The sequence below is a fragment of the Elephas maximus genome, chromosome 26, assembly GCF_024166365.1.
Source record: "Elephas maximus indicus isolate mEleMax1 chromosome 26, mEleMax1 primary haplotype, whole genome shotgun sequence".
NCBI lineage: Eukaryota > Metazoa > Chordata > Mammalia > Proboscidea > Elephantidae > Elephas > Elephas maximus.
The window spans coordinates 45,261,604-45,549,961 of NC_064844.1; the positions used below are offsets into that span (position 1 = coordinate 45,261,604).

Here is a 288,358-nt window from a genome sequence, read left to right on the forward strand (position 1 = left end):
TGCTGTGAACACCCTGTTCACATTCCAGTACTGGTCGGAATGCGGGCAGGGGACGAGCCAAAGGCCGCATTCCTGGCGACGCGGCCGGGTGCAGCCAGGCCCCGCCCCAGGCCCCTCCCGGATGCGCCCGGACCCTCCCCGCGTGGGTGCGGCCTTCCCTCGCGGCGCGAGCGGCCGGGGTGCAGCCAGGCCCCGCCCCAGGCCCCTCCCGGATGCGCCCGCACCCTCCCCGCGTGGGTGCGGGCTCCCCCTCGCGGCGCGGCCGGGTGCAGCCAGGCCCCGCCCCAGCCCCCTCCCGGATGCGCCCGGACCCTCCCCGCGTGGGTGCGGGCTCCCCTCGCGGCGCGAGCGGCCTTCCTCTACCCGGGGAGGCTTCCAGCCTCCTGTCACTGTGTTAGCGTTCCGGGGAGCCTTTGGTGACTTCGCTCTCGGCAGCACCTCTCCACTGTTGTTTTTTGCTAACAGTCAAATCAGATAAAAACCTTCAGTGACCCCCCCAGAGCCCTAATGACAAAATTCCAAACCCACGGGCCCTACCACTCCAGGCTTCTCATCCTGCACCCAGGGACCCGGAGCGGGCCCTGGGTGTCTCTAACGCTCCGGCACTCTGGGCCTCTTCACAGGCAGGTCCTTCCCTCTTCAGGAATCTCCCACCTTGCGTGTCACCTGCTCCCCACAGGCATCTTCAGGGCCAGAGACCTGGATATGAATGAGCTGTCGGCCTCGCACTGGCAGGCACCCAGTGCCCGTGGTGACTTCTGCTGCTGCTCTATTGAGGGCTTAGGGGAAGGAAATACAGTCGGTCCCTCAGCCCTGTGACCCTAGGTTGAGAACAGAGAAAATGGGCCAAGTACGTCTGTATGTAAATCTCCACCAGAAAAAGCACAGCTACCCTGTAGTAAGTATCCTTATTGCTGATGGGAGTTAAGGCTCGTTATTTCCAAGAAAGTGGAAAACCACTGGGCTGGGGTCTCCACATGGTATAGACACCACTCAGCTCACATGCACCCACACACATACACACACCCAGTCACAGTCAGAGCACCAAGTAAGCAAAATTACTCTTAACCTACACCGAGGACCGGGCTGCACCTGTTGAAGCCACTTCCACCTCTAGGGAACTGAGGGAGACGAGTGTGGGGTATGCACTTAACTCCCTGCATGAGGGAATGGCAGCTTGTCTGCCCAGACAGCTAGTCACTCGGAGTTTTGGACAGTACTGCGAAAGCCCATTTCCCCAGCCCGTTGATATGTATCTTAGTGGGAAAGGAGCTACAGCCTAAGTTTGCGTATAGAAACTTGCATATTTATCAGCCCACAGACCTAGTAAGGACTCACCTGTGGAGAGTGACACCTGGGGATGCAGCAATGAACCAAGGCATGTGTGGAATTTGCATTGCTACCACCATTGCTTACCAATTGCACATTGCCAGAAAGGGTGGGAAAGCAGAGCCAAACTCTCATTGGCCGATGCCTCAGCTGCGGGAAAGGGTAGCGGAATCAGGAGAGCTGGGTTCAAGGTAGGGTTCCATGGCTGGTTTACCTGGCTTGATTGGTTTCTTAACCTCTGAGGAGGAAAACAAAGCGGCTCCTTCCTACCTGGCAGAGCTTCCCTTCGTTCTTGGCAAAGTCTGGAAGTAGGCAAGCCCAGAGTGACAATGTGGCACTGGTTTAAGGTTGCAGCCCTGTCTTGAGGGCTGCTTCTTCTTCATGACACAGAAAATGGACATTCTAGATGTTTCATGCTACCCTGGCAATTCATTCGATGGTAGCACCAGGACTTCATCTCCATGGGGTGCTTGAGACGGTGATGACTACGTCAGATACAAGAAAATTCCCAATAATAGGCTTATTCATTTTAGAAACATTTTTTGAACCCAGGCCTGCTTCCAAGAGTCTCATTGTCCACAGAGGGAGACAGATACCCAACCTGGTCATTGCAATGCAGTGTGGTAAGTGATAAAATAGAGGTAGACAGAGGACTGAGGAGAGGTGCTGAGGTGGAGTGTGGGCAGGATGGGCATTCTAGAAAGGGCCATTCACCGTCAGAGCCCTGAAGGAGTTGGAACTGGCCAGGAGGAGTGGGGCAGGAGGGAGCTGCGCCAGGAGGAGGGGCCTCTAACTCCCATCTCTACTCTAGAGTCATCTTAAGTATGCTGTTGCCAATGTGCCATTGTGTTGATTTTTTGCTAAAGAGCCTTCGTGGATTTTGTCTGTCGTGTAGTTAGGTTGGCCAACTTTTAAGCCTTGAGTTTTGAGGTCACTTTCTGAAGTAGAGTGGAATTGTGACTTCTCACAGGGTCCAAGCAGAGGTCTGGTTTCAGGGATGAATTTGCTCCAGAAACTCAGCTCCTTCCCCATGGAGTTCCTCCAAGCCAGGGCCCTCCTCACTGATGTGTTGAGCACCGTCTCACTCCCCACAGTCCCTGTGTGTCCGTTTGTGCAGCAGAGCTGGGCAGGGAGGGCTCCATATCCGAAGCCTGGGAGGTCTAGACCCCATCTGCTGAGCACTTAGGTGAGTTGCCGAACTTTTCTGAGTCCTACTCCATCCTTCTGCTTAAAATGAGTAGAAGGCTACCAGGACCTACCTATCCCTTATTAAGAAAAATGAATTGAGATAACAAACTCTTTGAAAAACTAGAGTTTTCAAAATTATTATATAGGGCCATGTTAGAAATCACCTTGTGTTGGGGGAGATGGGAGCTTGTTTAAAATACGTTTTCCTGGGTCTTCTCATAGACTCTGAGTCAGGAAGTCTCAAGGGGAGGCCAGGAATCTGTATGTTCAAAAATCATCTGAAGAAATTCTGATGCCGTTGGTCTTTGGATCACACTTTGATAAGAACTAATACCAAAAAAAAAAAAACAAAAAACCCAAACCCACTGCCGTTGAGTCGATTTGGACTCATAGTGACCCTATAGGACAGAGTTGAGCTGCCCCAGAGTCCCACAAAGTAGACACACTCTAGCAAGTACCACAGAGTGCCATGCAACGAGAGCCTGCCACTCCTCCTCCTCGTCTTCTCCTCCTTTCTCTTACAGGAATTGGACAGTCATGAAGCCAACCAAAAACAAGCAATCAAAAGCCACCTGATTTAAAATACCTCAGCTGAAATCTGAACCAAAGTCCCAAAGGGTCACAGTCCTAGTGTCTGACAATTGAGCCATGTCAGCAACAATCTTCATACAACCCAAAAGCATAGGCCCTTGGCCCAAAGTAAACTCAAAGAATTATAAGGACAGTGGTATACACCAGTGATGTCCAAGCTCTTTTGATCTGTGCCTCAACAGCCAAGCATATTTGACCTTGCACCTCTCATATACCATAAACCGGTACTGCTATCACTAACTATTATTGATATCAAACCACAGCTATTTTTGCTACTATAGCAAGGCTCCTTGAAAACGTTAATAGATATAATTTCAAATCCTTTTGACAGGTTTGAATTTGGGAGTCTGGCATCTCGTCAGACCTGTTTAAACTAGCTTGGTTTAATGTCATAACACAGCTAAGAGCTCATAGCAGGTATGGAAGTGACAGCTCTGCCACCTTTCTGTTGTTCGCTTGTGGAGGAATCATTAGTATTACTTTCCAACCTAGGTTTCTTTGCAGGCTGCTTTCTGTTCTGTGAGGATTTCTTTAATTAAATTATGTAATGTGCTACATAAGCCCAGCTCACCATGGACGCGTAAGCTGTAACAGGCCCCATTCCTGTTGTGGCGCCTCACTCTTCCCTCAGGCGCCACACGGACATTGCTCACTCAACACTGATTGACACACATCCTACCAAGGAAGCCAACACCAATCTGGATATCAAATATTAGTGAAGCTACGTTTTGTTCTTACTGTTAGATTAAAAAATATAAACACATAAATAAAAGTTCTATTATTTTCTTTCTGTATCCCCAACAGATCATCTTACATACCCCAATTTGGAGACCACTGACCTAACCAGGGGAAACCCTGGTAGCATAGTGGTTAAGAGCTACGGCTGCTAACCAAAAGGCCAGTGGTTTAAATCCACCAGGCACTCCCTGGAAACCGTATGGGGCAGTTCTACTCTGTCCTGTAGGGTCGCTATGAGTCGGAATCGACTCAACGGCAACGGGTTTTTTGGTGGACCTAACCAGGATCCTCCACCCAGGTGCCCACATCTCTGAAAGCCAACCAAAGCCTTCTTTCTCAGGAGGGGGACCCTTTCTCAGGAGGGGGACCCTTTCTCAGGAAGGGGACCCTTTCTCAGGAAGGGGACCCTTTCTCAGGAAGGGGACCCAGCAGTTAGTCACACCCCTGAAAACCAGGCGGGTGCAGAAATCAAGAAATTCTGACCGAGCAGAATTGAATTACAAATACGTGTTCGGTTCAGCTTCTACTCTGCCATCTGCCACTAACCTCCCCCATGCTCCCTTGTGCCGCCTTGGGAGGAGAGGGGCTGAAGGCTGTGCTGTGGGCTTTGTAAGGCGAGGTAGGTCAAGAGAGTTTGGGGGGCTCCTTTGGGCTCATAAGGCTACGCTGTACTCCTGGTATCTGTGGAGAACAGCGGCCACGTTCCTGGCCCGAGCGTGGGGAAACAGCGGCCTCTGGTGGCTCAGACGCTCCGTGCGCTGGAACCTCAGCTTCCCTCCTACTTTAACATTTACTGAGCCTCACTGTAAGGTTCAAGCGTGGTGGCACGGCAGTTTGCACAGGCAGGCGTAGGAAACATCTGGGTTAAAATGTAGGCTTGGCTGTGCGATCCCAGGAAAATTAACTTCTTTGAGTCTTAGCGTCCTCACCATTAAAATGGGAATAATCAGGTCTGCTTTTAGAGCAGTTGCTAGGTGTAAATGAGGTAGTGAACGAAACGCAGTAAACAATGAGAATCATTGCATTACTCAAAGAACGTAATCAGTGTCACTAAACGGTACATGTAGAAAATAGAGTTGGTGTGTGTTTTGCTACATATATTCTCAACAACAACAAATTTTTTAAAAAAAAGGCAGTAAAGCCTAGCACATAGGAAGAACTTATGCTTAGGTGGTGTCATGGATTGAATGATGTCCCCCCAAAATGTGTGTATCATTTGGCTGGGCCATGACTCCTGGTACTGTGTGATTTTCCTGTATGTTGTAAATCCTGCCTCAATGATGTTAATGGGGAGGATGGGCAGCAGTTGTGTTAGTGAGGCAGGACTCAACCTGCAGGACCGAAATGTGTCTTGAGGCAATCTCTTGAGACATAAAAGATAGAAGCAAGCAGAGAGACAGGGGGACCTCATCTCACCAAGAAAGGAGTGCTGGGAGCAGAGCATGTCCTTTGGACCCACAGACCCTGCGCCTGAGAAGCTCCTCGACCAGGGGAAGACTAAGGACAAAGACTTTCCTCCAGAGCCGCCAGAGAGAGAAAGCCTTCCCCTGGAGCTGACTCCCTGAGTTTCGACTTTTAGCCTACTTTACTGTAGGGAAATAAATTTCTCTTTGTTAAAGCCATCCACTTGTGGTATTTCTGTTATAGCAGCACCAGATGACTAAGATAGGTGGTAACTATGATGATCATCATGATGTTTGAATTAGACATCAAAAAGCACCTGGCAAATATCTCTGGCCACAGTGCTGGAGGGAGAGTGGGAGATTCAGAACAGGAACTCTTCTGTTCCTGCACTGACAGATGCTGCTGAGCAGTGACCGTGTTTGGACAAGTATGGTGAGCATGAGTCTGTGTGTGTGTGTATGTGCGTGTGCACTGGTGTGTATGTGTGTGCACGAGAAAGACAGAGTGCTCTGGGGGAAACCTCAGTGCACCACCTCCCAGGGGAGGAACAGAAAGAAAGGGGAAGCCATGGTCACTCATTCCTTCAATCTTGCTGCAGACCTAAACTTTGAGAAAGGACAGGAGTTTATTAATGCATGAAACCATTACTTATTGAATACATACGATGTGCTAGGCAGGGTTAACAAAATTGAACAAACACCTATCATGAGACACTTTCAAACAGAGTTAAGTGATAAACAACATGTAGTGTTCTGACCATGGGGGGGCGAGAGCTAGTCTAGACTAATAGTTGCCTTCCCTGCAGCCACCATGACAGAACAACTGAATGTGCACAAAGCCAGGCCCAGGCAGAGTTAGGAGTCTCCTGCCCAGGTGGCCTGCCAGAGCCACATCCCCACTCAGCTCTCTGGAATGTGCTTGGGCCGACATAGTCCAGATGAAGCCGGAGCGAGGTGTGAGGGGAGCTCTCTGCCATCACGTCTGCCCCATCACTGAGACGTCCTCCAACTAGGTTCAAAATTAGTAGTCTGTGAGTGTTCCCGCAGCTTTCCCATCGTCACCCACAGCAGGGGCTGCAGGCCTTGCCTGGGTCTGGTGAGGGAGAAAGAGGGAGGGTGATGGCCCACAAGAGGTATACAGGATCTGTCACCCTGAGTAGCACCCTGATATAACCCTTGGTCCTTCAATAATTCAGGAAATTTACACATTTGCCCAGATGAACTGAAAGATCAAATGCATATACCATTTGTTATGCACCCCACCTAAAATTGCCATGGAGACAATTCAGACTCATAGTAACCCTATAGGGCAGAGTAGGACTGCTCCATTGGGTTTCCATTGGGTTTCCAGAAGCAGACTGCCACATCTCTCTCCTGTGGAGTGGCCAACCTTTCAGTTAACAGCTGCATGCTTAACCACTGCACCACCAGGGCTCTTTTCCTTCCCCTACACACCACCCCTAAATTAGAAACCTCTGACTTACAGATATTCATCTTAATAGCTCTGAAAGATACCCTGAGCTCATAGTGCATAGGGAAGGATAGGTGCTGAGGAGGGAGAGGCTTCTGCCCAGGTTGAAACTTCCCCCTGCTCATGGCTTTCTTCTCTCAGGACCCTTCTTCTCTCTCACCCACTTCACTCCACCTTCGCTATCAATCAAGAATGAGAGTAGAATAAACATATCTTTTAATACCTAAAATCTAAAAAATTGCTATTTCCCATGAACCCTTCTCAATAACACATTAGAGGTGTGCTCCACAATAATGCGGGGATAATCCAAGAAAGAGGAAGACTTCAGGTCCAGGACAAGGGGGATCCAACACCAGAGAGGGATGGTCCCAGGACAGCACAGCAAGCCTAGAGGATGACCACTCCAGAACAAAGAAAGAAGGGCTTCAGAGGATTTGCCTCCAGGGAAAACTGAAAACCAATCCAATATTTTCCTCGTGGAAAATAGGATTCAAAGGTGTTTTATAATTTGTTTTGGAGGGTCAAGAGGTTCTTGGGTGGCACACACGATTTGCCCTAGACTACTAACTTAAAGGCTGACAGTTTGAATTCACCCGGCAGCACTGCAGAAGGAAGGCCTGGCAATCTGCTTCCATAAAGATTACAGCCAAGAAAACCCTATGGAGTCAGGAGCTGGAATCAACTCAATGGCAACAGGGTAGAAGGCTTTAGTTAAAGGTACACATAAAAGCAAGCAAAAAAAAAAAATTTTTTTTTAAATTATCAACTCCAGAAAAATAAACAAAGTCACAATGAATTCATTGACTCAGCCATGAACTTCATTAACTTATGTATCCAAAAGAAGTAAATAATAATTTAACAAAAAGTTGGAACATAACTATCTCAAGAGAATGGAAAGAACAGCAGTGGAGACACGGAGGTGGTATTAGCGCTAAATCTTCATCTTCTATAATTGCAAGGCAAAAGCTAGTACCTAGCGTTGGGGAACATGGAAGCAAAGATCAGAAAAGTTTGCTGAACAGTTTGGAGAAGGGTAGCATGAATAAGAAATTGTGAGGCAGTGATATTTTCACTATAGACCATATTTTATCGTTGTTGTTGTTGTTGGGTGCCGTCAAGTCGGTTCCGACTTACAGCAACCTTACAGGACAGAGTAGAACTGCCCCATAGGATTTCCAAGGAGCGGCTGGTGGATTTGAACTGCTGACATTTGGTTAGCAGCTGAGCTCTTAACTACTACACTACAAGGGCTCCATATTTATCATATAAACCATATAAAGCCATATTTTACTTATAAAACAACCCTAGTGTACTAATTTGATTCTTTAGAATAATATTTTACAGTTTTAAAAAAGCAAGATAGGTGTCTTGGAGATAGTTTTGAAAAAAATCTCCTTTAAAGCAGAGTGAAACCACCAACAGATGGAAAATACGGGATAAAAATAAAATGAGGTGGAAGACAGATCCAGATGTCTGGACCCAGGGACAGAGGCAGAGATAATTGAGGAAGTAGCCAAAGGACATTTTCCTTGGGCAAAAAGAAACACAGATCATCAGACAAGAATTCACTGAGGTCAAGCACATGTGATGGAAAGAATGCAGATGACTAACAAACATAGGAAACAACCCTGAACACACATACTGTTAAAGAAATACACATTAAACCACGCGTGTTTTCACCCGTCAGATTGGCAATGTGAAAGCTTGATAATACACAAGGTTAATGGCGAGGGAACCAGGGGCTGACAACCTGTTAATGAGAACGCAATTTTCTAACAGGGCAAATTGGCAAAAATGATCAAAAATGTAAATGTCATTACTTTTTTACTCCAGCCATGTCACTTCTGGAATTTATTCCTTGCATGTATTCATTAAAGTTTGTCAGGGTTTCTGTCATTATTCACGGATGTGTGTGGCAGCATTGTTTGTAGTGGCATAAAACTGGTACTACTTAAATCAGGTACAGAATGTCCATGCGGTGGAATAAGGGGTGGTGGTCCCCAGGATACAAGTGGAATGTGATTCCTTCTATACTCTTTAAAAAAAAAAAAAAAGACTACTATATGCAACATAAACATTTTTTTCCTGGATGGATACCCAACGACCCAGTGCATTTGAAGATCTTCGGGGAGAAGGACTGTAGTCAGGACTGAGTACAGCTGTACTTTTCATTTTATATTGCACAGAATTGTTTCACCAGTATTATGGTCGTAGTCTTATGGACTATTTTTGTTTTCTTCGTAATACCTTTTGGTAGTAAGCCTAATAAATGTTTTGTTTTGGTTTCGTGTTGTTTAAAGGTATCATGAAGGCCAATGAGGATGAATAAAGAAATATCACAATTACATATTTTGGGTAAAATTTTATAACTTGTAAGGATAAAGCTTTCAGAAAGAAAAAACCATGCTACATATGAAGAAATGGTATTCACCCTTTTACCAGGTTTCACAACAGTTAGATGCTACAAGACAAGGAGCAATGTCTTCCAATTCTGAAGTAAAATTATTTGAACCTGAGATTCTGTAATCACATGTGAAAAAAATTAATAAAGCGATTATACTTTGATTTTAAGGGGGTTCTCTTACCCATAAGCCCAAAAATTAACTGTGAAAGCCTGACCCAAACCGCAAAAGCCTTGACTTGTTTTTTTGACCTGCTCAACAGTGTTGTAAATTTGTCTTTTCTGGCTAGAAAAGGATCACCAATAACAAATCCATTACCTCGTGATTTAATAAAAAAGACTGTGTTCTTCCTTAATTTTAATTTCAGGAGGTCTCGTAGCTACAGACGGGTAAAAGCCCACATTTTCAGGAGTTACTTTTGCACTAACTCAATAACAACTGAGTGCCTTGTCTTCATGGAAACTTGTATCTATTAAGCACAAATGTATTTAAGCTTTTGTAAAATCTCCAATCCTTGAGAGCGTTTTCTCTTTTTGCAGGGATACAAACACTTCCCCAACTTGCAAATTGTTTATTAAATCATAAAACAATCAACAATTATATTATTGTTTTCAGCTACTTCAAAGATTTTTTTTTAGCAATTGTAACTAAACTACTTTGAGCCCCTTGTTTTTAAAAAAAACCAAGATGATCTCTCTTCAGAATAAACCTTACATTTTAATTTCTTTGTGTTTTGATTATTTTTAACACAGCCAAAATCACATCCAACGTGAGGACAACATAATGATATTTGTTAAAATGCAGGGAGTCAGAAAATTGACCACTCATGCACCTCACATGAAGAAATTACTCAAGAAGATGTTTAAATAAGACCATCAAACAATAATTCAGGAAAGAATAAGTCATTTTTTTTTAATGGAAGCTGAGTGTGAGAAGAAATATAAACACGGAAAAAATTAACAAATACTACTTTGGACTTTGATGCCTGGGACAAGGTCCTTTGACCTATAGGTGTGTCATCATCTAAGGCTGTATTCTTCTTAAGAGCTCCAGTCATACCACTTGATGATGCAGCAAATAATATTCATACAATTATAATAGCATAGATGTTATTCATATGGGTTTCATATTTTAGAATCAACCTATAAGCAAAACATGGAATGAATAGAATAGACTGTAAATATTACAAACCTCAACCAAGCAAAGGGGAAAATAATGCTGAAAGCTGGGAGCTAAATTCCTTTAGCTCCAATTAGTATATTGAAAGCCAGGCCAGTTTGATTAGATTTTAGGCTTCTATTAAATGTAAAATTGGGGAAGAGCTCAGGCCCAAAGTAAAGGCACTCCGCATCTCTAAATGCTCCTTAGAGCCCATTATCTGCATCTCCTCCCAAGTCTGCATTCGGTGACGTCACAGTCCACTTGAAGTCAGCCACAGTGGGAGCGTTTGCATCACCCATGCCGTTGAGTTGATTCCGACTCATAGCGACCCTATAGGACAGAGTAGAACTGCCCCATAAGGCAGCAGACTGGCACATCTTTCTCCTGCGAAGCTGCTGGTGGGTTCAAATTGCCAATGTTTTTTGGTTGGCGGCAGAGCGCTTTAACCACTGCCACACCAGGGCTCCTATTTGCATCACAGATACGGGCAAATGCTATAAATTAGGACTTTTTTCCCCTCCCAGAGAGCCAGTTGTTAAATATCTACCAGCATACCCTTGGGAAAGCCTGACCCTTCTGGCTTGAGGGATTGTTAGAGAAAAAAAGAGGTTGGAAGTTAGATCCGTGGGGTTAGATGGGGACAGCAAACTTGTTCTGAAACGGACAGATAATGAAAACGTATTTGAAGCTTGCAGGCTCCATTACTCAGATCTGCTGTCGTAGCTCAAAAGCAGCTATAGACAGTGTGCAAATGAACGAGCATGGCTGTGTTCCAATACAACTTATTACGAGAACAGGCGGTTGGCCTTAGGCCATAGTTTGCAGATCCCTGCTCTAAAAGAAATTCCACATCAGCACGCTTCAGACACAGTGCAGAAAATGACTTAGTGGCCACTGTCAGAGGCACTGAACATTTGAGCCAGAGGTCCCATTCCTGGCTCCCCATGGCCCCCAAGTGGCCTGCAGGGGATTAAAAATTTCTCATGTCCCAGGTAAGGGAATACCACAAAGGTACTATATCCAATAGGATTAGGTTTGGCTTTATAATAGCTTAAAACACATACTTTACTGGCTTAGAACACAGACAGATCTATTCTTTCACGTAAAAGCCCAGAGCTTGCCATCAGGGTTGATAAAGGGTGAGAGACAATCTTTCCTTTCTGCCATTTCTAGGTGTGGCCCTCATACACATGGTCCAGGTTATCTATGTCCATGACGTCCAGCCAATAGGAGGAGGAAAGCAGAGGTGGGCAGCCACCCTTCCACCCCCATCTCCCTCCCCCCTCTCCTTTTAAGAACCCTTCCCAGAAACTGCACTCACTATTCCATTTAAATCCGTTGGTCAAAACCTAGTCAGTTGGCTATGTTGATGTTAGCTGCCAACATGTTGGCCCCAAACTCATGGTGACCCCATGTGCAAAGGAATGAAATATTGCCTGCTCCTGTGCCTTCCCCGTGATTGGTTGTCTCTACCTAGCTACAAAAGAGGTGGGGATGTGTAATCCTTGGCTGTAAATTGAGTGTTAATTGGAAGAAGGGGAAGATTCATATGGAGGGATACCAGCAGTCTCTGTCTCAGTTGCTGAGAGGGCCTGTAGACAGGCAGAGGCCCAGGGTTGGTCAGAAAGGGTCCTGATACAGGTACTTGACCACTCCGGTAGAAGACACCAGCATGCAGGGCCAGCTTCAGAGACGTCGGACCTGTGCTACTGCAGAGAACCCCATGCTCAGAAGGGCCCACACTTGGTGTACTGTCATGGCCTGGAAACTCTTAACAATTTCATGTTTGAACTTATATTTTGTAAATGATGTCCAATGGGGCAATGGAACACATGCATGAGCAGAAGCGATACAGGCGGTATCCATGTCCTCCGTTGATCCTTGCAGCCCCTTTCTCATTTCGCATCAGCAATGCCTGCTATGTAGCTTTCCATAACATGCTGACCTTGTACTCAAGTCTGCACTCAAAAGGGTCTGCCCCATGCTTGATTTAATGCTCCGCTATTGCCATTTTGAATTTTTAATTAATCTTATCTTTGAATTTGTGTTTTATAAGTGAAGCCCAGTAGGACAATGGAGGATGAGCAATGTGTGTGTTCCCAGTTCCTTGACGCCTCATTTGCAACACCCCAGGAGCATAGAATTCCAGTGGCCCCACGATGAGTGGGCGAGTTCACCAAGATTCAAAGCAAGCACAAGGTACATGTGTTATGTCTATGACTGAATAAGCAGGGGCGCTGACATCCCTGAGAGACCATGATTTCCATTTGAACCAGAACTTGTTTCAAACACAGAAAGAAGGTAATGTTGATTTAAGAAACACAAGGACCAGGAAACCCTATCATATCCTTTCTTACTTGTGTTACTTTCTGAGTTAGCAAACCTCTTACTTTGAGAATAATGACCTAGAAAGAAAAGGAAAGATACGGCAACCCATAGTTCCTTTAAGTTTCAGTCCTTTAATAATAAGTAAGTTGAAGGTAGAGAACATTGGTACGATATACACATATCAAAAAGTTAATTTTATGCAACATTTCCACTGTTCCAGTAAAAGTGAAATACATATTCGTGTACAATCTACAAAATATGAAATGTGAATGGGGTGTGCTCATTTGAAAGCCTGCTACCCTCTGATCCAAAGCGTACTCTGTCTGAAATACCCTCCTTTCTGCTTCCGCTTCCCAACACTCCATCCCTTAGTTCCCTAACCCTTGGTTTCTTGGCTGACTTGTCACATTTCTACACTCAGCTTAGGCATCTCCTCCCCAGGAAACCTTTCCTGACTCTTCTACCCTCAGTCTCCCGTCCTCTGGTCACTCATTTCAACCACAACCAGTTTCAGAGAAGCAGTTTGAGTGATAGCAGGGACAGCAGTGACAGTATGTATAAATAAACTGATGCATCTGTCAATTTGTCATACTGTGGGGGCTTGCATGTTGCTGTGATGCTGGAAGCTATGTCACCAGTATTCAAATACCAACAGGGTCACCCATGGAGGACAGGCTTCAGCTGAGCTCTCAGACTAAGACAGACTAGGAAGAAGGACCCGGCAGTCTACTTCTGAAAAGCATTAGCCAGTGAAAATCTTATGAATAGCAGCAGAACATTGTCTGATATAGTGCTGGGAGATGAGCCCCCCAGGTTGGAAGGCACTCAAAAGATGACTGGGGAAGAGCTGCCTCCTCAAAATAGAGTCAACCTTAATGACGTGGATGGAATAAAGTTTTCGGGACCTTCATTTGCTGATGTGGCATGACTCAAAATGAGAAGAAACAGCTGCAAACATCCATTAATAATCAGAACCTGGGATGTACAAAGTATGAATCTAGGAAAATTGGAAATCAACAAAAATGAAATGGAATGCATAAAAATAGATATCCTAGGCATCAGTGAGCTGAAATGGACTGGTACTGGCCATTTTCAATCAGACAATCCTATGGCCTGCTGTGCCAGGAATGACAAACTGGAGATGAATGGCATTGCATTCATCATCAGAAATCATATTTCAAGATCTATCCTGAAGTGCAATGCTGTCAGTGATAGGATAATATCTATATGCCTACAAGGAAGACCACTTAATAGGACTATTATTCAAATTTACACATCAACTGCTAAGGCCAAAGATGAAAAAATTGAAGATCTTTACCAACTTCTGCAGTCTGAAATAAATCCAACATACAATCAGGATGCACTAAAAATTATTCATGACTGGAATGTGAAAGTTGGAAACAAAGAAGAAGGAACGGTAGTTGGAAAATATGGCCTTGGTGATAGAAATGATACCAGCGATAGTGTGACTTCTTCGTTGCAAATAGCTTTTTTCAACAACATAAACAGCAATTATACACACAGACCTCGCCAAATGGAATGCACAGGAATCCAATCGACTACATCTGTGGAAAGAGATAATGGAGAAGCTCAACGTCATCAGTCAGAACAAGGCTAGGGGCCAACTGTGGAATGGACCATCAATTGCTCATATGCAGGTTCAAGTTGAAACTGAAGAAAATTAGAACAGCTCCTCAAGAGCTAAAGTACAACCTTGAGTATATCCACCTGAATTTAAAGACTATCTCAAGAATAGATTTGAAGCACTGAACATTAATGACTGAAGACCAGATGAGTTGTTGAATGACATCAAGGACATCACACATGAAGAAAGCAAGAGGTCATTAAAAAAAACCAAAATGGATGTCAGAAGAGACTCTGAAACTAGCTCTTGAATGTCAAGTAGCTAAAGCAAATGGAAGAAATGATGAAGTAAAAGAGCTGAACAGAAGGTTTCAAAGGGTGGTTCAAGAAGATAAAGTATTATAATGACATGTGAAAACACCTGGAGTTAGAACACCAAAAGTGAAGAACTCAGTAGGCGTTTTTCAAGCTGAAAAAACTGAAGGAAAAATTAAAGCCTCGAGTTGCAGTAGTGAAAGATTCTATGGCCAAAATACTGAACAATTCAGGAAGCATCAAAAGAAGATGGAAGGAATACACAGAGTCACTTTAGCAGAGAGAATTGGTCTAAGTTCAACCGTATCAGGAGGTGATGTATGGTCAAGAACCGATGGTACTGAAGGAATAAGTCCAAGACGTACTGAAGGCATCGGTGAAAAACAAAGCTCCAGGAATTGACGGAATACCAACTGACATGTTTAAACAAACAGATGCAGCACGGGAGGTGCTCACTTCTTTTTATCAAGAAATTTGGAAGACTGACTGGAAGAGATCCTTATCTGTGCCCATTCCAAAGAAAGATGATCCAACAGAATGCATAAATTATCAAACAATGGACCATTAATATCACATGCAAGCAAAATTCTGCTGAACATCATTCAAAAGCTATTGCAGCAGTGCATGGACAGGAAACTACCAGAAATTCAAGCCAGATTCAGAAGATCACATGGAATAAGGGATATGATTGCTGAGTCAGATAGATCTCGGCTAAAAGAAAAGAATACCAGAAAGATGTTTACCTGTGTTTTATTGACTATGCAAAAGCATTTGACTATGTGGATCTTAACAAATTATGGATAACATTGCAAGGAATGGGAATTCTGGAACACTTAATTGTGCTCATGAGGAAACTGTACATAGATCAAGAGGCAGTAGTTTGAATAGAACAAGGGGATACTGCATGGTTTAAAGTCAGGAAAGGTGTGCATCAGGGTAGTACCCTTTCACCATACTTATTAAATCTGTATGCTAAGAAAATAATCTGAGAAGCTGGACTATATGAAGAAGAATTTGGCATCTGGATTGGAGGAAGACTCATTAACAACCTTCAATGTGCATATGACATAACCTTGCTTACTGAAAGCGAAGAGGACTTGAAGTACTTGCTGATGGAGATCAAAGACTTACAACCTTCAGTATGGATTACACTTCAACATAAAGAAAACAAAAATCCTCACATCTGGACCAATTGGCAATATCATGATAAACAGGGAAAAGATTGGAGTTGTCAAGGGCTTCATTTTACTTGGATCCACAATCAACACCCATAGAAGCAGCAGTCAAGAATTCAAAAGATGCATTGCATTGGGCAAATCTGATGCAAAAAGACCTCTTTAAAGTGTTAAAAAGCAAAGATGTCACCTTGAAGACCAAGGTACACCTAATCCAAGCCATGGTGTTTTCAGTCATCTCATATGCATATGAAAGCTGGACGATGAATAAGGAAGAATGAAGAAGAATTGAAGCTTTTGAATTATGGTGTTGGTGAAGAATATTGAGTATACCACGGACTGCCAAAAGAATGGATAAATCTCTTAGAAGTACAGCCAGAATGCTCCTTAGATGCGAGTATGGTGAGACTTCATCTCACGTACTTTGGACTTGTTATCAGGAGGAATCAGTCCCTGGAGAAAGACACCATGCTTGTAAAGTAGAGGTTCAGCGAAAAAGAGGAAGACTCTCAATGAGATGGATTGACATGATGGCCACCACAATGGGCTCAAGTATAACGATTGTGATGATGGCACAGGACCAGGTAGTGTTTCATTCTGTGGTGCATGGGGCCAATATGAGTTGGAACCAACTTAACAGTACCTAACAACAACACAACACACAAAAACCAAACCCACTGGTTGTTTTTTTTTTTTAATTTTTATGCTTTAAGTTTACAAATCAAGTCAGTCTCTCATACAAAAATTTATATACACCTCGTCATATACTCCTAATTGCTTTCCCCCTAATGAGACGGCACTCTCCTTCCCTCCACTCCATTTTCACATCCATTCAGCCAGCTTCTGACCCCCTCTACTCTCTCTCATCTCCCCTCCAGACAGGAGATGCCAACATAGTCTCATGTGTCTACTTGATCCAAGAACCTCATTCTTCACCAGTACCATTTTCTATTCCATAAAACAAGTCCAAACCCTGTCTGAAGAGTTGGCTTTGGGAACAGCTCCTGTCTTGGGTTATCAGAAGGTTTGGGGACCATGGCCTCCGGGGTCCTTCTAGTCTCAGTCAGACCGTTAAGTCTGGCCTTTTTATGAGAATTTGGGGTCTACATCCCACTGCTCTCCTGCTCCCTCAGGGCTCTCTGTTGTGTTCCCTGTCAGGGCAGTCATCGGTTGTGGCCGGGCATCATCTAGCTCTTCTGGTCTCTGGTTTATATGATCCTTTCTGTCTCTTGGGCTTGTAATTACCTTGTGTCTTTGGTGCTCTTCATTCTCCTTTGCTCTAGATGGGTTGAGGCCCTTTTATGCATCTTAGATGGCCACTTGCTAGCCACTCTCCAAAGTGGGATGCAGAATGTTTTCTTAATGGATTTTATTATACCAATTGACTTAGATGTCCCTTGAAACCATGGTCCCCAATTCCCACCCCTGCTACCCAGGTCTTCGAAGCATTCAGTTTATTCAGGAAACTGCTTTTGGTTTAGTCCAGTTATGCTGACCTTGCCTGTGTTGTGTGTTGTCTTTCACTTCACCTAAAATAATTCTTATATGGCATTGGGTTTTTGGGTATCTAATTAGTGAAAACCTCTATCCCTCCCTCCCTCCCCACTCTTGTAACCATCAAAGAATATTTTCTTCTCTGTTTAAACTATTTGTCCAGTTATTATAATAGCGGTCTTCTACAATATTTGTCCTTTTGCAACTGACTCAGCATCATGCCTTCCAGGTTCCTCCACATTATAAAATGTTTCATGGATTCATCATTGTTCTTTATCGATGCATAATATTCCATTGTGTGAATATACCATAATTTATTTATCCATTCATCCATTGATGGGCACCTTGGTTGCTTCCATTGTTTTGCTATTGTAAACAGTGCTGCAATGAACATGGGTGTGCATATATCTGTTCGTGTAAAGGCTCTTATTTCTCTAGAATATATTCCAAGGAATGGGATTGCTGGATAGTACGGTAATTCTATTTCTAGTTTTTTTAAGCGTCAAATCGATTTCCAAAGTGGTTGTACCATTTGACATTCCCACCAGCAGTGTATAACTGTGCCAGTCTCTCCACAACATCTCCAACATTTATTGTTTTGTGTTTTTTGGATTAATGCCAGCCTTGTTGGTGTGAGATGGAATCTCATTGTAGTTTTGATATGCATTTCTCTAATAACTAATGATTGTGAACATTTCCTCATGTATCTGTTAGCAGTCTGAATGTCCTCTTTCGTAAAGTGCCTCTTCATATCCTTTGCCCATTTTTTAATTGGGTTATTTGTCTTTTTGCAGTTGAGTTTTTGCAGTATCATGTAGATTTTAGGATCAGAGGCTGATCAGAAATGTCGTAGCTAAAAACTTCTTCCCAGTCTGTAAGTAATCTTATTCTTTTGTCGAAGTCTTTGGATGAGCATAGGTGTTCAATTTTTAGGAGCTCCCAGTTATCTGGTTTCTCTTCTGCATTGTTAGTAATGTTTTGTATACTGTTTATGCCATGTATTAGGGCTCCGGGTGTTGTCCCTATTTTTTCTTCCATGATCTTTATCATTTTAGATTTTATATTTAGGTCTTTGATCCATTTTGAGTTAGTTTTTGTGCATGGTGTGAGGTACGGGTATTGTTTCACTTTTTTGCAGTTATGCCAGCACCATTTGTTAAAGAGACTGCCTTTTCCCCATTTAACTGACTTTGGGCCTTTGTCAAATATCAGTTGCTCATATGTGGATGGATTTATGTCTGTATTCTCAATTCTGTTCCATTGGTTTATGTATCTGTTGTCGTAGCAGTACCAGGCTGTTTTCACTACCGTGGTGGTACGATAGGTTCTAAAATCAGGTAGAGTGAGGCCTCCCACTTTGTTATTCTTTTTCAGTAACGCTTTACTTATCCGGGGACTCTTTCCCTTTCAAATAAATTTGGTGATTTGTTTCTACAACTCATTAAAAAATGTCATCGGAATTTGGAATGGAATTGCATTGTATCTGTATATTGCTTTTGGTAGAACAGACGTTTTTACAATGTTAAGCCTTCCTATCCACGACCAAGGTATGTTTTTCCAGTTATGTAGATCTCTTTTGCTTTCTTGCGGTAGTGTCTTGTAGTTTTCTTTACATCTCTGGTAAGATTTATTCCTAAGTATTTTGCCTTCTTGGGGCTACCATAAATGATATCGATTTGGTGATTTCCTCCTCTACGTTCTTTTTGTTGGTATAGAGGAATCCAACTGATTTTTGTATGTTTATCTTGTATCCTGAAATTCTCCTGAACTCTTGTATTAGCTTCAGTAGTTTTCTGGAGCATTCTTTAGGGTTTTCTGTGTATCAGATCATGTCATCTGCAAATACAGATACTTTTACTTCTTCCTTACCAATCTGGATGCCCGTTATTTCTTTATCTAGCCTAATTGCTCTGGCTAGGACCTCTAGCACAATGTTGAATAAGAGCAGTAATAAAGGGCATCTTTTCTGGTTCCTGATCTGAAGTGGAATGCTTTTAGACTCTCTCCATTTAGGATGATGTTGGCTGTTGGCGTTGTGTAAATGCCCTTTATTACGTTGAGGAATTTTCTTTCTATTCCTATTTTGCTGAGAGTTTTTATCATGAATGTGTGTTGAACTTTGTCAAATGCCTTTTCTGCATCAGTTGATAAAATCATGTGATTCTTGTCTTTTGTTTTATTTATATGATGGATTACAATAATTGTTTTTCTAATGTTGAACCATCCCTGCATTCATGGTATGAAACCCTCTTGGTCATGGTGAATTATTTTTTGGATACGTTGTTGAATTCTTTTGGCTAGAATTTTGTTGAGGATTTTTGCATCTAAATTCATGAGGGATATAGGTCTGTAATTTTCTTTTTTTGTGGAGTCTTTACCTGCTTTTGGTATCAGGGAGATGGTGGCTTCATAGAATGAGTTTGAGAGTATTCTGTCTTTTTCGATGCTCTGAAATACCTTTAGCAGTAGTGGTGTTAACTCTTCTCTGAAAGTTTGGTACAACTCTGCAGTGAAGCCATCTGGACCAGGGCTTTTTTGGAGGGTGGGGGGAGCTTTTTGATTACCTTTACAATCTCTTCTTTTGTGATGGGTCTGTTTAGTTGTTCTACCTCTGTGTTAGTTTAGGTAGGCAGTGTGTTTCTAGGGATCCATCCATTTCTTCTAGGTTTTCAAATTTGTTAGAGTACAGTTTTTCGTAGTACTATAATATGATTCTTTTGATTTCAGTTGCATCTGTTGTAGTATCGCCCATCTCATTTCTTATTCTCGTTATTTGCTTCCTCTCCTGTTTTTCTTTTGTCAGTTTGGTCAATGGTTTATCAATTTTGTTGATTTTTTTGAAGAACCAGCTTTTGGTCTTGTCAATTCTTTCAATTGTTTTTCTGTTTTCTCTTTCATTTAGTTCTGCTCTAATTTTTATTATTTCCTTTCTTCTGGTGCCTGAGGGTTTCTTTTGTTGCTCTCTTTCTATTTGTTCAAGCTGTAGGGATAATTCTTTGATTTTGGCCCTTTTTTATTTTTGGATATGTGCATTTATTGATATAAATTAACCTCTGAGCAGTGCTTTTGCTGTGTCCCAAAGGTTCTGGTAGGAAGTGTTTTCATTCTCACTGGATTCTATGAATGTCTTTATTCCATCCTTAATGTCCTCTATAACCCAGTCACTTTTGAGTAGGGTATTGCTCAGTTTCCAAGTGTTCGATTTCTTTTCCCTGCTTTTTCTGTTATTGATTTCTACTTATACAGCCTTATGGTCGAGAAGGTGCTTTGTAATATTTCGATGTTTTGGATTCTGTTAAGGCTTGTGTTATGACCTAATATGTGGTCCATTCTACAGAACATTCCATGTGCATTGGAAAAGAAACTATACTTGGTTGCTGTTGGGTGGAGTGTTCTGTATATGTCTATGAGGTCAAGTTGGTTGATCGTGGCATTTGGCTCTTCCGTGTCTTTATTGAGCTTCTTTCTGGATGTCCTGTCCTTCACCGAAAGTGGTGTGTTGAAGTCTCCTACTATTATTGTGGAGCTGTCCATCTCACTTTTCAATGGTGTTACAGTGTGTTTTCTGTATCTTTCAGCCCTGTCATTGGGTACATAAATATTTAATATGGTTATATCCTCCTGGTATATTGTCCCGTTAATCATTATATAGTATCCTTCCTTATCCTTTGTGGTGGATTTAACTTTAAAGTCTATTTTGTCGGAAATTAATACTGCCACTCCTGCTCTTTTTTGATTTTTATTTGCTTGATATGTTTTTTCCCATCCTTTATGTTTCTGTTTGTTTGTGTCTCCAAGTCTGAAGTGTGTCGCTTGTAGGCAGCATATAGACAGATCATGTTTTTTTATCCATTCTGGCACTCTCTGTCTCTTTATTGGTGTATTTAGTCCATTTACATTCATCAGAATTATGGATGAGTTTAGTGCTGCGATTTTGATGTCTTTTTTTTTTTTGTATGTTTTGACAGTTTCTTTTTCTCACTTAATTTTTTGTGCTAAGTAGTTTATCTTTTATTCGTTGTTGGTGTTGTTTCTGCTGAGTCTCTATTTTTTCTCTTACATTTTATTTTGATGAGTAGGATAGTCTCCTTTGTGGTTACCTTAATATTTACCCTATTTTTCTAAGTTTAAAACTAACTTTTATTTCTTTATATCACCTTGTCTTCCTCTCGATATGAAAGATCTATGACTACATTTCTTAGTCCCTCTCTATTGTTTTAATATTTTCTTCTTTTACATAATAACATCACTGTTCCCCTGTTTTGTGCATTTTTTAATCTTGATTTATTTTTGTGATTTCCCTGTCTGGACTGAGCTCTGATTGCTCTGCCCAGTGTTCTAGTCTTGGGTTGATACCTGATATTATTGATCTTCTAACCAGAGAACTCCTTTAAGTATTTCTTGTAGTTTTGGTTAGGTTTTTACAAATTCCCTAAACTTGTGTTTATCTGGAAATGTCCTAATTTCACCTTCATATCTAAGAGACAGTTCTGCTGGATATATGATTCTTGGCTGGAAATTTTTTCCTTCAATGGTTTATTTAAGTCACCCCATTGCCTTCTTGCCTACATAGTTTCTGCCAAGTAGTCCGAGCTATTCTTATTGACTCTCCTTTGTAGGTGACTTTTCATTTATCCCTAGCTGCTCTTAAAATTCTCTCTTTATCTTTGGTTTTGGCAAGTTTGATTATAATATGTCTTGGTGACTTTCTTTTAAAATCTACCGTATGTGAAGTTTGATGAGCATCTTGGAAAGATATCTTCTCATCTATCACAATATCAGGGAAGTTTTCTGCCAACAAATTGTCAACAATTCTCTCTGTATTTTCTGTTGTCCCTCCCTGTTCTGGTATTCCAGTCACTTGTAGGTTATTTCTCTTGATAGAGTCCCACATGATTCTTAAGGTTTCTTCACTGTTTAAAATTCTTTCATCTGATTTTTCTTCAAATATATTGGTGCCAAGTGCCTTATCTTCGAGTTTACCAATTCTGCCTTCTACTTGCTCAATTCTGCTCCTCTGACTTTCTATTATCTAATTGTGTAATTTTATTATTAATCTTCTGAATTTCTGATTGCTGTCTCTTTATGGATTCTTGCAGCTTATCAAATTTTTCATTATGTTCTTGAATAACCTTTTTAATTTCTTCAACTACTTTATCTGTGTGTTCCTTGGCTTGCTCTGCATATTGCCTGGTCTCCTTCCTAATTTTGTTCCTGATGTCTTGAAGAGTTCTGTATATTAATCTCTTGAATTCTGCATCCAGTAATTCCAGGAAGACACCTTCATCAGAAGATCCATTGAATCTTTGTTTTGAGAGCTTATTAAGGTGATCATAGTCTGTTTCATTATGTGACTTGATATTGACTGTTGTCTCCAAGCCATCTATAAGTTATTGTATTAGTTTATTTAAAGTTTGCTTATTGTAGCCTAGCTTCTTGCTTTGTTTTGTTTTGATATGCCCAAATGGGTTGCTCGAGTGAGCTAACTTATTTACACCTTTGAAGCGCTGACGTCCTGTCACCAGATGGCTAGAGCTGTTATCAGGTATATCAGTCCAGAAGTCCATTCACTTTTCTTGTATGAATTCAGCTCAGGTGTCCAGGTAGCTGATCATCATGTGTGTGGTACAGGCTCTGTCCTACAGTATTAGAGGGGCAGTGGTGACTGGTGTAGGTACTGGCATCTGGCTGCAGCAAGGGGTCACGCTCTGAATAAGGCAGAGGGCTGAAAACCATCCCCCAAGTGTCTATGTAGAAAGTGTGTCCCTGTTCCCTAGACTGTACAGGTGGGTGGGTTCTGCAGATGGACCATGGGCACCCAATCCTTTTGGTAGTAAGGACTGGGAGGTACCAGTTATCCTTGGACCCCTGTTGCGGGTGGCTGGGTTACCCGAGTGGAGCCACCAGTCCTTATGCCCCTGATGTGGGTAGGTGAGGACCCTGTTTAGTAGGCAAAGGGATGTCAAATATCAAACACCCACCTCTCCGCCGCACAGCTGAAACGGTTGCAGTCTGCCAACAAGGGCCTATTCTCCTGAAATAGGCCCACACAGGTCCATGCAGGGGGGAAAAGGTATTCAAAGTCCATGGACCATTTATATTTGGACAGGAGCTGCTTCTGTCCTAAGCTCCCCCGGTTAGTGGAGCTGGCAAATTATCTTTTCCCCCAGTTGTGAGTTTATCCCTACTAGGCTCCGGCTGCTCAGTAGGGCCTATCTCAGGCCCAGGGAAATCAATAGCCACTGCAACACGCTTGGGTGCTGGCGGCGTGTTAAAATATACACAAGTACTTAGCTTTTGCCAAGAGTACCGTTCTTCTCTGATTCTGGAGGTGTGTGTAGGCTGTGCAGCTGGCTGCTTCTCCTTGAGGAAACTGTGGCCGAATGCTACTATCAGCCCACTGCAGCCACTCCCAGGAATAATGCCCGAGGGATCCCAGCAATTCAGGTCTGGTAACTTCTCTCCACTTCTGAACCATCTCTCCCTCACCCTTCCTCTCAGTCCATTTTCTAACTTTGCCTTTGATGTTCAAGGCTCCTAGCTTGTCATAAATATAATAGTTTCACTTGTTTTTTCGGGTCTTTGTTGTAAAAGGGATGGCAGGAAGCATCTGGCTATTCCACTGTCTTGGCTCTGCCTCTAGGATACAGTTCTTTGGTTCGGACAGCTTCCAACCAAGACAGCTCTCAGCTTCTTTTTGGTCGTGACTGTAGGTAGATCTCGTTCTTGGTCTCTGCCACTGGCCCTGCTCAGGCCTGGCTTTTGCCTTGCTCAGGAAGGTGTTACAGCTCTTTAGCTTCGTTGACAAGTATCTGGAGACTCTCCACTCTGCCAGCAAGCCTCCTGCCTGAAGGCATTCAACTCTCTTACTCCATGTGTTTGCAAGCCCACTGCAGCCTTCTTGCTTCATGGTCTGGAAAGCCCACCACAGTCGTCTCATGCTGGTCTCCTGGTTCTTGTCACTCATATTGCTATGGCCACTTTGTGCCATCTTGCTCCATCTTACATCATCTCCAATGCTGCACTCTCTCTGTCCCCTGGGTCTAGGAGTTTCTCAGCACAGTGAGCCTGGGTCCAAAGGATGCCCTCCACTCCAGGTTCTTGATGGTAGTGAGACTCAGCCCTCAACCTCTGTGGGATTAGCCATTTTATAAACCTAATTCTTCCACCAAGACCCAAAACTGACCAATCCCCTCAGTAGGCCCCAGCCACCTAATTTGCAGAGTAATAGATGAATTTCCACAAGGGTTTTATGCATTCTCTTTGCATAGTAAACTGTCCAGTCCTTACAAGGGTTTTACATACCTTATTTGTGTAGTAAACTGCCCAATCCCTTTGTAAGACTGTGGCTTGGCAAATCGTCTTGGCCAACTACAAACCCAGGGCCAGTGGAAGAAAAACTGTACATCTGTCTTGTCCTCTCCTTTCAGGTTCTCAGGTCATTAGCACTGAAGTGATTTTTGTTGCATCAAACAAGTGATAATGATGGGAAATCATATAAGTTCTGCAAAATGACCCTGAGGAGGTCACGATTCTTTTCTGTGCCAGTTCCTCATCCACGAAAAGGTGATGGTAATGTCTGGTGCTTAGCACACTGTTGCAGAAGCTCACTTCCTTCCCTCTAACAATTTATGGGATTTTGTCCATGTCCTCTCAGAATTTTCAGCATATTGGCTCAGAACAAAAAATCTGAATACAGTCAAAGACACAATTAAAAGTCAACGTTCTGGCTATTTTCCCTTCAACAGGTCTCTCCTACTCTTCCTTCAGCCAAGAGATGTCAGCTGGCACCAAGTTAAACGGGAAGGTAGCACGAAAGAAGTGTCACAGACAAAGCTCTTCCTGCCACTTCCTGGGGACTGATTGCCATGTCCCTAAGCAGGGAAGAGAGGCTGTCACCTGATCATTGTCTGATTTCTAACTTTTTAAGGATTTATCCTATTTTCGTGGACTCTCTAAAATGATATGAAACTTGTGGTAAAACCCACATCCTTCCCCCAGGAAGCCAGGAAGCCCTACCCACATCCTCTCCAATTATTTCCCCCCTCACCACCACCCCCTCTCCTCTGCTTCTGGTCAGGGAGTTTTTCGTTGCAAAATGAATCAAACTAGTTCATATAAAAGAACTATGAGATGAGAGAGAGAGAGAGAGACATGACAGACTATACAGATGTCTCCTATAGCCAGAATCCAACCACTGCCCACCACCTACCATTCCTCTCCCTGGCCTGAGCCATCTTCATCTTTTGCTTTCCTATGCCCTACAATCTTTCTCCATTTGTAGGGGTTGCCAGATAAAGTACAGGACATTCAGTTAAATTTGAAGCTCAAATAAAGAACAAACACTTTGTTAGTATAAATATGTCACAAATATTGCATGGGACATGTTGTTATTGTCATTAGGCAGCATGGAGTTGGTTCTGATTCATAGCAATCCTGTGTACAACAGAACGAAAAAAAGGCCGGTCCTGCACCAGCACCATCTTCACAATCGTTGGTATGTTTCAGCCCATAGTTGCAGCCACTATGTCAATCCATCTTGTTGAGGGTCTTCCTCTCTTTCACTGACCCTCTACTTTACCAAGCATGATGTCCTTCTTCAGGGACCGATCCCTCCTGATAACATGCCCAAAGTATGTGAAACAAAGTCTCGCCATCATTGCTCCTAAGGAGTATTCTGGTTGTATTCCTTCCAAGACAGACAGACTTTTCATTCTTCTGGCAATCCATGGTATATTCAATAGTTTTCACCAGCATCATAATTCAATTGTATAAATTCTTTGATCTTCCTTATTCATTGCCCTGTTTTCATACGGATATGAGGCGATTGAAAATACCAGGGTTTGGGTCAGGTGCACCTTAGTCCTCAAAGTGACTTTTAAAGGTGTCCAGGAAGAACAGGAGACCTGAGAATACTGGTGAGCAATATTTTCAACTTGATGTTTGTATGACTTTTCATTAATTGCACGTTCCATAACTTATGATTAGATACTTGGACTATTTCTAATTTTTCATTACTGTAAATATAATTTGAACTCCCCAGTTTCACCAGTCTGTGATTATAGCTGGGATCACAGATACCAGTCAATATTGTCAGATCTGGGCCATTATCCACTCATGTGGCCTCAGCTCCCATCTCAGGTCAACCGTACCCAGATCAGCCCCAATTATTTCCTTCATTAGTTTTGCTCCTTCAGCTTTTCCTGTAAAGGCTCACAAGTAGTTGAGGCAGTCAGTCCTGGGGTAGCAGAGACTCAACTTTCTCATCCACCATGGTCCTCCCTAGGGACCTCTTACTCATTCTTTAACCAAAATCCCAAAGCTGCCATGCTCATGAACTGATGCAAACACATACTTCTGGAGAAGAGTGTCCTTAATGTCACTCACTAGGAGCCTTGTAGACCCAGGGTTAGGCCATTCAGAACCCCCTGAGACATCAGTAGCACTCAATAGACGTCATCTAGAAGAGTTTCTTCCTTCTTTTAGATTATTTCTTTAGAATAACTTCCCAGAAGTAAGATAACTGGGTCAAAGTATAAAAATGTTTTAATGGCTCTTAATTCAAGTTGACAAATTGTGTTCCAAAATTTGAGCAGTAGATAAGCATCATCTATGACAATACTGAAGTCTCCAGGTGGTTTGCAAACTTGGCTGTTAACTGACAGATTGGAAGTTCTAGTCCACCCAGAGGCACCTAGGAAAAAAGGTCTGATGATCTACTTTCGAAAAATCAGCCATTGAATACCCTACAGAGCATAGTTCTGCTCTGACAGAATGAGGTCACCACGAGTTGGAACTGACTTCACGGAGGCTTTTTTTTTTTTTGTAATGACAATACCATTTCCGTGCATTATCACCAGGAATTAGGAATTACAACTGTTTAAAATTTTGCTGTTACGATGAATGAAAATCATACCCACTCCTTGTTTTAATTCATATTTATTTCTGGGATTACCACAGGCTTTAATCCTTTGCCACATTTGTTTATAGCAATGTTTCCACTTGAGTGATTTGCCAGCACAGATGTTCGTTTATTTGTTTATCGAAGCCTTAATTTTTTTAACCAATTTTTATAAGTTCTTTCTTTAAAAAAGATGTTAGTCTTCTGTCTGTGGTAACAGCATCTTAGAACCTCTGCTTACCACCCCCATTCTGCTCTCTTAGCCTTTTTATTTTGGTTATTTTATTTTCATTGTTTTTGTTGTAGTGCAGAAGTTTTAAATTTTTATTTACTCAAATCCATCAGTCTTTTCCTTTGTAGTTTCTTTTTTCTTTTCTTTCTTTCTTTTCTGTTTTCACTTCAAAGCGTAGAAATACATTTCCTGTCCAGAAGCTTGATCAATATTTGATTCTACTGTCTTCTCATTTGTCTTCTATAATTTTATTCCTGAATACTTAGACATATAACCCAAATGAAATCTATTTAAAAGCTATGTGTTTTTTTTTTCAGTTTGTTTGTTTTGTTCTGAGTTCAAACCAAGTATACGGCTGTCTATAATTCCTTAAGCCAAATATATAAAAATAAAGTTTATCCAAAGGTATCTCAGGTCATGTGAGGATGGGCATGGGAACTGGAATTTTCTCTATCAATCCCTGCCTCCCCCATTTCTGATGAAAGGACAGGGCTGGGAACAACTCATCTGGTCAACCCCTGTCCCAGTCATCTAGCCATCAAAGAAAATAGAATGGATACCAGCTATTAAAATCCTTCTTTGTTTTTGGGTGTAACATCCACAGGGTTCAGGGTTGGTCGAGAGGGTAGGGGATTAGGGTACGTGCCTTTGTTTCACAATTCATAAGGTTTTCTTTTTCTCAAGTTGTCTATGAATGGTTTGGAGTTTTATATTACAGACTAATAATGTGCTTTGTATTACCAAATACATTAAGAAGGCTGTGTAGCTATAGTTCCCAACAAAATATTTTAAAGTAAGTACGGGGTAGGGGATGAACCCAAGAAGTGCATGGTGACCAGGTAGTTCATTACAAAGAACAAAAAATCACTTTGATTTTTTGTTGGTGGAGTACAGAAGGGTAGCTTACTGCTAATATTATAGAGAATTCTAATATACTTTTCTAGTCACTAACATGAATTTTATTGCAAAAGTAGTTATGAGATATAGGGGTAAAGAAAACTCAGAGTATTTCAGGGAACGCAATCTCTTTTACCTCAATTTCCCTACCTAAAAAATAAGATCAGCTAGGGACTCTGTCTCCCTTCCATTTCAAGAATAAATGGAATAGGATACATCACATAAAACCCCAGAGTAATGTACATTGGTTTGAATAACTGACCTTCATTAAGTTGATTACCCTCAGATCATATTTGTCACATAATTCTTCGTTTTAAAATGCCATTGTTGAAACAACTCAAATGTCCATTATTAGGGACTGTGTACATCCACACAAAGGAATACTCTGCATCTGTAAAGAGTGAAGATAAAAAACACTATACTGCTATGAAATAGTCTCTGGGCTATATTGATAGATGAAAAAAAGCAACATGTAGAAGAGTATATAGTATGTTACCTTTAATTTAAGAAGGAAGCATAGAAAACATGAATATGCATACATACGCATACTTGCTTGTATTATATTTTCTAAGAAAAAATGGAAGGATAAACCAAAAATTAAAATGAATCAGGGCTCTTTAGAGAAATGGCTAGGACAGGAAATATACAATATAAGCCTGGAATGTCTTGTGGTACCAGAAATAACGAAGCTATCAAGGACTACCAAGCTTGGGCCAAAAGGACATAGCAACTAAACTGAAGGACTTCCCACTGGCCAAAGATGAAACAAGTGTAGCATCAAGAACAAACAAGCAAACAGCAACAATAAAATGTCTATGAAAATCATGATGTATACATGTACTTGATGGAAACACAATGCACATATTAAATCTATGACTGCATAAGGATATGAAAAATACTTCATTTGTCATCTAGGAGGATGTAGGGGATCCACTCTTTATTTTGAATAGTGGAAAATAAAAAAATAACAGGAAAGAATCAACACTTCTTTTGCCTCTCCCGTATACTGGATTTCAGGATAACTTAGTAGTTGCTGAAGAAATGTTTTATAGAAGAAATCATTATATATTTCCAGCTAACAAATGCAAAAGAATTATAGTAGCCAGTCTCCAAGATGGCCCCAATGACCCCACCTACTGGTATTCACATCCTGTGTAATACTCTCCTACGTGGAACTGGGGTTGGTCTATGTGACCAACAGCACATAGCGGAAACGATGGCTTGTCACCTCTGAGACTAGGCTACACAAGACTTTGGCTTCCATTTTGTTCCCTCTCTCTCTCTATCTGCCAAGTTGTGAGACACTCAGGTCCTTATGGAGAGGTTCATGTGGAGAGGTGCTAAGATATCCAGACAAGAACCAGTGAGAAACTGAGGCCCTCCAACAACCATGTAAGTAAGCTTGGAGGCAGATTCTCCAGCCTCAAATGATTATAGCACCAATCAACAGACTGATTGCAATGTCATGACCAACCCCGAACCAGAACCACCCTGCTAAGCCACTCTCAGATTCCTGACCCACAGAAACTGTGATGTAATAAATGTTTGTTGTTTTAAGCTGTTAAGTTTTGGGGTAATTTATTATGAAGCAACAGGGAGCTAATATAAGGAATGAAAGGTGGGTTAAAATAGTACCCATTTATACTAACTAAAAGGAGTGAGTCCTGGTGGCACAGTGATTAAGTGCTCAGCTGCCATCCGAAAGGTAAGCAGTTTGAACCCTCTCCATGGGAGAAAGGTGTGGCAATCTGTTTCCCTAAAAATTACAACCTTGGAAACCATATGGGGCAGTTCTACTCTGTCATATAGGGTCACCATGAGCTGAAATCAACTCAACGACACACAATAATGAATATTAATCAATGAAATAATGAATGTAAGTAATAATTATCAATGACTATGAAAACTGTTAGGTGAAAAGGTAATGGGAAACTTTATAATGAATGGATGTACAAGCTGACAACACCTGAACTTAGTAATCAATCTTCATTTTCAAACAACTTAATTTTTAATTAACATTTTTTGAAGTTTTCATTATGGACAATTTCAAACATATAAAAACTACAGAGAATAACATATTGAACATAGTCCCATCACTGGGCACTAACAGCTAACAGTCCGTCCTGCTTCACTGGTATCAGCGCCCATCTCTTCTCAGCCCGTATCAGGTCATTTCATCCACTGCTCAATCTTCATAACACAAAAAGGAAGAGACTTTATATGCCTTCTGATGTGATGCATTCAGAAGCGCCAACACTATCGATGAAGTGTTATTGCTAAAATGTATATATAAATATACAGAACTTGAATTTAATCAAATCTCTAACTATGAGTTTACAAGAAATACAGAAAATATGTAGGAAATCCTACATATAAATGATTTGATTTCAACACACGAATGACTGGAAAAAGTAAAAAAAAAAAAGGAACTAAGAAATCGACCTAAGAAAAATGAAGAGAGCTCAAGCCTGAGTTCTGGGGACTGCTGACATTTCAAGGTCAGATGAGAAGGAGAAATTAGCAAATGAAGCTAAGAAGGAGCCACCAGTGAAGCAGGAGGAAAACGGGGGTGTTCCCAGAAGAATAGGGTGAAATGCTACTGAGAAGTAAAGTAAGCCAAAAATAGAGAACTAACCATTGGGTATGGTAACAGTTTCTTGGAGACCAATTTCCATTAAGTGGGGAGATGGAAACCAGATTGGGAGAGTAAATGGAAACAGTGAGCTTGATAACTTGTTTGAACAATTTTCCAAGGATAAGGAAGACGGAGATGGCTCAGAAGAAGCACGTTCGGCCATAATACACACTCCCCCTTCCCGTCTGTGTACTACTTTTTGTATTGAGTCCAGCTCCGATTTAAGAAGGTTATGGAGATTAAGTTCATGAGTTTGGATTGCTGTGTGTGAATATTATAACAGAGGAAGTGATTTTTTTAAATATTTTACACGCTTTTTTCTTATTTTTAAATCAGCTAAGACAATGGCAGAGGAGGGCATTAGCTAAAAACATTGGATCCGAAACAAGAACTCCAAATGAGGGTTGGGTTTTTGTGAAGTAAGACTCATCCTCTACAACAACCAAACACATGACCATCGAGTTGATTCCAACTCATAGTGACCCTATAGGACAGAGAAGAACTGCCCCATAGGGTTTCCAAGGAGCAGCTGGTAGATACAAACTGCCGACCTTTCAGTTAGCAGCCAAGTTCTTAACCACTCTACCACCAAGGCTCCGCCTTCAACAACAACAACAAAAAACCAAACCCATCGCCATTGAGTTGATTCCAATTCATAGTGACCCTATACAAGGAACCCTAATTTAAACAAAGTGAGGGGGGAGGAAAATTGAACCCATAGTGAGCAAAGTGTCTGACAGGTGACACTGAGGATTCAGGCTTCTGGCTACCACCACTCACATAGGAGTGCCCTAACTGAGCAGACAAACCTTGGAGCAGGCCGCTCTGAGATGGAGCAGCCCCGGGAACAGCTTCCACCTCAGAATTTTGTGAACAGTGCCCTGTAATCCCCTCATCCCGCAAGAGCTGAACCAGAACTGGCCCAGGTGGCTTCCAGCCCTTTGATCACCTTGGGGGTTCTTTCCCTCACCAATGGTGAAAAAACTGAGAAATGGCAGGGATGTCAGCCCTTCTCCCTTCCCTTCCCCATCCTAGCCTGTGCTCTCTGGTAAAGACAGGTGGAGAGAGGCGGGAAAAATAAACATTGTTAAAAGCTACCAGCTTCACTTTTCTTGTCTGTTCATTTCCAACTAGCGTTACAGCACAACTGCCTGCTCTGAAAAGTAGTTGGCTGCTTTCAAGTCGGTCTCCCCCACGCACCACTGAACAAAAATTGCCCTGTCCTGTACCATCCCCATGATTGGGTAGGGACTGTATCCATAGGGTTGTCACTGGCTGATTTTTAGAAGTGGATCACCAAATCTTTTTTCCTAGTTTGTCTTAGTCTGGAACCTATTCGGCATCATAGCAACACCCACACCTCCACTGACAGAGGGGTAGTGGCTGTGCACACGGTGCATTGACTGGGAATCAAATCCTGGTCTCCAACATGGAAGGTGAGAATTCTGCCACTGAGCCAACAATGTCCCGTGTGCTGAGAGGTAAGGAAACTTATTACCGGTTTTGAATTATAAACCCACAGCACCAGGTGTCAAGTTCTCTTTGATATTTGTTGGTTCAAAAGATTAGGAATAACCCCTTTGATTACATTAGAAGTCCCTCGATAGTACAAATGATTAAGCACTCAACTACTAGCTGAAAGTTTGGTGGTTCAACCCCCCCAGAGGCATCTTGGAAGAAAGTCCTGGCGATCTGCTTCCAGAAGGTCACAGCCTTGACAACCCCGTGGAGCAGTTTCGCTCAGACATGCACGGGGTTGCCAAGAGTCAGAGCTGGCTCGACAGCAGCTAGTCTGGTTTGTTTCTGCAGGCTTTTTATCACATTGGGCACACTTGCCATGTAATGTAACGTATTCATAAGTCCCAGGGATTGGGACATGGACACCTTTGGGCAGGGCATTATTCCACTTACCATAGAGTTTAAAGGCCAGTGTCGCTAGTGGTAGTTTGGGGAATGGTCTCTTCCTGTAGCCAAAGGCTGTACAGGAGACAGGCCGTGCTGGGTTCCAAGCCTGACTCAGAAAGGTGGCTAAGCTGTTAAGTAAAGCCTTCCTCCAAGTTTAGTGTCGTGCAGTCCTTTCCCAGTTTTCATTCTGCTCCAACCCTGGACCTTAACCCCTTTATTAGTTGAGCAAGGGTAGGTGCTAAGTGATTTTCAGATGAAACAGAGATGAGCAGAAAACTTTATGCCCAGTTCAGAGACATTTACTCATCATTATCTCTCCCATCTTTTCATGGGATGATCTTGCCTCACAAGCCCTGAGCCATCCAGGTTTTAGTGAATAACCGTGCATTTGAATATACCTCCCATTCCCAGGTTAATGCCAGAACAACATAGAGTTCTACTCACTGACTCAGGGAGAAGAGGGAAGCACTACCTCCCTGGGGCTCTGACTTAGAGATGAGAAAATACAGGATGGTCACTTGTTTTGATTTGGGGGCTACTATATAACTCCAGATCCCCATGCTTACACAGTATGGTAGCTAGTCTCCAGAGATGACCATCATCAATTCCTTGTCTCCCTGTATGTGTCTGTTACTTCTCACATCAAACGTGGCATCTAATTCCCTTCCCTTTGAAACTGGGCTGAACTTGGTGACTTACTTGACCAATGAATGTGGTGAAAATAATGTTCTAGGGCTTTCGAAGCTAGATCATAAGGCCTTGCCACTTTGGCACAGCCCTCTCAGACATTCATTCTTGAAATTCAGCCATAATTCTGTGAGAAGCCCAAGCCACATGGAGAGGTCAAATGTAGACACTCTAGTTGATAGGACCAGCTGAGCTCCCAGGCCACTCCAGTATCCACTGGCACCCATGTGAGACAGTCATCTTGGATATTTAGCCCAGTCAAGTCTTCAGCTGACTCCAGCCCCAGCTGCTATCTGACAGTATGCTAGTCCCTAAAGGAGAACTATCCAGCTGAGCCCAGGCAACCCCCAGAACTGTGAACAATAAAAATTGTTTTAAGCCATTAACTTTAAGGGTGGATTTGTTGCAAAGCAATAGATAACCCATACTCTTGGGGAGCCCTAGAACCAAATTCAGATGCTGGTGGGGCTACCAAAAATGCCAAATGTTGATAGAGAACCTGTGCACTCAATAAATAATACAGACTAAGTATTCTAGGAATTTGGAGAAGGAAAACATCAATTCTGGGAACTGGTCAGGGTAGGATTCCCCAGAGAAAGTGAGATTTAATCTGAGTCTCAAAGGATGAGTAGGCTTTAAGAGGAGGAGAGAAGGGATGAGGAAGAATATATGTGAAAGAAGGGACATGGACAAAAATGGCAAACCAAAAGAATGATGGTTAGTTAAGAAATGCGAGTAGAGTTTGTTGAAAACACTCATCTTTCAAGAATCAGCTCCAGGGTGCTCTCCACCACACAGCCTCTTCCTCTTTCTTCCATTTTCCTACCTTCTTCTCTCCCTGAACTGATTTTTCTCAGTTTTATCATAGTACCAGGAATATTTTGGATTACTCTTTTTTTTTTTTTTTTAACATTCCTGTTACATTTGGGGTCAAGGTAAGTATCTATAACAAAGAGTCTCCCAAATACAGTGGTTTAAATTATGTAAATGTTTACTTTTCTCTCCCTTGTGGTCATTCAGACTCAGGTCCTTCTAAGTCATTTTTTTGCTATCCCCTTGGGCAATGTCATCAACTGCATGGTAGAAAATTGGTCACCACCAGATCAGTCAGCCTAGAAGAGGAAAGAGAGTGTGGAGGAAGCAGGCCTGATGTTCCAGACCTGGAGTGGCACACATCACTTCTCATATCCCTTTGGCAAGAACTTGGTCACATAGCCTCAGCTAAGTCCGAGGGTGGCTGGGGAAATGCAGCCCAGGTGGACAGCCACAGAGAACAGTAATTTTATTACTTTAGAAGAAGGAATGTTAGGTGGGCTGTGGCAGTTTGTGACACAAGTGCTCATCTTCTCTGCAGCCTAGGAGCTGAGTTTGGGAGCTCCTCGAGAACAGGAACCAAACTTTACTCATCTGTAGTCCCCAGCACTGAGTCTGGTTTCTAAGTCAGAGTAGTGCTCAATCCGTGGTTACAGAATGGATGAAGCTGTTGCAGGGGTCTGGGCTGGATGTGATAAAGGCTTGAGCCAATATAAGGACTCAAGAAAGGAGACAGAGGACAGATGTGAAAGAATAGGAAAATGCACAGGGCTTGATGAATCTTGCCAAACAGAGAGCTTTTAATGTTATGATATTTTGTAATCTGAATCGACAGCACTTTGGCACAAGTTTAAAGACCTTGAGCTGAACACCTCACTTAACAGAAATGAATTGAACACATTCCAAAGTTAAGAAATTCAGTAAATCAACTGTTTCAAAATCACTTTAGGAAAAAAGCGTGTCTCATGCTTGAAGACTTTCAGGGTTCTTGCTCCATACTTGCCTCTGCTCCTGTGAACAGGTTAGAGCACCTACCTGCTCATCAGGGATTTCAGCTGGCTGCCGGCCCACACCTTTGGCCTGCTTTCCATACCACCTTTCTGGAGCACTAGCAGACCCCCCAGAAAGTGAGCATGTGTGTTCATTCACTGATGTCCAGACACTAGCTGATTTCTAGAAAACCACGCTCTGGCTAAACACAATTTGGACATGTCATGCTTCAGTGTCAGCACAGGTTTTAGACTCAAGGCAGATTGGCTCTGTTATTAATGATACTACCCATTTTAGTCAAGTTACTTCACCTGTTTAAATCATAGCTCCTTCACCTGTGTCACGATGGGGCTGTATCACTGGGCGCATGAGTATTGGGTGCTGTTCTGAGTAGAAAGCACTTGGCCCTTTGTAAGAACACAATACACTGTAGCTCTTAAATGATTATGACTACTAGGTTTTTGACCCTCTGTGTCCTCTCAGGTCACGATATTAACAAGTTCAACAGAAATAACACCTAGCTATGGCCAGTCATAAAACTCGGGTGTGCAAAAACAGAACCTTATTTATTTCTAGAACTGGCCTTAATTTCTGAACTTGTGTCTCTGGACCGGCCCCTGAAGGACAATCTGATCCTTTTGTATGCAGTTTCACCCCTTAACTTCTCAGCCAAATTTGGAGTAATTGTCAAATTGGAGCTCAGAGCTCCATCTCCACTTCCTCCACAGTCCTCCCTGGCCGACATAATCTGAGCATAATCTCCATGGGGAGGGAGAAGTGAGTCCCCTTCTGGGTCTCCTGTGCTTCCCGGACACATGTTGCTGTCAGCTACTGATGCCCTGTGGTCTGCACTGTCTCAGAGATGACAGCTGAGGCAGCTCTGGCTAGTAGCACGGTCTGTTTCATCCCACAGAGCCCAGTCTTGCCTCTCCCTGACTTCTGGAGTAGGGCCAGACTCCTCCTACCAGCGGGTGGCTGTCTCTCAGCCCACCAGGCCAGTTTGGCTCTCACTCCCAGTTAACTTGTGGCTCACTGTGAGCTCACAGAAGCCCTCCATGCTACTGTGAAAAACTGGGGGCCCCTCATGTCTAAATCCGTGCAGCCATCCTGCTTGCTTATCCTTACTAGAAGGTGAAACAAGACTCAAGTGGGCAATTGCCCCTGGGAAACTGAGCCCCTAAGTCTCCTTTCCCTTAGATACCCCCTGCCCCTCCCAGGGCAACACTCCCTTTTTTCTTCTCCTTTCTCCTCACATAGGGCTCATGTTGTAGCATGATGTTATCACTCTATTCTTTCCCTACAACTTTGTCTTCTCTGCCTCTCTTCCCCTCCAGCACAAAGCAGAAAGCTATTTTTACGTAAGTGGAAGGGGTGGATACACAGACACAGACATATACACAGACACACACACACACACACACAGACACACACACACACCCCACAGTGGAAACCAGCCCTCCAAGTCTGTGCATACTTTTCAGGCTGTTTTGCCTCTCATCTACCAGAGAACAGAGCTTCTTTGAAAGGATAAGCTAAGAAATTTGCTATCCTCGTTGTTAGCAGGCCATTTGGGGTGGCCGAGGGGAGTAAACATACCATTTGATGTTTCAGCTATTAGTCTGCTGCAAATTAATACTACATGTTTTATCCTGTCTCATAATTTACATGGGTTTTTGCCAAGTTAATGTAGCTGGAAAAAGTCCACCAGACTTCTCAAGTCATGGAGGGGCAGGACCCCCTTCATCATATTCAAATTGATCACTGCTTCTCCCATCCTAATCTTTCACTTGAATTTTTATTTTTATCGAAGTTATATATACACATAGCTTAAACAGCCAAATAATTCTCTAAGACATAAAGAAAGCAGCAGTCTTCTGGCCACCTCTGCTGCCCTCTCTTCCTATTTGCAATTTACTCCTTTAGCTGAGTTGATATTTTCCTCTACATTGCTAAAGAATGGGATCCAGTTGCTACCCCTTGGTTTTTTAGGTTTAGGTATTATCTACTGATTTTACAGTAAAGACAGTTACCAGCCCAGAGGGCTAGATAGAGGGTTCTGGGAGCAAAGTCTCCAAAGGCATTGACTTAGAGATCAAAAAATCGCTCAAGAAAAAAAAGTAATTATAGTATACTACATGGCTTACCTGTGACTAGTATTTTAATGTAAATCTAAATATTGGTAGAGGAAGAGGGAGTTAGTGTGTGGGGGAGCCTTGAAAAAGAGTTCATCTTCACCTTCCATACTGCTTCATTGTCTTATAGTTCTCAGTATTACTGTTGAGAATGAAACCTATTTTTTAGGATATTTGCCCCACTGTTTTGAAATGTCACAATGACCTGATTTGATAAGGTCTGTTTTCACCCATTTGGCTAGACATTTAGTAGCCCGTTTCAGTCTAAAGAACCATGTTCTTCAGTCCTGGGAAATTTTATGCTATCTTTCTGGATCTCCTGTTATTTGAATAACACACATCCTTGATTGATCCCCTTATCTAGCCTCTAGTCTTTCCTCTCCTCTATCTCTAAATTTTTCTTCTACCTTCTGGGAGATTTCTTCAACTTTATATTTCAACTTTTCTATTCAGTTTTTCATTTTTATTGTCATAATTTGTTTTTTAAGAGCACCTTTTGTTTCCTGTCTTTTTTTTTTTAAACAGTGATCTGTTCATGTTGCATGGATCCCATATTATCTCTAATATCTCTAGGAATGTTACCAACCATATTTTAAGTATTCTATCTGCATTATCTCTGTTTATATCGATATAGTTTTTCTATTTGCTTTGGTCTTTGCCTTTACTATCTGGTGATTTTTGGCTTTCCTTTCATATATAAGTACGCAGTGCTAAAATTCTGAGTGGGTGGGGCTTGTTGACTGGTCACCTTTAAAGCAAAAAACCGTCGCCTTTGAGTCAATTTTAACTCATAGAGACCCTGTAGCACAGAGTAGAACTGCCCCATAGGGTTTCCAAGGCTGTAAAGCTTTACAAAAGCAGGCTGCCACATCTTTGTCCTGCAGTGCAGCTGGTGGGGTTGGACCCCAACCTTTTGGTTAGTAACCAAGCGCTTAACCACTGCATCACCAGGGCTCAATAAAGGAAGGGGAACACCAAATGTAATTATTAGGTATTTTCTCCTGGATTTTTCAGATTCCCTGAAGAAAAACCTTTCAATCTCATGCCTGGCTGTCAGCACCCTGAGAACTAACTGTAGCAGTGGGGGGAAGGGAGGATGTCTCTCTAATACCTAGACTTTCACTTAAGACTCCTACTTTTAGCATGGTATTTCAGCTTAGCTCTCATTGGTGCCTGATGCCCACCAATCCAAAGATGTGTATTTTACCTCTTCCAGATAAGAAATGGTTAGTAGTGTGCTCACGTTTGGGAGAGGACACGGGAACCTATACGCTTCTTAGAGATTTTCACCTCAGCCTCTATCCATAGCCCTTCCTACACTCCTACATTCAGAGATACCTCGTGCCTCTAATTCCTGGCATAGCCTTTAGTTAAGTCAATTACCATTGTTCGTCTGCCTTCAGCTTTCAAAATGCAGTTACTATTATCTCTACTGCCATTTCCTTTGTCATTGCCATTTGGATTTACACACTTAAAAATATCTCTTTCCTGTCATCTTGGTAGTGTTTGGGGATACAGCAGAGATAAAAGCTTGTGCTCAATCTGCCATCTTTAAGCAGAAGAGTCTCGTTCTGTTTTAGCCTCTCCTGGGTTCACTTGGAGCCCTGGTGGTGCCAGTGGTTAACTGTTCAGCTGCTAATCAAGAGGTCAGCAGTTCAAATCCACCAGCCACTCCTTGGAAACCCTATGAGGCAGTTCTACTCTGTCCTATAGAATCGCTATGAGTCAGAATCACTCGAAGGCAACAGGTTTGGTTTGGTTTTTTGGGGGTTCACTTGGGAACAACCTAAGCTAGATGATGTGATGTATCACTTTACAAATCTTCTACAACCTTGCTCCTTTTTCCTTCTACTGCCTTGGACCTGTATCCAGATGTGAGTTATTCCACAGCCATCTTCTCCCCTTTTTCAACACACAAACTGGTATTACCTCAGAGACTTCCCTTAACAATGTCAGCCACACCCTCAACAATGGCCAGGAATTCAAAAGTCCCTGTTCAACATCATCTCCTGTGCCCCTCACCAGCAACTGCATACATTCAACCTTCTTATCAAGTTCCCAACTCTACCCTACTCCTTAACACTTTATCACAGAAATGACCTTTCTTCATATTTCAGAGAAAATAGGAACAACCAAATGTGCATTGCCTTAACTTCCTCCCCTGTTTTCCCTCCTCCAGGAAGATGTCTATATTTAAACTCATCCTGACCACCGTCTTCAGCAAACTCTGAGCCTGGCACTATAATAAGTTCTGTTTCTGGACCTGCCAGAAGTGTTCCTCCCACCACACAGGCCACATCAGCCACTGTGACCTTCGGTCCTGTCCCTTCCCGCTTCTTTGTGCATCACCCCATCAGTTACCTTCCCTTGTTCTTTGTATCTTTGACCTCTCACTGTTTTGGTATGTTCCTTTCAGCTTAGAAACGTATTAGATTTTTCCACTTTAAAAGAAAAAATCCTCTCTTGCTTCTTAACCTCTCTTTAGATATTATTCTATCTTTCCAAGTCTCTTCAAGGCTTCTTGAAAACATCTTCTGTACTCATTGTCTCTACATCCTTGCCTTCCCTTTCTACTTCGAAATTTGAGTCAGTTGTCTGCCTCCACTGAGCCACTGAGTCTCCCTCACCAATGCCCTGTTGGCCACCAGATCAAGTGGGCACATCTCAGTTCTTGGCTGGCCTTCTGGTGGCATTCAGCATAATTGGCCATAGCCTCCCTGACATACTCCTTTTTTTCTACTGCACCCCTACTCTTCTGGTTCTCTACATCTTTTCTCATTTCTTCTTTTCTGTGGTTTCTTTTCTTCTGCTATCCCTTAAATGTTGATGTCCCTAAATTTTCATCTCAGTCCTCTTTTCTTCTTGCTCTACATAAGCTTCACTGATATATCTCATACTAATTCCACTGCCACCTGTAGCCCAGTTTTCTCTGCTGAGCTCAGATCTGGATTTCCGTCTGTTGGCAGGACATTTCTATCAGAACGTTCCACAGGGACCTCAAACCCGGCAAGTCCCAAACTGACATTACTATTTCAGAATTTCAACTTATAAAAAGTGCTATTTGCTATTTGTGAAAACTTGGGAAAGTTACTGAGCGTCTCTGTTTTTTTATTTGGAATCTGGAAGATTGGGTGATAATACATTCCTTATAGGATTAAATAATCTCGTTCAATATCATGATACATGTCAAGCTCTCATCAGAGTGGCTGGTGTTCTATATATTCTCAGTGAATGACCTTTCTTGTTAGCAGCAACAGGAAGAGGAGTAGGAAAGGTGGGAGGGGTAGCATCAATATTGCTCTTATCACCTGTTCCCAGACCAAACACTTGGGAGTCATCCTCGGTTCCCTGCCTCTTACTGCCCGCCATCCCACCTTATTCAATCAATCATCAAGCCTATTGATACTGATACTGGCCTATAAATGCATCTTACATAGACCCCTTCTTCCCATCCCCACTACCCCGTCCTGTCTGTTCAGCTCCAATCCTCTCTCACGTGGTCTGTTGTAAAAGTCGTGCCTGGTGTCCCAGCCTGTTTTTATCATTTTCCCTCCAATCCATCCTCTAAATGTTCACCAAAGTGATCCATCTAAACTGATTGTCTGACTGTGTCACGTCTCTCCTCAGCGTGTTTCACTAATAATTATAATCATAACAGTGAGGAGGGAAAAGCTAATATTTCAAATCATAACATACTGCAGCTGCATCTTCCCCTAAGGCATGCATTCCTCATGAGCATAAGGCTCTTCGTTTGGCAAAACACCTGAATGGATGCAGAAGGTGAACAGTTTGGAATATAAAACAAAGAGGTAAACTCCTCAGCAGAAGAAATAAATGTGGATTTGGGGGGATTGTTAGGTCTAGAAAGAGAACTGAGGAAAAGCCTTAGGAATGGGAGGGATACCATCTCACCATCTCGGAATTATGCAATGGTAGAAATGGGGCTTTCATGTCAAGGTTGTTGTTGTTGGGTGCCGTCGAGTCAATTTTCAACTCATAGTGCCCACATGTGACAGAGTAGAACTGTCCCATAGGGTTTTCTAGGCAGTCTTTACAGAAGCAGATCCTCAGGTCATTCTTCCGTGGAGCTGCTAGGTTGGTCAACCATTGTGCCATGAGCGTTCCTTCATATCAACATTACAGGTATCTAATATGTCCTCTGGGCAAATTAGATTTGGGCTGTTGTGTGCTGCTCTATAACTCCTCCCATTCTGCCCTGACTCCCTTGCTCCTAAATCCTACTCCCTTGTACTCTGCATTTTAATAAAAATTTACTTCATAATTGCTGCCTCCTGTGATCCCGCAAATGGAGGAAAGGGGCTCTGTTCCACCTGGAAATGTAAGGAACAGGACACTGAGAGCAGATACGAGAGGGTGCTCTGGTGACACTGGGAGTTCCGAACAGATGAAATTGGAGCCTGCAGACTCTAGGGGCACACAGGCATTTTGGAGATGGGGTATACTGGACTGAGGACAAAGGAGGGTTTCAAACCAATTACATTTAAATGATAATTAAATTTCAAAGAGTGCTACAGCTTTCCTTTAAGTGTTATGATCACCATGGCAATAATACTGCAGCTATTGCTTACAGTGTTTCCGATGAGCTGAGTGCTTATGTTATTTTAGGTGCCATCGAGGACTCATAGCAACCCTATGCATAACAGAAGGAAATACTGCCTGGTCCTGCACCATCCTCACAACCATTACCATGTTTGAGTTCATTGTTGTAACCACTGTGTCAATTCATCTCATTGAGGGTATTCTTTTTCACTGACCCTGTACTTTACCAAGCACGATGTCCTTCTCCAGGGATTGGTCCTTCCTGATAACATGTCCAAAGATGTGAGAAGTAGTGTCTCCATTCTTGCTTCTAAGGAGCATTCTGGCTGTACTTCTTCCAAGACAGATTTGTTCATTCTTCTGGCAGTCGACGGTATATTCAATATTCAGTATTCTCTGCCAACACCGTAATTCAAAGGCATCAGTTCTTTCTTGGTCTTCCTTATTCATTGTTCAGCTTTTATATGCATGTGAGGTGATTGAAAATGCCATGGCTTGGGTCAGGTGTGCCTTAGTTTTCAAGGTAACATCTTGCTTTTTAACACTTTAAAGAGGTCTTTTGCAGCAGATTTGCCCAGTGCAATACGCCATTTGATTTCTTGATTGCTGCTTCCATGGGCGTTGATTGTGGATCCAAGAAAAATGAAATCCTGACAACTTCAATCTTTTCTCCATTTGTCTTGTTGTTATTTATTGGTCCAGTTGTGAGGATTTTTGTTTTCTTTACATTGGTCTTTGATCTTCATCGGTAAGTGCTTCAAGTCCTCTTCATTTTCAGCAAGCCAGGTTGTGTCACCTGCACATCACAGGTTGTTAATGAGTCTTCCTCCAATCATGATGCCAAGTTCTTCTTCATATAGGCCAGTTTCTCAGATGGTTTGCTCAGCATACAGATTGAATAAATATGGTGAAAGGATACTATCCTGACACACACCTTTCCTGATTTTAAACCACAAAGTATCCTCTTGTTTTTTTTCAAATGACTACCTCTTGGTCTATATATGGGTTCTTCATGAGCACAAATTCCCATTCTTCACAATGTTATCTATAACTTGTTAGGATGCACACAGTCAAATGCCTTAGCATAGTCAATAAAAACACTTGTAAACATCTTTCTGGTATTCTCCTCTTTCAGGCAAGATCCATCTGACATCACCAAGGTCTTGTTTCATAACATCTTCTGAATCCAGCTTGAACCTCTGGCAGGTCCCTGTCGATGTGCTGACATAGCTTTTGAGTGATCTTTAGCAAAATTTTATTTGTGTGTGATATTAATGATATTCTTCAATAATTTCCTCATTCTGTTGAATCACCTTTCTTCGGAATGGGCACAAATATGTTTCTCTTCCAATCAATTGGCCAGGTAGCTGTCTTCCAAACTTTTTTGCATAGGCACGTGAGCACCTCTAGTGCTGCATCATTTTGTTGAAACATCTCAGTTGGTATTCTGTCAATTCCTGGAGCCTTGTTTTTGCCATCCCTTCAGTGCAGCTTGGACTTCTTCCTTCAGTACCATCTGTTCTTGATCATATGCTACCTCCTGAAATGGTTGAACATCAACCAATTCTTTTTGGTACAGTGATTCTGTGTATTCTTTCCATCTTCTTTTGATGCTCCCCAAATCATTCAATTTTTTGCATATGTCTTAGTTATCTTCTGCTGCTATGATAGAAGTACCACAAGGAGATGGATTTTACAAACAGAAATTTATTCTCTCACAGTCTAGGAGGCTAGAATTCCGAATTCAGTTCTCCAGCTCCAGGGGAAGGCTTTTTCTCTCTGTGGGTTCTGTCATCAATCTTCCCCCAGTCTAGGAGCTTCTCAGCACAGGATTCCCAGGTCCAAAGGACACATTCCACTCCTCGCACTTCTTTCTTGGTGGTATGAGGTCCCTATCTCTCTGCTGATCCTCTCTCCTTTTATCTCTTGTAAGATAAAAGGTGATGCAGGCCACACCCCAGGAAAACTCTCCTTATATGAATCAGGGCTATGACCTGAGTAAGGGTATTACATCCCACCCTAATCCTCTTTAACATAACCTAATCTTGCCTCATTAACCACAGGCTGAGATTAAGATTTACAACACAGAGAAAAATCACATCAGATCACAAAATGATGGACAACAACACAATACTTGGAGTCATGGCCTAGCCAAGTTGACACATAGAAACCTTCAATATTGCAACACAAGACTTGAATTTTTTCTTCAGTTCTTTCAGCTTGAGCAATGTCAAGCGTGTTCTTCCATTTTTAAAATACAAGCACATAATTTATATTCCCTTGCTCCCTTTTTTTTTTTTTTTGTACAAATGGTAGCATGCTCCACACGTTGCTCTGCACTTGGTCTTACATATATAGAATTTAGATGGTTCCATATCAGTATATAAGGATAGCTTTCTCAATTTTCTTTACAGCTACATAGCTACGTGGACTTACCATAACTATAGAACCATTGAAGGAGCCCTGGTGGTACATTGGTTAAGCACTTGGCTACTAACTGAAATGTCAGCAGTTTGAACCCACCAGCCACTCTTAGGAAAAATATGTGGCAGTCTGCTTCTGTGAAGATTACAGCCTTGGAATCCCTATGGGGCAATTCTACTCTGTCCTGTAGGGTCACTAAGTGTCACTATGAGTTGCGATTGACTTGACAATTTTTTTTTTTTAAATGAGTTTCTTTAAGCATTATCTTATTGACGAGCAGGTAGGTTATTTTCTAATTATTTGCTACTACAAAGTGATGCAATGAATAACTTTGTACACATTTAATTTCCTAGTTGTGCAAATATCTTTTCCTAAAGTCTTAGAAGTAGAACTGCTGGGTCAAAGAGTATGCGCATTTGTAAACTTGATAAATAATCTCCACAGTGTCTGCTTTTGAGACTCCAGTAATTTTCAGGCCCATCAACTATGTATGAGAGCGCTTGTTTCTTCACAACATGGACAATGCCTTGTGTTATCACACTTTCAGAGGCTTGCCAATCTAATAGGCTAAAGTGTAGGATCTCAGTGTAGTGTAAGTTTGCATTTATCTTATCATGACAGAGGTTAAGTATTTCAATATTGTCTTGGTTACCTAGCGCTGCTATAACAGAAATACCACAAGTGGATGGCTTTAACAAAGAGAAGTTTATTCTCTCACAGTGCAGTAAGCTAGAAGTCCGAATTCAGGGTGCCAACTCCAGGGGAAGATTTTCTCTCCTGTGGGCTCTGGAGGAAGGTCCTTGTCATCAGTCTTCCCTTGGTCTGGGAGCATCTCAGCACAAGAACTTCAGGGCCAAAGGACACGCTCTGCTCCTGGCACTGCTTTCTTGGTGGTATGAGGTCCCCAGTCTCTCTGCTCGCTTCACTCTTTTATATCTCAAAAGAGATTGGCGTAAAACACTGTCTAATCTTGTAGATTTCATCAATATAACTGCCACTAATCCGTCTCATTACATCGTAGTGTTAGGATTTATAACGCTTAAGGAAATCACATCAGCTAACAAAATGGTAGACAATCATATAATGCTGGGAATCATGACCTAGCCAAGTTGACAGATATTTTGGGGGGACACAATTCAATCCATGATAAATATATTTTCAAACTATCTGTATTTTTCTGTGAACTGCCCATTTTTTTAACCTATTTGTGTTGTTGTTGAATTGTAAACGTGTGTGTGTGTTTTATATCAGCTGGCAAGTATTCTTCCTATACCACAGTTCTCTGACTGTAGTAAGAATTGTAAAGCGTTTTCCCCAGTTTGTCTTTTACTTTTTTACTTTGTGTATGGTGGTTTTGTCATACAGAAATGTTTTATTTCTTATGAATTGACCAGAAAAATTAAGAAATCCCTGAAACACAGAGAGCAGATGGTATCAATTAACAAAGAAAGAAGATCAGAGAAAACCACAGCCTAAAATACCCCCAAGAAAGTTGTGCTTTGGAGGTGAGAGGGAGCCTGGAACAGCTTCAAGCTCAGAGTCAATAGACCCAAGGAGCAAGAAAGTATCCTGGGGTGACCATCAGGATATTTAATTTGGAGCAACCTGGCTGCAGGGATGCTCTCTCTGCTCCTCTTGTACTGAGTGGGGTTAGCAATGGTGTTTTCCCCCGGGATAAAGCAGTGACTGGACACTGGGACCAGAGAAGCAGAGTGATGTCCAGTAGCAAGTAATCACCAGGACAGGCAGGGAGACCTAAAACCGAAAGATAAGCTAGGAGAGGCTCTCCATACTCACCAGCGGTACACTCCTGTCACCAGAACCTGCATCCTCAAAGATCAAAATGAGTTCACACACCCAGGGGAGCAGGCAGTCAAGAATCAGGAAATACCTGAGGAAAATCAATATCCTAAAAGAGAACAGCAAACTCAACTAGCAGAAGGGCTGATCTCTGAGAAAAAAAAGTTAAGAGAGCATTGAGAAGAAGAGTTTAAATATGTATGTCTTAGTCATCTAGTGCTGCTGTAACAGAAATACCACAAGTGGATGGCTTTAACAAAGAGTTTATTCTCTCACAGCCTAGTAGGCTACAAGTCCAAGTTCAGGCTGTCAGCTCCAGGGGAAGGCTTTTTTCTCTCTGTTGGCTCTGGAGGAAGGTCCTTGTCCTTAATCTTCCCTTGGTCTGGGAGTATCTAAGCGCAGAAACCTCAGGTCCAAAGGGCTCCCAGCACTGCTTTCTTGGAGGAATTGTAACCTGATCCTACTAATGCCAGCAAATTTCCGTAAGTCTTTAAACTAGCCCAAATCAGATTTGGCCTGCCCTGCATGTGCAGAAGGGCCAGCTGTGACTGCTAATTGACCTCAAGAGAGGACACAGCAACAGGAGAAAGGAATCAGAAGGGAAATCATCACCCAGGCCCTATTTCAAAGCAAGAGGTCCAGCAAGAACCAGTCACCTCTTGTTTCCTGGCTGGTTTCTAGAGTTTTCCCTCCTCAGAACACCTGTGTGGCCAGCATCTTGCTGCCCAAATCACATATAGCCTCTGCTTCCCTGTGGCTTGGTGAGCTGGATCTGAGAAACCTCCCCCGACCTCCTTGCTCTGTGCATTGCAATAATGTTACTTTCTCTTAAAGACCAGTGTCCTGATAATTGGAAAGTCTGAGCACACTGGACAAAGATCCACCTTTCCCGGTTTGGTAACAGTATGAGGTTCCCCCATGTCTCTCTGCTCACTTCTTTCTTTTATATCTCAAAAGAGATTGGCTTAAGACACTATCTAATCTCGTAGATCTCATCAATATGAAGGCCACTAATCCATCTCATTAACGTCATAGTAATGGGATTTACAACACATCAGATGACTAAGTAGTAGACAATTATATAGCAGTAGGAACCATGAGCTAACCAAGTTGACAGATATTTTGGGGAGAAACAATTCAATCCATGACAATGTATAATCAATTTTTTCAGAATGGCTAAAAACGGAATCAGAAATCAAACTGACTGGAATCAATTCCTCATTCTACCACTTTCTAGATGTATAAAACTGGGCAAGTTACCTAATCTGTGCCTCAGCTTCTTAATCTGTAAAATGAGGATTTAAATACCAATCTCATAGGGGAGCCCTGGTGGCACAGTGGTTAAGAGTTCCACAGCTAACCAAAATGTTGGCAGTTTCAATCTACCAGCAGCTCCTTGGAAACAGTGTGGGGCAGTTCTACTCTGTCCTGTAGGATCCCTATGAGTCAGAATTGACTCTGGCAATGGGTTTTGTAAGCTCATAGGATCACTTTGAAAAATAAATGAGATCATCTGTGTAAAAGCATTTACCTTGGTACCTAGCCAATAAAACGCGAACAATAAATGTTAGATATTATTACTATTTTGTTATTATTACTAAAAACAAGAACAAACTGCCTTAGAAAAGCAATATGGAAATTAAAATCATTTGTGGAAAATTTTCAAATGAAAGAGATGTGCTGAACAATATACTAGACGTAGGTTAAAAGTGAGTGACTGACTGACTTTTTGGCTAGTGTGCCCAAGAAGTGGGGAATGACATATCAGGGGCCCAGCTTTCTAATTGGCCTTTCCTTCATCCCCTTCTCCATCATGGAGGCAGAGCTTTTGGCTGGTATGCCCTTAAGATGAAGGTAGAGATTTGTTTATCTTGGGGCTAGGCTTTCAGCAGCAGGACAGAGTCTGGAAGGATTGAGCAAATACACAAAGTATAATGGGTAATGGGTATCAAGATTTTTACTATCGGAGAAGGGAGTTATCAATAAGAAATGGGAAAAGATAGGATAAACTCTGTGGTATGGAATTGGAACCAAGGGTATGGTATGAACTCATGGATTTTAAAGATGCATATGTATATATATACGCATACATACATACATCTATTCCATTGTTCTGCCTCCTGAAAAAGCCTAGAAACAATTATACCCCAGTAGGCATAAACTGGATGCGTCTGTCAGTTTGTCGTGCTTTGGTGGCTTGCTTATTGTGGTGGTGCTGTGATGCTGGAAGCTATGCCACTAAAATTTCAAATACCAGCAGGATCACCTATGGTGGACAGGTTTCACTGGAGCTTCTAGGCTAGGACAGACTAGGAAGTAGGACCTGATGGTCTACTACTGAAAAATATTGGCCAGTGAAAACCTTATGAACAGCAGCAGAACACTGTCTGGTGTAGTGCCAGAAGACAAGCCCCTCAAAAAAAGGCACCCAAAATATGACTGGGGAAGAGCTGCCTCCTCAAAGCAGACTTGAGCTTAATGATGTGGATGGAGTAAAACTTTTGGGACCTTCATTTGCTGATGTGGCACGACTCAAAATGAGAAGAAACAGCTGCAAACGTCCGTTAATAACTGGAACACAATGTATGAAGTATGAATCTAGGAAAACTGGAAGTTGTCAAAAATGAAATGGAAAGCATAAACATCGATATCCTAGGCATTAGTGAGCTGAAATGGACTGGTATTGGCCATTTTCAATAGGATAATCATAAGGCCTACTATGCTGGGAATGACAAATTAAAGAGGAATGGTGTCTCATTCATCATGAAAAAGAACATTTCGAGATCTATTCTGAAGTACAAAGCTGTCAGTAATAGGATAATATCCATATGCCAACAAGGAAGACAACTTAATACCTTGTACAAATTTATGCACAAACTACTAATGCCAAAGATGAGGAAATTGAAGATTTTTACCAACATCTGCAGTCTGAAATGGATCAAACATGCAGTCAAGATGCATTGGTAATTACTGGTGATTGGACTGTGAAAGTTGTGAACAAAGAAGAAGGATCAGCAGCTGGAAAATACAGCCTTGGTGATAGAAACAATGCCAGAGATCACATAATAGAATTTGCTAGACCAATGACTTCTTTATTGCAAATATCCTTTTTCAACCACATAAATGGCAACTATACACATGGACCTTGCCAGATGGAATTCACAGGAATCAAATCAACTACATCTGTGGAAAGAGACAATGGAGAATCTCAGTATCATCTGTCACAACAAGGCCAGGGGCCAACCGCAGAATAGACTATCAAATGTTCATATCCAAGTTCAAGTTGAAGCTAAAGAAAATTAGAGCAAGTATATGAGAGCCAAAATAAGACCTTGAGTATTTTGGTTATACCACCTGAATTTAGAGACCCTCTCAAGAATATATTTGATGCATTGAATGCTAATGACTGAAGACCAGGTGAGCTGTGGAATTGCATCAAGGACATCATACATGAAGAAAGCAAGAGGTCATTAAAAATACAGGGAAGAAAGAAAAGACCAAAGTGGATGTCAGGAGAGACTCTGAAACTTGCTTTTCAATGTCTAGTTGCTAAAGCAAAAACAAAAAATGATGAATTAAAAGAGCTGAACAGAAGATTTCAAAGGGTGGCTCCAGAAGAAAAAGTAAAGTATTATAATGAAAAGTGAAAAGACCTGAAGTTAGAAACCCAAAAGGGAAGAACACACTCAGCATTTCTCAAGCTGAAAAAACAGAAGAAAAATTCAAGCCTCGAGTTGCAATAGTGAAAAAAATCTACGGGGAAAATATTGAACTACTCAGAAGCATCAAAAGAAGATGGAAAGAATACACAGAATCACTGCACAAAAAAGAATTGGTTGACGTTCAACCTTTTTAGGAGGTAGCGTATGATCAAGAACCGATGGTGCTGAAGGAAGAAGTCCAAGCTGCACTGAAAACCCCAGACACCGCACTGAAAAAAAACAAGGCTCCAGGAATTGACAGAATACCAACTGAGATGTTTCAACAAAAGAATGCAGCACTGGAGGTGCTCACTTGCCTGTACAAAGAAATTTGGAAGACAGTCACCTGGTCAACTGATTGGAAGAGATCCGTATTTGTGCCCATTCCAAAGAAAGGTGATTCAACAGAATGAGGAAATTATTGAAGAATACCATTAATATCACACATAAATAAAATTTTGCTAAAGATCACTCAAAAGCTATTTCAGCACATCGACAGGGACCTGCCAGAGGTTCAAGCTGGATTCAGAAGATGTCATGAAACAAGACCTTGGTGATGTCAGATGGATCTTGCCTGAAAGAGGAGAATACCAGAAAGATGTTTACAAGTGTTTTTATTGACTATGCATTTGACTGTGTGCATCCTAACAAGTTATGGATAACATTGTGAAGAATGGGAATTTCCAAACATTTAATTGTGCTCATGAAGAACCCGTATATAGACCAAGAGGTAGCCATTCGAAAAAAACAAGAGGATACTTTGTGGTTTAAAATCAGGAAAGGTGTGTGTCAGGGTTGTATCCTTTCACCATATTTATTCAATCTGCATGCTGAGCAAATAATCTGAGAAACTGGCCTATATGAAGAAGAACTTGGCATCATGATTGGAGGGAGACTCATTAACAACCTGCGATGTGCAGGTGACACAACCTGGCTTGCTCAAAGTGAAGAGGACTTGAAGCACTTACCGATGAAGATCAAAGACCACAGCCTTCAGTATGGATTGCACCTCAACATAAAGAAAACAAAAAATCCTCACAACTGGACCAATAAATAACATCAAGACAAATGAAGAAAAGATTGAAGTTGTCGGGATTTCGTTTTACTTGGATCCACAATTAACACCATGGGCTTTCAAGGCTGTGACTGTTCTCCAGCAGATCACCAGGCCTGTCTCCTGAGATGCCTCTGGTTGCGTTCAAACTGCCAACTTTTTGGCTGGTAGTCAAGTGCTTAACCCTTTGTACCACTCAGGGACTCCATCAAGAGACGTATTGAAAGGACACAGGACCAGCTGAAGGAGCAGCCTACTGGCTAAATATGAGACAATTTGACAAAAATATAAATGATGGTAATGAACTATAATCCACTGAATAAGAATCTATGATCTAAATAAATGAAAAAACAAATAAATGGGAGAAAAAGGAATGGCTTCCCTTATGGTTCAATGCCAATTAAATATAGAAGGAATGGTCAAGTTAGAAAGTTGTCAACAGAGGATAAAACTAGTAGATAAAATTTTGATGAGGAAAAGACTGACATAATCTCAAAATATTTCCCCACAAATTCCTTATTAGTTACAAAGGGAAAAAGAGTAATTTTTTAAAATTGTGCTTTATGTAACAGTTTGCAAATCAGTCAGACTCTCACACAAAAATGCACAGTTTGCTATGTAACCCTAGCTGCTCTCCCCCTAATGTGACAGCACACTCCTCCTCTCCCCCCTGTATTCACCATGTCCATTCAACCAGCTCCTGTCCCCCTCTGCCTTCTCATCTCGCCTCCAGACAGGAGCTGCCCACGTAGTCTCATGTGTCTACTTGAGCCAAGAAGCTCACGCCTCACCAGTATCATTTTCTTTCTTATATTCCAGTCCAATCCCTGTCTGAAGAGTTGGCTTCAGGAATGGTTCCAATCTTGGGCTAAGAGAGGGTCCGGGGCCGTGACCTCTGAGGTCCCTCCAGTCTCAGTCACACCATTAAGTCTGGTCTTTTTGTGAGAATTTGAGGTCTGCATCCCACTGTTCTCCTGCTCCATCAGGGATTCTCTGTTGTGTTCCCTGTCAGGGCAGTCATCAGTTGTAGCTGGGCACCATCTAGTTCTTCCGGTCTCAGGCTGATGTAGTTGGGAAAAATAGCAATTTTATGCTGAGGAAATGTCAGACAACATCTTAACCAAGTGATGAAAGTTAACCTAAATGAATAATTTATTTTATAGGCACAAAGCTGGTTCCTACGAGGCAGAATTAAAGACGTCCCAAATGTCGAACTTTTCCAAACTGCTAGTACCACTCCATCATCTCTAACATCAGCTACTCACCCTCCCCTTAGTACTTTCCCTCTGGTCTTTGGGTTCCATGATTCACTGCAATGTCTCAGAGAACTTATGAACTGTACTTACAGTTAAGTAGCTTATTAGGAAAGTAACAGGCTGCAACTTGGGAACAGAAATGACTCAGGATACAGTTTTTCAACCAGGACAGATTCTCAGCCGTGCCTGCAGACAGGCCTCTTTTTGGCCCTCGACCACTCGGGCTTTTGGCCTTCCCTCTGCCCTGTCTGGGGAAGTATTACAAAGCCACTGGCTCCATGGGTCAGCAAGCCCCACACCACAGCCATTTCCCGCTGGTCTCCTGATTCCTGCCGTGTCTGCCCTGCTATTGCTCTTGCTACTGCTGTGCCACCATCTCCTACTGTTTTCCATGTCACAGGTCCTCTCTCCACCTCTCCGAGTCTCCTTTTAAGCTTAGCAGGATGCCAAAACTGACCAATCCCCTCCTCAGGGTTCCACACACCCTATCTGCGTGGTCATAATTCCACAAGGGCTGCATGGTCCCACCTCCACAAGGGCCATGAACCCTACTTGCGCCAGCAGCAAGCTGTCCAATCCCCTTGGTGAACCATAAGCACCTTCTTTTCTTTTTTTTAATTGTACTTTAGATGAAGGTTTACAGAAGAAACTAGTTTCTCATCAAACAGTTAGTACACCCATTGCTCTATGACTTTGGTCAACAATCCCACGACGTGTCACCATTCTCCTTTCTCAACCTCGTGTTCCCTATTACCAGCTTGCCTGTTCCCTCCTGCCTTCCAGTACCTGCCCCAGGGCTGGTGCTCCCCTTTAGTCCCCTTTTGTTCCATGGAGGTGTTCAATCTTTGGCTGAAGGGTGAACCTCAGGATTGGCCTCATTACTGAGCTGAAAGTGTGTCTGGGGGGTTTCTCCAGTCTCTGTCAAGCCAGCAAGACTGGTCTCTCTTTTTGAGTGAGGATTTTGTTCTACATTTTTTTCCAGCTCTGTCCTGGACCCTCTATTGTGATCCCTGTCAGAGCTGTCAATGGTAGTAGCTGGGCACTATCTATTTTTACCGGACTCAGTCTGGTGGAGGCCAATGGTAGATTTGGTCCATTAGTCCTTTGGACTAAACTTTCCCTTGCATCTTTAGTTTTCTTCATTCTTCCTCGCTCCCGAAGGGGTGAGACCAGTGGAGTATCCCAGATGGCTGCTCACAGGCTTTTAAGATCCCAGACACTACTCACCAAAGATGAACGTAGAACATATTCTTTTTAAACTATTTTATGCCAATTGAGCTAGATGTTCCCCAAGACCATGATCCCCACAGCCCTCAGCCCAGAAATTCAGCCCTTCAGGGAGTTTGGATGTACCTGTGGAGCTACCATGACCTCGCCTTGTACAGGTTGTGCTGGCTTCCTCAGTATTGTGCACTGTCTTACCCTTCACCAATGTTTTCAAGTAACTATTGTATATTAAGTGTTTTTCCATCCCCACCCCTCCCTTCCCTCATAACCATCAAAGATTGTTTCTTTTTGTATGTAAACCTTTTCATGAGTTTTTACAGTGGTGGTCTCATACAATATTTGTCCTTTTGTGATTGACTTATTTCACTCAGCATAACGCCATCCAGATTCATCCGTATTATGAGATGTTTCAGATTCATCGTCGTTCTTTATCGTTGTGTAATACCCCATCGTGTGTATGTACCACGGTTTGCTTATCCATTCTTCCACTGATGGACATCTAGGCTGTTTCCATCTTTTTGCTATTGTAAACAATGCCACAACGAACTATTCTATTCATTCTATTCATAGGACGACGCTAATTCCTCTAGGATACATTCCTAGGGGTGGGATTGCTGGATCATATGATATTTCTATTTCTAGCTTTCTAAGGAAGCTCTAATGTTGTTTTCCAAAATGGTTGTATCATTTTGAATTCCCACCAGCAGTTGCATAAGAGTTTCAATCTCCCCACAGCCTCTCCAACATTTGTTATTTCCTGTTTTATTGATTTGTGCCAGTAATGCTGGGTTGAGATGGTATTGTGGTTTTGATTTTGCAATTCTTTAATGGCTAGAGATCGTGAGCATTTCCTCATGTGCCTTTTGGCTGCTTGAATGTCTTCTTTGGTGAAGTGTCTGTCCATTTCCTTTGCCCATTTTTTAATTGGATTGTCTTTTTATTGTAGAAGTATTGGATTTTCTTGTAGATTTTAGGAATTAGACCTTTGTCTGATTTGTAATAGCCAAATTTTTTCCCCCAGTCTGTAGGTTCTCTTTCTACTCTTTAGGTGAAGTCTTTTTATGAGCGTGTTTAATTTTAAGAAGATCCCAGTTATCTAGCTTATCCTCTGGAGCTTGTGTGTTGTTGGTTGTGGTTTGTACCCTGTTAATGCCTCTAGCTTTGAACCTATTTTTCCTTCTATGAACTTCATGGGTTTTGGCTTTATTTTTAGGTCTTTGATCCATTTTGAATTAGTTTTTGTATATGGTGTGAGGTATGGGTTCTGTTTCAGTTTTTTGCAGATGGACATCACGTTCTGCAGCACCATTTGTTACAAAGACTGTCTTCTCCCCCTTTGATGGGCTTTGGGCCCTTGTCAAAGATCAGGCAACCATAGGTGGATGGATTTACATCCGGGTTCTCAATTCTGTTCCATTGGTCAATGTATCTGTCATTGTACCAGTACCAGGTTGTTTTCACTACCGTAGCTGTATATAGGTTCTGAGGTCAGATAGTGTGAGTCCTCCTACTTTATTCTTCATCTTCAATAGTGGTTTACTTATCCGGGGTTTCTTCCCTTTCCATATAAAGTTAACAATAAGTTTTTCCATGTCTTTAAAAGATGTTTTTGGTATTTGGATCAGTATTGCATTGTATTTGTAAATTGCTTTGAGTAGAACTGTCATTTTCACAGTGTTGAGTCTACCTACCCATGAGCATGGTATGTTTTTCCATTTATGTAGATGTCTTTTGGTTTCCTGCAGCAGAGTTTTGTAGTTTGTATAGGTCTTTTACATCCCTGGTTAGGTTTACTCCCAATTATTTTTTTAGTGGCTATTGTAAATGGTATTGTTTTCCTTTTTGTCATTCTCCTTATTGGTATATAGGAATCCAACTGATGGGATCTGCTGTGAGTAGTTAAGGGGAGTTTCCTTGAGAATGTGGCCTGCATCAAGTGTGGGCAGATGTTCTGGCAGGGCGTGGGGGCATTTTCTCTTTCTGGATCCTGCAGCTGGCTCCTGTTCATCTGACCTTTGGTTCTTGGGACTTAGCTAGCAGCTTACCTGCGGTCTTGTCTTTCAAGCTTGGGATTTATCAATCTTCACAGTCTCTGAGCAAGAGCCCTGCTCTCCAACCTACCAATCTTGGGTTCTCCAGCCCCTGGTGCTATGTGAATAGGAGAAGCCTCTATCCTGACCCGTAGACTTGGGGTATCTATATGCTTTACTGGTTTTGCTTCCCCAGAGAACCCAGCTTATGACAGTTGCTAATCAACTGACCTTGAATGTGGGAGATTATCCTGGATTGCCTGGGTGGGCCCAATATAATCACAAAGGTCCTTATAAGTGAAAAAGGTAGAGAAGACCATCAGATCAGTGTCAGAAAGAGACTTGAAGATGCTATGCTGCTGGCTTTGAAGAAGAAGAAAGGTGCCATGAGGCAAGGAATGCGGCTAACTTCTAGAAGCTGGAAAAGGCAAGAAAAGGAATTCTCCCCTAGAGCCTCCCAGAGGAGTACAGCCCCGCCAACACCTTGATTTTAGCCCAGTGAGATCCATTTTGGACTTCTGAACTGCAGAACTGTAAAATAATAAATTTTTGTTGTTTTAGGCTGCTAAATTTGTGATAACGTGTTACAGCAGCAATAGGAAACTAATACAATGATGTCACCCCCTGATTAGTTATACCACATCTTCAATTGTGGAAATTTCCTCAAAATTTTAAAAATATCACCTAGGTTTTCCAGTGTACCTGACTTCTGACTAGCGAGAGTAAATACATTGAATTAGGTTAAAACTAAGCCATATTATAACAAAGAGGCCCCCAAATGGCTTTAGTGAGATAGAAGTTTACTTCTCTTCTGCAGTGTAGCCTGTCAAGGCTGATGAGTAGGTTCTGCTCCACATGGTCATGCAGGCTTCTTGGTTAATCTACTATGTTGCTCCACCTTCCTTAAAGCACAGCTCTCATCTTCACAGTCGAGTCACTGCTACACCTACAGAAAGGGAGAAAAGAGATCAGATCCAAGGAAGACAATTTATTCTTAAGCAACTGAGGCAGAAGTTGCTCATATCACTTTTGCTAATATTCTACTGGCAAGATCTTAGCGAACTACAAGGCAGGCTGGGAAATTTGCACAGCATAAACTCTATGATTAGGGACAAAGGGAAGAATAGATTTCAAGGGACCACTTGTGTCTGCCACATGCATGAGCATCCACTTTTGAGATTCTTAGAACCCCTCAGACCAAAAAAGTCCCTTCCCTTTGGCCCTAGATTGCTAACTCCTTGTGCATCTCCATCCCATGGTCCAGGTGACAACTCAACTCCATCTTTTGCGATATGCTCACTTCTTTCAGACTTAAAGACTCCCACCTCCCTCGCAGGATAGTGAACAGCCCAAGACAATAAATGGGCTATAGGAATGTTTCATATGCTTGAAAAGCCAACATAAACTTTACTTTGATGGTATGTTGACCATTTTTTGTAAAATTTCTTTTTCATCTTGGGCTGACTGAAATTTTGAATTTCTAATCCAAACAATTCAACTTTAAGACTTGTGGTTAAAAAAACAAAACGTCTGCAGCAAAGATCCCCTCCTATGTTATATCTTCTCAAAGGATTACCTGCCTATGTTAGTTGTAGTTACTGTAGCTCATGCAATTAGTCAATTATTTAAAGTGCTATGAAAAATACAATTCTTGTGAAATGAAAGGCTGAACAATCTGTAGCTAATATCTAGACCACCACTGCCCACTAGAAAAAGGATGTGAGTCATATATGTAATTTTCTAGTAGCCATGTTAAAAAAGGTAAAAAGAAACAGGTGAAATAAACTTTAATAATATATTTCATTTAACCTAATCGTTGTTGTTGTTGTTAGGTGCCGTGGAGTTGGCACTATGCACAATAGGACGAAACACTGCCTGGTCCTGTGCCATCCTTACAATTGTTGTTACGTTTGAGTCCATTGTTGCGACCACCGTGCCAATCCATGTCGTTGGGGGTCTTCCTCTTTTTTGCTGACCCTCTACTTTACCAAGCATGATGTCCTTCTCCAGGGACTGATCCCTCCTGACAACATGTCCAAAGTATGTGAGACGTAGTCTCGCCACCCTTGCTTTTAAGGAGCATTCTGACTTCTTTCAAGACAGATTTGTTCGATCTTTTGGTATATTCAATATTCTTCATCAACAGCACAATTCAAAGTCATCAATTTTTCTTCAGCCTTCCTTATTCACTGTCCAGCTTTTGCATGCTTATGAGGCAATCGAAAACACCACGGCTTAGGTCAGGTGCACCTGAGTCCTCAAGGTGACATCTTTGCTTTTTAACACTTTAAAGAGGTCTTTGCCCAACGCAATGTGTCTTTTGATTTCTTGACTGCTTCTTCCATGGGTGTTGACTGTGGATCCAAATAAAATGAAATCCTTGACAACTTCAATCTTTTCTCCGTTTATCATGATGTTGCTTATTGGTCCAGTTGTGAGGATTTTTGTTTTCTTTATGTTGGGGTGCAATCCATACTGAAGGCTGTGGTCTTTGATCTTCATCGGTAAGTGCTTCAAGTCCTCTTCACCTTCAGCAAGGAAGGTTGTGTCATCTGCATATCACACATTGTTAATGAGTCTTGCTCCAATCCTGATGCCCTGTTCTTCTTCATATAGTCCAGCTTCTCAGATTATTTGCTCAGCATACAGGTTAAATAGGTATGGTGAAAAGACACAACCCTGGCTCACACCTTTCCTGACCTTAAAACCATGCAGTATCCCCTTGTTCTGTTCGAATGACTGCCTCTTGGTCCATTTACAGATTCCTCATGAGCACAATTCAGTGTTCAGGAATTCCCATTCTCTGCAATGTTGTCCATAATTTTTTATGATCCACACAGTAGAATGCCTGGTATAGTTATTTCTGGTATTCTCTGCTTTCACCAAGGATCCATCTGACATCAGCAATGATATCCCTGGTTCCGTGTCCTCTTCAAAATCTGGCTTGAATTTCTGCTGCAGCCTCTTTTGAATGATTTTCAGCAAAATTTTGCTTGCATGTGATATTAATGATATTGTTCGATAATTTTCACTTTCAGTTGGATCACCTTTCTTGGGAATAGGCATAAATACAGATCTCTTCCAGTCGGCTGGCCAGGCAGTCGTCTTCCAATTTCTTGGCACAGAAGAATGAGCACTTCCAGAGCTGCATCCGTTTGTTGAAACATCTCAGTTGGTATTCTGTCAATTCCCAGAGCCTTGTTTTTTGCCAATGTCTTCAGTGCAGCTTGGACTTCTTCCTTCAGCACCATCAGTTCCTGATCATATGTTACCTCCTGAAATGGGTGAATGTCCACCAATTCTTTCTGGTATAGTGACTCTGTGTATTCCTTCCAACTCCTTTTGATGCTTCCTGCGTCATTTAATATTTTCCCTGTAGAATCCTTCAGTATTGCTACTCGAGGCTTGAACTTTTTCATCAGGTCTTTCAGCTTGAGAAATGCTGAGCATGTTCTTCCCTTTTGGTTTTCTATCTCCAGGTCTTTGCACATGTCGTCATAATACTTTACTTTGTCTTCTTGAGCAGCCCTTTGAAATACTCTCTTCAGCTCTTTTAATTCAGTGTTTTTTCCTTTTGCTCTAGCCACTCAACATTCAAAAGCAAGTTTCAGAGTCTCTTCTGACATCCAGTTAGGTCTTTTCTTTCTCCCCCGTATTATTATTATTTTTTTTTTTACTATTTCTCAAGATCTTATAATAGTGGTCTTATACAAAATTTGTCCTTTTGCCTCCGACTAATTTCGCTCAGCATAATGCCTTCCAGGTTCCTCCATGTTATGAAATGTTTCACAGATTCGTCACTGTTCTTTATTGATGCGTAGTATTCCATTGTGTGAATATACCACAATTTATTTACCCATTCATCCGTCGATGGACACCTTGGTTGCTTCCAGCTTTTTGCTATCGTAAACAGAGCTGCAATCAACATGGGTGTGCATATATCTGTTTGTGTGAAGGCTCTTGTATCTCTAGGGTATATTCCGAGGAGTGGGATTTCTGGGTGGATGGTAGTTCTATTTCTAACTGTTTAAGATAACGCCAGATAGATTTCCAAAGTGGTTGTACCATTTTACATTCCCACCAGCAGTGTATGAGAGTTCCAATCTCTCCGCAGCCTCTCCAACATTTATTATTTTGTGTTTTTTGGATTAATGCCAGCCTTGCTGGTGTGAGATGGAATCTCATCGTAGTTTTAATTTGCATTTCTCTAATGGCTAATGATCGAGAGCATTTTCTCATGTATCTGTTGGCTGCCTGAATATCTTCTTTAGTGAAATGTGTGTTCATATCCTTTGCCCACTTCTTGATTGGGTTGTTTGTCTTTTTGTGGTTGAGTTTTGACAGAATCATGTAGATTTTGGAGATCAGGCGCTGGTCTCAGATGTCATAGCTGAAAATTCTTTCCCAGTCTGTAGGTGGTCTTTTAACTCTTTTGGTGAAGTCTTTAGATGAGCATAGGTGTTTGATTTTTAGGAGCTCCCAGTTATCGGGTTTCTCTTTATCATTTTTGGTAATGTTTTGTATTCTGTTTATGCCTTGTATTAGGGCTCCTAGGGTTGTCCCTATTTTTTCTTCCATGATCTTTATCGTTTTAGTCTTTATGTTTAGGTCTTTGATCCACTTGGAGTTAGTTTTTGTGCATGGTGTGAGGTATGGGTCCTGTTTCATTCTTTTGCAAATGGATATCCAGTTATGCCAGCACCATTTGTTAAAAAGACTATCTTTTCCCCAATTAACTGACACTGGGCCTTTGTCAAAGATCAGCTGCTGATACGTGGAAGGATTTATATCTGGGTTCTCAATTCTGTTCCATTGGTCTATGTGCCTGTTGTTGTACCAGTACCAGGCTGTTTTGACTACTGTGGCTGTATAATAGGTTCTGAAATCAGGTAGAGTGAGGCCTCCCACTTACTTCTTCTTTTTCAGTAATGCTTTGCTTATCCGGGGTTTCTTTCCCTTCCATATGAAATTGGTGATTTGTTTCTCTATCCCCTTAAAATATGACATTGGAATTTGGATCGGAAGTGCGTTATATGTATAGATGGCTTTTGGTAGAATAGACATTTTTACTATGTTAAGTCTTCCTCTCCATGAGCAAGGTATGTTTTTCCACTTAAGTATGTCCTTTTGAATTTCTTGTAGTAGAGCTTTGTAATTTTCTTCGTATAGGTCTTCTACATCCTTGGTAAGATTTATTCCTAAGTATTTTATCTTCTTGGGGGCTACTGTGAATGGTATTGATTTGGTTATTTCCTCTTCGGTGTTCTTTTTGTTGATGTAGAGGAATCCAAGTGATTTTTGTATGTTTATCTTATAACCTGAGACTCTGCCAAACTCTTCTATTAGTTTCAGTAGTTTTCTGGAGGATTCCTTAGGGTTTTCTGTGTATAAGATCATGTCATCTGCAAATACAGATAACTTTACTTCCTCCTTGCCAATCCGGATACCCTTTATTTCTTTGTCTAGCCTAATTGCCCTGGCTAGGACTTCAAGTACGATGTTGAATAAGAGCAGTGATAAAGGGCATCCTTGTCTGGTTCCCGTTCTCAAGGGAAATGCTTTCAGGTTCTCTCCATTTAGAGTGATATTGGCTGTTGGCTTTGTATAGATGCCCTTTATTATGTTGAGGAATTTTCCTTCAATTCCTATTTTGGTAACAGTTTTTATCATGAATGGGTGTTGGACTTTGTCAAATGCCTTTTCTGCATCAATTGATAAGATCATGTGGTTTTTGTCTTTTGTTTTATTTATGTGATGGATTACATTAATGGTTTTTCTGATATTAAACCAGCCTTGCATACCTGGTATAAATCCCACTTGATCAGGGTGAATTATTTCTTTGATGTGTTGTTGGATTCTATTGGCTAGAATTTTGTTGAGGATTTTTGCATCTATGTTCATGAGGGATATAGGTCTATAATTTTCTTTTTTTGTAATGTCTTTACCTGGTTTTGGTATCAGGGAGATGGTGGCTTCATAGAATGAGTTGGGTAGTATTCCGTCATTTTCTATGCTTGAAATACCTTCGGTAGTAGTGGTGTTAACTCTTCTCTGAAAGTTTGGTAGAACTCTGCAGTGAAGCCGTCCGGGCCAGGGCTTTTTTTTGTTGGAAGTTTTTTGATTACCGTTTTAATCTCTTTTTTTGTTATGGGTCTATTTAGTTGTTCTATTTCTGAATGTGTTAGTTTAGGTAGGTAGTGTTTTTCCAGGAATTCATCCATTTCTTCTAGGTTTGCAAATTTGTTAGAGTACAATTTTTCATAATAATCTGAAATGATTCTTTTAATTTCATTTGGTTCTGTTGTGATGTGGTCCTTCTCGTTTCTTATTCGGCTTATTTGTTTCCTTTCCTGTATTTCTTTAGTCAGTCTAGCCAATGGTTTATCGATTTTGTTAATTTTTTCAAAGAACCAGCTTTTGGCTTTGTTAATTCTTTGAATTGTTTTTCTGTCCTCTATTTTTTTTTTTTTTTAATTCATTTAGTTCAGCTCTAATTTTTATTATTTGTTTTCTTCTGGTGCCTGATGGATTCTTTTGTTGCTCACTTTCTATTTGTTCAAGTTGTAGGGGCAGTTCTCTGCTTTTGGCTCTTTCTTCTTTTTGTATGTGTGCATTTATTGATATAAATTGGCCTCTGAGCACTGCTTTTGCTGTGTCCCAGAGGTTTTGATAGGAAGTATTTTCATTCTCATTGCATTCTATGAATTTCCTTATTCCCTCCTTGATGTCTTCTATAACCCAGTCTTTTTTCAGGAGGGTATTGTTCATTTTCCAAGTATTTGATTTCTTTTCCCTAGTTTTTCTGTTATTGATTTCTAGTTTTATTGCCTTGTGGTCTGAGAAGATGCTTTGTAATATTTCGATGTTTTGGACTCTGCAAAGGTTTGTTTTATGACCTAATATGTGGTCTATTCTAGAGAATGTTCCATGTGCGCTAGAAAAAAAAGTATACTTTGCAGCAGTTGGGTGGAGAGTTCTGTATAAGTCAATGAGGTCAAGTTGGTTGATTGTTGTAAGTAGGTCTTCCGTGTCTCTATTGAGCTTCTTACTGGATGTCCTGTCCTTCTCCGAAAGTGGTGTGTTGAAGTCTCCTACTATAATTGTGGAGGTGTCTATCTCACTTTTCAATTCTGTTAAAATTTGATTTATGTATCTTGCAGCCCTGTCATTGGGTGCATAAATATTTAATATGGTTATGTCTTCCTGATCAATTGTCCCTTTTATCATTATGTAGTGTCCTACTTTATCCTTTGTGGTGGATTTAAGTCTAAAGTCTATTTTGTCAGAAATTAATATTGCTACTCTTCTTCTTTTTTGCTTATTGTTTGCTTGATATATTTTTTTCCATCCTTTGAGTTTTAGTTTGTTTGTGTCTCTAAGTCGAAGGTGTGTCTCTTGTAGGCAGCATATAGATGGATTGTGTTTCTTTATCCAGTCCGTGACTCTCTGTCTCTTTATTGGTGCATTTAGTCCATTTACCTTCAGCGTAATTATAGATAAATAAGTTTTTAGTGTTGTCATTTTGATGCCTTTTCATGTGTGTTGTTGGCAATTTCATTCTTCCACATACTTTTTTGTGCTGAGACGTTTTTCTTAGTAAATTGTGAGATCCTCATTTTCATAGTGTTTGACTTTATGTTAGTTGAGTCGTTACGTTTTTCTTGGCTTTTATCTTGAGTTATGGAGTTGTTATACCTTTTTGTGGTTACCTTTTTATTTACCTCTATTTTTCTAAGTAAAAACCTAACTTGTATTGTTCTATATCGCCTTGTATCACTCTCCATCTGGCAGTTCAATGCCTCCTGTATTTAGTCCCTCTTTTTGATTATTGTGATCTTTTACCTATTGACTTCAATGATTCCCTGTTATGTGTATTATTTATTTTTTTTTTTAATTAATCTTAATTTGTTTGTTTTTGTGATTTCCCTATTTGAGTTGATATCAGGACATTCAGTTTTGTGACCTTGTATTGTGCTGGTATCTGATATTATTGGTTTCTGACCAAACAATATCCTTTAGTATTTCTTGTAGCTTTGGTTTGGTTTTTGCAAATTCTCTAAACTTGTGTTTATCTGTAAATATCTTAATTTCGCCTTCATATTTCAGAGAGAGTTTTGCTGGATATATGATCCTTGGCTGGCAGTTTTTCTCCTTCAGTGCTCTGTATATGTCGTCCCATTCCCTTCTTGCCTGCATGGTTTCTGCTGAGTAGTCTGAACTTATTCTTATTGATTCTCCCTTGAAGGAGACCTTTCTTTTCTCCCTGGCTGCTTTTAAAATTTTCTCTTTATCTTTGGTTTTGGCGAGTTTGATGATAATATGTCTTGGTGTTTTTCTTTTTGGATCAGTCTTAAATGGGGTTCGATGAGCATCTTGGATAGATATCCTTTCGTCTTTCATGATGTCGGGGAAGTTTTGTGTCAGGAGTTCTTCAACTATTTTCTCTGTGTTTTCTGTCCCCTCTCCCTGTTCTGGGACTCCAATCACTTGCAAGTTATCCTTCTTGATAGAGTCCCACATGATTCTTAGGGTTTCTTCATTTTTTTTTAATTCTTTTATCTGGTTTTTTTCCAGCTATGTTGGTGTTAATTCCCTGGTCCTCCAGATGTCCCAGTCTGCATTCTAATTGCTCCAGTCTGCTCCTCTGACTTCCTATTGCATTGTCTAGTTCTGTAATTTTATTGTTAATCTTTTGGATTTCTACATGCTGTCTGTCTAAGGATTCTTGCAACTTATTAATTTTTCCACTATGTTCTTGAATAATCTTTTTGAGTTCTTCAACAGTTTTATCAGTGTGTTCCTTGGCTTTTTCTGCAGTTTGGCTTATTTCGTTTGTGATGTCTTGAAGCATTCTGTAAATTAGTTTTTTATATTCTGTATCTGATAATTCCAGGATTGTATCTTCATTTGGTAAAGATTTTGATTCTTTTGTTTGGGGGGTTGGAGAAGCTGTCATGGTCTGCTTCTTTATGTGGTTTGATATGGACTGCTGTCTCCGAGCCATCACTGGGAAACTAGTTTTTCCAGAAAATCCACTGACTGGTACGCTGGCTCCAGGCTCTGAAAACAATCGCTGCCTCCCCGTATTTGTTCGTTCTCCGTCTCTAAATCTGTGTTTGTTGTTCAGGGTTCGTAGATTGTTATGTATGTGATCGATTCACTTGTTTTTCCGAGTCTTTGTTGCAAGAGGGATCCGCGGTAGCGTCCACCTAGTCCGCCATCTTGGCCCCGCCTCTCCTCCCCTGTATTTTTAATGATGTCTTGCTTTCTTCTTGTATATGTCCTTGATGTCGTGGCACAACTCGTCTGGTCTTTGGTCATTAGTGTTCAATGTGTCAAATCTATTCTTGAGATGGTCTCTAAATTCAGGTGGGATATACTAAAGGTGGTATTTTAGCTCTCGTGGACTTGTTCTAATTTCTTCAGTTTCAACTTGAACTTGCATGAGAGTAATTGATGGTCTGATCTGCAGTCAACCCCTAGCCTTGTTCTGGTGATGATATTGCACATTTCCATCATCTCTTTCCACAGATACAGTTGATTTGATTCCTGTGTATTCCGTCTGGCAAGGTTCACGTGTATAGTTGCCGTTTATGTTGGTGAAAACAGGTATTTGCAATGAAGAAGTCGTTGGTCTTGCAAAATTCTATCATGTGATCTCTGGCATCCTTTCTATCACCAAGGCCATATTTTCCAACTACCGATCCTTCGTTTTCAACTTTCGCATTCCAATCACCAAGAATTATCAGTGCATCCTGATTGAATGTACAATTTCAGATTGCAGAAGTTGGTAAAAATCTTCAGTTTCTTCATTTTTGGACTTCGTGGTTGGTGCATAAATTTGAATAATAATATTAACTGGTCTTTCTTGTATGTGTACGGAAATTATCCGATCACTGTCAGCATTGTACCTCAGGATAGATCTGGAAATGTTCTTTTTGACGATGAATGCAGTGCCATCCCTCTTCAAGTTGTCATTCCCGGCATAGTAGACCAAATGATTGTCTGATTCAAAATGACCAATACCGGTCCATTTCAGCTCACAAACATCTAGGATATCAATCTTTATGCATTTCATTTTATTTTTGATGATTTTCAATTTTCCTAGATTCATACTTTGTACATCCCAGGTTCTGATTATTAATGGATGTTTGCAGCTGTTTCCTCTCATTTTGAGTTGTGCCACATCAGCAAAGGAAGGTCCCGAAAGCTTGACTCCATCCACATCATTAAGGTCAATGCTACTTTGAGGAGGCGCTCTTCCCCAGTCGTATTTTGAGTGCCTTCCGAGGGCTCAGCTTCTGGCACTATATCCACCACACATTTATCAGTTTGTCGTAGCGTGGGGGTTGTACATTGCTGTGATGCTGGAAGCTATGCCACTGGTATTTGAATACCAGGAGGGTCACCCACGCAGATGAGTTTCAGCTGAGTTTCTAGAGTAACACAGACTAGGAAGAAGGACCTGTGGTCTACGTTTGAAAAGAATTAGCCAGTGAAAACCTTATGATTAGCAGCAGAATATTTAACCTAATATGTGTAAACTATCATCATTTCAACATGTAATCAGTATAAAGCTTTATTAATGCAATATTTTACGTACTTTTTTTATACTAAGTCTTCAAATTCTGGGGTATGTATTATACACAGCACATCTCAGTTCCGACTAGCCAATTTCAAGTGCTCGGTAGCCATATGTGGCTAGTGGATGCTGTACTAGACAGTGTAGACTAGAAGATCTCAACACGGAAGAGTATTTAAGGGAAGAGGAAAGTGAAAGCATGCTAAAGTTTTTGTTTTGTTGGAAGCTGGATACATCTACTAAAGTTCAATACTCAATAAATATAATAAACAGTGTTTGGGACAAATGGCTACATATGGAAAAAATAAAATTGTGACATATGCCATCCATAAACCTAAATTCCAGATGGAGTAAACAGCTAATAATTTTAAAATGAAATTTTATAAACACCTATGAAAAATACAGAAATTGTTAATTATTGGGTCCTCTGAGCAAGACAATAAAAGCAGGAGACATAAAGGTAAAGATTGTCAGATTTATCTAAAATAAAAATCCAAAAGTTCAATTCAGCAAAGGGCATCCTAAGCAAAGGTAAATGACAAAGGATACAGCAAAAGAAAATATCTACAAACCAACATGAAGACAAATGACCCTACGGAAAAACAGGCAAAAGGTGCGCGGTCTCATTAGAAATAAGTGTAATGTAGATTAAACAACGGGAAAATATTTTCTTTCAGCAGACTGTCAAAAATAAAATGAATAACCTGGTATTAAGCCAGTTGTCATCAAATCAATTCCAATTCATGGTGACCCCACGCGTGTCAGAGCAGAACTGTGCTCCACAGGGTCTCCAGTGGTTGATTTTTTTCCAAGTAGATCATGTCCTTTCTGCTGAAGTGCCTCTGGGTGAACTCAAACCTCCAACCTTCCCATTATCAGCCTATCCCATTAACTGTTTGCACCACCCATGGACCCCACCACTCATAGTATCTTGCCACTCATAGAAAGGCTTGGTCATCTGTTTCCATAAAGATTACGGCCAAGAAAACCCTGTGATACACGGCAATGCATTTAGGGTGAGCCAATAGTTTTTGTATGATCCCATTTCTGTAATAATAATTTAAAAAGACACAAAACAAAAACCCCACACATAACTGTGTTCCTAAATACATGTACATGTAGGTAGGTGTCTAGAGAAAGGGTTATGAGAACATACAAAAGTTGGGGTGTGGGGCTAGAGACGAGGGTGTGCGATGGGGATGTTTACACTTTACTAGGTATACTTCCGGGCTGCTTCACTCTTCTACGGTACAAGTGATTTACTGTATTACCTATGGAGGGAGAAGTTTTACAAAACTAAACTGCTCTATTGTAGTGTACACAGGATCACTGTTCCCAACTCCTTTTTGAAAATTTTTCAGAACTTAGAGCCACCCCCTTCCCAGCCCCTCTTCCCCAGATGAGTGGGTGTGGTTGGTGTTGGGAAGCTGTTCTCAGGGCTGGGGAGCTCTGGGGTGGACTGTGTCTACCCTTGTGGGCATGAGCTGGTACTCTGATGAGCTGGTGCCAGACTCCACACTTGGGTCACCCTGTCATCTCCGTTATCCCGGCATCCTCGACCCCACTCCACCCCTGCCCGGGATGATGCACTTGGTTCCTCTGCGGCCCCAGTTCTTCCTCCCAGCCACCCAGCCACCCACCCCGTGGCAGCTCAAGCCTAAGGCTGGGATTTTTTGGGAGTAGTGAAGCGACAAGTTCTAATGATGGTATTTTCTGAATCTTCAGAAATTTAAGATCAACCACGGTGACAAACAAAACCGGGGGGGGGGGGGGCGGTGCGGAATGTGGAGAGTGGTGGTGACTGTGGCCGTCGTTTCCCCTAGGCAAGGAAACCTCAGGAGACCCAGGGCAGTCTCCCGGCATTTTCACACTGAGGCTTTTTGGGAAATTTCAAATGCTGCCACCCACACCTTGGTGATCAGAGGGGGAGGAGGGTCCCTCTCCAGAGATGGGCTTGGGGCTCTGGGGAGGCCTTTGTCTGAGACCAAGCACCCTGCAGAGACAGGAAAGAAGAGACTGGGAACAAGTACCTTCTCTGTGGGTTTTTAGAGTATTGGGAAGCTTACGACTTCGATCCTACTTAAAAGTTAACATTTGGATATAGATTTGAATGAGGTGAGAAATAAAGCCATGTAAATGTCAGAGGGAAGAGGATTCCAGGCAGAGAAAATAGCTAGTGTGCAGGCCCTGAAGCAGGGTTGTGTCTGGTGTGTTAGAAGAACAGCAAGGAAACCATTGTGGCTGGAGCTGAGTGAGCAGAGGGAGAGTCGAACTGCCTTGACACCTTGTAAGGATTTAGGCTTTTATTCTAGATGAATTGGGGAGCCGCTGGACATCTCAGAGCCAGAGTGTGATATGATCGACTGAAGTTTAACAAGATGACCCTAGCTACTGTGTTGAGAAAGACTGAAGAAGTAAGGGCTAAAGCAGAGAAGCCGATGAGCCGGCTGCTCCCATAACCCAAAGAAGAGACGGTAGTGAGAGAGATGACCCTGCCGTATTAGCCAGCAACTGCCAAACCAAAACCCATTGTTGTCGATTCCAGCTCATGGTGACCCTGTGTGTTACTGAGTGGAATTGCTCCGCAGAGTTTTCTTGGCTATACTCTTAATGGAAGCAGGCCTCTCTTCTGTGGTACTGCTGGGGGGGTGTGAACTGCTAACCTTTAGGTCAGCAGTGGAGTGTTAACAATTTTCACCACCTCTACCTGCAGGGCCTGTGGCAACACAGATTGTTAATCCTATAATTCTGGGGTGGGGTCCAGGAGTTTGCATTTCTTTACGTGAAAACTGATGCTGCTGGCCCTGGAGCCACACTTTGAACGCCACTGACTTTTTCTACATACCACTGATGAAAACATGCAATAAACATTTTAAATAAAAATCTTCAAGGGTCACCTTGGTCACTGCTGTCCCCAGGGCTTAGCATACCTGGTATGCAGTAGGCATACTGTAAACATTTGTTCATTGAAAGGCACGAATGTTTATTGAGATCTGGCCCTGGGCCAGGCAAGGTACTCTTGATTGATGTCCTTGAGGGCACCCGGTTTGAACTGTTTTGAGGTAATGGGTGCTGGAAATGGGTGATGAAACTTTCACAGGAAGTGGTCATTAAAGGGATGGGATTCATCATAACAATAATAACAATGGGTGTGACACCTACCCATTGTCTTGCTAGGTCTTTTGCTTACATCTCTCTGATTAAATCCTGTAAAAAGCCCTGTGAGACACCCCCTTTTTATGAATGAGGAAACCCAGGCTCAGGGATTTTAGATGATTTTTCCCGAGGCCACACAATAAGTGCCAGGACCCAAGACTAATTGGCAGCTCTGTGCTGTGTTTACATCACAGACTGCCTCAAGAAGTCACTCACAAAAGGAGATTAGAAAGTAGTAAAAAAAAAAAAAAAAAGAACCCCTAAAAAACAGGCGCTTCCTTACGTAAGGCAAACATTTTAGAAAGTGTAGGCAGTTCTGTACCCATTACCGAGAAGTCGATTCCAACTCATACTGACCCTATAAAAAAAAAAATAAATAAAACTGCCCCATAGGGTTTCCAAGAAGCGCACGGTGGATTCAAACTGCCGGTCTTTGGTTAGCAGTCATAGCACTTAACCACTACACCAGCAGGGTTTCCAGGGAATACTATGCCATCCTTTAAAAAATGCCTCCTGTCAGAATTGAGAACTCTGTTCACAAAACATGTTCCCAGCCCAAAGCCTTTCCTAACAGAGCCCTGGCTTCATAGGTGGCAGTGGTTGCCTAAATGGAAGTTATTTTTGCTGGCTTTTGTGGTTTTTAATGCTCTCTAATGGAGTGCTTCTCAGTCCTCAGCCTTTTCCGGTAGGATGATGGGAACAGTGTCCCCGGGCTGAAGCTGGACAAATGGAGGCCACTTATCTCTAAATCGAATCCATCCCTGTCACTAAAACAGAAAAATCAAGTTCCAGGACTTCCGGCTTATGGGCTTCTCTCCCCCTACTATTCCCTAGCGCCTTCTAGGGCCTCACCGCCCGCCCATATGAGGGGAGCAACTGCGGCTGGAGTCGGGCCTGGCCCCGCAGCAACTAAGCCACCTAAGCGCGGGCCGAGCAAGCGGCCTGGGAACAGGCTGGGGCCTGCCCACAGTGGCAAGGTGACCCTGGCTGGGCAGGAACAGTTGGAAGTGTCACGGAAAGAGGGCCCCCGGAGCAAGTTTGACCACGATGGTGAGCATCTCACATAAATCCAACATGAGGCGTGAAGTCAGTGCACTGGCTCTCTCTGCGCCTTTTAAAAAAAGACTAGGTGTATCTGTGATTCTTAACCTCTTTTGGGGACAGGGACTCCCTAGGATAAATGATAAAATTTACAACCACTTCTACGTATGTGCTCTAGTATACACACCCAGACACAAAATGGCAAGCACACACTGACACGGACACACACAAATACACAGATAGAGAAAGCGTGCACAAGTTCAGATGATTGGGAGGCCGTCGAAGGCAGGCACGGAGCACAGGTTAACACCACCAGATGCAGGTTTATTATAGTGACGCAGAAGGGTTCTGAAAAATAAAAATGAGTAACGCGTAAAAATAAGGTTACTAAAGTTTGCTGAGTAAGATCTTTTTGGAAATGTATAGCATATATTCATCAGAAAAGACACGGACATGTTAAACGTTGATACCCGAGTAGTGGGATAAAAGGAGATTTCTATTTGTCTTCATTTTCTGACAAAACAGAAAAGCACGCCTTTTTCCAACCAGAGCGTAGCATCCAGGCACTTCCGTGCATGTTGGGAGTCCACCCCGCAGCCTTTCTGGACTCTTTGTCAGGAAAGCAGAGACAATAGACAAGCAAACACAAGCCACAGTGACAACGTGGGGCGGGGACGGGCACTTTTAGAGAGGGCGGCCAGAGACCCCCTTCCCCCAGAAGGCACTTTAACATCACAGCACTGCAACCGGCGAGGCCCCACTGCCTCGGCCCCACCGCCTCCGCCCTCCCGGAGGAGCCGTGCGTGCGTGCGTGCGCGCTCTCGAGGGCGGCGGCGGCGCGCGCGCGCTCCCGCGACGAGAGCCCCGCCGTGGACGATGCCGCCCTGGAGGCGGCGGCGGCGGCGGCGCGCTCCGGCGGTCTGAAGCGGCGGCCAGCTGCCACGGGCCGGCGGCGCGATGAGCTGGGCGGCCGCCCCCGGCTCGGGGCTGTGAGGGGTGAGGGGCTCGGGGCCGGGGGTGGGCGGCGGCGGCGCAGCCGGTGGCCGACACTTCTCCTCCGCGGCGGCGGCGGTGGCGGCCATGCGCGGGACAGCGCGGCTGGGGCCGCCGGGCCGGGGCCGCCTCCCGGGGACCCGCGGCCTGAGGGCCCCGCCGCCGCCGCTGCTGCTCCTGCTTGCGCTGCTGCCGCTGCTGCCCGCGCCCGCCGCCGCCCCGGCCCCGCGGCCGCCTGCGCTCACGCCCTCGGCCGCGGGGCCCAGCGTGAGCCTCTACCTGAGCGAGGACGAGGTGCGCCGGCTGATCGGTGAGTGAGGCGGCCGGGCCGGGGCGGCGGGCCGGGTCGGGCCGGGGCGGCGGAGCGGGGCGGGCCGCGTCAGGCCGGGGCGGGCCCGCGCTGCTTCCGGCCTGCGCGCCCTGGAGCCGAGCGATGCCCCCGCCGCCTGCGCCCCGGTCGCGCGCGCTCCGGCCTGGCCTGCTGTGCTGGCGGGGAGGTGTGGCCCTGCCCGGCTCCCGCCCTGGCTCCGCCGCGGTCCTCCCGCCTTCGGCTGGCTGCCTGGCGCCGCGGGGAACCCCCGGCTGCCGCGAGGAGCTGCCGATCCAGGAGCCCCCGGCTGCCGCGAGGAGCTGCCGATCCAGGCCTTTGGCGCCCCGGGCAGCCTCTCCAGCCCGTCTTCACTCCCCGCACTCACGCGCCCAGCCAGCTTTTCCCCCGTGCGCGCGGGTTTCCGTGGACCCGTCCTTGTGCGTGTCACTCTAGGGCCCTGAGCTTTGGGTAGATGAAAACATTTTAGGCTGAACTTGCAACTCTTGACTGTAATTTTGATGCCCAGCAGAGGCCGCGCTACTGTGCTCATACTTTTCCGGTTATCACACTTAAAAAAAAAAGGGAGAGAGGTTATAAAGACACCTAATATTCGTGGCAGCCTCTAAATCTTGGGACGGATAAGCCTGTTTGTAAACAGTGAATTCATAGGTAGCCAACCTTTTAGCTTCTTCGGTACCTTTCTGACTTTTGTCTTGAATGTGTTGGGGTATTTCGGGGCCATTCGCCTAATTTGAATACCTTGAAAGGACAGGAGACGTGCCTTTGGGTCGGTTGGTGGTTCTTCGTAATTAGCGTTGTCATTTGGGGAAAGATTTAAAAAATAATGGTGTCTTCATGTTGGGACTTTGGGGATTCCGGAAATGACCCCTGAGAGGAAGGTCTGACTGAAATGGCCCCCAAAGGGAAGTTTTTGGTAATTGCAGATACCTCGAAATTCTCTTTCTTTTGTATATTATCGTGATTCCTTTATTTCAGTTCAGGTAATGGTACATCTGCGTGTTTGAGGGGAAAGGAATCATTCTTAAGTATCCATTATGTCAGTCTTTTTTTTTTTTTTTTTTTAACTTAAAGGACTTTCTCGAGGCCTGTTGAGATTGACCCGATGTTGAAATGGAATTGCTTTTAGCAGACTGTTTAGACATTTTTACATATATGGCTTTGTGTTCTTTTACCAAAGAAGAATGCTGTGTTTTGTAGTGTCGTGCAGTTCTTCTCTTTTTAGTCTATTAGCTGAATTTTAAAACTGCAAATTGGCTTAGTACTTGAAACATAATGAATGCTTATAAATCGCCTCACATCACACATAATTTTAAAAAATGTAGTATGTATGGTTTTGTAAAGCTCTTTTGGTTAAAAGCCCTTATATAATTTGTGACTTTGTTTACATGTATTTCTCTTCCCTCTCCAGCCAGGAGTGGGGGTGGGGCACAGGGGACCCATAGGGACTGACACTAATTACCTGCAGTGTTGTTGGTGTTGTGTGCCTGGATTCCATTCTGACTCCTAGCGACCCTGTATGGCGAAGTAGAACCTGGCCCTGAGTGCTTTCCATGTGTTATTTCCTCTAATTTTTCTGTGACCCAATGGGGCAGGCTTCATCGTTCCATTTTAGAGATGAGGAAAGCAAGGCTTTAAAGTAACTTGCTCAAGGTAGTAGTTTTACTCTGTCCTATAGGGTTGCTATGAGTTGAAATTGACTCGATGGCACTGGGTTTGGTTTTTGGTTTTTGCTCAAGGTAGCCTATTTCATAATCTTTTTTAGAAGTCAAACTTAGTGTTGACATAGATGACAATCAACTTTTTATTGAATGAATTGAAAATATTGTGTATGTGGAAGTTTGATTATGACATGGTGGGAAAGAAATTGCTAATTATTGCTCGAAATGATACATCTGTTACCTTATTCAAAGGCAGACTGAGAACTGACTTTCTTAGCGGTATTCCTAGCAGAAGAAGCCTTTGATTTATGACCATCTAGTTTATACCCAGGAAGGGCTTCACTAAGCAGTGGCTTCGCTTTGGTTAGCGTCACCCAGTGTGGTAGTAACTCATGGTGTCCACCCCCCATTGACCTTCTGCACCAGACCATACAGAATCCTTAGTAATGTTTTTTGTATTGTTACTCCTAAATCATAATTCCTGTATGTTACTCCTTCTTTTCCTTTAATTGCTACTTCATTCTCAAAAAAGTTATTGGTATAGGTTTACAAAAAAAGTTTACCACAATATTGTAGCTGAAACACCAGAAAATTTGACAAAATCAGCAACTATGGAAACACTGGCAGCAATGAAGAGCAGGAGCGCAGGCGAAACCGGATGGTTTGAAGCATCGTTGTAATTGGGTAACAATGTCAGCTCTGAGCTGAGCACATCAGAAAGTTCAAAAAGTAAATTAGCATAGAGTTTTACCCTTGTGGGTATATTGATACATGTAAGCTGGGCTTTCAAAAAATGGTTTCGTTGTGTTGTTCTAACTAACTACCCAACAGGGATGTCTTCATAGAAAATAAATTTCTGCTGAAACACTGCACAAAAATTTTATAGACAGTCATTTTGGTGTCACCCCTCTGACAGTGTCACCTGGTATGGTCTGCACCCCCACCCCCCCCTCTAGGGTTGCCACTGGTTGGAGGGAGGGGAGAGAGGATCATCTCCCACCCCTAAGGCATGAGGGACCTCTAGCATTATTTTCCCTAATGCAGATAGACTTGACTTGTTAAGGATGCGTCTCTTGACTGTCTGTCCCTCCTCCTAGATCCGGGTTCTCTCCTTCCATCGTTTCCCATCTCCCCTGTACGTTCTACCTTTAAAGTATTCCTTGGCTGGCCCTGGTTGGGCAGGAGCAAGTGAACAGGGCTGAGATGTGTATCAGACATCCTGAATTCTCAAAATTCCGTTCCCCACAGAAATTGTTACAGTGTTGAAAAAGAGCACTTGAAATAGCACTTTTGTACCATATTTCTGTACCATCATAGGTTAAATGCCTTCTGAAAGCTGGTTTGGGAAACTAACCATTTTAAAGTGTTTGTACAAGAAAACACATTTGAAATTCCAAGCCAGAAACTTATACGTGAAATTGACAGCAACAGCCTCATAAAGTGAGCTGATTGCCCGTGATAGTAAGTTGTTGTTTTAATCAAATTAATACTTAAGCATAAAAAAAAAAAAAGCATAGTATTAAAAAAACACCGAATAGTGCTGTGAGGCTTGAAACGAAAAGGAGCAGTTTCCTGCCTTTGGCCTTTTTATCTGCCAAGCTCTTTCCAGAGACAGATACTGTTTCAACTATTTTTTTTTTTTTTTTACTTTCATATTTCTAAATCAATGTAATCATTTGACTTCCTAGTAAAATAATTGAACTTGTACCCGTTTCTCCCGTGTATAGTTACATGTCAATTTTTGGTAACACAGGCGATGTTTATATTGTTATGTACATATTTATTGTTCACTTCTGAATTAGACAGTAACCTATGGTTAGGTTACCTTTCCTGTATATTTTCTCTTTTTCCCAGAGTAAATAATTACCTTTAAGTTTTTTTTTTTTTTAGTTTTCCATGCATTTACGGCTATATTCTCTCAGTAGTCCAACAGATAGATGTGTTATAACTCTCTTTCCATATTTTTTTCCAGGTGCTCAAACAGATCAAATTATCTGTCAGTTCCACTTGGTTTCCTCATGGAGACTCCCCACTGGAGCCTCCCTCCCATCCTTTTGCCCTAACCTGGACAGTAGCGTTATTTTTTCCGAAATTTATGTCATTTTTCTCCTGTCTCGGAGATTGTTTCCTGATCTCCTATCTTCCGTTTTCTTGGTTTGCTTCTTCATTTTGCTGAACTATGTCCTCGGTAGCTTCCTAAGAAGGAGTGGAATGGTAGATAAATTATTAAGGTCTTGCATGTCTGAAGGTATCTATCCTATTCTCAGACTCTACAGATGGTTTGGCTGGATTTAGAATATTAAGTTGAAAATAATTTTTTCTCACAATTTTGATGACGTTTTCACACTGTTTTCTGGCTTTAAGGGTTTCTGATGAAAAATCCAAAGCTGTTCTGATTCGTTTTTGTTAGTTCATTTGAAGCTTAGGACCCTTTCGGTGGGCAGTGGTAGTTTAGCGATCGAATTCTCCCTTATCACATGGGTAACCTGGATTCAGTTCTCAACTGATGCACCTCAGACACAACCACCAGTCGTCTGCCAGTGGACGCTTGTGTGTTGCAGTGATCCTGAACAGCCTTCAGAGGAGCTTCCAGACTAAGATAGACTAGGAAGAAAGGCCTGGTGATCTACTGCCAAAAAATCAGCCAGTGAAAACCCTGTAGAGTACAATGGGATGATCCTGTTGTGCATGGGGTTGGCATGAGTCTGGGTTGACTCAGTGTTGTTGTTGTTAGATGCTGTTGAGTCAGTTCGGACTGAGAGTGACCCTGTGCACAACAGAATGAAACACTGCCCAGTCCTGCACCACCCTTATGCCTGAGCCCATTGTTGCAGCCACTGTGTCAATCCACCACATTGAGGGTCTTCCTTTTTTCCGCTGACCCTGTACTTTACCAAGCATGATGTCCTTCTCCGGGGACTGATCCCTCCTGACAACATGTCCAAAGTATGTAAGATGTAGTCTTGCCGTCCTTGCTTTTAAGGAGCATCCTGGTTGTACTTCTTCCAAGACAGATTTGTTCATTTTTTTGGCAGTCCATGGTATATTCAATATTCTTTGCCAATGCCACAATTCAAAGGCGTCAGTTCTTCTTTAGTCTTCCTTATTCATTGTCCAGCTTTCGTATGCATATGATTCGATTGAAAATACCATGGCTTGGGTCAGGCCCACCTTAGTCTTCAAGGTAACATGTTTGCTTTTCGACACTTTAAAGAGGTCCTTTGCAGCAGATTTTTTTTGTTTAAATAATTTTTATTGTGCTTTAAGTGAAAGTTTACAAATCAAGTCAGTCTCTCACACAAAAACCCATATACACCTTGCTACACACCCCCAATTACTCGTCCCCTAGTGACACAGCCTGCTCTCTCCCTCTACTCTCTCTTTTTGTGTCCATATCACCAGCTTCTAACCCCCTCTACCCTCTCATCTCCCCTCCAGGCAGGAGATGCAGACATAGTCTGAAGTGTCCACCTGATCCAAGAAGCTCACTCCTTACCAGCATCCCTCTCCAACCCATTGTCCAGTCCAGTCCATGTCTGAAGAGTTGGCTTCGGGAATGGTTCCTGTCCTGGGCCAACAGAAGGTCTGGGCCCATGACCATCGGGGTCCTTCCAGTCTTAGTCAGACCATTAAGTCTGGCCTTTTTTGAGAATTTGGGGTCTGCATCCCACTGCTTTCCTGCTCCCTCAGGGCTTCTCTGTTGTGTTCCCTGTCAGGGCAGTCATCGGTTGTAGCCGGGCGCTATCTAGTTCTTCCGGTCTCAGGATGATGTAGTCTCTGGTTCATATGGTCCTTTCTGTCTCTTGGGCTTGTAATTGCCTTGTGTCCTTGGTGTTCTTCATTCTCCTTTGCTCCAGGTAAGTTGAGACCAATTGATGCATCTTAGATGGCTGCTTGCTAGCGTTTAAGACCCTAGACGCCACTCTTCAAAGCGGGGTGCAGAATGTTTTCTTAATAGATTTTATTATGCCAGTTGACTTAGATGTCCCCTGAAAGCATGGTCCCCAGACCCCTTTCCCTGCTACACCGGTCTTTGAAGCATTCAGTTTATTCAGGAAACTTCTTTGCTTTTGGTTTAGTCCAATTGTGCTGACTTCGCCTGTATTGTGTGCTGTCTTTCCCTTCACCTAAAGTAGTTCGTATCTACTATCTAATTAGCGAATGCCCCCTTCCACCCTCACTCCCACCCTCCCCCCTCTTGTAACCACAAAAGAATGTTTTTTTCTGAGTTTAAATTGTTTCTCAAGTTCTTACAATAGTGGTCTTATACAATATTTGTCCCTTTGCAACCGACTAATTTCACTTAGCATAATGCCTTCCAGGTTCCTCCATTTATGAAATGTTTCACAGATTCCTCATTGTTCTTTATTGATGCGTAGTATTCCATTGTGTGACTATACCATAATTTATTTATCTATTCATCTGTTGATGGGCACCTTGGTTGCTTCCATCTTTTTGCTATTGTAAACAGTGCTGCAGTAACCATTGGTGTGCATCTATCTGTTTGTGTAAAGGCTCTTATTTCTCTAGGATATTTTCCAAGGAGTGGGATTGCTCAATCGTATGGTAGTTCTGGGAAACCCTGGTGGTGTAGTGGTTAAGTGCAACGGCTGCTAACCAAAGGGTCGGCAGTTTGAATCTACCAGGTGTTCCTTGGAAGCTCTGTGGGGCAGTTCTACTCTGTCCTGTAGGGTCGCTAAGAGTCGGAATCAACTTGACGGCACTGGATTTGGTTTTTGGTTTTGGATGGTAGTTCTATTTCTAGCTTTTTAAGGAAGCGCCAAATCGATTTCCAAAGCGGTCGTATCATTTGACATTCCCACCAGCAGTGTATAAGTGTTCCAGTCTCTCCACAGCCTCTCCAACATTTATTATTTTGTGTTTTTTGGATTAATGCCAGTGTTGTTGGAGTGAGATGAAATCTCATTGTAGTTTTGATCTGCATTTCTCTAATGGCTAATGATCGTGAACATTTCTTATATATCTGTTAGCTGGAAACCCTCGTGGTGTAGCGGTTAAGTGCTATGGCTGCTAACCAAGAGGTTGGCAGTTTGAATCTGCCAGGCGCTCCTTGGAAGCTCTATGGGGCAGTTCTACCCTGTCCTATAGGGTCGCTATGAGTCGGAATCGACTCGACGGCAGTGGGTGGGTTATCTGTTAGCTACCCAAATGTCTTCTTTAGTGAGGTGTCTCTTCATATCTTTTGCCCATTTTTTAATCGGGTTATTTGTCTTTTTGTAGTTGAGTTTTTGCAGTATCACATAGATTTTAGAGATCAGGCACTGACCTTTGCAGCAGATTTGCCCAGTGCAGTGCATCTTTTGATTTCTTGACTGCTGCTTCCAGGGGTGTTGTTTGTGGATCAACAAGTAAAATGAAATTGTTGACAATGCCAATCTCTTTTCCATATCATGATGTTGCTTATTCATCCAGTTGTGAGGATGTTTGTTTTCTTTATGTTGTGGTGTAATCCATACTAAAGGCTGTGGTCTTTGATCTTCATCAGTAAGCACTTCAAGCCCTCTTCACTTTCAGCAAGCAAGGTTGTGTCGTCTGCATAACGCAAGTTGTTAATGAGTCTTCCACCAATCCTGATGCCCTGTTCTTCTTCATGTAGTCCAGCTTCTCCGATTATTTGCTCAGCTTACGGATTGAATAGGTATGGTAAAAGGATACAACCCTGATGCACACCTTCCCTGACTTTAAACCGATCAGTATCCTTTGTTCTGCCCAAGCAACTGCCTCTTGATCTATGTACAGGTTTCTCATGAGCACAATTAAGTGTTCTGGAATTTCCATTCTTCACAATGGTATCCATAATTTGTTACGATCCACACAGGTAAACATCCTTCTGGTATTCTCTGCTTTCGGCCAGGATCCATCTGACATCAGCAGTGATATCCCTGGTTCCACGTCCTCTTCTGAAACTGGCCTGAATTTCTGGCAGTTCTCTTTTGATATACTGCTGCAGCTGCTTTTGAATGATCTTCAGCAAAATTTTGCTTGCATGATATTAATGATATTGTTTGATAATTTCCGCATTCTTTGGATCACCTTTCTTGGGAATAGGCATAAATATGGATCTCTTCCAGTCAGTTGGCCAGGAAGCTGCCTTCCATATTTCTTGGCATAGACGAGTGAGCACCTCCAGCGCTGCATCCGTTTGTTGAAACTTCTCAGTTGATATTTTGTCAGTTCCTGGAGCCTTGTTTTTCCCCAGTGTCTTCAGTGCAGCTTGGACTTCTTCCTTCAGTACTGTGGGTTCCAGATCATATGCTACCTCTTGAAATGGTTGAACATTGACAAATTCTTTTTGGTATAATGACTCTGTATCCCTTCCATCTTCTTTCGATGCTTCCTGCGTCGTTTAATATTTTCCCCGTAGAATCCTTCACTATTGCAATTTGAGGCTTGAACTTTTTCCTCAGTTCTTTCAGCTTGAGTATCGCTGCGCGTGTTCTTCCCTCTTGGACCTCTATCTCCAGCTCTTTACACATGTCATTATGATACTTGTCTTCTTGAGCCCCCGCTCGAAATCTACTGTTCAGTTCTTTTACTTCATCGTTTTTTCTTTTTGCTTTAGCTCTCGATGTTAGAGAGCAAGTTTCAGAGTCTTCCCTGACATCCATCTTGGTCTTTTATTTCTTTCCTGTCTTTTCAGTGACCTCTTGGCTTTCTTCATGTATGATGTCCTTGAACAACTCATCCGATCTTCAGTCCTTAGTGTTCAACGCATCAAATCTATTCTTGAGATGGTCTCTAAATTCGGGTGGGATGTACTCAGGATCGTATTTTGGCTGTCATGGACTTGCTCTGATTTTCTTCAGTTTCAGCTTGAACTTGTATATGAGCAATTGGTGGTCTGCTCCGTTGTTGGCCCCGGCACTGTTCTGAGTGATGATATTGAGCTTTTCCATTGTTTCTTTCCACAGATGTAGTGGATTTGATTCCTGTGTGTTCCATCTGGTGAGGTCCATGTGTATAGATAGTTGCTGTTTATTTTGGTGAAAAAAGGTATTTGCATTGGAGAGGTCGTTGGTCTTGCCAAATTCTATCATTCGATCTCCGGCATTGTTTCTGTCACCAAGGCCATTTTTCCAACTACCCATCCTTCTTCCTTGTTTACAACTTTCACATTCCAATCACCAGTAATTTTCAGTGCATCCTGATTGCATGTTTGATCAATTTCAGACTGCAGAAGCTGTTAAAAATCTTCAGTTTCTTCATCTTTGGCCTCAGTGGTTGTTCTGTAAACTTGAATAATAGTCTTATTAGCTGGTCTTCGTTGTAGGCGTATGGATATTATCCTATCACTGACAGTGTTGTACTTCAGGATAGATCTTGAAATGTTCTTTTTGACAGTGAATGCAATACCATTCCTCTTCAGGTTGTCATACCTGGCATAGTAGACTGCATGATTGTCCAATCCAAATGGTCAATACCAGTCCTTTTCAGCTCACTAATGCCTAGGATATTGATGTTTATGCGTTCCATTTCATTTTTGACGATTTTCAATTTTCCTAGGTTCATACTTCGTACATTCCATGTTTCGATTATTGATGGATGTTTGTAGCTGTTTTTTCATGTTTTGAGTTGTGCCACATGAGGAAATGAAGGTCCCGAAAGCTTGACTCCATCCACATCATTAAGGCTGACTATAGTTTGAGGAGGCAGCTCTTCCCCAGTCATCTTTTGAGCGCCTTCCAATCTGGGGGGCTCATCTCCCAGCGCTATATCAGACAGCGTTCTGCTGCTATTCGTGAGGTTTTCACTGGCTAATGCTTTTCAGAAGTAGACTGTCGGGTCCTTCTTTCTAGAAGGGTTGACTCAATAGCAGCTAACAACAACAGCAGTACTTTCGTTTTCTCTGGTTTTTGAAGTTTTATATGTCTTTTTTTTTTTTCTTTTTCCTGATTTAGTCGGCCCATTCAGTCAAGAAACTCATATCATTCAGTTTCCAGAAATTCCAGTTATTTCTTTAATAATTTCCTACCTCTGTTCTTTCTGAAACTTCTATTGGTTTGGTTATTGAATCTCCTGGGATTGATGTTTGGATTATCTCACCTGTCATTTATTTCTTTGTATTTTGGGGGGAGGGGGATGTTTTTCAGCTTCTTCCAGTCTTTCATTTAAAAAATTTTAGTTGTCATGTTTTTATATTTTAGAACCTATTTTTGTTCTCTGTTTCCATTTCATAGCATCTTATTTTATGTATGTAATAATTTTGCTTATCTCTAGAATAAATGTGTGTGTATTTTTCCAATATTTTGAAATTTCTCCTGCATTGTCCAGTGTGCCTGTTCATTTGAGGATCCTTTTTTGTGCTTGTTTTGATCAAAAAGATCCAGTGATTCTTGACTTTCTATACTTAAGAATAAGGTGATGAAAGTTGATTGTGGATGGAAGCTAGTGACTTCCCTTAGAGTGACTTTGTGGACTTTTCATTGGGAGGTCTACCCCAAATATCAGGCCCTTTACATCTTCTTTGGGGGTAGTCAGTGTCTGCAGAGAAGAAACCTCCAATCGCCTGCCTCTGGTGTGCTGGTTAACACACTGGCTGCTAGAGTTTTTATTACCTCATTGGATGGGGATGGAACGTGCCACTATTCAAGCAGTTGACTTTGATTTCCCCTGTTGCCAGTTCTCCTGCCTCCTTGGTTCAGTTTTTTTTTTTTAAGTTTTTATTGTGCTTTAAGTGAAAGTTTTGATTTGCATTTCTCCGATGGCTAGAGACTGTGAGCATTTCCTTATGTGTCTGTTGGTCGCTCAAATGTTTTTTTTTTGCTGAATTGTCTGTTCTTTTCCTTTGTCCATTTTTTAATTGCTTTATTTGTCTTTTTGTTGTAGAGGTCTTGGATTTTCTTGTACAGTTTAGAGAGTAGACCTTTGTCCAATTTGTAATAGCCAAAATTTTTTTCCCAGTCTGTAGGTTCTCTTTTGGTGAAGTCTTTTTTTTTTTTTTAATTGTGCTTTAAGTGAAAGTTTACAAATCAAGTCAGTCTCTCACACAAAAACCCATATACACCTTGCTAGGTATTCCCAACTGCTCTCCCCCAGTGAGACAGCCCGCACCCTCCCTCTGCTCTCTCTTTTCTTGTCCATCCCGCCAGCCTCTAACCCCCGCTACCCTCTCATCTCCTGTCTAGACAGGAGATGCCAGCATAGTCTCAAGTGTCCACCTGATCCTTGGTTCAGTTTTTTCTCAGGAAAAACTTTAGGTCTCCTGTTGGACCTGGAGTCCAGTTGCTTTGAGTACACCCTTTCAGTGGCTCCTTCTTGTTAGATTTGAGCGTCAGGCCAGCCTTTGGTGGCCCTTGGTTTTTCCAAGGCTGACCCTCTCTAGTTCTGCGGGGTGGGCAGTGACCTGTGTTCTGCTCTGACTGCTTCTTGCCTTGTAAAAGTTTGTTGAAATATGTGATCTGTTGTTGTCTTCTTTCCTTTTCTGCTTGATAAATGGTTTAATGTCTTTGTGATGTCATTTTAGAGGAGTTTTGGGATGGAATGGGAATAAAGGCTTGTTTTTCCACAATGTGTAAATGACAGTCAAGATTGGGTTGTAACTATTGGAGAACTGCTGACATGTGGCAGTTTTCTGTAATAACAGTATTAAGAACACTCCTAGTTGTGGTCATAGTAATAGTAGACAGTTTTAGAGTGCTGCTGCTGTGTGGCAGTCTTTTTCCTGTGTCAGGCACAAAGGTAATCCTTGTGTTAGGTAGGTTCTGTTATTTCTGTTTTACAGATAAGAAAATGCGGATTGGGAACAGGTATGTCACTAGCCCAACTTCTAGGTGGAGATGGCAACCTGATGGGACTCCGGATGGGAAGTCCACCTATCAGGAAGACTCCAAAAGCTTCCCCCTCCCGGTAAAAAACAAAAAACCAAACCCGCTGCTGAGGAGCTGATTCTGTGTGTCAGTAGGACTGCTCCGTAGGGTTTTCAGGGCTGTGACCTTTTGGAAGCAGATTACCAGGACTTTCTTCTGAGGTACCTCTGAATAGCTTCGAATTGCCAGCCTTTTGGTTAGTAGCCAACCTCTTAACCATTAGAGCTACCCAGGGACTCCTTCAAAAGCTCCAGAAGCTTTTAATTTCTGTGGCTGCCCTGCCTCCCCAGGTCCTGTTTCATTGCTTCTGTTTACTCTTCTTAACAGGCTACAATGTTGACATCCATCCCCGTTTTACTAATTTGGACCCTGATTTGGGGCCCTTTGGACAGTGAGTAGAAGGCCAGGTCTTGACGCAGCCCTGCCTGAGTCTGGAGTCCATAATGCCTCTGTGTCAGCCTTGGAGGAGCCGTGATTAACCGAAGTACTCCAGGAGTGCAGTCTGCAAGCCTGCCACCACATGTGCTTATTTGTGGTCTTGGTTATTATCTGCATCCACTCGTGTTCTCTATCTAATTGATAATTTCAATAGCATTGAACTCTGTGGAAGTCCAGAGCTTGTGAAAGTGGTTTGTGGCTGGGCAGTGCCCAAGCTTTGGGAATAAGATGCTGGTGGGTGGGGGATATGGTATAAACTGATCATGGTGGTGGTGGTTATGGAATCTCTAGGGGCCAGGGGAATTTATGAGAATAGATTCTCCCTCTTATTAGAAATTGAGTTTGGATAACTTGCTTCTGCTTTAAAATAAATACCCTCAGGAAGAGTTAAGCCTTATTGTCATTTCATTATTTCAGATCAGGCATGCTAGTTGAGATCATTGCTTCCCAAATTAATCCAGTAAAAAATTTTGAAGCCAAGTCAGGTGCCATATAGTATGGTCAAAAAACCCAGTGCCGTCTAGTCGATTCCCACTCATAGCGACCCTATAGGACAGAGTAGAACTGCCCCATAGAGTTTCCAAGGAGAAAGTGGCAATTCCAAATTGATAGGTTCCCTTCTTGTGGAACTCAGAACTTTGTAGGGGAAATCAACTCATGTCTATGACTATAACACTAAGGTAAGAGTTACGTTACTAATTTTATGTAACTAGAGGTGATTACTTTTGACTTGGGTGGGAAGGAAAGAGAAGCTTGGAGAGTTTAGGGAAAGCATCCCAGAAAAAGAGACATTTGAGCCTTTTTTTTTTTTATTATACTTTAAGTGAAAGTTTACATATCAAGTCAGTCTCTCATACAAAAATATATATACGCCTTGCTATATACCCCTGGAAGCCCTGGTGGCGTAGTGGTTAAGTGCTATGGCTGCTAACCAAAGGGTCAGCAGTTTGAATCCGCCAGACACTCCTTGGAAACTCTGTGGGGCAGTTCTGCTCTATCCTACAGGGTCACTATGAGTCGGAATCGACTCAATGGCACTGGGTTTGGTTTGGTTTTAGTTATATACTCCTAGTTTCTCTCCCTCTAATGAGACAGCACATTCCTTCTCTCCACCCTGTATTCCTGTGTCCATTCACCCAGCTTCTGTCCCCTTCTGCCTTCTCATCTCCCCTCTAGACAGGAGCTGCCCACATGGTCTCATGTGTCTACTTGAGCTAAGAAGCTTACTCCTCATCAGGCTGAAGAGTTTTGGAAATGGTACCAGTCTTGGGCTAACAGAAGGTCTGGGGACCATAACATCCAGGGTCCTTCTAGTCTCAATTAGACCATGAAGTTTGGTCTTTTGATGAGAATTTGAGGTCTGCATCCCAGTACACTCCTGCTTCATTGGGAATTCTCTGTTATGTTCCCTGTCAGGGCAGTCATGTGTTGTAGCCAGGCTCCATCTAGTTCTTCTGGTCTCAGGATGATGTAGTCTCTGATTTATGTGGCTTTTTCTGTCGCTTGGGCTCATAATTACTTTGTGTCTTTGGTGTTCTTCATTGTCCTTTGCACCAGGTGGTTTGAGACCAATTGATGCATCTTAGATGGCCAGTTGCTAGCGTTGAAGACCTCAGATGCCACTCACCAAAGTGGTATGCAGAATGTTTTCTTAATAGATTTTATTATGCCAGTCGACCTAGATGTCCCTTGAAACCATGGTCCCCAGACCCCAGTCCCTGCTACTCTGGCTTTCAGAGTGTTCAGTTTATTCAGGAAACTTCTTTGCCTTTGTTTTAGTCCAGTTGTGCTGACCTCGCCTATATTGTTGTCTTTCCCCTCACCTAAAATAGTTCGTGTCTACTGTCTAATTAGTGAATACCCCTCTCCCTACTCCCCACCCTTGTAACCATCAAAGAATTTTTTTTTCTCAGTTTAAACTATTTCTTGAGTTCTTATGATACTGGTATCATACAATATTTGTCCTTTTGCAACTGACTAATTTCACTCAGCATAATGCCTTCTAGATTCCTCCATGTTATGAGGTGTTTCACGCATTCGTCATTGTTCTTTTTCGATGTGTAGTATTCCATTGTGTGAATATACCGTAATTTATTTATCTATTCATCCATTGATGGGCACCTTGGTTGCTTCCATCTTTTCGCTATTGTAAACAGTGCTGCAGTGAACATGGGTGTGCATATATCTGTTCGTGTAAAGGCTCTTATTTCACTAGGATACATTCCAAGGAGTGGGATTGCTGGCTTGTATGGTAGTTTTATTCTGGCTTTTTAAGGAAGTGCCAAATTGATTTCCAAAGCGGTTGTACCATTTGACATTCCCACCAGCAGTGTCTTAAGTGTCCCAGTCTCTCCACAACCTCTCCAACATTTATTATTTTGTGTTTTTTGGATTAATGCCAGCCTTGTTGGAGGGAGATGGTATCTCATTGTAGTTTTGATTTGCATTTCTGTACTGGCTAAGTCGGAATCGATTCAAGGGCAATAGGGTTTTTTTTAAGGGCTAATGATCGTGAGCCTTTCCTCATGCATCTATTAGTTGCCTCACTGTCTTCTTTGGTGAGGTGTCTGTTCATATCCTTTGCCTGTTTTTTTTAATTGGGTTATTTTAGAGATCAGACGCTGATCAGAAATGTCAAAGCTAAAACTTTTTCCCAGCTGTAGGTGGTCTTTTTTATCTTTTGGTGAAGGCTTTGGATGAGCATAGGTGTTTGATTTTAGGAGCTCCCAGTTACCTGGTTTCTCTTCTGCATTTTCAGTAATGTTTTGTATACTTTTTATGCCATGTGTTAGGACTCCTAGCGTTGTCCTATTTTTTCGTCCATGATCTTTATCGTTTTAGATTTCATATTTAGGTCTTTGATCCATTTTGAGTTCGTTTTTGTGCATGGTGTGAGGTATGGGTCTTGTTTCTTTTTTTTTGCAAATGGATATCCAGTTATGCCAGCACCATTTGTTAAAAAGACTGTCTTTTCCCCAATTAACTGACTTTGGGCCTTTGTGAAATATCAGCTGCTCATATGTGGATGGATTTATGTCTGTATTCTCAATTCTGTTCCATTGGTCTGTGTTTGTATTGTTGTACCAGTACCAGGCTGTTTTGACTACTGTGGCAGTATAATACGTTCTAAAATAAGGTAGTTTGAGGCCTCCTACTTTGTTCTTCTTTTTCAGTAATGCTTTGCTTACCCAGGGTCTCTTCCCCTTCCATATGAAGTTGGTGATTTGTTTCTCCATCTCATTAAAAAAGTGTCGGAATTTGGATCGGAATTGCATCGTTATCTGTAGATTGCTTTTGGTAGAATAGACATTTTTACAATGTTGAGTCATCCTATCCATGAACAAGGTATGTTTTTCCACTTAGGTAGGTCTCTTTTGGTTTCTTGTAGTAGTGTCTTGTAGTTTTCTTTGTATAGGTCTTTTACGTCTCTGGTTAGATTTATTTCTCAGTATTTTATCTTCTTTGGGACTACTGTAAATGTTATTGATTTGGTGATTTCCTCTTCGATGTTCTTTTTGTTGGTTTAGAGCAATCGAACTGATTTTTGTGTGTTTATCTTGTATCCTGAAATTCTGCTGAACTCTTGTATTAGTTTCAGTAGTTTTCTTTAGGATTCTTTAGGGTTTTCTGTGTATAAGATCATGTCATCTGCAAATAGAGATACTTCTACTTCTTCATTGCCAATCTAGATGCCCTTTATTTCCTTATCTAGCCTAATTGCTCTGGCTAGGACCTCCAGAACAATGTTGAATAAGAGTGGTGATAAAGGGCAGCCTTGACTGATTAGGGTTCTCAAGGGGAATGCTTTCAGACTCTCTCCATTTAGGATGATGTTGGCTGTTGGCTTTGTATAAATGCCCTTTATTATGTTGAGGAATTTCCCCTCTATTCGTATTTTGCTGAGAGTTTTTATCATGAATGGGTCTGGACATTGTCAGATGCCTTTTCTGCATCAATTGATAAAATCATGTGGGTGTTGTCTTTTGTTTTATTTTTATAATGGATTACATTGTTTTTCTAATGTTGAACCATCCCTGTATACCTGGTATGAATCTCACTTGGTTATGGTGGATTTTTTTTTGTTACATTGTTGAATTCTTTTGGCTAGAGTTTTGTTCAGGATTTTTGCATCTAAGTTCATGAGGGATATAGGTCTGTAATTTTCTTGTTTTGTGATGTCAGGGATATGCTGGCTTCATAGAATGAGTTTGGGAGTATTCTGTCCTTTCCTGTGCTCTGAAATACCTTTAGTAGTAATGTGTTAACTCTTCTCTGAAAGTTTGATAGAACTCTCCAGTGAAGCCATCTGGGCCAGGGCGTTTTTTGTTGTTGTTGTTGGGAGGTTTTTAATTACCTTTTCAATCTCTTTTTTTGTTATGGGTTTATTTAGTTCTACCTCGGTTTGTGTTAGTTTAGGTAGGTAGTATGTTTCTAGAAGTTCATCCATTTCCTCTAGGTTTTCAAATTTGTCAGAGTACAATTTTTCATAATATTGTGATATGATTCTTTTAATTTCAGTTGGGTGTGTTGTGTTATCACCTATCTCATTTCTTATTCTGGCTGTTTGCTTCCGCTCCTGTTTTTCTTTTGTCAGTTTGGCCAGTGGTTTATCAATTTTGTTAATTTTTTCAAAGAACCAGCTTTTGGTCTTGTTAATTCTTTCAATTGTTTTTCTGTTTTCTATTTCATTTAATTCTACTGTAATTTTTATTATTTGCTTTCTTCTGGTGCCTGAGGATTTCTTTTGTTGTTCTCTTTCTATTTATTGAAGTTGTAGGGATAATTCTTTGATTTTGGCCCTTTCTTCTTTTTGTATGTGTGCATTTATTGCTATAAATTGATCTCTGAGCACTGCTTTAGCTATGTTCAAAGGTTCTGATAGGAAGTGTTTTCATTCTCATTGGATTCCATGAAATTTCTTTGTTCCATCCTTAATTTCTTCTATAACCCAGTCATTTTTTTGAGCAGGGTATTGTTCGGTTTCCAGATATTTGATTTCTTGTTCTTGCTTTTTCTATTATTGATTTCTACTTTTATGGCTTTATGGTTAAGGCTCGCTTTATGACCTATATAGGTGGTTTGTTGTAGAGAATGTTCCATGTGCATTGGAAAAGAAAGTATACTTGGGCTGATGTTGAGTGGAGTGTTCTGTGTATATCTCTGAGGTCACGTTGGTTGATTGTGGAGTTTAGATCTTCAGTGTCTTTTTAAAGCTTCTTTCTGGATGTTCTGTCCTTCACTGAAAGTGGTGTATGGAAGTTTCCTACTTTATGGTGGAGGTGTCTATCTCACTTTTCAGTGCTGTTAGAATTTTTTTTATGTATCTTGAAGCCCTGTCTTTGGGTGTGTTAATATTTAATATGTTTATATTCTCCTGGTATATTGTCACTTTAATCATTATATAGTGTCCTTCCTTGTCCTTTGTGGTAGATTTAACTTTAAAGTTTATTTTGTCAGAAATTAATCTTGCCACTTCTGCTTTTTTTTGATTGTTGTTTGCTTGATATATTTTTTTCCATGCTTTGAGTTTCAGCTTATTTGTGTGTTTAAATCTAAGGTGTGTCTCCTTTAGGCAGCATATAGACGGATCTTGTTTTTTTATCCATTGCACCACTCTCTGTCTCTTTATTGGTGCATTTAGTCCATTTACATTCAGCGTAATTATGGATTGGTAGAAGTTTAGTGCTGTCATTTCGATGTCTTTTTTGTGTGTTGTTGACAGTTTCTTTTTCTCACTTAATTTTTTGCGCTGAGTAGTTGATGTATCGTCTTTTCCACTTATTCGTTGTTGTTGACTTTGTTTTTGCTGAGTCTTTATGTTTCCCTTGTATTTTATTTTGATGCATAGGATTGTTAGTCTCCTTTGTGGTTACCTTAATATTTACCTCTATTTTTCTAAGTTTAAACATAACTTTGATTTCTTTATATTGCCTTAACTTCCTCTCTATATGAAAGATGTATGGCTACGTTTTTTTAGTTCCTCTTTGTTGTTTTAGTGTTGTCATCTTTTACATAATGACATCACTTTCCCTATTTGAGCGTTTTTTAAATCTTGATTTATTTTTGTGATTTCCCTATCTGGGTAAAAAAAAAATTTTTTTTTTTTTTTGGGTTAATATCTGATTGCTCTGTCCTGTGTTCCAGCCTTCGGTTGTTGTCTGATATTATTGATTTTCTAACCAGAGATCACCTTTTAGTAGTTCTTGTAGTTTTGGTTTGGTTTTTACAAATTCCCTAAACTTCAGTTTATCTGGAAATGTCCTAATTTCACCTTCATATTTGAGAGACAGTTTTGCTGGATATATGATTATTGGCTAGGAATTTTTTTCCTTCCAGGCTTTATATAAGTCATCCCATCGCCTTCTTGCCTGCATGGTTTCTGCCGAGTAATCTGAGCTTATTCTTACTGACTCTCCTTTGTAGGTGACTTTTTGTTTATCCCTAGTCATTCTTAAAATCCTGTCTTTATCTTTGGTTTTGGCAAGTTTGATTATAATATGTCTTGGTGACTCTCTTTTGAGATCTACCTTATGTGGGTTTCAGTGAGCATCTTGGATAGACATCTTCTCATCTTTCATGATATCAGGGAAGTTTCCTCCCGAGAAATCTTCAACACTTTTTTGTATTTTCGGTTATCCCTCCCTGTTCTGGTACTCTAATCACTTGTGGGTTATTTCTCTTGATAGAGTCCCATGTGATTCATAAGGTTTCTTCATTTTTTAAAATTCTTTTATCTGATATTTCTTTGAATATATTGTTGCCAAGTGTTTTGTCTTCATTCTCACTATTCTGACTTCTACTTTCTCAATTCTGCTCCTCTTTCTTTTCTGTTGTCTAATTCTGCAATTTTATTGTTAATCTGAATTTCAGATTGCTGTCTTTGTATGGATTCTTGCAGCCTATTACATTTTTCATTATGTTCTTGAATAACCTTTTTAATTTCTTCAACTGCCTTTTGTTACTTGGCTTGTTTGCATTTTGCCTGATCTCCTTCCTGATCTCTTGAAGAGTTCTGTATATCATTGTTGTCGTCGCTAGGTGCCGTCGAGTCAGTTTTGACTCATAGCGACCCTATGCACAACAGAACAAAACACTGCCCGGTCCTGTGCCATTCTTACAATCGTTATTATGCTTGAGCTTGTTGTTGCAGCCACTGTGTCAATCCACCTTGTTGAGGGTCTTCCTCTTTTCCGCTGACCCTGTACTCTGCCAACCACGATGTCCTTCTCTGGGTACTGATCCCTCCTGACAACAAGTGCAAAGTACGTAAGATGCAGTCTCGCCATCCTTGCCTCTAAGGAGTATTCTGGCTGTACTTCTTCTAAGTCAGATTTGTTCATTCTTTTGGCAGTCTATGGTATATTCAATATTCTTCGCCAACACCACAATTCAAAGGCGTCAGTTCTTCTTTGGTCTTCCTTATTCATTGTCCAGCTTTCACATGCATATGATGTGATTGAAAATACCATGGCTTAGGTCAGGCGCATCTTAGTCTTCAAGGTAACATGTTTGCTTTTCAACACTTTAAAGAGGTCCTTTGCAGCAGATTTGCCCAATGCAGTGCGTCCTTTGATTTCTTGTTTGCTGCTTCCATGGCTGTTGATTGTGGATCCAAGTAAAATGAAATCCTTGACAACTTCAATCTTTTCACTGTTTATCATGATGTTGCTTTTTTTGCTCATTCGTCCAGTTGTGAGGATTTTTGTTTTCTTTATGTTGAGGTGCAATCCATACTGAAGGCTGTGGTCTTTGATCTTCATTAGTAGGTGCTTCAAATCTTCTTCACTTTCAGCAAGCCAGGTTGTGTCATCTGCATAACGCAGGCTGTTAATGAGTCTTCCTCCAATCCTGATGCCCCGTTCTTCTTCATATAGTCCAGCTTCTCGTATTGTTTGCTCAGCATACAGATTGAATAGGTATGGTGAAAGAATACAACCCTGACGCACTCCTTTCCTGACTTTAAACCAATCAGTATCCCCTTGGTCTGTCCGAACAACTGTCCCCCCCACGTGTCTGTGAGTTTTTCGTACTGTGGGGGCTTGTGTGTTGCTGTGGTGCCGGAAGCTATGCCACCGGTATTCAGATACCAGCAAGGTCACCCATGGAGGACAAGTTTCAGCTGCGCTTCCAGACTAAGACAGACTAGGAAGCAGGGCCTGGCAGTCTACTTCTGAAAAGCATTAGCCAGTGAAAATCTTATGAATAGCAACAGAGTTCTGTATATTAATCTTTTGTATTCTACATCTGGTAGTTCCAGGAAGACATCTTCATATGGAAGATTCCTTGAATCTTTGTTTTGAGAGCTTGTCAAAGTGATTGTGGTCTGCTTCTTTATGTATTTGATATTGACTGTTGTCTCCATGCCATCTATAAGTTATTGTATCTATTTATTTTATGTTTGCCTACGGTATTCTGGCTTCTTGCTTTGTTTTGTTTTGATATGCCCAAATAGGCTGCTTGAGTGAGCTAGCTTGATTATTTTTGTCTTTGAAGCTCTAATGTTTTGTCACCAGATGGCTAGAGCTATTACCAGACATACGAGCCTAGGAGTCCATTCACTTTTCTAGTATGGATTCAGCTCAGGTGTCCAGGTAGTTGGTCATCAAGTATGTGGTATAGGCTCTGTCCTACAGTCTTAGAGTGGTAGGGGTGATTGGTATCGGCACAGGTATCTGGTTGCAGTAGGGGTCAAGCTCTGATCAAGGCAGGGGGCTGACAGGTGTCCCCCAAGTGTGTGAGGAAAGCACTTCCCTGTTTCCTAGAGTGCACAGGTGGGTGGGTTCTGCAGCTGGACCATGGGCACTGAATGCTTTTGATTTTAAGCACTGGGAGGTACCACTTATCTTTGGACCCCTGTCACAGGTGGCTAAGTGACGTGGGTGGAGCCACCAGTCCTCAGGTCCCTGATGTGGGTAGGTGAGGACCATGTTTTATAGGCAAAGCAGTGTCAAATATCAAAAACCCACCTTTCCACCGCACAGGTGAAACAGTAGGATTCAGATCTCAACCACATACACCATTGCAGTCTGCCAGCAAGGGCCTATTTTCCTGAAAAGGGCCCTTACAGGTCTTTGTAGGGGTGAAAGGTATTCAAAGTCTGTTGGCCATTTGTGCCTTGAGAGGAGCTACTTCTGTCCTGAGCCCCCCAGCTTAGTGGAGCCGGCAGATTATCTTTTCCCTGAATTGTTAATTTATTCCTTCGCCAAGGCTAGGAGAATGGCTCAGGGCACACAGCAGGACCTATCTCAGGCCCTGGGAAATCAACAGCCACTGATGGCAGCTTGGGGACTGGGGGTACAGTAAAATAAACGCAAGTAGTTAGCTTTTGCCAAAAGGGCTGTTCTTCTCTGTTTCTGGAGGTGTGAGTAGACTGTGCAGCTTGCCGTCTTCCTGAGAGGAAACGGCGTCCTGAATGCTATCACCAGCCCTGCTGTGGTTGTTCCAGGGAATTGTGCCTGAGGGTTCCCTCGCAGTCAGGTCTGGAGGCTCATGGCCACTAATCTGATTTCCTAACTTTGCTTTTGATGTTCAAGGCTCCTGGCTTGTCATATATATAATCGTTTTACTTGTTTTTTGGGGTCTTTGTTGTATGAGGGATCACCGGAAGGATTTGATTACTCTGCCATCTTGGCTCTGCCTCCCTTGAGCCTCTTCTTGGAGGATGAGTTTGAAAGACAGAAAAAAAGAGAAGTTTATCAAGGCAGAGAAAATAGGGTGCACAAAGGCATAAAAGTATAGATGCAGATGTGTGTGAAATCAGGGAGTAGGAAAAGTCTAATGTGGCTGAAAAGAAAAAAAAAATGTGGCTGAGATGAGAAAATTTGGCAAATCCAGAGAGTGACAGAATGTAAAGTGGGGGAGGTAGATTGAGGTTGGATTAGGAATTCAAATTTTATTTTATAGATAATGAAGAGCTGTTGAAAATTTTAGGACAGGAGAGTGCACATCAAGACTGGGTTATAGAAAAGATAACTTGCTCCACTGGAAGGGGTGGCTTGGAGACTAAAAAGATGGGTTTGAAAAATGGGATAGAGAGTCAGGCTACAGAGGGATCAACTAGGGTAGTTAGGGGTGAGATGGTTTTGTGAGGAATTTGTATGTAGTTTGGAGAAGACGTAGGCTTGAGGGTTAAAGAAAAGGGAGGAATCACAGAAGAATTCAGGGTCTCATATTTGGGCAGCTGAACCGAAGGAGCCTTTCTTTTTGGGAGAAGATGTTGAAAAAAAGGAAAATGAGATGAGCTGTATTTTCCTCCCCTCCCAGCAGCAGTTCTCTTTCTTCTTAAATCTCAGAGCAAGTGCTTGGTGGTGAGGGTGGAGAGGGTGCCCTCTCTAACTAGCACAACCTGCCACAGTGGCCAGTTCCTGAGGGGGTAAGGTACTGGTGGAGGCAGTGTTAGCACTCAGCATCAAACCCTTACTCTAGGAGTTTCCGGTGGGGTTGGTGGTATTGCCGCAGCTTGAATTTACATCCATGTGTTCCTCATTGGGAGAGCAAGGCTGAGGCATTGCACAATTGTGGGTTTGAGTTTTTACCTTCATGCTGCACATGTGGGAGAACTCTATCCAATTATGGCTAAACCTGTCCCCTGTGAGTCACATCCTGCGTTGACTAATCAGTTCCGAAGGTGCTGCCTAAAATGATGTTTGGGTTTTAGGAGTAGCTTTAGAAACAGTTATAACATGGATATTTATTTGAGCACCCTAGGTTAAGCAGTCCCACACCATTATTTTGGGATTTTGATGCAGTTATCCTAGTGTTCTGAAAAAAAAACTGCCAGCTATACTAAAATGAACAAAAAACTTGGACATGAAACAGAGCTATTGGCTGCTCTGATTTAAATGTATGCTTTTTTGGATGTTACTTTTGTTGATGTAACTCAGGTATGTTATCATCTGATCAGAATGTTATATTTTATTAAAAGTTTTCATTTGTGTAGGATCCTTTAAAATGTTATGTGTCAAAACACATGTGTAGTGGACCACAACTGTCACAGCCTCCACCAGGCTGAGTCCAGCACAACTAGATGATGCCTGGCTACCGTCACCAACTGCTCTGACAGGAATCACGATAGAAGGTCCCAGATAGAACTGGAGAAAAATGTAGAACAAAATTCAGAGTCACAAAAAAAGACCAGACTTACTGATCTGACAGACTGAAGAAACCCGAGAGTATGGCCCCTGGCCACTGTTTTAGCTCAGTACTGAAGTCACTCCTAAAGTTCGCCCTTCAGCCAAAGATTAGACAGGCCCATAAAGCAAAACAAGACTAAATGTGCACACCAGCTCAAGCACAGGGACGAGAAGGCAGGAGGGGACAGGAAAGCTGGTAATGTGTGTATATTGCTGAATTAAATAATAAATGTTTATTGAATGATTGTTTTTACTGTGCTAGCAAATGACAGTGCTGGACTATTTCTGAAGAATAATTTCACAGGTTCTATTCTTGTTCTTACATAAAATTTAAGTTAGAATAGACAGCACACAGATCTCTAGTTATAGGTCACCTGTAGTTTAGGGAAAAGAAGGAGGACTAACACCTCTTGTTATAAGCCATGTAGTTCACATGTGCTGTCTTTTATTTTATCAACCATAGGAAGTAGGAGGCATTGACTATTTTTACAGAAAAAAACAGGCTCTGGGAAATGACAGAATTTGCTGGGGGTCACAGTGTGTGGAGCTCTGTGGCTCCAAAGCCCATGCTTTCTCTTAGCAGTTTACTTAATCTTTATTTAACCAGAATCATCTGAAGAATTTAAACAAAAACACAGGTTCCTACACCTATCTTGAGCAATTTGTGTAGTAGTTCTGAGATGCAGCCCAGCTAAATGAACTTACGAGTGTCATGTTTCATTGTTTATAAGGCGTACGGTTTTTCTGCATTTGAACATCTCTGAAATTGAACCATCTTAAAATCAATGGTGAGCCATCAGTTAATTGACAGCTTTTTTTTTTCTTTCTTAGTGGCGCATAAAACAATGGTTCACTTTAGATTAATGGAAATCTAGTATTGTAAAAAGGCGATACTGTAAAAGGGACCTAGACATAATTTGCCACCTTTCCTTTTTTTTTTTTTTTTTTTGGTGCCTGTCATAGTTTTCGGAGTTGTAAAATTCTCTAGTGGTGTTTATTATTTGCTTGTGATAATGTCCTTTTCAGGAAAGCCATATAATGGCAGTGAAATATTGCCATTAGGCTAAGAACAGTAGCAATTCAGTTTTCAGCGAGGAAGTTTCTGGCAAGAAGAAATGTCAGTGGTTCTCAGCCTTTTTTTTATGAAAGCCTTAGGCCATTTCCTTAGACTGAGGCATGGATACTCATACATCCTAGGTTTTGCATACTGTGTCAGGGCTCTTAGACTTTTGTGGCCTTGCAGGGACCCCTGATGAAATCTTAGGAGTGCATCAGAATTCTAGATAAGATGATTCTGGAAGGGGGTTATTTATCACATTCTGTGTTGTATCTTGGGATTCCCTGAATTATTTGGGAAAAAAATTGCGTACATTAAAGTTCACCTTGTGCTGTGAAGTTATATTGGTTTTAAAAAATGCATGTTGTCATGTATTTACCACAGTATCATACAGAAGAGTTGAAAAATCCCATGAAGGGGGCATTTATATTTCTAAATACCCTTCCCTCAATATCTTAAACAAGTATGCTTTTAAAAACATATTTATTGTATAAAATTTCAAACATTAGACAGAATCATCTAATGGACCACCATATTTACCCACCATCCAACTTCAGCAATTGTCAATTCACGGCCAATCCTTGTTTCATTTAAACACCTGCATACGCTTACCCCTTCCACTCTGATTATTTTGAAGCAAACCCAGACATCATAGTATTTCAGTGTCTAACCCAAGCCATGGTATTTTCAGTCCCCTCATATGCATGCAAAAGCTGGACAATGAATAAGGAAGACTGAAGAATTGATGTCTTTGAATTATGATGTTGGTGAAGAATATTAAATATATCATGGACTGCCAGAGGAATGAACAGGTCTGTCTTGGAAGAAGTACAGCCAGAATGCTCTTCAGAAGTGAGGATGGTGAGATTTCGTTTCACATACTTTGGACTTGTTATCAGGAGTGACCAGTCCCTGGAGAAGGACATCACGTTTGGTAAACTAGAGGGTCAGTGAAAGAGAGGAAGACCCTCAACAAGGTGGAGTGACACAGTGCCTGCAACAGTGGGCTCAAAAGTAGCAACAATTGTAACGATGGCAAAGGACTGGGCAGTGTTTCATCCTGTTATTCCTAGGGTTGCTATGAGTCAGAACTCCATGGTACTTAACAACAGATGTGTCTAAAAGATAGGGGCTCTTAAAAAACTTAAGATAATCATTATCAAACCTAAGAAATGAACAATAATTCATAAATAACAAATGCCTAGGCTGTTCAGATTTTCCAGGTTTTTAAATAAATGTGTATGTAGAGACTTTTACCTGCCATCTGGATCCTCTCTTATCCCTGTCACCTGCCATACCACCTATTTCATTCCTCTGGTGCCAAGCTCTTTCTCACCTTGTTGCTGTTTAGGTGCCCTGGAGTCGGTTCTGACTTAGACAGCAACCCTATGTACAATAGAATGAAACAGTGCCCAGTCCTGCGCCATCCTCACAATCGTTGTAATGCTTGAGCCCATTGTTACAGCCATTGTAATTCTTTCTCACCCTAGGATTTGCTTTTTAGATGATTGCTTCACCTAGCGTGCTTTTCTGAGACTTTCACGTGGCTGGAGCAGTCATGTCTTCTAGATCTCAACTTAAATGTCACTTCCTCAGAGAGCCTTCCCTCCGTGTTTCTGACTCCCAATGCCTCTCTAGTCCATCACCTTGTTTTATTTTCGTTATAGCATCTGATACCTCTGGGTTATTTGTCTTGTCTTTCCATATAGGAAGGTTAGTTCTTTTTAGAGACTTCATTTTTTCCATTTTAATGTCTTCAGTACCTAAAACAGTGCCTGTCATGTAGTAGGTGTTCAATAAAAGTTGAATAAATGAATACTGAATGAAACATACCTCTCTATTCTTTTTTGGATTCACTGTCTTGTGCCTTACTGGGGTCATCGTTCTCATTGCCTACTAGGTTATTATGAAAAAGAGAAATAAGATTGAACTTCTATTTATGAATAGAAGTTTAAATAAATTTCTGATAGCTTATTTTCTTTCAAGTTGCCTAATTTTCCCAAGTCAGTATCTCTGTCCCACTGTGCTCACCTCTCTGCCATGAAAAAGATGCCTCCCATCTTGGCTTCCATAGCTCCATACTTTGTGTAAGCAAATCTGTGTCACCGTACATATCACATTCTGTCTTTCCCTTACTGCACTGAGACCAGTTCAGGGCTTGGCACATAGCATTCTCTCAGTGGATTGTTGGTCCACTGCAGTGGAAAGATGGGAAGTATTCAAGAAAGATTCTGGCAAAAGCCATTTTCCATTAATTTAAAGTTGGAAAATACAACTTCTAATCTTCCTAAATGCGGTCTGCTGTTAATTCCATCCAGTGTATTTTTTATTTCACACATTGTAGTTTTCACTCTCTGGAAATTTGATTTGGGTCATTCTCATTTCCATTTTCAACATACAGAAAACAATTCTAATAATTGTTTTAATGTCCTTGTCTGCTAATTCTAACATCTGTGTTCTGGGTTAGTTACAATAGATTTATCTCCTCGTACGTATGTATATGTGTTGTATTTTCTTATTTCTTTGCATGCTTGGTAATTTTTGACTGGATGCCAGGCATTGGGAATTTTACCTTGTTGGGTGCTGGATATTTTGGCATTCCTATAAATACTCTTGGGTTTTGTTCTGGGATGCAGTTAAATTACTTGGAAATAGTTTGATACTTTCAAGTTTTGCTTTTAAGATTTGTTGGGACAAGAGCAGTGCTTAAGGTAGGGATAATTATTTCCTACTACTTTCATCCATGAATCATGAGGTTTTCCAGTCTGGCTGATGGGAACAGGTGATATTCTGGACCCTATAGGAGTGCTGGGCACTGTTACCTCTTACCCTTTTAGATAGGTGGTTCTTTCTCTGGCCTTGTGGAGTTTCCTTATACGCATACTCTGATCAGTAAAAAAAAATCAGTAGTCAGCTGAATATTCAAGGGAAACCCTCTGCAGATCTCAGAAACTTGTGCAGCTCTCCCCTCTCTAATACTTTCTCCTGTGTACTCTAGCTGCCTTTATATTCCTGGACTCTCCACTTTGTCTCTTCTACTCCCCTCCCTGTGCCACAATCATTAAGCTCACCTGGTTAGTTTTCCACCTCTTGGGGTTCACTGTTGTTATTTGCCTGATGTTTAGTGTCATAATAACAGTTGTTTCATATATTTTTGTCTGTTCTTTGGTTCTTTCAGATGAGAGGGTTCATTTGGTCCCTGTTGTTCCATCTTGTCCAGAAGTGGAAATGACTGAGCAATGTATTTTTGATAGTTTACATCTTCTCTCTCTACGTTATTTGTTAAAGGAGAAACCTTAGTCTAATTTAAAGAAGAAAATACTTTAAGGTTTGTGTGTGTGTGCATGCACATATGTACCCGTGTGGGTATGCAGTGGAGGTGTGGCAGAGGTTTAGGGTTGGATCCTGTGTATTTGAATTTTAATTGCATACCCCTTAGCTGTATGTGGATAGGCAAGTAATTAATGTATCTTGGTGTTGGTTCCTCATATGTAAGATGAAACATTTTTTAATGCACAACAGAATTGCTGTTACCGTCTGTTAAAAAACAAAACAAAACACATTGCCATCGAGTCGATTTCGACTCATAGCAACCCTATGGGACAGAGTAGAACTGCTCCATAGCGTTTCCAAGGAGTGGCTGGTGGATTTGAACTGCCAACCTTTTGGTTAGCAGCCAAGCTCTTAACCATTATGCCACCAGGGATGCTGTAATTTACATGAACATGGATGGTACATAATCCTCAAAACAAGTTACTTTAGTCAAGGTGATGATTTGCATATAAGCGAATGTGAGTTTTTGATAAAAACTGTAATCACAGGATATTAGGGAGATCATTTAGATACTATCTGGTTGATTCATTGCCTTCAGTAGCAATAATTACTCATACACTCGCTCATTGAGCAATTACTTACTGCGTGTACAGGCAGTCCCCAGGTTACAAATGTTTGACTTACGTACAACCTGTAGTTATGAACCATCCCCCCTGTAAAGCCTATTATATTAAAAATTCAAGGTACATACAATGGTTCGTAATAACAAACAGGCGCTACTTTGCTAAAGATGTTTTAGTGTATCTGGAAGTGTTTCTTTAATGTTTTTTATGCACAGAAAAGTACACTATATGCTGTAGAGTAAGCCCTGGTGATGTAGTGGTTGGGAACGCCACCACTGACCAAAGGTTCAGCAGTTCAGATCCACCAGCCGCTCCTTGGAAACCCTATGGGGCAGTCCTATGAGTTGAAGTCAACCTGACAGCACCTAACAACAACAAGACAAACATTTGACTAACTGATGTTAAATATGAACTATACTTAGCTGTTCTGACTTATATACAAATTTGACTTAAAGACAGATTTAGGGACAGAACTCATCTGTAGAATGGGGACTGCCTGAATACCAGGCCTTATTTTAGGGCTTAGGATATATTTTGGTGAATAAAATAAAGTGGTGCGAACAGTCACGCTCTTGATTGCTAGCTAAAAGGTTGGTGATTTGAACCCACCCGGTGGCGTAAGAGAATGACCTGGCAATCTGCTTCCGTAAAGATTGCAACCAAGAAAACCCTGTGGGGCAGTTCTGCCTGTCACATGGGGCCACCATGAGTTGGATTCGACTCCATGGCACCTAACAAAAACAACAGCCGTCAGGGAACGAACTTCTAACAGAGAGCTAAGTGAATTGCCTGCGCAAAGAATTCAGATAGTTTTGAAACTGGACTTAAAGTAGGTGCTTTGCAATGATCCTGTTGCTGGCAAGGAGAGATGATGTTTGTGAGTTCTCGTGCTTTGAGTCCCAGGACATAACAGCTAATTCTAAGTTAGTACTGGCCTCTAAGGCTGACTGAGGAAGAAAGTGTACTTCTGCTAGGAGCAGTCATTGTTGCAGTTTTGAGAACTTGACTTATGCAAACCAGACTTACAAGAAGCTAACGTGTTTATCAGACGCTCGAGCATACTGGAAGAATTAGGTTGAGCGACTGGCTTCTGCTTAGGAAACCTACCAGGAAGGCCAGCAAAATATATTATACTTATTAGTAAATGAATACTGTGTTGATATAAAGAAGTCGAATAATATTAAGGGATGACGATGTCAAACTGTGAGTAAATTATGCCATCTCTACCATAGGGCTGTACCTACAAAATACTTGACCTGGTCAGGTAATTTGCTTCTTTAGACAGGACAGGAACCAATGACAAGTTATTTTCCAGAGTGTCTTTTTACCAAATGCTGGAACATTCTGGCACTGCGGCAGAGCACGCTTCGTATTTTATGTTGTAGCACTAGAGATGATGGATTTTGTTTCTGTTAGTTTTTATCCTTGGATAGGATTTGGGAAGCACCTTTAACACCTTTGCAGTTGTGGTTACAAATCACGTCTTTGGGGGAATTCTTCTTTGAATTTATTTTATGTGATATATATTCATTGGACATGAATTCTTGTTCGTGGATTCTATATTTTAGTGTCTAGTTCACTTTGTAATTCCTTATCCATGTACTATAGTATAGATCAGATGGGGAATGTGACAGTGAAGCAGATATCCATTTGAAATCAGAATTGACCGTACCTCCCCTTTATTCCACACAGATTTTCCCGAAGATGATATCCCAGGTGCTAGCAAGGCAGACCTGAGCATGGCTTTGTGATGGATAGCTTTGGGTTTCCGTGTTCAGGGATCAAAGAATTACAACAAAAATTAGGTGGTCAAACAGAAATCTTTGGAGGATGAAGGAGGGAAGACTTAGTAAGTGGACCTCTGCAACCTGTAGCCTAGCCCACGAAGACAGTGGTAATTAATAGCCACTCCACTGGATTGTTTTTCACTGGCTGCTTTGATATTGGACATATACCATGTTTTCTTCCTAAAGCAGGAAATTAGGAAAGGTGCTCAGTGACTGCTGTTGTTGCCTGGCTTTTTCTTGGGAGGTTCAGGACATTCCCTTCCACCTCTTCTTGACGTTGACCCCTAAGCACCTCAGGGACCAAAAAGGTGGACCCACCTGCCTTTGCTTAGAGAAGGCTAGTCTTATGCAGTAGATGAGGAGATAGCCGAGGAGGTGGAGAGTGAGGATATATTTATATTGTTTTCTGTTGTTGATCGTGTGTATCTTCTTTTCCCTTAAAAGCTCTCTCTGAGCCTTATACTTTGTGTGTATGTGTGTAAACATGATCAACCCAGTTGTAACAAGACACTTAAGGTTGCAGGAGAAATATAAGAGGAAAATGCTGAATGTGGCAGAGAATTACATGAAAAATCTTATTTAATCAACAAGGTTATTGTTTGAACAGGTATGAGAATTAAAGATTTATATGCTTTTTCTTTTTTAATTATGAAGAAAGAATGCCTCTTTTAGCCATCTAACATTTGTTTCCTTGCCTTATGAAGTAGTTAAATATTAGGTTGGCAGGTAATTTTTTTGGTATAATCTCACTGTAGCTACATTAGGTTCTGATGAATAAACCATTATTTCATTGTGACTATATCAGTTTGTTAGCTTCCATAAACTAAGAAAATTTGAAATAAGAGCTCCATTTTTACAAAAAATTCTATTTCAAGATTTTCAGCAATTATTAGAAAACCAAACCTGTTGCTGTCATGTCAATTCCAACTCATAGTGACTCTACAGGACAGAGTAGAACCTCCCTATAGGATTTCTAAGGAGTGGCTGGTGGATTTAACCGCCAACCTTTTGGTTAGCAGCCTGGGCTCTTAAAGTATATTTAAAGGAAACAAATAGGAAAAGAAACAATTATTTAGATTCTAAAGATTTTGAAAATTGTCATCTTTATTTCTTTTAGCATCAATTAAAATACAGCGTATCCAGTGATTTAATAATTATTAAGTGATTTTGGCTTTTTTATTTAATTAATGATTCATATACCAGACCGTCCTCAGAACCTTAGATTATTTTGAATTTTATACTTGTCTTTTTTTTTTAGTTTCTCATTCAGAAATTTATATGCAGATTGTTTTGTGATATTGATTGTGATCCCTACAATGTGTCAGCACTCTCCCCCTTTCCCTTTATACCCTGCGTTACCTGTGACATTTTGTCCAGGTTTCCTATTCCTTACTGTTGTCTTTGCTTTTGGGCAGGTGTTCCCCATTTGGTCTCTTATACTGGAACTAAGAAGCACTTTCCTCACATGTGTTATTATTTTATCAAAAATGCATTGCTGTTAAGTTGATTCCGACACATAGCAACCCTGTAGGACAGAGTAGAACTGTTCCATAGGGCTTCCAAGGAGTGGCTGGTGGATTCTAACTGCAGACCTTTTGATTGGCAGCCAGGCTCTTAACCACTGCACCACTAGGGCTCCGTTTATTTTATAATCCTGTCTAATCTTTGGCTGGACGGTGGACTTCGGGAGTGGCCTTAGTTCTGAGTTAGGATGGCCAAGCGCCATAGTCTTGGGGGTTCCCCCAGTCTGTCAGCCAGTAAGTCTGGTCTTTTTTTGTGTGTGTGAATTTGAATTTTGTTCTACATTTTTCTCCTGCTCTGTCTGGAACCTGCTATTATGATCCTTGTCAGAGCAGTTGGTGGCGGTAGCTGGGCACCATCTAGTTGTTCTGGGCTCAGGCTGCTGGAGGCTGTGGTTCATGTGGTCCGTTAGTCCTTTAGACTGCTATTTTATTGTGCTTGGTTTTCTTCATTCTCCTTTGCTCCAAATGTGATAGGACCATAAATGTATTTTAAGTGGCTGCTTGCAAGCGTTTAAGACCCCAGACATTGATGTAGAACATTCTCTCTGTGAACTATGTTATGCCAATTGACCTAGATGACCCCTGACACCATGGTCCCCAGCCCTCAGCCCCTCAGGGTGTTTGGATGTGTCTACGAAGCCTCTATAACTTTGCTTTGGTCAAATTGTGATGACTTCCTCTATAGTGTGTGTTGTCTTTCCTTTCATCGAAGTTAACACTTGTCTATTATTTAGTTAGTGATTAATATTGCTTCCCTGATTTCCCTGTTGTAGTTCTATTTATTGGTGTCTAGGAATCTAGTTGATTTGTCTGTGTTGATGTTGTATCCTGCTAGTCTGCTGAATCTTTCTATTAGTTCTAGTAGTTCTCTTGTGGAATCTTTGAGGTTCTCTATCTATAGGATCATGCCATCTGTGAACAGGGATAGTTTGACTTCTTCCTTTCCGATTTGGATGCCCTTTATTTCTTTTTCTTGCCTTATTGCTCTAGCTAGGACTTCCAGCACAGTGTTAAATAGGAGTCATGATAAAGAGAGTCCTTGTCTTGTTCCTGTTCTCAGGGGTAGTGTTTTCAGCTTCTCTCCATTGAGAATGATGTTGGCTGTTGGTTTAGTATAGAACCTGTTGCTGTTAAGTCAATTCAATTTCCCATCTATTCCCAAAAAAAAATTTTTTTTTTTCAGAGTTTTAGTCGGGAATGGGTGTTGGACTTTATAAATGCCTTTTCTGCATTGATTGAGATGATCATGTGATTCTTTTGTTCTATTTATGTGATGGATTACATTGATTGGTTTTCTAATGTTGGATATCCTTACATACCTGGTAGGAATCCCACTTGGTCATGGTGTATTAGTTTTTATATATGATGCTGAATTCTATTGGCTAGAATTTTGTTGAGGAGTTTTGCATCTATAGTCATAAGAGATACTGATCTGCAGTTTTCTTTTTTCGTGATGTCTTTTCCTGTCTTTGGTATCAGGGTTATGCTGGCTTCATAGAATGAATTTGGGAGTATTTCTTTTCTATGCTCTGAAAAGTTTGAGTAGCACTGGTGTGAGCCTGTCTCTGAATGTTTGGTAAAATTCACCATTTAAGCCATCCAGGCCAGGGTTTTTTTGTTGTTGTTGGGAGGTTTTTTTTTCAAGTTACGCCTTCAATCTCTTCCCTTGTTATGGATCTGTTCAGATTTTCTGTCTCAGCTTGTGTTAGTTGAGGTAGGTAGTGTGTTTCTAGAAATTCGTCCATTTCTTCTAGTTCTCAAATTTGTTGGAGTACTTTTTTATAGTATTTGGTCATGATCCTATTTATTTTCATTTGGGATTTTTGTAATGTCCCCTGTCTCATTTCTTATTTGGATTATTTGCTTCCTCTCCTGTTCTTATTTTGTCAATTTAGCCAATGGTTTGTCGATTTTATTGGTCTTTTCGAAGAACTAACTTTTGGTCTTGTTCATTCTTTCTGTTGTTTTTCTATTCTCTATTTCATTTATTTCCACTCTGATCTTTATTATTTACTTTCTTCTGGTGGTTGTGGTGGGCTGTTTTGCTGTTCTCTTTCTTTTTGTTTGAGTTGTAGGGTTAATGTTTTGATTTGGGCCCATCCTTTTTTTTTTTTTTTGAAATTTTACTATTTTTTATTGTACTGTAGATGAAGGTTTACAGAGCAAACTAGCTTCTCAGTAAACAATATACATCTGTTCTTTTTGGATGTGTGTAGTTATTGCTATACACTGACCTTTGAGCAGGGCCTTTGCTGTGTCCCAGAGGTTTTGGTATGATGTGTTTGCATTCTCATTTAATTCTCTCTTTGATTTCTTCTGTTAACCAGTTGTTTTTAAGCAGTGTATCATTTAATTTCCATGTATCTGATTTTTTTTTCTTGCTCATCCTGTTAATTGACTTCTGTTTTTATGGCATTGTGATCAGAGGAGAATGCTTTGTATTATTTTTGATATTTTGGGTTTTATTGAGGGTTGTTTTGTGGCCTAAAATGTGGTCTATTCTGGAAACATTCAGTGTACTTTGGAAAAGACTGTGTAGTTTGCTGGTGTTGGGTGGAGTGTTCTGTATATGTCTGTGAGGCCCAGTTTGTTGATTTTGGCCTTAAGAGCTGTAACTTCGTTAAGTTCTTTCTAGATATTCTGGTCCTTTACCAAGAGTGGCATGTTGAAGTTTCCTCCTGTTATTGTGAAACTGTGCGTTTGTCTTTTCAGTGCTATTAGAGCTTGTTTTATGTATTTTGGAGGCTTGTCATTGGGTGCATAGATATTTATTAAGTTTATGTCTTCTTGATGGATTGTCCCTTTAATCATTATATAATGTTTTTCATTGTCTTTTATGGTTGATTTTGTCTTAAAATTCTATTTTGTCTGGGATTAGTGTTATCATTCCTGCCCTTTTTTGGTTACTGTCCTTGATATATTTTTTTCCATCCTTTGATTTTAGTATATTTATATCTCTGTGTCTAAGTTATATCTCTCGTAGACAGCATGTTTGTGGGTCATGTTTTCTTATTTATTTCACCACTGTCTCTCTCTTTACAGGTGCGTTTAAGCCATTTACATTCAGAGTGATTATTGATAGGTATGTGTTTATTGCTGACATCTTGTTGTGGTGTTTTTTTTGGTGCTGATGGTTTCTTTGTTCCTGTTATTTTCCTGTGCTGAGTTCCTTTTGTTTACATTTTCTTTGCTTGTTATAGATTTTGTGTATGCTGAGACTTTATGCTTTTGTTTTTTTTTTTAATTCTGATGAATAGGTTTGTTAATTTTCTTTGTGGTTACCTTGAAATTTACCCTTATCTTCCTAAATTTGAACCAGTCTTTCATTACTGGGTAACCTTGACTTCCTCCCCATTTGAAAGTTCTGTATGTATACCGTTTAGGCCCGTTTTTATTGTTTTGATGTTGTCATTTACAGGTTGACATTTCTGGTCTCCCACTTTAAGTCTTTTAGCTTTGTTTTATTATTGAGAGCTCTTTATCTAGGTTGGTATCTGTCTAATGCTGTCCTGTGTCCTAGACTGGCTGGTTGTTGTCTGATGTCGTTTCTCTAACCAAAAAGGACTCCTTTTAATATTTTGGCTGGTTGTTGTCTGATGTCGTTTCTCTAACCAAAGGACTCCTTTTAATATTTTTGATAAGTTTGGTTTTTATGAATTCCCTTAACTCCTGTTTATCTAGAAATGTATTTGAGAGAGAGGATGTATTATTCTCGATTGGCAGTTTTTTTTCTTTCAAGGTTTTATATACGTTATCTCATTACTTTCTTACCTGATTAGTTTCTGCTGAGAAATTAGAATTTAGTATTATTGTTTCCCCTTTGTAAGTGACTTTTTATTTTACTTGAGCTACTCTCAGGATTCTTTCTTTGTGTTTTTGGCAAATGTGGTTATGATATATCTTGGTGACTTTCTTTTGGGGTCTGTCTTATATTGGGTTTGTTGAGCTTCTTGGATAGTAGTTGTTCATCTTCCATCATATTCGGGAAGTTTTCTGCCCACAAATCTTCAACAATCTTCTCTGTGTTTTCCATTTTTCCCCCATTTCTGAAACTCCTATCACATGTATTTTCGCTCTTGATTGTGTCCTACGTATTTCTTAGGTTTTCTTCATTGTTTTCTCTGATTTTTCCTCAAATCAGCATCCATGGATTTGTCTTCAATCTTATTAATTCTGTCTTACTTTGTTTCAAATTTGCTCCTAAGACCTATTGAGCTGTCCATTTCTGAAATTTTGTTGTTTATTTTGGATTTCTAGTTGCTGTTTTTGCATGATTTCTAATTGTTTTATTTATTTCGACTTTTTGTCCCTGTATTCTTTTCCTGAATTCTCCTATTGCTTTGTCTGTGTTTTCCTTGATTTTGGCTATGTTTTTGTTGTTGCTTTCCATGATTTTCTCTATTTGTTCCTTGGTTTTGTCTGTGTTATCCTTGATCTCTTTCCTAATATCTTGGAGAGCCCTAAATGTTAGTCATTTGAATTCCCTATCAGGTAGTTCCACTGCCTTTTTTTCTACCAAAAGGTCATCTGATTCTTTATTTTTGGCCTTACTCTGGTGCCATCTTGTCTTGCTTTTTTATATATTTGATATTGTCTGCAGTCTCCAAGAAATTAAGATATTATTTTCTTTCTTTATTGAGTGTTCATTTATTTCATCCTACTTCTTTGTTTTGATGTGTCGAGCAGGTGGGCCAGGCATGCTTTGCCGCTTGCTTGTTTGTGAGCATGATAGCTCTCACTACCTTGTCCAGGTCGGCAGGGCAGCAGTAGACAGGGCAGGCCTGCTTTGTGGTACATTGGTTTGGTGTGATAGCTGAGGGCAGACTGGATGGGTTCTGTCAGCTTTCTGATGTTGGTCCCGTGGTGTGGGAGCATTCACAGCCCCTCGCCAGATATGTGAGGGTTTCAGAGGAGGAATGGTATGGACTCATTTTCCACTATTCAGCAGGTGGTCAAGAGGTGGGCTAGAAGGGGCAGTGCAGGCCTGGTGTGGTGGTGAGCCTGAGCTGGGGACACTGTAGCAGTGGTGGCTTGGTTAGGGCGGGTGGGAGGGGGGAGGTGGTGTATGAGACTCTGTGGGAGGGAGAACAGAAAGAAAGGCAAAAAAAAAATGGCATGGCAGGAGTTTGTGGGTTGGGGAGAGGTGGACCTGGGGTGGCTGTAGGCCGGTGACTCTCTAGCCACAGTGGTGTACTATGGCCTGGTGAGAAGGGGTAGAGGTGGTATATGGGTCTAGGTGGGAGGGAGAGAGAAAAGGAGGAAAGGGGAAACATAATAAAAAATTATGTGGTGGGAGCCAGCGGATGGGGGTGGGTGAGACCTGGGGTAGTGGTGGACTGGTAACTTTCTACCCATGGTGGCATGGCAAGTCCTGATGGGAAGGGGTAGAGGTGGCATACCGAGCTAGGTGGGATGGAGAAAGAAAAGGAAAAGAAAAAAAAAAATCATGTGTCAGGAGCTGATGGGTGGAGGTGGGGTGGACCTGGCTGGTGGTGGGCTGGTAGTTGTGTAGCTGGGTGGTACAGCATGGCCCGTTGAGAAAAGGTCTGGGTGGCATATGGGATAGAAGGGCTGGGGTGGAAAGGCACATTTCTCTTGTTACTGGGTGCTGTGTCTCCTGTTTGGAGCACTGTGAAATTGCCTTCCCGTACTCCCTGTCCATATTGTTGGTGGCTGTGCCCCGAGACTGCCATGCTGTGTCATGGTTGGCAGGGGACCTCCACTCCATATTCTCCTCATTCTCTGTTTTCCTTCAGTTTCTTCTGTGATTTGGTGTTTGATTGGCTCTTTATCCCTTCATATTCCAGGAGTGACATTTGTATCTGTTTTACTTAGTCAGGTCTTTGCTGCAAAGGGACAGCATGATGTCTCTTTCCAGGGTGCTGTGATGGTTGTGTGTCAACATGGCGGGGCCATGATACTCAGTGTTTCGGCAGTCGTATAATGTTATGCTTACTTCCCTGTTGAGATTTGATATGTGATCACCCCCATGATGGGATCTGCTGTGAATAGCCTATCAGTTGAAGGGGAGTTTCCTTGTTCGTGTGATATGTATCAAGTGTGGGCAGACGTTCAGGCAGGACTTTTGCTCATTCTGGATCCTGCAGCTGGCTCCTGTTCCTCTGACCTCTGGTTCCTGGGATGTGAGCTAGCAGTTTACCTGTGGTCTTGCCTGCCAATCTTGGGATTCATTGATCTTCACAGCCTGTGAGTAATAGCCCTGCCCTCCAGCCTGCCAGTCTTGGGTTTGCGTCTGTGGCTGTGTGAATCAGGAGAAGCCTCTTTCCTCACCTACAGACTTGGGACATTACAGCCTCTACAACCACGTGAGCCGTTGCCTTGATATAAACCTCTCTCTCTCTCGATATATATATATTTATACACTTTACTGGTTTTGCTTCTCTAGAGAGCCAGCCTAAGACAGGCACCATGTTGTATAGTTCAGTTTTGACAGGCATTTGGAAACCATGAAATTACATCATAGAGTAGTAGAGTTTTGGCTGACATTTGGAAACCATGGATGATATCATAGAATAGCCCTTTCATGAGTAATGGAATATATGGTCGCCCACATATAGTTTCTGCCTCTCAGTTTTCTCGGGAGGTAGCTTTCCCATTTTTAATGTGTGCTGCTGCTAGATGAGGACCTGTTTAATTGTTTGGAACTGAAGAAACGGCATGTGCTGCAAATTACTGTTTTTGCAGAGTGGTGGTACATCTTGGAGGTGTGATTGTGCAAAAACTTTTGTCTCTTTTGGCTTTTTACAGTGAGATAAGCTTTGTAAGTATATTTCCACATCCTGTGTGTTATTTGGAAGTTGTGTTTCTCATTCCACCATCTGGAGTCAAGAGGGATGTACGTGTCCCACTTAATTGCACATAATCCTACTCCCATAGTGCAGAGGGGCATATGTGTTCCTACATATTATTATTCAAAATTCATATTACCTTCCAGCAATTCAGACACATTCAATGATTCAGCATGCATTCCATTAATGAAAAAAAAAAATTACAAATGGAAAGTAATTCATACTTGAAAAGGATAATAAATTTTGCTGCTGAGGAGAGACACTAATGTCATATGGTCTTTTGTTGAGAAAATTGATGACTTGGAGAATTTGGCGAAGGAATTGGCTAGTTAGTAGCAAAGCCAAGAGAAGTCAGAACTGTGAACTCTGTATTCCGTCTTCATGACACTGTTTTTTGTTGTTGTCGCCTTAAAGAATTCCTGACTTTTTCTTTAAAATAGCATCTCCCTTAAAAACCTATCTTTGATGTAGTTGATTTTTGTCAACAACCATCCATTCATGCATCTAAAATTCGAGTAGCTTCAAATACGCTAAAACGCCAGATCTGCACATGAGATGTGCAAGGTAGTGGGGAAGACAAATGTGAAAATTCCCTGAAATGTATTTTGTTAAGTGCTACGAAAGTATCTGTTTTTAAAGGGATATGAATTACTGATTTGACACTAATCAACCAGTGTTGTGACATTGGAAAACCAATAGTTAACTTTTAAAATCACTTGGAAAAAAATACTTGAACTATTAAATTTGAACTTGAGCTAGACAGGCCAGGTCATGTAGAATACAGATCTTGAATTCAGTTTGAACTTAAGATTGTTAGGGAAAAATGAATTTTTCTTGATGAATGTTGATAGTTTTGCACTAATAACTTTGGTTTTTAAGCTTGGCATTTGAGTTGTTTAAAAATAAAATTATGAACATGTCATTTTTTCTAAGAGAGTAATATTCTTACTTTGCTAGAATTGGCAGTGAGAAGTTTAGACATGGGTAATGTAATGGAACAACTGAAGTGTTTTTCATCCTAAGTTAGAATAGAAAAAAACATATATTTTAATGATAAAATGTTACTTCTTCAGTGTTTGGCTGTCCATCGTTGTTCGCGTCTGCCCTCCGGCAGAGCCTGTCTCCACTCTCCACTCACTCTACTTGGCCTGCTTCATCTTCTTTTCTGCTGGCCCCTGTGGAGACCCAGTTTTGTTTTGAGGGCTCCTTTGACAGTTTTCATAGTGCTTCTGTATCTCTTACGCTTCACTGAAACCCAGTTTTCTCTTGTCAGTGGTTTGTTGTTAGGTGCCATTGAGTCGATTCTGACTCAAAGGGACCCCTATGGATAAGAGAACAAAAAGCTGACTGGCCATGTGCCATCCTCACAGTCATTGTTAACCTTGAGCCCATTGTTGCAGCTCTGTGTCACTCCATCTCATTGAGGGTCTTCCCCTTTTTCGCTGACACTCTACATTACCAAGCATGATGTCCTTCTCCAGGAACTGGTCCCTCCTGATAACATATCCAAAGTACATGACATGAAGTCTCACCATCTTTGCTTCTAAGGAGCATTGTGGCTGTGCTTCTTCCAACACAGATTTAGTCATTCTTTTGGCAGTCCATAGTTTATTCAGTATTCTTCGCCAACACCATGATTGAAAGGCATCAATTCTTCTTCGGTCCTCCTTGTTCATTGCCTAGCTTTCCACATGCATATGAGACTGTTGAAAATATGGTGGCTTGGGTCAGGTGCACCTTAGTACTTGAAGTGACATCTTTGTTTTTTAGCACTTTAAAGAGGTCTTTTGAGCAGATTTGCCCAATGAATATGTCCTTTGATTTCTTTTTTCTTTTTATTGTACTTTAGATGAAGGTTTACAGAACAAGCTAGTTTCTCATCGAACAGTTAGTACACACATTGTTCTATGATTTGGTTAACAACCCCACGATATGTCAGTACTCTCCCTTCTCAACCCTGGGTTCTTATTACTAGCTTTCCTGTTCCCTCCTGCCTTTGAGCCCCTGCCCCAGGGCTGGTGCCCCCCTTTAGTCTCATTTTGTTCCATGGGTCTGTTCAATCTTTGGCTGAACGGTGAACCTCAGGAGTGACCTCATTACTGATCTGAAAGGGTGTCTGGGGGCCATACTCTCAGGGTTTCTCCAGTCTCTGTCAGGTCAGGAAGCCTGGTCTTTCCTTTTGAGTTAGAATTTTGTTCTGCATTTTTCCCAGCTCTGTCCAGGACCCTATATTGTGATCGCTGTCAGAGCAGTCAGTGGTGTTAGCTGGGCACCATCTAGTTTTACTGGACTCAGTCTGGTGGAGGCTGTGGAACATGTGGTTCATGAGTCCTTTGGACCAATTTTTCCCTTGTACCTTTAGTTTTCTTCATTCTTCCTTGCTCCTGAAGGAGTGAGACCAGTGGAGTACCCTAGACGGCTGCTCACAGGCTGTTAAGACCCCAGGTGCTACTCACCAAAGTAGAATGTAGAACATATTCTTTACGAACTATGCTATGCCAAATGAGCTAGATGTTCCCGGAGAACATGGTCCCCACAGCCCTCAGCCCAGAAATTCAGCCCTTCAGGGAGTTTGGATGTATCTATGGAGCTACCATGACCTTGCCTTGTACAGGTTGCGCTGGCTTTCCCAGTATTGTGTGCTGTTTTCACCAAAGTTTCCACTTACCTATTGTCTATTAAGTGTTTTTCCATCCCCATCCCTTCCCTCCCTCATAACCATCAAAGATTGTTTCTTTTTGTATGTAAACCTTTTCATGTGTTTTTACACTAGTGGTCTCATACAATATTTGTCCTTTTGAGATTGACTTATTTCACTCAGGATAATGCCCTCTAGATTCCTCCATGTTATGAGATGCTTCACTGATTCATTGTTGTTTTTTATTGTTGTGTAACACTCCATGGGGTACCACAGTTTATCCGTCCATCTGCTGATGGGCATCTGGGTTGTTTCCATCTTTTTGCTGTTGTGAACAATGCTGCAGTGAACATGGGTGTGTGTATGTCTATTCATGTGACGACTCTTATTTCTCTAGTATATATTCCTAGGAGTGGGATTGCTGGATCATATGGTACTTCTATTTCTAGCTTTCTAAGGAAGTGCAATATCCTTTTCCAAAATGGTTGTATCATTTTACATTTGCACCAGCAGTGCATAAGAGTTCCAGTCTCCCCACAGCCTTCTAGCATTTGTTATTTCCTGTTTTATTGATTCGTGCCAGTAGTGCCAGGGTGAGATGGTATCTCATTGTGGTTTTGATTTGCATTTCTCTAATAGCTAGAGATCGTGAGCATTCCCTCATGTGTTTGTTGGCCACTTGAATGTCTTCTTTGGTGAAGTGCCTGTTCATTTATTTTGCCCATTTTTTAATTGAATTCTTTGTCTTTTTGTTGTAGAGGTGTTGGATTTTCTTGTAGATTTTAGAGATTAGATTTTTGTCTGATTTGTAATAGCCGAAATTTTTTTCCCAGTCTGTAGGTTCTCTTTTTACTCTTTTGGTGAAGTCTTTTGATGAGCGTGTTTAATTTTTAGAAGATCCCAGTTATCGAGCTTATCCTCTGGAGCTTGTGTGTCGTTGGTTATAGTTTGTATCCTGTTAATGCTGTGTATTAGGGCCTCTAGCATTGATCCTGTTTTTTCTTCTATGAACTTCATAGTTTTTGGCTTTATATTTAGGTCTTCGATCTATTTCAAGTTAGTTTTTGCATATGGTGTGAGGTATGGGTCCTGTTTCATTTTTTTTTTTTTTTTTGCAGATGGACATCCAGTTTTGCCAGCACCATTTGTTCAAAAGACTGTCTTTTCCCCATTTGATGGACTTTGGGCCCTTGTCAAAGATCAGGTGACCATAGGTGGCTGGATTTACATCTGGGCTCTCAATTCTGTTCCATTGGTCAGTGTATCTGTCGTTGTACTAGTACCAGGCTGTTTTGACTACTGTAGCTGTATAGTGGGTTCTGAGGTCAGGCAGTGTGAGTCCTCATACTTCATTCTTCTTTTTCAGTAGTGCTTTACTTTTTTTTTTTTTACTTATCCAGGGCTTCTTCCCTTTCCATATAAAGTTAATGATAAGTTTTTCCATTTCTTTAAAGAATGTTGTTGGTATTTGGATCGTTATTTTGTTGTATTTATAAATCGCTTTGGGCAGAATTGTCATTTTCATGATGTTGAGTCTACCTATCCATGAGCATGGTATGTTTTCCGTTTATGTAGATCTCTTGGGTTCTTGTAGTAGTGTTTTGTGGTTTTGTTTGTATGGGTCTTTTACATACCTGGTTAGATATATTCCCAGGATTGTATTTTTTACAGGCTACTATAAATGGTATAGTTTTCCAGATTCCTTTTTCATTGTTCTTTATTTTGGTGTATAGGAATCAAACTGATTTTTGTATGTTTACCTTGTCTTCTGCTACTCTGCTGAATCTTTCTATTAGTTCCAGTAGTTCTCTTGTGGAGTCTTTTGGGTTTTCTATGTATAGTATCATATCATCCACAAAGAGGGACAGTTTAACTTCATTACCAATTTGGATGTGCCTTATGTCTGTTTCTTGCCTTATTGCTCTAGCTAGGACTTCAAAGACAGTGTTAAATAGGAGTGGTGATAGAGGGTATCCTTGTCTTGTTCCTGTTCTCAAGGGGAATGTTTTCATCCTCTCTTCATTAAGAATGATGTTGGCCATTGGTTTGCGTAGAGACCCGTTATTATGTTGAGAGATTTCCTGTCTATACATATTTTATTGAGAGTTTTTATTAGGAATGGGTGTTGGACTCTGTCGATTCTTTTTTCTGTGTTGATTGAGATGATGATGATTGTTTTCTTTCCTTTATTCATGTGGTGGATTACATTGATTGATTTTCAAATGTTCAGTTGTCCTTGCATACCTGGTGTGAATCCTACTTGGTTGTGGTGTATTATTTTTTCGGTATGATGCCGAATTCTGTTGGCTAGGATTTTGTTGAGAATTTTTGCATCTGTACTCATGAGAGGTATTTGTCTGTATTTTCTTTTTTTGTGGCGTATTTGCCTGGTTTTGGTATCAGGGTTATGCTGGCTTCATAAATGAATTAGGAGGTATCGCTTCATTCCCTATGTTCTGAAATAGTTTGAGTAGTACTGGTGTAAGCTCTTCTCTGAATGTTTGGTAGAATTCTGCAGTGAAGCCATCTGGGCCAGGGCTTGTTTTTGTTGTTTTTGGGTCTCTTCAGATTTTTCAACATCATGTCGTGTTAGTTTGGGTAGGTAGTTTGTCTCTAGAAATTTGTCCATTTCCTCTATGTTTTCAAATTTGTTATATTTTTTCATAATACTCTGTTATGATCCTTTTTATTTCAGGTGGGTCTGTTGCAATGTCCCCCATTTCATTTCTTATTTGGGTTATTTGCATCCTCTCCTATTTTTTCTCTGTCATTTTGGCAAGTGGTGTGTCGATTTTGTTGATCCTTTCAAAGAACTGACTTTTGGTTTTGGTGATTCTTCTCTATTGTTTTTCTATTCTCTGTTTCGTTTATTTGTGCTCTGATCTTTATTATTTCCTTTCTTCTGATGGCTGTGGGCTTCTTTTGTGGTTCTCTGATTGTTCAAGTTGTGTAGCCAATGTTTTGATTTTGTCCCTTTCTTCATTTTTGATGTGCACATCTATTGCTATAAATTGACTTCTGAGGACTGCCTTTGCTGTGTCCCAAAGATTTTGTTATGATGTGTTTTCATTCTCATTTGATTCCAGGGATTTTTTGATTCCATCTTTGATTTCTTTATTTCCCGGTAGTTTTTAAGCAGGGTGTTACTCAGTTTCCATGTAATTGATTTTTTTTCCTTATTTTTCCTGTTGTTAATTTCTACTTTGATGGCGTTGTGGTCAGAGAAGATACTTTGTATTACCTCACTGTTTTGGATTTTGTTGAGGGTTGTTCTGCGGCCTAAGATGTTGTGTATTCTGGAGAATGTTCCATATGCGTTGGAAAAGAATGTGTACTTTGCAGCTGTTAGGTGGAGTGTTGTATACATGTCTGTGAGGCTAAGTTGGCTGATGGTGCTCTTTAGCTCTTCTGTATGTTTGTTGAGTTTCTTTCTAGATGTTCCGTTCTTTACTGAGAGTGGTGTGTTGACGTGTCCTATTATTATTGTGGATCTGTCAATTTCTCTTTTTAGTGGTGTTAGAGTTTTTTTTTTTTTTAATGTATTTTGGAGCCCTGCCATTGGGCGTGTAGATGCTTATTATGGTTAAGCCTTCACGATGGATTGTCCCTTTAATCATTATATAGTGCTAGGCTGTAATCTTTACGGGAACAGATCGCCTGGTCTTTTCTCCCACGAATCAGCTGGTGGGTTCAAATCACCGACCTTTTGTTAGCAGCCAAGTGCTTAACCATTGTACCACCAGGACTCCTTTGGAAAAATATATACACTTATGTAATTACCACTCCTTTGGAGTTATAGCATGTTTTCATCATCCCTGGAAGTTCCCTTGTGCTTCTTTGTAGTCAGTTCACCAGTATCCTCTGGCCTCTCCTTTCAGGCAACCAGTGATTTGATTTTTATCACCATAGATTATTTTTGTGTGTTCTAGAACATCATATAATTGGGATTATATAGTATGTACTCTTTTGGTATGGTCTACGGCCATATGACCCTGAACGTGCCCAATCTCGTCTGACCTCGGGAGCTAAGCAGGGTTGGGCTTGGTTAGTACTTGGATGGGAGACCGCCTGGGGATACTGGGTGCTGTAGGCTTTGGAAACCCTGGTGGCATAGTGGCTAAGTGCTACTACCACCTCTAACCAAAAGGTTGGCAGTTCGAATCCACCGGGTGCTCCTTGGAAACTCTACGGGGCAGTTCTATTCTGACCTATAGGGTCTCCATGAGTCGGGATCGACTCAACGGCAATGGGTTTGGTTTTTTTTGGTACTGTTTTGTGTCTGGCTTATTTCAGTCAATATTTGTCTGAGATTAGTCGTTGTTACAAAGTCTCACCAGTTAATTTTCATTGCTCAGTAGTATTCCATTGTATGAATGTATCACAGTTAGTTATCCATTCTTCTGTTGATGGACCTTTGTGTTGTTTCCAGTTTTGGCTATTATGAATAAGGCTGTTGTGACATTCATGTACAAGTCCTTTTTTGTGACGTGTGTTTTCATTTCTTTTGGATAATTACCTAGAAGTGGAATTGCTAGGTCATAGAGTAGGTGTGCATTTAGCTTATAAGAAATTGCCAATTTTCCAAAGAGTTGAACTTGTTTATACTCCCAGCAATGTGTGAGAGTTGCAGTTGTTCCTTATCCTTGCCAACATTTAATATTAGTCATTCTCTCGGATGGCATGGTATTACATTGTGGTTTTAATTTGTATCTCCCTGATGACTATGTTTATCACCTTTCCACATGCTTATCGGCTATTTATATATCTTGTAAAATGTATTCTCACATCTTTTGCCTATCTTATTTAACTGGGTTTTCTTTTTACTTTTGGATTGTAAGAGTTCTTTTTATATTCTAGAAACAGGTCCTTTATTAGATGTATGTTGTGAATATTTGCTTCCAATTTATGACTTGAATTTCATTTTCCTAACAATTTCTTTTGAGGATCAGAGGTTTTTTTTTTTTTTTTAATAAGACCAATTGTTTTCTTTTTGGGCTTTTTTTTTTTTTTTTTGGTAAGCAAAGATGTGTTTACTTATCCCAGGTCACAAGGATATTCACCTACATTTTCTTCTAGAAGCCTTGTAGTTACAGCTTTTACATTTCAGTCTATAATTTATCTCAAATCATTTTTTGTTTGCTGTATAAGATAGAGGCCAAGGTTTTTTCTTTTCTATACATTTACCAGTTGTCTTAGCACCACTTATTGAAAATACTTTTCTTGTTGAACTGCCTAGTGCCTTTGTTAAAATTCCATTGGCTTTATATTTTTGGTCATATTTTTTCAAATCTATTCTGTTCCATTGATATGTCCATTCTTATATCAGTACGTTTTTTCCATACGTTGTAAAATCAGGTAATATGAGTTTTCCAACATTATTTTCATGATTGTTTAGGCATTTTAATTACATTTTAAAATCAATTTGTTTATTTCTTTAAGAAATTGGTGGAGATTTTGTTAGAAATACATTGAATCTATAGATCAATTTGGGAAGACTTGACATCTTAGCAGTATTAAGGCTTATCTAAGCATGGTATATCTATCTCCTCACTCCTTTAAGTCTTCTCTAATTTTTTTCTCAGCTATGTTTTGTAGTTTTCAGTGTAGCGGCCTCACATATCCTTAGTTTTAACATTATAGTATTTGTTTTAAAATCGTACTTATTGCATTTATTGCTAATATATAAACATACAATTAATTTTTGTATATTGACCTTGTAATCTAAGATTTTGCTGAATTTACTTACCGGTTTTAGTAGTATTTCCATAGATTTCTTAGTGTTTCTACACACACAATCATGTCATCTGTGAATAATGATAGTTTTACTTCATCCTTTCCAATCTTTATGCTTTTTATGTCTTGTTCTTGTCTGAATGCATTGGCCAGGACCTGCCAAGGTTGGATAGAAATGGTGAGAGTGGGCATACTTGCCTTGTTTCTGATCTTAGGAAAATTCACCCTTGGTATGATGCTAGTAGGGTTTTTGTAGATACCCTTTAGCAGACTGAGGAATTTTTCTGTCTATTCCTAGTTTGCCGACAGTTTTCTAAATCATTAAGGGGCTTTGAATTTTACCCCGTGCTTTTTCTGCATCCACTGAAATGATCATATGGCTTTTATTCTTTATTCTGTTATTGTGGTGAATTATATTGATTTTTAAAGGCTAATCTTTCATATAGGAAACCCTGGTGGCATAGTGTTTAAGTGCTACAGCTGTTAACCAAAGGGTCAGCAGTTCGAATCCGCTAGGGGCTCCTTGGAAACTCTGTGGGGCAGTTCGACTCTGTCCTATGGGGTCACTATGAGTCGGAATCGACTCGATGGCACTGGGTTTTTTTTTTTTTTTTAATCTTTCATATACAGTTGGTCATGATATATTATCCTTTTTATATATTGCTGGATTCAATTTGCTAATCTTTTGTGGACAATGCCTGTGTCTATGTTCATGAGGGTTATTGGTCTGTAATCTTTTCTTATAATGTTTTCATCAGGCTTTGGTATCCATATGCTGCTGATGTCATAAGTTGGGAAGTGTTCTCTTTGACATTTTCTGAGTTTATATAAAATTAGTATCACATTCTCCTAAATGTTTGAAAGAGTTCACTAATGAAGCCTTCTGGAGCTGGAGTTTTTTTGGGGGGAAGGTTTTTTATTAGTCAGAATTTCTGTTTTTTTCTTGTGTTAATTTGGTAAATTGTGTTTTTCAAGGATTTTTTTCAATTTTGTCTAAGTTGTTGAATTTATCATCATAAAGTTGTTCTTAATAGTCTTTTTGTCTTTTTAATATCTGTAGGATCTGTGATAATGTTCTCTTTTTCATTCCTGACACTGACAATTTGTATTTTTTCCTTTTTCTTGATCAGATTTAACTATTATATTAATCTTTTCGAAAGTCATCTTCTGGCTTTATCATTATAGTTAATTTCTTTATTATGGTATTTTGATCACAGAAGGTGGCTTGTATGATTTCTGGTTAGAATCTTATTTTTTAATGTGTGCTGTTATTCATGTTCATTCCACTTGTCCCCATACTCTTTCGTGTACCATAATTATGTTACTCAAATCATCTATGTATATACTAAATTTTTATCTGTTTGATTGCTTTTCACCCTGAGAGGATATTAGTTTCAACGGTGATTATGGATTGGTCTGTTTCTTCTTGATTTTTTCTGTCTATACTTTGAAGCTCGTTTGTTTATTGCACAGTTATGTTTTCTTGTGGTTTTTGTTTATATGCAATCCTTCTTAGTCCTGTGTCACACTTTTACCTTGAGTTCTGCTTTGTCTGATGTCAGTATATCATCTGCTTTTAATTTTTCCGCTTACTTTGCATATATTTTAAAATTTTGTTCTAGGTGTGTCTCTTGTAAACAGCATCTGAGCTAAGACTCAGATTTTTTTTTTAAACAAGCGAACTTAAACTATTTACAGTTATTGTGATTGCTGATACGTTTCCTTTGTGCCCATCTTCTTGTTGCATTTCCCCCCTACCTTTCCCCTACCGCCTTGCCCCATTTCTCTTTCTTTCTTCCCCTTTTTTCTTCTTCTTCTTTCTCGCTTTTGTCCTCTTATCCCATTTCACAGTTTCCTGCTTGTAGGGGGAGCCATTTACAGGAGGCTACTAACTTTCTCCTATTGCATTTGGTATCCTCTACAGGATAAATGAAGGGGCTCTGGTGGCACAGTGGTTAAAGTGCTTGGCTGATAGTCAGAGGTTGGTGGTTTGAACTCAACAGCCACTCTGCAGAAGAAAGATGTGGCAGTCTGCGTTTGTGAAGACTTACAGCCTTGGAAACCCTATGGGGCAATTCTACTCTGTCCTTTAGGGTTGTAGGAGTTGGAATTGACTCAGTGACAATAGGTTTTTGGCTGTAGGATAAATGGAGTTCCTGGGTGGTGCAGACAGTGTTGTACTTGGCTGCTAACCCAAAAGCTGGAGGTTTGAATTTGAATCTACCCAGAGATTCCTTGTAAGAAAGACCTGATGATTTACCTCCAAAAAATCAGTCATTGAAAACCCTGTGGAGCACAATTCTAATCTGACACACATGGAATCATCATGAGTTGGAATTGACTCCATGTCAACTGGTTATGATAAAAAAAAAAAAAAAAAAACCTGTTGGTGTTGGGGCAATTCTGACTCATAGTGACCCTATAGGACAGAGTAGAACTGCCCCATAGAGCTTCCAAGGAGCATCTGGCAGATTTGAACTGCCAACCTTGTGATTAGCAGCTGTAATTCTTAACACTACACCACCAGGTTTTCCCATCTAGTTACAGGATAAATAAAATAGTGCTACCTAGCCAGTGCAGCAGCTTTCCCCTATGTAAGCCTTAGATCTCATTCTGAATTAATGATTATATCAGATCCAGCCCAGAAATGAGAAAACTTATTTTATTGGAAAAATTTCTTAGTAAAGTTGTTTCTGTGCCTTGTTTCCTTAGGAAGTATGAGATCCCATCTTGACCTCTTTGTATATCATGTTTCAGACCTGTAATGCAGGATCAGTAAATGTTCTGAAATCAATAAATGGTTGTGAGATTTTACAGTTGGTCTCCCTTGTACCTTTTTTCCCCCCTTTCAACATTTAGAATACATAGATTCGGCACTACTATTACACAACGTTAAATAACAGTAAATCAGTTAGAAAGTTGTTTCCTGTTTTCTTTCAATTCTTTCTGGTTATCATGAGAGAAAATCTGTTTGATCTTTTCTTTATCTCTCTCAAATACTAGCTAATACTCCTTCCTTTTTGAAAACATGAACTGGGGCGGGGGCTCAAGCTCATTGTCTTGGAGGGCAGCAATATTTAGATAGAATTTAGTAATGTTTTTGTTTTCCTTTTAATTGATTTTATGATTACCTTCTAGTTTGTCACAATAGCTACAGATTTTCCACTTAAGCTAGTGATTAAGTTTATCCTTAAAATTTTTGCTTTACCAAAAGACAGAAAGGGCCACATAAACTAGAGACTACATCAGCCTGAGACCAGAAGACCTAGATGGTACCCGGCTACAACAGATGACTGCCCTGACAGGGAACACAGCGGAGAACCCCAGAGGGAGCAGGAGAGCAGTGGGATGCAGACCCCAAATTCTCTTAAAAAGATCAGACTTAATGGTCTGACTGAGACTAGAAGTACCCCGGAGGCCATGTTCCCCAGACCTTCTTTTAGCCCAAGACAGGAACCATTCCCAAAGCCAACTGTTCAGACAGGGATTGGACTGGACTATGGGATAGAAAATGATACTGGTGAAGAGTGAAATTCTTGGATCAAGTAGGCACATGAGACTATGGGGGCAGCTCCTGTCTGGAGAGAATATAAGAGGGCAGAGGGGGTCAGAAGTTGGCCGAATGGATGTGAAAGTAGAGAGTGGAGGGAAGGAGTGTGCTGTCTCATTAGCGGGAGAGCAGCTAGGAGTATATAGCAAGGTGTGTATAAGCTTTTGTATGAGAGACTGACTTGGTTTGTAAACTTTCACTTAAAACACAATAAAAATTAAAAAAAAATCTTTTTTGTTTTGAAAAGATATATTGATTTTAAAGAAAAACATTAAATACAGGTAGAATAGAAGAGTATGACAAAATTGGAGAATGTGGTATGTGTTGGAGGTTGGATGTGGCCCTGGTGGAGAAAATGGTATGGAAATGAGTGAAATTTAAGATTCACTTTTTCAGCATTTCTCAGGCTTTTCGATATTTTGTTTCATCTGCAGCACCAGCTTTGGTTTAACAAGTGTCTGAAAGGTCGGCAATTCGAACCCACCAGCAGCTCTGTGGGAGAAAGATGTGGCAGCCTGCTTCAGTAAAGATTATAGCCTAGGAAACCCTATGGAGCAGTTCTCTGCCCTGGAGGGTCATTCTGAGTTGGAATCGACTCAACGGGTCTGGGTTTTATTGAGTATCTCCTTTGTGCAGGGAACTAGGTCCAAGGGACGTGATGAGAAGTACAGTGTTCCTCACCTTGTGGTCTAGGCAGGGAAGAGGGCAAGTGCACGCATGGCAGCTGCTGCAGACTGTAGCGTGGTAGATGTTGTCTCAGTGCCAAGGACATCGTGCTGACGGAGGAAGCAGAGGTCCTATTTGGCTGTGGGCCTGAGGCCTGGGCTCAAACTTAGGTTTCAGCCAAGGTGCCCTTCTCCCTTCTATGTTGAGCCTCTCTCCCTAAATCCACATCAATTTTGGGGGGGGGGGGAGAAAGGGCCTTTTTTTTTTTTGGTAAAAGTTACCATGAGAAGTGCTATCCAGGAGGAAGGGTATCAAATGGGCACTCAGAAGACAGAGTGGCCGTCAGATTTTAGCAGGGTAATAACTTAATTGTTTTGAGTCCCAGTTTCTTCATCTTTGTTGATGCTGAGACCTACTGTTGATCCGGCTTCCTAAGCCAGCACATGGGAGAGCTGTTCGTGATGTCGGTTTTGTGTATCACTGTCATCTTCACTGTAGTATCAGTTTCAGAATACTGATGGATAATGAGTTTACTAAAATACTGAGAGTATTTTAGTTGTTTATTTCTTTTCCTTCTCACCTTTTCTCCTATTTTTTTTTTCTAGGTCTTGATGCCGAACTTTATTATGTGAGAAACGACCTCATTAGTCATTATGCTCTCTCCTTTAACCTGTTAGTACCCAGTGAGACAAATTTTCTGCACTTCACTTGGCATGCAAAGTCCAAGGTAAGAGAGTGGTTAAGCACAGACACCAGGACAGGGTCACACGGGCCCCAGAGACGAAGGCAAGCAAGGGCTGATGTGAGGAGTGGGCTGCCACCTGTACAAAAGGGTCAGGGAGTGGGGGACTGTAATAGCACAGTCTTTTCAGGTTTATATTTTAAATCTTTAGCCTATTCCTTTCAAGTTCCTCAAACCCTTTAAAATGAGGGTGGCCATGATTTAGGCACTTATATCCTTCCAGGCTTTTCAAACAGAGATGCAGATTGAGTTTGAGAAGGGAACAGCCCCACAGAGATAATGACTGTGCTGTTATGGTGAAGAAGTGATATGAGGTGGGAGAGGGGTTAGTGAGAGAGTTGTTTTAAACACATTTGATACAATGTATATAGTTCTCCCATTTACGGAGAAATACTGAAAAGTGGGTACAGCAGACACAGGCAACCTGAGCATACTGTGGCGAAGCTTCTTTAACTGTAAGGGGCTAAAAACCAAACGCTTAAGAACCCTATGTTTCTGAATTCTTCACATTTCGTCTGACTGCCTAAATTCCTTGAATGTGATGGATTTTGTCCTAAGTCAGAGTGGGAGGCCAAGCTAGGACCCCCCTGTCCCCGGCAACCAACTTCTGTTTAACTTTATACATACTTTATACATAGGCTTCTGAGTAGGATTTTATTGGGAATTAAAAATAGTCTTGCTGCTAAAAACAAGTAAAAAAAAATTTTTTTTTTTTTTTTGCTTTAAATGTTCTAAAGCGGTGTCTGGCTAGGTGTTCGTTGCAAGTTGTTTAGATCTGACAACTTTAATACAAATTTCCATGTCTTTATTTTTTTCTGCTTAGAAAATGACAGGTTGGGAAAATCTAGACATTACAGAAACAATATGTTGGGAAAATTCAGACATTACAGAAATTCTTTTTAATGGCTTTATAATATAATATTGTATGGATATATGAAGTAGTGTTACTTATCCAGTCCCCCATTGATGGACATGTAGATTTTTAATAGCATTTTATTATTTCAGACAGTGCTTCCTTTCACTGTTACACACAGGTGCCTTCACTTCATTTCGCAGACAAAAGCTATGGTAAGAGGGTGATGAAAACTGATGGTAGTTCATCTTTTGTTGCGGTTTCTACCTTGTTATTGTTGAATATAAAAGCAAAAAGTATATAGACATATATGTATTTGTCTATATGTATGTATAGATACATGCGTATGTATATATATATACACAGATGTTAAGAATACCTTTGTTTAGAAATTTTTGTGCATTTGTAGGATTATTTCTGAATAGTGAAATATCACTAAGGAGTCTATATGGCTGGATCAAAGAGTGTGCATGTTTAAAATTTTGATAGTTATTGCCAAATTGTTCTCGCTTCCTTCTTCCAAAATAGTACCAACCAATCAACACATGCCTTACAAAGTGAATAAGAGTGCTTATTTTTTCTCTTTGCCCCTTAACCCTAAATATTTTGGGTGTATTTCTTTGTATTTGTCAGATAAGTAAAAATTATTATATAAATATGTTGTTGTGTACCGTTGAGGCGATTCTGACTCATAGAAACCCCATGTGACGAGTAGAACTGCCCACAGGGTTTTCTTGGCTGTAATCTTTACGGAAGCAGATTGTCAGATCTTTATCCCACAGAGACCCTGGGTGGATTCAAACTGCCAGCCTTTTGGTAAGCAGCTGAGGATTTAACCATTGTGCCACCAGGGCTCCCTTTTTGAAGCTTACAGGCCAGTTATTTTGTAGACTGTCCCTCACTTTGAGTTGTTGAAGGTTTCCTAATGATTAGACTCAAGAATGTCTCCTCGGCAGTAATACCACAGAAGTGCTGTCCTTCTAAGTGTACCTGGTGACAGTTTATCCCCTTACTGGTGATGTTAACTAGCTCACTAAGTTCACCACTGTAAAGTTTTCATTTTGTAACAATAAGCAATTTGTGGGAAGATAATTTGAGACTATATTAAAAAAATTGTGTTCCTCGTCACGCTTCCAACTGCACCCATTTCTCACTTATCTGCTATCTCATTAGCCGACATTTTGCATTTACGACAATAGTAAAAAACCTACTGTTCGATTATTTTGCACGTTAACAAGGCGCTGGGCAAGGCAGCAAAGGCTGCAGAGCATCCCCTCCTTGAGGAGGGTCTCTGGGTGGCCTCCAGGAAGCTGGGCTGCACTGCCTCATGCCCTCTGCTCCCTCCTGTTGGCAGGGATGTAGCATCCACCCGCTGCTCAGGGCCAGCCTGCTCCGTGCCACAGCCTCCAAGGGGTGCGCAGGCAGCACTGAGCCAGTGGGCTCCTGTTCTGGGTCCCAGCTCCTATGTGGCTTGGGGCCCTGCAGCTAAAAATTGCTGTGGGGTGGAAAGGGAGGAAAGAAAGAGGCATCGGAGAGGGTGTTTGGAAGAAATGTAGGATGTTTGGAAGAAATACATGAGAGCTTAATGACATTCAAAAGTGAACTGAACCTGGGCCTAAAGCCTCTGCCTTGTTGGGGCTGGGTGTGTGGCCAGGCTCCCAGCGCCCTCTACAGGAGGCCCAGAGCCTCAGTGACTCACCAGGCCCTGAGGGCAGAACAGGCTCTGGGATGAACTCAGGGTCTACAAGAGTGGAGTCCTGGAGGTGGGTCTGCAAGGGAAGCTCTCTGACCCAGCACAGGAGGAAGGTGAAGTGGTTAAACCGTGGGCCTTCCAGTCACGCAGTCTGGCTTTGTCCAGCTTTGTCTTCTTCAAGCTTCCTCTGAAGAAGAATAATCCATAACTGGACTCGTCACAGTTATGTGCACATCAGTAGATCTTAGTGGATATGTTTTCCGTGATCATATTTTCTTAAAAAAAAAAAAAAATCAGACAAATGGATAGTCTGAAAACAAAAAAAAAAGAAGTCCTCCATTTTTGTGTAACACCAATTTTCACATAATGACCTGGTCTTTGGAGCCTATGTCAATAAGTGAGGAGAGGGTGTACTAGTGTTAGCATCTGAATTTGGAATTAGGTTTCCCTTTTCAGCAAGTGCTGTCGTGGAGGGTAGCAGGTTCCCTTTCAATGTAAGAGGTTAGACCTGTGCTGGATAACCAGTCTCTCTGGAGATTTTAGAATAGTTGATTAATTCAAGTTCATTTATTTCAAAAGTTAATCTTTTGAGTAGGAGTATATACACATGGTATAAAATTTAAAAACCATAAAGGGTGTAGGTTCCTTATACCATTCTAGTATCATCTCCCAGCAATCCAGCCACCTAGTTACCCTTCCCTGAGGCAACCACTATTACCTAATTCTTGTCTCTCCTTCTAGAAATAGCCTGTATATATAAGCATGTATATATAGTTTATGCAGTATGTATATATTCCTACACATGTGTGTGTATAAACCAAACCAGACTCGTTGCTGTTGAGTCCATTCTGACTCATAGCAACCCTATAGGACAGAATAGAACTGCCACAGAGGGTTTCCAAGGAGCAGCTGGTGAGTTTGAGCTGCCGACCTTTTGGTTAACAGCCAAGCTCTTAACCATTGCGTCACCAGGGCTGCGTGTGTGTGTGTGTGTGTGTGTCTGCATATCGGAAGGAGCCCGGGTGGTGCGACAGTTAAGGCCCCTTTTCCCCTCACACGGCTGTGTTATATATCATCGTGTGTGTTTGCGCTTTGGTTTATTGACGAGTTTCTAAGAGAGGAAACTAAGAGCCAGTTTGGGAAGAGACTCGCTTAAGGTAATAGTAGGGCCAGAGGTGGCAGGAAGCAGAGGTGACCCAAACTGGGAAGGCCACATAAGGGGCAGGGTAGATGTGGGCAAAGGGTTCTTCATCTGGTCGTGTTGTCTCAGGGATGCAGTCAACCTTTAGAAGAGACCCGTGACTCCCAGCTCTAACTCTTAGTCAGAAAGTCTCGGCTCTTGTTTTTTAAGATTTTGCCAGAAGATAAAATATTTGCTTCCAAAGACCCTCAGGCTCCCTGGTATTTTAGTTCAACATTGTAGATATTTTAGCATTAGTTTTTACACATCAAAACTCCTGTTAATAGTGTTGTTCTCCAGTGTTTACATGATTCTGTTTTGTCTTCTCAAATAGATTGTCGTCTCCTCAAAGGCTGAGGCTGTGTCTTATTCTTGACATGTATGTCACACATGCCTTAGTGAGTGGTCATTAAATACCATCGTGTTAATTGCATTTTGAGATGGAATGAGAACTCTGGTACCGGTTCTCTTTCACAAGGCCGCACACTCAAAAAGGCAGAAACGACTGGGTGGTTTTTACAGATAATTAGTTTCTTCTGTATTCTGGAACATTCTTCCATATCCAGAAAAAACATGCAGTTGCATCTATTAAGTATCAATAGATAGATAGCTGACAGGCAAAAATATAAGAAAATGTAGCAGGATTCCCACCCCCCCCCCCCCCCCCCCCGTCCCAACCCCGTAGCTGTTCTCTGGTTTCAGGAATTCATCATTGTCAGAAGGGGCTACGGGGAATTTGTCTAGGGTTCCTACAGCAGCCTCTGGGGCCGCAGCCTGCTTGTGTCTCCTGCAGAGTGAGGTTTCTCTGAGAAAGTTAGTGCTTCTGGTAATTTCAGAGAAGTTTAAAAGCTATTTGGCTGCAGGCAAGTATTCATTTTAAATCCGTACTGTCCATGTTCCAGAAGGAAATGGCTTAACTCATCAGCTGGCTATTTGCAGTTGCAGTTTGTTTCCAAGTAAGGGCAGATTACCAAAAATGTTTATTTTTTAGCTTATTCAAATATTTATATTTTCTCTAGTTCCTTTTCTGAAGTATTTTGGCTCATTCTATTTTTGGTAAACAACTGCTGTTCAGATTTCCTTGGTTTCTAGTAGATGGTAAGTGTTAGTTTTTGAACAGATTTGTTTCTTGAAGGAGTGATTGGCAAGTGAGATTCTTTATAGATCAATACATGCCAAAGTAGAGAAACTTGGGCTTTAATAATTTGTTATTTTTTCTCTGATCCCAGAAACGGCAGTTCTAAAATTTTTATCTTAAAGACTGCAGAGGGAGAAGGGACTGCCTTGTGAATGCCTCACACATTTATATAGTCCCTCAAAAAGGGTAGGCTTCCATACTTTTGTACTTCTTATTCCTCCTGACTGCTGTTATGGCCACAGGGTTTGCCTTCTCAAGCCTCTTAATCAGCCACTTCATCACTTCTCCCCACGCACCCAGCTCTACCTGGCTCCACTCACAAGCTCATTTTCCTCATTTCACCCGTCTCATCTCCCTCTTGCCACGCAAATACTTGGCTGCCAGTCTTGTCTCTCCTCCCCACAGCACTGCAGTTAGGGCCCTTCAGCCCATTGTATACAGCCTCCCCACCCCCTTCCTTATGTCTCTCTGCCTTCCTAGGGCTTCTGCTCCCTGGTCAGCTCTGCCGCTGCGGGCAGTGTAGGGCTAGGCAGTTTTGGCTCTTCGGTTTGTTGTAGGAGAAATGTGAATATCCCTGGCTCTCCAGGCAGGCACTCTTATTTACCATTGTTCTCAGAGCCAGTTTATGAGTCACCATCAGAAAGTCAGCTTATTAATTTTATGGTTATATCTTGGTTTTGAGCATGCATTCACTCGTAGATTCATACATTCATTCAGAGGTCTTTGCCATGCTAGGTGCTGAGCACGTAAAAGGAAGAGATGTTGCCCATGGTATTTGCCATGGATTTGCTCAGTTTGGTGGGGCGGGGGGAGGCACTGTTAACAGATGAGGTGCGATACCATGGTCTTAGTGCGCTCGCTGAGATGGGAGTGAAAAGGCAAGAACACTGAGGTGGGGACAGCCAGATCTGCCTGGACCACCTGGGATAGCTTCCTTGAAATGGGGATGGTTGATTTGGATCTTGAAGGATGAATAGAAGTTTGCCAGGGGGAAAAAGGAAGGAAGAATCAAGGGATTGTGTAAAGGAATAGTCACAGCAAGTCCTGAGCATAGAAACATGAGTTTAGGATATCAGGACTAGAGGAAGAAATGGGGGAAATAAAGAGAGATGACCTGAAATGATAGGTTGAGGTCAGGTATAATAATATATAATAATAATGATCTATAAAAGTAATTAGTTCTCTTGACAAACGGCAGCCACTTAGAAATTTTTAAGCTGCTTTGGCTTCTAGGAAGAGCCCGGGCGGCGCAGTGGTTGAGAGCTTGACTAGTAACCGAAAGGTCTGTGGTTTGAGTCCACCAGTCGCTTCTTGGAAATCCCACGAAGCAGTTCTACTCTGTTCCTTCTGTTCGTTGTGAGTCGGAATCAACTGGGCAGGGTTTCATTTTCGTTTTGCTTCTAGGAAGATAACTGTGGCTACAAGGAGGGAGCAGAGATGGGCTGAATGGGGTGAGACTGGAGGTAGGGAGAGTATAGGGATGCTATTAATGGCAGCCAGTGGGAGAACTAAAGGGCCTGGACTGGGACAGTGGTATTTAGTGAGCAGAGACCTTCTGAGGTAAAATTTCCAGTATTAATAAGTCATTTAGGAGCCCTGGTGGTGCAGTGGTTAAGAGCTACAGCTGCTAACCAGAGGGTCGGCGGTTTGAATCCACAGCCACTCCTTGGAAACCCTATGGGGCAGTTCTACTCTGTCCTTTCGGGCCACTATAAGTCGAAGTCAACTCGATGACAGTAGGTTTGTCTTTTTGGTTTTATTAGTCATTCGATGTGAGGGGAGGAAGGAGTTTGGGATAATTCCTAGGTGTCTGTTCTGGAAAATTGGGTAGATGACTTCACCAATAACTGAGACCTAAAACAAAGGAGGCAGAGCAAGTTTGGAGAAAGATAATCAGTTTGGCGTTGAATCTGTTAAATTTGAGGGCCATAAGATCACTAGGTGGATGTGTCTAATAGGTAATTGGACATATGGGAGAGAGAGAGCGAGCAGCTGATCCCACGGATACAAAGTCCATGGTGAAATGGGCTAGAATCTAGTATAGTATAGTAGAATTTGTCATTTGGAGAGTGGAATGGGCCTTTCCTTGGAACTGGAGTACAAAGGATGGATGCTGTGACAGATATGCCTGGTCCTTTAAAGGAAAGGTAGTAAAGGAAGTTCACATTTGCTAGCCAAAAGGTACAAGAACATTGTCTGAAAGGGAGGAGGTGGGGAGGGCATCGAATGGTGAAGGATGAGGTCCTGTGAAGACTGGAGTGAGAAGACTAGTGAGAAGGAGGGTCGGTGAGGAAGGAATTGCTGAGCAGGACTAAGGGCCTCGCTTTAGATTGGGGTCATCATTGTACAAGAGCATCCATCTCTTCCAGGATGTGATTTCCTCTAATAGTGCTAGACCACAGGAGCAGAGCAGGTGGCCATCAGGAGGTTGGGCTGACCTCCAAGGATGCACAGGAGGAAGGCAAAGAGTTGAGGGTGCTGATATAACTGTCAATAATGACTTTTGGGGGGCACAGACTGGGTAGTAGGTAAAAGTGAAATCAGGTGGTCATAGCTGGCCTTGGAAAGGAGCCAAGTGGCTTAATTGGCCATCGCATCCCTGCAGTGAACAGTCCTTGGCTCCTAGTAGTGCCTCATAGATGTTGGTTGAATTGAACTGGTGGAAACTGGTGGTTTTGTAAGAATCACAGAGGTGGGAGGTCAGAGGTAGTGGTGGAATTTTTGCATTTGTTTTGGTTATAGAAGCAGTTCTTAACTGTGTGTAGGGATAGAGAATACTGAATATTGAAGCCACCAGGAAGACGGCAGGAGACAAGCCACGGCCTATGCAAAGCGCTGTCTTTGATGTTGATGGAATGAGAAATAGCCAGTATGGGCGAAAGTTGTGAGTTTCAGAGTGTAGGGGATTTTGCATGAAGAGGGGACATTTGGAAAGGATCTTACAGTTCTGAAAGCATGCTGACTGCTTACTCTCCAGGCCCTGAGGGTCAGGTGTTGTAGGAACTGAAGGATAGGCAGGGGAAGGGATGATTAGATGACTTCCGAGGAAAGCCAGGTTGGGGGAGAAGGCGGGGAAGACCTTTGTGAAGAAAGTGAGAGTGTGGAAGTCTGTTTAGAAGAGCGGGGTTCCTGAGGTGGAGGACAAAACAGAAGGGCTGCAACAGTGTTCTTGGGAGGGCCCTGAAAGGGGCTCATGTCAGAATCACAGGGGTTGGCAGTGGGCTGGTGATTATGGGGATGTGTGTCGGGGCAATAGGGTCGTTGCTCTGGAATGACCTTGATGCCATTGGGGTTTGCATTTATCGGAAGGGACCTGTGCTAGGCTGACAGGTGTGTTGTATCATATTTGATCCTCATAACATGTTATGTTATCTTCATTTTACAAAAACTAAAAGCTCAGAAAAGTTAATAATTTACTAAGGGTCACACGCTGTTGTGAATAGCTTGGTTCCAAACTCAGTTCCTGCTGATTGTGCTAATTTCTTTTGTGGACTTTCCCTTCAAGTATTGTCCTGTTGAGAGATAGCATGCATGTGGGTAGTGAGTGCATTCTTTCAATGCTAATCGATTGAGTATTATTAAGAACCCCCTGCTCATTCCCAGACGAAGCTTCTTGGTTGTAGTTCTCTAGTACCCCCTGGTGGTTGTGATGGTATAGTGGCATTCTAAGATGAGAGTACTAAAAAGGTCCCTAAAAAAATAGGTCCCTAGATGGTGCAAATAGCTAGCTAACACGTTTGGCTGCTAACTGAAAGGTCAGCAGTTCAAGTCCACCCAAGTGCCTCAGAAGAAAGTCCTGGCCAACTGCTTCCAAAAATCAGCCATTGAAAACCCTATGGAGCACAGTTCTACTCTGATACATATGGGACTCGCCCTGAGTGGAAATCAACTTCACGGCACTTGGTTTTTTTAAGGTGGGAGTGAATTCATCCCCATTAAGGTACCACTAAGTCACTGAGTTGGAACCGACTTTGATGGCAGCAGGTTTTTTTTGTCACTGATGTCTTAAAACCAAAAAAAAAAAAAAAAAAAAAAAAAGCCCACTGTCGTCAAGTTGATTCTGACTCATAGTGAGCCTATAGGACAGAGTAGAACTGCCCCATAGAGTTTCCAAGGAGCGCCTGGCGAATTCAAAGTGCCGACCTTTTGGTTAACAGCCGTAGCACTTAACCAGTACCCCACCAGGGTTTCCACTGATGTCTTAGAGCAAGCCTTTATCTGTTGTGAATGTGGCACTTAGCAAATACGGTCTTTAACAGTTGTTTGTGTACCTAACTTAGCTGCACACCTGTATAGTGTTTAGCACAAGGACTTGCACATAGAGTATGAAAGGAGAAACCCAGAGGGGGAACTAAACTCACTGAGTTGAACCCTTCTTATTCACGGGTAATACCCCTGCTCAGCTGGTGGTCGAGGCCATCTTTCCCTCTTAGTCTTCGATGATATTCTTTTATCTTTAATCTATCCTGTTTCATTGGCTTTTGCCATTAGTATATAAACACATTTAAATCTCTCCCATTTAAAAAAAAAAGGAAAGGAAAAAAAAAAAAAACCTGTGATTTGGTCTTCTTCCCCTCTTTCCCCATCTCAGCTACTGCCTGTCTTAGTCTTCCTAGTTAAACTTCTTAAAGAATGGTTTCTTGAACCTCTTCCCTCCCACTCCTTTCTCAAACCACTGCCCTGTGCCTCTGCCAATCCTAGCTCTCCGCCAAAGCTGACCTGTGGCTACTAAATGGAAGAGTGGTACTATGCTTATCAAGATCCTGTGGGCAAGACAAAGAGTGACTTTAAATATGAGGCCTCATGCAAGGTCTCGAAGGTGCAGCCATTCTGAATTTCAGCTATTGCTTTGCAATTTGAGTTGCTTCTTCCATGAACATCTCTTTGTAGCAACAGGGCTATATTTATTGATGCAGATTGGTCCTATTAAGCCACATTGGGTTGGGCAGGTATTGATAGATAATATTGGTGTTTTAAAGCTGTCATGTTGGTTACTTCTTTTCCTTTCTGGACTCTGAATCTCTTGAGAAATAGACCCAGGGGTTAGGTAGAGACCCAAATGTAAACAAACTTTGTTAATGGTGAAAACTGGCCTAGAATATGTGGCTTAGATGTTCTGTAAGAAATTTGTGCTTTGGAACCAAGTGGGTCTGCAGAACTGACTTTCACCCACCAGCCCCGTGGAGGCTCTGAGAGCTTGACTTTTACCAACCAGAGAAGACATGGATGACCAGTCATTGTCAGTAAATTACAAGTTTCAAGTCCTTGGTTCTTCATATGTGGCTGTCCAGCCCTCAGCAGGATTTCCACATCCTAACTTGGAGGTTTCACAGCAGAGTGGTGGTACTTTACATAAAATTGAGCTGGCTCGCTGGATTGACTTTTTATCCAATTGAAAATTTCTAGGATTGTTGTGGCAATTTGGATTTTTTTTTTTAATGGCTGGATTATTTGCATATATGAAGGGCTTATTCATTAATTAATGATCTAATAAGTCAAGCTGTTAGTGTTCTTTCTGTTGCCACGGACCCAGTTTATTTCTCTTCATTTTACAGGTTGAGTATAAGCTGGGGTTTCAAGTAGACAATTTTGTGGCTATGGACATGCCCCAGGTCAACATTTCTGTTCAGGGGGAAGTTCCGCGAACTTTATCAGGTGAGTGTGGAGTCTTCAAAGGGAAGGTTAACATACCGCTCCCAACTGTGTTCCCCATACCACAAAAAGAATGTTTTAACTACTGATGTGCAGCGTGTCTTACTTAATAGGTATAGATGTGTCCACCGCTATGCCACCAGGGTTTCCATAGATATATAAGTACTTTGGAAATTAATTTTTGTAAATGATAATTATTAGTACCATGTTCTTAAACCATTCCCTCTTCTCCATCCCCACTAGAACTGCCTGTGCTCAGTTCCTCCATGTCTCCGTTTCTGCACTGCTTGCACTGGCCTTCATATGGGTCCTTGTGTCTGGTTTTGTTCCCCTTTGATTAATCCCCACACTTGGCCTGGATGAGCACTGCACACACATATTTGACCGTGTCAAGCCTGCCAGTGCTCTCTGCCCCTGTCAACTAAATACATTCTAGATTCTCTAGCCTGTGTACTAGCTCCTTTACCGTCTATCCTCCTGCCCTTCTGACCTTCTCATTGCGCTTGCCTGGTCCGTCAGTGTCCCAGCAGTTCCATACTACATGCAGTTCTCATATCCATACTTTTGCACATACTTTTGCACACTGCTCTCTATATTTGGAACCATTTTCCCTTTTTTCTGCTTGTGAACTCCCACTCATCCTGCTTGTTCTGCAAGACTCAAAATCGCTACTGCCCTTTTCCTGTCTCCTTCTTGCCCTCCAGTTGATAACTCTTTCTGTTCTTGCTGCCCCATACCCGAGCCGGTTGCTGTTGAGCCGACTTCAACTCATGGCATTCTGTGTGTGTCAATAGAACTGTGCTCTATAGGGTTTTCAGGGGCTGATTTTTCGGAAATAGATAGCCAGGCCTTTTTCTTTGGAGGTGCCTCTGAGTGGACTCAAACCACCAGCCTTCCTTGAATTTAACTTTTAGAACTGGTGATATTATCTTGTAATTCTTTGTGTTTGTCTTGCCCTATTAGGGTGTGACCACTCGGAGAACAGGAGCTGTCTTTTTTTACTCTGTAACCTTAGTGCCAGGAGTCGCTGGGTGGTGCAAATGGTTAACACGCTTAGATGCTAACTGAAAGGTTGAAAGTTTGAGCCTGCCTTGCAGTCCACTTCGAAAAAAAACCAGTCATTGAAAACCCTTTGGAGCACAGTTCTACTCTGATACACATGGGGTTACCATGAAGTCAGGATCAATTAAACGGCAACTGGAAGATAGACGCTTAGTGCCTAGCATGGTAACTGGGAGGGGTAGGTACTCAGTACATGTCTCAGTAAGTGAATTAAGTGCCATAATTGCACCAGTATGACTACTTTTAAAACTAATCTTTTGAACAAGGTTCTTGAAGAAATAAGATTTTGAGAAAATGGATATTTTTAAAAATTGAAAGTATAAGCCACAATGGTTGTTCTGGAACTTTTTTGGGAGGTCTCATATAGTGTTACTAGTGACACGCATTAATCTAAGCTTTAAGAAAGTATAGGAAGTGTGGTTAATTTTTATGGGTCAGTAAAGAAATTCAGAAATGTCCATATCTCGCACATGCTCATACAGGTGACAGAATGATTTATTCTAAATTTGTAGAAAGAGAATCTGAAACCAAAAGATTGAAAAAATGTGTATAATGTGCCCTGTGGGGCAGCTCTACTCTGTCCTATAAGATCTCTGTGAGTCCAGATCAACTCAACGGCAGTGGGTTTTTTAAGGTCTGTTAAGGAGCCCTGGTGGCACAATGGTTAAGCGCTAGGCTCCTAATCCAGAGTTCAGGGTTCAAACTCACCAGCTGTCCTGTGGAAGAAAAGACCTGGTGATCTGCTCCTGTAATGATTACAGCCTAGGAAACCCTATGGGGCAGCTCTACTCCATCATATTAGAGTCACTGTGAGTCAGAATCAATTCAGCAACCACCACCACAACAAGGTCTGTTACCCCATCCCCACAGAAATTGGCAAACCCAGTTTCTGTTTAGGAAAGCATTGTTTTTGTATTCATAGTTGAGAATTTATTAAATTTGCTTACAGGTTTCTATTTAACCTCCTTGTTATGAGCAATATAAGGTAATTGTATTTTGGTAGTGAACTGTCTTTCCTTTTTGCCAAGTAATTTTTGTTCTTACTGTCACTCAAGTGGCTGGTAAGGTAAGCAGGTTTGCCTTATGATTCTGTAGTTTTAGGGAATTACAATAGCAGGACTTGGGAGGCGAAGTGATATATCAAAAATCATGAGCAAACATTAAAAATTAACTCTTCATATTTGTCTTGATTTGTCCTTTAATTTCTGTACACTGTAATGAATGGAATAATGTCTGAAGTTGTGATAATCTGAAGATAAATTCTGTGAAATTTTCTGTTTATTTTATGTAAATATGTTTTTAGTTTTAATACAGCAGGAGTGAATCAAATGATTCTAAAATATTTAATAGAACTATTTTGTCCATTAATGTTTATTTTTAGAATATTAAACAAATTTTTTTTATTCTTTTTTTAAACAGTGTTTCGGGTCGAGCTGTCCTGCACTGGCAAAGTAGATTCTGAGGTTATGATACTAATGCAGCTCAACTTGACAGTAAATTCTTCAAAAAATTTTACAGTCTTAAATTTTAAACGAAGGAAAATGTGCTACAAAAGTAAGGAATTTATTTATCAAAATATGTGTTTTACACAGAGATGTGAGAAGATCACAATTAGATTTTGTTGTCTTTTTATAGATTTAATTATAATCAGATCTTGATTGCAGTGTCAAATGAGAAAAGAAAAAGCACTATCAGATGAAATTTCTAATCACCAGGTAGCTTGTAGCCGTGAATCTCACACACGCCCCACTCAGTTCCTGCTTTCTTAAAATCTGTTACCAGAATTGCTCGGATGTCTTCCATTAGGAATGTGAAATGTACCAGTAGCTGAAGAGGTGAAAAAATCAGGCAAGTCTGATAGGGGTCCCTGAGTAACTGAGTGTTAACTGCATTTCCTTTATAAAATTAACCTTCATGCAAGAGCATGGCCATGGGGCCAGGTAGGCCTGGGTGGTAATAACCATCTCTGCTCTTTGCAGGATGTTGGGGCAAGTTACTTAATCTCCGTAAATCTCAAATTTTCCATCTGTAAAATGGGCATATTCCTTGCTTCAGAGTTGTTGTTTTTTAAAGATTAATTGAATATAGCATAATGCTTGGAATGCCGTGTGTAGACACTTAATAAATATTGGTAGTTTTTGGTTTTGGATTATTTGTTACTCAAGAAATTACAGTGGATATGAAAGTATTCCAGCATATTGGGTAATGTATCAAAGAAATTCAGAGTTCTCCTTAAACCTTCTCTTTTTACCTCCTGAGAGGTAAAATAACCTGAATTATAAGTTCACAAAGGTAGAGCTGGTTAGTATCTAATGTAGGAAAAAAACCCTAAACCGGTTGGGTGCTTAATATGTTCTAAGGGCCTTGCATGCATTAAACCCATTTAATCCTTACATCAAGCCTAGGCGATAGGTTGTCTCATTATCTCCATTTTCAGATGAGGGAACTGAGGCTTGGAGAATCTGACTAACTTGCAAAGGTCAGAAAGCCAAGTGGTGCATCTGGGATGCAAAGTCATGCTCTTAGCCTCTTTGTTAAACTGTCTTTCACCAGATTTCCTTATTGCAATTATTAATGAATATTGTGAAAATACATGAGTCCAGCAAGTGAGTAATAATGACTAATGTCCAGACACTTGCCAGTAAAGAAGCTATACTGCGTTAGAATAGGCATTTTAAAAATTAAGTTAGCTAAGGAGCCCTGGTGTACAATGGTTAAACAATAGGCAGCTAACTGAAAGTTTGGCAGTTCGAACCCACCCAGTGGCTCCGTGGGAGAAAGACCTGACGATCTCCTTCCATAAAGATTACAGCCAAGAAAACCCTGTGGACAATTCTCTGTCACATGGGATTACCCTGAGTCAGAATCAACTTGATGGGCTGTCTGCAACGACAAGCTTTCGTGTTTTGATATAATTCCCGGTTATAGTGTATCCTGGTGTATACCTGCTTTCATGTAATTTTAAAGCCAGAGGGACCTTAGAGATTCTCTAGTCCAACCAGCTCATCATATAGTTGATGCGAGAAGACTGAGCCCTTGAGTGGCCACCCAAGCCTATATAGCCGGTCAGTGAGAGTGTAGAACACCTAGTTCCTGATCCCCAGAGACATGATGCTTTATCTGTTAATGTTTAATGGCAAAATGGTGGCCAGACATAGTGTGGTCTATGGATTCCTCCGGTGCTAATATCCAGAACGATCCCATACCTTCTTAGTTTTCATAAATATGTAGGCAGAAATTTACACTAAAATTCTATTGGTGTTACCTTCTGTACTGTTTTATACTTAAGTTTAATAGAGTTACCATCATGTTTATTTGGTGGTCATACTTCTGGCCACCTGAGTTATCCATTAAATATTTATGACCCTTTAATATATGATCCTAATGTATTTATTAGTCTGGTTTTCTAGCCCACTACATTTAAAGAATTTTAAGTTAGAAGGAATGTGCTTAGAGATAGGTACACTGTCTGCAACTGAAGATATATCTGCACTGGAATGTAAATTGGTGTTACCAGCAAGAAAAGGTTCCTTTATCATATGAGTGTGGGGATTAATAGATGAGACAAGTTTTGTTACCCTAGAACTCCTGAGAGCGTTTACAGTCTGCTAATTTGTACTGTGAACCTCCAAACAAACAATGTAGTCGGTGCGTTTTCTCAGACTTCTGGGACCACAGAAACCCTTTTTAATGGAGCAGCTGTAAGCTAATACCTTTTGGTTAATGCTGATATAGACTGTTGAGTCGTGATTGTAGTGGTGATTACCAGAATGGTAACGTAGCTGTATTATCTTGCAACAAAAACTTTTTTACATCGTTCAGGCAGTGTTCCAAACTAACACAAACCTATGTTAGAGAAAATGCACAAAACGTAATTACAGTATTTAAGGATTTTCGCTGAAAAGAAACTAGAATTTCTAAAGGATCTTTTGTCTCCTCTTTAATCCAGAATTTGAAGAAGTGAAAACTTCAGCCTTGGACAAAAACACTAGCAGAACTATTTGTAAGTGTCGCTGTGTGATCTTACTCTGTTCTCAGTGGTGAAACGTGACTGGTTGCTCATGAACACAGTTGCACAAAGCCTGGAGGCTCTTGTGGTTTCCAGTTTGCCAAATGATAAATGATGCCATGCTATTTATTTCACTGATATTTTGTAGATTGCTTTATAGGTTATATGAAAGTATTAGAATATTGAGTATTTCAAGAAGTAAAATGCATATTTCGTAACAGCTGATCTGAAAAACTTTCATGAACAAAAATTTATATCACATCTTTTCTACTTGTCTTAAAGTATGAATATGAAATATGCACAGGATTTTTATCTACTAGCAGAGGGTTAGGAAATCTGTCTTGTGGCCTGGAACTAACTCTCAGCTAGTTTTATCCAGGTGAAAGTGCAAACTTAAAGATATGATGTTATTTAAACCTGCAGAGCAGAAACTCAACGTAGATTTTTATTTTTTGGTAATAGCTGTATTTAGATACTATAACATAGCTGCTTTTTTCCTTTTCTGACATGCACACGTCTCTGAGTTTTGTTCTTCCTGAGATTTAATGGCAGTATTTTAAAAAGTTACTAAATTCTCTTCATGGAAGTAGACTTAAAAATATTTTTGTTTGTTTTTGACTTTTCAAGCATACAGAGGTAGAAAGAATGCTCTGCTGTACCCCAATGTGCCCATTATTCAGCTTCAGTAATGATCAACATTTTACCAATCTTGTTTCATTGATTCTCTCTCTTTGGGGTCCCTGGTGATACAGTGGTTGCGAGCTCGGCTGCTAACCAAAAGGTCAACAGTTCAAATCCATCAGCCGCTCCTAGGAAACGCTATGGGGCAGTTCTCTGCTGCCCTCTAGGGTCGCTGTGAGTCAGAATCGACTCGTTGATAATAGGTTTTGGGTTGGAGGTGAGGTGGAGTATTTTAAAGCATGTCCCAGGCATCATATCATTTCATAAATATTTCAGCGTGGATCTCAAAAAAAAAAACCAAAACCCACTGCCGTTAAGTTGATTTCCACTCATAGTGACCCCACAGGGTTTCCAAGGCTATCAGTCTCTACAGAAGCAGACTGCCACATCTTTCTCCCATGGAGCCACTGGTGGTTTTGAACTGCCCACCTTTTGGTTAGCAGTTGATTGCTTTTAAAATTGCCCAACACCTATTCATCTTTTATTATACCTATCACATTTTTTTTTATCACATATAACAGAATTAATAATTCCTTTCTAGTCTAAGTTCATATTTATCTGGTTATCTCAAAATGTCTTATAGTTTTCTTCTCCTAAATAAAGAAAAAAGGATCCAAATAAAGTCTGTGCTACTGTATTGGGTTGATGTATATTTTATCTTAATCTATCCTTTTATTAATGTCACTTATTTATTGAAGAAATTGGGTCATTTGTCCCATAGCATTTCCTACATTCTGCATTAGGCTGGCTGCATCCTTGTGGTGTCATTTAACATATTTTTCTCTCTCCTATAAACTGGCAGTTTGATTTCACACTTGGTTAGATTCAGGACCAAACCTTTTAGCAAAAGTAGTTCATAGGTGCTGCCATGTGTTCCTGTTTCATCACTTCAGGAGGTAGAGTTGTTCCAAGGTAGACCTTTTCTGAAGGTAAAATAATGTGATGAGACATTGCCTCCTTTTTAGAATAGCTCATTTGGATTTATCTCTGAAAAGAAAGGAAAAAAAAAAAACAAAAAAACACTGCTCTCAAAGCTTACTTTAAAAATTCTACCCATTTCTCTTATCCTAGGACATTATTTCCCATTAAGAGCAGTAGTATTGCATACTCTTAGCGTCTGTCTACTTCTTTCTCTTTTCCTAGCTATCCACCCATCCAGAATTTATTGAGAGCCTATGATGTGCCAGGTGGTATGACTTGAGGCAGAGGATTAAAATGTGAGCAAAACAGACCCTGCCCTCAAGGGGTTATAATGTAGTAAGGGAGATGGGCAAGGCAGTCGGTAGTAATCACAACGTAGTGGGAACAGTGTATATACATAAGCCTGGAATTCGGAGGTAATAGAGCAGGGTACATTTGGAGTGTGCCCCACAGGGTGATATCTTCTCCTCTGCCTTGGAGAGTGCTTGAATGGGGACTATCAGCATTTGCCTCTGGGACTTTTCCTTTTCTGCCCTCCCAAGACTAAACAGCTCTCCCATGGTATACCAAAAAACAAAAACAAAAAACCATCGCCACTGAATCAGTTCTGACTCATAGTGACTCTACAGGACACGGTAGAAGTGCCCCATAGGGTTTCCAAGGAGCAGCGGGTGGACTCGAACTGCCGACCTTTTGGTTAGCAACTGAGCTCTTAACCACTGTGCCACCAGGGCTCATTCTTAAAAAAAAGTAATGCCTTTATTCAAGCCACAGTCAAGTCTAGCTGTCCTAGAAGCAGTTCAGTCTCTTTACATTAATCTGTTCTGGTATATTGTTTTGATTCGAAGCTTAATTTTGGAAAGCAGCCTTATTCTCTTACTTCAGGTGTTTGAAAGCTATTTTCTTTTGTCCTAACCACTTCTCAGAACACCAGTCTTGTACATTTAACTGTTTGACATCTCCACATGATGTATACTAAACCTGTTGCTGTCGAGTCGATTCCGACTCATAGTGACCCTATAGGACAGAGTAGAATTGACCCATACAGTTTCCAAGGACCTTTTTGGTTAGCAGCTGTAGCTCTTTACCACAACGCCACCAGGATTTCCTGATGTATACCGGATCCTTCAAATTTAATTTTGATACAATAGAACTTGATTTTTCTCTTTCCGCAATCAGCTTTTTTTCTTTGTAAAGGTGCCATTATCCACCTAATCTCTTAAGCCAAAACTTTGATTCCTCGTTTTCTTTTACCCCAATGTAATTCATTAACAAGGCCTGTTAACTACTTTGCCTTCAAATCCGTTTACTTATCATCTTCACTCCAACACTTTTGTCCAAACCACTGCTAATCTCTTTCTTAGACTACAGCAGTAACTTTCTAGCTTATTCTGTTTCTACTTTTGCTACCCTACACAGCTTCCTTCACACAGCATCTACAGTAACCTTTTTTTTCCCCCTAAGCGTGATTATGTACATCCTTCTTTTGCTTGAAACCTTGCAATGATTTCTCATCCCAATTAGGATAAAACCCAAATTCCTTGGGTCTTATTCTAAGCAAAGGAAACTTGTCTTTTGAAAATGTTCACTTACCCTGTATTTTAAAACTCTGCTTGATCTGACCCTGCCTGATTCTCCAGCCTCATTTCAGACTGCTCTCCTTCTCTTCCGCTGTACTCCAGCCCCAATACAGTAGCTCTTTTCTGATACTTGAGCATGCCAGGCTCATTCCTACCATAGATTCTTTGTACTGTGTGGTCCTTCAGGTAGGAATGCGCTCCCCCCACATCCTTGTCATTCAGATCTCAGCTGAAATAATTCCTTCTTACAGAGGTCTGCCCTGACCTTTCAATTTAAAAAAAAAAAACGAAAAGTACAGTAAAATCTATGAAAGCTGGAACCTGTGTAAGGTGGAAACCTGTCAGAGAAGGAAAACTGAAATATTTTCCACCAAAACAAGCGATAGAAAAGTGACAAGGCTGCACTCTGACAAAGGCAGAAAACTTAAAAGACTCGGAAAAACAAGGCGATCCCTCCGAGTTCCGGCTCTCACAGGTTTCACCGTTGCTGCTTGTTTTTTCTCTAGCTCCTCATTTTCTTTTAAATAGCTGGGTAGCGCTTATCGCTGATTATTTTTCGTTCATTTATTTGCTAATTTGTTTATTCACTTATCATGCCACAAATATTTGAGTGCTTCTTATGGATGCACCAGGCACTACCGTATTCCAGATGCCGAGGATGCTGAGAACAGGTCTCAAGGAGCAGTGGCAGGAGGCAGACAAAAAACAAAGCACGTGTGAATATACAGCGGGTCAGATGGGGAGAAGTGTGGTGGTGAAAAATAAAGTAGGTGAAGGAATGGAAAGTAATGGTATGAGGAGAGGCTGTTTAGACAGGTAATCAGGGAAGGCCTCTCTGAGGAGGTGACCCTGGAGAGAGACCTGCATGAATTGGGGTTGGGGGCAAGTCTGGTGAAGATCTGGGGGTCAGGGGAGAATGACCTGGGTAGAAGCAGCAGCTGGCTGCTGTTATTTTTATTTGTGCATGTATTTGCTGTATGTTTCCTACACTCCCCTACACACATGCATACATGGCAGTGCATAGCGGCAGTGCCTGTGACTTTCACTGCTAAATCCCCAGCATCAAGGCTAGGACCTGGTACAGAGCATGAGCTAACAAACCATTGTCGAATGGTGAATAATCAGTAAATTCATGATGTGAGCACTCGTCACCAAAGCCTTCTTGAATTTCCAGTCATACCAATTCTTTCTCTGATTGTATGTCTTCTGCTCTGCTCAATCAGATCTTGTGTATCTTTGTGTCTCTTTCTCAGTTTGCCTCTGCGTGTGTGTCTCTGTCATTGAGTTATTTTCACTATTGCTGGAGCTTTTTTCTTTGTCTCCCTTTTCTGAATAATGTAAGGCTGCATGTTATTTCATTTAATGAATAGAGTCTTGTTTTTCTGCTCTCATGTTTAAAAACAGGTAAAGTAATTTTGGTTATTCTCAAAAAAGATTAAAAAAAAAATTTTTTTTTTTTTAACTTGTGGATTCCTCTGTTGTGAGCCAGTGATCCTTGGCAGTGAAAAGATGCGGGATCGCTCTAATCCAGGCATTGTTGTTGAGGATTCATGAAGAACCTATAGAGCTCCTCTTTCTCTTTACATGTGGTAACTACTAGCCACATGTGGCTAATTTTAACTTTAAATGAAATAAAATTAAAACTTCAGGTCCTCATTTGTAGTAGCTGCATTTTAAGGCCTAATAGCCACAGTGGCTAGTGGCTACTGTGTTGAATAGCACATGATAGACCACTTCTATCACTGCAGAAAGTTCCGTTGGACACCACTGCTATAGATGGTTTATTTTGTGTATAGTACTTCTGAGTGACTATTAGCGTCATTGACCAAAAGTTTGATTAAAAGCATTTTTTAAAACTACAGTAAAAAACCCAGAAAATTTATGTGAACTTAACACTAACACTACTACCAGTAGCTGCTCAGTCTCTTGTCAAAGACTAGGCACATGCAATTGAAAATTTTTTTTAAGAGAAAATGATACTCATTGTGTGTTTTGAGTCACAAAACAATTGATGATCTTTGCCTAAAAGGCTTAACCTGCTTTTCCTTTTTATTGCAGATGATCCTGTACATGCCACTCCAACCACTTCTACACGTGTGTTTTATATCAGTGTAGGGGTTTGCTGTGCAGTAATATTTCTTGTAGCAATAATATTAGCTGTTTTGCACCTTCATAGTATGAAAAGGATTGAACTGGATGACAGGTATTGTACATATTTGAGGAAAGGAAAAATAAAAGCAGTTATTTGCATATACATGGGGGTCTATACATGCCCATGCACACAGGTGCACACTGGTGAAGGGGAAAGAGGGAGGATGATCAGACCAAAGGAAGAATAAGATTTCCTGATTGCTGGTTTGTGTGTCTCTGTTATCTGTATATATATTTTTTAATTTGTGAAGCCAGAAATTACAGTTTATTACAGTTGGTGAGAAGTAGAGATAAAGTTATGTTTTCCATCCCTTTGACATGACTCCGTTCTAGACTTCGACTCCCAAAACCCACTGCCATTGAGTCGATTCTGACTCGTAGTGACCCTATAGGACAGAGTAGAACTGCCCCACAGAGTTTCCAAGGAGCACCTGGTGGATTTGAACAGCCAACCTTTTGGTTAGCAGCCATAGCTCTTATCCACTATACCGCCGGGGTTTCCAGACTAGTACTGGCTTTTTAAATAGCCCCTTTTTTGTCTCCAGGTTCCTCCCTCTGTCATTCTCCAGCCAGCCAGCCAGCCAGTAAACATTTATTGAATACCTGCTGTAAGTTAAAAGAGTGGTTTTTAGCCTAGCTGCACGTTAGAGTCATGGTGGCAGCTTTTATAACATGTCAGCACTTGGATCCCACTTTCCAGAGATTTTGATATAATTGACCTTTGGTGGTATTTGGGTATCAGTATTTTCCTTAAAGCTTTCTGCATGATTCTGATGTACACCCATTTAAGATAAACTGGGTTGGGTATTATGCTAAGGGCTAGGAATAAAAAAATTAATGGTATACACTCATGGCTTCAAAGATTTAATCTTTGACATTAACGCATAATTACTGAAGTTTGCAGATTTGTTGACTGTGATATGTATAGTACAGTGTGGGAACACACAAGGTACTTGTCCCAGCCTGGGTGAGTCAGAGACCAGGAGAAAGACATGGTAGCCAGGATGGGTTTGAAAGGTAAAGGTGAAATGATTGACAGATTTATTTTCCCAGCACACAGTTCTCATTTTCTTCCTCAGTGATTCCCAGTTGCTGATTAAAAATATTCCCAGCTTCATGATATGACCTTCAAAGCCCTTCTTATGTGGAGACATGTCTCCCATACTCTTTAAACCTTTTTTCTCTTTCTAACTGTATCCTTCGTTAATGCTGCAGTCAAATGGTTACTCATTCCGTACTTTTGCCCCACACTTGGCCCTTCAGGACTTTTGTTCGTGCTTCACCTTTACCCACAGGACTCCTCTTAGTTTTCTCCAGTCCGTTCTTCCAAGTCCAACTCCATTGCCATCTCCCTCATGAAGTCCTTTCTAAGCCTCACAAGCATCCATTACCCCTCCTTTCCGTGTCCCTTTTCTGAGGAGCAATTGTTGTATTTTTCCTTTCTGCAATACTTTTTTGTAAACTTGTCTGATGCTTTTAGCTAGAATGAAGGCTCTTTTAGGTCAGGGACCCTGAAGTCCTAACTTCATCCTAAAAGCAGGGTTAAAAAAAGCTCCATAGCTAATCTTACTTGCTTATGGAAATCGAATGAGATAATTTATTTAGACTGGGTTTAAACTATTAAGTGCCAGCAAATGTACCTTTGATCTCATTTTCTACCTCCTGTGATGTAGTTGCTTAGGTACCTAGTTTAGTACATATGAGGGGCAGGTCACTGGCAGCCTCTCTGCTTCCAAAGAAAGTTTGTTCTGACCACTTAGCATATGCTTTGCTCCTTATAAACCAAAAACTAAACCCAGTGCCGTCGAGTCGATTCCGACTCGTAGCAACCCTACAGGACAGAGTAGAACTGCCCCATAGAGTCTCCAAGGAGCACCTGGCAGATTCAAACTGCCGACCCTTTGGTTAGCAGCCATAGCATTTAACCACTACGCCAAAGGGTTTCCTTTGCTTCTTATAAAGGGACCCCTAAATATCTGTTGAATGAGTGAAAAATTGACACAGATGTACCCATAGTAACTTTGTGTGCCCACAAATTTTCAAGATTTTTGAGGTGGTACAAGAGTGCCACCTGCTGTTCAGTTGCTGGAGAGAAACACAATGACTAGTACAGGCAGTCCCCGGATTATGAATGTCTGACTTAAGTACAATCCGTAATTAAGAACCAGTCCCATAAAACTTTATACAGGCATATCTTGTTTTATTGCGCTTCAATTTATTGCCCTTCACAGATACTGTGTTTTTGAACAAATTGAAGGTTTGCGGCAATACTGCGTCTAGCAAGTCTGTCGGCACCATTTTTCTAACAGCATTCGCTTCTTGTCTTTGTCACATTTTAGTAATTCTTGCAGTTTTTTGAACTTTTTCATTATCATTATTTTCTGTTATGGTGATCTGTGATCAGTGATCTTTGATGTTACTATTGTAATTTTTTTTTTTTTTTTTGGAGAGCCATGATGGCGCAGTGGTTAAGAGCTCGGCTCTAACCAAACGGTTGGTAGTTTGAATTCACCAGCCACCCCTTGGAATCTCTGTGGGGCTGTTCAACTCTGTCCTATAGGGTTGCTATGAGTTGGAATTGACTTGATGGCAGTGGATTTATTGTAATGTTTTGGGGCACCATGAGCCGTATCCATATAAGATGGTGAACTTAACTGATAGATGTTGTGTGTGTTCTTGCTGCTCCACTGACCAGCCGTTCCCCCTTCTCTCTCACTCTCCTTGGGCCTCCCGATTTCCTGAGGCACGACAATATTGAAATTAGGACAGTTAATCACCCTACAGTGGCCTCCAAGTGTTCCTCCAAGTGTTCAAGTGAATGAAAAAGTCATTCGTCTCTCACTTTAAATCAAACGTTAGGAATGATTAAGCTTAGTGAGAAAGGCATATTGAAAGCCGAGATAGGCCAAAAGCTAGGCTGCTTGCACCAGTTAGCCAAGTTGTAACTGAAAAGGAAAAGTTCTAGAAGGAAATTAAAAGTGGTACTCAGTGAGCACACACATGGTAAGAAAATGAAACAGCCTTATTGCTGATATGGAGAAAATTTTAGTGGTCTGGGTAGAAGAGCAAACCAGCCACAGCATTTCCTTAAGCCAGAGCCTAATCCAGAGCAAAGCCCTAATTCTCTTCAATTCAATGAAGGCTGAAAAAGGTGAGGAAGCTTCAGAAGAAAAGTTTGAAGCCAGCAGAGGTTTGTTCATGAGATTTAAGGAAAAAATCTGTTCTATAACATAAAAGTGCAAGGTGAAGTACCAAGTGCGGGTGTAGAAGCTGCAGCAAGTTATCCAGAAGATCTAGCTAAGAGAATTGATGAAGGTGGCTATACTAAACAATTGAACAATGTAGGCGAAACAGCCTTATATTGGGGGAAGATGCCATCTAGGACTTTCATAGCTAGAGAGGAGAAGTCAATGCCTGGCTTCAGAGGACAGGCTCACTCTCTTGTTAGGGGCTAATGTAGCTGGTGACTTTAAGTTGAAGCCAGTGCTCACTTGCCATTTCAAAAATCCTAGAGCCCTTAAGAATTATGCTAAATCTACTCTGCCTTTGTTCTATAAATGGAACAACAAAGCTGGATGGCTGCACATCTGTTTACAACATGGTTACTGAATTGTTTAAGCCCACTGTTGAGACCTACTGCTCAGAAAAAAAGATTCGTTTCAAAACATTACTGCTCATTGACAATGCACCTGGTCACCCAAGGACTGTGATGGAAATATACAAAGAAATTAATTTTGTTTTCATGCCTGCTAACACAACATCCATACTGCAGCCCGTGGATCAAGGTGTAACTTCGGCTTTCAAGTCTTATTAATTATGAAATACATTTTGTAAGGCTATAGCTGCTATAGATAGTGATTCCTTCGATGGATCTGGGCAAAGTAAATTGAAAACCTTCTGGAAAGGATTCACCATTCTAGATGCCATTAAAAACATTTGTGATTCACGGAAGTAAAAATAACAGCATTAACAGGGGTTTGGAAGGGGTTGATTCCAACCCTCGTGGATGACTTCAAGGGGCTCAAGACTTTAGCGGCGGAAGTAACTGCAGATGTGGTGGAAATAGCAAGATAAATAGACTTAGGAGTAAAACCTGAAGATATGATGGATTGCAGCAGCCTCATGATAAAACTGTAATGGATGAGGAATTGCCTCTTACGGATGAGCAAAGAAAGTTGTTTCTTGAGATGGAGTGTGCGCCTGGTGAAGATGCCGTGAACATTGTTGAAATGACAAAGGCTTTAGAATATTACATAAACTTGGTTGATAAAGCAGTGGCAAGGTCTGAAAGGATTGACTTCAATTTTGAAAGAAGTTCTACCATGGGTAAAATGCTGTCAAACAGTGTCACATGCTACAGAGAAATCTTTTGTGGAAGGAAGAGTCAGTGGATGCTAATTTCATTGTTGTGTTATTTTAAGAAATTGCCGTAGTCACCCCACCCTTCAGCAACCAGCACCCTGATTGGTCAGCAGCCATCAACATCAAGGCCAGACCCACCACCAGCAAAAGGATTATGACTCGTTGAAGGTTCAGATGATGGTTAGCATTTTTTTAGGAATAATATATTTTTTAATTAAAGTATGTACATTTTTTTTTTTAGACATTATGCCATTGCACATTTAATAGACTTACCAAATCAAAATCCTGTTGCCATCAAATTGATTGGCTGATAGTGACCCTGTAGGAGAGAATAGAATTGCACCATGGGGCTTCCAAGGAGTGGCTGGTGAATTTGAACTGCAACCTTTTTTGTTAGCAGCCAAGCTCTTAACCATGGCACCACCAGGGCCCTTAATAGACTACAGTATTGTGTAAACATAACTTTTATATGCACTGGGGAACCAAAAAATTCATGCAACTCACTTTATTGCGGTATTTATTGTGGTAGTCTGGAACTGAACCTGCAATCTCTCTGAGGTTGTCTGTATATTAAAAATTCAAGGTACTTATACATTGGTTCCTAATAACAAACAGGCATTATTTTGCAATGTACATCAAAACATTATTATTATTGCTGTATTGTTAAGTTAAAAATGTTTTCGTGTATCTGGAAGTATTTCTTTAATGTTTTTTAAGGTATGAAAAAAAGAAAAACCCAAATCCTTTGCTCTCGAGCTGATTCTGACTCATAGCCACCCTATAGGTCAGAGTAGAACTGCCCCATAGGGTTCCCAAGGAGCAGCTGGTGAATTCGAACAACCGACATTTTGGCTAGCAGCCAAGCTCTTAACCACAGCCCCACTACTACATACTGTATACTGACACAAACAGTTGACTTACTGACGTTAGATGCTGCTGTTGTTTGTTGTTAGGTGCTGTTGAGTCGGTTCCAACTCATAGCGACTCTACGCACAGCAGAATGAAACACTGCCCAGTCCTGTGCCATCCTCACAGTTGTTGCTATGCTTGAGCCCATTGTTGCAGCCACTGTGTCAGTCCATCTTGTTGAGGGTCTTTCTCTTTTTTTGCTGACCCTCACTTTACCAAACGTGATGTCCTTCTTCAGGGACTGATCCCACCTGATAACATGTCCAAAGTATGTGAGACGTAGACTCGCCATCCTTGTTTCTAAGGAGCATTCTGGTTGTACTTCTTCCAAGGCAGATTTGTTCATTCTTTTGGCAGTCTATGGTATATTCAGTATTCTTCGCCAACACCACAATTCAAAGGCATCAATTCTTCGGTTTTCCTTATTCTTTGTTCGGCTTTCACAGGCATATGAGGTGATTGAAAACGCCATGTTTTGGGTCAGGCACACCTTAGTCCTCAAGGTGACATCTTTGCTTTTCAGTACTTTAAAGTGGTCTTTTGGAGCCTATTTACCCTATGCAGTGTGTCTTTTGATTTCTTAAATGAAATCCTTGACAACCTCAGTGTTTTCTCCATTTATCATGATGTTTCTTATTGGACCAGTTGTGAGGATTTTTGTTTTCTATATGTTGAGGTGTAATCCGTACTGAAAGGTGTGGCCCTTGATCTTCATCAGTAAGTGCTTCAAGTCCTCTTCACTTGCAGCAGGCAAGGTTGTGTCATCTGCATAATGCAGGTTGTTAATGAGTCTTCCTCCAATCCTGATGCCCTGTTCTTCTTCTTAGAGTCCAGCTTCTTGAATTATTTGCTTAGCATATGGATTGAATAGGCATAGTGAAAGGATATAACCCTGATGTATACCTTTTGTCACTTTAAACCATGCAGTATCCCCTTGTTCTGTTCAAACGACTGCCTCTTGATCCGCGTACAGATTCCTCATGAGCACAATTAAGTGTTCTGGAATTCCCGTTCTCCACAATGTTACCCATAATTTGTTACGATCCACACAGTCGAATGCCTTAGCACAGTCAGTAAAACACAGGTAAACATCCTTCTGGGATTTTCTGCTTTCAGCCAGAATCCATCTGACATCAGCAATGATATCCCCAGTTCCAAGTCCTCTTTTAAATCTGCCTTGAATTTCTGGCAGTTCCCTGTCGATATAGTGCTGCAACTGCTTTTGAATGATCTTCAGCAAAATTTTGCTTGGATATGATACTAATATTATTGTTCAATAATTTCTGCATTCAGTTGAATTGCCGTTCTTGGGCCTAGACATAAATATGGATTGCTTCCAGTCAGTTGGCCAGATAGCTGTCTCCCAAATTTCTTGACATAGATGAGTGAGCACTTCCAGCGCTGCCTCCGTTTGTTGAAACATCTCAGTTGATACTCCTTCAATTCCCGGAGCCTTGTTTTTCACCAGGGCCTCCATTGTAGCTTGGACTTCTTCCCTCAGTACCATCAGTTCCTGATCGTGTGTTACCTCCTGAAATGGTTGGACAGCAACCAGTTCTTTTTGTTATCTTGACTCTGTGTATTCCTTCCATCTTCTTTTTGATGCTTCCTGCATTGTTCAGTATTTTCCCCATAGAATCCTTCGTTATTGCAACTTGAGGCTTGAATTTTTTCTTCAGTTCTTTCAGCTTGAGAGATGCTGCGTGTGTTCTTACCTTTTGGTTTTCCATCTCCAGGTCTTTGCACATATCATCATAATACTTTGTCTTCTTGAGCGGCCCTTTGAAATCTTCTGTACAGCTCTTTTAATTCATCATTTTTTCCTTTTGCTTTAGCTACTCGACATTCAAGAGCAAGTTTCAGAGTCTCTTCTGACATCCAATTAGGTCTTTTCTTTCTGACCTGTATTTTTAATGACCTCTTGCTTTCTTCATGTATGATGTCCTTGATGTCACTCTACAACCTATCTGGTCTTCAGTCATTAGTGTTCAATGTGTCAAATCTATTCTTGAGATGGTCTCTAAATTCACATAGGATATACTCAAGTTCATACTTTGGCTCTCATCAACTTGTTCTAATTTTCTTCAGTTTCAATTTGAACTTGCATGTGAGTAATTGATGGTCTGATCCACAGTCAGCCCCTGGCCTTGTTCTGACTGATGATCTTGAGCTTTTCCATCGTCTCTTTCCACGGACGTATTCAATTTGATTACTGTGTATTCCGTCTGGCAAGGTCCACATGTATAGTTGCTGTTTATGTTGTTGAAAAAAGGTATCTGCAGTGAAGAAGTTGTTGGTCTTGCAAAATTCAATTATGTGATCTCTGGCATCATTTCTATCCCCAAGGCCATATTTTTCAACTCCCGATCCTTCCTTGTTTCCAACTTTCACATTCCAATCACTAGTAATTATCGGTGCATCCTGATTGCATTTTCAATCAGTTTCAAATTGCAGAAGTGGGTAAAAATCTTTAATTTCTTCATCTTTGGCCTTAGTGGTTGGTGCATAAATTTGAATAATAGTCGTATTAACTGGTCTTCCGTGTAGGTGTATGAGTATTATCCTATCACTGACAGCATTGTATTTCAGAATAGGTCTTGAAATGTTCTTTTTGATAATGAATGCAATGCCATTCCTCTTCAAGTTGTCATTCCCGGCATAGTAGACTATATGATTGTCCAATTCAAAATGATCGATACCAGTCCACTTTAGCTCACTAATACCTAGGATATCAGTCTTTATGTGTTCCATTTCATTTCTGACGACTTCTAATTTTTCTAGATTCATACTTCATACATTCTAGGTTCCAGTTTTTAATGGATGTTTGTAGCAGTTACTTCTCATTTTGTGTCATGCCACATCAGCAAATGAAGGTCCCGCATGCTTGACTCCATCCACATCATTAGGGTCGACTCTACTTTGAGGAGGCAGCGCTTCCCCAGTCGTCTTTTGAGTGCCTTCCAATCTGAGGGGCTCATCTTCTGGCACTATATCAGATAGTGTTCCACTGCTGTTTGTAAGGTTTTTACTGGCTGATTCTTTTCAAAAGTAGACCGCTAGGTCCTTCTTCTTAGTCTGGAAGCTCAGCTGAAACCTGTCCATCATGGGTGACTCTGCTGATATTTGAATACTGGTGACATAGCTTCCAGCATCACAGCAACACACAAGCTCCCGCAGTACGACAAACTGACGGACGCATGGGGGACGTTAGATACGAACTGCAAACTGTACCTAACTGTTCTGACATACGTACAGATTTGACTTAAAGACAAATTTAGGAATGGAACTTGTTTGTAATCAGTAACTGCTTGTAATTAATTTGAGTTGTGATTTTTTTAATTCATCTGTTAGCGTATGTTCCTTTCAAGTAATATTTAAGTAGCACTTTCATATATGTCATATAATTTGAGCCTTAAAAAATCCTGAGAGGTGGGTTTTCATAATCCCATTCTTGGAGTCAGTAAACTAAAGTCCTTTATTTCTACCCTCTTTGAAGATGGTAATGCTCTTCTTCCCCTTCTTTATTGAACCCTGGACTTCTCTAACAATTTTGCTTTCTAGTCTGATCTTTGAGTGGTGGTCAAAACTACAAAAACAGCTGCCCTATGGCTCATCTTTCTGAGGTTAGAGATGTATCATAACAGTCATAATAAAAAAGAATAGGAATAGTAATTTATAAATCTATACTGAGACCAGACAATGTGCTAAATGCTTTACTTATATTTTGTCATGTAATCCTTTTAGCAACTTTCTCAGGAGGCGCTGCAGTAAAACCTACGAAAGGTGGAAACTCTGTAAGGTGGAAACCTGTTAGAGAAGGAAAACTAGAATGTTTTCCTAGTAAAGAGTGATAGAAAAGTGGTAAGATTGCACCCTGTCAAAGGCAGAAAACTTGTGAGAACCAAAAAAACAAGTTAGTTCAGGCTCTCACAAGTTTCTGTGTGTTATGCTCATTCTGTCTGTGAGGAATCTGAGACTCCAGAAAGGTTAAATAGTTTTCCCTAGTCAGTCACACAGCTCGTAAATGGTGCTGGTGGTTTTGATTTTAAGGTTTAAGCTCTTCATTTCTTCACCATATTGTCCCATGCCCACCATTTATGTAGACTTATGTAGATCAATTCCTGAATAACCTCCAGCCTTAAATGATTTTCCAGAACTCTTGCTAGATGACAGACTGATGAGTCCTTGTTATATTCTCTGTGAACTGAAAAGCATCTTCAGGCAAAGTTGTTGGGGAGACAGGGCTCACTGTAGACACAGGAAGAAGTAGGTAACCTAAAATGATAATGAGGTCTTAAGGGAAGACACGCAGGAGGGCATTTTATCAGGCAAACATGAACCTTCAGAGCGGCTTGCATATAAGCAGTATTTTCCAAATGTTTGTTGCAGGAAGTTGCTATTATAATTATTACTATGACCTTTCAGAACTGTTTTAATTACAGTAATAGATTGTATTATTAGGGATAAAGGGCTACATAGGGACTTATAGTGCTCATTGCCTGGGATGCTATATATATTTTTCGAATGTGTGTAGACTCTTGAAATTGGTAACATTCAAATTCATATATAAGTGTTGCTGTCTATATCACAGCCTTTTGTCGTTATATGTTTTCTCAATCATTTACAAAATGCAGTACTATCATGTGGAAAGAAGTCAGTTAAAAAAAACTTTGCATATTTAGAAAAGATGGCAGCCACTGATTAAGCTATACTGATGATGTAGCTAAGGGAGGAATGTAACACCTATCCTGAAGGGGGTTGTATCCTGCCATCTGATTTCACTTTTGATGCTGAATTTCTCTGTTTCACTTCTCCACTGCTGAAAAATTACAACGGCTAGGGCAGTGAGGATGGAATGTTCCCAAGGATGACTTGAGTGAAAAAGGCAAGGTTGTTACCATTGAAGACACAGAAGTACACCTTGAGAGGCATTAATTTGTAGTAATCTTGAACACAGGGTTAGCAGTGATTTGAACCTACTACCATCTTCTGGGTCTCCTGTATTATTTAAAATATATGATGAATTAGAATGCCTCAAGTACTACAGATTTCTGAGAAGTTCCATAAATTCGAAAAAGGGTGGATTTGGAGAAGTAGAAGAAGCAAAGTGTATGTGATTAAACAAACTTGAATATGATGCAATACCCCTTGCCAAGCTTTGTGCGTGTTGGCACATTCAATTTGATTTGATAGTCTTCCGTCTTTTCTAAAAGTAATCTAGTTGAAGTAGCATGGACACTTTTCCTAAGAAATGATGCATTGTTCCGTAACAAATGGTTGTGTGAGGCTCAGGCCTGCTATCTGTGGTTTCTTAGGACTAGTGCCTACATTTCTGAATGCCTTTGATAAAAGGAACCTGCTTGATGCCTCTGGAGATAGAAATGAAAGGAAAGAAAAGATAGAACTCTACAATATGAAACGTTTGTGATGGGGAGGCCATGCATTATTATAACTCTGTCAGGATTTTAGGCTGGTTAAAATGGCTATATATATTTTGTATGTATAAAAAAGAAATTTTTCATTAAAACTAACTTGCCAAATACTTTTCTCTTAAAAATTGTTTGTAGCATCAGTGCCAGCAGTAGTTCCCAAGGGCTGTCTCAGCCATCCACCCAGACGACTCAGTATCTGAGAGCCGACACGCCCAACAATGCAACTCCCATCACCAGTAAGAGTTAATTTAATTCTAAAGCTGATGTACTGAAGCTGTCTGTGTTCAGCAGACCACAGTCTGTTGGTGGTCCTGCACGGCCAGTATATCGTGGGCCACGTGCATCATACTGTGTACCTAGTATCTAATATGTGCAAACATAGGCTTGATCTTCGACTTTTGTTTTCTAGGGTATGGAATGAGACATTATAAAATCGAGAGATTAAAAAATAATATAAATTGCTACAATTAGTCTTGACTTGGGGAGAGTTCCATAGATTAATTTTAAAAGGGCTACTGAACCACTTCTATAGAAATTCGGAAGGGAAGCTTTCAGGTAGTTAAATGAAACAAGCCATTGAGCTGTATACAAACAGAGACTGGAGTTTAATGAATTTTTTTCATGGTCTTGTGGGTCACGGTAAAGACTTTACATTGTTTTCTAACGATGATAAGAAGCTAGGTACCGTTGGAGAGTTCAGAGCATAGGATCTGATTTCCTTTTTTGGACAGGATTTTGAGTAAAGTTTACACAAGCTGTAACATGTAGATATTTAGGAGGAAAATAATCATTCTTAGGGTATAATTTAGACATAATGAGGAATCATTACCATAAAAATAAGAAACAAGATAATCATCAGGATAAACAGTGGGCCAGAGAGCCTAAGTAAGGGCTGGAGTCAGTGGTGCCATTGATTAATTAGGTTTTCTTAGGCAAGTGACTTATCTTCCCTGGGCTAGCTTTTAGTCTTTACTAAAATAAGATTATGACTATCTGCCCCCCATATAATGCCCTATGTGGTCTGTCAGTACTGGTTCCCATTAAAAAGAACCAGGATTCCTTGGAGAAATGCTGATGCCAGGTCTGGAGCAGGAAATGCACAAGGTAAACCTAGCATGTTACTGAGCCAGAAATCTAGGAAGCTGCCAAAGCCTTAAAGAGTTCCCACTGGCCAGCAATGGAATAATTTGAACATCAAAACGAATAAGGGCTACAACGGATTGAAACATAAAGTGTACAAACATTCACAAGTTTATAATGATAACTTTTTAAAAATTTGATCATTATCAGAGGTGACTAAGGCACTGATAATACCTTATTCTGACAATTATCAATATGAACTACCTTTCAGATAACAAGATAGTCCTAGTTGATGCGGGAAAATATTTCTTCTTTCTTTTTTCCTCCTTCCCTCTTTTATTGTGGTAAAAATATATATAACACAACAATTGCCAATTCAACATTGTTTACTTACATAGTTCAGTGACGCTCATTACATTAATCATGTGTAACCATCACCAGTATCTGTTGCCAAATTTTCTATCATCATTAACAGATGTTCAGTGCTTCCTAAACAATGACTACCCTTTCCTCTCCCCTCCCGTTCCTGGTAACCACTAATAAGCTTTAGTCTCTACACATGAGCCTATTCTAGATATTTCATGTAAGTAGTGTCATACGATATTTAGGGAATTTTTCTAAGGTGTGCCTGACCCAAGCCATGGTGTTTTCAGTCACCTTACATGTATGCGAAGCTGGCAGTGAATAAGGAAGACCAAAGAAGAAATGACGCCTTTGAATTATAGTGTTGACGAAGAATATTGACTATACCCTTGGACTGCCAAAAGAATGCACAAATCCGTCTTGGAAGAAGCAAAACCAGAATGCTCCTTAGAAGCAAGAATGATGACATTGTGTCTCACATACTTTGGACATGTCATCAGGAGGGACCAGTCCCTGGAGAAGGACATTGTGCTTGGTAAAGTAGAGGGTCAGCAAAAAAGAGGAAGACCCCCAGTGAGATGGATTGACACACTGGCTGCAATAATGGGCTCAAACATAGCAATGATTATGAGGATGGCCCAGGACCAGACAGTGGTTCTCGTTCTGTTGTACATAGGGTCACTATGAGTTGGAACCGACTCAACGGCACGTACCAACAACAACAATAAAATATTTTGTTCAGGAAAAGACCATCAATGATTAAAGCCCTAAAAAGAAAAGGTAACAGGGAAATCCACAGTGAAAGAATCAAGCTGTCATCACCTGAATCCACTGATGAAACTTAACATCGCTGAAAGTGGTACAATTAGATATTTTGTACCCTTGGATATGATGAACCATCCATGAAGTATTCTTGCGTACCTACCCCCCCCAAATGTTAACTTGAATTAATCAAAGCTGTAGAACAGACTTGCAGTTTACAGGAAATACAGGGGATAGAGGAATATGTTAAATGATACTCAAAGAAGTTGGTACCAGACTTTATGCCGGTTAATTGACCCAGTTTCTTCAGCAAGGTGGTGACAGAAAGAAAAGGGAAGGAGGGAACACTTCAGATTAAAAGAAATTTAAGAGACATCATAACAGCAACTACCATTACCACCAACAAAAGAAAAAACATATTTATCTCTGTCATCAGGGATTTTTATGATAGATATGAAAGGAGTTTAGACTGTTCAGAAAAGGTACGTCGTTGCTTTTAATTTTTGGATGCCAAGCTTTGCCAATTAGAGTCTATTCTTGATTGTGGATATGATCTTAAGAAAGTAGGTAATTCAATTAATATATATGTGAAAAAACCTGTTTTTAAAAAGTTGATGGAAACACATTTATTTCTTAAAAAAATTTTTAGTTGCCATCAATAAGAAATTTACTTGTTTTCAGTGGTAAATATTACCGTAAGGAGATAATTCATTTATTGTACGTGCGAAAAACAAACTGCTTTTTAAAAACTCAATGCAAATGCATTTATTTATAGTTTTTTTGTTATCATTAAGAAGAAATTTGCTTATTTTTAAAAAATTCAAATCTTGGCATTTCCAGAAATCTTAAACAGATTAATTTACAGTTGTTGTAAAGTTGAACTGGTGAACATTGATCACTAAAACATTTTTACTTATATTAATTATGTTTCCACATTGACAATAAAAATTCACTCACAAATGAAACTGGAAGAAAGTTGTCCCCTATTTTTTCCATTTGCAAGCATATTCTTAGGTACCTTTTGTCACTGGGTGAAAAAGATCCATGAATAACAGGAATAAAGAAATTTTTATTGTTTGAGAATGAAACATTTCTCTTCTTAATAGGTCTTAGGTACATTCTCTAAGTACGTAGTGTCTTTAGGTATAATTGTTATATTTTTGACACACAGGTTGGTGTCTTTTGAACACGCAAACAGACTGTGCCTCGCTTACCACCTGCCAGTCTCCAACAGCAGCTCTTTTGAAGCACAGATCTATTTTTAAGTCCCGATTCTGGATGAGAAGTTTACAGATCAAAGGACTTCTAAGAATGTGATTTTGCAGAGTACAGAGCCTGCAGTGGTGACGTTTCTTCATGCCTCCAATATAGCATACACGCTTGTCAGTGGCTTCTGTAACTAGTTGCGTCCAGAGTGATCTGCTACCAATGTGGAAACACTCTCCCACCAAGATTTCCGATAGATACAAGGCAGAGTTTGACAGCTGTGGGCTCAGAGGAGGGGGACATGAATACTGAGAAGGACTCATCCCTGAGATCCAGGTGCATAGGGCTTGCCCAGGATAACTGAGAAACCCCTGTCCTCACCGTGAACTTCACACTGAGGAACAAGCAGCAGCAATCTACCCTGGGGAGAGAGGCAAGAGCCTGGGGGCAGGACCCCTTAAGGGTACTGAAGGCAAGGACTTCTGAAAGCTGAAGGTGCAGTACAAACGTTGAGAAAAAGCCTTCCTCACCAGGCTCCACAGGGTAGCAGCAGTCCACAACTGGAGAAGTTTGAAGTCTGGTGTGCTAAATATAACTAACAGCAGCAAAACCCGAACTCAGCCCAGCTACTGACTAGAATGACTTAACCCCCAACACTGACAACTTGTCAGAAGAGGTGTCCTCATTTCTGGGTGTGAACACTGTTTGCCCTATTTTCTACTGTTCTTCTACCCTAAGTGTTCAGCATTCAATAACAAAAGACACACAAGAGCAAGGGGGAAAAAACAGTGCCATATATTTTGTTAGAAAAGTTTGTGTTTTTCAAATATCTCTTCATTAGAAAAATTGTATTGTTATGAGATTATATTAGACAATCTTTTTGAAGAGCTGCCCATAAGAGGGATTTAATTAAATTTCATAATAGTTGGCTGAAAGCCAGTTGAGCTGTTTGTAATTATAATATTATTTTTTAGGATTTCTCATTTTAACTCCTCATTTTAATGTTTTGAGGTAAGATCGTGGGAGGCTGGAGAGTGTTTCTTTAAAATATTAGTATGAACTTCATAGGTAGCTCTCTTTAGTCATGTAAATGCCTTTTCCCTTTTATGATCCCACATTCATTTATTTGTGTGACTTAAGCCATGAGGTTCTAATTGAATAGTTGACTCTGATGCCATAATAAGGGTATTTATATTGCTTGGTTTGGCTTTGTTGGCTCCTCAGGTTATCCTACCTTGCGGATAGAGAAGAACGACCTGAGAAGTGTCACTCTTTTGGAGGCCAAAGCCAAGGTGAAGGATATAGCAATATCCAGGGAGAGGATAACCCTAAAAGATGTACTCCAAGAAGGTATTATCCCAAAATTAGTTTTTCAAGGAAGATTTAATAATGTTACCACTATATAAAAATTTTTTTGTTTGTAATATTTTTAAGAATTTCATCTCTTATTGTGTCTGTTCTAAGATAAGGATAGAAGATAAGATCCTGCTTGTGGAAAACACTGCACAGTTTATTTCATTTACAAAACTGATTTTTATTTTTCTTTTCTTTAGATCTTTAATTTGCCTTAACACAGCTTTGGCATAGTTCTTAACTTTCAAGTATATAAAAGCATATATATTAGCGTTTGTTAGCTTTAAAGTACATATTATGTTTAGTTTTTAGTTAAGCTTATCACTACCCAGCAAGTCTCTTTGAAATATTCTAAGTCGTTTTCCCTCCGACAGTGTGGGAGTTTTAACAGGAGCATTGCATGGGTTTTGGAGTTGGACCCAAGTTCAAATCCCAATCCCGTGATTTATTGTTTGTGTGACCTTGGAGAAATCGCTAAATGTCTCGTCTTCAAGTTCTGGTTTCCTCTTGTGTGAATTTGGACTATAATGTCTGCTCTTAGATTAGTTATCAAGATCAAATGAAATGCTGTATATTAAGTGCACTCACACATAATAGGTGTTCAGTAAATATTAGTACCCTTCTTTTCCTTTTCCCTTTGGTCCTTGCTTTCTTTTTTGAATTTCAGGGTATTGATTGAGGGGAAGCTGAAAAAAGAGAATGGAAATTAATAAAATATTTCATTGAACTCTCTAAATCGTTAAATAGAGAATTACTTTTTTACTCCTGCCATGATTCAGTTTGGAATGTTTTGGATGGACGTGAGTTATGCTGTATTTTCAGGCCCAGAGTAGTTTATTTTAAAATTCTGTTGATTACAGAAAAGAAAACACGGTGGCCAATTAACATTTTTTTTTTTAAGTGGTCCAGTTCATTTGGAGAGCTCATAGTTATGAGCATTTTTTCACTCAGATTGTCAGGATAAGTAGCTCTGACTGGAGTGTTTAAAGATACTTACTTTTTGCAAGCATGTCTTTTAAATTGTGAAGGAAAGGAAGAAGTTTCCATTGAGAAAAAAATGGTAAAATGAGATTAATTTTCAATGATCATCTGCTCATTAGGGAGCATTCTATTAGCCATTACAAAATAATACCAGTAAGGATTTTCATAGTTCACGTTTAGCTACTCCTTTTCCCCCAAAAATGTCATAGCTTCTCTTCCTACTATATAAGGTTTAGGAACACGTATTGCCAATGTGGAAGCTGACCTGAGAGGCTAAGCAGCTTGCCTGAGACCCTATAAGTAGTGAGTAGTAGAGCCAGGATCGGAACCCAGGATTGTCTGAATCTTGGACTTGTGCCCTTTGCCTTTCTCTTAAAGCTACCCTTTAAAGCTCTGCAACAACAGAGAGAAGAGTTCATTTTTCTTCTTTCACCATTGCTCAGGGATAATCCTAGAAACTCAGATACCCCGTTACTGAGCTCCAGTGCTCCTGGCTCTATCACTAGTTTATTTAGGATAATACAGAAAGAATTCTCATATAATTAGTTTGGATAAACCCAGTGCCGTCTACTCCATTCCGACTCATAGCGACCCTGTAGGACAGAGTAGAACTGCCCCATAGAGTTTCCAAGGAGCGCCTGGTGGATTCGAACTGCCGACCCTTTGGCTAGCAGCTGTAGCCCTTAACCACTACGCCACCAGGGTTTCCTTATATAGTTTAGATAAAGTATTTCTCAGAGCAAGTTAAGACATTTCACAGCAACAAAAAACTTCTAGCCATCATCATTAAAAACCAAGGATTTGGACTTTTTTATACTAGGTCTAGAGTAGTGTTGTTTATCACATATGCCCTTGTTATGTTTAAGTTATGTTGTACCAGAAAGTTTTATAATTTTACGATCTCATTAATTTTTTTCCTAGGTACTTTTGGACGTATTTTCCATGGGATTTTACTAGATGAAAAAGATCCAAATAAAGAAAAACAAACATTTGTGAAAACAGTTAAAGGTAGGCTTTTACCTTTATGTTGTGTCTGTAATGCTTTCCTGCTAAGGTGGCCCAGGCCAGCGAGATTGTGTGTCAAATTCTCAGTGTGTGTGCCAGACCTTTGAACTAATTTAGGCCAATTCTTTAGAAAATTTCAGTTATTCTCATTAGGTATAGAAAATAAAGTCTGATAAATCAAGCATTTATTAGATATCATGGAGACTTCTAGTTAAATTATCCTTATTGTGTGTGTGTATAAATGTATGTGTGTGTGTATATGTATGTATTATATTTATATGTATGTATATTTACATTTATTATATGTTTATATTTCTTGGTATCCTTTTGCAGGTATATCCATAGTTGGAACTGCTGGCCCATTTAAAATATTGATAGATATTGTCATATTGTTCTCTAAAAGGTAGCACTAATTTATATTTTCACATACTCTCCTTTTGGATCATCTTTTGAAATTTGATGCCAAATTTTCATTTATTGATTCATATCCATTAGAGATTCCCTATCAAAATATGTTAGGATTTTTTTTTATATGTGCCTTATTCTCTAGTACTGGACAATTAGACCTTTTAAAATATTAGAATTTTATTATTTCTAATTGATATTTGCAAAAACGAATAATCTTCAGTTAAGTCTTTATTCACTCATCTTGAGAGAAAGAAAAGTATGATGATCTATAGGGTGCTCCATGCCTCACAGGTCTGATGTAGGTTGGAATGACAAGAAGATACTTATTTCTGAAAAGCAAACTTAGCATCTTGAATCTGGAAATTGAAAGAAAAATTAAATTCAGTTTTTTGACTGGAAATGACAACACTTCATGGAGTTTACAAAGTTAATTTACAAGAACTGTGTTTCTGAATTTCCTTAAATGAATTCCTGGAGAATATGAAGAATTTATACTTACTGTTTCTAAAAGGCAGGGGTGTGTGAGTCTAACAAAAAGTTTTTGGGGAACTCATTTAGCAAAATTGCCTGTTTAAGGATGCAACAGACACACACATGCCATTTTCTCTTTTCTAGACAAATGATTTAACTTCTGTATCTCTCAGTATGCATTTTGTTCACTCTCCCCCTTGCCAGCCCCCGAAACACTTTTAAAGGCTAATACTAAGTTAGGTCCTACTCGGTTTTTGGCCACTTTTGGAAGATATTTTACCTATTACTTTTTTTTTTTTTTTAATAATTTTTATTGTGCTTTAAGTGAAAGCTTACAAATCAAGTCAGTCTGTCACACATAAGCTTATATACACCTTACTCCATACTCCCATTTACTCTCCCCCTAATGAGTCAGCCCTTCCAGTCTCTCCTTTCGTGACCGTTTTGCCAGTTTCTAACCCTCTCTACCCTCCCATCTCCCCTCCAGACAGGAGATGCCAACACAGTCTCAAGTGTCCACCTGATACAAGTAGCTCACTCTTCATCAGCATCTCTCTCCAACCCATTGTCCAGTCCCTTCCATGTCTGATGAGTTGTCTTCGGGAATGGTTCCTGTCCTGAGCCAACAGAAGGTTTGGGGACCATGACCGCCGGGATTCCTCTAGTCTCAGTCAGACCATCAAGTCTGGTCTCTTTATGAGAATTTGGGGTCTGCATCCCTCTGTTCTCCTGCTCCCTCAGGGGTTCTCTGTTGTGCTCCCTGTCAGGGCAGGCATCGGTTGTGGCCGGGCACCATCTAGTTCTTCTGGTCTCAGGATGATGTAAGTCTCTAGTTCATGTGGCCCTTTCAGTCTCTTGGGCTCATAGTTATCACGTGACCTTGGTGCTCTTCATTCTCCTTTGATCCAGGTGGGTTGAGATCAATTGATGCATCTTAGATGGCCGCTTGTTAGCATTTAAGACCCCAGACGCCACCCTTCAAAGTGGGATGCAGAATGTTTTCATAATAGAATTATTTTGCCAATTGACTTAGAAGTCCCCTTAAGCCATAGTCCCCAAACCCCCGCCCTTGCTCCGCTGACCTTTGAAGCATTCAGTTTATCCCGGAAACTTCTTTTTGGTCCAGTCCAGTTGAGCTGACCTTCCCTGTATTGAGTATTGTCCTTCCCTTCACCTAAAGTAGTTCTTATCTACTATCTAATCAGTAAATAATCCTCTCCCACCCTCCCTCCCTCCCCCCTCTCGTAACCACAAAAGAATGTGTTCTTCTCAGTTTTTACTGTTTCTCAAGATCTTATAATAGTGGTCTTATACAATATTTGTCATTTTGCATGTGACTAATTTCACTCAGCATAATGCCTTCCAGGTTCCTCCATGTTATGAAATGTTTCACAGATTCCTCACTGTTCTTTATCGATGCGTAGTATTCCATTGTGTGAATATACCATAATTTATTTAACCATTCATCTGTTGATGGACACCTTGGTTGCTTCCAGCTTTTTGCTATTGTAAACAGTGCTGCAGTAAACATGGGTGTGCATATATCTGTTCGTGTAAAGGCTCTTATTTCTCTAGGGTATATTCCGAAGAGCGGGATTTCTGGGTTGTATGGTAGTTCTATTTCTAACTTTTTAAGAAAACGTCAGATAGATTTCCAAAGTGGTTGTACCATTTTACATTCCCACCAGCAGTGTATAAGAGTTCCAATCTCTCCGCAGCCTCTCCAACATTTATTATTTTGTGTTTTTTGGATTACTGCCAGCCTTGTTGGAGTGAGATGGAATCTCATCGTAGTTTTAATTTGCATTTCTCTAATGGCTAATGATCGAGAGCATTTTCTCATGTATCTGTTAGCTGCCTGAATATCTTCTTTAGTGAAGTGTGTGTTCATATCCTTTGCCCACTTCTTGATTGGGTTGTTTGTCTTTTTGTGGTTGAGTTTTGACAGAAGCATGTAGATTTTAGAGATCAGGCACTGGTCAGAGATGTCATAGCTGAAAATTTTTTCCCAGTCTGTAGGTGGTCTTTTTACTCTTTTGGTGAAGTCTTTAGATGAGCATAGGTGTTTGATTTTTAGGAGCTCCCAGTTTCTCTTCATCATTTTTGGTAACGTTTTGTATTCTCTTTATGCCTTGTATTAGGGCTCCTAACGTTGTCGCTATTTTTTCTCCCATGATCTTTATCGTTTTAGTCTTTATGTTTAGGTCTTTGATCCACTTGGAGTTAGTTTTTGTGCATGGTGTGAGGTATGGGTCCTGTTTCATTTTTTTGCAAATGGATATCCAGTTATGCCAGCACCATTTGTTAAAAAGACTATCTTTTCCCCAATTAACTGACACTGGTCCTTTGTCAAATATCAGCTGCTCATATGTGGATGGATTTATATCTGGGTTCTCAATCCTGTTCCACTGGTCTATGTGCCTGTTGTTGTACCAGTACCAGGCTGTTTTGACTACTGTGGCTGTATAATATGTTCTAAAATCAAGTAGAGTGAGGCCTCCCACTTTCTTCTTCTTTTTCAGTAATGCTTTACTTATCTGGGGCTTCTTTCCCTTCCATGTGAAGTTGGTGATTTGTTTCTCCATCACATTAAAAAATGTCATTGGAATTTGGATCAGAAGTGCATTGTATATATAGATGGCTTTTGGTGGAATAGACATTTTTATTATGTTAAGTCTTCCTATCCATGAGCAAAGTATGTTTTTCCACTTATGTAGGTCCCTTTTAGTTTCTTGCACTAGTACTTTGTAGTTTTCTTTGTATAGGTCTTTTACATCTTTGGTAAGATTTATTCCTAAGTATTTTATCTTCTTGGGGGCTACTGTGAATGGTATTGATTTGGTGATTTCCCCTTCGATGTTCTTTTTGTTGATGTAGAGGAATCCAAGTGATTTTTGTATGTTTATCTTGTAACCTGAGACTCTGCCAAACTCTTCTATTAGTTTCAGTAGTTTTCTGGAGGATTCCTTAGGGTTTTCTGTGTATAAGATCATGTCATCTGCAAATAGAGATAATTTTACTTCTTCCTTGCCAATCCAGATGACCTTTATTTCTTTGTCTAGCCTTACCTATTACTTTTTGTAAATGTAAAATTTGAACCATAAATTTAATAAAACCACAAACTAACTTTTGCTCCCCCTTCCATATTTTTTTAAAGGAAATATTTCCCCCTTAATTCTAATATTTCTGGGGTCATAAATCTTGTGTGGTCAATTTAGAACTGGGCTAAAATTTGTTCTGAATGAATCTTGACTTAACAGAAGAGGTTTCTGTACTGCTTTGGGTTGATTTAGGGTTGGAGGGGAGGAAAAAAGGAAATACTGTTGATAAGAAAACACAATGCGGATACCAGGACTGTTTCACAAGATAAGATTCCTCTTTCCGTGTATACTTGAATTGTAGTCATTTAGCTGTTTCCACTCCTTACTGCTGGAATTATAATGTTCTCGCCGAGCTGGACGGAAGCAAGAGAAAGCACAGTGAGTCCTTAGGCAAGGTATGGAGACCAAGAGGAAGTGCGGTGACTACACTATAATGTACTTGCCTCAAAATTGTTAGAGAGATTACTCCATATGATTGTCTCTTAGATTTATCCTTTGGAAAATTTTTTTTTTTTTTTACATTGAAGCTACACAGAGCTGACAGACTTTTTTGATGACTCTATATGCATTGTTACATACTATGTGATTAGAAGGGAGGTTTAAAAACACAGAAAAATAAGTTTTTTGGAAACATTGTCTTTTGCCTTTAGACATAGAGAATTAGAGTTTGGCATTTTAAAAAATTCATAATTTTTTACAGAGACTTAATGGATATTCTGTATAAATTTGCAGACATTGAAATTAAAAATCTAAGTTTCATACTTTAAAATATTGTGAAATTGAATTCCATAAAATAAGTGAATCAGTATGAGGTTATTGGTATTAAATTCTTATTTTCTTTTGTAGGCGCTAAATTTTGTACAGTTTTAGAAATATGGAAGTGTTTGGTTCTTTAAATCATTTTGTGCTTCCTTGCAATTTTCAGAATGTAAGTTATTTTATGATATCCTTCCCAATGTATACATCTTGAAAGTAGACCTTTCACGATTTAAAAGACTAGGACTAGACAAGGAAAGGAACCTAGGAAAGTGAATTTTTCTTATTAACTAGAGAAAATTATTTTTTTCTCCAGTTGAAAGCTTTCATAGATCACCATCTAACTGAGGTGTCCCTTTCTTAATAGAACATGCTTATCAAAGTTAAAACTTGAATATATTATATATAAAATGACATCCTGAAATTACCTTTTGGTATACACTGATTTCCCTACCAGTTGTGGAGAAGACACTCTTACTAATTGGCTGGGGACTTTTAAATATTACTAGTTTCCAATGCAAAAAAAGATTCTAGCAGCCCCCTGCTTATGTTATGAAAATTTAGGTTACAGAAGAGTAATAAAGGCACATTCTGCCATTTATTAAATATTCCCACATTTTAAACAATTTTTTGACAGCTAGAGTTTATTCCAGCAGACATTGGGGTGAAGCACCTTTTCCAAAGAGGCATGAAATGCCTCCAGTCCTTGGTGTTTTGTCTTCCCATTTTAGATTCCTACAAAGGTCTTAAACAGAAAAAGTTGTCTGAAAAGGGGACACTAAGAGCAAGTAATGGGAGAGGGAGTGAGAGGAGTGATTTGGTTAGACTTGGAAGTAAATGAAATTTGAGCTTTCTCAGCTTTGAGAGCACCACTTTTAAGGGGTGAGTGTGGCATGCCATGTCATAGTGCCAGAGTTCAGAGTACTGGGTTTTATTGTTGGTTCAGGGTTTTACTAGGTGGGGCTGAGATGTGGATCTTGGCTTTGCCAATCTTAATATCTCCCCCCCCATGACATTGGTCAGAAGCTTCATAAGTTATTACCGTTTTTACTGTTGATATCAAAATTATTGTCAATTCATTTCTATTAAAAATGCTTTTAAGGATACATTACACTCAATTTTGTTTTACAATCTGAAAATCATTTTTAAAACATTAAAACTCATCTTTGCTTTTATAAAAAAAATTTTTTTTTGCTTTTATAGTGAAAATTAATTGAAGCATACTATTCGCTTAATGGAAATATTCCTTTGAAACAGTGGAGAAATTTCTCTATACTTTTTTATTAAGATAGTGGCCCCTGTGCAATGATGAATCCTTATGGATTTATGCAAATATTTAATAGCTGAAAGATTCTTTTGGAAGCGAAGATTAAAGATATTGGTAAATTGTATTATTATGTTTTTGTTTCAAAACCTTGAACTAAAAGCCAATTTTAGCTGACTTGTTCTTTTATTAATTATTAGTTCTTAACTACAAATAGGTAAAAAGAAGAAAACAGTAAGTGGGCCATAATATCCAGTCAGAACCCTTGTGGTTATTTTTTTCTCGTTGTACTTTTGTAAGGTTCGAAAGTATAAACAGGACAGAAAGGCACAAAACATAAATCCTCTTACCCCTAAAAGTAACCACCGTGAACAACTTCTTAATGATTCCCTCTCTGGGTAAGAAGGAAAACACACCTGCATGTATCTATTTTTTTTTTCTTTTTTGGATAATTTTAGTTTTAAAACATGACTGATCAAACTAAGCATGGAGTTTGCATCCTACTTTATAAATTTGATGTGTATCTTGGAGATCCTCCTCTTGCAGTACATATAGATCTAGCATATATGTATTTTTAAGTAGCTGCATAGTATTCTCATGTGCCAATTTAGCTACTTCTCTATTGATGAACTCTTTGATTAGTTTGAGTTTTGCTTTGATGGTGCAGTGGCTAAAGCGCTCAGTTGCCAAGCAAAAGGTCAGTGGTTGGAACCCACTAGCTGCCCTGAGGGAGAAAGATGTAACAGTAAGCTTCTGTAAAGATGTATAGCCTTGGAAACCCTATGGGGCAATTCTGCTCTGTCCTACAAGGTCACTATGAGTGGGAATCAACGGCAATGGGTTTGGTATTTTTTGGTTCTGTTAATGGACTCTTTGGTTGAGTTTTGCTGTTACAATTAAAGGTCTTTGCTACATTATATGGAGCCCTGGTGGCACAGTGGTTAAGAACTCGGATGCTAACCAAAAGGTCGGCAGTTCAAATCCACCAGCTGCTCTTTGGAAACCCTATGGGGTAATTCTACTGTGTCCCATAGGGTCGCTATGAGTTGGAATTGACTTGCCGGTAATGGGTTTGGTTTTTGGTTTGGTTTGGTTACATTATGAAAATACCCATCGGGTAGAGTCTTAGCAGTGGAATTGATGAGGCAAAGGGTATGTGCATTTTAAAATTTTGTTAGATATTACTCAATTGTCCTGAAAGGCTGTACTAATTTGTACTGCCTTCCGCCCTCCCTCCCCCCTCCCCGCCCCATCCCCGTGCAAGTTGCTCTTGATGGATTTATTCCCTCACACTCTTGCCCAAACTGGCAGGTAGTTGAATTTTTCCAGGCATCTAATCTGACAGGGGAAAATGGTATCTCCTGATTTCATTTGCATTTCTTTACTTTGGAACAAGGCTGAGAATCAGTCATTTTGTAATTTTGTTAAATCCTTGTGGATTTTGTAAATGCTTTGGTCATTTTTGTTTCTTTTCTTAGTAAACTACATATTTACTTACATCCTTTACCTCTTTATTTTAAATTTTATCATGCTTTAAATGAAAGTTTACAGCTCAAGTTAATTTCTCATCCAAAAATTTATACGCATACTGTTTTGTGACGCTGGTTACAATCCCCACAATGTGGTAGCATGTTCCGCCTTTCTACCCTGTTTCCTCGTGTCCATTTGTCCAGTTCCTGTCTTCCTGATTCTTGTCTCGCTTTTGGACAGGAACTGCCCATTTGGTCTTGTATATTTGATTAAACTAAAAAGCATGTTTCCCACGTGTGTTATTTTTTGTTTTATATGACCGTCTAGTCTTTGTCTGAAAAGTGGACTTCGGGAGTGGTTGCAGTTCTGAGTTAGCAGTGACTGGGGTCGATAGACCTGGGGCTTCCTCCAGTTTCTGTCAGACCATTAAGTCTGGTCTTTTTTCATGAATTTGGATTCTGTTCTACATTTTTGTCCTATCCTGTCTGGGACTTTATGTTGTGATCGCAGTCAGAGTGGTGGTTGGTGGTAGCCAGGCACCATCTAGTTCTTCTGGTCTCGGGCTGGTGGAGTCTCTGGTTCATGTGGTCCTTTAGTCCTTTGGGCTAATATTTTGTCTTTGGTTCCAGATGGGATAGGACCAATAGATGTGTCTTGGGGGACCACTCGCAAGCTTTTACGATCCCAGATGCTACTCATCCAGTGGGATATAGACCATTTTATTTTCTTTATTATGCCATTTGACATCTGGTTCCTGTTCTTAAGGGGTTTGCTTTCAGCCTGTCCATTTAGAATTGGTTGGCTGTTGGTTTTGTATAAATGCCCTTTATTACTCTGAGGAATTTCCCTTCTGCTCCTATTTTGCTGAGAGTTTTTTATCAGGAATGGGCATTGGAGACTTTGTCAAATGCCTTTTTTGTGTTGATTAATATGATCGTGTGATTCTTTTATTTACATGGTGGATTACACTGATAAATCTTCTAATGTTGAACCATCCCTGCATACGTGGTATGAATCCCACTTGGTCGTGATGTATTATTTTTTTGATACGATGCTGAATTTCATTGGCTAGACTTTTGAGAATTTTTGTGTCTATGTCCATGAGGGTTATTGGTTTGTAGCTTTTTTTTTTTTTTTTTTTGTGGTGTCTTTGCCTGCCTTTGGTATCAGGGTTATGCTGGCTTCATAGAATGAGTTTGGGAGTATTTCTTCTTTTTCTGTGCTCTGAAATAGCTTGAGTCATATTGGTGTTAGCTCTTCTCTGAAAGTTTGGTAGAATTCTCCAGTGAAGCCCTCCAGGCCAGGGAGTTTTTTTGTTACTGTTGGGTGGTCTTTTTTTTATTATCTCTTCAGTCTCCTCTTTTGTTATGGATCTGTTTAGTTTTTCTACCTCAGTTTATGTTACTTTAGGTAGGTAGTGTGTTTCTAGAAATTTGTCAATTTCCTCTCGGTTTTCAAATTTGTTAGGGTACAATTTTTCATCATGTCCTGTTATGACCCTTTTTATTTCAGTTGCGTCTGTTGTAATATCACCTGTCACATTTCTTATTCGGGTGATTTGCTTCCTCTCCTGTTTTTCTTTTTTCAGCCTGGTCAGTGGTTTGTCGATTTTGTTGACCTTTTCAAAGAACCAACTTTTGATCGTGTTGATTTCCTTCTATTGTTTTTCTGTTCTCTATTTCATTTGCTCTAATTTTTATTATTTCCTTTCTTTTGGTGCCCGAGGGCTTATTTTACTGTTGTCTTTCTGTTACCTGACGAGGGTCTGTGTCCTGGAACAGTCAAACCAATGAAACGTATTCCAAGTCAGAAAGAGAGAGAAAGTTTATTAGGAGGTGACACCATCGGGAAGTCTGGCAGCGGTGCAGGCTGTCTTTATGAAGTCGCAACAAGCAATTTCTACATCAGAGCTTATCTATTATTTTGGCAAGGATTGCCTAGAGTTTTCAAGCACGTAGCCCACAGACGGTTGTATATATCATAAAACAACTACAAAAAAATTCTTTATTAAACTAAAGATACACGTGCTGGACATCTGGACTCTAATCTTTATGTTTGTAATAGGCAAAAAAATCTTGCATAAAAATCTCTAGGCTAGTAGAACTGGCCTGCCAAGTTTATTCTGATCGAGATAAGGAGCAAGAAAGAAAGTTACAGACCAAAAGCGCCAGGCAGCCTTACTAGCTGCTGTCTTGCAGGCTGAAGGCCATCTCCCAAGAGGGAGACCAAGGCCACAAAAGCCGAGGAGGTCCCACAGCCCTTGGGAAAGAGACCAGTGCAGCTGGTACAGTTAAAAGAAAATTTACAGACACAACAGAGAGTCCCTGATGGAGCAGGAGAAAAGTAAGGTGCAGAACTCAAATTCTAGTAAAAAGAGCAGACTTAATGGTTTGGCTGAGATTGGAGGGACCCTGGAAGACATGGCCCCCAGACTCTCTGTTAGCCCAGAACTGAAACCATCCCCGAAGCCAACTCTTCAGACAAAGATTAGACTGGACTATAAGACATAAAATGATAGTTGTGGAGAGAATGCTTCTTAGCTCAAGTAGTTACATGGGACTAAATGGGCAGCTCCTGTCCAGAGGTGAGATGAGAAGGCAAAAAGGGACAGGAGCTGGTTGAATGGACACAGGAGGAGGAGTGTGCTGTCACATTTTAGGGAGAACAACTAAGGCCACATAACTATGTGTGTATAAATTTTTGTATGAGAAACTAACTTGAACTGTAAACTTTCACTTAAAGCACAATAAAAACAAACAAACTTACAGGTTACTTAGAGTATCATCATGGCATTAGTTATGTCAAGCTCTCAATCGCCCCGTTTTGGAAAGGAGAAAACATGTTGCGAGGTATTAGGGTTACATTTCTATTTGTTTAAGTTGCAGGGCTAATGTTTTGATTTTGGCTGTTTCTTTTTGATGTGTTCATTTATTGCTATCAGTTGACCCCTAAACACTGCTTTTGCTGTGTCCCAGAGGTTTTGGTAAGATGAGTTTTCATTTTTATTTGATTCTTTGAATTTTTTATTCCATCTTGATTTCTTTTATTACTCAGTAGTTTTTAAGCAAGGTGCTGTTCAGTTCCCACATATTTGATTGTTTTCCTTGCTGTTTCTGTTACTGATTTCTACTTTGATGGCATTATGATCAGAGAAGGTGCTTTGTATTATTTCGATGTTTTGGATATTGTTAAGTCTTGCTTTGTCACCTAAAATGTGGTCTATTGTGAAGAATGTTTCATGTGCGTTAGAAAAGAATGTATACTTTGTTGCTTTTGGGTGTTTTTTTTTTTTTTTATTCTGTATACATCTGTGAGATCTAGTTGGTTGATTGTGGCATTTAGATCTTCTGTGTCTTCCATGAGTTTCTTTCTAAATGTTCTGTCTTTCACTGAAAGTGGTGCGTTAAAGTCTCCTGCTATTATTGTGGGACTATTTCTCTTTTCAATGCTGTTAAAGTTTGTTTTATGTATTTTGGAGCCCTGTCATTGGATGCATATGTATTCACTATTGTTATGACCTCTTGGTGTATTGATCCTTTAATCATTATTTATTGTGCTTCTTATCCTTCATGATGGATTTTGCTTTAAGCCTGTTTTATTGGAGATTAATATTACCACTCCTGCTCTTTTTTGGTAATTGTTTGCTTGATAAATTTTTTTCCTGCCTTTGAGTTTTGTATCTAAGCTCTGTCTTTTTATAGACAGCATATATATGGATCATGTTTTTTTGTCCATACTGCCACTCCTGTCTCTTTTCTGGTTCATTTAGGCCATTTACATTCAGTGTAATTATTGATAAGTGTGAGTTTACTGCTGTCATTCTATTGTATTTTTGTGTGCATGTGTGTGATGTTGATAGTTTCTTTGTTCTGCTAAATTTTCTGTGCTGAGTTCTTTTTGTTTATGGATTTTCTTTTCATGTCTTTCATTATTGTTGATTGTGTGTTTGCGGAGTCTTTATGGTTTTCTTCTTTTTCTTAACTTTTTTTTTAAATTTATTGTGCTTTAAGTGAAAGTTTACAAGTCAAGCCAGTCTCTCATACAAAAATTAATACCCACCTTGCTATGTACTCCTAGCTGCTCTCCCCCTAATGAGACATCACAGTCTTCCTCTCCACCCTGTATTCCCTGTGTCCATTCACCTAGCACCTGTCCCCCCTCTGCCTTCTCATGTTGCCTCGAGGCAAGAGTTGCCCGCATAGTCTCGTGTCTGCTTGAGCCAAGAAGCTCACTCCTCACCAGTATTATTTCCTGTCTTATAGTTTAGTCCAATCCCTGTCTGAAGAGTTGGCTTCGGGAATGGTTCCAGTCTTGGGCTAACAAAGGGTCCAGGGACCATGATCCCTGGGGTCCCTCTAGCCTCAGTCAGACCACTAGGTCTGGTCTTTTTACGAGAATTTGAGGTATGTATCTCACTGTTCTTCTGCCCCATCAAGGATTCTCTGTTTTGTTCCCTGTCAGGGCAGTCATCGGTGGTAGCTTGGCACCATCTAGTTCTTCTGGTCTCAGGCTGATGTAGTCCTTGGTTTATGTGGCCCTTTCTTTCTCTTGGGCTCATCTTTACCTTATGTTTTTGGTGTTCTTCATTCTCCTTTTGTCCAGGTGGGTTGACACCAATTGATGCACCTTAAATGGCCACTTGCTAACACTGAAGACCCCAGACGCCACTTACCAAAATGGGATGCAGAACGTTTTCTTAATGCATTTTGTTATGCCAGTTGACCTAGATTTCCCCTGAAACCTTGGTCCCCAGACCCCTGTCCCTGCTACTGTGGCCTTCAAAGCATTTGGTTGTACAGGAAACATCTTTGCTTTTAGTTTAGTTGTGCTGACCTCTCCTGTATTGTGTGTTATCTTTCCCTTCACCTAAAAGAGTTCTTGTCTACTATCTAATTAGTGAATACCCCTCTGCCTCCATCCCCACCCTCATAACCCTTAAAGGATATTTTCTTCTCTGTTTAAACTTTTTCTTGAGTTCTTTTAATAGTAGTCTCATACAATATTTGTCCTTTGGCAACTGACTAATTTCACTCAGCGTAATGCCTTCCAGATTCCTCCATGTTATATGAGATGTTTCACAGATTCATTGTTGTTCTTAATTGTTGCGCACTATTCCATTATGTGAATATACCATAATTTATCTATTCATCCATCGATGGGCACCTCTGTTGCTTCCGTATTTTTGCTGTTATAAACAGTGCTACAGTGAACATGGGTGCGCATATATCTGTTTGGGTGAAGGCTCTTATTTCTCTAGGATATATTCCAAGGAATGGGATTGCTGAATTGTATGGTAGTCCTATTTCTAGCTTTTTAAGGAAGTGCCAAATCGATTTCCATTTTACATTCCCACCAGCAGTGTCTAAGTGTTCCAGTCTCTCCACAACCTCTCCAACATTTATTATTTTGTGTTTTTTGGATTAATGTCAGCCTTGTTGGGGTGAGATGGAATCTCATTGTAGTTTTGATTTGCATTTCTCTAATGGCTAATGATCGTGAGCATTTCCTCATGTATCTGTTAGCCACCTGAATGTCTTCTTTGTTGAAGTGCCTGTACATATCTTTTGCCCATTTTTTAATTGGATTATTTGTCTTTTTGTTGTTGAGTTTATGCAGTATCATATAGATTTTGGAGATTAGACACTGATTGGAAATGTCATAGCTAAAAACTTTTTCCCAGTCTGTAGGTAATCTTTGGATAAGCATTAAGTGTTTGGATAAGCATTAAGTCTTCAGGTAAACATTAAGTGTTTGATTTTTTAGGAGCTCCCCGTTATCTAGTTTCTCTTCTAGTGTTTGTGCATTGTTAGTAATGTTGTGTACACTATTTATGCCATGTATTAGGACTCCTAGTATTGTCCCTATTTTTTCTTCCATGATCTTTATCGTTTTAGATTTTACATTTAGGTCTTTGATCCATTTTGAGTTAGTTTTTGTGCATGGTGTGAGGTATGGGTCTTGTTTTCATTTCTTTGCAGGTGGATATCCAGTTATGCCAGCACCATTTGTTAAAGAGACTGTCCTTTCCACATTTAATGGACTTTGGGCCTTTGTCAAATATCAGCTGCTCATATGTGGATGGATTTATGTCTGAATTCTCCATTCTGTTCCATTGGTGTATGTATCTGTTGTTGTATCAGTGCCAGGCTGTTTTGACTACTGTGGCGGTATAATATGTTCTGAAATCAGGTAGTGTGAGGTCTCCCACTTTGTTTTTCTTTTTTAGCAATGCTTTATCTTTTCAGGGCCTTTTTCCTTTCCATATGAAGTTGGTGACTTGTTTCTCTATCTAATTAAAAAATGTCATTGGTATTTGGATGGGGATTGCATTGTATGTATAGATCACTTTGGGTAGGATAGACATTTTTACTATGTTACATTTTACAATGAGCAAGGTTATGTTTTTCCACTTACCTTTTCTTCTTTTTTATTTTAATGGGTAGGTTTGTTAGCTTCCTTTGTGGTTACCTTGAAATTTACCTTTATTTTTCTAAGCATAAACCAGCCTTTTATTTCTTGATATTGCCTTGACTTCCTCTCCATATGGAAGTTCCAAGACTACACTGCTTATTTCCTCTTTTTTTGTTTTGACATTGTTGTTGTTGGCGTATTGACATCTCTCGTTTCCTATTTTCAGCCTTTTAACTTTGTTTTGTTTTTGTGAATTCCATATCTGAGTTGGTATCTTGTTGAACTGTCCTGTGTCCTCATCTTGGATTGTTGTCTGATGTTGTTGGTTCTCTAACTGGAGGACTCCCTTTAATATTTCTTGTAGTTTTGGTCTGTCTATTAATTTCTGTTAATCTGGAAATGACCTAATTTCACCATTGTGTTTGAGAAATAGTTTTGTTGTGTGTCTTTCTTGGCTGGCAATTTTTTTTCCTTCAGGGCTTTATATGTGTCATCCTGCGTGGTTTCTGCTGTGTAATCAGAGCCTAGTCTCACTGGTTCTCTTTTGTAGGTGACTTTTCATTTATTCCTAGCCACTCTCAGGATTCTTTCCTTGTCTTTGGTTTTGGCAAGTTTGATTATATGTCTTGGTGACTTTCTCTTGGGGTCTGTCCTGTATGGGGTTCATTGAGCTTCTTAGATAGATATCTCTCTGTGGTTTCTGTTATTCCCCCCGTTCTGACACTTGGATCACTGGTAGGTTTTTCCTGTTGATAGTTTCCCACATAATTCTTAGGCTTTCTTCATTCTTTTTTCTGATCTTTCCTCGAACAAATTGGTATCAGGTGATTTACCTTCAGTCTCATTAATTCTGACTTCCGTCGTCTCAGTTCTGCTCCTGTGACCTTCTAATGAGTTGTCTAATTCTGACATTTTATTGTTAATCTTTTGGGTTTCTAGTTTTGTTTTTTTGGTATGGTTTCTAGCAACCTATTTGTCATTTTGTTCTTGTATTATCTTCCTGAATTCTTCTATTCCTTTATGCATTCCTTGGTTTAATCTGTGTTTTGCCTGATCTCCTTAATCTCTTGGAAAGCCCTGTATATTAGTCTTTTGAATTCTTTATCAGGTAGTTCCATTGTCATATCTTCCCCCAGAATGTTTTCTGGTTCTTTATTTTGGTCGCTTGCTAGAGCCATCTTGTCCTGCTTATTTAGGTGATATGATATTGACTGTTGTCTCAGAGGCATCAATAAATTAATATATTTATTTATTTATTGTATTTTTGTTTACACGTCCTGAATTTTTGTTATGTTTTGATGTCCAAGTAGCCTGAGCATGTGTGCTACTCTGGTTGTTCATCTGGCCTTGTCGAAGCTCTCTCCTTCTGTCTCCAGATGGTCGTAGTAGCCACTAAGTGTGTGAGCCCGGAGTCTGTTCACTGTTCTTGTGGGGCTGCTGAAGATGTAGGAGACGTTTTTGGTGGGGTGATGAATCGGTCCTGCTGGTCACCTGGCCATGGGTGCAGGGAGTGTTCTCCCTGGTCGTTGGGTTGGGTGTTGTATGTGTGCTTCGCCGCTTACTGGCTGATTGTGGCACAGGTGCCCAGGTTGTCAGTCACCAAGTGTGTGGTATGGAGACTTTCACTAACAGTCCTAAGCAGGCAGGGCTGTGTTGGGTTGTTAGGAGCAGAGACAGGTCTCCGGTTGCAGTAGGGTGGTGACCTGGGAGGTAAGGCAGGGAGCTGTCAGCTGCCCCCAGTTTTTCCAGATGGAGGGTGTGCCTGTCTGCTAGTGTGTATAGTTGGGGGAGGGGTAGTGCAACCAGTCCTTGGGTGTCCGCTGCCGTTGGTTGGGGATTAGGGAGTGCTACTCATTCTCAGGCACCTGTTGTAGGAGGCTAGGTGGAGTGGCTGGTACTGTCAGTCCTCTGGACCCTGCTGTCAGTGGGTGAGGCTCCTTCTGAGAGGTCAGGCTGGTGACAAATGCCACAAATCTGCAGTTCCCACTTGGCTGCTGTAGGTTAAAATGGGCTTATGCTGGAAGCCCTGCCCATTTTGTCAAAAGGGCACGCTATGCGGGGTCAACCAGCAAGACACTGGTGTGAGTGATCGGCAGAGTGAAGGGCGCTGCAAGTCTGTGGACCCCCTACGCCAGTGACTGGGCAAAAGGGCAAGTGCCCCTGGACCAGGCAGTGAGTTTGTGGTTTAGGGGGTGTGGCAGCATTGAATGCTGCTGGACTGGTGTCAGACCAGGGAGGAGGATGGATGAGGAGAAGGGAGAGGTCCTTGGCAATGGAGCTCTGATGGAGAAAGGGTTATGGTGCATGTGTGGTGGGTTTGGAGCTTGCCCATAGCTTTCGCAGGTCTGGAGCCCTGGTGGCGTAGTGGTTAAGAGTTCAGCTGCTAACCAAAAGGTCGGCAGGTCAAATCCACCAGCCATTCCTTAGAAACCCTGTAGGGATAGTTCTGCTCCGTCCTGTAGGGTCACTGTGAGTCAGAATCAACTAGACAACAAGTTTGGTTTGGTTTTTGGTTTGCACGTCTGGCATCGCTCCTGTTTGGTTTTGGAGAGGTGTTTGCAGATTCACTGTTGTTAAGCTGCACCACATGGGGGTGGGTTTCAGCTTGGGATGCTGCTGCTTGCCTCAGTCTGTGTGCGCCGTGCAGATTCAGCTACCAGGGCACCGGCAATCTGTAATTGCTTGTTTCCACTGTTTTTCAATCTACTCTCCTTCCACCTGTTGCTCAGTCCTATTCTTCAGCTTTGTCTTTGATGCTTCAGTTTCCTAGATTGTCATGTATATCCGATTCACTTGTTTTTTGAAGTGTTTGTTGTAAGAGGGACAACACGAAGTGTTTGACTATTCTACCATCTTGATCCTGCCTCTCCTCTTTTTAAAAAATTTTTTCCTTATTGGTTTATTCAAGCCCTTTGAAGAAGGAGAAGTTACATCAAGAAAAGAAATTATGTAGCCCTTCATGTGCTGTATTTGTTGCAGACATTTTTACAATCTGTTATTGCTTTCTCTACTTTGTATATGGAATTTTACTGAAATTCTAATTTTTATATAGTCAAATTTTTTCTCAATGACTTCTGTTAAAGTTGACCTATTCAGTGAGATTCTTTTGAAGTGGAACTTTAGGCTAAACCTTTTTTAGATTTACCACTCTGTAATTTATGAAGGAAATTTGCCATATAGTCCAAGATAATTATTTGCTTATAGCAGAAAATATTAATGTCACATATATAGTATTAAAGGAGCCCTGGTGGTGCAGTGGGTAAAGTGCTCAGCTGCAAACTGAAAGGTTCAAACCCTGCAGCTGCTCCTCAGGAGAAAGATGCGGCAGTCTGCTTCTGTAAGATTACAGTCTTGGAAATCCTATGGGTCAGTTTTGCTGTGTCCTACGAGGTTGTTATGAGTCAGAATCAACTCTATGGCAACAGGTTTATATAGTGTTATCAATCATGACAATATCTTTTCTTTATGTAGATCAAGCTTCTGAAATTCAGGTGACAATGATGCTCACTGAAAGTTGTAAGCTACGAGGTCTTCATCACAGGTAAGAGGGGAGACCATGGTAACATTTTATGCTGCATTCTTATTTTAAGAACATTGTGATGAGTTCTTAATCGAAAGCATCTTGGAATAGTTTAATTTTTTTTCCTTAATATAAAAGTGAAATACATGTTCGTTGCATAAAATTTTAAAACATAGAAAAATACAAAGAAGAAAACAAAGGGCAGTGTGTAAGCCCACATGTGGATTACCATAGCTAAGCTTTCTAGAAATAAGTTTATGGATATTTATGTGCATATTTCCTTTTTTAAAAAAATGGATTCCCGTATATACAAACATTAAAACAATTATTTTAATGAAAATTTTCAACATATAGAACACCAAAGACAAGAGTAATAAAGAACTTTTACTTATTTTTCAAATTTTATTTGTATTTTCATTTATATTCAAAAGAATTTGAGGGCCTAAAAGGCAGGCAACTACAGTAAGATCAATAAAATGAAAATGAAAGGTGTGTTTTAGGAGTGTGGTGGTAGAAAAGAAAACTAGTAAGCCAATGGTAAATCCAAATGTTTTTGCTGTCGTTGAACATAGACCAACTCTCAACTTCTAGGCAACAGAGGTTGAAGAAAACATTAAAAGTTGATAAATCTCAGTACCAGAAAGGAAAGAAACATAGTTGTTCCTTGGGGTGTGTTATGGTTTGAATTGTGCCCCCCCCCCCAAAAAATATTGTAAATTCTAACCTCTATGCCTATGGCTATAATCCCCTTTGGGGATAGGTTCTTTGTTATGTTAATGTGACTGGATTAGTGTAGGGTATGTCTTAAGGCAATCCCTTTCGAGATATAAAAGATTAAACAAGCAAGCCATAGAAGCAGAGATGGGGGAAGAGAGATGCCAAGCCACATAAGGGTTTCCCAGGAGCAGAAGCTCAAAAGAAATAAGGGGTTTTCTCCAGAGCTGATGAGGGGGAAAGCTTTCCTCTAGAGCCAGCACCTTGAATTTGGACTTCTGGCCTCCTGAAACTGTGAGAAAATGAATTTCTGTTTGTTAAAACCAATCACTTGTGGTATTTCTGTTATAGGAGCACTAGATAGCTAAGAATTTGGTACCAGGAGTGGGGTGCTGCTCTAACAAATGTCTAAAATGTAGAAGTGGTTTTGGAATTGGGTAATGAGTAGAGGCTGGAAGAGTTTTAGGTGCCAAATAGTAAAAGCCTAGATTGCTTTGAAGAGACTGTTGGTAGAATTACGGATGTCAAAGGCAGCTCTGCTGAGGGCTCAGAAAGAAGCGAGGAGAGCTATAGAGAAAATCTCTGTCATCTTAGAGAATATATATGGCAGGAGCAGCAGAATTTGCTGGAAACATGCTTTTGGTGAGAGTAAAAGAACACGATGAACATGTGATTGGACAGTGGAGGAAGGGCAGTGCTTTTAATGCAGTGGCAAAGAACTTGTTTGAATTATTTTCAAATGTTTGGTGGAAGGTAGAGCTTGTAAGTGATGAACTTGGATATTTGGCTGATGAGATTTCGAAGCAGAATCTTAAAGGGGCTGCATAGTTTCTTCTGCTTATAGTAAAATGTGAGAAAAAAAGATGGACTTTAAAATGAACTGTGCAAAATGAAAACAGAAAAAGATTTGGAAAATTCTGTTGTACAAACTAAGGACACGTGTTCTAGAATGTTGAAGTATGTGTCTACACAATATTTGGTTAAAGAGATTAAGCCAGTGACTGGTGGATCTAACCAACTACCAAAGCAGAAAACCCATCAACTTAGACTGAAGGGGACAGAGAAAGAATGAAAGGAAAGAACGCTGCATCTTGGAATTCTGCAGGCAGAAAACAGGCCAAAGGAGCTACATCTGTTGTCCTCTAAGAAAAGAAAAGGACCATTCCTGTAGCAGCTTGGAGATCAGCAGAACTGTTGCAAGGAGCACAGAAAGCAGGGCCTTCTCAGTTTCAAATGGTGGAGCCACAGCCTCTTAGGTTTCAAAGAGTCAAATCTTTACCAACTCTGTTCAGTTCCAGAGTATGGGGTTGCCTTTAAGGTGTGCCAGGGGATGGGGCCGCTGCCAAATGGCAGAGGCAGCAGGGCTGCCAGGCCCAAAGGGCAGATGGACAAGGGATGGAGTTGCCACTCAGATGAACTAGGAGAATGGGGCCACTTTTAGCTGAGGGAGCATATTGCCATTCCAGAGGGCCTGAAAGGTGCAGCTGAAGCCCAAGGCTAGGGGTCTCCACCTGGAATCCAGAGGTTGTGGCCGACACCCAGAGTCTGGAGGGTGGGGCCATTGCCCACATGTTCTCAGAGAAGAAAGGATTATTTTCAAGCCTTGTGAGCTAATATAATTTGTTGTGCTGGGTTTTGGATTTGCTTGGTGCCCATTATCCCTTCTTTTCCTCAAACTTCTCCCATTTGAAATGGAAATATCTACCTAGTGTGTGTTCCACCATTGTACTTTGAAAACAGATAACTTATAATCTAGATTTCACAGGTTCACAGATGAAGAAGAATTTTGCCCCAGGATGGAATATGCCTGAAGTCTCACCCATATTTGATTTAGATGATTCAAAAGATGAGATTTTGGACTTGGAGTTTAAGACTTTTGGGATGATGTAATGGGGTGAATGTGTTTTGTATGTGGGAAGGGCATGAATTTTGGAATGCTACGGATTGAATTGTGTCCCCCCGCCAAAAAAAGAAAAATTGTAAATCCTAACCTCTGTGCATATGGTTATAATCCCATTTGGGAATGGGTTGTCTTTGTTATATTAATCAGACTGGATTAATACAGGGTGTAATTTAACTCACTCTCTTTTGAGACATAAAAGAGGTGAAACAAACAAAAGAAACAGAGATGGGAGAGATGCCAAGCCACATGAAGATCGCCCAGGAGCAGAAGCTCAAAAGAGACACCTTCCTCCAGAGCCAACAGAGAAAGCTTCCCCTAGAGCTAGCACCCTGAATTTGGACTTCTAGTCTCCTAAACTGTGAAAAAATAAATTTCTGTTTGTTAAAGCCACTCACTTGTGGTATTCCCATTAATAGCAGCACTAGATAACTAAAATGGGGGTAGGGAGAGTTTTCCTAGTTTGAAACTTCAAGGCAGATGTTTCATTTGGTTTATTACATGCTGGGAACATTGATGAGTATAATGAACAGATATTTTTTTAGTAAATTTCATTGACAATAAAAAAGCCAAGTTAACTGGACCAAAAGCAAAGAAGTTTCTGGGATAAACTGAATGCTTCAAGGGTCAGTGGAGCAAGGTCGGGGGTTTGGGAACTATGGCTTAAGGGGACTTCTAAGTCAATTGGCAAAATAATTCTATTATGAAAACATTCTGCATCCCATTTTGTAATGTGGCGTGTGGGGTCTTAAATGCTAACAAGCGGCCATCTAAGATGCATCAATTGGTCTCAACCCACCAGGATCAAACGAGAATAAAGAACACCAAGGTCACACGATAACTACGAGCCCAAGAGACAGAAAGGGCCACGTGAACCAGAGACCTACATCATCCTGAGACCGGAAGAACTAGATGGTGCCCAGCCACAACCGATGCCTGCCCTGACAGGGAGCACAACAGAGAACCCCTGAGGGAGCAGGAGAACAGAGGGATGCAGACCCCAAATTCTCACAAAAAGACCAGACTTAATGGTCTGACTGAGACTAGAGGAATCCCAGCGGTCATGGTCCCCAAACCTTCTGTTGGCTCAGGACAGGAACCATTCCTGAAGACAACTCATCAGACATGGAAGGGACTGGACAACGGGTTGGAGAGAGATGCTGACGAGGAGTGAGCTATTTGTATCAGGTGGACACTTGAGACTGTGTTGGCATCTCCTGTCTGGAGGGGAGATGGGAGGGTAGAGAGGGTTAGAAACTGGCAAAATTGTCACGAAAGGAGAGACTGGAAGGGCTGACTCATTAGGGGGAGAGTAAGTGGGAGTATGGAGTAAGGTGTATATAAGCTTATATATGACAGACTGACTTGATTTGTAAATGTTCACTTAAAGCTTAATAAAAATAATTAAAAAAAAAAAAAACAAGTTATTCCTACAGGGACCTTTGAAAAAAATGAATGAACAAAAGTGAGGGACGGTGAAGATGTCCCTTTGAAAACAAAGAAAATCATGTGATTCAAGAAAGTTGCCTTACATTGGCCTGATTTAGTCACGAATAGAGCTCATGATTTGGAGAGGACTGGATAGATGACTCATCCGTTAGACTATTTTTCAAAGAAATTCATTTTATTTCCTCTGGGCTTTTTGATAAGAATTGGGTCATGATCAATTGGAAACGTCCTTTTTGTCAGTGTCTGGCGTGCTTGATGTTCTGTTATGCTGACTCTAGAGAGAAGAGGCAAAAGTTTTTAGTACTGGTATGTAATGGTAACTGTACTTGGATACCTAGCCAGTATTCTTAGCCTGGTGAAAGGTCTGCCCTACTTCTGCACCAGAAATGGGCTATAGGGATAAACGTGGGCAAAGCTGAGATATTCCGAAGAAGCAGTTTTATATCCACTGTAGCCTTTGAAAGATACTTGGGGTGAAAAATGTTCAGAGCAAGCATTTGCAGTCATTCTCTCATGTAGCTTTAAGCTGTTGGGTTTTCCAGTATCTTAACCAGGATGGATTAGCAGCCCCAGGGTACCCTCAGGCGTTGGGATGGAATAACATACTGGACATTCATTGTTTGGGGACAGTCTTCTAGAGGTAGATTATTGCTTGGTCAGGTTTAATTGTTCTTCCTGGCACTAAAATAACACCAGGACTCCTGGTTTACACTGAGCAAAACATGTCAATGTGTAGAAAGTATAATGTTCTTTGCATTCATTCACTGTGGCAGTCCTTTACATTCCTTCACTGTGGCAGTCCTTTTCATTTTTAAGGGGTCCAAGGCCTACAACACATTTCTTTTTGACCTGTAATGTTTAGCCTGTTCATGGCTGTGTGTCTGCATTTGTTCATTCTGTCATTCTAATTTATTAAGTGCCTGTTTGTGCTGGGGACTCTGCCAGGCATGAGGGATAAAAACAAAATCACAATCTTTAGAAATGATATGAAATTTATCAAGCAAACACAATATACTCACCAAGAAATGACACCTGGTTTCAGGTTATGTTACATAACTTCTTATACTGGCTGTGGTATGTAATTCAGCATGTTTACTGCGTGTTTTATCATTCTGTGATTAAGGATTATAATGGTGTTGAAATGTTTTAAAGCATTTTGAAATCCTTTTTTTCATTCTTTTTTCCCATTGGCATTTGTGAGAATAATTAATTTTTATTTCAAGTTAAAACTAATGCCAATCTATTTTAATTATGAGAATTGATTTTTATCAGCATATTCTATTGAGCTATGGCTACTTATAGTTTGAGGCTTCCATTGGCCTGATGGTGGGCACTTCTTAGCTGAATGCTTCACAGCTCTTACCTGCAAGGGCACTCAGCAAGACCGAGAATTGGGTGCAGTTCTTGTTTCACGCCGCCACAGAACCTGCCCTTCCCCTACATTTTTCTTCCTCTACAGCACCTCCTTCTGCTCTTATTTGTTCTTCTTATAGATCACAGGCCTTCCTTTCTACCCTCCTTTCCTTTATAAAACGGGCAGAATGAAGAGCAGTCCTTTGTACTTTGAAACAGTTTCATGCAGCTTCTTAACCTCTCCCAGAGGATATTTAATCCTCAGGTGATAGAATAGACAATTTGACCTCATACAGCAAACTCATTGTGCCTGGATAAAATGCCTGTAATCCTGCTGTTATGCTTTGAATTGTGTCCCCCCAAAAATGTGTGTCAACTTGACTAGTCCATGTTTCCCAGTATTGTATGATTATCCATTTTGTCACTTGATGTGATTTTTCCTATGTGTTATAAATCCTGCCTCTGATGTTAGTGAGGCAGGATTAGAGGCATTTATTTTAATGAGGCAGGACTCAGTCTACAGGATTAGGTTGTGTCTTAAGTCAGTCTCTGTTGAGATATGAGAGAGAAGAGTGAGCAGAGACATGGGGACCTCATACCACCAAGAAATGAGCTGGGAGTGAGTACGTCCTTTGGACTCAGGGTCCCTGTGCTGAGAAGCTCCTGGATCAGGGGAAGATTGATGACAAGGACCTTCCCCCAGAACTGGCAGAGGAAGAAAGATGTCCCTTGGAGCTGGCACCCTGAGTTCAGACTTCTAGCCTCCTAGACTGTGAGAGAATAAATACCTGCTAAAGCCATCCACTTGTGGTATTTCTGTTATACCAGAACTAGATAACTAAGACACCTGCTAAATGAATTTCAGTCACGAGGAAAGGAACAGAGAAATAATTAATCTTTTGGAGTTGAAGAAATGGGCAACTCTTTATATTATTCCTGATATCATGGTATATTCAGGTTAAACCTGAATGTAAACCTGCTGTAAGTCTTGCCTCCCTGGGAGGGAATGACCATGTTAGTCCTTGGCAGATTACATAACCTCTCTCTGCATGGATTTCCTTGCCTGTTAAGTGGGGCTGCTGATGCAAGCAGAAGCCTTACAGAGAAGTTACCTCTTACAGGTTTACTGATCCCTCATGTGTGTCCTCATTTTCTAGCTCGTAAGGGTCAGTGCTTTCCCTGTGTTAGTATAACCCGTGCATATCAGGAGGGGAGCTCTCAGCTTTGCCACTCGTTGAAATAGAAGAGAGATTGTCTACTGTGTGCTTAACTTCTGTATATCGTAGCGGGCTTTTACAGTTTGTCAGAGCTCCATGTTATAGTTATGGAAACTAAGACCAAGAAAGAGATGGTCATACAGATTGTAAAAGGCAAATCTAGCATTCAGAAATCTGATTCTAAATCCCATGTGAGCAGCTAAAGACTTCTTGGCTTTTGTGGCAATTTCAGCCTCTTAGAGACCTTTCTGATGATCGTATTCTTGTCCACGGTCTGGATTGGGGCCTTGTTTTTGTTTTGTTTTTAAGTCTGATAATGGAATAAATGGGATTTTGTCGTAACAAGATTGTGGTCAAGTTACCTCTTAGTGCCTTCAGTTACCTTTTGGAGTAAGATTTAGTGCGGCCAGTGTGTGTCTTCAGAGAATTCAGTCCATAGGCAACAACTTTGAGTTCATAACTTTTCTTTATCAGGAAGGTACATATATGGGGAACCTTAAAGTCTGGTTTAAATTATAGAGTATATATGACTTTGCATTTTTAATAATAATTAAGTTTTTAAATATGTTTGGATTTGTTTTGTTTTAGGGTATCTTTATTACTTTTTTATTGTAAATAAGCCCCTGAGGTTTTAAGTTTCACTTGTCTTTCTTCTGATTTCTTATTATTTCATAGAAATCTTCTTCCTATTACGCATGTGTGTATAGAAGAAGGAGAAAAGCCCATGGTGATATTGCCTTACATGAATTGGGGGAATCTTAAATTGTTCTTACGGCAGTGCAAATTAGTAGAGGCCAATAATCCTCAGGTGAGAAAAATTTGCCCAAATACCAATTTACCTGTAAATTCTGATAATATCTTTTAAAGTAGATGTTAACATTCTAATATATGAACTATTTAAAGGCCTGCAAAAAGGAACCAGAAGATGCTTGTAACCTATTGGTTTAGAGGCAAGCAAATGAAGATGGTTTATGATTGCTGTCTTGAAGCTTACATGTTGCAAATTCTGAAGTTTTTCCTTATATTTTAGTTGTGTTTCTTCATAATCACCCCTCAAGCCCTCTATAATATCATCTCAGTCATTTTCCTAATAACTCTTTGAAGGCGCTTGAACTAGATCTTCCTTCTAGGAAAGAGACTTTACAGAGCCATGTGATACATATTGTACCAAAAACTGGTAATGACTAGAGGTCTTGATTGTAGGGGATAATTGGGTATATTCTTAATATGCTTGGCTGTGAGGCTGCAGGCATCTAAGAGGTTCTCTGCCATCACTGCTTGTGCACATAGCTGTGAAGCATTTGGTCAGCTTCCAGATGCTTTTATGATGGTAATGGTAGTAAATCCCAGTGGGTGTTTTGTTGCTAGCTGTATCTTACAGCCCCATTAAATTGATTGTAGGATTTATAATAATGTACTTATTGTAGTTGCCAGGAGAAAATACATTCAGAGAGCACGCATCGAGTGTTTGGCTTAGCATGTATGATATGCTTTGTATACTGACAGGGTGAAAGCTGGGCTTCCGGACAAGTGGTCTGAGGCTACGGTCACCTGGGGAAGAGTTGCATTCCTCAGCCCACAATACCGGCGTGCATCCAGTGGAGAGAGCTGTAGACGTGTATTAATTTGAAAATGGTCCCCAGGGGGCTCTCTCATAATAAGAACTACTGTTTTAAAAGAAAAGAACAAGTTATTCACTAATAAGCATTTGAAATATTATCTTGAGAATTCAACATTCACTGAACCAATATTTATTGAGCAGCTACTACATGCGCTGGATGCTGGGGGAGATAACACACCTAGCGGATAAGAGGAGACAGTCAAGTAAATGGTATATTATGTTACAGAATGACAGGGCTGTGGTAGATACAAGTATAGGAAGTTATGGGAACATATTCTTGGTCAAGAAGTAGTTTTTTAAAAATCAATGTGTAGATGTAAGGAAGTATTTTTCTATGGAGTAGGAATGTGGGATAAAGTAAGTAGCAGTCATCGTAATTTTTGCGTGAACTGTAAACATTGTCACCTTGTGTTTTCCACAGGCAATTTCTCAGCAAGACCTGGTACACATGGCCATTCAGATTGCCTGCGGAATGAGCTATCTGGCCAGAAGGGAAGTCATCCACAAAGACCTGGCTGCTAGGAACTGTGTGTAGGTGCCATGAGCTCTTCATTGTTGAGTGATGTTTAGTGCTCCCTGGATTTGGGGTTCTTTTCAGGGAATCGTGCTGTATTCAAGGGTAACTTGTGTTCTATACTTTTTAATACTTGATTACATTTATTGTTCATGTCTTTTCAGCATTGATGATACACTTCAAGTTAAGATTACAGACAATGCCCTCTCCAGAGACTTGTTCCCCATGGACTATCATTGTCTGGGGGACAATGAAAACAGACCAGTTCGGTGGATGGCTCTTGAAAGTCTTGTTAATAATGAGTTCTCCAGTGCCAGCGATGTGGTAAGTGCTGGGACCCCTGATATCAACTGAACGGAGAAAAGGCTTTCTGTTTTAAAATGGTTTTTTGTTTTTGGCATCTAGTAACTGTTCCTTGAAATTTTTCATCCAGAAAGCAAGTATGATAAGCTCCCAGTAGCCAGTTTATGGAGAGAAGCTGTGACCCAGCTCATGGGCCAGCACTACGTGTGACCTCTTTTCATGCTGACAGTTACCCTGCACTGTTAACACTGTGCAGTAGGCCCCGTTATCCCAGTTTTAAAGATGATGCTTTTGAGGCTTTGGGAGATTACAGTATTTGACTATTTTTCTCTTCTTGTCTAAGTCTCAGAATAGCCAAGTGGTTGCCAGATCATAAAGATTTATTTTCCTCTTTTCAAAAATGTCTTCCTAGTATTATGGCCTGGAGCCCTGGTGGTGCAGTGGTTAAGAGCTTGGCTGCTAAGCAAAAGATCAGCTGTGTCTTAAAAACCCTATGGGGCAGTTCTGTTCTGTCCTGTAGGGTCACTGTGAGTCAGAATCGACTCAATGGCAACAGGTTTTGTTTTTGTTTTAGTATTATGGCCTGTGTATTTTATAATTCTCCACACATCGCTTTTTCCCTCTTGCCAGTTTCTGGGTATTCTGCCTACTTGGCCTGGTGGTATATTTGGATCCCGTATACTTCGTGGTGAATTTTTTATACTGCGTGGTGCACATTTCAAAAGTCATAGCTCCTTGTGGATATCTTGCATGTGTGTTTAATTGCTCATAATTTCTGTCACCTGGCTTTTTAGTCTGATTTGGAAGATAAAGCTTAATTTCTTTTCATATCTTTTGCCTTTGAACTCTGTATCATTGTAACTGAACGTTAGAGAATAGGTTAAACTTCAGCTCAGAAGGTTCCTCTTTTGTGGTCATTTGATGATGTCTGTCAGTGTTACACATAGAATAATTGGGCATGTTCTTAATATACATGCTTTGAGGATTACTATTTTAGTATACTCTTTTCCTCAGTGTACTAGTTTCCTGTGACTGCTGTAACAAATCACCACCATCTTGGTGGGTTAAAACAACAGAAATTACTCTCTGACTGTTCTAGAGGCAAGAAGTCTGAAATCAGGGGATAAGCAGGGCCATGCTTGCTTGGGAGGCTCTAGGGGAGAAACTTGCCTTCCCTCTTGCAGTTCCTGGTAGCTGTCTGCATTCCTTGGCTTGTGTCTTCATCACCTGCCCTGCCCTGTCTTCATGTCATCTCCTGTGTGTGTCCATCCTTCTATCAAAATTCTGTCACTCTCTTTTAAGGATACATGTGATTATATGGGGTTGCCATGAGTTGGAATTGACTCCAGACAACTGGTAAGTGGTAGAAAATCCAGGATAAACTCATCTTCTCAAAATCGTTAACTTAATCATATCTTTTGCCCTATAAGGTAATGGTCATAGATTCTGGATGTTAGGACATGGACGTGGCTTTGGGGCCACCATTCAGTCCACTCTACTCAGTAATTGAAATTACCTGAGACTTACTTATGAAAAACAGATAATCCAATTTAAAGTTCTTGAAATGAGAATAATTTGATAAGGGAAAAAAATCTAACTATAGGCTATTATATAGTTAATTTTTTTTTTCCATAAGCTAGGTTGTTATTTGATGTATTACTCCAGGTATCTTAATAAAATGTTCACTTGATGTGAATGAACAATTATGTATTTTTAAAGATTTTTTTCTGTAATTAAGGTCTCTCATGGGGGTATCTTCAAGATACTTTATTTTAGCATAATTTATATCAACTGCTGTCTGGGGGGAAGAAAAGCTTATCTGACACTTTTCAGATGGGTAGCATGAGTACGAGTGATCCTGGGAAGGGATGTTAGTTGCTCCATGGAGCAGCTGCAGAGGTTAATAGTGAGACAGAAAACTGCTTCCTGTTGCCCACAGCCTTTCTCAGCCAGATGCATGGTGCGTACTAGGGGATGGGCAGTGGAGGTGGTCCAGTCTTCTAGATGCCGACCTCTAAAGGTTCAGTTTGTATAACAGTAGGCAGTTAAGCCTATTTTCCTCCCTCTTTTTTTTTCCCAAAAACTTTAATAATAAAACTCCTATCTCTAACATTAATGTCTAGGAGTTAAAATTCCAGTTAAAGCAATACATGCAAAGCAACTTACACAGTTTTAATGGTTTGCAAAAGAGAACTTAAGGAGACCTGGTAGTGTAGTAGTTAAGTGTTCAGTTGCCAACCGAAAGGTAAGCATTTCAAACCCCCTAGCCTCTCCATGGGAGTCCTATGGGGCAGTTCTGCTCTATCCTATAGGTTCAATAGGAATTGGAGTTGACTCAATGGCAGCGGGTTTGGTTTGAGTTTAAAGAAAACTTGGGTGTTTTGGGGAGGGAGGAGTTGCTTTTTTGTTTTTGATTTTGATTCCTCTCAAATAATATATAAAAGGAAAGAAGGGTTTGATTTCCGGGCAGCAAACAGCTGCTATGTTGACAGTAAGGAGCAGTTGCACTCTTTGATGAAGCTCTTGTTTTTAGAGCTGCCAAGTCTTTATTCAGAATTTCTGAATTGTAACCGGAATTCTTCTACCAGTTTCTACATTAAGCAAAGCTGCTTCCATGGAGGGAAAAGACATTTAACTTTGGTTTTAGAACATAGTTCTAAAATATATTAGTTGAATTATGCCTGTGTAGTTTTCAAATCTGCCCCTTTAAATAGAAAAGCGTGTATCTGAACATGGTTGAATGTAGAAAAGTAAACTTTCCTCAGTGTTTTTACTTTGAAAATCTCATTCCATAGTTGATTTAAAAAGTGAATTCACTCATCTTTTTGGAATGTTAATATTTTTTTTAGTGGTTTATTTTGAAAATTGTGATTTGTTACTTATCGAAACATAATATGGTTATAATAGCTGCCTTAGCCAGAATGAGGTGGCAGTTATGGTGAATATAAAAGTAGTTTGTGGGCATGAAATATAAGATACTCCTCAGATGACAATCAAGTATTTCATATAAATTGTAGATATAACTTCAAGAGATTAGAGATTATCCTCTTAGAAGAAGGAGTATTGATAGCTAATATTGTAGAGGAGGATGCAGGATGTCCAGTAGTGCTGTTTGCTTGTATTGCATATGTCAATGTAGGTATTACATTCACATGGTTCAAAAATTCAAGATGCAGAAAGTTTTCATCCAGGTCCTGTTCTCTAGCTACCTGTCTTTGTTCTCTAGTGCAGCTATAAACAGAAATACTGCAAGTGAATGGCTTTAACAAACAGAAATTTATTTTCTCACAGTTCAGGAGACTAGAAGTCCAAATTCAGGGTACCAGCTCCAGGGAAAGGTTTTCTCTCTCTGTCGGCTCTGGGGGAAGGTCCTTGTCATCAACCTTCCCCTGGCCTAGGAGCTTCTCGGCACAGGGGCCCCAAGTCCAAAGGGTACACTCCACTCCTGGCACTTCTTTTTTGGTGGCACGAGGTCCCACTCCTCTCTGCTTGATTTTTTTATATCTCGAAAAAAAAGTTGACTGAAAATACAATTTAATCCTGTAGATTGAGTTCTGTCTCATTAACATAACTGCCTCTAATCCTGGCTCATGTAACATCATAGAGGTTAGAATTTATAATATATGGGATAATCATATCAGATCACAAAATGGTAGACAGCCACAAAATACTGGGACTCGTGGCCTAGCCAAGTTGACATACATTTTTGGGGGACACAATTCAGTCCACAGCAGTACCCAAGGTAATCATTATTATCACTTCCAGATGTGTCCTTCCAGAGATAATGAGTGCATATATAAGCAAGTACTTATACCTATCCTCATTTTTCTCCCTCATATACACAAATGCTGGCATACTATATATGTTCAGATGTTGCTTTTTTCACTTGAAAAATACATCTTGAAGCTCTATCCATAGCATTACATAAATAATGTCGTTGTGTGCATACATGGGTACGTGTGTGTGAGTTTAACATCTGCAAAGTTGACCGTTGTATGTACTTAACCTGTGATAGGAGCTATATGTTATAACATTTATGATATTTTCCAGGAACTCCAGAGTAAAAATTAAATTACATGATACACTTTCAACCAATGAGACTAGAATTAATAATAAACCAAAAACCAAACCCAGTGCCATCGAGTCAATTCCGATTCATAGCGACCCTATAGGACAGAGTAGAACTGCCCCATAGAGTTTCCAAGGAGCACCTGGCAGGTACATCTCTAAGTAATGTTATCAGCATCTCTTCAACTGAATATGTTAGCTGGTAAGTTTCATTTTGAGGGTATATGATATAGTTAAGCAGGACATTTCAGAATTGTACTTAGTTTTTTTTTTTTATGGTTATGATTTTTTTTTTTTTAATTTTCCAAGAGTTCGCATGTTTTATGTAAGAATCTGCCTTGTGTCAGAATGCAGTCATACCAGATGTCTTATTGCTGCTTGATCACTTGATGGTTTTATTTTAAAAAATCACCATGAACTTAATGGTGAGCAACTTAATGGAAGAATTACTTTAAAATCATAATTACTTTCAATATGTCTTGGTATAAACTTACGTGAAACGTTTATGTGATTCAGATTCTTCAGCGCCATACCCGGATGTGATGGTTAGGATACCCAGTGATTACATTTAACATGGTTAACTCCTAAAATGCTTAACGTTTCTGTTTTAGGTTTTTATAAATTCATTTTCTTTCTTTTTTTAAAATTATATATCCTTTAAATATCTTTTGGCTTCAGTAATTGAGATTGAGATCGATAGGAATAGGAGCACCCTTCCAATCCTGTGACTATGATATGTAACTGTTAGTGTAAAATCCCATCTTTCAGTGTGGTGGGATTGATATTTTTTGACTTGTAGTTGTTAGGCACCCTTGAGTTGATTCCAACTTCTGGTGACCGTGTGCACAACAGAATGAAACACCTTCCGGTCCTGCACCATCTTCACGATCATTGTTATGCTTAAGCCCATTGCTGCAGCCACCGTGTCAGTCCCTTTCCATCAGAGTCTTCCTCTTTTTCACTGGCCCTCAACTTTACGAAACATGATGCCCTTCTTCAGGGACTGGTCCCCCCAATAACATGTCCAAAGTATGTGAGATGTAATCTTGCCATCGTTGCTTCTAAGGAACATTCTGGTCGTACTTCTTCCAAGACAGATATGTTCATTCTTTTGGCGGTCCATGGTATATTCAGTATTCTTCGCCAACACCACAGTCCAAAGGCATCAATTCTTCTTTGATCATCCTTATTCACCATCCAGCTGTCATGTGTATATGAGGCCATTGAAAAAAACCATAGCTTCGGTCTGGCGCACCTTAGTCTTCAAGGTGACAGCTTTGCTTTTCAACACTTTAAAGATGTCTTTTGCAGCAGATTTGCCCAGTGCAATGCATCATTTGATTTCTTGACTGCTGCTTCCATGAGTGTTGATTGTGGGCCCAAGTAAAATGAAATCCTTGACAACTTCAATCTTTTCTCCGTTTATCATGATATGGCTTATTGTTTCAATTGTGAGGATTTTTGTTTTCTTTAAGTTGAGGTGTAACTCATACTGAAGGCTGTGGTCTTTGATCTTCATCACTGTTTCAAGTCCTCTTCACTTTCAGCAAACAAGATTGTGTCATCTGCATATCACAGGTTGTTAATGAGTCTTCCTCCAATCTTGATGCCCTCTTCTTCCTCATATAGTCCAGCTTCTCAGTTTATTTACTCAGCATACAGATTGAATAGGTTTGGAGAAAGGATACAATCCTGATGCACGCCTTTCCTGACTTTAAACCATGTAGTATCCCCTCATTCTGTTCAAATGACTGTCTCTTGATTTAAGGATAGGCTCTTCATGAGTACAATTAAGTGTTCTGAAATTCACATTCTTCAAAATGTTATCCATAATTTGTTATTATCTACACAGTCAAATGCCTTTGCATAGTCAGTAAAACATTAGGTAAACATCTTTCTGGTATTCTCTGCTTTCAGCCAGGATCCATCTGACATCAGCAATGATATCCCTTGTTCCATTTCCTCTTCTGAATCCAGCTTGAATTTCTGGCAGTTCATTGTCGATATACTGCTGCAGCCGCTTTTGAATGATCTTCAGCAAAATTTTACTTGCATGTGATGTTAATGATACTGTTTGATAATTTCCACATTCATTTGGATCACCTTTCTTGGGAATAGGCATAAATACAGATCTCTTCCAGTTAGTTGGCCAGGAAGCTTTCTTCCAGATTTCTTGGCATAGATGAGTGAGCATTTTCAGTGCTGCATCCATTTATTGAAACATTTCAGTTGATATTCCATCTATTCCTAGAGCCTTGTTTTTTGCGAATGCATTCAGTGCAGCTCGGACTTCTTCCTTCAGTACCATCAGTTCCTGATCATATGCTACCTCCTGAAATGGTTGAATATCAACTAATTCTTTTTGGTATAATGACTCTATGTATTCTTTCCATCTTTTTTTGATGTTTCCTGCATCGTTTAATATTTTCTCCATGAAACCAAAAATCCAAACCCATTGCCATGGAGTCGATTCCGACTCATAACCACCCTACGTAGCAGCCTTCAATATTACAACCGGAAGCTTGAGTTTTTTCTTTCAGTTCTTTTCCGGAACTATATCAGATGACGATGCACTGCTGTTCATAAGGTTTTCACTGGCTAATTCTTTTCAGAAGTAGACCACTGGGTCCTTCTTCCTAGTCTGTCTTAGTCTGGAAGCTCAGCTGAAACTTGTGTGCTGTGGGTGACCCTGCTGGTGTTTGAATACTGGTGGAATAATTTCCATCATCACAGCAACACGCAAGACCCCATAGTACAACAAACTGACTGTCATAGGAGTTAGATTTCTTAAAGTATATTAAAACAAAAACGTTCAAGATTGCTTTTTAATATTTGGATTGAAAACATATGCACATTATCATCATGCTTTGTGATCACTTTTCCGTATGGTTGCAGTTGGAGTTTAAAACTACATGCCTGTTTTTAGGCTGAAAAACTTCATGCAGAGTCACATGTGGAACGAGTGATGTAGCCCCCACTCCCACCAGAGTCACTCTACATATTTTAGGTTGTAAATATAACATCCAACAAATTGAAAGGAGCGTTTTCTCTGTTCTTTAAAAGATGTTAAACTTTTTTTGTGTTTCTTTATAATTAATAATTTTATGTGATTTGTTTAGAAGTACATTAATGCTTTCCATCTTAAATAATACATTGTGTCTTTGGGTTGTTTTAACAACTTTTGACTGGAAGGGTTCAGTATTTCAATGTGTTTAGACTTCTGTAATGTTAATCTCAACTTTTAACTGCTGAAGGAAACATGCACAACTAGATTTGACTAGTCATAAATCTGTTTCTAATATTATTCCAAGATATGACATCATGGGCATTCTTGAGAATTTCTGAATATTGTTTTTATTCTGTTTTAATCAGATGTGGATACAACCATACATTTTTTTGTGACTGACTTTTCTTTTATTTCAGAATAGATTTGATTTATATCTTCTTTGAATTATTTAGCTAACTATAGTTGCTAACGTAATTCTGCTGTTAAGAGACTGCCTTCTGTTTGACTAAATGAAATTAGGAATTCACAGTTAGGAATCTCATTCATGGTGGTTTTCTTGTCTTTATGGCATTACATCGTATTTAAAATACATTTTCTTAGGAAAAACAAATGAAGGAAATGACTCTCATGCTAATCTCATTCGTGTGGTTTATGGCAATGAAGAGATCCTTTTTAAGGTATGTGAACAGTTCTTAGGGAACAGGGCAAATCAAAATGTAATTCCTTCTCCTTTTACATTATTTATTTTGTGAACGTTAAAGATTACCTAGAAGATGCAAGGAAATCTGTAGTATCCAGAGATTGCATCTGCAGCAGAGTGCTGCTTATTATTCCTCTTTGCCCAGTGCTGTGGAAGGTCATTGATGTGCCCTAAGCCGAGCTTGAGCAGGTGAGCCTCACATTTGTAATACACTCATGAAGAGTGGACTTCTGACCCACTGTGGTATCAAAGAGAAATCTACAGTTATTATGAGAGGAAATTTACTGTTTTTTAAAGTATAGAAACCTTCATACTTTATGTTATGTCTTCGTTACCCATTTTAGAGTAATGCTTAGATGCCCAGTAGTTATTTGTTTGCATTATGATTGTAGGTTTTACACATCAACAATTTTAGACCTACTATTTAAACATTAAATTCACATTAAAAGGAGTTAATAAAAAGACATTAAGAAAAATCTTAAGTGAAAGGATCATTTCAGACATTGATCTTTAAGAAATAAACTTAGATTTAAGATTTTGTATTACTGACAATAAGAAGATATTGTTTAATTTTATTTAATAGTATTATCTTAATACTTACATTTTCTGGGAATGAGGAATAATTGGATTTACTTTAAGAACAGTTCATGTATTTTCAAAGATGAGCAGTTGCTGTTCTGTGATCTCTCATTGCCCTGAGCATATCTTCTGTGTTTGTTCTCTCCCTCAGAATGAATATCTTCCTCAAGACAGCCTGTGGACATCTCCTTTCTTCCCATTCCTTTAGGCCTTTGTTCTTATCATTCTGTTTACTATCCCCTTCAGATAGCCCCATGTTCTAATGGAGCAATACCTAGCATTGCTTCTGTTACAGTGGATGGATGGCCTGAGAGCCATCCAGTATTGACCCCCCTCCCTTTCCTAATCACAGATTCTTGGTTAAATTCATAGCAGAAGTATATGACGCTCTGTTTAAAGATGGCAGCTTTTCTGAAGTTGAGTTTGCAGCACAAGCTAAATTTGATGCCTGATGCAGTCAATACATGCTATGTACAGTCATTGCACATGGGTATATTTGTTTAGTTGGAATAAAAATATGTTGCTGCAGTTATAAATCTGGAGGAATATTAAGAGTTTTTTTTTTTTTATAATAACTTTTATTAAGCTTCAAGTGAACGTTTACAAATCCAATCAGTCTGTCACATATAAGTTTACATACATCTCACTCCCTAGTCCCACTTACTCTCCCCGTCTTGAGTCAGCCCTTTCAGTCTCTCCTTTCTTGACAATTTTGCCGGCTTCCCTCTCTCTCTATCCTCCCATCCCCCCTCCAGACAAGAGTTGCCAACACAATCTCAAGTGTACACCTGATATAATTAGCTCACTCTTCATCAGCGTCTCTCTCCCACCCGCTGACCAGTCCCTTTCATGTCTGATGAGTTGTCTTCAGGGATGGTTCCTGTCCTGTGTCAACAGAAGGTCTGGAGAGCATGACCGCCGGGATTCCCCCAGTCTCAGTCAGACCATTAAGTTTGGTCTTCTTATGAGAATTTGGGGTCTGCATCCCACTGCTCTCCTGCTCCCTCAGGGGTCCTCTGCTGAGCTCCCTGTCAGGGCAGTCATCGATTGTGGCCGGGCACCAACTAGTTCTTCTGGTCTCAGGATGATGTAGGTCTCTGGTTCATGTGGCCCTTTCTGTCTCTTGGGCTCTTAGTTGTCATGTGGGCTTGGTGTTCTTCATTTTCCTTTGCTCCAGGTGGGTTGAGACCAATTGCTGCATCTTAGATGGCTGCTTGTTAGCATTTAAGACCCCAGACGCCACATTTCAAAGTGGGATGCAGAATGATTTCATAATAGAATTATTTTGCCAATTGACTTAGAAGTCCCCGCAAACCATGTTCCCCAGACCCCCGCGCTTGCTCCGCTGAGCTTTGAAGCATTCATTTTATCCCGGAAACTTCTTTGCTTTTGGTCCAGTCCAATTGAGCTGACCTTCCATGTATTGAGTGTTGTCTTTCCCTTCACCTAAAGCAGTTCTTATCTACTGATTAATCAATAAAAAACCCTCTCCCACCCTCCCTCCCTCCCCCCCTCGTAACCACAAAAGTATGTGTTCTTCTCAGGTTTACTATTTCTCAAGATCTTATAATAGTGGTCTTATACAGTATTTGTCCTTTTGCCTCTGACTCATTTCGCTCAGCATAATGCCTTCCAGGTTCCTCCATGTTATGAAATGTTTCAGAGATTCGTCACTGTTCTTTATCGATGCGTAGTATTCCATTGTGTGAATATACCACAATTTATTTACCCATTCATCCGTTGATGGACACCTTGGTTGCTTCCAACTTTTTGCTATTGTAAACAGAGCTGCAATAAACATGGGTGTGCATATATCTGTTTGTATGAAGGCTCTTGTATCTCTAGGGTATATTCCGAGGAGTGGGATTTCTGGGTTGTATGGTAGTTCTATTTCTAACTGTTTAAGATAACGCCAGATAGATTTCCAAAGTGGTTGTACCATTTTACATTCCCACCAGCAGTGTATGAGAGTTCCAATCTCTCCACAGCCTCTCCAACATTTATTCTTTTGTGTTTTTTGGATTAATGCCAGCCTTGCTGGTGTGAGATGGAATCTCATCGTAGTTTTAATTTGCATTTCTCTAATGGCTAATGATCGAGAGCATTTTCTCATGTATCTGTTGGCTGCCTGAATATCTTCTTTAGAGAAATGTGTGTTCATATCCTTTGCCCACTTCTTGATTGGGTTGTTTGTCTTTTTGTGGTTGAGTTTTGACAGAATCATGTTGATTTTAGAGATCAGGCGCTGGTCGGAGATGTCATAGCTGAAAATTCTTTCCCAATCTGTAGGTGGTCTTTTTACTCTTTTGGTGAAGTCTTTAGATGAGCATAGGTGTTTGATTTTTAGGAGCTCCCAGTTATCGGGTTTCTCTTCATCATTTTTGGTAATGTTTTGTATTCTGTTTATACCTTGTATTAGGGCTCCTAGGGTTGTCCCAATTTTTTCTTCCATGATCTTTATCGTTTTAGTCTTTATGTTTAGGTCTTTGATCCACTTGGAGTTAGTTTTTGTGCATGGTGTGAGGTATGGGTCCTGTTTCATTTTTTTGCAAATGGATATCCAGTTATGCCAGCACCATTTGTTAAAAAGGCTGTCTTTTCCCCAGTTAATTGACACTGGTCCTTTGTCAAATATCAGCTGCTCATACGTGGATGGATCTATGTCTGGGTTCTCAATTCTGTTCCATTGGTCTATGTGTCTGTTGTTGTACCAATACCAGGCTGTTTTGACTACTGTGGCTGTATAATAGGTTCTGAAGTCAGGTAAGGTGAGGCCTCCCACTTTCTTCTTCTTTTTCAGTAGTGCTTTGCTTATCCGGGGCTTCTTTCCCTTCCATATGAAATTGGTGATTTGTTTCTCTATCCCCTTAAAATATGACATTGGAATTTGGATCGGAAGTGCGTTAAATGTATAGATGGCTTTTGGTAGAATAGACATTTTTACTATGTTAAGTCTTCCTATCCATGAGCAAGGTATGTTTTTCCACTTAAGTATGTCCTTTTGAATTTCTTGTAGTAGAGCTTTGTAGTTTTCTTTGTATAGGTCTTTTACATCCTTGGTAAGATTTATTCCTAAGTATCTTATCTTCTTGGGGGCTACTGTGAATGGTATTGATTTGGTTATTTCCTCTTCGGTGTTCTTTTTGTTGATGTAGAGGAATCCAAGTGATTTTTGTATGTTTATTTTATAACCTGAGACTCTGCCAAACTCTTCTATTAGTTTCAGTAGTTTTCTGGAGGATTCCTTAGGGTTTTCTGTGTATATAATCATGTCATCTGCAAATAGTGATAACTTTACTTCTTCCTTGCCAATCCGGATACCTTTTATTTCTTTATCTAGCCTGATTGCCCTGGCTAGGACTTCCAACACGATGTTGAATAAGAGCGGTGATAAAGGGCATCCTTGTCTGGTTCCCGTTCTCAAGGGAAATGCTTTCAGGTTCTCTCCATTTAGAGTGATATTGGCTGTTGGCTTTGCATAGATGCCCTTTATTATGTTGAGGAATTTTCCTTCAATTCCTATTTTGGTAAGAGTTTTTATCATGAATGGGTGTTGGACTTTGTCAAATGCCTTTTCTGCATCAATTGATAAGATCATGTGGTTTTTGTCTTTTGTTTTATTTATGTGATGGATTACATTAATGGTTTTTCTGATATTAAACCAGCCTTGCATACCTGGTATAAATCCCACTTGATCAGGGTGAATTATTTTTTTGATGTGTCGTTGGATTCTATTGGCTAGAATTTTGTTGAGGATTTTTGCATCAATGTTCATGAGGGATATAGGTCTATAATTTTCTTTTTTTGTAATGTCTTTACCTGGTTTTGGTATCAGGGAGATGGTGGCTTCATAGAATGAGTTGGGTAGTATTCCGTCATTTTCTATGCTTTGGAATACCTTTAGTAGTAGTGGTGTTAACTCTTCTCTGAAAATTTGGTAGAACTCTGCAGTGAAGCCGTCCGGGCCAGGACTTTTTTTTGTTGGGAGTTTTTTGATTACCGTTTCAATCTCTTTTTTTGTTATGGGTCTATTTAGTTGTTCTACTTCTGAATGTGTTAGTTTAGGTAGGTAGTGTTTTTCCAGGAATTCATCCATTTCTTCTAGGTTTTCAAATTTGTTAGAGTACAATTTTTCATAATAATCTGAAATGATTCTTTTAATTTCATTTGGTTCTGTTGTGATGTGGTCCTTCTCATTTCTTATTCGGGTTATTTGTTTCCTTTCCTGTATTTCTTTAGTCAGTCTAGCCAATGGTTTATCAATTTTGTTAATTTTTTCAAAGAACCAGCTTTTGGCTTTGTTAATTCTTTCGATTGTTTTTCTGTTCTCTAATTCATTTAGTTCAGCTCTAATTTTTATTATTTGTTTTCTTCTGGTGCCTGATGGATTCTTTTGTTGCTCACTTTCTATTTGTTCAAGTTGTAGGGACAGTTCTCTGATTTTGGCTCTTTCTTCTTTTTGTATGTGTGCATTTATTGATATAAATTGACCTCTGAGCACTGCTTTTGCTGTGTCCCAGAGGTTTTGATAGGAAGTATTTTCATTCTCGTTGCTTTCTATGAATTTCCTTATTCCCTCCTTGATGTCTTCTATAACCCAGTCTTTTTTCAGGAGGATATTGTTCATTTTCCAAGTATTTGATTTCTTTTCCCTCGTTTTTCTGTTATTGATCTCTAGTTTTATTGCCTTGTGGTCTGAGAAGATGCTTTGTAATATTTCGATGTTTTGGACTCTGCAAAGGTTTGTTTTATGACCTAATATGTGGTCTATTCTAGAGAATGTTCCATGTGCGCTAGAAAAAAAAGTATATTTTGCAGCAGTTGGGTGGAGAGTTCTGTATAAGTCAATGAGGTCAAGTTGGTTGATTGTTGTAATTAGATCTTCCGTGTCTCTGTTGAGCTTCTTACTGGATGTCCTGTCCTTCTCCGAAAGTGGTGTGTTGAAGTCTCCTACTATAATTGTGGAGGTATCTATCTCGCTTTTCAGTTCTGTTAAAATTTGATTTATATATCTTGCAGCCCTGTCATTGGGTGCGTAAATATTTAATATGGTTATGTCTTCCTGATCAATTGTCCCTTTTATCATTATATAGTGTCCTTCTTTATCCTTTGTGGTGGATTTAAGTCTAAAGTCTATTTTGTCAGAGATTAATATTGCTACTCCTCTTCTTTTTTGCTTATTGTTTGCTTGATATACTTTTTTCCATCCTTTGAGTTTTAGTTTGTTTGTGTCTCTAAGTCTAAGGTGTGTCTCTTGTAGGCAGCATATAGATGGATCGTGTTTCTTTATCCAGTCTGTGACTCTCTGTCTCTTTATTGGTGCATTTAGTCCATTTACATTCAGGGTAATTATAGATAAATAAGTTTTTAGTGCTGTCATTTTGATGCCTTTTTATGTGTGTTGTTGACAATTTCATTTTTCCACATACTTTTTTGTGCTGAGGCGTTTTTCTTAGTAAATTGTGAGATCCTCACTTTCATAGTGTTTGACTTTATGTTAGTTGAGTCGTTACGTTTTTCTTGGTTTTTGTCTTGAGTTATAGAGTTGTTATACCTTTTTGTGGTTACCTCATTATATACCCCTATTTTTCTAAGTAAAAACCTAACTTGTATTGTTCTATATCGCCTTGTATCACTCTCCATACGGCAGTTCAATGCCTCCTGTATTTAGTCCCTCTTTTTGATTATTGTGATCTTTTACCTATTGACTTCCATGATTCCCTGTTATGTGTATTTTTTTTTTTTTAATTAATCTTAATTTGTTTGTTTTTGTGATTTCCCTATTTGAGTTGATATCAGGACGTTCTGTTTTGTGACCTTGTGTTGTGCTGATATCTGATATTATTGGTTCTCTGACCAAACAATATCCTTTAGTATTTCTTGTAGCTTTGGTTTGGTTTTTGCAAATTCTCTAAACTTGTGTTTGTCTGTAAATATCTTAATTTCGCCTTCATATTTCAGAGAGAGTTTTGCTGGATATATGATCCTTGGTTGGCAGTTTTTCTCCTTCAGTGTTCTGTATATGTGGTCCCATTCCCTTCTTGCCTGCATGGTTTCTGCTGAGTAGTCAGAACATATTCTTACTGATTCTCCCTTGAAGGAAACCTTTCTTTTCTCCCTGGCTGCTTTTAAAATTTTCTGTTTATCTTTGGTTTTGGTGAGTTTGATGATAATATGTCTTGGTGTTTTTCTTTTTGTATCAATCTTAAATGGGGTTCGATGAGCATCTTGGATAGATATCCTTTCGTCTTTCATGATGTCAGGGAAGTTTTCTGTCAGAAGTTCTTCAACTATTTTCTCTGTGTTTTCTGTCCCCCCTCCCTGTTCTGGGACTCCAATCACCCGCAGGTTATCCTTCTTGATAGAGTCCCACATAATTCTTAGGGTTTCTTCATTTTTTTTAATTCTTTTATCTGATTTTTTTTCAGCTCTGTTGGTGTTGATTCCCTGGTCCTCCAGATGTCCCAGTCTGCATTCTAATTGCTCGAGTCTGCTCCTCTGACTTCCTAGTGTGTTGTCTAATTCTGTTATTTTATTGTTAATCTTTTGGATTTCTACATGTTGTCTCTCTATGGATTCTTGCAACTTATTAATTTTTCCAGTATGTTCTTGAATAATCTTTTTGAGTTCTTCAACAGTTTTATCAGTGTGTTCCTTGGCTTTTTCTGCAGATATCCTAATTTCATTTGTGATATCATTAAGCATTCTGTAAATTAGTTTTTTATATTCTGTATCTGATAATTCCAAAATTGTATCTTCATTTGGGAAAGATTTTGATTCTTTTGTTTGGGGGGTTGGAGAAGCTGTCACGGTCTGCTTCTTTAAGTGGTTTGATATGGATTGTTGTCTCCGAGCCATCACTGGGAAACTAGTTTTTCCAGAAAATCCGCTAAAAAAAAACAGCAGTCAGATCCCTATCAGAGTTCTCCCTCTGGCTCAGGCTATTCAGATGTTAATGAAGCCGCCTGGGGAGGGTGGGGGAGGGAACAGAGAGATAGGAGAGTAGCACCTCAGAATATAGCCAGAGTTGCTTGTCTTGCTTGGAATGACTATTATATCTGAGATTCCCGCGGGCGCGTCGCCTATGTGTGCTGGCTGTGTGGAGATTGCCCCCAGGGGGTCTGGCCCGCTGGAGTCACGGTCAGATCCTCCGCTTCCAGCCCCACGCCCAGCGTCAAGGCTCCCCTACTGGGACGGTGCACTCTCGACTCCAAAATCAGTCGCTGCCTCCCGGGGACTTCTCGTCCCTCCAGCCGCGTGGCCGTGCCGCCCCCGTGAACCAGGTGGGCCCCCTCCCGGGGTTAGTTCAGATGGGTGGAGTAGCTCCCCGTGCTTGTGCCGCGACCGAGTGTCCCGGCTGGGACGCTGTTCTCCCCGCTCCAATACCAGTCGCTGCCTCCCGGGGACTTCTCCTACCGGCTGCGTCCTACGCCGCCCGCGCGACCCGGCTGGTCACCTTCCCGGGGTTAGTTCAGGGGGTGGAGCAACTCTCCGTGTTTATGGCGTACCTGCGTGCAGTCCAAATCCCTGCGGGACGGTTCCCCGGCTCGGATGCTGCTCTTTCTGCTCCAAGATCAGTCACTGCCTCCCGGGGACTTCTCCTAACGGCTGCGTCCCACGCCGCCCGTGGAACCGGCTAGTCCCCCTCCCGGGGTTAGTTCAGGGGGGTGGAGCAGGTCTCTGTGCTTGTGCCGTACCTGACTGGTACGCTGGCTCCAGGCTCTGGAAACAATCGCTGCTTCCCCGTATTAGTTCGTTCTCCGTCTCTAAATCTGTGTTTGTTGTTCAGGGTTCGTAGATTGTTATGTATGTGATCGATTCACTTGTTTTTCCGTGTCTTTGTTGTAAGAGGGATCCGAGGTAGCGTCTGCCTAGTCCGCCATCTTGGCTCCGCCCCCTAAGAGTTTTTTTTGAGTCAAACTGTTAAGTGCTCTACTACCGGCCCAAAGGTTTATGTTCAGGCCCACCTAGTGATGCCTCAGAAGACAGTCCTGGCTGTCTGCCTCTGAGAGGTCATAGCCTTGAAAACTGTATGGAGCAGTTGTGCTCTGCACACATGGGTTGCTGTGAGTCAGAATCGACTCAGTGGCAACCAATAACAATATAATTATGTTGGATCTTAAAATTTAAACAATATTGCTTTTTTAGGGTAACATAATCTTGTAGATGTATGTTTCAGTTATGGTTATTATTCCATGATATTTTGATCTTCAAAGTAGTTTATCAGAGAAAGTTGATAAAGATCCAGACTCCCTCCCCTGATTTTCAGAGCCTCTGTTCTTTACTCTATGCTTTAGAGCTTCATATTTTCCACTGTACACTTGCATATATTCTACATTTCAGCCAAACTGGGTCCAAACATACTAGGTACTTTCACACACCTTTAATTTGGTCTTCTTTGTATCCCAGAGAATCTTGTACCTACCTAATGGCAACTGTCACACTCTGCCTTATATTTTTATGCACACGTCTTTTTGTTCCCCAAATGGGAAATGGTGTCTCTGCCTGACTTATCTTCCTTTAGTAGATGCTCCATAGGTACTGATTTGAAGTTGATGTACATAAATATGCCTTTTGGATCATTTAAGAACGTTACTGTCAGCAGTGTTAATCTTGTCCCTGGAGAACTATGTAGTTGACTGTGTAAAAGAATCCTGAACAGCCCCATAGCCTCTTCTGTGTCTGTGCTGAATCCTCAGTTCCCTTGTCTCACCCCACAGACTCCACTTCAGAGATCCTATCTGTCCTATTGGCAGCAGCTTTTACTTACGGGTAAATGGTTTATTAATTTACCTGTATAGCATGAGGCAGCTTTCCCACCATTAACTATCTACTGGAGATATCGCATAGATGTCTGCTCTGCTTTCTACCCAGCACCCACATTTCTAACAGCTCCAGTGCTTTCTCTGATCTTCAATTTTTTCTCGTACTATTTTTTTTTTTTTTTTTGGTACTGTTGGAGTAAAGTACTGTGGGGATGCAACCATTGATACAATTTAGGTCAATAGGTGGAATATCTGGTTTTGAGAAAATATGGTTGATTTGATTTGGGACATATTGAATTCAGGATGCTGGTGTGATATTAAGGTGGAGATGGGAAGCGGGTGGGTGGAATGGGATTCTGGGATTCTGTAAAAAGAGATAGGAGCAGGATATTAGAAGTTGAACATCAATTTCATAAAAGTGGTTGTTGAATCAATAAATGTTTGATCCCAGAGATGGGGACTATTCAAGAGAAAGAGAACGGGAAAGGAGCCCACAGCCACCAGAAGAAAAAGTAAAGATCAGAGCAAAAATAAATGAAATAGATAATAGAAAAACAATAGAGAGGTGGGGCAAAGATGGTGGAGTAGTCAGACATTTCTGGTGATCCCTCTTACAATAAAGACCCCTAAAACAAGCAAAACAATTATATATGTGACAAGCTAGAAGCCCTGAACATCAAAGGCAAAGTTAGGAAATTGGACTGAGTGGCAGGGAGATGGAGAGACGGTTCAAAACCAGCAAGGAGTTGCCAGACCTGACTTGGCAGGGACTGGCGCCCCTCAGGCACAATACCCTGGCATGACCACGGTGGGCTGGCAGCCTTCGGGACGCAAATTCTCCTCAGGGAGAGACAGCAAGCTGCACAGTCTACTCACACCTCTGAAATCAGAGAAGAATAGTGCTCTCAGCAAAAGCTAAGTACTTGCATCTATTTTTACCATGCCCGCAGCCCCTAAGCCAGCTTCAGTGACTGTCGGTTTCCCTGGACCTGAGATAGGTCCTGCTATGCACCCTGAGCCATTTTCCTGGCCTTGGATAAGGAATAAATAATTGGGGGAAATGGTAATCTGCCAGCTCCCCTAAGCTGGGGAGCTCAGGAGAGAACAGTCACAAATGCTCCACCGATTTTGAAAAGCTTTCACCCCTGCATTGACCTGTGTGAGCGCATTTCAGGAGCTTAGGTCCTTGTTGGCAGACTGTAACCAGTGTACGTACCTGAGATCTGACTTATGCTATTTCAGCTGTATGGTGGAGAGGCAGGCTTTTGGTGTTTTGCCTATTAAACAGGATACTCACCTACCCACATCAGGGGCCTGAGGACTGGTGGCTGCACACATGTCACCTAGCCACCCACGACAGGGGGCCAAGGCTGAGTGGTGCCTCCAGGTCCTTACAGCCAAAAGCATTGGGTGCCCATGGTCTGGCTGCAGAACCTGCCAACCTGTGCACTGTAGGGAACACGGACACGTTTTCCTCACAAACACTTGGGATGGTTGTCAGCCCCCTGCCTTGTTCAGAGCGTAACCCCCTGATGCAACCAGATACCTGTGCCTACACCAATCACCTCTGCCCCTCTAAGAATGTAAGACAGAGCCTGCATCACACACTTGGTGACTGACTACCTGGACACCTGACCTGAATCCATACAAGGAAAGTGAATGGACTCCTAGGCTGACTTGCCTAGTAACAGCTCTAGCCATCTGGTGACAGGACGTTAGAGCTTCAAAGGCAAAAATAAGCTAGCTTACTCAAGGAGCCTCTTTGGGCATATCAAAACAAAGCAAAGCAAGAAGCTAGGATACAGTAAGCAAATATGAAATTAATACAGTAACTTATAGATGCCTCTGAGACAACAGTCAGTATCAAATCACATAAAGAAGCAGATCATGATTGCTTCAACAAGCTCTCAAAACAAAGAATCAAGGAATCTTGCAGAATTACCAGAGGTAGAATACAAAAAATGAATATACAGTACTCTTCAAGAGATGAGGAAGGAGATCAGGCAAAACGTGGAACAAGGCAAGGAACACACAGATAAAGTGGTTGAGGAAATTAGGAAGGTTATTCAAGAACCTAAGAATCACATGAGACTCTATCAAGAGAAATAACCTACAAGTGATTGGAGTACCAGAACAGGAAGGGATAACAGAAAATCCAGAGAGAATTGTGGAATATTTGTTAACAGAAAACTTCCCTGATATCATGAAAGATGAGATGGTATCTATCCAAGATGCTCATTGAACCCCAAATAAGATACATCTTCAAAAGAAAGTCACCCAGACATAATCAAACTTGCCAAAACCAAAGATAAAGAGAGAATTTTAAGAGCAGCTCAGGATAAACAAAAAGTCACCTACAAAGGAGAGTCAGTAAGAATAAGCTTGGATTACTCGGCAGAAACCATGTAGGCAAGAAGGCAATGGGATCCCTTCTATAAAGCACTGAAGGAAAAAAAATGCCAGCCAAGGATCACATATGCAGCAGAACTGTCTCTCAAATATGAAGGTGAAATTAGGACATTTCCAGATAAACAGAAGTTTAGAAAATTTGTAAAAACAAAACCAAAACTACAAGAAATACTAAAGGGAGTTTTCTGGTTAGAAAATCAATAATATCAGATAACAACCCAAGACTAGAACACAGGACAGAGCAACCAGATAACAACCCAGATAGGGAAATCACAAAAATAAATCAAGATAAGAAATGCTCAGAACAGGGAAACAGCAATGTCATTATGCAAAAGATGACAACATTAAATCAATAAAGAGGGACTAAAAGATGTAGTCATACATCTTTCTATATAAAGAAAAACTACTCAGCACAAAAAATTAAGTGGAAAAAAGAAACTGTCAACCACACACACACACACACACACAAAATCAAAATGACAGCACTAAACTCAACCTATCCGTAATCACACTGAATGTAAATGGACTAAATGCACCAGTAAAGAGACAAAGACTGGCCGAATGGATTAAAAAAAAAAAAAAAGCACAACCTGTACATGCTGCCTACAAGAAACACACCTTAGACTTCAAGACACAAACTAAAGCTCAAAGGATGGAAAATATATCAAGCAAACAGTCAAAAAGCAGGAGTGGCAATATTAATTTCTGACAACATAGACTTTAAAGTTAAATCCACTACAAAGGATAAAGAAGGACACTGAATTATGATTAAAGAGACAATATACCAGGAGGATATAACCATATTAAATATTTGTACACCAAACAACAGGGCTTCAAGATACGTACACTCTAACAGCATTGAAAAGTGAGATAGCTCCACAATAATAGTAGGAAACTTCAATACACTACTTTTGGTGAAGAACAGAACATCCAGAGGAAGCTTAATAAGGACATGGAAGATGTAAATGCCACAGTCAACCAACTTGACCTCATAGACATAAACAGAACACTCCAACCAACGGCAGTGCACATGGAACATTCTCTAGAATAGACCACATATTAGGTCATAAAGCAAGTCTTAGCAGAATCCAAAACACTGAAATATTACAAAGCATCTTCTCTGACCATAAGGCCATAAAAGTAGAAATCAATAACAGAAAAAGCAGGGAAAAGAAATCAAACACTTGGAAACTGAACAATACCCTGCTCAGAAAGACTGGATTATAGAAGACATTAAGGATGGAATAAAGAAATTCGTAGAATCCAATGAGAATGAAAAACACTTCCTATCAGAACCTTTGGGACACAGCAAAAGCAGTGCTCAGAGATCAATTTATAGCAATAAATGCACACATCCAAAAAGAAGGGCCAAAACCAAAGAATTATCCCTACAACTTGAATGAATAGAGAGCAACAAAAGAAACCTTCAGGCACCAGAAGAAAGCAAATAATAAAAATTAGAGCAGAACTAAATGAAATAGAAAACAGAAAAACAATTGAGAGAATTAACAAGACGAAAAGCTGGTTCTTTGAAAAAATTAACAAAATTGAGAACCATTGGCCAACCTGACAAAAGAAAAACAGGAGAGGAAGCAAATAATCCGAATAAGAAATGAGATGGGCAGTATCACAACAGACCTAACTGAAATTAAAAGACTCATATCAGATTACTATGAAAAAACTACTCTAACAGATTTGAAAACCTAGAAGAAATGGATGAACTTCTAGAAACAATCTACCTAGATAAACTAACACAGAGGTAGAACAACTAAATAAACCCATAACAAAAGAAGAAATCGAAAAGGTAATTTAAAAACTCCCAACAAAAAAAAAAGCCCTGGCCTGGACAGCTTCATTGCAGGGTTCAACCAAACTTTCAGAGAAGAGTTAACATCACTACTACTAAAGGTATTTCAGAGCATAGAAAAGGATGGAATACTTCCAAACTCATTCTAGGAAGCCAGCATATCCATGATACCAAAACCAGGTAAAAAAAAAAAAATTTTTTTTTTTTTACACCACAGAAAAAGAAAATTACAGACCTATATCCCTCATGAGCTTAGTTGCAAAAATCCTCAACAAAATTCTACCTGATAGAATTGAACAACATGTTAAAAAAATAATTCACCATGACCAAGTGGGATTCATACTAGGTATGCAGGGGGATGGTTCAACGTTAGAAAAACAATTAATGTAGTCATAGAAATAAAACAAAAGACAAGAACCACATGATCTTATCAATTGATGGAGAAAAGGCATTTGACAGAATTCAACACCGATTCATGATAAAAACTCTCAGAAAGATAGGAATAGAAGGAAAATTCTTCAACATAATAAAGGGCATTTATACAAACCCGTCAGCCAATATCATCCTAAATGGAGAGAGTCTGAAAGCATTCCCCTTTAGAACGGGTACCAGACAAGGATGCCCTTTATCATCACTCTTCAACATTGTACTGGCAGTCCTAGCCAGAGCAATTAGGCTAAATAAAGATATAAAGGGAATTGAAATTGGTAAGGAAAAAGTAAAAGTATTTCTGTTTGCAGATGACATGACATTTGTTGTTGTTAGGTGCCGTTGAGTCAGTTCTGACTCATAGCGACCCTATGCACAACAGAACGAAACACTGCCCGGTCCTGCGCCATCCTTACAATCATTGTTATGCTTGCAGCCACTGTGTCAATCCACCTCATTGAGGGTCTTCCTCTTTTCCGCTGACCCTGTACTCTGCCAAGCATGATGTCCTTCTCCAGGGATTGATCCCTCCTGACAACATGTCCAAAGTATGTAAGACGCAGTCTCGCCATCCTTGCCTCTAAGGAGCATTCGGGCCGCACTTCTTCCAAGACAGATTTGCTTGTTCTTTTGGCAGTCCATGGTATATTCAATATTCTTCACCAACACCACAATTCAAAGGCGTCAGCTCTTCTTCAGTCTTCCTTATTCATTGTCCAGCTTTCGCATGCGTATGATGCGATTGAAAATACCATGGCTTGGGTCAGGCGCACCTTAGTCTTCAGGGAGACATCTTTGCTCTTCGACACTTTGAAGAGGTCCTTTGCAGCAGATTTGCCCAACGCAACGCATCTTTTGATTTCTTGACTCCTGCTTCCATGGCTGTTGATTGTGGATCTAAGTAGTAAAATGAAATCCTTGACAACTTCAGTCCTTTCTCCATTTATCCTGATGTTGCTCATTGGTCCAGTCGTGAGGATTTTTGTTTTCTTTATGTCGAGGTGTAATCCATACTGAAGGCTGTGGTCTTTGATCTTCACTCGTAAGTGCTTCAAGTCCTCTTCACTTTCAGCAAGCAAGGTTGTGCCATCTGCATAATGCAGGTTGTTAATGAGTCTTCCTCCAATCCTGATGCCCCGTTCTTCTTCATATAGTCCAGCTTCTCGTATTATTTGTTCACCATACGGATTAAACAGGTATGGTGAAAGAATACAACCCTGATGCACACCTTTCCTGACTTTAAACCACTCAGTATCCCCTTGTTCTATCCGAACAGCTGCCTCTTGATCTATGTAAAGCTTCCTCATGAGCACAATTAAGTGTTCTGGAATTCCCATTCTTCGCAGTGTTATCCATAGTTTGTTATGATCCACAGTCGAATGCCTTTGCATAGTCAATAAAACACATGACATTATACACAGATAACCCTAACGAATCCTCAAGAAAACTACTGAAACTAATAGAAGAGTTCAGGAGAGTATCAGGATACAAGATAAACATACAAAAATCAGTTGGATTCTTCTACAGCAACAACGAGAACATCTAAGAGGAAATCACCAAATTGATACCATTTACAACAGCCCCCAAGAAGATAAAATACTTAGGAATAAATCTTACCAGAGACATAAAAGACCTATACAAAGAAAACTACAAGACACTACTGCGAGAAACCAAAAGAGACCTACATAAGGGAAAACCATACCTTGCTCGTGGATAGGAAGATTCAACGTTGCAAAAATGTCTGTTCTACTGAAAATGATCTATAAATACGATGCAATTCTGATCCAAATTCCAACTTTTTTAAATAAGATGGAGAAACAAATCACCGACTTCATATGGAAGGGGAAGTGGCCTCGGATAAGTAAAGCTTTACTGAAAAAGAGGAACAAAGTGGGAGACCTCACACTACCTGATTTTAGAAACTGTTATACTGCCACAGTAGTCAAGACAGCCTGGTACTCGTACAACCACAGATACATATGCCAGTGGAACAGAATTGAGAATCCAAACATAAGCCTATCCACATATGAGAAGATGACATTTGACAAAGGCCCAAAGTCCATTAAATGGGGAAAAGACAGTTTCATTAACAAATGGTGTTCACATAACTGGACCTCATACCATGCACAAAAACTAACTCAAAATGGATCAAAGACCTAAATATAAAATCTAAAATGATAAAGATCATGGAAGAAAAAATAGAGACAACACTAGGAGCCCTAATACATGGCACAAATAGTATACAGAAGATTACTAACCATGCACAAATACCAGAAGAGAAACTAGATAGCTGGGAGCTGCTAAAAATCAAACAGTTACACTCATCCAAAGACTTCACCAATAGAGTAAAAAGATTACCTACAGACTGGGAAAAAGTTTTTAACTGTGGCATTTCCAAGCAGCATCTTATCTCTGATACCTACTTGATATTGCAAAAACTGAACAACAAAAAGAGAAATAGCCCAATTAAAAAATGGGCAGAGGGTATGAACAGGCACTTCACCAAAAAAGACGTTCAGGGAGCTAACAGATACGTGAAGAAATGCTCACGATCATTAGCCATTAGAGAAATGCAAATCAAGACTACAATGAGATATAATATCAAGCCAACAAGTCTGGCATTAATCCAAAAAACACAAAATAATAAATGTTAGGGAGGTTGTGGAGAGACTAGAACACTTGTACACTGCTGGTGGGATTGTAAAATGGTATAACCACTTTGGAAATCAATTTAACACTTCCTTAAAAAGCTAGAAATAGAACTACCATACGATCCAGCAATCCCAGTCCTTGAAATATATCCTAGAGAAATAAGAGCCTTTACACAAACAGATATATGCACACCCATGTTCATTGCAGCGCTCTTTACAATGGCAAAAAGATGGAAGCAACCAAGGTGCCCATTGATGGATGGATAAATTATGGTATATTTACACAGTGGAATACCATGCAACAATAATGAATCTGTGAAACATAACATGGAGGAATCCAGAAGGCATTATGCGGAGTGAAATTAATCAGTTGCAAAAGGACAAATATCATATGAGACCACTATTATAGGAACTCAAAAACCCAAAAAAAATTATAAGAACTCTAGAAGTATTTTAAGCACAGAAGAAAATATTCTTTGATGGTTTCAAGGGTGGGGAGGGACGGAGGGAAAGTGGTATTCACTAATTAGATAATAGACAAGAGCTATTTTAGGTGAAGGGAAAGACAACACAGAGTACAGTAGAGGTCAGTACAACTGTACTAAAGCAAAGGCAGAGACGTTTCCTGAATACAGCTGAATGCTTTGAAGGCCAGAGTAGCAGGGGCGAGGGTCTGGGGAGCATGGTTTCAGGGGACATCTAGGTCACTTGGCATAACAAAGTGTATTAAGAAAACATTCTGCATCCCACTATGGTTAGTGGCATCTTGGGTCTTCAGCGGTAGCAAGTGGCCATCTAAGATGCATCAATTGGTCTCAGTCTACCTGGAGCAAAGGAGAATGAATAACATCAAAGACACCAGGTAATTATGAACCCAGGAGACAGAAAGGGCCACATAAATCAGAGAGTACATTAGCCTGAGACAAGAAGAACTAGATGGAGCCCAGCTACAACCAGTGACGGCCATGTCAGGGGACACAGTGGAGAATCCCTGGTGGAGCGTAACAAGGGGATGCAGACCTCAGATTCTTGTAAAAAGACCAGACTTAATGGTCTGACTGAGACTAGAAGGACCCCAGAGGTCACAATCCCCAGACCTTCTGTTAGCCCACGTCTGGACCTATTCCCAAAGCCAAGTCTTCAGACAGGGATTGGAATGGACTATAAGACAGAATGTGAATATGGTGAGGAGTGAGCTTCTTGACTCAAGTAGACACATGAGACAATGTGGGCATCTCCTGTCTGAAGGAGAGATGAGAAGGCAGAGGGGAACAAGAGCTGGATGAGTGGTCACAGGGAATACCGGCTGGAGAGGAGCAGTGTGTTGTCTCTTTAGGGGGAGAGCAACTCGGAGTATATACCAAGGTGTATATAAATTTATGTATGAGAGACTGACTTGATTGTAAGCTTTCATTTAAAGCACAATCAAAAATAAAAACAGTAGGAAGAATCAAAAAACCAAAAGTTGGTTCTCTGATATGATCAACAAAATTGACTAACCATTGGCCAAACTGAAAACCAGAAGAGGGAGCAAGTAACCCAAAGAAGAAATGAAATGGAGGGGGAGGCATTACCACAGGCTAAACTGAAATAAAAAGGATCATAATGGAGTACTATAAAAAACTATACTCCAACAAATTTGAAAACCTAGAGGAAACGGACAGATTCCTGGAATTCACTACCTACCTAAACTAACACAAACTGAGGTAGAGAATCTGAACAGATGGGTAAGAAGAGAAGAGATTGAAAAGGTAATTTAAAAAAAAAAAAAAAGTCGTGGCCCCATTGGCTTCACTGGAGAGTTCTTTCAAACATTCGGAAGACCTCACACCAGGACTGCTCAAACTATTTCAGAACATAGAAAAGGAAGGGATACTTCCAAATTCATCCTTTGAAGCCAGCATAACCATGATACTGAAACCAGGTAAAGACACCACAAAAAAAGAAAATTAGGAGACCAATACCTATAAAAATTCTTAACAAAATTCTAGCCAATAGAATTCAGTATTATATAAGTATTAAAAAAAAAAAAAAAGTATGCTGTGACCAAATGGGATTCACTCCAGGTACACAAGGGTAGTTCAGCATTAGAAAATTAATGAATGTAATCTACCGCATAAACAGAAGACACGAATTACATGATCATCTCAGTCAACACAGAAAAGGCATTCACCAAAGTCCAACACCCATTCCTGATACAAACTCTCAATATAAGAGGAATAGAAGGAAAATTCCTCCACATTGGTAAGAAAGAAGTAAAACTATCCCTATTCATAGATGATATGACGCTATACATAGAGAAGAACCAAAAAGACTGCACAGGAGAACTACTGGAACTAATAGATTCAGCAGAGTAGCAGGATACAAGATCAGTATACAAAAACCAGTTCTGTTCCTATACATCAATAAATTGAACTACAAAAGGGAAATGAGGAAAGCAATGTTATTTATAATAGCCCCTAAAAAAATCCAAAATATTTAGGAATAAATCTAACTAGAGATGTAAAGGACCTAAACAAATAAAACTACAAGATAGCACTGCAAAAAACCAAACGATCTACATAAATGGAAAAACATACCATGCTCATGGATAGGTAGATTCAACAGTATGAAACTGCCAGTTCTACCCAAAATAACTTACAAATACAGTGCAGTCCGAATCAAAATACCAATAGCATTCTTTAATGAGATGGAAAAACTAATTATATGGAAAGGAAAGGGTCCAGATAAGTAAAGCATTATTGAAAAAGGAGAACAAAGTAGGAGGCCTCGCACTACCTGACCTCCGAACTTATACAGCTACGTTAGAACAGCCTGGTACTGTTACAGCAAAAGACGCATTGACCATTGGAACAGAATCAAGAACACAGATGTAAATCCATCCACCTACAATCACCTGATGTTGGACAAAGGCCCAAAGTCCATTAAGTGGGGAAAAGACAGTCTTTTTAACAAATGGTGCTTGCAAAACTGAATGTCCATCTGTAAAAAAAATGAAACAGGACCCATGCCTCACACCATATACAAAAACTAATTCAAAACGGATCAAAGACCTAAATATAAAACCGGAAACTATAAAGATCATGTAAGAAAAAATAAGGTCAACGCTAGAGGCCCTAATATACAGCATCAATAGGATACAAACCATAGCTAACAATACACAAACACCAGAAGATATGCTAGATAACTGGGACATTCTAAAAATTAAATACTTCACTTATTAAAAGACTTCACCAAAAGAGTAATAAGAGAACTTGCAGTCTGGGAAAAAATTTTTGGCTATGTCATATCCGTCAAGGGTCTAATCTTTAAAATCAATAAGAAAATCCAACACCTTTACAACAACAACAAAAAAAATCCAGTTAAAAAATGGGCAAAGGATATGAATGGACGCTTTACCAAAGAAGACATTCAGGTGGCTAACAGACACATGAGGAACAGCTTGCCATCACTAGTCATTAGAGAAATGCAAATCAAAACTATATAATGAGATACCATCCCACTCTGACATTACTGGCATGAATCACAAAAACAGAAAACAACGTGTTGGAGAGGCTGCGGGGAGGTTGGAACTCTTACACACTGCTGGTGGAAATGCAAAATGATACAACGATTTTGGAAAACAATGTGGCACTTACTTAAAAAGCTAGAAATAGAAATACCATACAATCTAGCAGTCGCACTCCTAGGAACATATCCTAGAGAAGTAAGAGCCATCACAAGAATAGGCATATGTACACCCATGTTCATTGCAGCATTATTCACAATAGCAAAGGATAAGTGCCCATCAGCAGGTGGATGGGTGAACAAACTATGAGACATACATACAATGTAATACTGTGCAATGATAAGGAACAGTGATGAATCTGCTAGACATCTCACAACATGGCTGAATCTGGAGGGCATTGTGCTGAGTGAAATAGGCCAATCACAAAAGGACAAACGCTGTATGAGACCACTATTATAAAATCTCATGAAAAGTTTTACACACAGAAAGAAACAATCTTTGATGGCCACGAGGGAAGGGAGTGGTGGAGAGGGAAAAACACTAACTAGACCACAGATAAATGGTAAATTTGGTGAAGGATAAAACAGTACACAATACCTGGGAAGCCAGCACAACTTTGACCAAGGCAAAGTCATAGAAGCTTCATAGACACATCCAGACTTGCTGAGGGACCAAATTACTGGGCTGACGGCTGGAGACCTTGGTCTCAGGGGACATCTAGCTCAGTGGCATGACATAGTTTATAAGGAAAACGTTCTACATCCCAATTTGGTGAGTAGCGTTTGGGATATTAAAAGCTTGTCAGCAGCCATCTGAGATATGTCTACTGGTCCCCACCTGTCTGGAGTAGGAGAGAATGAAGAAAACCAAAGACATAAGGGAAAGATTAGTCTAAAAGATTCATGGACCATAACTACCATAGCATCCACCAGACTGAGTCCAGTACAACTAGATGGTGCCCAGCTACCACCTCTGACTGCTCTGACAGGGATCACAATAGAGGGTCCCAGACAGAGTGGGACAAAAATATAGAACAAAATTCAAACTCACAGAAAAAGACCAGGCTTACTCATCTGATGGAGACTGGAGAAACCCTGAGAGTCTGGCCCCTGGAAACGCTGTTAACTAAGTACTGAAGTGACTCCTGAGGTTCACCCTTTAGCCAAAGATTAAATGGGCGTATAGGACAAAACAATAACACACCTAACTCAACCATGTATACGAGATAAAATGGGCGCACCAGCCCAGAGGTAAGGATGAGAAGACAGGAGGGGACAGGAAAGCCGGAAAATTGGGAATAGAAAATCCCAGGGTCACGAAGGGAAGAGTTGACACATTGAGGGGTTGACAACCAGTGTCACAAAGCAATGCATATTAATTGTTCCATGAGAAACTTATTTGCTCTGTAAACTTTCATCTAAACTACAATTGAAAGAAAAAAAAACAGAAACGAGAAGAGTAAATTAAACTCCCATGTAAATACATGAAAGAAAATAATAAAGGTCAAAGCCAAAGTCAATGAAATATAAAACAGAAAACAACAGAGGAAAAGCTCTTTGAGAAGATTACTAACATTGATAAATTTCTAGACAGACTCATCAGGACAAAAAGAGAGAAGACAAAATAAGAGCACCATGAATGAGAGGGGTGACATCATTACAGATTCCACAGATATTAAATTATAGAATATTATCAACAACTTTTTCCCTGTAAATTAAAAAAAAAAAAACTTAGGTGAAATTTACAAGTTCTTTGGAAGACCTTCCTTTCAGAGCTCACTGTAAAAGAAACAAATAATCTGAATAGTCCTGTGTCTATTAAAGAAATTGAATTTTTGTTATAAACCCAAAAGAAAACTCTAGGTCCAGAGTAAACTGTAGGCTACTCATGAATACCGCCAAACATTTATGGAAGAAATACCAATTCTATACAATCTCTTCCAAAAAACTGAGGTGATAATAACATCTCAGTTTGTTCTAAGAGGTCAGCATTATTCTGAAACACCACCAAAGAGATCAAGAGAAAAAAAAATACAGATCATTATCAGTCATGATAATAGATTCCAAAATTCTAAACAAAAGTTGAGCAAATAAAATTTAACAATATATTTTTAAAAAGAGAGTTTTATGACCACATGGGCTTTATTCGAAGAATATAATGTTTAACATAAGAGAATCAAGCAATGCAATTCATTTTATTTACAGGATGAAAAAAAAAAAGAAAAAACATAGAATCATCTCAGTAGATGCAGCAAAAGCATTTAAAAAAAAAAATCCAAAATCCATTCCTAATAGAAACTCCCAGCAATCCAGGAATAGAAAAGAACTTTCTTAATCTGATAAAGGGCATCTACAAAAAACCTGTAGCTAACATCATAGTAAATGGTGAAAGACTGGATCCTTTTTACCTGAGATCAGAAACCGGCCTGATCTGCATCTGATCAGGGGGATGGTGTAGGACCTGGCAGCAGTTAGTTTCATTGTGCGTGGGGGGGCCAACCAGACAGCAGCTAACAACAAGATCAGGAATAAGACAAGGATGCTCAGTCTCACCACTTCTATTCAACATTGTACTCAAGGTTCTAGCTGATGCACTGAGGGAAGAAAAGGAAATAAAAGGAAAGTAAAAATAGGAAAAAGTGAAATTTATTTAGAGATCATATGATCATCTATGTAAAAAATCTAATGTAATATACAAAAAAGCTACTGGAACTAATAAGCAGGTTTAGAAAGGTTGCAGGATACAAGGTGAATGTACAAATCAATTTCTGTATACTGGGAATGAAAGTTGGAAAAAAATTTTATAAATGTCATTTATAATAGCATCAAAAATATTAAATTCTTAGGAATGAATCTAACAAAAATGTGGCAGGACTGTACAGTGAAAACTACAAAATATCACAGAGGGAAAGAAGGTATGCCTTGTTCATTGGTCAGAAGACTTAATATTGCTAAGGTGTTCTTTCTCCCAGGTTGTTCTGTAGATGAAACACGATCCTAATGAAAATCCCAGAGGGCTGCTTTGTTGTTGTTATAATTTGACAGACTGAGTCTAAAATTCATGTGGAAATGGAAATAACCTAGAATAGCCAAATAGCTCTGAAAAAGAAGATCAAAGTTAAAGATCCAATGCTGTCTGTTCCAGGCCTGTGTTTACAGGAATCAAGACATTGGTGTTAAGGTGGACCAGTAGATCAATGGAACAGAATACCGTGTCTAAAAATAGACATACACACACACTGATTTTTGACAAAGGTGCAAAGGCAATTCAGTGGAAAAAGATTATCTTTTTAAACAAATGATCCTGGAGCAGTTGAATATTGTTGTGGATTGAATCGTATGCCCCAAAAATGTGTGTCAGCTTGGCAAGGCCATGATTTTCAGTATTGTGTGATTGTCCATCATTTTGTCATCTGATGTGATTTTCCTATGTATTAATAAATCTACCTCTATGATGTTAATAAGGCAGGGTTAGAGGCAGTTAATGATGCAGAACTGAACCTACAGGATTAGGTTATATCTCAAGTCAGTCTCTTCTGAGATATAAAAGAGAGAAGCCAGCAGAGAAGAGGAGAGGGACCTCATACCCCCAAGAATGAAGAATCAGGAGGGGAGCAAGTCCTTTGGACTTGGAGTCCCTGTGCTGAGAAGCTCTTAGTCCAGGAGAGGATTGATGACGAGGACCTTCCCCCAGAGCCAACAGAAAGAAAAACCCTTCCTCTGGTGCTGACCCTGAATTTAGACTTCTAGCCTCCTAGAGTTTGAGAGAATAAATTTCCCTTTGTTAAAGCCATGACCTTGTGGTATTTCTGTTATAGCAGTAGTAGATAGCTAAGACAGATACCCTGTTAAAAAAAAAAAAAAGAACTTTGATCCATACCTTGCCCCATATGCAAAAATTAACTCGGAAATGGACCATAGACCTAAATTTAAAATCTCAACCTATAAAACTTCTAGAAGAATACATGGGAAAATCTTTGGGACTTTGGGTTAAGCAAAGATTTCCTGGATAAGACACCAAATCAAGATCCATAAAAGAACAAGTTGGACTTTATAAAAATTTAAAAATTGCACTCTTCTGAATACACTGTTAAGATATGGAAAAGACAAGTCATACCAGGAGAGAATATTTGTAAATCATATATTTGTTAAATGACATATATGCAGAACATGTAAAGAACTTTCAATCTTAATAATAAAAAAGCCAATATAAAAGTAGATAAAATATTTTGACACTTCATCAATGAAGATATGAAATGGTAAATAATAAGCACACAAAAGTATGGTTAAGATCATTTTTAGGGAAATAGAAATCAAAACCACAATGAAATACCGTTACATACCCATTAAAAAAAAAAAAAAACCCAAACCCATTGCCATCAAGTTGGTTCCAACTCATAGCAACCCAATAGGACAGAGCAGAACTGCCCCATAGGGTTTCCAAGGAGCAGCTGATGGATTCAAACCGCTGACCTTTTGGTTAGCGGCTGTGATGGTTAAGATTGTGTGTCAACTTGGCTGAGGTATGATTCTTAGTGTTTATATGTGACCACTCCCGTGATGGGATCTGCTGTGAGTAGCCAGTCAGTTGAAAGGGAGTGTCTTTGGGGGTGTGGCCTGCATCTGAATATAAGCAGAAGTTCTGGGTTTTTGCTCACTCTGAATCCTGTGGCTGCTTCCTGTTCCTCTGACCTCCTGTCTGTCCTGGGTTTGCCAGCCCCCGCGGCTCCGTGAATCAGGAGAAGCCTTTATGTTAATCCACGGATTTGGGACATTCCAGCCCCTATAATTGCGTGAGCCGTTTCTTTGATATAAATCTCTATATATGTATATTTATATGCTTTACTGGTTTTACTTTTATAGAAACCCAACCAAAGACAGCAGGCTCTTAACCACTGCGCCACCAGAGCTCCATTAAAACCAAATGAAACCCATTGCCTTTGAGTTGATTCCAACTCATAGTGACCCTAGAGGACAGAGTAGAACTGCCCGTAGGGTTTCTATAGGTTAAAATTGAAAACACTGACCATGCCAAGTGTTAGGATATGGAGGAACTGGAGCTCTCATTCACTGCTGGTGGGATTGTAAAAGGGTATAACTACTTCGTAAAACAGTTTGGCAATTTCTTAGAAAGTTAAACATACATACTATATGGTCCAGTCATTCCTCTGCTCTATAACTGAAATCATATGCCCTTGCACATACTTTACATGGATGTTCATAGCAACTTCATTTTTAAACCAATCCTGGAAACAATCCAAACGTCCATCCGCAGGTGAACAGGTAACAAACTGATGGACAGATGTAAATATTTAGGATTCAACTATGTACTGCTGTGTGCTATTGCCTCAGCTTTTTAGTGCTGCTGTAACAGAAATGCCGCCAGTGGGTTTAAGACAGAAATTTATTTTCTCAGAGTTTAGGAGGCTACAAGTCTTAATTCAGGACATAAGCTCTATAGTGGAGGGCTGTCTCTCTGCTCTGGGGGAAAAACCTTGTCTCAGCTTTTTTAGCGTTCTCTGCATTCCTTTAAGATCTCTAAGTGTCATTTATCTTTCCCCCATTCCTGCTTCCTTGCTTTTGAGCCTTATCTGCTCTTGCTGTGTCTCCATAGTGTTAGGCTTGAGACACAGCCTACACTGGCTGATATGGCTTCATTAACATAACAAAGAAAACCCTATTCCCAAATGGATTACATCTGCAGGTATTGGGGTTAGGATTTACAACACATATTTTGGGGGGACATGATTCAATCTATAACAACTATATACTACTTACTGTTCAAGAATAAAAAGGAAGGAATTGTTAGTACATGTTACTTCATGGATGAATCTCAGAATAGTAATGCTGAGTGAGAAAAACTAGGCAGAAAAAATATGGCTTTTGTAGTTCCATTTATATAAAATGCAAACTGATCTATAGTGGCAGAAGACAGATTGGTGGCTGCCTTGGCATGTTAGGAGTGGTGGCAGAGAGGGGTAGGAGGGAGGGATTACAGCAGGAGGAACCTTTTGCAGGTGGTAAATATGTTCATTATCATAATTGTGGTAGAAGTTTGAGGAGTATATGAATATGTCAAAACCTGTCAAACTGAACATGTTATATGCACTTTATTGTATGTCAGCCATACTACAATAATAAATAAATAAAAACTGTCCTTGATATTTAACCATCATTGCTGACACATTATAGGCAAGTTTCTAAACTTCCTGGATTTTAAGACCCAGCTGGGACTCTTGTTAAAAATACTGAGTTCCAAGTTTCAGAATCAATAGGCTGGGACCAGGGACCTGTATTTTTAACAAGCATCCCAGATGATTCTTATCGTTATTGTGTGCCATTGAGTCAATTCTGACTCGCAGCGACCCTAAAAGACAGAGTAGAACTACCCCATAGGGTTTCCAAGGCTGTAATCCTTATGGGAGCAGATTGCCAGGTCTTTTCTCCCAGAGTAGCTGGTGGTTTTGAACTGCCAACCTTTCAGTTAGTAGCCCAGCACTTAACCATTGCACCACTGGGGCTCCTTTTATCATTAGTCAAGCTTTGAAAGCACTTGACCTGATGAATTACATTAACGCATTTTGTTGCTCTGAGCCCATGTTAGTGTGTGAGAAAGGGATTTTAGGTTTCTCGTATTAACGGAAAGGCTTAGGCATAGAACTTCAGATTATACTTTCAGTGGGGTCAGATGAGATAATTTAGAATTGGAAAGAATTCTTTTATCATCAGTATATAATATACTGAAGTATAAAGTTCTTTAAAAATTTTTTTAATAATTTTTATTGTGCTTTAAGTGAAAGTTTACAAATCAAGTCAGTCTCTCACATATAAACTTATATACACCTTACTACATACTCCCATTTACTCTCCAACTAATGAGTCAGCCCACTCCCTCCTTCCAGTCTCTCGTTTCGTGACCATTTTGCCAGTTTCTAACCCCCTCTACCCTCCCATCTCCCCTCTAGACAGGAGATACCAACACAGTCTCAAGTGTCCACCTGATACAAGTAGCTCACTGCCCATCAGCATCTCTCTCCAACCCGTTGTCCAGTCCCTTCCATGTCTGATGATTTGCCTTGGGGAATGGTTCCTGTCCTGGGCCAACAGAAGGTTTGGGGACCATGACCGCTGGGATTCTTCTAGTCTCAGTCAGACCATTAAGTCTGGTCTTTTTGTGAGAATTTGGTGTCTGCATCCCACTGTTCTCCTGCTACCTTAGGGGTTCTCTCTTTAAACTTTTAAAATAAAAATTTTTGTGTTGATAACAGGCCAGGCTTTTATTATAATTTCCTGAAGCAACAGAATGGAAATCTCTTAATTCAGTAGCCCCAACTTTAGTTAACACTAAGTTAAAAAGAAAAAAAAATTCACTAATGTACTTTTCGACAAACTGCATCAGTATATGTTGTTACTGAAAAAATACGTTTTACGTACTATATATTAAGAAGCTATGAAAGAGCACGGGTTGGGGGAACAGGAATAAGATGAATAGAGAAACACTGTTATTCTCTAAATGTTCTTTAAATAGAAGCAGCAGCAGCATGCCATAAAACTCTGGAAAAAACAGCTTGACCTCCTTACTGCCCTCTTTCCAAAGACGTCAAACAAAAGGAAATTATAGAATAAGTCCATCTAAGTTTCAAAAGGTTTAGTTATCAGAAGACTAGAGAGCAAGTTTTCCACAAATCATCATTGTGCCATTTAGTCTTGGGTTTTTTTTTTAAGGGTTGGTGAGCCAACATGTAATTAATCACTTTTGTTGGCTTTTAAGGAAGTGAAACTGCAGGGTGTGCGTTGGCGTGATTGTTCTTTTTATGTGGTGTTCATCAGTGTTGCAATGTGTACTACGCTGAATGCTTAATGATAATGGCGAATGCTTAGTGATAATGTGGACAAAACAGTGTTAAAGGAGTAATTTTTTAAAGTCACCTTATGTCTGTATTATTTCAGGTGCTAGTGTACTATTATAATAAAAACCAGTTGCCATTGAGTTGATTCCAGCTCATGGCAACCCTATGTGTGTCAGAGTAGAACTGTGCTCCATCGGGTTTTCAATGGCTAGTTTTTTTGGAAGTAGATCACCAGGCTTTTCTTCCAGGGCACATCTGGGTGGACTTGAACCTCCAGCCTTTCAGTTAGCAGCAAAGTGTGTTAACCATTTGCACCCAAGGACTCCATTGTTTTGATACCCAGGTACAGCTTCACATCTTAGATACCAACAACACTACTGTCAAAATTTCCTTACAGTCAGATGTTGTTATATCTCCCTTGTCCATGGATGGGGTTATTCCTTTTGTACAAAGTGGTGGTATCCACCTGTTACCAATTCTCACTGTTCTTTCTCCAAAATCTAATTTGAATTGATTATTTCTTCCCACAGCTGCTGCCATAACCAGTGAATAAGAATAGGCCATCTCATCTCAGAAAGAGGGAATGGGAACAGGCTTCTAACCAGTTTCACCTCTTTGGACTCTCTTCTGTCTGTGCTGTGAATTACCATCTCTGGAAATTGGACACCATTTTTAAAAAAAAAAAACATCAAGTATTATATTTACTAATCACTATTATTATTATTAAAAGTTCGTTTAGAGCAAAATTTTATAATAGGCAAATACCTGGATGTGAACAGTCACCTCCTGTAACTTTTATTAATTTGAAACCACTTTTCCATTCTTGAACAGAGTAGAATGTTCTCCATAAACCAGTGATTCCAATAGGCTGTGAATCTCTCTGGAGACTATACATCCATCTCCACCTGTCCGTGCCTCTCTCCTCCCTCCAAAGCACAGACCCCACTTAATGTTCATTGTTAATGAAAAGGATATTTGTTCCCAAATGGCTGAGTGCACCCTTGGTTTTTGTGCTTAGGGTAATGCTGGCCTCAAAATGAGTTAGAAAATGTTCCCTCCTCGTCTCTCTTTTCTGAAAAAGTTTGTGCATGACTGGCACTGTTTTTTCTTTCAGGTTTGATAGAATTCCTAAGTAAAGCTGTTGGGACTTGGAAAGATTTTTCATTACGAAGTCAGCTTCTTTAATAGACGTAGGGCTATTAAAAATAGATGTAGAGCTATCTTATTCTTGTTTCCATTTCGGTAATTTGTGTCTTTCAAGGAATTTGTTCATTTCATCTAAGTTATTGATTTTATTGGCATAACGTTCATAATATTTTCTGATGGCAGTAGGATCTGCAGAAACCCTGGTGGCATAGTGGTTAAGAGTTATGGCTGCTAATTTGAACCCACCAGGTGCTCCTTTGGAAACTCTATGGGGCAGTTCTCTGTCCTATAGGGTCGCTATGAGTCAGAATCGACTTAATGGCAACAGGTTTGGTTTTGGTTTGGTAGGATATGTAGTGATAGAACTTCTTTCATTCCTGATGGTGGTAATCTAAATCTTTTCATTTTGTTATCAGTCTAATTGAGTGGTTCTCGATTGGGGGCACTTTTGCCCCCAGTGGACATTTGGCAATGTCTGGAGACATTTTTTGTTTTCACAACTGGGGTGTGTATGTGTGTATGGGTGCATGTGCTACCGGCATCTAGTGTGTAGAGGCCAGGAATGCTGCTAAACATCGAACACTGCACAGGGCAGCTCCCAACAGCAAAGAATGATCTGGCCCATGATGTCAGTAGGAGGTTGAAAAATCTGCTCTAGAGCTTATGCTACATACCTTCCACTTTGAAGTAATGTTATATTACTTCATGTGTAATGTAAGTGCCTTGCAGCAGACTGTGTCCATTTCGACCTTTCCGTCTTTTATGCTATTGTGGGCAAACACATTACTACTCCGTATTTTATAAAATCCACAAAACATTGTTACTGTTTTTGCTTACTAACCTAGTAAGGAAGTTTAACAATGAGAAAAAGTATCTTCAATAGCTACCCATATTTTTTCAGTACTCTTCATTAGTTGTGTAAATATGTTTCTATCTGGCGTCATTTTCTTTCTACATGAGGAACTCCTTTAACGTGTCTTGCAGTACAGGTCCGTTGGTAATGTGGTCTCTCAGCTTTGTCGGAACGACTGTATTTTGCCTTCATTTTTAAAGCTTATTTAGGCTCAATATGTTATTTTCCATTAACAGGGTTTTTTTTTTTAACATTTTAAAATATATTACTTTCTGGTTTGCATAGATTCTGATAAGTGATAGAGCTATTGTTTATTTTTAGAGAGTATATCTGGATTTTGTTATTATTGAAAAGTAAAAATGTCATTTTTAATACCTAAAATTTAAAGCATTGCTTTAGATTTTGTAAGCAGACAAACTTGTTTTTGAATTTTTTTTTCTCATTAGAAATGTATTTTGAGGTGGATTACTTCCCTGAACGTCAGTTTCCTCACCTATAAAATGAGGCTACCGATGATTCTCACAGGTTTGTTGTGAAAATTAAATGAGATAAAGAATGAAGAATGCCTAGAACTTATAGGCACTCATTAACATGATACTGGGGTACACAGGATTAGTTTCCTTCCTCCTCCTCATCCTGCTTCAGCTGTTCTGGCCTTGGGGCTCACATGTGGCAGCAGATCAGTGGGAGTCCAGACATGCGGCAGCACCTTTGTGTTGACACACTGCCTGCCTTCCACACACTTCTTGGAAGCCACTGCAGCCAGGGCTGGCCCATGGGGAGCCCTGGTTGGACCACAAGTAGACACTGTACACTGTTGCAACTATTTAGGATTCGTGCTCCTCCCAATAGTTCACATAGTGACCTTAAGAAAACCTGATCTTTTGCTCAAGCAAGGTTGGAAGGACATTTTATTGCGCTTCAAGTGAACGTTTACAAATCAAGTCAGACTGTCACATATAAGTTTATATACACCTTACTCCGTACTCCCACTTGCTCTCCCCCTAATGAGTCAGCCCTCTCAGTCTCTACTTTTGTGACAATTTTGCCAGCTTCCAACTCTCTCTATCTTCCCATCCCCCCTCCAGACAGGAGATGCCAACACAGTCTCAAGAGTCCACCTGATATAATTAGCTCACTCTTCATCAGCATCTCTGTCCTACCCACTGTCCAGTCCCTTTCATGTCTGATGAGTTGTCTTCGGGAATGGTTCCTGTCCTGTGCCAACAGAAGGTTTGGGGACCATGACCGCTGGGATTCCTCTAGTTTCAGTCAGACCATTAAGTCTGGTCTTTTTATGAGAATTTGGTGTCTGCATCCCTCTGTTCTCCTGCTCCCTCAGGGGTTCATCTGTTGTGCTCCCTGTCAGGGCAGTCATCGATTATGGCCGGGCACCAACTAGTTCTTCTAGTCTCAGGATGATGTAGGTGTCTGCTTCATGTGGCCCTTTCTGTCTCTTGGGCTCTTAGTTGTCGTGTGACCTTGGTGTTCTTCATTCTCCTTTGCTCCAGGTGGGTTGAGACCAATTGATGCATCTTAGTTGGCAGCTTGTTAGCATTTAAGACCACAGACGCCACATTTCAAAGTGGAATGCAGAATGTTTTCATAATAGAATTATTTTGCCAATTGACTTAGAAGTCCCCTTAAACCATGGTCCCCAAACCCCCGCCCTTGCTCCGCTGACCTTTGAAGCATTCATTTTATCCCGGAAACTTCTTTGCTTTTGGTCCAGTCCAGTTGAGCTGACCTTCCATGTATTGAGTATTGTGCTTCCCTTCACCTAAAGCAGTTCTTAGCTACTAATTAATCAGTAAAAAACCCTCTCCCACCCTCCCTCCCTCCCCCCCTCATAACCACAAAAGTATGTGTTCTTCTCAGTTTATACTATTTCTCAAGATCTTATAATAGTGGTCTTATACAATATCTGTCCTTTTGCCTCTGACTAATTTCGCTCAGCATAATGCCTTCCAGGTTCCTCCATATTACGAAATGTTTCATAGATTCGTCATTGTTCTTTATCGACGCGTAGTATTCCATTGTGTGAATATACCACAATTCATTTACCCATTCATCCGTTGATGGACACCTTGGTTGCTTCCAGCTTTTTGCTATTGTAAACAGAGCTGCAATAACACGGGTGTGCATATATCTGTTCACGTGAAGGCTCTTATTTCTCTAGGGTATATTCCGAGGAGTGGGATTTCTGGGTTGTATGGTAGTTCTATTTCTAACTGTTTAAGATAACGCCAGATAGATTTCCAAAGTGGTTGTACCATTTTACATTCCCACCAGCAGTATATAAGAGTTCCAATCTCTCCGCAGCCTCTCCAACATTTATTATTTTGTGTTTTTTGGATTACTGCCAGCCTTGTTGGAGTGAGATGGAATCTCATCGTAGTTTTAATTTGCATTTCTCTAGTGGCTAATGATCGAGAGCATTTTCTCATGTATCTGTTAGCTGCCTGAATATCTTCTTTAGTGAAGTGCGTGTTCATATCCTTTGCCCACTTCTTGATTGGGTTGTTTGTCTTTTTCGTTGAGTTTTGACAGAATCATATAGATTTTAGAGATCAGGCGCTGGTCGGAGATGTCATAGCTGAAAATTCTTTCCCAGTCTGTAGGTGGTCTTTTAACTCTTTTGGTGAAGTCTTTAGATGAGCATAGGTGTTTGATTTTTAGGAGCTCCCAGTTATCTGGTTTCTCTTCGTCATTTTTGGTAATGTTTTGTATTCTGTTTATGCCTTGTATTAGGGCTCCTAATGTTGTTCCTATTTTTTCTTCCATGATCTTTATCGTTTTAGTCTTTGTGTTTAGGTCTTTGATCCACTTGGAGTTAGTTTTTGTGCATGGTGTGAGGTATGGGTCCTGTTTCATTTTTTTGCAAATGGATATCCAGTTATGCCAGCACCATTTGTTAAAAAGACTATCTTTTCCCCAATTAACTGACACTGGGCCTTTGTCAAATATCAGCTGCTCATATGTGGATGGATTTATATCTGGGTTCTCAGTTCTGTTCCATTGGTCTATGTGTCTGTTGTTGTACCAGTACCAGGCTGTTTTGACTACTGTGGCTGTATAATAGGTTCTGAAATCAGGTAGAGTGAGGCCTCCCACTTACTTCTTCTTTTTCAGTAATGCTTTGCTTATCCGAGGCTTCTTTCCCTTCCATATGAAGTTGGTGATTTGTTTCTCTATTGCCTTAAAAAATGACATTGGAATTTGGATCGGAAGTGCATTGTATGTATAGATGGCTTTTGGTAGAATAGACATTTTTACTATGTTAAGTCTTCCTATCCATGAGCAAGGTATGTTTTTCCACTTAAGTAGGACCTTTTGAATTTCTTGTAGTAGAGCTTTGTAGTTTTCTTTGTATAGGTCTTTTACATCCTTGGTAAGATTTATTCCCAAGTATTTTATCTTCTTGGGGGCTACTGTGAATGGTATTGATTTGGTGATTTCCTCTTCAATGTTCTTTTTGTTGATGTAGAGGAATCCAAGTGATTTTTCTATGTTTATCTTATAACCTGAGATTCTGCCAAACTCTTCTATTAGTTTCAGTAGTTTTCTGGAGGATTCCTTGGGGTTTTCTGCGTATAACATCATGTCATCTGCAAATAGAGATAATTTTACTTCCTCCTTGCCAATCCGGATGCCCTTTATTTCTTTGTGTAGCCTAATTGCTCTGGCTAGGACTTCTAGCACAATGTTGAATAAGAGTGGTGATAAAGGGCATCCTTGTCTGGTTCCGGTTCCCAAGGGAAGTGCTTTCAGGCTCTCTCCATTTAGAGTGATGTTGGCTGTTGGCTTTGCATAGATGCCCTTTATTATGTTGAGCAATTTTCCTTCAATTCCTATTTTGGTGAGAGTTTTTATCATGACTGGGTGTTGGACTTTGTCAAATGCCTTTTCTGCATCAATTGATAAGATCATGTGGTTTTTGTCTTTTGTTTTATTTATATGGTGGATTACATTAATGGTTTTTCTGATATTAAACCATCCTTGCATACCCGGTATAAATCCCACTTGGTCGTGGTGAATTATTTTTTTGATATGTTGTTGAATTCTATTGGCTAGAATTTTGTTGAGGATTTTTGCATCTATGTTCATGAGGGATATAGGTCTGTAATTTTCTTTTTTTGTGGTGTCTTTACCTGGTTTTGGTATCAGGGAGATGGTGGCTTCATAGAATGAGTTGGGCAGTATTCCGTCATTTTCTATGCTTGAAATACCTTTAGTAGTAGTGGTGTTATCTCTTCTCTGAAACTTTGGTAGAACTCTGCAGTGAAGCCGTCCGGGCCAGGGCTTTTTTTTGTTGGGAGTTTTTTGATTACCGTTTCAATCTCTTTTTTTGTTATGGGTCTATTTAGTTGTTCTACTTCTGATTGTGTTAGTTTAGGTAGGTAGTGTTTTTCCAGGAATTCATCCATTTCTTCTAGGTTTGCAAATTTGTTAGAGTACAATTTTTCGTACTAATCTGATATGATTCTTTTAGTTTCAGTTGGTTCTGTTGTGATGTGGTCCTTCTCGTTTCTTATTTGGGTTATTTGTTTCCTTTCCTGTATTTCTTTAGTCAGTCTAGCCAATGGTTTATCAATTTTGTTAAGTTTTTCAAAGAACCAGCTTTTTTTGGCTTTGTTAATTCTTTCAATTGTTTTTCTGTTCTCTAATTCATTTAGTTCAGCTCTAATTTTTATTATTTTTTTTCTTCTGGTGCCTGATGGATTCTTTTGTTGCTCACTTTCCATTTGTTCAAGTTGTAGGGACAGTTCTCTGATTTTGGCTCTTTTTTCTTTTTGTATGTGTGCATTTATTGATATAAATTGGCCTCTGAGCACTGCTTTTGCTGTGTCCCAGAGGTTTTGATAGGAAGTATTTTCATTCTTGTTGCATTCTATGAATTTCCTTATTCCCTCCTGGATGTCTTCTATAACCGAGTCTTTTTTCAGGAGGGTATTGTTCAGTTTCCAAGTATTTGATTTCTTTTCCCTAGTTTTTCTGTTATTGATTTCTAGTTTTATTGCCTTGTGGTCTGAGAAGATGCTTTGTAGTATTTCGATGTTTTGGATTCTGCAAAGGTTTGTTTTATGACCTAATATGTGGTCTATTCTAGAGAATGTTCCGTGTGCGCTAGAAAAAAAAGTATACTTTGCAGCAGTTGGGTGGAGAGTTCTGTATAAGTCAATGAGGTCAAGTTGGTTGATTGTTGTAATTAGGTCTTTTGTGTCTCTATTGAGCTTCTAACTGGATGTCCTGTCCTTCTCCGAAAGTGGTGTGTTGAAGTCTCCTACTATAATTGTGGAGGTGTCTGTCTCACTTTTCAGTTCTGTTAAAATTTGATTTATGTATCTTGCAGCCCTGTCATTGGGTGCATAAATATTTAATATGGTTATATCTTCCTGATCAATTGTCCCTTTTATCATTATGTAGTGGAAGGACATTTTTTAAGGATACTTTAAGTTGTTAATTTAAATTATTTGAGTATAGTAAAAATCTTTGATTTTTTTGTATTTTAAATAATTTATTAAAAAAATATTTTTCTTATGTGTCACTAATTCAGTATGCTTTTCTCCCTAGTTAAGCTAAAGTTATGTTCATTTTCCACTTCTCCGTTATGCAGAAAAGCTACAGTATTTAAAATTACAACTTTTCATTTTAGGAAAACCCTTGATATAGTTAATGGTTTCATGTGGTGGGGCTTGTAATCAGCTATTTCTTCCAACAGATGCAATTACCTTAAAATACACAGTACTGGTATTTACAGGAAAGGATCCCTTTATTGCAGTGCTATCTTTTCTGTCCCAGCAAGAGAAACTAACTGAGCATGAAAAAACAAAACTTACTATTATTTGTTTTTTAATTTCAAATTGTATTTAATGCTTTTATACATATCACAGCTCTCTATTGTGCCTTAGATAAAGGTTTACAGAGCAAATTAGTTTCTCATTAAACAGTTAATACACGTATTATTTTGTTTCATATTGCCAGCCCCGTGACATGTCAACACTCTCCCCTTTTTGACTTTGAGTTCCCCATTTCCATCATCCAGCTTTCCTGTCCCCTTCTGCCCTGTCGTCCTTGCTCCTGGGCTTGTGTGCCCATTTAGTCTCATATACATGGTTGAGCTACAATGTATATCGTATTATTGTTAGTTTTATGAGCCTGTCTAATCTTTGGATGAAGGGTGAGCCTCAGGAATGACTTCAGTACTGGGTTAAAAGGGTGTCCGGGAGCCATACTCTGAGGGTTTCTCCAGTTTCTGTCAGACCAGTAAGTCTGGTCTTTTTTTGCAAGTTTAAATTTTGTTCTACATTTTTCTTCCCCTCTGTCCAGGATCCTCCTTTGTGATCCCTCTCAGAGCAGTTGATGGTGGTAGCTGGGCACCATCTAGTTGTGCTGGACTCAGTCTGTTGGAGGCTGTGGTACTTGTGGTTCATTAGTCCTTTGGACTTATCTTTCCCTTGTGTCTTTGGTTTTCTTCATTATCCCTTGCTCCATACATCGTGGGACTGGTAGATATATCTTAGATGGCAGCTCACAAGCTTTTAAGACCCCAGACACTACTCACCAATGTAGGATATAGAACATTTTCTTTATAAACTATGTTATGCCAATTGAGCTGAATGTCCCTGAGACCACGGTAAAACTTATTTTTGTAGAAAATATTTTCCTTTCCTTAAAGGCTTGAGATATTTTAGACCCTTAGCCAGCCACAGGCGACAGCACACTGACAGCTGTTTTAAGTGTGCCCTTATTCTGCTGCTGCTGTTTTTCTCAGTGGGCCTTCGGAGTGACACTATGGGAGCTCATGACGCTGGGCCAGACGCCGTACGTGGACATCGACCCTTTTGAAATGGCTGCATACCTGAAAGACGGCTACCGAATAGCTCAGCCAATCAACTGTCCAGATGAATTGTGAGTTTGAATGAGTTTGATGACCTGGGTTTCATTCCATCTACTATACAGGGGAAAAAGAAGAGCAGGTTTTAGTATTCAAATACAGCCTTTCCTTTTGAGAATAATGAGTCTTTGGATATGAATTAGACTCTTGTAGAAAAGGAATCAACTCGATGGCAATGGGTTTGGTTTTTAGAGAACTACAAAGTCAGGTAGGCTCATTAATTCCTTCATGCAAGTGACATCAGGACTTCCTGTATCTTAAATTTATAGTGCTCAGTTTAATCTTAGAGACTAGTGTATACAGTGAGGAAACTGAAGACTGTGTAAGTTATTTTATGTAGATTGAGGATATGACTTTAGATTATACAGACTTAAGGAAATAGTTATTTTTAAAAAAGCCTTTCTCATTGTCTTCTTACCTTGCCAATTGGTGACAATTGATATATAAGGCAGACGTTCTGGGCTAGTGAGGGAGACAGTGGCTTCCCGCTTTGATCACATGGCTGATCTTCCCATATAGTGAGACTGGGGCTATCTAGGGGTAGCTGCATGCAAGTTGAGTGTGGTCTCGGTCCCAGAGCCTCCAGAAGGTTTCTGTGCCATGGTGAGGTAGCAGCTTTTGCACTGAGTTTACTGTGGATCCAGGGTTCTTAGAACTTGGAAGCAGAAGTCTCCCTCCTTCTTCCAAGTTCTTACTCTGAGAACTGAAATACAGGATAATACAGCTCATTATTTTTTATTATGTTTTAAGTGTTTGCTGGGATACGTTTTGGTATAGGTCTCATGGAGAATTGAAATCCACATATATAATCCAGATAACTCATTTTATCTTTTCCAGAACTGCCAACAGATAGCAAAATTGATTGATTTTTAATTTCTCACCTTCTCCATGCCTATATTTAGACAGAAAAAAGTAAATGACCAAAAAGATCAGCAGCAATATATTCTGACTAGTCAAAGTTTTTATTTTTGTCACTCTGCAGATTTGCTGTGATGGCCTGTTGCTGGGCCTTAGATCCAGAGGAGAGGCCCAAGTTCCAGCAGCTGGTACAGTGTCTCACAGAGTTCCATGCAGCCCTGGGAGCCTATGTCTGACTCTCCTGTCACAGTCCCACACCATCAGCAGGGACATGCCTGTCGGAGGTCATTTGGAGCCAGTCAGGGACACTTGGTGTATAACACAGCGCCAGCAGAAGCACACTTGTCTTCCAGAACACCACGCCTTAGGATTACTTTAGGATCTGAACTTTTTAACACAGACTTAATAATGTGGAATATTTTCTAGATGTCACTTTTATTAGGTTGAACTGAAAGTTTTTTGTAATTTTCTTTTGGTCAAAAGATTTTTAAAACATAGTTATTTTGGACTATAGGTACATTCTTACAAAATAAATAAACAGTTTAAAAAAATTTTTAAACACATTTGAAATAGCTACTTCAGTGCCAACTGCTTTTTATTTTTTGACTTCATCAAGGTAATTGAGTGTCACCTTTAAAGTTTTTTTTTTTTTTAATCACCAGTCCTAGAAATGGCTTGTCTTCACGATGCAGTACTTAGGAAAGGAAAAGCAGCATAAAAAGATATTTGGTTTGTCTAGTACGAGAAAAGGCAATATTGGAGGAAGAAAACTTATAGAAAAGCTCGAATTAAATTTTTATAATTCTTACTAGAAACAGACTGCTCTTGTATGGAAAGTGGTTTATTTTTTATTTTCTTAATAATATGGAGTTCTCCTTTTTTTATATTGGGGAAAGCAGGATCTGGGTTCATTACATCTTAAACTGGTCAGAAATTAGCTTTTCCACGAGCCAGAAGTGGGTTTGGAGCAGGTCAGTAGTAACAGTGGCAATTTGATCTATTTTTACTCTCTGGAAAAGGAGATAATACAGTTCCAGAAAGCAAAGTCATATCTCTAAGGTTAAGGGTCCCTTACTTGCACCTAGAATAGTGCTGTGCACAGAGTGGGTGCTTGAGTTGTTATGGGTAAAAAAATGGAAACTGGTAAATTTTGTGCTTATTTTCAAGGCTAGCTTAAGTATAAAATTTGTTTTTTAAAACACTTGAAAAATTAAAGAATTTGTTTTATATTATAACAGTATCGAAAATATTGTTCATAGGGAACAATTGGTTGTTGTGTGTGGTAAGTCCTTGAATATGCAGAAACTAGACATTCATGTTTTATTTCATGAGTGTTTCAGCTCACACTTCAAAGCCCTGACAATTACGGCTGACTCTATTCTGCCTTCAGGTTATAATAAAAACTTGGAGTTACTGATATAAAGGATTTACTATGATACTGAGCCATTAAATAAAATGTATGTATGTATTTATGCTCAGTTTTAGTTGGCCTAGGACTGGGCCGAATGGGCCTCCGGAATAAGTAGGCTGCAGGTGTCCATCTCTACTCCCGTCCTCAGAGGTATAATAAGGGAGTAGGTGTGGCAGCCAGAGAGTTTCTCTGTTTTTTAAAAAACTTTTCTTATCAGCATCTCGCATGTCCTACCTTGAGCAGACCAAGAGCATGAGTTTTCTGTGTACCATTTGTTATTAATACTCATTCCTTGGTTAATGAACTACTCAGACCCCTGAATGGCTGGGCAAACACACACACACAAATGTTTTGAACAGTTTGTAAGTTACAGATGTTTTGCTCGTGTTTTGCTTTCTTGGAAGGCATTCAGTCAGATTTATTTAGCGCTTACTGTGTATTAGGCACATAGAATGAACCAGCTCCAGCATACCTTCCAACATTCAGTGAATTCTTTGTGTTCAGGTGAGTGCATTGTTTAGAAGTTACAGTGCTATGTACAGGATTAGTTAAAAAGAAAAAGTACTGACTTCTGATTTCTGTCCCAAATTAGCAAGTAGTAAGAGGTGGTCTGGAAACCCTGGTGGCGTAGTGGTTAAGAGCTACAGCTGCTAACCAAGAGGTTGGCAGTTCGAGTCCAGCAGACACTCCTTGGAAACCCTATGGCAGTTCTACTCTGTCCTGTAGGGTCACTATGAGTCAGAATCGACTTCACGGCAACAGGTTTTTAGTTTTTTAAGAGGTGGTCTGGAGCCCAGGTGGCACAGTGGTTAAGTGTTTGGCTGCTAACCAAAGGTCAGCAGTTTGAATCCACCAGCTGCTCCCTGAAAACCCTATGGGGCAGTTCTGCTCTGTCTTATGGGGTCACAATGACTTGGAATCAACTCGACAGCAGTGGGTTTGGTTTTTCTGAAGAGTTTGTCTGGGTTTGCTGGGAAAATGTAACTTTCACCTTATCTTTTTGTGTTCCTAAGCTCTTTTGTTTTATGTCTATGTATTTGACTTAGTAGGTGGTTTAAGAATTTAAATAGATTTTTTTTGCTGAGCTACTGTAAATCATTGACATGGGAAGGAAAGAGCAGTTATAAGATTTCTATGACTGGTCTCCTTCTGATGGTTTTGTCATCGATCGTGACTATTATTGAAAAGGTTTTGCAAAAAATACATGATTATGAGAAAGAAGCAAATCAGAAAATTCCGACATGATATTATAAACTAGCTCTAGTGATCTAGAGCTCCATTGTATTGTCTTTTCTTGTAACATCCCTATTGGAAGCTATTTTTATTTGTAGAAGCTAGGGGGATTGTGTTATTCATTCGCCATGTACTTCTGAGTACCCACTGTGTGCCTCACTTTCAGAACATGTAGTGACCAAGACAGATTAGGGACCTCTTTCCTGGGTTTTACATTCTAGTTAGGTGAAGCAGTAATTAATATGAATAAGATTTTAAGTGCTATGATAAAATAGGAAACCCTGGTGGCGTAGTGGTTAAGTGATACAGCTGCAAATCTGCCAGGCGCTCCTCTGAAACTCTACAGGGCAGTTCTACTCTGTCCTGTAGGGTCGCTATGAGTCGGAATTGACTCGACGGCACTGGGTTTGGTTTTTTTGGTATGATAAAATAACTTTAGATACCATGGTTAGGCCTCTCTGAGCAGGGGGCATTTGACCTGAGGCCTGAATGACAAGAAGAAGGCAGCCATGAGAAGACCCAGGCAGAGGGGACAAAATTGCAAAAATCTAAAAGCAGGAAAAAGAGCAAGGAGGCCAGAATGTAGTTAGGGAAGAGAGTGGTACCAGATGAGGTCAGGGAGACCCAGGAACTAGGTAGCAAAGCCTTGTAAGCCATGGGAAACATTTATATGTTGTTCTAAATACAATAGAAATCCATTCAAGATTTTTCAAATAAGGAATTGACATGATTTGATTTGTCATTTATAAAAATTGTGTCAACTATTTATGAAGAATGCGTTATAGGGAGGCAAGGTTGGAAGTAATGAACTCTTAAAGAAGCTGTTGCAGTAGTCCATGAAACAAAAGATGGTAGGGGGACCAGCATGGGCAAGAGAGTGTAAATGGAGAGAAGCAGATCAAAGATATATTTCTGAAGGTAACAAATGAGTCCTGTTGGATGTTGGGGAGTAGAGTGGTGAAAGAAAGGAAGTGATCAAGAATGACTAGTTAGTTTGAGCATTTGGTTGTATGGCCAAACTAAATACTGAGATGGGAAAAACTAGAAGAGGAACAAGATTTTGCTCAGGCAGGGAGAATCAGTAATTTGATGTAGGCTATGTTTGAGATGCCAGTCAATCATCTAAGTGAGATTTCTAATAGGTAGGGGAGCTCAGCTGAGCTCATCAAGGTATATGTATATATGTAACAGAGAAGACACGTACAGCCATGGTACTGAATGAGCTCAGAGTGTAGATGGACAACAGGTTCTAGGACTAAGTCCTGAGCACTCCAACATCTAGTGGTCTAGTGGAGGAAGAGGAGCTAGCAGAGACTTAGAAGAAGCCACTATAGTAGGAAAAAGCAACACCAAAAATAGGGAAATCAGGTGCTATGGAAGCCTAGGGAGCTAAGTGTTTCAAGATGGAGAGAGAAGTCTCCGTGGGGTTTGGTGACGTGGAGATACTAACAGTAGCAGTGGGGATCGGAGCAAGTTGCAGCATGAATAAAAGGCGGAGACCGGTGTAGTCAGTGCTGTTGAAGTTTTGCTGTGAAGGGAAATAGAGTTGTAACTAGAAGCATTCAGAGAAGTTTCTTTGGGTTTGGGGAATAGGGGTATAGGGAGGGGACCGTGTTTGTTTCCAGATGGAAGATACAGAGCCAGAAAATGTTTCACAGGCTAGTGGGAATTACCCAGTGGGCAGTGAGAAAAATTCTTTAGGATATGGGACACCCCTCTTTGTCATTTTGGCCAACAAGCACGAAAGTTGCTCTGCTTTGACCCCCAGTCCTTTTGAAATGGTTATGTTTTTACTGGTGGGGGGCGGTGGCAAGGGAGAAGGAGGTGATACACAAAATTTTAAACATTCCCTGTAAAAATGGCATGGGGGAGGCATCTGACCTCCTCTAACTTCACAAGAGGGGAAGGAGAATCAAGATCAACAGCCCAAGGCTGATTCCTGTGAGATGGAGATCAGACATGGTCGTCTCTCTACCCTCTTTCCAGTTCTGACACTAAGTGTTCTTCCCTACTTCTCTGCTGAGTTGGATAATTCATTGCAATGGCCACACAGTACTCACAGACAGCACTCAAGGTTATGGGGTTTATTAGGGAAGTAGCAGGCTACAGTTCAAGTTCAGGAAGGCTCAGGATACAGTTCTTTGATCAGGACAGCCTCTTCTCAGCTGTACCTCCAGGCATGCCACTTTCTGGCATTTGGCCTCTGTCCTGCTCAGGCAAGTGCTGCAAAGCTCTTTTAGCTCTGCTAATAAGTGCCCAGAGGCACCCCACTCTGCCAGTAAGCCTCAGGAGGAAGGCACTCAGCTGTAGCTCCATGGGTCGGCAAACCTAGCTCCACCAAGTGCCCAGAGGCACCCTACTCCGCCAGCAAGCCTCCTGCCCAAGGGCCCTCAGCTTTCTTGTTCGTGGGCCAGAAAGCCCACTGCGCCATCTCCTGCCAGTGTCTTCTGCTGCTGTTTCCCTGCCAGTGCTTCTCACCATCTTCAGTGTTACAGCTGTCTCTCTCTCTCTCAGGCACATGCTCCACTCCTGGCTCTTCTTCCTTGGTGGTAGTGAGATCCTCTCTTTCTGTCTCTGGGGTGGCTCATTTTAAGCCTAGTAGAATGACAAAACTGACGAATCCACTTGTTGTTAGGTGCTGTCAAGTCAGTTCCGACTCATAGCAACCCTATGCACAACAGAACAAAACAGCACCTAGTCCTACGCCACCCTCACAATTGTTACCATGCTTGAGTCCATTGTTGCAGCCACTGTGTCAGCCCATCTCATTGAGGGTCTTGCCCTTTTTCACTGACCTTCTATTCCACCAAGTATGATGTCCTTCTCCAGGGACTGGTCCCTCCTGATAACATGTCCAAAGTATTTGACATGTAGTCTTGCCATCCTTGCTTCTAATGAGCATTCTGGTTGTACTTCTTCCAAGACAGATTTGTTGGTTCTTTTGGCAGTCCATGGTACATTCCGTATTCTTTGCCAGCACCACAGTTCAAAGACATCAATTCTTCTTCCGTCTTCCTTATTCTTTGTCCAGCTTTCACATGCGTACAAGGCGATTGAAAACACCGTGGCTTTGGGTTAGGTGCACCTTAGTCCTCAAGGTGACATCTTTGCCTTTCAACACTTTAAAGAGGTCTTTTGCAGCCGATTTGCCCATTGCAAGCATATTTTTGTTTCTTGACTGCTGCTTCCATAGGTGTTTATTGTGGATCCAAGTACGATGAAATTCTTGACAACCTCAGTGTTTTCACTGTTTTTCATGATGTTGGTCCAGTTGTCAGGATTTTTGTTTTCTTTTTGTTGAGGAGTAATCCATACTGAAGGCTATGACCGTTTCGTCTTCACTTTCAGCAAGCAAGCAACCAATCCCCTTGGTAGGCCATAATTACCTTATTTGCATATTACAAGACCATGGGGAGAAAGGCCATGTAAAATCGATCCATCACACTGCGTTGCCAGTATATGAAAATCTGCTTCTGTTGAGTTGGCTCCACTACGACTTCAGACCCTGTTCCTAGCTCCTGGCCATCATTCTCTCTTGCCTGGATTGCCTCAGTAGCCACTCATCTGGCCTCCAGGTTTGGCCCTTCTCATTCATCCTCCTGTTGCCAAAGTAATACTTCCTAATACTGAACACCTGTGCCCTGCTTAGAGCTCCAGCCATTTCCCAAAACCTTTAGGGTAGAGCTTGGAACTTCACATGCATGCTGTGCGTTCCTCCACTTTCACCTGAGCATATAGTGGCGTCTCCGATGTCCTTTTTTTTTTTTTTTTTTGGTGTGTGCTGTTGCTCCTCCTAGAATGCCATGCTCCACTCCAGTTTGCCTGGTTGCCCAGAAGAATCCTCTGTCACCTTTCCCCTTCCCCCAGGCCTTGTAGTTGCATTTCAGCCTTCTTCCCTGGACGTACACTCTGACAAAGGTAGGAGGGGGGTTATTTTTACTACTTGACTAATTTCCTTTGAGAGTCTGTATTTCCGTTGCTTAAATAGCAATTGGCATATGGTAGGGTTGAATATTTAATGAGTGAATGTATAAAAGTATCTAAATTTGCGTAAGAAAGCAAGTAGAGTGGCTTTTTTAAAAAATAAGTCGTCTAATTCCTTGAAAGCATAACTTATATTTAAAATACTGTCATCATATTTATATTCAGATTTGAAGAATTTAAGTTCCATGTAATACATAGCAATAAAACATGAAATGAAAAGACAGGTTGTCAGGGAAGACCATATTCGAGCCTCAGTCCTGGCTTAAGGTATGCCCACCCCCACCCCCCTTTCATCCTTTTAATTTTCTTTGGTCATAGGAGTAGTTAGCGTGATTGCAAACTCTTATTTCATACTGCGTACAAGGCCAACTTTATTTGGAGTTATACATGAAAATAATTATCCCAAATCAAGTGATTTATGACTTTAGTGGAAGATTGTTTTCCAGGTGTTATTTTCTTATGCTCCTCACTCCCACCGCGTATGATAAAAAAAAAAGAGGCAATTTAATTTTGGGTGGCTAGAAAAGTAAAATAGAAACATTTGCTTGTTACGTTAATATTTTTGTTCATACATTCATTTTTCTTAATATTTCAGAATAGCATTGGATCTAATTTTCTGGGATACGTGATCATAGTATATAAGTGTATTGATTACGTACATTTTATAAATAAGTAAACTAAACCTCTGAGTCTGTATCTCCCTGAGAGTACTAACACTGCCTCCATGGTGCTTGAAGGTTACATCCGGAATCAACCTATCTGTATCCTTCTGAGTTTACTTCTTGGCCTTTTGCCTGTTCAGCTCCAAGAATAAGCACAGGCAGATATTAGGTGAGCGTTCATCATTAGGGGTAGTATTTGGCTGCAGATAACAGAAACTCACAACAATCATCTAACCAAATACATTTGGTTTGTATTTCTTCTACAACAAATCTAGATATAGATGAACCAGGGCTGGTGCAGAGACCCCAGGATATCATTCATTTCCCAGCCTCCTCCCTTTTCTATGCTCTGCTATCATAAGGAGCCCTGGTGCCGCAGTGGTTAAGCACTCAGCTGCTAACCAAAAGGTCAGCAGTTCTGTGGGAGTAAAGACCTAGCAATCTACTTCCATAAAGACTACAGCCTGGGGAAACCTATGGAGCAGTTCAACTCTGTCATATACGGTCTCTATGACAACAACATCTTTAGCATATAACTTTTGTCCTTGTGGACCCCCAAGGCCTAGACTTTGTTCTAGGTAGGAAGATGAAAGAAGGGTAAAGGGCAAAAGCTGTAAGTCAGTTGAGTCCTTTTTATCAGGATACTACATACTAACTTTATCAGTATACTTGCACCAACTTCTTATTGACCAAAATGTATCAAATGGCTACTTGTAGCTTTTGAGCATTCCAGGAAATTTAGGTATTAGTTATTTGTTAGTAGCTTTATTGAGGTGTAAATCACATACCACCCATTTAAAATGCACAATTCAATGATTTGTAGTGGTTCATAGAGTTGTACAGTCATCATAAAAATCAAATTTAGAGGATTTTCATTACCCCAAGAAGAAACCCTTTACCCATTACCTATTTCTTCCCCAGCTTTAGAAAACCGCTGATCTACTCTCTGTCTCTAGATTTCCCCGTTGAGGACATTTCATATAAATGGAGTCATACAATATGTGGTTGTCACTGGCGTCTTTCACTTAGCGTAATGTTTTCAAGGTTTGTCCATGTTGTAGTATATATCAGTACTTCATTCCTTCTTACTACCAAATGCCTTAGGCTGGGTTCTCTAGAGAAGCAAAACCAGCCAAGCATGTGTATGTATGTGCGTGTGTGTGTAGAGAGAGAGAGAGATTTATCTCAAGGAAATGGCCTACTGGGTTGTAGAGGCCGGCAAGTCCCAAGTCCATGGGTCAGGGCTCAGGAGTCAGGCTGGAGGCTTCTCCTGACTCAGCTGCAAGGGTTGATGAACCCAAGATCCACAGGTCAGACGGCAAGCCACTGGCTCATGACTGCAAAGGCAATGAATACAAAATTGGCAGGTAAGATGGCAGGCTGCTGGCTCAAGTCTCAAGAACTGGAGGTCAGATGCTGACAAGCTGAATGCAGGATCCAGAGCAGAGCAAAAGCCAGTGAGCTTTGCCAGAAAGTCCGCATATGTGGGATGCAGGCCACACCCCCCAGGAAACTCCCTTTCAGGTGATGGCTGCTCACAGCAAAACCCATCATGGAGGTGATCACACTATATCAGATCTCATCACAGAGGTGATTACATCATTACATGCCTGCCAAACTATATAATAGCTGCCAAACCGCTGAGAATCATGGCCCAGCCGAGTTGACACACAGCCTTAACAATCACACTGAATAATATTCAACTGTATGGATATAGGGAAACCCTGGTGGCATAGTGGTTAAGTGCTATGGTTGCTAATCAAAGGGTTGGCAGTTCAAATCCACCAGCCACTCCTTGGAAACTAGGGGGCAGTTCTACCCTGTCCTATAGGGTTGCTATGAGTCGGAATCAACTCAATGACACTGGGTTTGGTTTGGTGTTGGTTTTGTATGGATATAATACGTTTTGTTTATCAGTTGAACAGTGGAGGAAATTGAGGTTTTAGTTGAGCACATTCTCACCCTGAACGAAATCGGCTTCCACTGGTAAAGAAGGAGGGAGGCATAGTGTTGGTGACAACTGGCAATGTCCAGTTCTGTGCAGAAATGGGGTAATGGACTGCTATCTGGCCTCCTTCAGTAATATAAATGCTTCAAAAGTTCTGACCAGTGTGAAGGGAAGTGCAGTGATAGTCATGTCTTAATGAATGGAGGGAGTGCCCCATAAGCTTGTTTTTAGGTTTGTGGGTACCACCATTATTTGAGGAGAAAGCCTGGTAGAGATGACTACATAACCTTTTAGCCTCTAAGTCTTTATCCATAAAACCTTGCTATTTCATTGTGGTTGCTGTTATTTTGGCCTCTGAACCTGCTATTTCCCTCTAGTCCATAGTTCTGCCACCACTTTATAGTTGTGGGCTAAAAAGGATATTTACATTCTCCTCAGTGTTTGGCCTTTGCTCTGGCTTCATGGTCTGACTACCTAGGCCTTTGGAGGTAAGTTGGCTATATATATATATACATATATATATATATATATATACGTCTCTGTAAAAATTTTTATTAAAAGAGCTTAAATTATTTACTGTTAATAAATAATTACAGATAGTCTGATAATTTATTAGACAATTTAATATTTATTTAGACAATATTATGCATTGGCATAAAGTTTATTAATTTTTGAAGTAATAACTATTTGGTTCCATGTTTTACTACATCACTTAACATACATCCAAAGAACACCTTAGAAGTTTTCTGCTTAACTCAGGAAACTATGCTGGAGACTCTGGCGAACTCCAAGAGGAACTGGCCAAGGCTCCTGGCTTTAGAAAGGAACTGAAGTTAATATTCTAAATAGGGGTTTCCTAGCCCTGACTTAAGAGCCCTGGTGGCACGGTGGTTAAGTGGTCAGCTGCTGATTGAAAGGTTGGCCGTTCGAACCCACCGTCAGCCCTGGGGGAGAAAGATGTGGCAGTGTGCTTCAGTAAAGATTTATAGCCTATGTTTACAGTCCCCAGGTGACACAAATGGCTTGTTTTCAACTATTAGCTTGAAGGTTGGCAGTTCTAACCCACCCAGTTGTACTGTGGTAAAGAGGACTGGCAGTCTGCTTCCATTAAGATTACAGTGAGGAAAACCATATGGAGCAGTTCTGCTCTAGCACATGGGCTTGCTGTGAGTTGGAATCAGCTTGACAGCAATGGTGTTTTTTGTTGTTTTTTTTTACTTTTTTCAGACCAGGATAGGTTTGCCTTAACTTTAATCTCTTTGCCAAGAGGTACAATGTCTTGATAAACCTATGCTAGGTTTTATATTGCCTCTTCTAGTCAGTGTCCCTCTGGCCTTTACCTTTTTTTTTAACCCCAGAACGACCCACTGTTGACTTAGCTGAAAGGAGACGGGCAGCTTTATTTGACCTGACAAGCATTCGCAGTCAGCTAAGCAGACTGTTGTTCTAGTAAGTACTCCCAAGGGCCCTTCTTGCCTCTTCTGGTAAGGCAGGAAAGGGAAGAGACAGGAGGCTGCAGTCTGGCACCGCCGGGCTTTGTGGAAACCTGGGACTGGCTCCACACTGAGGGGCTCCCCCTCTCCTTCCTCTGGGCCATGGTGGCCGCTTTCCGTTCTCTAGTGCCCTTTGTTGGGCCCTTCATGCATCAGATGCCCCTCTCAGAGCAACCTCGTTCCCTTTCCACAGGATGTGGTGTTTTAAATGCATTTAAGCCAAATGTTATAAGATTTAAAAGTAGATTTTTTTTTTTCCCCTACAGCTCACATTGGTCAGCACAGCATCACATTTTAGGGCTGGAAGCAAAGTAACCTAACCCTTTTATTTTACAAATAAGGAGCCAAATTCACTATCACTTCCCAGACACAAGACAAAATAGACTTTTTCTCAGTTTGTCTGTTTTTAGGAGGTGTTTTCTTCTTCAGGAAGAATAGTTAATTTATTGGGGTAATCACTGACACAAGATGGATTGACACAGTGGCTGCAATGATGGGCTCAAGTACAGCAACGATTGTGAGGATGGAGCAGGACCAGCAGTATTTAGTTCTGTTGTACATGGAGGTCCCTGTGAGTAAGAACCAACTCCACAGCTCCTAACAATAACAACAACACAATCACTGACCCTCCAAGAGCGGGCATTTAATATGAATCCATTGAATGAGTAAAAGTTTTTATTTTTTAATCTGTGGGCAGTTTGAAGCAGAGTGTTCAAAGCAGAAAATGGCAAGGGAAAAGACTCAGGAGATGGCCTAATGTATTGAGAAGTTTAGGACCTGTTTGGTAGGTGATAGAGGTTCAATAAAGCGTTTTTATCAGGTAATGATGTGGTAACATTTGTTTTAGCAACGTTTAGCGGCAGGTGGTCACTGCTTTCTCAGCCGCAGTGTGCTAATTATTTGTCTTTTCTCATCTTCACAGCAGTGTAGTGATGTTAGCATCTCCGTTTGGCAGTTGAGGAAATGGAGGTCGAGCTAAATCGCACAGGTAGTAAATCGTGGAGTTGGGATTTTAATCCAGGGTGTCTGTCTGACCAGAGCACAAAAAGGACATTACACAATTGTGCTTGGAAGGATTGCAGGCATGGGCAGCATGAGGAGAGGATCCCACCTGGCCATCTCACACTTTTTATGACATAAGAGACCGTGTCGTTGATGAGCATGAGAGGCTGGATAGGGGCATAATGAGCATCATAAGAGTTTGAAGCCTTTACTGAGGGAAATGTGAAAGGAAATTGACCAAAAATAAGTGAAGGTGGGACTCAGGTGAGTTTAGAGACAAGGATTTATAGTGGTACTGTATTGAATGGTTATGAGATTTTTCTCCATGAATTTGGCTGTAGTCAAATCTGCTATAGGAGCCCTGGTGGCACAGCAGTTAAGCACTCGGCTGCTAAGAACCCACCAGCCTTTCTGTGGGAGAACGATGTGGCAGTCTGCGTCTGTAAAGATTCCCGTTAAAAACTTATTGCCAGGGAGGAAGGGAGAGGGGTTTTCACTAAATAGTAGATAAGATCTTATTTTAGGTGAAGGGAAAGACAACACACAGTACAGGAGAGGTCAACACAACTGGACTAAACCAAAAGCAAAGAAGTTTCCTGAATGAACTGAAAACTTTGAAAGCCAGCATAGCAGAGGTGGGGGTTTGGGGACCACAGTTTCAGGGGACATCTAAGTCAATTGGCATAATAAAATCTATTAAGAAAACATTCTGTATCCCACTTTGGAGAGTTGTGTCTGGGGTCTTAAACACTAGCAAGCAGCCATCTAAGATGTATCAATTGGTCTCAACCCACCTGGAGCAAGGAAGAATGAAGAACACCAAAGACACAAGGTAATTATGAGCCTAAGAGACAGAAAGGACCACAGAAACCAGAGACTATATCAGCCTGAACCCAGAAGAACTAGATGGTGCCTGGCCACAACTGATGACTGCCCTGACAGGGAATACAACAGAGAACCCCTGAGGGAGCAGGAGAGCAGTGGGATGCAGATCCCAAATTCTTGTAAAAAGACCAGACTTAATGGTCAGACTGGGACTAGAAGGCCCCCGGTGGTCATGGTCCCCAGATCTTCTATAAGGTCCCAAGACAGGAACCAACTCTTCAGACAGAGATTGGACTGGAATGTGGGATGGAAAATGATCCTGGTGAAGAACGAGACACATAAGACTGTGTTGGCACCTCCTGTCTGGAGGTGAGATGAGAGGGCAGAGGGGGCCAGAAGCTGCCTGAATGGACACGAGGAGAGAGAGTGGACGGAAGGAGTGTGCTGTCTCATTAGGGGGAGAGCAATTAAGAGTGTATAGCAAGGTGTGTATACATTTTTGTATGAAAGACTAACTTGGTTTCTAAACTTTAAAGCACCATAAAAATTAATTAAAAAAAAAACTATTGCCATAAAGTCAATTCCAACTCCTAGTTGACCCTATAGGACAGAGTAGTACTGCCCCATAAAGTTTCCAAGGAGCAGCTGATGGATTTGAACTACCAACCTTTCGGTTAACAGCCAAACTCTTAACCACTACACCACCAGGGCTTCTACGGCCTTAGAAACCCTATGGGGCAGTTCAACTCTGTCCTTAGGGTTGCTATGAGTTGGAATTGATTGGACAGCACACAACAGAATCTGCTATAACGAAGAGTGAGTTAAATAAGATGGAAGCTTATTTCTCTCTCACATTAGAGTTCAAAAGAAGGAAAGTGGCACAGGCTGGTGGGGTGGCTCATTTTTCAGAATCAGAGTCCCAGGTCCCTTCCATTTTGTTCTGCCACCCCAAGGCAGTGCTAATGTAGCAGCATGGCCAAAACGGCTCCACCACGTCAGCACTGCGGCTGCTGGAATGTAATACGAGCAAAAGTGGAAAGCAACTAATTTGCTTTTACACAAGTGACAGAAAAGTTGCACCCATCATTTCTGCTCAAATTGCATTGGCAAGAACTTAGGCACCTAGCTGCAAGGAAGACTGGGAAATGGGTGTACTGGGCATCCTTGTTCCCAACTAAACTTCATTACTATGGGAGAAGAGATAGTCTTGGGACACTGGCTGGCAGTCTACCACAGGAGAGAAGGCAGACTGTGGGGCTGATCCAGGATTGGGGTTTTCCTGGACAGGAGCGAGGGCAACAGCCCAATATAGGTTAGGGAGGTGGTGAGAGTTCAGTGGCCAGCCATGGGTTCCTGCTGTGCAGGTAGTTAGGCCAGAATAGGTCTGTAGAAAATGGATTGAGAGTCTGGCAGCCTTGAGTCTAGTAGGTTGCAGAATAGATGTGGGACAAAGGGAGAAAGCAACTGGAATAGGAGTTGGTGGATTGTGGTAAGGTAGGATTTGGAGTTTGAGTCCGGAGGTGGCTTAGTTCTGGGAGATGACGTGACCTCTGGTGGAGCCATGGACTTGGGAGGTTGATATGGTGAGGTAGAGGTTTCTAGAGTGGAAGTGGTCACAAAGTATGTTTGGTGTGCCTTGCACAGTGAGTGGTCAGACTTCCTACCTTAGCACACATCACCCTTCTCCGTCTGTCCCCTGGCTCTCTCCCTCACAGCCACCTTCCTCGCTACCAGCCATACTAAATCAGTCATTGTTACACTCAGCCCTTTGTGCTTTCACATGTGTTCTTTCCTCTTCCTATAATGTCCCACCATACCCCGCTTTCCATCAGTCTAGCTGACTCCTTACCTGCAAAAACTAGATCACATGTCATTTCCTCCAAGAGGTTCTTGATCCCCAGCTTCTTTAAAAGTTCTGTCTTTGTTTCTGTCTAGCTACCAGCTGACTTCCTTATTTATAGGTTGTAACTTAAGCTTACTTACATAGGCCATTTTAGGTCTTTCTAAACTCACTACATATCATAGTCTTTCAGTTGCAGTTTCTGCTCCTAACAGGACAGTTCTTTGATATTTCCCAAGAGACAATCTGATGGGTGTGGCTCATTTAGTCTTTTCACACCTGATAATAGTCAGCCTGTGGTCAGGTCAGGTCAGGCTGTGAAGCTCTGATCAAGTCTTGTGCAGGGGAATAGAAAAAGCAGGACCAGCTGTTTCCATTGCTCAGTTCAGGCTGAGGCAGGGGAAGGAATACAGCCCAATCATTGCTTTATCTTCTTGCCAGCCCTTGAGTGTAGAAGGAGTTTTTAGGGAGTTCCAAGTGGCTGTTTCTTCTCACCACTCAAGAACTGTAGGTTTATACCTCACAGAAGGGATTTGATCATCTGGTTGAGGGTTTCGGTCATTAGTCTGCTCATTCAACTAGAAAAAATAGAAAGTTCTGCCGAGCCCAGGAATGGAGAGGTGAAGAGACTGTCCCTGTCTTCACAGTCTGGGGTGAGGGTGGGTGGAGGGTAGACTTGGGACACGTAACCAGCAAGTCATGGCACGATGTGTGGGAAAGAAGAGGCTCTGAAGCTGTGGTTCCAGCCCCAGAAAGCCTTCCTCATGGGCCTACTAAACATGCGGATCCTGAGCATGTGAGAAGGGCATCCGACATCTCCAGAGAGCCAGGGTGACCCCTGAAGAGGCAGTAGCCCCCTGCTCTAGGGAGGAACTGTGTGAGCCACCATCTGTGAGGGGGGGGTGCTGTAAGGGTTTCTGTGGTACCTGGACATGCAAGGCCATCTATTTGTCTGAGGATCACTACTTCTGTCCTTGAGCTTGGTTTTCTAATTGGCCCCAACAGTGTGGTAAAAGACTGCACATCTCTGAACCTCAATCTTCTCCCCATACCCATCTAAACCTAGCGACTCAGAGCACCCTGGCCTCTGGGAGTGACTGCAGCTTTGTACACACCCCAGAGCTCAGCCTCATCCCAGGAGTAAGGAAACCACTGTGGCAGCCTTCTTCCCTCTGCCCCCTCCCTCTATTTTTATTAAAACTTCATCTCGCAAAATGCAGTCCTCTGTATCCTTTCTTGGAAAACAAATACTCCCATTTCCCAGAGATGAAACGAAAAAAATGTTCATCTTGTGGAAAGCTGTATCACATTAGATCAAGGGGGATTTCTCTTCTCAGGATGGCGAGGGGGCCTGGCCAGGCCTGCAATCTCAAACTGCCTTGGTCAGGGGAGGCGCTGGGAGAAAGGCTGAGGGAGGAGGGGTGCTGCTGAGGTGGTCCTACGAGACTGGACCTCCCACAACCTCCCCAGAGCTGGGCTCTGAGTCTTTGGCCCTGAATCTCTCAGGGAAGTCCCTGCAGAGACTGGACCCGAGGTGTGGCCCCTCTCACGCTCCCATCCAGTCATTTAGATCCCCCACCCCCTCAGGAATACAGACATCTGCTCTCTTCCCTGAAGTTTCCCAGGCTTAGAGAAAACACACTCTGGGATGTCACATGCTCACCTAGTACATTTCTTACTCAGAAGTCTCCCGTTCAGATGATGACATTCTGTGCCATTGGGTGTGAGGGAATAGCATTGGTTCCTCTCTCTCACCCTCATAATCAAACTACTATTAGAATATGTCCCTGTGTCCCCCATTGCTCTTCACTCTAACACCACTCCTCTGGCTGAGCCTCCTTGCACCACTGCTGCCTGGGCGACTGCAGCCGCTTCATCATGGGCTCCTCTCCAGCCTCTTGCACTCCAGCCACTTCTCACCCTGTGATAAGGAGTCCTACCCACCAAGGGTCTGTCCGGTCCTCATAGTGGCCAAGTATGGTATATAGCTTCACTCTCCAGAACAGCTGGAGGCCCCACTGGCTGGGCAGAGATTCCAGAAGGAATTGTATGGGAGGCATCACCTCCCCCCTAAAAGCTGCAGATGAGGGGAGGAAGCTTCAGGAAATAAATCAAGGCTGCAGAGGTTAGACTTGACAGAAAGAGGGGTTGGGGTATTCCCAGAAGAGAAGCCCACCACTAGTGGGGTGGTCCGCTGTAGACCTCAAGGTTCCCAGGGCTCAGGAAAAAGGAGCGCTGGCCCCTGCATAGCTGTGGCTCATTTTCTGAGCAGCAGCTTGGGCCTGGGGCCCTCTCAGAAGCTCCACTGTTCATTTTTCCAGGTTGACTGCTATGGCCTGTGCAGCTGGTATCCCACAGACTGGCTTCGTTGTCCCCCTTCATGCTCCCTCTTTCCCCTGGCTCTACCTGTGCCTTTCATCCTCACCTCTATCCCTCAGGCTCTTCTGACTCTCCCCTCCCCTCCACCTTGGCCCTCTCCTGTCCAAGTACTAGTAAGTAGTGCTCTCTCTCAAGGACGTCCTCCTGGGCTCCAGGGACACCCCTCCTCTATTTCAGACCTTTCTCATCTCACTCTCCTTCCCTTTCAACATTCCTATCCCTTCCCTCCCTGATTTCCCAAGACATCATTCTATTTATGGTCTTCCATACCTCTCCGTCCTCAGCCTCTTTCCCTTGTAGCTTCACGTTAGTGGGCCTGTGCCTTCCCTCTACCCTCCACTCAGTGTCCCTTTGCCTGGAAGAGCTGAGGGCCCAACCACTCCTCGTTCTCCCCTCAGGTTACTTGGGGTGTCAGAACGCCTTGACCCAGGACCAGTGTCCTTACTTTGTGGGGATGCTCCCTCTGCAGGTCCCAAGACCCCCACAGCTACCAGATTCAGTGGGCTTTTCTCAGCCCTCATCCTCCTGGCTCCGCTAACCACAGCACCCTCGTTGAAACCCTCTCTTCCCTCTACACTCCTCTCCTGGGTCTTATCTTCCTCTCAAGTCTTGCACAGGCTTCTCTCTCTCTCCCATTATCCAAAATGTGGGGGTTCCAAAGCTCCCTATCACAGTCCTCTTCTTTTTTCCCTGCATGCTTTGTCCCTTGGTGATACTTTTGCTCAAATACCTGCTCTGTGCCTGGTGCCCCCACACCTGGGTCTTGGGTCCAGTCCCACTGAATATCTCTTCCTGGACATCCCCACCTGGGTATCAGCCACACACCCATCTCAACACCAGTGTGGCCAACCATTAACTCATCCTCCCCCTTCCCTATACAGTCCTCCACCACGCCCGCACAGGAGTTACCTTCAATCCCTCTGTGTGGTTCTTTCTGAGTCCCATTGCTGTCGAGTCGATTCCGACACACAGTGACTCCATAGGACAGAGTAAAACTACCACGTAGGGTTCCCGAGGCTGTAAATCTTTATAGAAGTGGACTGCCCCATCTTGCATCTGTGGAGCAGTTGGTAGGATCTAACTGCCAACCTTTCGGTTATCAGCTGAGTGCTTAACAACCGCGCTACCAGGGCTCCTATCTCTGAGTCACCTAGGCAGGACCTCAGGTTTCTGACAAGTTCTCCTCAGTACCCACCCCTCACCCCGCTGGGGCCAGCACCTCCTTTCCCTCTGCTGCTTCCCCAGACTTTGGCAAAAACATCCTGTTTGGCCCTCCTGCCCCATGTTCTTCCCAGGGTTACACTGGCTGCCAGACTTACCTTATATTTCCTTTTTTTGAAAATCACACAAGCGTTTATTTCAAACATTCTGAAAACTTGTCAACATTCTGAAAACTTTTCATGAGAAAAATGTTTCCCTCCAACAAGTATGAATGTGTGGAACTGTGTGGATGTCAAAGATGAGTGTACTTTTTGGTGTTTCATGGGGGCTTCATGTATTCCTCCATTACATTGTAAGCTCCCCAAGCAAAGAAAGGACGATTCCATCCCTCCTCTGCAACTCCCTCTGGCATTCAGGGTTTATTAAATAGAATGATTTCTTGGAGAAAGAAGGTAAATTTACTGACCAAAAAAAGAGTAATCCTACCACTTTCCACTGAGAAACATATACATATGGAATTCATTATTCCAAGAGGTGTTACTGTATTCAATGTATTCAAAAGGCTCAGAGAATTGTAAGCCAAAGACTGGGCTGGATTCTAAGACACATGCACTCACACTCCAGAGAGGAAGGGAGGAAGAAGGGGGGTGGGTAATTAATCCCTAATGTTGCACTATGGGATGAGACGGCCATGCATGGGGAACATTTATGTGAACCTCACTGATGAGGTGTTTTTCCCACAGCGTTCCACAGTGTCTGGCTCATGATGTTCATTTAGTCACTCAACCTATGTTTATGTGTGTACATGATCCATGCAAAGTCCCCAGAGTTCCTCTTCTAGTAGTGGTGACAACTTTCCCAATGCCCCTGACTGCCACAACCCAAACCCAAGACCATAGAGTGGCTGTTTAGGTTGGGTTGCCACCTATGGCCTTGAGCCACTGAGGAAATGGTCCATGACCTAGATAAACCCAGGAAAAACTCAGTGCCGTCGAGTCAATTCCGACTCATAGCGACCCTATAGGATAGAGTAGAACTGCCCCATAGAGTTTCTATCACCAAATCCCTGCTCTAATTCACCAGCACAAACATCTAGAATGTCATTCTAAAGAGTTAACACCATTGGCTGGCCCGCCATGAAAGGGGGCACCGGCAACTGCCGAGGAGGCTTTATGATGAAAGACCTTCCCACCCAAGGAATTAGGTTCCTTGATTTTTTTTTTTTTTTTGGCAGTGAAATTAGAAAGTACACAGTATCTTCGTTATAAACACACTATGATCTAAGGTACAGGATACCAGGAAGTGGCCTTGTTGAAATTGTTTCTGAAGTCCCAAGAAAATTATATTTTTTAAACAAGTGTACTTGCCACAGGAAGCATTGATTCACTTCTTGTTGTCTGGGAGAAAATGCCAAGCAGTGGGTACAGGACCAGTTTATTATCGGGTTAATTAAACCCTAAACATAAAAAAAAAAAAAAAGAAAGAAACATTTCTGAAGGATAGTAATGCACCTTCCTGTTCTGTCATCCATGTCTCTTAACTTCTCCTTAATGTCTCCCTTTCTGCACATCATCCTGGGTAGTTTCTCCTCAGCCTCCTCCCGGTTCATTAATTCCTTTCTCAGCTGTGGCTGTTCTGCTGCACGTTCAATCCTGCGATCCGGAAGTTTGCATTGTGACCTCATGTTCTGCCTGGTTTGTTTATCAAATGCCTCCATGAGGGTTGGTTTGTTTATCATATGCCTCCAGATAGGTTTTGCATTTAACCAACTCAATACCACTTTTAATGATAATTATCAGCAGGTAACGTCCATGGACAAAGACCACGTGGTTGGTATAAATTCAAACTCCAACCCACGTGGCTACTGGCCTGGGATTATGAATTCTCAGGGGAGGCTTCGCGACCACCAGAGCCCAGGCCAGAACAGACAAGTTTCCTTGCCTCTTTTGCCAGGGGTTGATTATTTTTTTTTAGCCCCTCCTTTCAATGAGGATGTAACTCCTTTTGCAGTGACTTTAACTTGCACTTGGTTGTGTCTGGCCTTTTCCACATTACCCTTCTCAAGGAGCCCTGGTAGCGTGTGGTGTAGCGGTTAAGAGCTCAGCTGCTAACCAAAAGGTCAGCAGTTCAAATCCAGCAGGTGCTCCTTGGAAACCCTGTGGGGCAGTTCTACTCTGTCATATACGATCCCACCGCTTTTCATTATCAATTTAGGCTTCTCTTATCATCTTTTCTGCCCACCTTGATTAACTTTAGCCCATTACAATATTCACTCCACTGCAAATACTCATGTCTCCATCAGTTATAAATACTCACCAGGCAAAATCCAAACCCTGGCAAGCCCAACTGACTGCCTTCTCTATACCAGCATGAGCAGATTAACATCATGGAGAAAATTACGTGCCTGGGATGCTGATTTCACTTTTAATTCAAGACAGCTGACTCCAAATTTTGTCAGGCAATTTCACTGCATTTTATATCTTCTCTTCCTCCAAACTTTCCTCACAACTCTCCTCCCTTCTCACTTTCAACCTCACCTTATTATTCTTGAGAGAGTGGAAGACATCAGAAACTTATTTTCTACCATCAGATCTACAAACTCATCTATATCTGTATTCATCACTGCTGTTGTAATTTCTCCTGTTACAATAGGAAGATATCCTTCGTCCTATAGAGGCCAATCCATCTACTTGTTCTCCACATCTCACTCCCTCTTGCTTTCTCAAGCACTTTGCTTTTTCCCTCTCTATTAGATCAGTGATCCTCAAGCTTAAGAGAGCATCAGAAGCCCCTTGGGCTTAAGACATAGACTACTGGGCCCTACTCTACCCCCAGAGTTTCTGATTCAGTAGGTCTGGGGTGGGGCTGATAATTTACATTTCTATTCAGTTACCAGGTGCTGGTGATGCTGTGATTCTGGGACCAGATCTTGAGAACAATTGCTTTAGTACGGTGGTTGTCAAACTTCACTGGACATTATTAGGATAAAAAAAACTCTGAGTTTTTTAAAACTGAAAATGCCCTGGGCACACTCCAGAACAATTAAATATGAATCTCAGGAGTCAGTATTTTTTAAGTTTCCCAGGTAATTCCAATGTACTGCCAAGTTTGAGAACCAATGTAAACTTAAAAGAACTGTCAAACTTAAAAAAACAAAAAAAGAAAGAAAGATCAATGGCCAAGCTTCAACCCAGAGGATTAGATCAGAATCTTCAGAGGTGAGTTCAGGCATGGATATCCTTTAAAAGTTCCCCAGGAAATTAAAATACACAGCCAGTGTTGAGAAATCTTGTGCTAGTATCGCCCATTTTTTTTTTTAAAGGCTTACCTTAACCTCTATGTCTCTGCCTATTTCTCTGTTTACCTAAAGAAAGTTTGATCAATTCAACAAAAGGCAAAGGATAAAATGAAACATAAAAAAAAAAAAAATAGTGAATAGAAAATGTAAAATAAATTGGTTGGAATAAGACCAAACATAACAGTAATCAAGGTAAATATGAATTAAATTTACATGTTAAAGGTACAAAATGTCAGCTTGGTTTAAAAATAAAGAAATCCAGCTATATGCTGTACATAGAAGACATAGCTAAAAACAACACAGGAAGACTAGTGTGAAAATATATATATATTGGTCAATGCTAATAAATGGCATGTATAGCAACATTAAGATCTTAGATAAAATGGTTTTCAAGATGAAAATCACATAAAGGTATGGAGAAGGTTAATTTTTTGTACCTGACAATCTACGTTTCAAATATAGACAAGAAAAAACTGACAGAAGTGTAGGGAGTAAATGACAAGCTTGCCTTAATGGAAGACATTAATACATGTTTCTCAAAAAATCGACAGATTAAGGGGAAAAAAGGAAACATTTAGATGATTTGAATGATACAATTTACAAGTTTGATCATGTAATAAGAAGACACTTTCTTTTCAAAAACACATGGAACAGTCACAAATATAGGCTGTATATCAGGCCACAAATGAAATCATGAGGAATTTATACTGGTCACATTCACTGATTAAATGCTATAAAATTGGAAGTTATCAACAGAAAGCCAAAATAACTGGCAGGGAGAAGAAGGAACTACCTCCTAAGCAGCTTGTGAATTAAAGAGGAAATCAACAAAAATACAAGAAAAAAATTAAAATATCCTATATTAAATCATGGAATGGTGATAAAAGAGGACACTTATAACCTTAAAGAAAACAAGGAAAATGGTAATAAAACAAATGCTAAACTTTTATTCCAGTTATTTATATTGTATAACAAGCCACTTCAAAACATCGTGCCTTTAACAACAATTGATTTGTTCATGAATCTGATGTAGGATTTGGGCAGGGGTCAGCAGAGACAGTGTGTCTCTGTTTCATGTGACAACAACTGGGGCAGTTCACCTGGGCTGGAGGATCTACTCTCAGGGTGGCTCACATGGCTGGCAAGTTCATGTTAGCTCTTGGCTCAGAACTCAGTCAGAGTAATGTGTTGGGGACCTCAGTTCCTCTCCACATGGGCTTCGTCACAGGCTGGTTGAGGTTCCTCATGGCATGGTGGCTGGTTTCAAGAATAAATTTTCAAGAGAATCAGACAGTTTTTACTTTTATAACATGAAGAACATTAATAAAGTAATTTTTTTTTCTAAGATCATGCCTCCATTTTTGGCCTAGACATTCTTGTACTGTTCCTTCATTATTCTAGACTGCTTGTTTTGTATTACCTCTTATGATCTACCTTCAGAAGTCACATAGCATCACTTCTGCCATAACCACAGGCCCACATAGGTCCAAAGTGAGGAGAAAAAAATCCCACCTCTCAATGGGAAGAAAGCCAAAGTCATATTGTAATAAAATTATGTGGAGTGGGAGATACTGTTGCCACTTTGTTTTATTTTTGAAAATGCAGTCTTCTGCAAGTTTCAACCTAAAAATCTAGAAAAACAACAGCAAAATAAGTTTAAAGAAAAAAAATAAGAAGCAAATTAATAAAGATTAAAAGAAGGAACAATGTAATAGGAAACAACAAGCAATAACCATTAGAGATGATCGATAAAACTAAAAGTGGATTAAGTGAAAAGGCCAATAAAAATAGACCGGTCTTTGATGAAGATAAACACAGAGGTTAACTTTAACAATGAAAAAGCAGATAGTACCATAAATACAAAAGAGATTAAAAATTATAGGAGACTACTATGTACAACTTTATACCAATAAATTTGAAAATTTAGACAAAAAGTGTTTTGTTTTTTATGGAAAATGTACATGCTGAAATTAACTCAAGAAATGGAAAACCAGAATAGACAGATAATTTATAGAAGAAATAAGAGGCAATCAAATGTCTGCTTTTAAAAAAGGCACTATGTTCAGATATTTTCAGGCAAGTTCTACCTAATGTTCAAAAACCTATTGCTGTGTAGTTGATTCCAGCTCATAGCAACCCTGTAGGACAGAATAGAACTGCCCCACAAAGGGCAGATTCTCCTGTTCTTTAAATGGTTCTAGAGCACAGAGAAAGATGGAAAGCTACTCAGTTCATTTTTGGGGGGGGGGGGGGGGTGCTGTAATCTTTTTTTTTGTACTTAGGTGAAAGTTTACAGAGCACATTAGTTTTTTATTGAACAATTAATATATAAATTGTTTTGTGGCATTGGTTGCCAACCCCGTGACGTGTCAACACTCTCTCCTTCTTGACCTCGGGTTTCCTGTTTCCATTCCTCTAGTTTTCCTGTCCCTTCCTGCCTTCTATCTTTGCTTTTGGGCTGGTGTGCCAATTTAGTCTTGTATACATGGTTGAACTATGTGTGTTATTGTTTGTTTTATAAGCTGTCAAATCTTTGGCTGAAGGGTGAACCTCAGGAGTGACTTCGGTACTGAGTTAAAAGGGTGTTCAGGAGCCATGCTTTCGGGGTTTCTGCAGTCTCCATCAGACCAGTAAGTCTGGCCTTTTTGTGTGAGTTAGAATTTTGTTCTGCATTTTTCTTCCACTCTGTCCAGGACCCTATATCGTGATCCCTGTCAGAGCAGAGGGGGGGCGATAGCTGGGCACCATTTAGTTGTGCTGGACTCAGTCTAGTGGAGGCTGTGGTAGTTGTGATCCATTAGTCCTTTGGACTAATCTTTATCTTGTGTCTTTGGTTTTCTTCATTCTCCCTTGCTCCAAATGAGGTGGGACCAGTAGATGTATCTTAGGTGGCCACTCAAAAGCTTTTACGAGCCCAGACGCTACTCACCAAATGAGAATATAGAACATTTTCCTCATAAACTATGTTATGCTGATTGAGCTAGATGTCCCCCAAGACCACGGTCACCAGCCCTCAGCCCAGTAATTCGGTCCCTCTGAGAGTTTGGATGTATCTATGAAACTTATATGACTTTGCCTTTGTCAAGTTGTGCTGACTTCCCTAGTATTGTGAATTGTCTTACCCTTCACCAAAGTTACCACTTATCTACTGTCTAGTTAGTGTTTTTCCCTCCCCATCACTCCCTTCCCTTGTAACCATCAAAGGTTTTTTCTTTCTGTGTGTAAACCTTCTCAGGAGTTTTTACAATAGTGGTCTCATACAATATTTGTCCTACTGTGATTGACTTATTTCACTCATCACGATGCTGTCCAGATTCATCCGTGTTGTAAGATGTCTTGCAGATTCATCATTGTTCTTTATGTTGTATAGTACTCCATTGTGTGTATGTACCATAGTTTGTTTATCCATGCATCTGTTGATGGTCACTTAGGTTGTTTCCATCTTTTTGCTATTGTGAATAATGCTGCATATGTCTATTCATGTGACGGCTCTTATTTCGCTAGGAGGTATTCCTAGGAGTGGGATTGCTGGTTCATATGATATTTCTATTTCTAGCTTTTTAAGGAAGCACCATATCATTTTCCAAAATGGTTGTACTGTTTTGCATTCCTACCAGAAGTGCATAGGACTTCCAATCTCCCCACAACCTCTCCAACATTTGTTATTTTGTTTTGTTTTTATTCATGGCAGTAATGTTGGGGTGAAATCTAATCTCTAAAATCTATAGGAGTAGATTTTAGAGATTAGATCTTTGTCAGGTATGTCATAGCGAAAATTTTTTACCCAGTCTGTAGGTTCCCTTTTTACTCTTTTGGTGAAGTCTTTTGGTGAGCATAAGTGTTTAATTTTTAGAAGATCCCAGTTATCTAACTTATCTTCTGGTGTTTGTGTATTGTTAGTCATGGTTTGTATTCTATTTGTGCCATGTATTAGGGCCCATAGCATTGACCATAATTTTTTCTTCCATGATCTTTATAGTTTTTGGTTCTATATTTAGGTCTTTGATCCATTTTAAATTAGTTTTTGTGTATGGTGAGAGGTATGGGTCCCCTTTCTTTCTTTTTTTTTTTTTTTACAGATGGGCATCCAATTTTGTGAACACCATTTGTTAAAAAGACTGTCTTTTACCCATTTAATACACTGTGGGCCTTTGTCAAAATCAGTTGGCCATAAGTAGATGGATTTGCATTTGTTTCTCGATACTGTTCTATTGATCAACGTGTCTGTTGTTGTAACAGTAGCAGGCTGTTTTGACTACCGTAGCTGTGTAGTAGGTCAGGTGGTGTGTGGCCTCCTACTTTGTTCTTCTTCTTCAATAATGCCTTATTTATCTGGGGCCTATTTCCTTTCCATATAAAATTAATGATTAGTTTCTCCATCTCATTAAAGAATGCCGTTGGTATTTAGATTGGAATTGCATTGCATTTGTAGATTGCTTTGGGTAGAACTGACATTTTTACAATGTTGAGCCTACCTATCCAAGAGCATGGTATGTTTTTTCCATTTATGTAGGTACCTTGCAGTAGTGTTTTGCATTTTTCTTTTTATAGGTTTTTTACATCCTTGGTTAGATTTATTCCTTTTTTTTTTTTTTTTTTTTTAGGAGCTGTTATAAATAGTATTGCCTTCCTGATTTCCTTTTTGTAGTTCTTTTTATTGCTGTATAGGAATCCAACTGATTTTTGTATGTTGATCTTGTACCCTGCTACTCTGCTGAATCTTTCTATTAGTTCCAATAGTTTTCTTGTGGAATCTTTTGAGTTCTCCATGTGTAGTATCTGTGGTGTGATTGGTTACTGATTGATAATTTTTGCGTGGCCTTTCTAGCCATGGTCTTTTAACTCCCACCCAGGTGATGGTGGGGTAGGACTGTGTGATAGGGTAATCCAAGGGGATTGGTCAGTTTTGCCCTTAAAAGAGAGCCAATTCCAGATCAGAGAGGAGGAGCCCACCACAACAAAGTCAGGAGAGACACAGCAGCAGGAGATTGTGCGGTGGTTGGTGTCCGAGTTGGTAGACGGTGGAGAGAGGAGGCATGTTTGACTTCTGCCTCATAGGAATCAGCTATGGGCTGTTGATCTTGATTTTCCTTCCTCCTTGGGAAGATAGAGGAGGTCAGACACTACCCCAAACTGTTTTTACAGTTGGCATCAGAAATGGGATCCTTTGCAATGGCTCCAGACTCATGAAAGCATGGGACTTGTAAGAACAAAGGGGCTAGGGAAGTGAAACTTCATTCTTAGATGGTTACTCTGGTGGTTGTTACCTGTAAAGGCTAAAAAACTGCACCTGGAGAGGCCTAGGGCCAAAGTCAGGCCAGGTAAGATTATGCTGCAGCTGAAGGCAGAAAAGCTCCACCTGGAGTGGCCTGGAGCCCAAGCCAGGCCCGATGAGCAGGATGATTGATAGGGTGACCCTGGCCCCACCCATCCAGAGGCTCAAGGCCATATGCACATGAATGGGAGGATAATTAATGTGTAGAGAAGACTAAGCTGGAATGTTTTAAAAGGGTTATGTGTTTAGGATTATGCATTTATCTGAATGTACTATGGATACTGACTGTTTCTCTTACCTAATGTTGTAAAGCAGACCTAAATGTTTGCTAGAAATGAACATTGGGTATTATAGACTATAGTGAGTGTGTAACTCTGCCTTCGCCCAGTCCTTGACTGGATATGCTGAAAGGGGAACTAGGCTTTGCCCAAGGGAAACACCAGCTGCTGGTTTGAGTGCAGTAGCCCTGTGTAGAGAGTGGGGGCTTAGGTTGAAATCCTTACCCAGATTTTTGTTTGAAAAGATGTGCAGAACCACCCGGAACTGTTGAGAGAAGGGGTGATTTGCATTTGAAGGAAGAACTTACAGAAAAAAGTGACTGTTTTACTTTTTGAATTTCAAGCAAGCAGTTTGCTTTTGGATGCATCAAGACAGGAAAAGTCAGTGCCTATCATTTTTTATCAGGAGGAATTCTCTTCCAGGACTGGAAGGTAAAGGGAGCTGGTGAGCAGACAGCTTGGTCTGCTTACTCCTGGTGACCACCTTGTTCTACTCAATGAGTAGAAGTGGGGAAATGCAGCAATAAAGAGATGGGCTGAGTTTGGACACGTTCGCCCAGCCGACAGGAGCTAAAGATGAGAGAGGGAGAGAGGAAGGGCTGGCTGGTCAGAAGTAAAAGGAGTTGTTAGACTCCTGAAGTTTACAGATGGAACTCTTTGACCTAGCCCAAGGGGTCTAGAGTATGTGAAGGGGCTGTCTGAAGTGCTAGGAGGTGTGTGCGAACTCTTGGTCCTGAGGCTGTGACCCATTGTGACCTAGCTTGGCTGGCTAGGGATAAGCTGATCAGAACCCGATTGAATGAGGAGAAAGATGTTTGACACTGTGAGCTGGTATAGATGGCTGCAATTTGATGGCTGGCTCTGGACTGCACTTTGCTTACTCAAAGTTTCAACAAAAACTGAAGATTCTTCAAGACCAGAAAACATGTTTGTCTCCTCAGAATACTGGTTTGATAGGGACAAGCAATTTAACCACTGGCTATCTAAAACGGGGGTGATAAAGGCATGAAGCGGCTGGCTTACACCTTTCGTGGGTGTGCTTACATTAAATGAGGGGGACCAGGGAGGATTTCCACTGAATAAATTTCTTTTACTGATGGGTTTGAGGAAGAGGGGATGGGAGATGTTGATAAGATTAAACACAGGGTTAATTGTGATTGTAGAAGCTGTAAGCATAAGAGTGGACAAAGAGGGAGGCACTGCTGGATTAGAGTACAGTGACTGAACTTAAAGTCTCTTAAAGTTTTTGTTTGTGTTGATACCTCGTAAGGCTCAGAGCAAGGGAATAATCTTCTCTCAGTTAATTTTATTAGAGGCCAGAAAGGGTGAAACTGAGATGACTTTTGGAAAACCTGACCAAGTCAGATGAACACCTGCAGCAAATCTGAATGGCTGGTACCTGAGTAACCTCACCCTGTGGACTCTTTGTCCTATTGACTAATTGTTAATGACTGTTTTGGACTGGTAAAATGATTGGGAGGGGGAAGCTATCTTCCAAATATGAAATAACTATGGCTAGAAAAGCCAGGGGATGGCCTGCGGTGTGACTGATTACTGATTATTTTTGTGTGGCCTTTCTAGCCGTGGTCTTGGAACTCCCACTCAGGTGGTGGGGGAGGCAGGGAGACTGTGTGATAGGGTAATCCAAGGGAATTGTGTCAGTTTTGCTTTAAAAGATAGCCAATTCCAGAGCAGAGAGGAGCCCACCACTACCAAGGAAGGAGAGATCCAGAAGCAGATGGTGCAGTGACTGATGTCAGAGTTGGTAAAGATAGTGAAGAGAGGAGGCATGTTTGACCTCTGCCTCATAGGAATTCACCTTGGGCTGTTGATCTTGCTTCTCCTTTCCCCTTGGGAAGGTAGAGGTGGTGAGACACTGCCCCCAAGCTGTTTTTACAGTATCGTATCATCCTGTGACTAGGAATGGTTTTCTTTCTTTCTTTCCGATTGGGACACACTTTATTTTTTTACCTTGCTTTATTCCAGAAGCTAGGACTTCTAGCACAATGTTAAATATGAGTAGTAATAAAGGACATTCTTGTCTTGTTCCTGTTCTCATGGGGAATGTTTTCAGCCTCTTTCTCTGTCAAGAATGATGTTGGCTGTTTGTTTTTTATAAGAAAATCAAAAACCAAACCTGTTGCCGTCAGGTAGATTCCAACTCATAGTGACCCTATAGGAAGGTCAGGGTAGAACTGCCCCATAGAGTTTACAAGGAGCAGCTGGTAGATTTGAACTGCTGACCTTTAGATTATCAGCCTGATCTCTTAACCACTGTGTCATCATAGATTCCCTTTATTTTGTTGAGGAATTTCCCTTCTAATCCTATTTTATTGGGAGTTTTTATCAGAAATGGGTGTTGGACTTTATCACATGCCTTTTCTGTGTCGATTGTGATGATCATGTGATTTGTTTCTTTTGTTTTATTTATGTGGTGAATTACACTGACTGACTTTCTAATGTTGAAACATCCTTGAATACCTGGCATGAATCCAACTTGGTTGTAGAGTTTTGTTTTGTTTTTAATAGGATGCTGAATTATAATGGCTAGAATTTTGTTGAGAATTTTTGCATCTATATTCATGAGAGATAATGGTCTGTAATTTTCTTTTTTTGTGGTGTCTTTGCCTGGTTTTGGTAGCAAGGTTATGCTGGCTTCATAGAATAAATTTGGAAGCATCCCCTCCTTGTTTTTGGTTCTGAAATAGTTTGAGTAGTATTGGTGCAAACTCTTCTCTGAATGTTTGGTAGAATTCTCCAGTGAAGCCATCTAGGCCAGGACTTTTTTTTTGTTGGGCATTTTTTTTTTTTTTTTAATTACCCTTTCAATCCCTTCTCTTGTTATGGGTATGTTTAGTTTTTCTACCTCAGTTTGTGTTAGTTTATGTAGGTAGTGTGTTTCTAGAAATTTGTCCATTTCCTCTAGGTTTTCAAATTTCTTGGAGTAACAGTTTTTCATAGTACTCTGTTATGATCCTTTTTATTTCAGTTGGGTCTGTTGTAATGTCACCCATCTCATTTCTTATTAGATTATTTGCTTCCTCTCCTGTTTCCTTTTGTCAATTTGGCCAATAGTTTGTCAATTTTGTTGATCTTTTCAAAGAACCAACTTTTGGTTCTGTTGAGTCTTTCTATTGTTTTTCTAGTTCCTATTTCATTTATTTCTGCTCTGATCCTTGTGGTTTTCATTCTTCTGGTGGGTGTGGGCTTCTTTTGCTTTTCTCTATTTGTTTGAGTTGTAAAGCTAACATTTTGATTTTTGTCCCTTTCTTCTTTTACATCTATTGCTATACAATGACCTCTGACCTTTGCTCCGTCCCACAGATTTTGGTATGATATGTTTTCATTCTTATTAGATTACAAGACTTTTTTTATTCCAACTTTGATTTCTCCTGTTACACGTGTTTCCAAGTATTTGAATTTTTTTCCTTTCTATTCCTGTTATTAAGTTCTACTTTTATGGCACTGTGAACAGAGAAGATGCTTTGTATTATCTCTGTGTTTTGGACTTTTTCGAGGGTTGCTTTGTGACCTAAGATGCATTCTACTCTGGAGAACATTCCACGTGCGCTGGAAAAGAATGTATACTTTGCTACTGTTGGGTTGAGTATTCTATATATGTTTATGAGGTCAAGTTTGTTGATTGTGACCTTTAGACCTTCCTTGTCTTTGGTGAGTTTCCTTCTAGATGTTCTATCCTTAACCGAGAGTGATGTGTTGAAATCTCCTACTATTATTGTGGAACTGTCAACTTCTCTTTTCAGTGTTGTTTGAGTTTGTTTTATGTATTTTGGAGCCCTGTTGTTGGGTGCATAGATATTTATTATGGCTATGTCATCATAGTGGATTCTCCCTTTAATCATTACATAATGTCATTAAAAAAAAAAATTCTATAAGATTAACATCTCTGTTTCCATGTCAAAAATCTTTTAGTTTTTTTTAATATTTGAGAGTTCGTTACCTAGGATGGTACCTGGTTGATGCTGTCTTATTTCCTAGAATGTTGGATGTTGTTGGTTCTCTAACCAAAGGAATCTCTTTAATAATTCTTGTAAGTTTGGTTTTGTTTTTACACATTCTCTTAATTTCTGTTTATCTGAAAATGTCCTAATTTTGCCATCATGTTTGAGTGAGAGTTCTGCAAGATACAGTATTCTTGATTGGCAATTTTTTTCTTTCAAAGTTTTATATATGCCATCCCATTGCCTTCTTGCCTGCATAGTTTCTGTCAAGTAATTAGAGCTTAGACTTGTTTCCCCTTTCTATGTGACTTTCCATTTTTCTCAACCTGCTCTCAGGATTCTTTGTCTTTGGTTTTGGAGAGTGTAATTTTATGTCTTTGTGAGTTTCTTTATCCTATATCGGGTTCCTTGAGCTTCTTGGATGGTCAACTTTTCATCTTTCATGATTTTACAGAAGTTTTCTCTCAGCAAATCTCCAATGATCCTCTCCGTGTTTTCCATTTCCCCTTCATTCTGGAACTCTGATAACATGCAAGTTTTTGTTCTTGATTGTATCCCACGTATTCTTGTTTTCTTCATTCTTTTCTCTGGTTTTTCCTCAAACAAGGTGGTATCCATGGATTAGTCTTCAATTTTGCTGATGTTGTCTTTCATTGTTTCCAATTTACTCCTAAAACCTTCTATTCTGTTGTTTGAATTTCTAATTGCTGTTTTGTATGATTTCTAATTGCTTATTTATTTTGACATTTTTGTCTTGTATTATTTTCCTGAATTCTTCCATTGCTTTGTCTGTGTTGTTTCTGATTTTTTCTGCATTTTCCATGATTTTGTCTATCTTTGCCTTAGTTCGGTCTGTGTTTTCCTTCATCTTTTTCTTAATCTCTTCAGAGTCCTGAATATTGGACTTTTGAATTCCCCATAAGGTAGTTCCAGTGACTTTTCTTCTACTGAAAGGTCATCTGGTGTTTTATTTTTGTCACTCTCCAGAGCCATCCTGTTCTGTTTTTTTTTTTTTTTTTTTTTTTAATATATTTTGATATTGTCTGCTGTCTCCGAAACATTCAGGAAGTATTTTCTTCATTTATTGATTGTAGGTTTGTTTGTTTCATCTTGCTTTTTTGTTTTATTTGGTTATGTTTGGGCAGCCAGACTGGGCGTGTTTCATTGCTTTCTTGTCTGTGGGCATGGTAGTTCTCACCACCTTGTCCAGGTTGGCAGGGCCAATCTATGTTGAAGCTGTGTTGAATCAAGGCAGGTCCAGTGGGGGAGGGACAGAGATGGGTTGTTTTCAGTACAAACTGGAGCCAGTGGGGAGGGTCAGAGGGAAGCATGGCAGGGCAGAATCTGGGGGTCTGCTCTGATCCCACTTGGCATGACACTTGATGGCGTTGGGCTGGGGCAGTGCAAGGCAGAGTCTGAGGATCCAGGAGTTCTTGCTGGTCCTGTTCAGGGGCATGACACTTGGCTGGTTGTTGCTGGGGGCAGTGCAGGTTGAGGTCTGGGGGTCCTGTGGTCCACACCAGTGCTGCTCAGGGATGCAGTGTTCAGCGGGGCAGGGCCTGAGTGGTGCAAACCAGAGGCCAGGAGTCCAGAGGTCCAAGCCGGTACTGCTCAGGGGCACAGTACTAAGTGGGGCAGGGCTGAGATGTGGCACAGGGCAGCATTGGGGGGTCTGAAGATCTGCACTAGTTCTGCTTGGAGGTACAGCGCTCAGTAGGGTGAGGCCAGCATGCAGCAGAGGATAGGGTCTGGGGGTCTACTGGTTCTTCTGGACCTGGCACCTGGCAGAGCAATGCTGGGAGATAGCACAGGGTGGAATCCAGAGGTTTGCATAGGTGTCACTCGAGAATGCAACACTTGGTGGGTTGTGCAGAGAGGCAGGAGTGAAGGGAAAGGACGTGATGTGCAGAGCTAGATGGAAGGAAGAAAGAAGAGAAAGAAACAAAACCAAAAAAATAACAGCATGGTGGGAGCTGGCGGGTGGGGTGGGGCAGACCCTGGGAGGCTGTGTGCTGGTGGCTCTCTACCCAAGTGGTGTGGTACAGCCCACTGAAAGTAGAGGCAGCACATGGGGCTAGGTGGCAGGAGAAAAGAATGAAGGAAGAGAAAGAGAGAGAAGAAACAAAACAACAACAAAAAAAAATGTGGCACTGAGGGAACCAGCTGGTGGGGGTGGGGTGGCCCCAGCTGTCTCTGTGGCTGAGTGACTGTGGCCCTTTAGAAAGCGGTGGAGGAGCATACAGGGCATTAGCATGAGGAGTGGGAAAACATGTACCTCTGGTTACTGGGTGCTCTGTCTCCTGTTGGGAGCTCCATGAAGTTGCCTGCCTGTACTCCCTGTCTGGGCTCGTTCCTGGCTGTTCTCCAAGATGCCAAAGCTGTTCCACATCAGCTGGCAGGAGACTTTCACTTTGTAGCTTTCCTTTTTCTTTGTTCTCTGTCAGTTTCTTCTTCCACTCGGTGCTTGATCTACTTCTTTATCCCTTCATTTGATGCTTAGAGTTCCAGGATTGATGTTTGTATTTGTTTTACTTAGTTTTTCAGGTCTTTGCTGCCAAGGGATGGCATGGTGCTTCTGTCTATAGTGCCATGTTGAACTCGGCTCATTTCAGAGGCTGGCTTATCCACAATACCAAATCAGACAGTGATACTACCACTCACTCTGAATTGTGAATGAACATGCAAGTATCCTGAATAAGTATTACCAAATCCAGCAGTAAAGAATAAGACAGTATGTTAGCAAATGAAACATTCACCAAGATAGACCATATTCTGGACCATAAAACACACCTTGCCAAATTTAAAAGATTAGAGATCACACAAACTACGTTCTCAGACCACGATGGAATTGAACTAGAGATCAGTAACAGAAAGCTAGCTGGAAAATTTCGAAATAATTGCGAATTAAACAACATGTTTCTAAATAACCCATGGGCCAAAGAAGAAGTCTCAAGAGAAATTTAAAAATATTTTTCACTAAATAAAAATACCATTTATTTTTCCCCTAAAGCAGTGCTTAAAGCAATGCTATAGCATTGAATGCATATATTAGAAAAGAAAAATGCACTAAAATTAGTAACCCAATCTTCCCCATTGTTGTTGTTGTTAGGTGCCATCGAGTCAGTTCCAACTCATAGCGGCCCTATGCACGACAGAACGAAACACTGCCCAGTCCTGCGCCATCCTTACAATCGTTGTTATGCTTGAGCTCATTGTTGCAGCCACTGTGTCAATCCACCTCGTTGAGGGTCTTCCTCTTTCCCACTGACCCTGTACTCTGCCAAGCATGATGTCCTTCTCCAGGGATTGATCCCTCCTGACAACATGTCCAAAGTATGTAAGACGCAGTCTCACCATCCTTGCTTCTAAGGAGCATTCTGGTTGTACTTCTTCCAAGACAGATTTGTTCATTCTTTTGGCAGTCCCTGGTATATTCAATATTCTTCTCCAACACCACAATTCAAAGGCGTCAACTCTTCTTTGGTCTTCCTTATTCATTCTCCAGCTTTCACATGCATATGATGTGATCGAAAATACCATGGCTTGGGTCAGGCGCACCTTAGTCTTCAGGGTGACATCTTTGTTCTTCAACACTTTGAAGAGGTCCTTTGCAGCAGATTTGCCCAATGCAATGTGTCTTTTGATTTCTTGACTGCTGCTTCCATGGCTGTTGATTGTGGATCCAAGTCAAATGAAATCCTTGACAACTTCAATCTTTTATCCATTTATCATGATGTTGCTCATTGGTCCAGTTGTGAGGATTTTTGTTTTCTTTATGTTAAGATGCAGTCCATTCTAAAGGCTGTGATCTTTGATCTTCATTAGTAAGTGCTTCAAGTCCTCTTCACTTTCAGCAAGCAAGGTTGTGCCATCTGCATAATGCAGGTTGTTATTGAGTCTTCCTCCAATCCTTATGCCCCATTCTTCTTTATATAGTCCAGCTTCTCATATTATTTTTTCAGCATACAGATTAAATAGGTATGGTGGAAGAATACAACCCTGACACACACCTTTCCTGACTTTAAACCAATCAGTATCCCCTTGTTCTATCCGAACAACTGCCTCTTGATCTATGTAAAGGCTCCTCATGAGCACAATTAAGTGTTCTGGAATTCCCATTCTTCTCAGTGTTATCCATAGTTTGTTATGATCCACACAGTCGAATGCCTTTGCATAGTCAGTAAAACACAGGTAAACATCCTTCTGGTATTCTCTGCTTTCAGCCAGGATCCATCTGACATCAGCAATGATATCCCTGGTTCCATGTCCTCTCCTGAAACCAGCCTGAATTTCTGGCAGTTCCCTGTCGATATACTGCTGCAGCCATTTTCGAATGATCTTCAGCAAAATTTTGCTTGTGTGTGGTACTGATGATATTGTTCTGTAATTTCCACATTCGGTTGGATCACCTTTCTTGGGAATAGGCATAAATATGGATCTCTTCCAGTCAGTTGGCCAGAAAGCTGTCTTCCATATTTCTTGGCATAGACAAGTGAGCACCTCCAGTGCTACATCTGTTTGTTGAAACATCTCAATTGATATTCCATCAATTCCTGGAGCCTTGTTTTTCGCCAATGCCTTCAGAGCAGCTTGAACTTCTTCCTTCAGCACAATCGGTTCCTGATCATATACCATCTCTTGAAATGGTTGAATATCAACTAATTCTTTTTGGTATAATGACTCTGTGTATTCCTTCCATCTTCTTTTGATGCTTCCTGCATCATTTAATATTTTCTCCATGAAATCCTTCACTATTGCAACTCAAGGCTTGAATTTTTTCTTCAGTTCTTTCAGCTTGAGAAACGCCAAGCATGTTCTTCCCTTTTGGTTTTCCATCTCCAGCTCTTTGCACTGTCGTTATAATACTTTACTTTGTCTTTTCGAGAGGCCCTTTGAAATCTTCTGTTCAGTTCTTTTACTTCATCAATTTTTCCTTTTGCTTTAGCTGCTCCACACTCAAGAGCAAGTTTCAGAGTCTCCTCTGACATCCATCTTGGTCTTTTCTTTCTTTCCTGTCTTTTCAGTGACCTCTTGCTTTCTTCATGGATGATGTCCTTGATGTCATTCCACAACTCGTCTGGTCTTCGGTCACTAGTGTTCAATGCATCAAATCTGTTCTTGAGGTGGTGTCTAAATTCAGGTAGGATATACTCAAGGACATATTTTGGCTCTCGTGGACTTGCTCTGAGTTTCTTCAGTTTCAGCTTGAACTTGCGTATGAGCAATTGATGGTCTGTTCCGCAGTCAGCCCCTGGCCTTGTTCTGACTGATGATATTGAGCTTTTCCATTGTCTTTTTCCACAGATGTAGTCAATTTGATTTCTGTATGTTCCATCTGGTGAGGTCCATGTGTATAGTCGCCGTTTATGTTGGTGAGAGAAGGGATTTGCAATGAAGACGTTGTTGGTCTTGTAAAATTCTATCATTCGGTCTCCAGCATTGTTTCTATCACCAAGACCATATTTTCCAACTACTGATCCTTCTTCTTTGTTTCCAACTTTCGCATTCCAATCGGCAGTAATTATCAATGCATCTTGATTGCATGTTTGATCAATTTCAGACTGCAGCAGCTGATAAAAATCTTCTATTTCTTCATCTTTGGCCTTAGTGGTTGGTGCGTAAATTTGAATAATAGCCGTATTAACTGGTCTTCCTTGTAGGCGTATGGATATTATCCTATCACTGACAGCATTGTACTTCAGGATAGATCCTGAAACGTTCTTTTTGACAATGAATGCAACACCATTCTTCTTCAAGTTGTCATTCCCAGCATAGTAGACTATGTGGTTGTCTGACTCAAAATGGCCAATACCTGTGCATTTCAGCTCACTAATGCCTAGGATATCGATACTTATGTGTTCCATTTCATTTCTGATGATTTCCAATTTTCCTAGATCCATACTTCATACATTCCAGGTTCCGATTATTAATGGATGTTTGCAGCTGTTTTTTCTCATTTTAAGTCATGCCACATCAGCAAATGAAGGTCCCGAAAGCTTTACTCCATCCACGTCATTAATGTCTACTCTTCTTTGAGGAGGCAGCTCTTCCCCAGTCGTCTTTTGAGTGCCTTCCCACCTGGGGGGCTCATCTTCTAGCACTATATCAGACAGCGTTCTGCTGCTATTCATAAGGTTCTCACTGGCTAATGCTTTTCAGAAGTAGACTGCCGGGTCCTTCTTCCTAGTCTGTCTTAGTCTGGAAGCTCAGCTGAAACCTGTCCTCCATGGGTGGCCCTGCTGGTATCTGAATACCAGAGGTGTGGTTTCCAGCATCACAGCAACACACAAGCCCCCTCAGTACGACAAACAGACAGACACGTGGGAGATCTTCCCCATTAAGAAACTGTAAAAAGAAAAGAAAATTAAGCCTAAAACAGGAAAGAAAATAATAAAAATTAGAGGAGAAACTGACAAAATGAAAAACAGAAAAACAATAGAGAAAATCAATACAATTAAAAGCTGGTTCTTTGAAAAGATCAATATAATATAACCAAGAAGAGTTTAAACGCACACTTGCTTCAACATTAGAACATATGTTTATGTAACTCACCACATTACCAGATTGATTCAGAAAATCATATGATTGCGTCAATGAATGCTAAAAACATTATTTGACAAATTCAGATTCTCAGGAAACTAAATAGAAAAATATTTAACTTGTTATGGATTGAAATTTGTCCCTCCAAAATATGTGTTGTAATCCCTAACCCCTATACCTGTGATTACAATCCCATTTGGAAATGGGTATTCTTTGTTATGTTAATGGATAGTATTAGTGTAGGGTGTATTTTAAGTCAGTCTCTTTTGAGATATAAAAAAGATTAAACAAGCAAGTGAGAAGCAGAGGTGTGGGAAGATAGATGCTACACCACATGAAAATAGTCAAGGAACCAAGGAACAACAACCTTCCGCTAGAGCCTACAGAGAGAGAGAGCCTTCCCCTAGAGCTGGTGCCCTGAATTTGACTTCTAATCTCCTAAATTGTGAGATAAGTTTCTGTGTATTAAAGCTGCCTACTTGTGGTATATCTGTTATACCAGCACTAGATAACTAAGACATTTGCTAAAGAATATCTATCAGAAATCAACTGCAAACATGCTTAATAAGAACATTAAAAACACCCCCACTAAACCCAGGACATGGCAAGGATTCTGGGCACCATCTCTACTGTTCCATACTGGATTATTACTTGGTCTACAGTGAAATAGGGGTCCCTAGTTCACCATGAGTTGGAATCAACTTGACGGCAATGGATTGGGTGGCACAAATGGTTAAGCGCTCAACTACTAGCTGAAAGATTGGCAGTTCAAACCCACCTAGAGGTACCTCAGATGACAGGCCTAGTGATCTGCTTCTGAGCAGTCATAGCCCTGAAAACCCTCTAAAGCAATTCTACTCTGCATACATGGGGTTGCCATGAGTCAGAATTGACTTGAAGGTAATTAATAACAACAATGACAATGAAGTAAGACATGAACAAGAAATAAGATATATAAATATAGGTGTGGGGGGAAGCTAACTTGTAACTGTTTACAAACGGTTTCATAATCTACCTAAAAAGTGCAGAAGATTCAACTGACAAACCATGAGAACTAATTAAAACCAAATAAGCAAAAGAAAAAAATAAGGAAAGAGATATGGCAAAGAGCAACTTACCAAAATCACTAACCTTCCAAAAAAAAAACCAATCAGGGTACTCTTTTTTGAAGAATTCTATAAAAGTAGCTTTGAAAACCACCATACAATGCATATAGAAATATAAGCGAGTTGCCAAATGTGCAAGACTTAACATGAAAACCAATCAAACATTATAGAAGGACCTCAAAAGCAGCCCTGAATAAATGGCTGGATGTTCCTAGATGCAAAGATCTCAAATGATAAACATGTCAGTTCTTCCCAAATCAATGAATACATTCAATGCAATTATAAGCAAGGATTTTGAAAATGAACTCTTCAATCTGAGTCTAAAATTTATGTGGAAGAGAAAGTGTACAAAAATAGCCAAGAAAATTTTGAAAAAGATGGTGATGGAGGGGTCAGTGGATTACTAAGGGACTGAAAAATATATCACTGGAACAGAAGAGGGGTCACAAATTGACACATTTACATGTGAAAAGAGGAAGATGATTTGAATGGGAGTTTTTAAGATGGAAAATACTAGTAAAAAATCAGTGTTGGAAACCTTATTTGAGGAAAAAGTTAGAAACTTATCTTACAACTTTCTCAAAAATTAGTGTTAGATGGATTAAACGCCAAGTTAGCAATTAAAAATGTAAATGTATTAGAATAATTTATAGACTTGTTAAGACGCAAGTGCAAAAGCCTTAAGGGAAAAGAGATAAACTGGCTCCCGTACGTTAAACAATCTTATGGTACAAAATGCTTTTTTTTTTTTTTAACTAAGACATAAATTACAGACTGGGAGGAAATATTTGTTATACATATGATGAGGCAAAAATTAGTTTCCTTACTACATAAAGCACTATAGATCAATAAGAAACATACTGATAGAAAAAAAAAAATGAGCAAAAGAGATAAAGAGAAAATTTACAGAAGAGGGCATACAAATGGTCAAACAAACATGTCAAAAGAGATAGCCCTACCAGAAATCAGGGAAATATGGTGAAACATAACGAGAAGGATCTTTTTTTTTTTTTTTACTTTTGCATAATATCTGTCAGGAGTTAAATTTATTTGTAATATCACTGGTTGATTAAGGAAATAGATACCTTCACACTCCCTGTCTTCCTCCTTTCTTTCTTCCCTTCTCTTCCTCTCTCCTTTCATCCTTCCTTTATTATTCAACAAACATACTTCTGAAAGGAATGGGGTGGTGTATCCTGCAGGATGACAAGAAAGTATAAGCACAGTGTGGTCAGGCTCCCTGAGAGGGAAGCTGGAAAGGGGCTCCAGACTTGGCATGAAGACTCTGGAAGGCTTTCCAGGATGTGAGTTTTGAGGAACAGTAGAGTAGTTGGCCAGGGAAAGGGCCTTGGAGAGGAGTCTTTTGGCCAGAGAGAGCATTGTGTGCAAAGTTCTGGAGGCACACTGCAATTCTCACACATTTAGAGAATGATGTGCTCTGTCACTTTATCCCTTTATTTTATTTAGCAGTTCAGAAAGTAATACCTCTATGATACAGATCATGAAACTGAGGCTCAGAGAGCCCATTCTATAAACACTTCTGTTGTTGTTGTTGTTAGGTGCCGTTGAGTTGGTTCCGACTCATAGTGACCCTATGCACAACAGAATGAAACACTGCCTGCTCCTGCGCCATCCTTACGATTGTTGTTATGCTTGAGCTCGTTGTTGCAGCCACCGTGTAAATCCACCTTGTTGAGGGTCTTCCTCTTTTCTGCTGACCCTGTACTCTGCCAAGCATGATGTCCTTCAGGGATTGATCCCTCCTGACAACATGTCCAAAGTATGTAAGACGCAGTCTCGCCATCCTTGCTTCTAAGGAGCATTCTGGTTGTACTTCTTCCAAGACAGATTTGTTCATTCTTTTGGCAGTCCCTGGTATATTCAATATTCTTCTCCAACACCACAATTCAAAGGCGTCAACTCTTCTTTGGTCTTCCTTATTCATTCTCCAGCTTTCACGTGCATATGATGTGATCGAAAATACCATGGCTTGGGTCAGGCACACCTTAGTCTTCAGGGTGACATCTTTGTTCTTCAACACTTTGAAGAGGTCCTTTGCAGCAAATTTGCCCAATGCAATGTGTCTTTTGATTTCTTGACTGCTGCTTCCATGGCTGTTGATTGTGGATCCAAGTCAAATGAAATCCTTGACAACTTCAATCCTTTCTCCGTTTATCATGATGTTGCTCATTGGTCCAGTTGTGAGGATTTTTGTTTTCTTTATGTTGAGGTGCAATCCATACTGAAGGCTGTGATCTTTGATCTTCATTAGTAAGTGCTTCAAGTCCTCTTCACTTTCAGCAAGCAAGGTTGTGCCATCTGCATAATGCAGGTTGTTAATGAATCTTCCTCCAATCCTGATGCCCTGTTCTTCTTCATATAGTCCAGCTTCTCGTATTATTTGTTCAGCATACAGATTAAATAGGTATGGTGAAACACTTCTAGAGCCCCACAACTTGCCAGGCACAGTAAAAGAAGCTGACAATAAAGAGAAAAGAAGCCAACCATGACCTATGCCCATTGTAGGCTCCCAGGCTGAAGAGGCTCTGGCAGGGAAGAGGACAACCTTTAACAGTGGTTGGAGTTTTGATTATTGCACCAGACTGGTCATCTTAATTGGAGCCCTGGTGGTGCAGTGGTTAAGAGCTTGACTGCTAACCGAAAGGTCAGCAGTTTGAATCCACCACCTGCTGCTTGAAAACCCTATAGGGCAGTTCTACTCTGTCCTATAGGGTCACTATGAGTTGGAATCAACTTGACAGCAATAGGATATAGATCATCTTAATTATAGATTTCTTGAGACTAGAAATGACCAGAAATTTCTTTATTATTCAATGGTTACCAAAAAAAGCCATGGGGACTGCTGGAGATTCCATCTAAGGGCACGGAAAGAACCAGAAAAATGAGGAAGATTAAAGTGAGTAATTAAGTTTTCTGTTTGTACCCTCTGCCAAAAGTGTAAGCAACACTAATTCTGTATGGAGATAAATGACAGAGTTTTATTGAGGAATACAACTTGAGCAGCACTGAGTAAAATTACACAGTGCTCTGACGTTCACAAAAGAATGCTGGGTTTTTATACAAGAAGGCTAGTGTGAATGTAGCCACAAACAGACCTTCCTTCATATCTGTTAATCTATTTTTCAAATACATTCTTCCTGAGGGCAAGCATTTTTTTCTGAGAACAATCTGCACACAAATCCTGGAATCATAAGTCAAGTAAGCATAACCTCATTTGTTTGCAAAAGAAGACTTATTTACCTGAAAGTGATGCTCATACTTTACAAGCAGCAGCAGGGGTTTAAAACAAAATGGAATCTGATCCAGATCTGTGTTAGCCATTTTAATTATGCCAAGTGCCTCAGTTTTAGAGTGCCCTTTCACACTTCCCCCTTTTGATCAAGATTCTTCATGACGATTCTTTAATCACCATTATGAGAGTTTTCTTCTGCGTGGACTTTTTCATTGGATTGATCTTTTTCATAGGTTGGATTCTTCATCCACTTCTTTACCATGTCATAGCCCAGACACTCTGCTTTTGTGATTTGCTAGTTGGATATGTGTGGAGTGAGGCCACATTTGAAGGAATGACTTGACACCCTAAAAGACTAGCTCAAAGTGTGAAGTTACTCTCCTTTAAGGGCTTAGTTTTTTCGAGATACATAATTCTCTGCATAGCAGAGGGGCTGAAGTTTGATAACAGCATTAGATAGGCATTTCATACAACATTTAACAAGACCTTTTTTTTTTATAGCATCGCTATGAGTCAGAATCGACTCGAAGGCACTGGGTTTGGGTTTTTTTTTTTTTTTTTTGGTAGTAATTATTACATCAATGAAGATGGTTAATCCAAAATTTGTAGGATAAAGCACAACCAGGAACAAATACAATTGAGTAGCCAACTAAAAATGTCTAAAAAATGGAGACTCATGCATAAAAAAAAAAAAAAGGAGGTATTAAATGTAGCCAAGTAGGTTTCAGGTAAATTTTTAAAAATATCTTGTTCTACTTCTTCTGTGGTATTTATCCAAGTGCAGCAGGAGGTGTTAGCAATGGCAGACTCCTCCTTGTTGCACTAGGAGGAAATCAAGAACCGTTATATCATCTATTATTACCTTAACAGGGGATTCTAAAGATTTCTGTTGGGCTACAAAAAAAAAAAAAAAAAAAAAATTTTTTTTTTTTTTTTTTTTTTTTTTTTACTACTCCATCTGCAATATAATGAGCAATTGAGCCCTTTGTAGAAGATAAATTGCAAATAGATCTTTGTAAAAATGGTATGGTGGTAGCGTCTGACTTCCTCTGACTTCACAAGAGGGAAGGAGAATCAAGATAACAGCCCAAGGCTGATTCCTATGAGGTGGAGACATGCCTCCTCTCTCTGCCATCTTTACCAATTCTGAAACCAACCATCCCTCCCATGGCACTCTCTACTTCTCTGCTGAGTTTGATAATTCATTGCAATGGCCACACAGTGCTCACAGACAATACTCACAATTACGTAGTTTATCAGAAATAACAGGTTACAATTTAGGTTCAGGAAAGCTCAGGATACAGCTCTTTAATCAGGACAGCCTCTTCTCAGCTGTGCCCACAGGCACGACTCTCTGGCCCTCATCCTCTGCTTGGTATGTGTTACAAAGCTTTTTTAGCTCTACCAATAAGTGCCCAGAGGCACCCCACTCCACCAGTAATCTTCAGCCTGAAGGAACTCAGCTTTCCCACTCTGTGGGCCAGGAAGCCCACCATGCCTTCTCCTGTCAGCCTCCTGGTTCTGCTGACATTTCTCTGCCACCACTTCTCTCCATCTTCAGCGTTACAGCTCTCCCTCTCTTGGTCTCCTTGTTCCACGAGCTTTTCAGCACAGGAATCTGGGATTCAAAAGATGTGCTCCACTCTTGGCCCTTCTTCCTTGGTGGTGGTGAAATTCCCCCATGTCTTGCCTCTGGGGTGGCTTATTTTAAGCTTAGCAGAATGGCAACACTGACCAATCCCCTCATTAGGGTTTCATATACCTTATTAGCATGGTACCACCCAATCACTTGGTGGGAGTTACAAGACCATGGTGAGAAAGTCCACACAAAAGCAATTCATCACACTGCAATCTTTCAAGCTGGGGAATACCATCGTTGGGTAAGAGTGCTCAGAGGACTACCCATCCCATCCCAGGTTCATCAGCTACTGGATTATCTTGTCACATAGAATCTCTCTTATTCCGAGCAAGGATTTTTATATCATTAGTCCAGTGTTTACTTTCATTATAGGTGTGGTTATCTAAGGAGATTCCTGAGGTCCCTAAGTTGTATAGACCCATTATGTTCCAAACATCTAAGCAAGGTAATGTTTAGGCATAAGGATGAGTATTTGAAGTAAGTTCTTTTATTGCAGGATAACCTGATCTTCCATATAAAAATACATTCCCATAAGGGGCACAAATCATTGTTTCTGGTAGTATTACGTGGAATGGTGATGGTTTGATTGGCCTTCTCAAGCCAATCTTCTACCAAAGAATTACTACAGGTGGACAATTGTTCCAACTTTAACCAGTTCCAAAGTTCAGTACAAAAGTACCTTTATCCTCTCAAGCACGCTATTAAATTCACTGTATGGACAATTTCTCAGATTCTAGGGGATCTGTGATGTGAGATTAGAAATCATTTTAGCAATCAGAAAGGTCCCAAGCAGCTTCAGAGCAATAATTGCTTAAAATTTGGGTTAAATTAAAGCATGGTGCCTCAGGTTGAGTCTGCAATTCAGGTGGGCATCATAGTCTGTTTAATGGTGAGGTTGAAGTTAACAGTAGCATTGGGTACAAGACTGTCATTTAATATGGAAAACACTAATAGATCTGGATTTTCATGCACAGACTGTGGAGAGGGATGACAGATGCAACATTCGGTCAAATTACTGGCACTAGCTACTGATCGGGCTAATTTAACAAATGCGTTCTCTCTATGAGAGTTAGAAGAAACTTTTAGGAAGAAAAGAATGAATAAGACTTACATGGGCTTTCATAGAGACTAAAACTACCAGGAAATAAGACCACAGGTATACAATAAAAAATAAGCTATAGTCACAAAGCAAAGTCCATAAAATTCAGTTACATACTTGAGGTCTTGTTCCGTGGTCTTGAAATGAGCTATCTACTTCCATGGTTGTCTGCTTCTGAAAAAGGAATTTAAATGTAATTTTCAGATCTCCAGAGGGCTGACAAGTCCAAAGAGGTGTCTTAGCCCTTTTAAGTTGTGACGAATGGATCTAGGGTTTATCTCTTCCCAGCTTCGTCACACATGGGTTGGTGAGGAGAACTAAGTAGAGTTCCTCCCAGTGAGGTTCCAATGAGTCCTTTAATTGATGTCTCTTCCAATATACATATTGCCCAGGGACAATGTTAGGTGGATTCTGGGTGTTTAATTTCTTGCCATCAAATGATTCTCTAACCTGTGAAAGATATTTCTTAGAATATTGCATTAATGATTGACAGTATTTCAGTAGGTCAGGTTGTACAATGCTAGGGTCAGTGCAGGCAACACAGGGAAAGATCATGGGTCTCCTGTGGATCTCAAATTTAAAAGAACCGAGGGAAGGAAGTCCAAGGTAAATTTAAGATTTCACAAAGTTGCTAGTTGGGTTTTTATTATTACACTAGTTCTTCCTACTAGACCAGAAGACTGGGATGATAAAAGCAATGTGATCTTTGATAAATGGGAAAAAGTTGGAATAGTTTGTGAATAACTTGACCAGTGAGATGAGTTCCCCAATCACTGCAAAGAATTTTTGGTGCTCCCCAGGTGAGTATGATGTTTTCAAGAAGTTTCTTTGCTACAAAAGCGTCAGTGGAATTATGACAAGGAAAGGCTTCTACCCGGTGTAAAAAGCTACATTTTTGGTCTTTCTTATTCATTGTTCAGCTTTCATATGCATGTGAGGCAATTGAAAATACCACGGCTTATGTCAGGCACACCTTAGTCCTCAAATGACATCTTTGCTGTTTAACTTAATGTGTTTTTTTTAACTTAATGTGTTTTTAAGTTAATGTGTTTAACTTAATGTCTTTTGCAGCAGATTTGCCCAATGTAATACGTTGTTTGATTTCTTGACTACTGCTTCTATGGGAGTGGATTGTGAATCCAAGTAAAAGTAAATAGTTGACAACTTCAATCCTTTCTCCGTTTACCATGACGTTGCTTATTGGTCTGGTTGTGAGGATTTTTATTTTCTTTAAGTTGAGGTGTAATCCATACCGAAGGGTGTAGACTTTGATCTTCATCAGTAAGTGCTTCAAGTCCTCTTCAGTTTCAGCAAGTAAGGTTGTGTCATCTGCATATTACAGGTTGTTAATGAATCTTCCTCCATTCCTGACACCACATTCTTCTTCAAACAGTCCAGCTTCTCAGACACAATAAGCATGGTGAAAGGATGCAACCCCGACTCACACATTTCCTGATTTTAAACCGTGCAGTATCCCCTTGTTCTGTTCAAATAACTAACTGCCTCTTGGTCTATGTACAGATTCCATACAAGCACAATTAAGTGTTCTGGAATTCCCATTCTTTGCAAGCAATGTTAACCATAATTTGTTATGACCCACACAGTTGAATGTCTCTGCATAGTCAATAGAACACAAGTAAACATCCTTCTAGTGTTCTGTGCTTTCAGACAAGATCCATCTGACATCAGCAATGATATCCCTCATTCCACATTCTCTTCTGAATCTGGCTTGAATATCTGGCAGTTCCCTGTCAATATACTGCTGCAACCATTTTTTAATTATCTTCAGCAAACTTTTACTTGCGTGAGATCTTAATAATGTTGTTCTGTAATTTCCACATTCTGTTGGATTGCCTTTCTTTGTAATGGGCAGATATGAATCCCTTCTAGTCATTTGGCCAGGGAGCTGTCTTCCAAATTTCTTGGCAGGGAAGAGTGAGTATTGAATCCATTTGTTGAAACATTTCAATTGGTATTCTGTCAGTTCCTGGAGCCTTGTTTTTCACCAATGCCTTCAGTGCAGCTTGGACTTTTATCGATATCATCGGTTCTTGATCTTACGCTATTTCCTGAAATGATTGGATGTCCACCAATTCTTTTTGGTACAGTGACTCTGTATTCCTTCTATCTTCTTTTGATGCTTCCTGTTGTTGTTTTTAGGTGCCATCAAATTGGCTCTGACTCATAGTGACCCTATGCACAACAGAGCAAAATGCTACCAGGTCCTGAGCCATCCTCAAAATCATTGTTATGCCTGAGCCTGTTGCAGACACTGTGTCAAACCTTCTCTTTGAGTATCTTCCTCTTTTTCACTGACCCTCTACCAAGCATGATGTCGTTCTCCAGGGACTGATCTGTCTTGATGACATGTCCAAAGTATATGAGAAGTAGTCTCACCGTCCTTGCTTCTAAGGAGCGTTCTGGCTGTACTTCTTCCAGGACAGATTTGCTCATTCTTTTGGCAGTCTGTGGTATATTCAATTGTCTTAGTCATCTAGCGCTAGCCAAATACCACAAGTGGGTGGCTTCAACAAAGAAAGATTTATTTTCTCACAGTCTAGTAGGCTAGAAGTCCAAATTCAGGGCATCACTGCCAGGGGAAGGCTTTCTCTTTCTGTTGGCTCTGGAGGAAGGTCTTTCTCGTCAATCTTCCCCTGGACTAGGAACTTTCTTCGTGCAGGAACTCTGGGTCTAAAGAACGTGCTGAGCTCCTGGTGCTTCTTTTTTGGTGGTATGAGGTCCCCCCTCTCTGCTCACTTCCCTTTCCTTTTTATCTCTTGAGAGATAAAAAGTGGTGCAGACCACACCCCAGGGAAACTCCCTTTACATTGGATCAAGGAAGTGACTTGGATAAGGGTGGTGTTAAAATCCCACCCTAATCTTCTTTAACATTAAAATTACAAACACAAAATGGAGGGCAGCCACCCGATACTGGGGATCATGGCCTAACCAAGTTGACACATATTTTGGGGGCACACAGTTCAATCCATGACATCAATATTCTTTCCAAAACCACAATTCAAAGGCGTCAGTTCTTCTTCAGTCTTTCTTACTCATTGTCCAGTTTTCGCATGCATATGAGGCAATTGAAAACACCATGGCTTGGGTCAGGCTCACCTTAGTCCTCAAGGTGGCATCTTTGCTTTTCAACACTTTAAAGAGGTCTTTTGCAGCAGATTTGCCCAGTGCAATGCATCATTTGATTTCGTGACTGCTGCTTCCATGGGGGTTGATTGTGGGTCCAAGTAAAATGAAATCCTTGACAACTTCAATCCTTTCTCCTTTTATCATGATGTTGCTTATTGGCCCAGTTCTGAGGATTTTTGTTTTCTTTATGTTGAGTAGTAATCCATAGGGAAGGCTGTGGTCTTTCATCTTCATCAGTAAGTGCTTCAAGTCTTCTTCACTTTCAGCAAGCAAGGTGCGTCCTATGTCATTCAACATTTTCCCCATAGAATCCTTCAATATTGCAACTCAAGGCTTGAGGTTTTTCTTCAGCTCTTTCAGCTTGAGAAATGCAGAGAGTGTTCTTACCTTTTGGTTTTCCAACTCCAGGTCTTTCTCAAGCCACCATTTAAAATCTTCAGTTCTTTTACTTTATCTTTTCTTCCATTCCATTTAGCTACTCTGTGTTCGAAAGCAAGTTTCAGAGTCTTTTCTGACATCCATTTTGGTCTTTTCTTTCTTTCCTGTCTTTTAATGACCTTTTACTTTCTTCATGTTTGATGACCTTGATGTCATCCCACAACTGATCTTGTCTTTGGTCATTAGTGTTCAATGCATAAGTCTGTTCTTGAGATGGTCACGAAATCCAGATGGAAAATATTCAAGGTCGTACTTTGGCTCTCCTGGACTTGTTTTAATTTTCTTTAGCTTCAACTTGAACTTGCACATAAGCAACTGATGGTCTGTTCTGCAGTCTCCCCTGGCCTTGTTCTGGCTGGTGATAGTGAGCTTCTCCATTTTCTCTTTCCACAGATGTAGTTGATTTGATTCCTGTGTATTCCATCTAGTGAGGTCCATGTGCATAGTCGGTATTTAATGTTGTTGAAAAAGTGTTTGCAATGAATAGGCCGTTGGTCTTGCAATATTCTACTATGTGATCACCAACGTCGGTTCTATCACCAAGCCCATATTTTCCAACTTCCAACTTTTGCATCCCAATCACCAGTAATTATCAATGCATCTTGATTACATGTTTAATCAATTTCAGACTGCAGAAGTTGGTAAAAATCTTCAATTTCTTCATCTTTTGCATTAGTGGTTGGTGTGTAAATTTGAATAATATTCGTATTAACTGGTCTTTTTTGTAAGCACACGGACATTATCCTATCACCAACAGTGTTCTACTTTAGGATCGATCTTGAAATGTTCTTTTTGACAATGAATTCAGTGTCATTCTTCTTCAATTTGTGATTCAGTATAGTAGACCATATGACTATCTGATTTGAAATGGCCAATACCAGTCCATTTCAGCTCACTAGTGCCTAGGATATCTATCTTCAAGTGTTCATTTTTGACAACTTCCAATTTTCCTTGATTCATTGTTTGTACATTCCACATTCTGATTATTAATGAATGTTTGCAGCTGTTTCTTCTCATTTTGAGTCATGCAGAAATTAAGTGGCCTAAATATTTAACAGGAGGCTGGGCCAATTGTAATTTTTTTTCAATACCTTATGTCTGCCAGCAGCCAGATATTTTAATAAGACTATACTGTCTTCAAGGCAAGCTTGCTGGGAGACTGAGCAGACAAACATATCATCAACATGACTGTAGTAATGCAGTTTCATTTATAAATTGTAAAGCCTTTAAATCAGCATTTGAAAACCTGAGAAAAATAAGTAGGTGGCTCAGTAAATACTTGGGGCATTACAGTCCAGTAAATTGTTGGTTTTACCAGGCAAAAGCAAATACTGTCTTAGGTATTGAGTGTTGTTATAACAAATACCACAGATAGATGGCTTTAACAAACAGAAATTCATTTTCTCACAATTTAGGAGCATAGAAGTCTGAATTCAGAGCACCGGCTTACAAGAAAGACTTTCTTTTTGTTGGCTCTGGAGGAGGTTCTGTGTCAATCAGGACGGCCTCTTCTCAGCTGTGTCCACGGGCAGTCCTGTCTCTGGCCCTTGGCCCCTTGGACCCCCTGACCCTCAGCCTAACTTCTGCCCTGCTCTGGCAAGTGTTACAAAGCTCTTTTGCTCTCCCGATAAGTGCCCAGAGGCACCTCACACCACTAGGAAGCCTCTTTCCTGAAGGCATCCAGCTCTCTCCTCTCTTTTGCTCTGTGAGTTGGTTCCTATGCCATCTTGCACTGGTCTCGTGGTTCTGCTGCTGCCGCTCTTACTATCTTGTACCATCTCCTGTGTTACAGTTCTCTCTCTGTCTCCTGGTTCTAGGATGTTCTGAGTTCTGGGACCCCAGGTCAAAAGTACATGCTTTTCTCCTGTCTCTTCTTGGTGGTATTGAGGTCCCTCTCCCTGCTTGTTTCTCTCTCCTTTTATCTCTTGTAAGATTAAATGTGTGACTCAAGTAAGGGCATGAGTTGAATAAGGGTGGTAAGGGTGGTGACTGAGGTAAGAGTGGTGACTTGAGTCACACCTTCTAGTAAGGCAGTGACTCTAGACATATCCAACCCTAATCCTACCTCATTAATATAATAAACAACTCACTCCCAAATGGGACCATAACCACAGGCATAGAGCTAGGATTTACAACATATCACAAAATGGAAGATAATTATATCAGATCACAAAATTTAGGACAGCCACACAATACTGGGAATCATGGCCTAGCCAAGTTGACACATATTATGGGGGACACAACTCAGTTCATAACATTCTACCTTTGCCAGAAAAAAGCTCATTGCCATCAAGTTGATTCTGACTCCTAGTGACCCTATAGGACAGAGTAGAACTGCCCCACAGGGTTTCCAAGGAGTGGCTGGTGGATCCAAACCGCCAACCTTGGTTGGCAGCCAAGCTCAAACACTGTGCCACCAAGGCTCCATTCTACCCTTAGGCCCCCCCCATTCATGTTCTTGCCACAAATTCATGTTCTTGCCACATTCTCCCCACCATATCTCAAAAGTCTTAAACTGACTCCAAGTCCAAAACCTCACCTTCTGCAAAATTGATCTTCATCTGTGAAACTGTGAAATCTAGAATATGTTATTTGCTTTCAAAGTACAGTGGTAGAACAGGCACAAGGTAGATATTTCCATTACAAATGGAAAGAAGGGATAACAGGCACCAAGAAACTCCAAAACCTAGCAAAACAAATTACATTAGCTAAATCATCTAGGCAAAGGCTCTACCCTCCAGACTCTGAGTGTTGTCCATTCTGTCTGAATTCTGGGTGGAGACCCATTGGCCATGGGCTTAAGCTCCACCTTCCATGCCCACTGGGATGGGAACTCTGTTCCTTTGGCTTTGGTCAGCCCCATTCTTCAGGTCTCTCTGAGCAGTGAGAGACTTGGCCTCCGCAGGCCCTATTCTTCTTCCCCCTCTGCTTTGAGTGGTAAGCCCATTCCCCTGGCAACAACAGCCCTGCAGTTCAGGACAAAATTGGCAAAGATCCTACTTTGAAACCTAGGAGACCATGGCCCCACCATTTGAAACCCACCAAAAATGGATGTAAATCTTTGGTGGGACCAAGGGATATCAGAACAGGCTGGGACTCAATTAATGTTTGTTCCTGGTTAGTAACCCCGCCACTAATTTAGAGGTTTTTGTATTCCAGGTCAGGGGCTTTTGTAAACAAGGGAGTTAATGCCAGGCAGGATGGCTCTGGTATGAATTAAAAATTGGAAGGTTCTCCATTAATGTACATTATAGCTTCCTCTTGTGAGTTGATTGCCACCATGGGAAAATTCTCTGTGTTGCCCCCAGGGCTCCTTCATCCCAGATAAGATTGAAGAACATCTGTTGAGTTTTCTGCTTACTTTTTAATTTGTAGCGCTCATTTTTCCAGTGGCTAAGTTTTCTGCAATAGTGATAGATGCCAGCTTTGGTACAATTGGAACGTTTTGTGTTTTTCTTTTGTCTGGGAGACTGTATCTGTTGCAACTGGAGGGCCATAGACTTATTACCCTTAGAAAGCTTTCAGCTTCTAAAGTCTGAGAAAGTTTGTAGGCCAGATTAGTTAGCTTGACAATAGGAACTGTCTCCCAGTTCAGTAAATGTCTCTTTACTAAGGCTGAAAGTTCAGGCCTGAGGCCAGATATAAAAATAACATTAAAAGCTCCAGTAGTGCCTGGGGCTGATAAAATAAGCTCAGAGTGTTTGGAAAATTTGGGGGGTAACTTGGTCTGGTAATCATAAACATGCTAATCTTTGTTTGCAAGAGTGAATTTTTATCCAATCAATTAGTGGAGGAAATGTTCTGGGGATTTTCTCCAACAACCTTTTGCACATGGCCTGAGAGTCTTCCAACAGTTTGGTTATTGTTTTATCTATATTTAAAGGCCAACTGTCTCTACAGTCCTTCCGCTCAGCTTTCTCCAGACATAATTGGGCTTCCTCAGGCCCAGTTATCATATGCACTAATTGATACAAATCAGGGTTGCCCAGCCTGGTAATCCTCAATAAGAATCTTAAATTCTTCAAATTTATAAGGATTTTCATGCAGTTTCAGAAAATCCTTTGCAGCACTACACTGTTCTGACTGCATTCAAAGGGCAAAAGTAATATGGGGAAGTCTTGACCCTTCATACCAGATGGATTTTAAAGGGCATCTCAGGCAAAGGTTTATCGGTTGGTGTTTTAGGAAAGAGGGAGACTTCAGACAGTGTGTGTTGTCAGAGGAATAAGAGAGCAGAGAAGGATACACAAGAGCAACAGCCAGAAGTGGAACAGAAGATGTAGAAGAAGGATTTTGGTCCCATAATTCTTTGTTTTGATTAGTCGATTTAGAAACAATGCCCTGCAGGAAGGCAATTTTACTATCCTGATGTCTCTTAGACACCTCGAAATGCCAATCAAAATAGGCATCCTATTGAAGTTGTTTGATTTGGGAGCCTCAATTTTCTAATTTACTACGCAAAAAAAAAATGTAGAAAGTTTGAATGAACCCCAAAGTGGCCACTCATTCTCTGAACACTCTTTATTAATGTTATGCAGACAAGAAAGAGCACATTCCAATCAAAGAGACCTTTATTAAGCTTAAAAAAAAAAAAACGCTTTACCAAACCCATTGCCATCAAGTCGATTCCAACTCACAGCAACTTAAAAGACATGGTAGAACTGCCCCATAGGGTTTCCAGGGAGCGCCTGGTGGATTTGAATGCCAACCTTTTGGTTAACAGCCATAGCTCTTAGCCACTACACCAGCAGAGTTTCCTTATTAACCTAAGACAAAAAAAAAAAAAAAAAAAAAATCACTCCAATGAGGGAACTGTGAGCATGCATCAGGCACAAAGACAAACAGAATCCACTGAATCACAGTTATGGAGTCTCTAATATACTATTACAGAAGGAAGTAAAATTAAGAAAAAATTCTGCATTGTTTCACTGATACAGCATCGTCAAAGGCGTGACATTCAAAGTGGGATCTTAACAGTCATTCGTGACCATAACATATGTGGGTTTACATGATTGGTTTAAAGAGTTTTGTTGATTAGTTACTCCTTAGCAACTGTGATGGTGCAACAGGTTCATAGGGTGGTCACAAGGCAGCTGCAAGCCATTTCTTTCTGGGAGCATCAGCCTTCTTGTTGATCAAGATCAAGTACCTTTCATGGAACATTCCTCTCCTGGGTTGGGGAAATAATGAGTTTCAGCATGTACTCTCGCTTTTTCCTGGAACTTTTCATAAGAATTAAGTAACTTTTAACAAACTCTCACACAAAATGGATTATAGCCATAGACCCTACTTTAGTCATATGTCTTTTGTCAAGAACCTTATGTGATTTTTAAGGTCTCCTACATCAGACTTTGCATTTCCCATTTTTCAAAGAGATAGTACAAACTACTTACTTGCAAGCACAAAAACAAATCCAACAGTAAAACTCAAAGAGCTACAAATGCAAAGAACAGAGGTCAGATTTATGAGGTTATTTGCCTTTTTTTTTTTTTTTTTTTTTGCCTTAAGACAACTCCTCAGAATCCATGGAGGTGGAGAGCCTAAGCACCTCAGCTGGTACTGGAGCCTGAGTGCTTGTTGTCTCAGAGGTCACAGAAGATAATGCACCTTTGAACTCCCCACTTCTGACACCAGAGATGTTAAAAGTTAAAAGTGACAGTAACTCTGTATGAAGAGGAATGATAGAGTTTTATTGAGAAATACAACTCAAGTTGGGCAGCTCTGAGTAAAATTACAAAGTGTTCCAATATTCACAAAGGAATGCAGGGTTTTTGTACAAGAAGTCTAGCATGACTGCATCCACAAACAGACCTTTCTTTGTATCAGTTAATCTAATTTCAAATGCATCCTTCCTGAGAGCAAGCTTTTTTTCTGAGAACCATCTGCACAAAAATCCTGGAATCATAGTCAAGCAAGCATAACCACATTAGTTTGTAAGACAAGACTTGTTTACCTGGAAGTGGTGCTCATACTTTACAATCAGCACCAGGGATTTAAAACAAGATGGAGTCTGATTCAGACCTGTGTCAGCCATTTTAGTTATGCCAAACATCTCAGTTTTTGAGTGCTGTTTCATACCTCTGTAGTCCCACTTGTTCGAAGTAAGGGGTGGATTAATTACAATGGGTAATAATACCACTAAAAAGTATGCACTACTCTGAGGACAAAAAAAAAAAAAAAAAAAGAATGATCCCACCCATGTCAGTGCCAGAATGTCAGGGGCAGTATTCTGGGAGTATTCTGGGTGGAGAGGTGCTGATGATTGTCTTGAAGCTGGGCTTCCATGGCAGGCACACCGTTCTTCCTTTTATTGACCAGTGCGAGTAGCAGTTGCCCTCAAGTTGATTACAGCTCATGGCAACCCCATGCGTGTCAGAGTAGAATTGTGCTCCATAGGTTTCATTGGCTGATTTCTTAGAAGTAAATCAGTAGGCTTTTTTCCAAGTTGTCTTTGGGTGGACTTGAACCTCTAATAGTTTGGTTAGCATCTGAGTGCTTTTACTGTTGCACTACCCAGGGGCTCTGATTGAAGACCACCATAGGTGGATGAAAATAGTCACTTTTCAAAAGGTGTTTTGATTAATACTATATTGGTTTCCTCAGGCTGCTGTAACAAAGTGCCACAAACTGCATGTCTTAAAATGACAGGAAATTATTCTCTCAAAATTCTGGAGCCTAGAAGTCCAAATTTAGGGTGTCAACAGGGCCACACTCTTTCTGAAGACTTTAGGGGAAGGTCCTTCCTTGTCTCTTCCAGTTTCTAGTAGCCCCAGGTGTCACTTGGCTTGTAGCAACATAACTCTGCCTCTGTCTTCACGTGGCCATCTCCCCTCTGTGTCTGTCTCCAGTCTCTTCTCCTGTTCTCATGAGGACAACAGTTATATCGGATTAAGGCCTACCCCACTCCAATATTTCATCTAATTACATCCGCAAAGATGGTATTTCCAAATAAGGTTGCATTCACAGGTACTGTGGGTTAGGACTTGAACATACCTTTTGGGGGGACCACAAATAACATACAACTTACACAA

General features: G+C 40.6%; 1 protein-coding gene and 1 pseudogene across 3 annotated transcripts; both read left to right on the forward strand.

Moving 5' to 3' along the window:
• Positions 1 to 71,057: 71,057 nt before the first annotated feature.
• Positions 71,058 to 233,930, forward strand: RYK (receptor like tyrosine kinase). Of its 3 annotated transcripts, none has more exons than XM_049870598.1 (15): positions 71,058 to 71,505; positions 122,846 to 122,967; positions 133,402 to 133,501; positions 135,980 to 136,114; positions 138,510 to 138,563; positions 143,810 to 143,954; positions 154,741 to 154,841; positions 159,232 to 159,366; positions 161,272 to 161,358; positions 178,708 to 178,777; positions 186,065 to 186,197; positions 187,432 to 187,541; positions 187,689 to 187,848; positions 232,374 to 232,510; positions 233,479 to 233,930. In XM_049870598.1, exons 1-15 carry the CDS (start codon positions 71,283 to 71,285, stop codon positions 233,588 to 233,590), a joined length of 1,824 nt encoding a protein of 607 aa, XP_049726555.1. In that variant the 5' UTR covers positions 71,058 to 71,282; the 3' UTR covers positions 233,591 to 233,930. The 3 variants fall into 3 exon arrangements, with proteins under 3 accessions (XP_049726555.1, XP_049726556.1, XP_049726557.1); XM_049870599.1 differs by having other exon boundaries at positions 159,241 to 159,366; XM_049870600.1 differs by lacking the exon at positions 71,058 to 71,505 and adding an exon at positions 90,396 to 96,499.
• On the forward strand, positions 116,266 to 116,384 carry LOC126068198 (uncharacterized; annotated as a pseudogene).
• Positions 233,931 to 288,358: the final 54,428 nt, after the last annotated feature.

Excerpts from the sequence above, each read along its gene's own strand:
- RYK (XM_049870598.1), top strand. The coding sequence starts at position 71,283 with ATGCGCGGGACAGCGCGGCTGGGGCCGCCGGGCCGGGGCCGCCTCCCG. Across the intron at positions 159,367-161,271 it reads AAAAGATGTACTCCAAGAAG|GTACTTTTGGACGTATTTTC; the intron begins GTATTATCCCAA and ends TTTTTTTCCTAG. Across the intron at positions 187,542-187,688 it reads CTGGCTGCTAGGAACTGTGT|CATTGATGATACACTTCAAG; the intron begins GTAGGTGCCATG and ends ATGTCTTTTCAG.